The sequence below is a fragment of the Lontra canadensis genome, unplaced genomic scaffold (assembly GCF_010015895.1).
Source record: "Lontra canadensis isolate GAN:19392208 unplaced genomic scaffold, GSC_riverotter_1.0 scaffold4, whole genome shotgun sequence".
Lineage (NCBI taxonomy): Eukaryota > Metazoa > Chordata > Mammalia > Carnivora > Mustelidae > Lontra > Lontra canadensis.
In genome coordinates, this window is record NW_022630998.1 from 44,707,431 (window position 1) to 44,995,788 (window position 288,358).

At 37.1% G+C, this 288,358-nt stretch overlaps 1 protein-coding gene across 1 annotated transcript; it reads right to left on the reverse strand.

Moving 5' to 3' along the window:
- Positions 1-13,001: 13,001 nt before the first annotated feature.
- RNF180 (ring finger protein 180) lies at positions 13,002-210,502 on the reverse strand. Its single transcript, XM_032849795.1, has 7 exons — positions 210,322-210,502; positions 179,280-179,414; positions 162,316-162,411; positions 159,759-160,718; positions 70,029-70,254; positions 62,445-62,570; positions 13,002-14,084 (listed from the first exon to the last, which is right to left on the reverse strand). Exons 2-7 carry the CDS (start codon positions 179,412-179,414, stop codon positions 13,885-13,887), a joined length of 1,743 nt encoding a protein of 580 aa, XP_032705686.1. The 5' UTR covers positions 210,322-210,502; the 3' UTR covers positions 13,002-13,884.
- Between the last annotated feature and the right edge of the window lie 77,856 nt (positions 210,503-288,358).

The window sequence follows — 288,358 nt, forward strand, 5'->3', positions numbered from 1 at the left end:
TGTCATGTTGATGACAGTAAGTATTAAGCTCCCTGATAATTTCCTTTACTGACTTAGATTTTATACTCCTTTTACCAAGGATTATTTTCCTATTTTTCTTAACCCTGCACAGTGATTTCCCGGGGTGATAGATTTATGCCGTTCTGTTGAGAATCTTAGTTCTCTTGCCTTGAATCTGCACTGGCCTAAGTGACGTTCTTGATGAATGGAAAGCCCCCAAAATACCATCCCAGGACTTGTGGTGATCAGCTGGTGATGAGCAGCTGTGTGGTTTCTGCCTGGCTTTCATGAGCGTGCCCTGTGGGAGTTGCGAGCCGCCGTGGAAGGTGTCTGACCGCTCTGAGCCTGCCAGGCTAGAGAGACACGTGTAGGTACTTCATTTGACCGTTGTACCTGAGCCCACCTTTCAGTCATCCCTGCATGTCCCCCCCCACCCCAAAAGACTCTAGCCCTCTGGAAGAGTCTCCTGCCCCAGAGTTGTCACCAGCTGACCTCTGCTGTTGCCACGTGCAGCAGAAGAATCATACAGCTGAGCCCTGTCTGAAGCTCTGATCCGCAAAGTTGTGACAGATAATACAATGATTGTTTTCTTGAGCCACTGCATTTGGGATAGTTTGTTGTCCAGCCATAGATAATCCGGCCATCTATGTAGGACATTTAAACACTTCTACGGTACCAGAGAATTGTTATTAGAGTGATGCAATCAACTTGTGAGTTAGTCCTCATTTTAAGGTTGGTCATTTTCTCTAAATAGGCCAGAGATAAAATTTTGTGGAAGGGCAGTTAGTTGAGCATACTCTTTGTGAAGGCTTTGTGGTATGTCAGTGTAGCTAGACTAAACTGCATTCCCTAGAATTGTCTTTCCAGTATGTTTCTGGATAAAGAATAAGAGCTATTCTTCATAGGAGTTGGGAGATGGAAGGGAAATAGCAGCTATTTGTAACGTATACACACTTACTCCTAGTTATTCAGTAAAACATTAAATGTACTGTAAAGAGACTTTGCAGATATGAAGTCCGTAATCAGTCATTAGGAAAATTACTAGGGTGGGCCTGACTTAATCAGTTGAAAGTTCTTAAAAGACAGCAGCTTCGACCAGTGTCATTGCAATTTCAGCCTTCTTGTGATCTTCCATTTCTGACTGCCTGCCTATGGACTCTGGATTGTCTGGCCAGGTCCCAAAAGTGTATAAGCCGTTTCAGTTCCTCGCTATGCATATGTGTACACACACACACGCACACACACATCTGTACTGGATGTGTAGATACATACATAGCTATGTCTGCAGGATGGGGAGATTCTTCCTGCTGGGTTTGCTTGTTGGGTTGGCGTGGACACAGATTTTGATTCCAGCAGTGCTTTCTGGAGAATGGAGCTTAAGGATGAGTCCTCTGAGTGGGTTCTGATTTTCTGGAATTGTTTCTTGAATCTGATATTTATTTATTTATTTATTTTATTTTTTTTTGAATCTGATAATATTTAAAGGCACAAATGGGCCTCTTCCCAGGAGCGAAAAAGGACGTTGAATGTTCCTGGCATGATGTGGGTCAAGAACTGCTCAAAGTCTCACCTTTGGCTACACGGCACTGAGCACCCGTGGAAGGTGGGGTGCTTACATATGAGCTACTCGGGAACATTTCTGTCAAAATAAGGTGCACGATGGTGTTGGTTAGTTACTTCCTCCTGTCCAGGGCGAAGTGGGGGATGAAAAAGATGAGCTGAAAACATCTATATCTGTCCTCCAAGAAACGCTTTTCTGCGGCTGACCACTGTATTTGGTCTGGCCAGAGCTATAGGGTTTCTGAGAACCAAGGTTAGAAGGTCCTCCTGGGCGTGGCTCATTCACAATGCAAATTCGATTCCCAGCCAGCGATTTTAAATTTTGGTTTCTGACTGTGAAGGAATAGGTTCCTAAAACTGAAGTGAAAACTTCCGGGTAGATTCTGATAAAGCTAAGGATCTGAACTTCCTTAATAAAACTGAATCATCTTTGCCAGTAGATGTAACCCTTTTGCCTCTACCTGGGGAAGTGTAGCGGCTTGTTCTGTGTGTCCCCTTGACTGGGCCATGGGCTTCTTGGATATTGGATCCAACATTATTCTGGGTGTTTCAGTGAAGATGTTTTTGGGTGAGATTAAGATTTACACTAGCAGAATGAGTAAGCAGGTTGCCCTTCCTGCTGCCAGTGGGTCTCCTCCAGTCGGGTGAGGGCCTAACTAGATCAGTAGGCTGACCTTCATCTGAGTCAGAGCCTTCTTTCGCCTGAGAGCCTTGGAACTGGGACATCACGTCTTCGTGTTTCTACAGCAGCCTGCTGGCCTTCAGACTTGACCTCGACATTGGTTCTTCCTGCTGCGGCAGCAGCTTCTGGACCTGGGGCTCAAGCTGGGACAATGGCTGTGCAGATTTAGGACTCACAAGCCTCCACAATCACGTGAGCCGATCCCGTATAAAAGCCATTTGTATTTACCCTGCTGGTCTGTTTTCTCGGGAGAATGCGGAGTCATACGGGAAGGCAGCCCCCTTTGACCTGAACAGCCTGGAATGGCCTCAGCAGAAGTAGTTACCGACAGGGAACACCTGACCATTCTCAGGACCTACAACCCAGCAGCCCTTTTCGTGTCTAGATCTACAACTAGATTGAAATCACAGCAACTCTCAAAAACAAAGTGCTAGTTGTGGCTCAGGAGGAGGGGTGAAACACACCAAAAAGAACTGAAAGATTTGAAAAACAGAAAGCCAGAGGGTGTATGTGAGAATGGGTATTATAGGTGCATCATCAAGGTGGAAGGGATATAAAGTTAGATCATGCTCACTTTGTTGACACGGGCTGACTCATCAGGGATTCTGGGCTCAATGTTTAAGCTGAAAGAGTTACGAAGGGTTCTAAATGGTTGGGCAGTTGGTCAGCTGGCTGGACCCAAAGTGTGACCTATGTTAAATGAAGTCAAAATGCCTTATTATATTGTAGAGGATGGTATCCAAAGGCTTAAGGAGATGGTAATGGTACAATATATATATTCTATAAGAATTGCTTTCCAACCATGGAAGGACACACCTTTCACAACAGCTGTGAAAACAAAAAGGTTGTGGGGGGAACCTCAGCCTCTTTGAAAAACTCCGTGGTCTCTCTTCTTGGTAGGTCAGAAATTAGAAAGGAGACCACTGCCATTGAACTAGGATCACTAAACACAGTGGCGGTAACCGGATCCTGGGATGGCAGGAGCCACACGGTGGCAAAGACACAGTCGGCATGGTTAATATAATGAACAGTGCGGTCAAAATGGTAATCAAATTAGTCTGATTTATAGAGATTTATGTGGTTGGCCAATTATCAAGATATTTCCAGAGCAGAAATAGATGATCAGTCTATTGAATTCTTTATCTGTATAAGCAGAGGAGTTCTAAGTCTACTGAACAGAAGTCTGACTTAAATTACCGAAACGCAGAGTCAGTGCCTTCTATAAATTCCAGGTTTGAGTTGGTTACAAACCCAGGCTCCCCCACACCCTGCTATGCTGCCAAAAATATATTTAGTGTTAATCTGTCTCCCAGTCTTCCCCTAAAGGGATCCGTAGCCCTTTGCCAGGTTGACCGTACATTGGAGAAAGCGCTTTCTGGGATGTGATTTAGCCTAGCCATGTTGACACCCCTCAAAGCCATCACACCTTGCCTCCCCGTTGTCACCTGGGTAAACTGATCTCCTTAAACCATACTGCCTGACATGATAAAGCTGTTTCTATTGCAAACATGCCAGTTCTTTCCAGAACAGGATACAAAGTCCTGGGGTGATGTTCCCCTACACCTTTGTGATATAAAATTAGCTATTATGAACACAACTTATGCTAGATGATAGTAGGATAAGGCAAAGATAAAAATATTCGGTAATATTTATATCCACAATGACAAATCACACACTATTAATCAGTATAGACTTTTAGCTTCTTACAGGAAAAACGGACAGCCTAGGGGACTGCTAGAACTTTGGCACCCTGGGAGATTTCCCCTTACCATTGTCTTTCAGGGATGACCAGAGTAAGGCTGTAGAGTTTTAGGTGTCCACCCTGGATGGTACCTGCAGATCACACCGAACCCTGGGCCCATCATGCCCGAGTCTTTTGGTCAGTCAGTGTGGCTTAGGAAGACGGAGTTATGAGATGAGAGGGTGAAGATAACATAGAAATGCTGCTGTGCGTGCCTGACATTATGGCTTGGTGATGGATCAGACAATACCCAGTTCATAATGGGTAGCTCAGGGATTATGGCCCATGGGCACAAGTTCAGTCTCTAAGAAAGCCCGAAAGCTGTTTCTCAAAAGGAGAACAGTTACCTCCAGAGGATGGCGTGGCTTTGGTCTAAAACTGTAGGGCTCTGTTTTGTGATCTACCTATGGAAGCTTGCTAGAAGCTTCAAACGGCAGTCCCATCTACCTCTGACCGTTTAGACGCCTTCAGAAGCGCGGGATCTTGTGGCTCAAATGACAGAGCAGTTTGTGTGGTAGCGTGGACCTGTTGAAGAACCCTCTCTTATTCTAGTACTGCTCAGTACTGGAAGGGGTATTTTGACATGCTACAAACACTGGACCCTTAAAAATGTCACTGAGGAGGGATGCCTCTGAATTGTTTTATTACTGGCAAAGTCTCTATATTAGGAACTGTACTTCTTAGAGGTAGTGAAAAGAATACAGCCTCAAGAAATAGGCATGTCTAGGTTTGACTTCTGGCTGTAGCACTTGGTAGCTGTGTGACACTGGAAAAGTTACCTAACCTCTTATAGCTCTAATTTTCTTGTCTATAAAATGGACATAGTAACAGAAGTCTTCTAGGGTTGTTGTGAGAAATACGATACTATATACAAAACACCTTGATAGTATGGGGTACACATTTATCACTGAAGATGTTAGTTCCTCCTTCTGCCATGCAGAATCACCCATACAAATGTTTGGGTAACAGGTGATTTTCAGTCTGCAGCTGACTCTGCCATCAGTTAGACCTAGTTGGCTGTGGGAGTTTTTACTGTGTCAACTTGGCTCACCTGCTATTATATTGCCCAGAGTCCTTTTTCTGTCTGGTCTTATCATAGTGGTTTTGTACTTTGCCTGGTAAGCTCAGCTCATGATACTTTTCCAAGAATTCCTTTCCTATATGGTGTCAGGTATAGTTGGCCGAAAGAGAGATTTTCAGGAGACCTGAAAAGCAGAAGCATGACCTGCCATTACACTCTGAAGGTCTTTGAGGTCTGAGGCAATGAGAGGCTGATGGAGATGGCCAGTAGGTTACAGTTTGTGCTTGTTTTCTCCTGATCTGCATTCATCTCGTCTCGACTGGTGGTACTCTGACCAGGAGGCCCCGGCTCACCCCCCCATTCTTGGGCTAGGTGTTCACAGAAGTCAGTGCACGGAGCTAGTGGCTCTACAGAGACCAGCTTTTTTTTGTGGCCCCACTTTAAGGGACGGATTGGTTGAGCTACCACACTTTCCTGAAACTTGCCTTTTCTAATGTTTAGGAAGATTTCTGATTTTGAACTCTCCTTTTTAGACCTTTACTTTCCCAGCTCTTCCAGCGTTTGTGTAAGGTCTCATTCCTAAATAGGGTCCTTATTCCTTAATGTAATATATATCTTGAGTTTCCTTCCCTGACTAACAGACTCTGCTGTCCAGTACAGTGGCCAGCTGTTAGCCGCACGTGCCTACTGAACCCCTGAGGTGGGGCTAGTCTGAATTGAGACACACTGTGTGGAATAAATACCAGATTTTAAAGACTTAATACAGAAAACACAGTATCTATTATTCTAAAACTAATTTGATATTAATTCTATATTAAAATGATAACATGAGGGGCGCCTGGGTGGCTCAGTGGGTTAAAGCCTCTGCCTTCAGCTCAGGTCAAGATCTCAGGATCCTGGGATGGAGCCTCACATCGAGCTCTCTGCTCAGCACGGAGCCTGCTTCCCCACCCCCCTGCCTGCCTCTCTGCCTACTTGTGATCTCTGTCAAATAAATAAATAAAATCTTTAAAATAAAAGATAACATGTTGAATGTAATCAGGTTAAGTACATTATTAAAATGTGTTTCTTGTCACTTTTACATGTAGCTGTTGGAATATTTAAAATTACATACAGAGCTCACATTATAAATTTCTCTGACAGCACGAATCTAAGTCTTTTTATTATATAGAGATGCTTTTTATGTGCTGGTGGCTACAAGGAGGATTTTCCTTTCTTTATCCATCATCTTATTATATCCGGGGTAGGTGTTGCTGTGGAATGAAATAAACATCTTCCAGGCATCTAGAGCTAGATGGAAGGACTCAAGGTTTGGTGGTGGTTAGGTGGAGTTGAAAAGCCATGTGAGTGCTTTGCCTCTAATATATTATATAGGTTTGTATGAAATTTTGTGGATTAATGTGGGAATCCAAATATTACTATAATTCTTTTTTTCTATGATGAAACATATTCTAATTCCCAAGAAAAATAAACGTAGAAGGAAGATTTAGTGAAAATAACTTGTTCTTAGTTGAAGACTGTTACTATATTAGGAAACCAAACATGGAAGAATATGTTATAAAATATTTAGTGCCTGTAAAATATGAGCTTTGGACTGCCAAATATTTAAAAATTGCTCTTATTATTCTATCAAGAATAGCCTATGTAAAGAATATTTTAATTACAGTTGAAAATTATATAAATAGTCTATAACTCCTTTCTTGTCTTACAGTAATGTCTAAAATATTTTAGAAACAAATCTAGTAGGAGATGTTTGAGCTTAAGGATAATTTGATAGGATAGTCTCAGGTTTATGATCAAAGGTAAAGCTCAGTAATGTACTGAGTGAATGTTACGATTTACTGGCTAGATTATTAAGTTTATAGTACTATTATACCGAGCCATAACTGTTAGGAAAAGGAGGCCCCATTTTCTCTGGATTGGTATGGAATGGCATGCTGCTTCTAAATGGTAGGAGTGCAAAAAAATGATTCAGAGCACTCTTTGAGGTACTTATTATGTTAGATGCTTTTAAGAAATAACACTGTAATTCCAATTGTAGTGAGGTATCATTAATAGAATTTTAAATGTTAAGAAAACAAATGCCAAAAACGGTATTTATTTTATCAAACGTAAAACTCCCTGGAGAACATCGAAAATGGGAACTCCTATTCCTCAACTTTCTGAATAGTTTTATAAATACAGCAGAAAGCATTTGCTTGGTTCTCAGTAGGATGCTTTTCTCAGTGTGGCCATGTGCCAGGAGCCAAGTGCCACGATGCTACTAAATCTTGGGTTCAAACAAACTGGGACCCATGAAAGAAGAGAAGTGACTCTTCATCCTGTTGGCTAGAACACTTGACTTACAATTCGGTGTTGCCTAATGGCCCACTTAATTTTTGCTGTACTATGGCTTGTCAGCTTCAGGCAAAGTAAAATTTAGTTGTTTGTAATTAAGAACTCTACTCGTGCATGAACAATAATAAGGTGTTTGTGCCTTAATAATATCTTTAAAAAAAAATAAGACCTTTCCTATGGCCTTTTTGAAAGTAAGATTTTAAAGAGCGGAGAAGAAAAAGAAGAACACATTTACTAACAGCTTGCTTTCACTAGCATTGTCTTTTAATCCACAAATACTATTTTTTCCTTTTCCTTTTTACAAAAGAAGAAACAAAAGTAGAGAGGTTAAATAACTTGGCTGTTGCTAAATAATTGGTAAATACTGCTTTGTCTTTGCATAAATTGTTTGTCAAAGAACTTTTAGATCTGTTTCATCATTTTCTTGTGAACTGAATTTTACCCCAGAGAAATCCTCTGAGGATTTGTTTTATGGAGCATAGTTTTACAGGTGAGGAAAATGAGGAAAGAAAGGTTAAGTAAGTTTTAGTCCTGTAACTAAGGATGGTAAAGAGTTCTCTTGATTCTTGCAGTTGTAATGAATAGTAAGAATTTGAGGTAAGAAGAAATGTCACAGTATATTTTATTATATATCTCCAGAAGTGGTGATATTAGTGATAAGGAAGATCTCACATTTGTTCTCTTCAGATAGATTCTAGATAAAGATATCAAGGCCAAAGTTTGGGTATTGGGGGAAAAAATAGGGAAAAGAGGAGAAATAGTTTTTTCCTTTAAAAAAAGGGGTGGGAGGGGTGCCTGGGTGGCTCAGTGGATTAGGCCTCTGCCTTTGGCTCAGGTCATGATCTCAGGGTCCTGGAATCAAGCCCGGAATCGGGCTCTTTGCTCAGCAGGAAGCTTGCTTCCTCCTCTCTCTCTGCCTGCCTCTCTGCCTACTTGTGATCTCTGTCTGTCAAATAAATAAATAAAATCTTTAAAAAAGGGGGGGAGGGAGTCTGATTTGTGGATTTTAAATACTTACATACTGCTGCCACCAAGAAATTTCAGAAGCTTATTCAATAGAATTATATAAAATTATAGCATAACTCATAATTCCCATATATTGGATAATATATGGTATATATATTATATATATAATATATAAATATATATAAATATATAAATACTGGTATAGTACTGTATAGTACTATATACTATAGTATAGTACAATTCTCACATGCTAAAACAATGAGAAATTTATCTTTTGGGAACAGTTACTGTAATGACAGGGATGCAAGATCCATTTGAGGTTTTTGAGTTCCTGGTTTTTCTAAGTGTGGCTCCTGGGCCAGGAGATCCATACCACCTGATAGCTTATCAGCAATGAGGAAACTCAAGCCTACCCCGCCCCTTCTGAAAAATATGCGTTTTAACAAGACTTAATGTGGGCATATGAAGGCTTAAGAAGTAATGCTGAGGTTCACTTTTGACCGAGGTTGATTTTAACACTATATATACTTACCTACAAATATTGGGATCAGAAGAGATACCAGTAGCATCCATTTAGTCCTGCAGAATTTGTGAAACAGGACTACATACTTTTTTTTTTTTGACACGTTAAAATTTTTTTAAATGAGAAAATTAAATTGCATTGTAGCTACACTGTTATGTTTTAAAAATCTTCTATGGAATTCACAGCTAGGTACCTATTAATCTTCTGTTGTAAGGGAAATGAAAAGTCAAGGACTGTAGCTTACTCTTAGTTACATCTCATACCTACATTAATATCTATCATGGTGTTATTAATTATAGTCACTTAATTGCCCTTTTGTTTTCCTTCAACAAATGGTAAGACCTGCTTCCAAAACCAGAATGCTTTTCTGCACTCTTATCCAAATACCTTCCTCATCAGTCTCCTTCCCTCATATTTGAGGAACATCACCAGTGGACCAGAGCACTATTCTTCGTGGAGCCAAGATGGAACCTCAGAATCCTTCTCAATAAAGGTAGCCACAATAAACCAATCTAAGTTTGCAAACAGAATGAAAGCTCTTATCAAATGTAGTATTGCGTATTACACCATGTCCTGCAGATACTGTTTTTCATTGGTATAAGCAATGAAAATTGTTACAAAGTGTAAGTAGTTAATTCCTGCATTCTTGATTCAGATCATCTCTTACATTCCCAAAGCTCCTTTAGCAGTATTACAACCAGTCTTTAGCCAATGTCCCAGCTTCATCAAATTTTATCAGATGCCACAGACAGTAAAATCACAGGTCTTGAAATCCCTCATAAATGAAGATAAATCAATCACTTTTAACTTTGTGTGACTTTGGTCACATCACTTCTCATCCTCACCAGTAACATGAGGTTAACATCATCATATTCTAAGTGTACTGAAGAGATTAAATTAGTTAATATGTTAATGGCACCAGCTAAGTATCTAAGATAGAACAGTTATGTAAATAAGCGTTATCCTTTCTCACTTCCCTTTTCCTCTTAATGGTTTTGTTGGTAGACGAGGTGACACATGTAAAGCAATGAAAATATTAACCTAGTTCTTACAATAGCAATAACCTCTTTCACTCTGCTGTCAGCAATAAAAATGGAACTTACTGGGCAGTCTGTGTACTTAGTAGGTACTCTTTAGGTGAGGCTCACAGGCTTATAAAAGTGTGAAAGTAAGAGAAACAGGACTGTGTCTTAGCAGCACTTAAATTTATTGATGGGTATGTAAGGAGAGGGAACCATAAACTTGGTGATAACAGTCCAAAAACTATCTTGAGAAGTGTTGAAATAAGAAAAATGATTCTCACAATATATCTATTGTACCATGTGAGAGATCCTGAACAAGAGTGGGAATGGCAAAGTATTTGCTTTTCTGACCCTGTAAGAGAAGCACGATTATTAGATAGATAAATGTACATTGCAGTAGACATGCTGTTCTCACAAGGATGTTAATACCATGGCCTGAAGATACTTAATGATGTTTCTCATAACATCTGTGTAAAAACTAAAAATGTATAAAAGCGATTCTTACTATAGGTGTTGTCTTCAATAAAAAAGGAAAACCAAGGCATCCTGGAGAAAAGGATACACTGATAGAACTTACTAAACGCATACAGTGAGAATTACTGAAAGTCAGAAACTACATGAAAGTCAAAGTTGAATGTGTAGGGGCGCCTGGGTGGCTCAGTGGGTTAAGCCGCTGCTTTCAGCTCAGGTCATGATCTCAGGGTCCTGGGATCGAGCCCCACAGCAGGCTCTCTGCTTAGCGGGGAGCCTGCTTCCCCCTCTCTCTTTGCCTGCCTCTCTGCCTACTTGTAATCTCTCTGTCAAATAAATAAATTTTTAAAAAAAAGTTGAATGTGTTAAAATCTTCAGACTCTTAGGCCCACTGTGCTGTCTGATGGTGTCCTCTGCATTCAACTGCAGCATCTGTGAAGAGTTGAAGACTGTCATTGCATTTAATCAGTGTATTCCTTTTTCTAAGGCATTCCTTAACAAATGATCCAGAGAAAAATCAAGTGTTTAAAAATCTCTATCTTCATTTAGCCATAGGGAAGGCATTTAAATGATAACTTATTATTAATTGGCCTTTTCTGGGGTCATATCATTTTAACTCCTTGGAAGCAAGATTCCAAGGCAGAAAGAATAGTAATAGTGGCTTTGCTGTTACATTGAGTGTTTATTACCAGAGTGACATTAGTAATAGAGCAGACTGAGAAATATTAAGCACTTTTTTTTTCATGCTTGATTTTGGTGATTCTTTGTACAACAAATTCTGATTCTTTCTATGTTTTGTCTAATTTAGATTCCCCTAGCTTCTACCGAGCATAAAGTGAATTGATTTCAGTTTGTGAAATTGTTTTTTTACAATCAAGAAATAAATCACCTGCTGAAAGAATTCAGAAATGTAACTTGGGGCGTTTTTTTAAATGCATGTGTGAGAGTATTTAACCTTCACAGTAATTAAGCTCTGGAGAAATAGAAATTGTTGATAGAGATAGCTTAGAAAATTAAACCTTACTAAGTAATACTAATTAGGGCATATCTCGGACTTCATCAGTTTCAGGATTTTTCTTTTTTTCCTTTGTTCTTTATTGGAAAATGAGTTTTTATGTGGTGGATCTGTGAAAAACACTAAACAAGAACAGCATACAATTTGTTTTACTCTAAAGCTCATGTATTTATACATTTATTTTTCTTCATTAATTTATTATCTATTGAATGGTGACTGCATGACAGATTCCAGAAGAAAATGGTTTCTTCTTATCTCAGGTTTTCTCTGGCTTCTAATAAATTGGGAGCTCTAGGAAATGCTGCACTTCTTAATATTTGGCAGCTTGTAGCTCCATTTGCATATAATTTAAATATTTTAAAGTAAAATTAGAAATTTATATTTTTAAAGTTACTTTTAATATGCCAAATGATGTTATTCTCAGACTAAGACTCATATAGCCCATCTAGAATGTTCCTCCAGACTATGCTTTCTTTTTTTTTTTTAAAGGGTATTTAAGGGTATTATTTTTATTTGTACTTAGTTTGTAGATACAGATCTATAAACTGATATTATCACTGAGCTACTATAATCATATTGGGAATCAAATCTGTTTCTCTGAGAACTCTCTTATCTGTTATACTACTAAGTTTGCTTCATGTATAGTTAGAATCATTTATTTATTTACTTACTTACTTACTTTACTTACTTACTTACTTACGTAGGCCCCATGCCCAGTGTGAAGCCCAGTGCAGGGACTGAACTTATGGAGATCAAGACCAGAGCTGAGCTCAAGAGTTGGACACTTAACTGACTGAGCCATCCAGGTGCCCCTTTAATCAACTTTTTAATTTAGTAATGAGTAAAAGCACATTTGCTAGAGACGATAAACCAGGAATTGCTTGGGAAATGGCTGCAGTTCATTTTAAAGTTATTAAGATATTGCCCCCCAATCTGTTTTGTTAATTTTTCAGTCCTGACACGTATTACCCCCACTTGGAGCAATAAATTATAAATACCCATTTTTATTTCTGTAAGATAATACTGAGGTTTGTAAAAAATATTGTTTTACCACGATATTAGTTATATGCCACTAGACTAAGCATAATTTGTCTATTTTGATACATGAGCAAAAACTGATGCTTCTAAAATGTATTTAGTTTTCTGCTTTCTAGATTTGATAGGGTCTAGTGGACACTGCTATTTCCTTTCATAGACATAATTTTAAAAACAGTAACAGTGTAGAATAAAAATCTGTTATTCTATGAACATCACATATAGGTGCTTTTATTCAAATACACTTAGTTGTAATTAGGCCAAATTTGGACTTTTCCTAGACTGAACTCTTGATGCCTCGGCAGTGACAATTTGATGGTGATATTTTTAGTGCCATGACAGTTTCACTTTCCTTATGTAAAAGTATGTTCACTGCTTTATCAGATATATGATAGCACAGTGTAGGAATGTTGTTCATAATCAAAACACTCCTCATAGGTTACACAAAGACCACCTTAATTACTGAAATAAACCTTGGGTGCCTTAGTTTTTTCACTTGTGAAAGTGGGGTACTAGTGTTGTTTCCTATTCTGGAATAATTTAGATTTCCTTATTATTTTTTTTAAATTAAGGGAAAAACCAATTCCAAGGCTTATAATACTATAATAATAATAAGAAATGCCAGTTTTTTTTTGTATATACTCATAAGCCTATTTCCAAAAATTCCTTATTCCAGATATTAAATTACTTAATAAGAAAGAAAAAATGTAAAAGCCACTCTTTATTGCACCTGTACGATATATTTAACAATCTCTGTGTTAAACAAATCACTAAAGTAGTTACATTTTGGACATGCATTGTTCTTTAAACTACTGAAAGTAAATATTTTAATTCTTCAGGTGAGTAATCCTGTAATTTGGAAAGGATTAACACATCTCTTTCTATTGGGGGTCTTTCACATTTACTATTCTGTTCTTACAATAAATAAAAATGTTGCATTAATGCTATTATTAGGTCTGTTTAAAGAATAGCCAGCTTTTTTGATAATAGAACAGAAAATAAGTAGAGATAATTGGAAACCAAAACTGAATATACCCTGCTAGATTAATTCCCAGAAAGTATAATTTATATTTAATGCACATAATTTGCCTAAGAATAAGTGGTGATTGACTAAATATTTTTTCAGCAAAGATACTATCTACCCAGATTATCATTTCATTTTGTATTTTTCCTACTTTTCAGTGGAGGGAAGACCTCAGTCTTTACAATTAAGTATAAAAGCAATATTATAAAATTAGAGCCCATAAATCCTAAACCAGGAGGAATTATGAAATTAATTATGAAATTAATAGTGCATTGTTGCTAAGTGCTAGACAGACTAGCTTCTCAGTAAACTGTAGTTCATTGCATGAAAAACATTAATAAATAAGTCCATTATTCTCATACTTTCTATAAACACCAACAATTTATATAATGCAACATTACAAAAACTTCAAAACACATTTTTAAAAAGGTTTAATTGCTATCTACATCATTTGTGATAGTTCAACTGTAGTAAGATATGAAAATTCCTAAAACGGAAAGAAAAAATAGCAAAGAAAGCAGAAAACAATGAATCCAATGACCCAGTTCACTGAATAAATATAGATGATCACCATATCCATGTCAAACCACCATCCACGGCTATCATCCTCAAAGTGCAGATAATCCATCCTGTGTGCACCATGTGGGAATTGCCTTCTTGTAACTGGAGCTGCACGTCTATGGAAACCTACAAGATGCATCAACACATTATTGTAAAGCGCATGGAATTCAGGTATGTGCTCAGAAAGGAAGCTGTGTTATGAACACTGGAACCGTGAATAGAGCATATCTTGATGTCACTGAGTGAAATATTGTATTCCTAACAGTTTTTTTCCCCCCAATGATAAACAATAGTCAGAGTCTCTTTTAGTTATGGGTTTTAAGGGTAGGATCAGTAAAATTAGCAAAGAGTATGGGGTATGGAGTCAGGAGACCTATTCTTGTTTTGTCAAAGAGTATGGGGTATGGAGTCAGGAGACCTATTCTTGTTTTGTCACTCTCTTTGGGTCTCTGACTGCTCATTTATACCATCTAATGACTTAATCACAACGGATCCTCACAAATTTTTAAATTATTTTCACAGGTGAGCAATTTCTACATTTGAACTCGATTCAGGTTGTATTGTCACAACTGCTCTTTGTAACTAGTGATCACCAACTTAACCTTTTATCTCATACCTTGAGAATTTTATTGGTATTTGAATAAAATTCTATGAAGAAAATATCTCGTTTTAGCACTGAAAAAACTGGACATACAAAATGGTACACCTTTGAAGAAATTTAGGTTTAATTTTTATAAATTTTAAAGCATGGGCTTACTTAAGGAGATTGGTATGTAAAAAGCCAATCTCAAAATCTCTAGCAACAACCTTGAAGAAAATGCACGGGGTATGTGAACGTGAAATGTTAGCAGTAAGTCAAGGTGCTATGGGGGTACTTCTGCAATGGACATAAATCTATTCCCAACCTGATTATGATTCAGGCTTCTCTAGTTTTCACATACAGATAGTTTTTTTTTTCTGTTATATTCTGTCATATGGTGTTTAGATTGGCTCTAGCTGGTTTTTCATGCCCTTGTCTGCTCTTTGCTGGTGATGTCAAGAGAGACATGAAGCTCTAAAACGAAAGCACTGCTTAAGAACATAGGAGAAGGAGAAACTATAACAGGAACACAGGAATACATAAAATCATTTAAATTGAAAACAACATAGAACCTGGACCTGCCAATTGATATTTCACTATGAGATGTTAGTTTGTAAAAACCCCTCTTGCTATGGTAAAAGTCACATCAGTGGTTGAAAGGATATGAGAAATGCAACCAGTCAGTCATTTGATTGGACTCCAAGTGCCAGAAAATTATAACCAACCAACCAACCAACCAACCAGCCATCAAACAAACAAAAATACAAACAGACCAAAAATGACCTACTGTATCCTTTGGCTACTCAGGGCTCTGAAACTCAACTAGTATACTACAGAAGACAACTAGATCTGATCAGAAGTGTTTAGTAAAGGGACTAATTTTACCAGAAATTAATGCACTCAGTATTTAATAGTAGTAGGTGTGAAATTGGGGAGGAGTCAAGATGGCGGAGAAATAGCAGGCTGAGACTACTTCAGGTAGCGGGAGATCAGCTAGATAGCTTATCTAAAGATTGCAAACACCTACAAATCCAACGGGAGATCGAAGAGAAGAAGAACAGCAATTCTAGAAACAGAAAATCAACCACTTTCTGAAAGGTAGGACTGGCGGAGAAGTGGTTCCAAAGCGACGGGAAGATAGACGGCGGGGGGAGGGGCCGGCTCCCGGCAAGCGGCGGAGCAACGGAGCACAAAATCAGGACTTTTAAAAGTCTGTTCCGCTGAGGGACATTGCTCCAGAGGCTTAACCGGGGTGAAGCCCACGCGGGGTCAGCGTGTCCTCAGGTCCCGCAGGGTCACAGAAGGATCGGGGGTGTCTGAGTGTCGCAGAGCTTAGAACGGGGAAGCCGGCTACAGAGCCGAGGAGTGAGCTCTAAGCTCGGGTTTACCTTGAACCGCTCGCAGGCTCGGTCAGCTCGGAGCGCGGCCAGAGGCCAGGGTGACAGGAGCAATTGGGTGCTGTTCTCTGAGGGCGCACTGAGGAGTGGGGCCCCAGACTCTCGGCTCCTCCGGGCAGGAGACTGGGAGGCCGCCATCTTCATTCCCGTCCTCCGGACTCTACGGAAAGCGCTCAGGGAACAAAAGCTCCCGAAAGCAAACCCGAGTGGATTACTCAGCCCGGCCCCTGGTAAGGGCGGTGCAACTCCGCCTGGGGCAAAGACACTTGAGAATCACTACAACAGGCCCCTCCCCTAGAAGATCAACAAGAAACCCAGCCAGGACCCAGTTCACCCACCAAGGAGTGCAGTTTCAATACCAAGGAGAGCAGCGGAATTCCAGAGGAGGAGAAAGCAAAGCATGGGACTCATGGCTTTCTCCCCATGATTCTTTAGCCTTGCAGTTAATTTAATTTTTTTTTTCTTTTTCAATTTTTTTTTCTCTTCTTCTGCTAAATTTTTTTTAACTTTTACCCTTTTCTTTTTTAACGTTTTTTAACTAGTTTATCTAATATATATATATATTTTTTTCCTTTTTATATTTTTTCATTATTGGTTTTTTTTAATTTCTTTTTTTTTTCTTCCTTTCTGAACCTCTTTATATCCCCTTTCCCCTCCTCACGATTTGGGATCTCTTTTGATTTGGCTAAAGCATATTTTCCTGGGGTTGTTGCCACCCTTTTAGTATTTTACTTGTTCCTTCATATACTCTTATCTGGACAAAATGACAAGGTGGAAAAATTCACCACAAAAAAAAGAACAAGAGGCAGTACCAAAGGCTAGGGACCTAATCAATGCAGACATTGGTAATATGTCAGATCTAGAGTTCAGAATGACGATTCTCAAGGTTCTAGCCGGGCTCGAAAAAGGCATGGAAGATATTAGAGAAACCCTCTCGGGAGATATAAAAGCCCTTTCTGGAGAAAGAAAAGAACTAAAATCTAATCAAGTTGAAATCAAAAAAGCTATTAATGAGGTGCAATAAAAAATGGAGGCTCTCACTGCTAGGATAAATGAGGCAGAAGAAAGAATTAGTGATATAGAAGACCAAATGACAGAGAATAAAGAAGCTGAGCAAAAGAGGGACAGCTACTGGACCACGAGGGCAGAATTCGAGAGATAAGTGACACCATAAGATGAAACAACATTAGAATAATTGGGATTCCAGAAGAAGAAGAAAGAGAGAGGGGAGCAGAAGGTATATTGGAGAGAATTATTGGAGAGAATTTCCCCAATATGGCAAAGGGAACAAGCATCAAAATCCAGGAGGTTCAGAGAACCCCACTCAAAATCAATAAGAATAGGTCCATACCCCGTCACCTAATAGTCAAATTTACAAGTCTTAGTGACAAAGAGAAAATCCTGAAAGAAGCCTGGGAAAAGAAGTCTGTAACATACAATGGTAAAAATATTAGATTGGCAGCAGACTTATCCACAGAGACCTGGCAGGCCAGAAAGAGCTGGCATGATATATTCAGAGCACTAAACGAGAAAAACATGCAGCCAAGAATACTATATCCAGCTAGGCTATCATTGAAAATAGAAGGAGAGATTAAAAGCTTCCAGGACAAACAAAAACTGAAAGAATTTGCAAACACCAAACCATCTCTACAGGAAATATTGAAAGGGGTCCTCTAAGCAAAGAGAGAGCCTAAAAGTAGATCAGAAAGGAACAGAAACAATATAAATAACAGTCACCTTACAGACAATACAATGGCACTAAATTCATATCTCTCAATAGTTACCCTGAATGTTAATGGGCTAAATGCCCCAATCAAAAGACACAGGGTATCAGAATGGATAAAAAAACAAAACCCATCTATATGTTGCCTACAAGAAACTCATTTTAAACCCGAAGACACCTTCAGATTTAAAGTGAGGGGGTGGAAAAGAATTTACCATGCTAATGGACATCAGAAGAAAGCAGGAGTGGCAATCCTTGTATCAGATCAATTAGATTTTAAGCCAAAGACTATAATAAGAGATGAGGAAGGACACTATATCATACTCAAAGGATCTGTCCAACAAGAAGATCTAACAATTGTAAATATCTATGCCCCTAACGTGGGAGCATCCAACTATATAAACCAATTAATAACAAAATCAAAGAAACACATCAACAATAATACAATAATAGTAGGGGACTTTAACACTCCCCTCACTGAAATGGACAGATCATCCAAGCAAAAGATCAACAAGGAAATAAAGGCCTTAAATGACACACTGGACCAGATGGACATCACAGATATATTCAGAACATTTCATCCCAAAGCAACAGAATACACATTCTTCTCTAGTGCACATGGAACATTCTCCAGAATAGATCACATCCTCGGTCCTAAATCAGGTCTCAACCCATATCAAAAGATTGGGATCATTCCCTGCATATTTTCAGACCACAGTGCTCTGAAGCTAGTAGGTGTGAAATTTTTTGTGAGTGTGTACTTGTCAGTGCTTACGTTTTGGTACCAGAAAAAGCTAAAGAAAACATCATCTATATGGATAAAGGGAACATCTAGTGGAAACACCACCATGGGATCCTTCCCAGGCAGCTGGTGGCTCTTTGATCTCAGTTTTTAGCTGAAGTGTTTGAGAGCTGCCTTACAGCACAGGAACACATGTGCAGGGAGGAACTTTCCTGGCGGGGGGGTCCTAAATGTAGAGCACTTCAGGAAACCATAAAACTGCCACAATGGTCCTGATTTTAGCTGGTCGGGCCAAATGGCCACTTGCATTGCTATGTGTTTGTGGATTTTTTGGTCCCTATAGTGAAGGTAATCACCAGTCGGTGCCTGAAGGTGACCAACATCAGAGGCAGCCTACAAGTCCCAAGCTGATATCTTGTAGACATTAGGATCCTGGTGCCCAATTCTCAGGCCAAGGTGATCAGAGGGTGATAGGATCATTTTGTTGGACCCCAGTGGCTGTACAGTTGGGTGAGGATATCCTTGCAGATCAAAGCCTCTAGGGATTCACCCTCACTATTACCAGCAACCCATCGCTGCACCAGCTTCCACATGGATACCTTCTCTGACAGGTTAGTGGCTATTGTTCACACAGAAGCCAGTGCCCCCAAAAGCTCACAGTTGTGTATTGCACAGGCCACTCACTGACAGTATAGACCCCTGGACTTGAGACTCCTTGGGGGTGACTGGTGTTGGACTCCAATGTGGCTGCTGCAGCCCCAACTTAGCTCTAGTGTGTAATGTGTGCACAGGTGCCACCCCCAAGGGTATAGAGGCCTTCCAAACACTCTGACACAACCTTCCTCCCACCTTATTAAGGGAGCCATTCTTCCTATGGCTTCCCTGGACAAAGCTAAAATCCCATCTGTCCTGAGACTGACCTTGCTAGTCATGTTTCAGATGTTCTAGACCTCAATTTCAGGCAGTGAAGTAGACCCTTCCACTCTGTCTACAGCTATGGGTTGATCTATACATACAGCAATCTGGACGAAAGACAGAGTACAGCAGGAGCGAGATGGAGGAATTTAGGACCAGATTACATGTATCTACAGAAAGAGACATAAGATAGAACCTATGGAGGCAAATGCAGATGGAGATAAAGGTGTATCTGTGTATATATCTAACTGGCAAATAGAATTCTTTTCTGATTTGCAGACTCTGAACATAAAGGTGTTGGAAAGTGGGCCTTAAATGAAGAAATTCAAAATCTCTCATCTCCCAGGGTAAAATGTTAATATTTTGAGGCAGAATTAAAAAAACAAGGAAATAAACTGCTGGCACCCACATTAAAAAAAAAAAAAGTGGTAGTTCTTGTATGACTAAATGAAAGTATTACTGAGAAATATTACATCTCCTTGTGAAATACTGTACTTTTTTTCGGTAATATGTACCTAATTATTTAGAGCTTGAACATAAGCTTGCCCAATGGAAACATCTCTTGGTTGACCAATACATAGTTTCAGAGTCTTCTAAAAAAAAAAAAAAATCAAATTTCAAAGGACTGATAATCTGATCGTAATCTTTGGTTTTTACTTACTAATGCCTACTTTAAGTATTTCTGTCCTTATTAGTCTTAGTGGGGACAATACACTAAACTATGGAAAGGCTATAATTTTGGTAGCTGCTAGTAACTCTGGTGATAAAGGTTCTGTGAGGCTCAAGCTTTAAGCAGATTCTCATTCATCCATTTTAACAATGGAAGAACACTAAACATGCTTCAGATCAAGCTGCTTATTCTGATGGCAAGGTTACACTCACTTGGGTAGTAGTATTTAAAGTCAAACTTCTTTGATCAAAGATAATTCTAGATAACTGTTTATAAGATTAATATTTAAGAAAAGTACATAGTTAAGTCATATGGACGTCTTAATTTTTGTAATCAATGAACATGCAATAACTTTCCATTTAGTTGTGTCTTTTCCGATTACTTTCATCAATATTTTATAATTTTCAGTAAATTATATTTCTTACATTATGTAGATGTAAAACATGAAATTAAAAAGGATGAGATAAAGGGGAAATGGTAAATTAGAGGGCCATATTTCAAATAGGTTTGTAATAATTCATAATGTTTTTGGCTGACTTCCTATCACATTTTATTTTTAAATTATTAATTTTTATTGCTTATAAAACGTTTACAATAGGATGATGTTTCTTCCTGTTTTTTTTGGTTGCTTTGTTAGTATTAAGTCTCTTGTGTACTTTGCACTAATATTTATCTAAAACTAGATAATATAATGTAAAATCCATTTAACTGGGCATATGCAAACTTCAACATATTTTAACAGATAGAAAACACACCAACGAAGTCCGTCCTTCTGTTATTCGACTTCCAGTTTTCCTCAGCCAACATTATATACCATCATAACCTCTAAGTAAGAATGCCACTGTTAGTCTTCACTCAATATTATTAAAACTTAACTTCTGTTTAGATAAGTAGAATATATTCTTTTATGTTCTCTTCCCACATTCCAGTGGGTTGCTTTGTACCCACCTGGGGGGGTATTCTTTTTTGGAGAGCATATTAAGGGAATTTCATCCCAACAGGTTTTTAAGACTAACCACCATTCTCTAAACTGTAGTCATTATTTTAAGAGAAAAGGGGGTCTTTCTGTTAGTATAGGAGGGAGGGGAAGTGGGAAAAGTTTTTCACACATTCAAAGATTAGCCTAATACATAAACACAAATATTTCCAAAGTAGCTGATATTCCTTTTCAAAGCTTCTTCACAAATAGAGGCTGGAGAATAGGTAGCACTATTATTGGAAATTATTATTATATAACAAAGTGATTTTTCTGACCTAAAGGATTATTTATAAACCTTAGATGTTTCAGATTTAAGTTTCACTAGGTTGGGTCAAAGGAACGGTTGGTATTAATGGAATAGCCCTAGAAAAAAGTAGGGCTAAGAGAAGACATGGCACAAAAGACGAAGCATTATGGGTGGGGAGATCATATGTGCTGGTTTCCCCAGGACAGTCTCAGATTACTTTTGTTGTCCTGGTAGAAGTACTAATAGAGTGCCTCTCATTCTGAAAGTGTTCTCATTAATGCTAATTTTCAGCTCTGAACACCACAAAGACTCAGGCAGTAAGTTTTTATAGGTAAGGTGAATAAGGATCATTGCTTAATATTAATTTCTTTTTCAAGAGAGAGAGAGAGAGATGGGGAGAGAGAGGGAGGGTCAGAGGGAGAGAAGATCTTAAGCAGTATCCATGCCCAGAGTGGAGCCTGATGAGGGGCTTGATCTCATGATCCAAGCTGAAATCAAGATAGCCACTTAACCCCCTGAGCCACCCAGGTACCCCTTAAATTTTTTTTTCTAGGTGGGGAGTTAGTAAGTAGGTTTTTGTAAATATTTTGGGATTTTCAAAGCTATACATTGGATGGGATGATTGTAATTTCTCAATCAAAATCTGATGAAAGGAAAATCACCTCACAGATATTGTTACTTGGTACATATTAGATTATGACATCAGAAGAATTGCAAGAATACTAACCAGTGATTAATTCCAGTAATCAGTAACTGAATCCCCTGTAAAATGATCACAAGGAAAGGACCTAATCACTGGGCTACCATGAGGATTAGATGAATTAATACATATAAAGCACAGGCCTGGTCCATTATCAAGGTTCAGTGCATGTCAGATTTTTCTTCTTACATTATTATTACTATTGTTACTATTAATATGTGGAAGAAGCTACCTTTTCTTGCCAGAGCTTGTTCTTCATATTATGTCTATCTTTTCTGGATAAATCAATGAGTTGACCATTGATGGTTCAAACAAAATGGTTTCTAACTGTTTAAGTATGAGTTGATTTCTTCAAGGCAGTGGGTAATTTTAAGTATACTCTCAGGGTATCAGACACTGAGACTATGAGATCTACTCAACATTTATAGAGGGCATATTTACGATCTGTTAGTCGCTGAGGATTTTAAGGTATTTTAGGAAACTATTAGGAAACATTATTATATATTATATATATAATATATATTAAGAAACAAAGGTATTTTAGGAAACTAGGAGTCTGGAGCAGTGTTTCCTAATCTTTTTTTTTTTTTTTTTTAAGTTAGCACCCCCATAAGGGGAAAAATAAGTTAAATTTAAATTTATGTATTCTAATCAATAACCTAAACCTACTTTCTTCCTAATGAGAGATAATAAATAGGAAAGAATAGGATTTTGTCAGGTACAGTTAAGCTTTTGAGGGCCACAAACCAAAGTATTGCCTAGGATTTTTTGGTGGCCCCCCAAACCAATCTTTGCCCCCAAAAATCCTAGGATGGCCTAGGAGACAGTATACCTAAAACCATCCTAATAGTGAAATATATATATATATATATATATATATCACTATATATATATATATAGTGATATAGGCAACTACTTTATTCCAAGAGCATTTGGACTGGAATTAATGGAGTGAAAACTTCTGCACCAGGAATTCACTTTTACATGGACTTAACCACAACCTATTACTGGTGAAAACCAATAATAATTAGTCTGGTATTCAGACATGGCTTAAAGAGTATCTAATTATTAGTACTTCTACCTGTGCTATTTTAAAGTAAAGAACACAGTAAAAACATAAACTTCATACTCCCCCCACCCCAATATATTACAGGGAAAAAAAGCACAGTGCAGGGAAAATCATCTTCATCAAGAGATCAGAAAATTTGGATTCTTGTGCCAATATTAAACATAACCATTTGGTCAAGTCAAAATAGTGTCTCTGTATCTTGCAAGATGTTCATATGGTTTTCCTTCTTTAATCTGTTAAGGTGATGAATTCACACAGATTTTTTAAAAATGTTGAATAATTTAAATCTATTAAAGTGATGAATTAAAGTGACAGCTTTTCCAATGTTTTATCATTCCTTCATACCTAGGACAAATTACATGTATTCATGATACTCACTTTCATATACCGATGAATTCAGCTTTATATATTTTATATGGAATTTTTATGCCTATGTTTGTAAGGAAGATTGGTGTATAATTTTCTGTTTTATGTTATTTTTGCCTGGTTTATTATTATTTTATTGGCTTTTTAAAATATGTTGGCAAATGGGTGACAATTCTACATGGGTCTCTGTGTGTCTGCGTATCTTGTAAACAGAAATAATGACTGCTTCTATTCTGTACTGTTTCTTGAAAGATATTCCTATAGCACACAATCTTGGCAGACAGGATGTTCCCCTTTGGGAACATACTATATTTGAAATATATAAAATAATTATAATATATAAAATAATTATAAAATAATTGAATTTTGGGGCACCTGGATGGCTCAGATGGTTGAGTATCTGACTTTTGATTTAGGCTCAGGTCGTGATCTCAGTGTCGTGAGATTAAGCCCCGCACTGGGCTCCGTGCTGAGCATGGAGCCTGCTTAAGACTTTTCTCTCTGCCCCCACCTCCTGCTTGCACTCTCTCTCTTAAAAAAAAAATAAAAATTAGAAAAAGAACTAAATTTTATGAGCTCAGAGCTCTCCAGGTAACACAACCCAGTGTGTGTGTGTATCTGTAATGTCCTAGGAGAAAAAGGGATCAGGTATCCATCATCAATTCTACTGTTTTGACTAATGTTGTGAGTAACAGACCATCCTTTGTTTCTGCCCCAGGAATCTTACACTTTTTGCAAACATCCATGAAAGTGGAAGAATAATTTGTTAGCTTGCTAATAGGGTAAAATCTCAGACCCTTAAGAGTTCTCAACATTTACAGTCTTGTGTTCTTTTTACTCTATGAAACGATGTGCATAAAATTACAATCCTTGATGGTTTGGTGAATCTAGCCTATAAAACCATTTGGGCCTGTTGTCTTTTCAAGTTTAGGGGTAAATTTTTAAATTCCAATTCTTTACTAGTTTGTCAGTTTCTTTATTAATAGCCAGTCTGTTAATGTTTTCTAAGGTTTTCCTAAGTTGTTTTTCCATTTTCATATATTATCCATTCAATCCAAGTTTTTAAACATATTGGACTAAAATTTGCATAATTGTGGTACATTTAGTGCTCCACGCAAATAATCTGGTCTTCTGAGTACGTCGTTTATTTTGTACTTCTCTGCTGCTGAGAAGGTTAGGCATGGCCATGAGACTTGACCAATGAAAATGACTGTTCAAACAAAATATTCTGCATTGCTTCTGGGTAGAGCATTTATCAGTTTGAAAGGCTGCAGCAGTCTTTTCCCTTCCTCCCTAGCAACTACCAAAATACCAGACAGACTGCTCAGTTAGCTTCGGTCATAAAGCTTAAGATGATGTGGCACAGAGGACTCAGGAGTTAAGGGAAAATTATTTCAACATCACTAGGCATTCTGATTGAGAATCACAAAATAATCTATAAAGCTATTCAAGAAAAGGATGATAATCCCTAAAGTTGAATCTGACTTCTTCCCCGCCCCCCCTCTTTTTTTTCTTCATGTGTGAAAGTACTCTTGGAGAAATTTCATTGTGTGAAACTGAAGAGTGACAAAGGACTGTGGAGAAAATCTCCAAGTCAGAGTTAGGTTGAGAAAAAATACAAAGAAGAAACCACATTCTAGAATCTCAAACAGATACTTCTGCCATTTTATAGATTCTATTTTCTAAAAACAATTTTACCTCTGAAGGATTTTTCTCCTATCCTAGAAGATAAAGGCCATCACTCCCTGCCCCTCCGTATGGTTTAAGTTTACATTCACCATCAGAGACTATAAATAAGGTAGGCTCCATTATTTTGAAGACTCTTTCAGAGACATAAAGGTTGTGCACAATTATCTCATATATTTTTTCAATTTTAGCAACTTTCACAGTGCTTATACTGGATACTAAATGTGTTTGCTGAATGGATGGATGAGTGAGTGCCTGTATATAAGGAAAGACATCAGAAAATAGAATGAATAATTAGCCTGTTTTTCCAGAATGTTTCAAATCAGGCCTCCCAAATATATTTTTAGCAGGAACGGAATATTATTATGAATGTATTTGAGATGCATTTTGTAGCTCTTAAGAAAAAATATTCTTTAGAAGTTAGTTCAGAGAGCACTGAAATTAGTATTAAAAGGGAAAGAGTCATCTGTCATATTCCAAGCATTGGGCAAAGCCTCAGATATATCACTGAACAAGACAGACACGCTGCATGCTCAGAGCTTAAACTCTGGTTTCGGAATGAACAACGATGACAGACTACTACCGATTGATTCTTATTTTACAGTCATTGCAATAAGTATCAAATTCATCAACACTTTGTAAATAAGGGAATTAGTTAAGGCTTATGGAGGTAAGGTAACTTTTACTAAGATTTGAACCTATTTCTTTTTCTCTCATCTGGGGACCATTTGATTCCCAATTCTGCTAGTTAACAACTGTGTGATCCTGAGCAAGTTACTTCACCTTTCTTACTGAGTTTCTGGAGATAATGAATGAGGACAGTAAGATCTTTCCAGCCTTACCCATCTTACATCTTACATGCAGTTAGGTGCTTTCAAAAAAGGAAGTATGCGATATCCTTCATGTGTGATGAGACAGACAAAAGGTTGAAGCACAGTATTTTACTGCTGTCTTTTTCGTATTACATAAGACATTTATAGTGCCAAGTTGATTGATCTAAGTAGGCCTTAGCAGAGGTGGAGTGATATTTTTATAGTCAAAAGTAGGTATAGAGTTACTCTGTTAATATACTTGAAAAGCTAATACAAAATGAATTTTAAATGTCATCTTTTTCTCCTGTATTTTTAGGATACCAGAGTCAAATGTATAAGTCCTATAAAATTAATTTTTTTTCTAATGAATACATTAAAGTATGTGTGGATTACTTATAATTCTATAACACCTGTTTAATTTTCAGTATACAGTTGAACCATGAACAACATGGATTTGAGCTGTGTGGGGTCACTTACAAGTGGATTTTTTTTTTTTTTAAAGATTTATTTACTTTAGAGAGAAAGAGAATGTGAGCTGGGGAGGGGCAGAGGGAGGGAAAGAATCTCAAGCAGACTCCCCCCTGAGCATGGAGTCCCATGCAGGGGCTCCATCACACCACCCTGAGATCATGACTTGAGTTGAAGAGTCGGGGGGTTAAACAACTAAGCCACCCAGGTGCCCCACAAGTGGATTTTTTCCCAGTAAATACATACACAGTAATGTAAATGTATTCTCTTTTCCTTATGATTTTCTTAACATTTTTCTCTTGCTTTATAGTAAGAATACAGTATGTAATACATATACAAGTAGACTGTATATCTTATCAGCCAGGCTTCTGGTCAGCAGTTGGTTATAAGTAGCTTTGAAGGAGTCAAAATTTAAGTGTGGATTTTTAATTATGGAGGGGTATTGGCAACCTTAACATCTGTATTGTTCAAGGGTCACCTGTAGTTTATAAAAGTTATCAGGCAAAATCACAAAAAATTCTGTTTTGTTTCTGTTAACAAGGTAAAAAATGAATATCATGATTTCAAAGATATTTTTGTGGCAAAAAATATATAACACAAAATCTGCCATTTTAACCATTTTTTGGTGTACAACTCAATGGCATTAATTACATTTACAAAGTTGTACAACCATTATCACAAAGACAACCTTTGTAGCCATTAAGGAGTAATTTCCCATTCTCCTCAGTCTCTGGTAACCTCTAATCAATGAATTTGTCTATTCCGGGTATCGCATAGGAGTCAGATCATAAAATATTCATCCTTTGGGGTCTGGTTATTTCACCCAGTGTAACATTTTCAAGGTTCACTGATACTGTAAGCAGGTATCATAAATTCATTTCTTTTCATGACTAAATAATATCCCATTGTATGTACATACCACATTTCTGTTTATCCATTGATTTGTTTATGGCTACCTGGATTGCTTCCATTTGTTGTCTATGATGAATAATGCTGCAGTAAACATTGGGATACAAGTATCTCTTCGAGTCCCTGTTTTCAGTTCTTTGGGGTATATATCCAGGAGAAGATCTGTTAAGTCATGGTAATTCTATATTTAGCTTTTTGAGGAAACTCCAAAATATTTTTGCAGTGGGATGCATCATTTTACTTCACTACCAGCAATCTTTGAGGATTCCTATTTCTCCACATTCTTGTAAATACTTGTTTTCTGTTAAAAATTTTTGTTAGAGCTGTTCTAGTAGGTGTGATCTCATTGTGGTTTTCATTCCCTTAATGACTAATGATGTTGAGCCTTTTAAAATATCCTTATTGGTTATTTGTATATCTTTGGAGAAATGTCTATTCAAGTCTGTTGCTCATTTTTTAATTGGGTTGTCTTACTGAGTTCTTTATATATATTCTGGGTATTAAGCCCTTATGAAATATGATTTGTAAATGTTTTCTCATATGGAGGCTGCATTTAATGAAGTTCAGTTTTTTAATTTTAGTGTTCATGTTTTTGGTATTATGCCCAAGAATCCAGTGGTCATGAAGATTTGCCCCTGTATTTTCTTCGAAAGAGTTTTATGGTTTTCTGTCAGAATGGCTAAAATTAGCACAGCAAACAACAGGTGTTGGCAAGGATGCAGAGAAGGGGCAACCCTCTTGTACTGTTGGTGGGAATGCAAACTGGGGCAGCCACTCTGGAGAACAGTATGGAGGTTCCTCAAAAAATTAAAAATAGAACTACCTGTAATCCAGCAATTTCACTAATGGGTATTTACCCAAAGGATACAAAAATACTGATTCGAAGGGGCATATGCACCCCATTTTTTATAGCAGCAATGTCCACAATAGCCAAACTATAGAAAGAGTCCAGATGCCTATCAACAGATGAATGGATAAAGAAGATGTGGCATGCATACAACACACACATACAAATAGAATATTAGTTAGCCATCACAAAGAATGAATGCTTGCCATTTGCAATGATGTGGATGGGGCTAGAGTGTATTATGCTAAGTGAAATATATCAGTCAGAGAAAGACAAATACCATATGATCTCACCCATATATGGAATCTAAGAAAAAAAGAGATCAACATAAAGAGGAAAACAAAGGAGAGAGGGAAACCCTAAGAGACTCTTGAGGATACAGAACAAACTGAGGGCTGATGGAGGGAAGAGAGTGGGAGAACGGCTAGATGAGTGATGGATATTAAAGAGAGCACTTGTGATGAGCACTGGATATTGTACGTCAGTGAGGAATCACTGAAATCTATTCCTAAAACCAACATTGCACTGTATGTTAAGTAAGTGCAATTTAAATTAAGAATAATGAACTAGTAACCTTATTATTTTCTGTTCTGTGTGAACTCTTAGGACATACCACATAAGCAATGTAGAATAAAATATAAATGACTAGAAACTTTGAGTTTCTAGAAACATGTAATTAGTCCTTTTAAGTTCTGCTTGGTATGTTTTGAGAAATTATCCTTATAGTCTTTCATTTTCCCAGATTAGAGAAAGCAAGGAAAGAAAAAGCAGTCTCTATGCCATTATTACTGTATTTTCTCTTTTCAGTTTTAAGAAAAAGGAAATTTAAATGTAATAATGAAATAATGGGATAGAAATTAAATGGTGTTAGATTATATTATCATATTCTACTATAACATCTAAGTATATAGCCTTGCATTATATCTAGTGTAGCTATAAAATATTTCAGCTATTTCAATACTGGTACAATTGTGATGTTTTCCTGTTTTAAGTATCTCAGGCTGAATTTTGGTTAACTCTAACACAAGCCTAATTAAGGAAAGGTAAAAATTTGAAGTTTTATCTGTTCAGGCATTTGAAAGTTTTCAATGCCAAATTATAAATCTGGAAACATGAAAATGTCTTCATATTATCCTATTAACTTTAGTGAGCTAATACTCTAATGCTGTTAAAATTTGTAGGTATACATCTCATTTAATATTAATCTATTTTAAGCCATAATAAGTAAGTCCTTCTACTTCATGTGCACTGCAAAAATAAAAGACGCAGCTACAGCTATGGTATAGTAAATCATAGTCTTTCTGCCAGTTGACAAGAAGGATCTGGAACTTCTAAGCATGTCTTCAGATTATTAGCATACTCTTCATGTCCCCAAAGGAAACAAGCTGGGACTTTCCTAGATACTTACTACTTTTTAATTCTTTTTAGAATTTATCTCTTGAGATTCCCTTGATAGCCAATTCAATCCAATTTCCTCTTTTAACAGAGATATTTTTTAACATATATGTATTTACAGATGAACAGACAAATACTTAGTGCCTTGGATACAATACCACTTTATGGTCTCCCCAAATGTCCTGGCATTTTGCTCAGAGAAGTGTTCACAGCATACTGGCTAAACTCTAGTTTGTGCAATTACTTGTAGATTTCTTAAATTTGCACTGTAGTTTCAGTTGTTTGTATTTGCTATCCAAAACAAATGGACAACTGTCACACACTATTAAACTATCACTACACTAAGCCAGGGTTAATTTCATTTTAGTGTAAAACAAACACCATATCTCCTTTATTTATAGTGTTGCATTCCATCTAATTAATCTGCTCTTCATAATATTATGAATATGTTACTGCCTGGAAGTCAGAGAATTAAATAAAAGGGTTTTTTAAGGTCTTTCCATTCTGAGTCCACAGTTCTGTATTGCTGTATAACTACAAGTCCTAGCAGCTTCTAGAGTGATGTACCTCACCTTTGGTACTTTGGCTGCACATTGGAATCTCTGGAGGAGCTCTAAATACTGACATCTGGGATCCATCTCCAGAGATTGATTTAATTGGTCTGGGATATGGCTAGGGCACCAGGATTCATTCATGGTCACAGTGTGAAATAACAAATTAATACCCAGAAACTGTTTTGCTTCAAAAAAACAAAACAAAACCTTAGCTCTTTCCTTCCTTAATACAGAAAAAAAAATTATTTTCCATCTGTTAAAGTCAGTTGAGGACCTGGAAATTTTCCGAGTTGAGAAGTTCTGTTTCATAATAATGGTCTTATTTTGTAGTTGCTCTATTTTAGGAAGGCTAATTCTTGAAATTCTGGATTAGGATTATGAATGCTGATGATTATCTCTCTTGGAAGTTCTTTATCTTTTTATTAAGTGTGATCAAGCTAACTGCTCACCTGAGTGGAGTGAAAAGAGTATGAGTAGTTTACATTTTACTTGCTATGAGGGATACATGATGCAAACCAAATTCCTTAGAAGCTGGTTATGTCATTTTGAAAAAAATGGTTTTTAATATGCAAATTTAATAATACTCTAAAAAAAGAAAAACAAAATTCCTTCCATAACGTCACAATTTTTGTTAGTCTAAAGTATTTTTTAAGATTTATATATACTTAAGATAATTACTAACAATTGGAAGGCTTCTGGTCAGTAAATATGAGTAATGTTCAATTGTATAACTATCTTATATGAGGAAATGCAAACTATAATTTATTCTACTTTGTATCTGTCATGACAGGTGGTATGAGTGTTTTTGGTTGGACATGTCCCTATTTTAAAGAGAAATTCTAGTTTTCAAATCATTTGTATCTGAGCACTGAGCATCATTTCATTAAGAAACTGTTGGATTATAGATTCCATCTCTTCAATCCATCTATAATTAATACATTTTATTTAATGAGCACTTCCTTGTTTATTTTTCTCTTAGATAAATGTTGAGGCTCTTAGGGTGCTTTCTAATAAAGTTATGGATAGAGGCATGAGTATATAAAGATATAAGAGGCATGAAACACTCTTGTGAATAGTTATCTTTTCATTGGCGAGATTGTCCTAAGGGTGAAGCAGCCACACCTGTAAATATAAACCCTATTTATCATGAAAAGAAATAAGATTTGGAGTGACTACCTGTGTTCACTTATGCTGTGCACTGCAGAACTCCAGAGAGCACCTTTCAAAAACATGACAATTTTAAAGGTCCTTCCAGGACTACAATGTGGCAGTCCTGACTTCAAAGCTCTGACTGCTTTTAGAAGAGTCTAGGAGGTAAACTCAGGTAGATAACTCTCTATGATGAGGTAGCCTAGAATAAGCTAAGGAAGAGTAAGCTATACTGTGTAAAATATATTATCTAGATTCTGGTGAATGCAAGGCACCCATTATACTTGAGTTCAGGAAGTAGAAGTGGGAGGAGAACAAGGCATGTCAATTCAAGGCAATGGCTGTGAACCCAGAGACCTGAGCCACTGATAATATAGGGCTCAGTGACTGTTAATTCCCAGTGTCCTTTTTGTTGTTTTTAACAGCTTCCATTTTCTATTGACATTGTCCACTCTTTTACCTATGTTGCCCATCTTTTTCTCTTTTCATTAGTATTTGTTTAAATAGCTATTTTAATATCCTAGTCTTATAACTCCAACATCTAGATCACTGGGGATCTACTCCTATTTTTTGCTTCCTCTTGATTATTGGTCACATTTTCCTAACCTTTGCTTGTCTCATAATTCTTTATTGTATGAATGATTCATGCAAATAGAAGTAGATATTATTTCCTCCCAAGAGAGGGCAGACTCTTCTGTCAGACAGATAGGGTGAGCACCTGATCACCTGAACCTGATAATTAATAAGCTGGGGTAGAGGTAAAGTAAGGCTGTAGATTTCACTACACTCAGTCTACTGCACTCTACAGCCTATCCTATGTTTTTTTGCAGTCCTTTAATGGGACTTTATCTCTGTAGCCCTATGGAGTTCACTATGGGACCACAGGAGATTTGTATTCTGTTTTTCAGGTCTTGACTCCTCCTTGAGCACTGTCCTTTGGGTTTTTAGTTAAGAGTTTAGTAGGTCTCTATCTTCTCTAATCTGAAAGGTCTGCTTTTCAGAGGTTGTAAATGGAAGTCTATCCTTTCATCCTATAAGGTTTAAAATAGAGGAAATGTCAGACTTCTGCAGAAGGTGGTGGAGTAGGAGGATCCTAAGCTTACTTCATCCCACAAATAAAACTCGATAACACTGACATCAGTGCAAATAACCCAGAAAAAAAACCTGAAGACTGGCAGAACAGGCTGTCCACAGGTAATGGTAGAGAAGAGGCCACATCAAAGAAGGTAGGAAGGGTGGAGATATGGTGGAAAGCTAAACAGACCTATGGGGCTGTCTGTGGGAGGGGAGGATGCTGCAGGCTTGGAGAGTGGAGAGAAACAGACCCTCACACCGGACACCCCATATACGGGGAAACTGCATAGAGAGAACGAATCCCTTAACATTTGGCTTTGAAAACCAGAGGGGCATAATTTCTTGCATTTTTATAATCAATAGGGCTTAATACCTGGGACTTCAAAAATCAGTGGGCTCGGCTCTCAGAAACCTGGGAGGACTCAAGGAAAATGAGTCCCCACCCTTAAAGAGACAGCAAAACAAACAGCCCCACTGAGATTTGGCATAGAAGCAGGAGTTTGAAAAACACATGGGGTGTATGAGAAGGGCGTTTGTTTACAAAACTCAGAGTAGTCTGTGCTGGAGGGGCAGGGATCTTTGGGAGACTTCTCCAAGAACAAAAGACCTGGTGGGTGCTGTTTCCCTCCCCCAGCCTAGATACATGGACACCTGCGGAAACTAGCACAGTGACAACATTCTCCACCTACCTTACTAATAGAGTGGCCTGCCCTTGTGCATGTCTGCAGATCCACTCCCTCCAATGCAGCTGGATTCAGCAGAATGTCTGGGCAGCTGCAGGTCCCCTCCCAAGCAGACCTTGCTGGCACTGTATGCCCTGCCCCCCAACTCTCCTGCAGACTTGCCCTCTCCATCTTACCAGAGGAGTTTGCTAAAGCAACTTCAAATCCCCTCCCATAGCAGACATGCACAAACCTCACTAACACCACAGGCCCTGTCCCTTTGTCCTCTTGTGGACTTGCCAGACTCTCATACTCACTTGGCCAGAACCCATCCAAAGCAATGCTACAAACCTGGCAGTATGCAAGCAGCACTGACAGAAGCCAGCACCACTCCAAAGTGACTCTTTCCCTGGGGAGTAGGGGAGACAACCACACACACTAATTTGACTATGGCCCCAGGAGGGGGTTGGGGGCAGACATCTGGTCAGACTGCAGGTCTCACCAACCAATGGAAGCTTCTTAGGGGACAACACAGGGAAAGTGCTCTGCAGTTGGGTGCTACCATATCTCCGGCAAACATGTGTTCTGACTCAAGCCTAGTGTGGCTCCAGATTAGCCCACTAACAACACAGGGACCAAATGCTCCCCCAAACAGGCAGAGAGAACCAGACTGAAGATAAAGGCAGCTCAGCCACAACACTGGGACAGAGGAGACCCCTCTCATGTGCCAGGTTCTGGTGAACAGGGGACATGGTACTGCAGGGCACTAAATGACCTCTTCTTCATAAGACTACTACTTTCAAGAGCAGGAGATGTAGCTGACTTTCTTAAAAACAAACACAGATAATTAGACAAAATAAGAAGACAGAAATATGTGTGAAATGAACCATAGCAATAGAGCTAAATAAAAGAGATCAGTAATACACCTGATAGAGAATTTAAAGTAATGGTCAGAATGTCTGTAAGACTGTAAGCAAAGAGAAAACAATAAAGAACAAATCAGAGATGAAGAACTCAATAACTGAAATTAGAGGAAGCAGAAGAATGGCTAAATGACCTAGAGAACAGAGTAAAGGAAAGAAATCAAGCTGAACAGGAGACAGAAAAAATATGGGGAACTCAGTGACACCATCAAGCTTAATAATATTCACATTATAGAGATCCCACAATGAGAAGTGAGAGAAAAGGGGGCAGAAAATTTATCTGAAGAAATAATAGCTAAAACTTTGAGTCTAGAGAAACAGAAATCCAGTTCCAGGAGGCACAGAGAGCCCCCAACAAAAATCAACCCACGTAGTTCCACACCAAGACACACAGTAATTAAAACAGCAACAAGTTCTTAAAAGCGACAAGAGAAAATTTTAAAAATTACATACATGGGAAAGCCCGTAAAACACACAGTGATTTTTTAGCAGAAACTCTGCAAGGCAGAAGGGACTGGCATGATAAATCCAAAATTCTGAAAGAAAACCTGCAACCGAGAATACTCCAGCAAAGCTATGATTCAGCATAGAAAGAGAGATAAAGAGTTTCCTAAACAAAAGTTAAAGTAATTCATCGCCACTAAATCCGCTCTACCAGAATTGTTAAATGGGACTCTCTGAGCAGAAAGGAAAGACCATAAAAGTAGGAGTAAAAAGAGCAGAAAGGAGAAAAACAGTAAAATTAAGTCTGTTTTTAAAAGTCAGTTCATGGAGCCACAAAATGAAAAGATGTAAAGTATGACACCATATACCTAGAATATTGGAGAGAAGTAAAAGAATGAGTTCAAACTTAAGTGACCATCAACTTAATACAGACTTTTAATAAGATATTACATACAAACCTAATGGTAACCATAAAAGAAAAATAGATATGCAAAAAATGAAGAAAAAGAAATCCAGGTACATCACTAAATAAAGCTAGCAGAGAATGAGGGAAAAGATATATATGGAGACAAATAAAATGAAAACACAATGGTCCAAAAAGTCTTTGGATTCAGCAAAAGCTGTCCTAAGAGGGAAGAAGGCCTATCACAAAAATAGTACAAAGGTTAAAAATCACATTATCATTTTAAGAGATATTAAAAAGGCATTTGACAAATTAGAACATCCATTCATGATAGAAACCATAACAAAGTGGATTTAGAGGGAACATACGTCAACATAATAAAGACCTTGTATGAAAAACCCAAAGGTAACATCATACTCAATGGTAAGATACTAAGAGCTTTTCCCCTGTGATCAGCAACAAGACAAGGATTTCCACTCACTTCTATTTAACATAGTACTGGGAATGGGAAAAAGTCTCTTCAACAAATGGTATTGAGGAAAATGAACAGCTCTATCCAAAAGAACAAAATTGGACCACTATCCTATACCATACACAAAAAATTCAAAATGGATTAAAGACCTAAATGTGAGATCAAACCATTAAAATGCTAGAAAAGAGCACAGACAGTAATTTCTCACATAGGCCATAGCAATGTTTTTCTGGATATGTCTCCTGAGGCAAGGGAAACAAAAGCAAAAGTAAACTACTGGGACTACATTGAAATAAAAAGCTTCTGCACAGCAAAGGAAACTGTTAACTAAAAGATAACCTATTGAATGGGAGAAGCTATTGGCAAGTGACTTATCTGATAAAGGGTTAGTATCCAAAATACATCAAGAACTGATAAAACTCAACACCCTGAAAAAAATCCAATTAAAAAGGGGACAGAAAACATGAATAGATATTTTTCCACAGAAGATACACAGCTGGCTAACAGACACATGCAAAGATGCTCAACATCACTCACCATTAGAGAAATGCAAATCAAAACCACAATAAGATATACCTTACACTGTCAGAATGGCTACAATAACCAACAAGGAAATAGCAACGGTTGGCAAGGATGCACAGAAAAAAGAACCTTTGTGCACTACTGGTGGGAATAGAAATTGGTACAGCTACTGTGGCAAACAATATGGAGGTTCCTCCAAAAACCGTAAGCAGCATTACATTTTGACCCAGAAATTCCACTACCAGGTATTTACCCAAAGGATATGGAAACACTAATTTGAAAAACTATATGGACCCCTGTTTATTGCAGAATTATTTACAATAGCTAAATTATGGAAGCAGCCCAAGTGTCCATTGATAGATGCCTGGATAAGAAGATGTGGTGTATGTGTGTGTGTGTGTAATGGGATATTACTCAGCCATAAAAAGGAATGAAATCTTGACATTTACAACAAAATGGATGGAGCTAGAGAATATAAATCTAAGTGAAATAAGACAGTCAAAGAGAAATACCATATGATTTCACTCATACATGGAATTTAAAAAACAACAGAAATGAACAAAGGAAAAAGAGACAAACTAAAAAACAGACTTGTTACTATAGGGAACAAACTGACAGTTACCAGAGGGAAGGTGGGAGAGGGGTGGATCAAGAGTACACGTACCACGGCACTGAGTGTTATACAGTATTGTACAATTACTGTATTATATACCTGAAACGAACACTGGGTGTTAACTATACTGAAATTAAAGTTAAAATAAGGGAAATTTCTTAAGGAGAATTCTTACTATATATTTGTTGTAGGCCTCTTTCTATATTATGACTTGATAGTTAAACTCTGTAAGACTGCAGGAAATTCCTTTTTTGGCACCAACTACTTAATCTCTAGTTTTGCCACAGCTCTTAGCAGATGTCTTAGAGGGGAAATTTGCCATGTTTGGATTACTCTTCCAATCTGACATGCCAGTCCATATGGTTATTGAAACCTCTGCTCATTTCTCGTACTCCTAGTAGACTTCTCTCCCTATGGCAAGAATGATCCTGAGATAATTCCCAGCCTTAGAAAATACTCCCAAAGAAGCACATAGCTGGCAATATTAGCTTTCCTCGGTGACTTTCCCCACAATGGAATTTTAATTCAGTTTACATTTTTAAATTTCCATATCTCTTTATTACTATGATTTTTGTAATTTATTATTTCCCCCTAAGACAGGGGCATTGATACTGATTCTTCCCATCATTTATTTTATTTTACTATATCTTATATATCCTAGAGGAAGAACTCTCCACTGTTACTCCCAGAAATAGTAGCTTGACATGTGCTTATTCCTGCTGTTTTTCAGGGTTCTTTGGCTATTTTCTCATTGTTGTGGTCTGAATCAGGCCCCATGTACCCCTCTAATCTGGTTCCCTCATCCAGCACATCCATCTTTTGTTTTTTGTTTTTGTTTTTTTGCTGATGATCAAATGAGATGGCTGGACCAAGAAAGAACAGCCCTGCATCCCATTTTATCACTGTATCTCAAGTATGTAATAAGTCTACAACACAGTGGAGGTCTACTAAAATTGTTCATATTTTCTGATCATTTGGAATAAAAGGTGTAATATAACACAAACAATAGTCTGCAACCACTGCACAGACCCAGAATCCTCATCAGAGAACCTTTATGCTCCCTGTTTACCTGTCATTACTCACAAGAGTATGCCACACACCTTGATCATAGAATAGGTTAAAATGATTACTAGGTGTCTCGGTGGTGGATTAAGTTTTCCATTTCTTCTCTTAAGGTCCATCTCCTTAATCTTCATTTTTCATTCCAAAATTGACCACAGTTTCCCAGGATGATTCATAATCAATACATGTATTGCCCACTGCACGAACATAGTGGTCAGACATTAGAACAAATGAACAGTGCTGAAATACTTTTTTAAAAAAATTAAATAACATCATTTACTAGACATTGACAGTCCAGTTTGAGTTTGGCTGTGCCGAGTTTCTTTATTCTTTCAAAATATTCAATGTCCATCCAGTACCAGAGTTATCTTACTATTTTTCAGCAAGTTTAACTGTGTCATCTATTGTACAGAGTAGTTAGGGAATGCACTGGTATTAGGGAAAGCAATTAAAATCATCAGCTCAGGGCCAACGTCAGATGCAGCCACTCTCTCTCACCCTAAGAATTTGTCTCCAGTGCTAATTTCAGATGCGAATGGTCAGTGGGTGGGTTTTAAATATATGTGCATATGTATACATTTATGTTTCATATCCAAGTGTCTGGAAATGTATTTTCGGCCAACATCCAACTTCATATGGAATTAATAAAGCAACTTCTATATATGCAAAATAATAAAGGGGATGAGTTTGTGTGTGTGAGTCTGTAAGTGTGTATGTGAGAGACAGAGTGGGAGAGAATGAAAGTGCTGGTAGTTTTTAAGAGCTTTGGAATGGTGATGTTTGCAAAAATGTACAATTTGTATTAGAATTCATCTGGATCATAAACTTAAGAAAAGGCGTTCTAATTTTGAGTCCAATGCCTAACGGAACTATTCTGCCTTAGATAGAGACTATGGATTCAGTGACCCAACACCAGATTAACACGGGGTCACATGAATGGGATGGACATATTCTAAATTAATGTGAGCTAGCACTTTAAACCTCTTGTCAGGTACTAGTTGCAGCTATGACTCTGTCAATCTTAGTTCTTTTCCCTTAAGTAACTGCTATTTCTAGACATTTCATCCTCAATTTATTAGTATCCAATTTCCAGTTGACATGGTTCCCAGCCCTGTTACTATCTCTGAAACAGGACCTAGATACCAGATTCCATAAGGAACAGTTGAAGGAATGTGAATATTTCATGTGTGGAATGAAGACTTGAAAGAACATCAAATGTGTCTTTGTATATTCTAAGAAAAATCTCTGTATAATCTAGGAAGATAAAGACATACCAATAAAAGAAAACTGTGAGAAGGCAGATTTTATTCAACAGAGATTTGTCTGATAGAATTGTTAAAATGTACAAACTTCTTTTTTTAGGTAGTGAACTCCCTAACATTGCATGTGATAAGCAGAGTATAGAAGTCCTTCTCTGAGTGGGATCATTGAGGCTGTTTGTGTACTTGTTGGAGCAGTTACATTATGTATCCTCTCTAGCTCCTTATAATCTATACCCTATATTTTAGTGGGAACGCATCTAACTACTTGTTTTTAAAGTAGTTTATGATACTCTCAGGCTTTGATACTTGGTTGGCTTCTGAAAAAAAATTTTAAACTCCTAAGTAAATCCTACAGCAAAAATAAAGTCTGATTTCTGCCACTGGAAAATAAATAGAAAGGGAAAGGTACTATGGAATTTGTAAGCCCTTTCAAAAAATTATCTTGTGAATAAAATTGCTCCAGTTTCAGAGGAAATGTAAAGGTTAACGCACTCTCTGCTAAGAGGCACCATGAAGTCTGTAGCATATTTGAAAATTTCTCTGACTTACTTCCAGCTCTGTGAGAAGGCAAATTTCTGGTTTATATTCAGACTCCTGCTGTTTGAGCATGTATTGTTTTGTTTTCTATTAGAGATAAGCATTCTTTTCCATGTGGATATTCCTTCATTTATATTGAGCATGTATAAACTTGCAGAATTATTCTAACACCTTCAGATAATATTATGTCCAAATAAAACAATTCCCCAGGCTTTCACAAGAAATGAATGAATTTGTCATAAATAGATCTCAGATGCCTGAAAATCAGCTCCATGCTTTTTATTACTGTCAGAAAAATTAAGACATGGAGTTTTAAATCATGACCTTTTTTTTTTTTATTTCCTTGACTTGAGAGTATAGTCAGAAAAAAATTCAACATGGAACTTTTTTTTTTTTTCTGCAAAAGATCTTGGTAAAACTTCTTAGCTAGTTAGCTTCACATGCATAATTATGTAAAAGTGTTTTCTTTGAGAACCAACCAACATGACATGAGTGGAAATCATGTCAACTGGATACTGATAAACTGAGGATACAATGCCTGGAAATGGTGGACACTTCAGGTAAGAGAACAAAGACTGACAGAGTCATCAGTGCAAATAGTACCTGATAACAAATAGAAAGTATTAGCTCATGTTTATCTAGAATATTTCCACCCCTTTCCACATCACCCATTTTATGTATAAAATATGAATTTGTAAGAAGAAAAACATTTAAAACATGTCAGCTTTGATCTGTCCACAGAAGCTTGGCAGCCAGAAGAGAGTGGAATGATACATTCAATGTGTTGAATGGTAAAAATATGCAGTCAAGAATACTTTATCCAGCAAGGCTGTTATTCAGAAAAGGAGAGAAAAAGAGTTTCCCAGACAAACAGAAACTGAAGAAATTCATGACCACTAAACCACCCCTGCAAGATATAATGAAGGGGACTCTTTGGGGGGAAAATAAGACCAAAAGCAACCAAGACTAGAAGAAGGAACATCACAAGAACACCAACTTTGCAGAGAACACAATAGTACTAAATTCATATCTATCAATCACTCTGAATGTAAATGGACTAATTGTTCCAATCAAAAGACAAAGGTTATCAGAATTGATTTAAAAAAAAATGGACCCTACAAGAGACTCATTTTAGAACTAAAGACACCTGCAGATTGAAAGTGAGGGGATGGAGAACCTGTCATTCTAATGGATGTCAAAAGATAGATAGCCATACTCCTATCAGACAAGCTAGGTTTCAGACCATAGACTATGACGAGATGAAGAAGGGCATTATAGTATGATTAAGGGGTCCATCGATCAAGAAGATCTAACAATTAATATTTATGCTCCCTACTTGGGAGCACCCAAAAGATAAATCAATTAATAACACACTAAAGGAGGGGCACCTGGGTAGCTCAGTGGGTTAAACCTCTGCCTTCGGCTCAGGTCATGACCTCAGGGTCCTGGGATCGAGCCCCGCATCGGGCTCTCTGCCTACTTGTGATTTCTCTCTCTCTCTCTCTCTCTCTGTCAAATAAATAAATAAATTTTTTTTTTTTTTTAAATAACACACTAAAGGAACACAGTGATGATAATAATAGTAGGGAACTTTAACACCCTATTTATATCAATGGAGAGATCATCAAAGCAGAAAATAAACAAGGAAATAATGGCTTTGAATGACACACTGGGCCAGATGGATTTAACAGGTATAATGAGAACATTTCATCCTAAAGTAGCAGAATATACATTCTTCTCAAGTGCTTATGGAACATTCTCCAGAAAAGATCACTTGTGGGTCAAAAATCAGCCCTCAACAAGTACTAAAAGACAAGTCATACCATACATATTTCAGACCTTGATACTATGAAACTTGAGGTCAACCACAAGAAAAAAATTGGGAAGACCACAGATATACAGAGGTTAAAGAATGAATGGGTTAACCAAGAAATTAAATTAAAAAATACATAGAGTCAAATGCAAATGAAAATAAGACAGTCCAAAACCTTTGGAATGCAGCAAAGGCAGTCCTAAAAGGGACATAAATTGCAATATAGGTCTACCTCAAAGAAGCAAGAAAAGCCTCAAATACACCTAAAAGAGCTAGAAAAAGAAAGCAAATAAAGCCTACATACAGCAAAAGAAGGGAAATAAAGATTAGAGCAGAAAAAAACCAATACAGAAACAGAAAAAAAAAAACAAAAAACAACCCAAAACCCAGCAGAACAGATCAATGAAACTAAGAGCTGGCTCTTTGAAAGAATTACTAAAATTGATATACCCCTAGCCAGATTAATCAAAAAGAAAAGAGAAAGGACCCAAATAAATAAAATCATGAATGAAAGAGGAGAGATCACAACCAACACCACAGAAATATGAATAATTATAAGAGAGTATTATGAAAAATTATATGCCAACAAACAGTATTTTGGAAGAAATGGACAAATTCTAGAAACATACAAACTACCAAAGCTGAAACAGGAAGAAATAGAAAATTTGAATAGACCCATAACCAGCAAAGAAATTGAATCAGTAATCAAAAATCTCCAACAAACAGAGAAGGCCAGATGTCTTCCCAGGGGAATTCTACCAGACATCTAAAGAGTTAATACCTATTCTTTCCAAACTGTTTAAAAAAAAAAAAGAAGGAAAACTTCCAGACTCATTCTACAAGACCAGTATTACCTTGAATTCAAAACCAGATAAAGAACCCACTAAAAAGGAGAATTCTAGTCCAATATTCCTAATGAACAAGGATGCAAAAATTCTCAAGATACTAGCAAATCAAATTCAATGCTACATTAAAAGAATTATTCACCCCAAACAAGTAGAATCTATTCCTGGGCTGCAAGGCTGGTTCAGTATTTGCAAGTCAACATAATATACCACATTAATAAAAAAAAAGGATAAGAACCGTATGATCCTCTCAACAGATGCAGAAGAAGCATATGACAAAATAAAGCCTGCCCTCATCCTAAAACCTCAACAAAGTAGGGATACAGACAACATATCTCAACATCATAAGGCCATATACAAAAGATCCACATCTAATAACCTCCTCAATGGGAAAAAACTGAGAGCTTTTCCTCTACGATCAGGGACAAGACAGAGATGTCCACTCTCACCATTGCTATTTAACATAATACTCCAAGTCTTAGCCTCAGCAATCAGTCAACAAAAGGCATCCAAACTGAGAAGGAAGAAGTCACACTTTACCATCTGGAAGATGATACTCTATGTAGAACATCTGAAAGACCCCACAAAAAAATTGCTAGAACTAATACATGAAGTCAGCAAAATCACAGGGTACAAAATCAACATACAGAAATATGTTCCACTTCTATACACCAATAATGAAGTAGTAGAAAAGGAAACCAAGGAATCAATCCCATTTACAATTGCACCAAAACCCACAAGATACCTAGGAATAAACCTAACCAAAGAGGGAGAAGATCTATACTCTGAAAACTATAGAACACTCACGAAATAAATTGAAGAGGACACAATGAAAGGGAAAAACGTTCCATGATCAAGAATTCTAAGAACAAACATTGTTAAAATGTCTGTACTACCCAAAGTGAACTACACATTTAATGCAATCCCTGTAAATATACCACCAGCATTTTTCACAGAGCTAGAACAAACAATCCTAAAATCTGTATGGAACCACAAAGACCCTGAACAGCCAAAGTAATCCTGAAAAAAAGGCAAAGCTGTGGACATCATGATTCCAGACTTCAAGCTGTATTACAAAGCTGTGATCATTAAGACAATATGGTACTGGCACAAAACACACATATCAATGAAACAGAATAGAAAACCCAGAAATGGACCCATAAGTGTATGATCAACTAATCTTCAACAAAGCAGTAAAGAATATCCAATGGAAAAAAAGACAATTTCTTCAACAAATGGTGCTGGGGAAAACTGGACCGCTTTCTTATACCATACACAAAAATAAATGAAAAATGGATGAGACCTAAATGTGAGACAGGAAACCATCAAAATCCCAAAGAACAGAGGCAGCACCCTTTTTGACCTTGGCTGTAGCAACTTCTTACTAGACACATTGCCAGAGGCAAGGGAAACAAAAGCAAAAATCAACTACTGGGTCTTTACCAAGCTAAAAAGTTTCTACACAATGAAGGAAGCATTCACAAAACTAAAAGACAGCCTATAGAATGGGAGAAAATATTTGCAAATAACATACCTGATAAAGGATTAGTACCCAGAATATGTAAAGAACTTATCAAACTCAACACCCCAAAACCAAATAATCCAGTTAAGAAATGGGCAGAAGACATGAATAGACACTTTTCCAAAGAAGACATCCAGACGGAAAACAGAATTATGGAAAGACGCTGAATGTCTCTCATCAACAGGGAAATACAAATCAAAACCCCAATGAGATACCACTTCACAGCTGTCAGAATGTCTAAAATTAATAACACAGGAATCCAGAGATGTTGGCGAGGATGACGAGAAAGGGGAACCCGCCTGCACTGTTGTTGGGAATGCAGACTGGTATAGCTACTGGAAAACAGTATGGAGGCTCCTCAAAAAGTTAAAAATAGAACTACCTTTTGACTCAACAATTGTACTACTAGGTATTTATCCGAAGTATACGAAAATATGGATTTGACATGCACCCTGATGTTTATAGCAGCATTGTGAACAGTACCAAAACTATGGAAGGAGCCCAAATGTCCATTGGCTCATGAATGGATAAGGAAAATGTAGTATGTATTTATGTATATTTATATATAAATATATGGATACATATACATAAATATATACATGTACACACACATATTTCTACACAAAGTAAAATATTACTCAGCCATCATAAAGAATGAAATCTTGCCATTTGTAGTGATGTGAATGGACCTAGAGGGGATTACGCTAAGCAAAGTAAGTTAATCAGAGAAAGACAAATACCATATGATTACACTCATATGTGGAATTTAAGAAACAAAACAGATGAACCCATTGGAACACAAAGAAGAGGGAGGGAAGCCAATCCTAAGAGACTCAATGACAGAGAACAAACTGAGGGTTAATGGAGGGAAGAGGGAAGGGGAATGGGCTAAATGGGTGATGAGTATTAAGGAGGGTGCTTGTTAGGATGAACACTGGGTTTTGTATATAAGTAATGAATCACTAAATTCTACTTCTGAAACCAGTATTACACTACATATGTTAACTAGAATTTAATAAGAATTTGAAAAGAAAAAGAGGAAACATGTCTGCTTGACTCTTCAATATTTCCAAGATACTACTTAGTAAAAGGAATAGGTCTAGTGTGAGTGAGCTATATGGCTAAATGAATTCTCTAAGAGTTTATATGAACTTTATTGATTTGGAAATCTAAAACTATGTTAAAATGTTTTGTTTTGTTTCTGTAGAACACTAATTTTGTGGATCCAAAGGCAGCTATGGGAATGTCCATTCTGTTTCATACAATATCCCCTTTCTCACCTTACTTCCTCCTACCAACCTCAGAAAACTAGGCTGTAAAGAATATTTTCTTAGGAAAACAATTAACATGGCAAAGGTGGCATGGTATGTTGAGTATGGTAGTAAAACTATGGGAATCACAGACCCCAATTTTCAAATATAACCTCATTTTCTGCAACTGTATTATCTTTTAGGAAGATAATTCAATCAATATCTTATTAAATGTGTTTTTTTTTTAAAGATTTTATTTATTTATTTGACAGAAATCACCAAGTAGGCAGAGAGGCAGGCAGAGAGAGAGGAGGAAGCAGGCTCCCCGCTGAGCAAAGAGCCCGATGCGGGGCTTGATCCTAGGATACTGGGATCATGACCTGAGCAAAAGGCAGAGGCTTTAGCCCACTGAGCCACCCAGGTGCCCCCCCCCCTTTTTTTTTTTTGGTCTTTTTAAGATTTTATTTATTTGACAGAGAGAGATCACAAGTAGGCAGAGAGGCAGGCAGAGAGAGAGGAGGGGAAACAGGCTCCCCGCTGAGCAGAAAGCCCGATGCGGGGCTCGATCCCAGGACCCTGGGATCATGACCTGAGCCAAAGGCAGAGCTGAGCCACCCAGGTGCCCTAAATGTGGTTTATTTCTTATAAAAATATTAAGAAATGAAGAAAAATACTACATGTAACGTATAGGATTGCCGAGAAGGAAATTTATGACCTTAACTATTAATTTTTAATAAGTAAAAAGGATAAAAATTAATGACCTAAAAAGCCACATTAATATGGCATAAAAAGGACAGAATAAACCCAAGGAGTGTAGCAATAAGGATTTAATAAAGTACAGAAATTAATGAAGTGGAAAGTAAAGATATAATAGAGTCAATTTCAAAATTTTGTTTATGTTTTTTGTTTAAAAATTTTGTTTTTATTTTTTGATTAAAAAGAATAAAACTGAGAAGTATCTAGCAAGATCAGAAAAAAAAAAAAAGAAAAAACCACCCAGGGTATGAGTAAATAATAAGAATACAAAGAAAAACATAACTTTAGATATGGGATAGATTAAAAGATATAAACAACTTTTTGTTAACAAATTTTAAAACAAAAAAATGGACAAATTTCTAGCAAAAAGATATATAAACCAACTTAAGAAGAAATTGATAAAACAAATATATTCTAAAAAAGGAAATGGAGGCAATTTTACTCATATATACATATATTTTGAGACATATATATATATGTCTCAAAATATTAGCAAACCAAATCTAGCAGGGCACAAAAATGATCAAATTGAGTTTATCTCAGGAATATAACAGTAGTTTCACATGAGAAAATCTATTACAACCTATTAATGCAATTCAGTACATTAACAGATTCATGAAGTAGAACTATTAAGACCATCTCAAGAAATGCTGAAAAAAAATCACAAAATTAAAAATCTATTCAAGAAAAAATTATTAGCAAATTGGGAACAGATGGTAACTTTCTTAAAACCTGATATAGAGTATCCACTGAAAACACAGAGCAACAGTCTACTCAATGGTAAATATTAAGTGTATATTTTAATATCAGGTATGCTATCACTTTTCCAATCCAAAATCAAATAGAAGCCCTAGCTCAGAAAGTATGGTAAGATAAAATAGAAAAAAGTATATTACACTGAAAGATATAAAACTGTCTTAATTTCAGATAAGACAGATAATGATGGTCTTCACTGAAAGCTCTCCAAACTCTATAATTAGAGTGAATATAATTTATTAAAGTTGCTAAATATGAGACCACTATCCCATACAATTACATGTCTATACAACAATAATTATAGAATAATTTTTAAAACCTAGCATCACTGCATAATAAATATTCAGAAGAGTAGGCTATTATTTAAAGATAGATAGAAACTTCTGTAACTTAAGAGAGAGATTCTAGATAAAGACCTAAATGAGAAGGTAAAACTATGAAGTTAATATAAAAAAAAATCTAAGAGGAAATTTTTGGATTTGGGAATTTCTTAAAACTTCAAAACATAGTAAGGCAAAAGTAAGGTGGATTTAATTACATCAAAGTTAAGGATTTCTTTCAATGAAGGACAACATAAACAATATACAGATGATAAAGTGGGATAAGAAATCTGTAATGTCTAAAGTTGGTCAGGGATTAATACAGAGACTATATAAGAAATGTGGGAAGAATGATAAAAGCAAAAACCCTTTTAGAAAAATGAGTAAAGGATTTAAAAAATAAGCATCCAAAAGACTAATAAGCATTTGAAAGAATCTCAACCTGTTAAAGATCAGAAATATGCAAATTAAAATAATGGAGGTTCCTAAGTCTTATTCTCTAACACGTGTCAATTTCCAAAATTCTAATTCTTCCCAACCTTCAAGCACTGTTAATAGGTACCTACATCAGTCTTTTGGGAGAACTGCTGGCACTAATTTAGTCATTAGGTGTATGCATATTCTATGATGTAGACATTAGCTCCTAAGTCTACACACTAAATACATATTCACGTGGTTCACATTAAGATATTCATTAGTGTTATGTATGGTGTCAGGGACTGGAAGACATCCTGCATTCCAGTCAGTGAATAGACAGATAAAATGTGGTAGATGCATATCGAAGTAGAGCATTAATTAGAACCCACAGATTAGAGGTGCACATAGCAGCCTGGATGGATCTAAAAGCTTGGTGCTAGGTAAAAAAGTAAGAAACGGGGGTGCCTGGGTGGCTCAGTTGGTTAAGCATCTGCCTTCAGCTCAGGTCATGATCCTAGGGTCCTAGGATGAAAACTTGCATTAGGCTTCCTGCTTAGCAGGGAGCCTCCTACTCCCTTCTCCTGCTCTCCCTGCTTGTACAATCTTTCTCTCTGTCAAATAAATAAATAAATAAATAATATTTTTTAAAAAGAGAGTGCAATATATATTTCTGTAAATTAAAATATATGCACAGAAAATAACAAATACTATATAAGAATACTAACAAAAAGATACACATTAAATAAACCAAACATAAGAGAGTAGAGTATGGGGATAAAAGGAAACCAGTGAGTAGAGAGTAGAGTATGGGGATAAAAGGAAACCAGTGAGTAGGGAGTAGAGTATGGGGATAAAAGGAAACCAGTGAGTGTGGACTAGTGATGATGGTATGCCATAAATTAAGAAACAGGACTCGTCCAATTCTGCACTTAAGGTTCAGAAATGGAGAAAAGAGGACAACAACATAGCAAGTATATAGAAATAAATCTATACAAAAGATGTCTAAGGCAATTTGTAAAGAAAATTATAAAGTTTTATTAAAGGCATTAAAGATTTAGAAGATCTAAATAAAAGAAGATTAAAAACTAGTTAGTAGACAAGGAGAATTGTTGCTGTAAGATGTCGGTTCTCTCCAAATTGACTCATACATTGAATAAGACCTCTTTATTTCAATACAATGTAATTTTACATAGAACTTGACAAGATGATTCTAAAATTCAAAGAGCCATGATAAAAACACACAAAACCCAAAAACCAAGGCACTCTTACAGCATAATTAGTTTGAAAGGGGACATCAAGACTTATTATAAAGCTTTAGTAATTAACACAATACGGTACGGAGGTTTTGGAAAGATGATGGAATAAGAGAATCCTGAGTTCTTGTTCTGTGGACAGGAAGAGATAACAACTGCATCAATGCAACTGACCTTGAAAACAACCTGAGGACTACCAGACCTTCCACAGCTAATCCTAGAAAGAAAGTCACATAGAAAAAGGTAGGAGTGGACACTGTTGGGACCAAAGTTCCTGCATGACTAACCACAAATGGGAGGGACCATCAGAAACATGGAGAAACAAGAGGATCAGGTTATATGCCAGGCACCCTAGGCACTGGGGACCTGCAGTGAGAAGATGAGTCCCATAGTATTTGGTTTCAAAAGCCAGCAGGGCCTAACTCTGGGAACTTTAAAAATCAGTGGGCCTAATTCCCAGAGAGCAATGGGGTGATAAGAAACTGAGTCCCCAAACATAAAGGGCCAGCATACTAAGTAACTTACCTTGAGACACAAGCACAGAAGCAGCACTTTGAAAAGTGCCTAGGATATACATGAAGAAGCTTTATTGACTACTCTAAGAATGTGTTTCCGAGGGGCAGGGATCTGTGGATTTTTCCACCAAAAGTACTGGTGAGTACCATTTCTCTTCCTCTTCCCTGGCCTAGACAGCCAGAGTCAGTGGTAATACTATCAACCTTGCTGGTACTGTGTGTCCTGCCCTAGCATTTCCCTGCCAACCTGTCCCTTCTGACCCACCTGTCTTAGCAGGCATTCCTCTAAAGTGGCTCCAGACCTAACAATTCCTGTAGGTGGCCCTTGCTGGAATGGCACCCCTCAAAAATGAATCCCGTCCTGGGAAAAGGGAGATAATCCCAGACACCAGTATGCCTGTAGTTCCTGCAGTTGGGCCTCTTAGCAAGCTGCACAGGGAACAGCCCTGCCCTTCAGTATGCTTGCAACTATGGTAAAAAGGTTAACTCTAGACAAGTAGGCTGAGTGCTGTCCCACCCACCAATAAGCTCCAATATAGCAGAAGGGCCTTTCAAAGACTGAGGGAGCAAACCCTGCCCCGTGTGCTGACAGCAAGTAAAGATGGTCATCGCAGCTGGCTGGGCTTAAGACAATCATGGCTCAGACACAACAGGAGGGCACATGCAGCCCACATAAGAGACACCCCTGGAGCAGCTGGCTCTGGTGACCAGGGGTAATTGAACTATAGGGTATCACAGGACCTCTTCTAAACTAGGCCACTACTTTCAGTATCATGAGATGTAGCTGAACTACCTAATATACAGAAATAAACACAGAGAGTTAGAAAAAAGGAGGCAAAGGAATAAGTCCCAAATGAAAGAACAAGACAAAAATCACAGTAAAAGAGCTAAATGAAACAGAGATAAGCATTTCTGATAAAGAATTAATAATAATAGTCATACATTAACAGATATTTCTCCAAAGACATACAGGTGGCCAGAAGACACAAGAAAAGATGCTCAACATCACTCATCATCAGGGAAATGCAAATCAAAACTACAATGAATTATCACTTCATAACTGTCAGAATGGCTAAAATCAACATAAGAAAAAAAATATTGGCAAGCATGGGTGGAAAAAGGAACCCTCTTGCACTGTTAGTGGGAATGCAAACTGGTGCAGCCATTGTGGAAAACAGTATGGAGTTTTCTTCAAAAGTTAAAAATGGGACTCCCCTACAACCCAGTAATTGTACTACTGGGTATTTACACCCAAAATAGAAAAACACTAATTCAAAGGGATATATGCACCTTGATGTTTATAGCAGCATTATTTACAACAGCCCAGATATGGAAGCAGCCTAAGTGTCCATTGATAGATGAATGGATAAAGAAGATGTGATATATATATACATATATATATCATATATACATGATATATGTATATATATGTGATATTTATACACACATGTATGTATATACATACATGTATATATCATGGAATATTATCCAGCCATTAAAAGAATAAAATCTTGCCATTTCCAAGAACATGGATGGAGCTAGAGAGCTACAGAGTATAATGCTAAGTTAGAAAAAGGCAAGTATCATATAATTTCACTCATATGTGGAATTTAGAAAACAAATGAGCAAAGGGAAAGAAAAAGAAACCAAGATACACACTCTTAACTATAGAGAACAAACTGATGGTTACTAGAGAGAGCTAGGTGGGGGATGCATGAAAGAGATGATGGGGATTAAGGAGGGCACTTGTCGAGATGAGCACTGGGTGACCACAGAATTACTGAATCACTATATTGTGTACCTGAAACTAATAAGACACTATGTTAACTACAATGGAGTTAAAATAAAACAATAAAAAATGGTCATAAAGATACTCATTGGAAACTGAGAAACAAGTGAATGAAATCAGGGAGAAGATCTACAAAGAGACAGGAAATATTAAAAAGACCAGTCAAAGCTTAAATAAAGCTGAAATAAAATGCATGACAGAGGACATTAACAGCAGATTAGATAATGCAGAAAAGTTCTTTATAGATCTTGGATACCAGCCCTTTATCTGTAATGTTATTTGCAAATATCTTCTCCCATTCTGTGGGTTGTCTCTTTGTTTTATTGACTATTTCCTTAGCTGTACAAAAGCTTTTTATCTTGATTAAGTCTCAAAAGTTCATTTTCACTTTCATCTCCCTTGCCTTTGGAGACATGTCTTAAAAGCAGTTGCTGTGGCTGATGTCGAAGAGATTACTGCCTACATTTTCCTCTAGGATTGTGATGGATTCCTGTCTCACACTGAGGTCTTTCATCCATTTAGAGTTTATCTTTGTATGGTGTAAGAGAATGGTCAAGTTTCATTATTCTGAATATAGCTGTCCAATTTTCCCAGCACAATTTACTGAAGAGACTGTCTTTTCTCCATTGGATAGTTTTTCCTGCTTTGTTGAAGATTACTTGACCATAGAGTTGAGGGTCCATATCTGGGCTCTCTATTCTGTTCTATTGATCTATAAAGAAGTTCTCAAATTCAAGCCCAAAAAACAAATAATCAAGTCAAAAAATGGGCAGAAGACATGAACAGACACTTCTCCAAGGAAGACATATGAATGGCTAACAGACATATGAAAAAATATTCAACATCATTAGCCATCAGGGAAATTCAAATCAAAACCCGCTGAGATACCACCTTATACCAGTTAGAATGGCAAAAATTAACAAGGCAGAAAATGACAAATGTGGGAGAGGATGTGGAGAAAGGGGAACCCTCTTACACTGTTGGTGGGAATGCAAATTGGGTACAGCCACTTTGGATAACAGTATGGATGTTCCTCAAAAAGTTAAAAATAGTGCTACCCTATGACCCAGCAATTGCACTACAATCGCACTATGCAAAAATACAGACGTAGTTAAGAGAAGAGGCATATGTACCCCAATGTTCGTAGCACCAATGTCCGGAAGAGCCAAATTGTGGAAGAAGGAGAGATGCCCTTCAACAGACAAATGGATAAAGACGAGGTGGTCCATATATACAATGGAATATTACTCAGCCATCAGAAAGGATGAATACCCACCATTTTTGTCGACATGGATGGAACTTGAGGGGATTACACTAAGTGAAATAAGTGAAGCGGAGAAAGACAATTATCATATGGTTTCACTTATATGTGGAACATAAGGAATAGCATGGAGGACTTTAGGAGAAGGAAGGGGAAAATGAAGGGGGGAAATCAAAGGGGGAGACAAACCATGAGAGACTATGGACTCTGGGAAAAAAACTGAGGGTTTCAGAGGGGAGGGGGTGGGGGGTTGGATTAGCCTAGTGATGGGTATTAAGAAGGGCACGTATTTCATGAGCACTGGGTGTTATATGCAAACAATGAATCATTGAGCACTACATCAAAAACTAATGAAATACTGTATGGTTACTAACATAGCATAATAAAAAAAAAAACCCAAGCAACTAATATTCTTCAAATAAACTTGATAGTAATGAGAAAGTATATATCAAATTTAACAACAACAAAAAAAAGATGCCAAAGAATGGATCAGCAATCTGGAAGACAGGTACTAGACAGCAATGAAGGTGAACAGCAGAAAAAAGATTAATAAAAAAATGAGAATAGGTTAAGGAAACTATGACATTATCAAGAGTAATAACATTTGCATTATAGGGATCCCAGAAGGAGAAGAGAGAGAGAGAAACAAGGTTATAAAACTTATCTAAAGAAAAAATAACCAAAAACGTCTCTAAACAATATCCTGGTCTTGAAAGCACAGAGAGTCCCTACCAAAATTAACCCATAAGGTCTACACCAAGACACGTTAATAATAAAAGTGACAAAAAGTAATGCTAAAGAGAGAGTTTTAAAAGCAATATGAAAGGTGTGCCTGGGTGGTTCAGTCAATTAAACATTCAACTCTTGGTTTCGGCTCAGATCTTGATCTCATTGGTTGTGGAATTGAGCCCCTGTATGGTTCTGTGCTCAGTAGGGAGTCTGCTTGAAGAGTATGTCCATCTGCCTCCCCACACTCATGTCTTCTTTCTCTCTCAAATAAATAAATAAATAAATAAATATTTAAAAAAAAAAAAAAAGGGCAGTGAGGGCTGGGAGGAAGATGGTGGAGGAGAAGAGGAACTAAATTTCATCTGGTCCCAGGAATTCAGCTAGATAGTTATCGGATCATTCTGAACACCAACAAACTCAATAGGAGATAGAAGAGAAGAATAGTAACAATTCTATGAGTGAAAAAGCGACCACTTTCTGGAAGGTAAGACATGCAGAGAAGTGAATCCAGGGCGATATATGGAAAGATAGACCATGGCAGGAGGGAGCCTCTGTTGGCTGGCTACTGGCAAGTGAGAGAACAGCATAGCACAAAATCAGAACTTTTAGAAGTCTGCTCCATGGAGGAACGTTGCTCCAGTGGCTTAGCAAGGGGTGGAATCCTCACTGGGATAGTGTGGTCTCAGGACCCTCAGGGGTAGCAAAGCTCTGAGTGTAGCAGAGCTCCTAGGTATTGGAGAGGGGAAGCCTGCTGCAAGGACAGAGCCAAGGAGTGAGCTCTCAGCTTGGGGTTGCCATAAACCATGATCTGAGGCATAGTTGGGCCACTACTCTTTGAGAGGGATCCCACAAGTGGCAGATCTGGGCAGGACCCCCCACTTCCTCTACTGGGAGGAGCAGCACAGGAGCACATTGCAGGAATATGTGGGTTTAGAGGCTCCAAACGGGGCTGTGTGCCAGAAATAGAAATGCTCCATCACAGGCCAGTTGAGCAGAGATTGGGGCTGGAGACCAGGGAGACAGGAGTGACTGACTGCTTTTCTCTGAGGGCACACTGAGGAGTGGGGACCCTGAGCACTCAGCTCCTCCAGGGCCAGAGATGGGGAGGTCACCATTCTCATTCTCATCCTCCTAAGCTGTATAGAAAGCTTTCAGGGAACAAAATCTACTTAGAGCAAACCCAAGCAGATTACTCAGCCTGGCCCCAGGCAAGGGCCATGCAGCTGAGGGAAAGACACTTCAGAATCACTGCAACAGGCCCCTCCCCAGAAGATCAGCAAGAACATCCAGCAAGACCAAGTTTACCGATCAATAAGAACTGCAAAACTCTAGTGCTGGGGGAATACAGCACATAGAATTCATGAGTTTCCCGCCATGATTCTTTAGTCTTTCAAAGTTAATTTTTAAAATTTTCTTTATTTTTTTTCTAGTTTTTTTGAATTTTTCTTCCTTACCTTTTCAACCAACATCTTATCAATTCTTTTTTTTTTAAGATTTTATTTATTTATTTGACAGACAGAGATCACAAGTAGGCAGAGAGGCAGGCAGAGAGAGAGGAGGAAGCAGGCTCCCTGCTGAGCAGAGAGCCTGATGTAGGGCTCGATCCCAGAACCCTGGGATCATGACCTGAGCCAAAGGCAGAGGCTTTAACCCACTGAGCCACCCAGGTGCCCCTCAATTCCTTTTTAAAAATCTTTTTAAATTTTCATTTTTACAGTCTTATTCTCTCTCATCATTGTATTTAACCTTATTTTTTGTATATATATCAGTTTTTCTTTCTTAAAAGTTCTGGGATACAGTTTCTTCTAACAGACCAAAATATACTCTAAATCTAGTGTATGGCTTTGTTCTAATCTCCCACCTGATCACATCCCTTTTTTTTTTCTTAAATTTTTTTCTTTCTTTTTTCAACCGACTTCTTATCAATTCTTTTTTTAAAATCTTTTAAGATCTTCATCTTTACAGTCATAGTCCATCCCTTCATCATATATATCCTTAATTTTGTATATATATGTTTTTCTTTCTTTAGAATTTTGTGAGGCAGTTTCTTCTAACAGACCAAAATACACCCAAAATCTAGTGTGTGCCTCTGTTCACCAGCCTGATCATATTCACAAATATATATATATATGGATATATAAAAATATAATACAAATATAAAATATACATATATAGACACATTTGTTCACCGCCCCCCCAAACCCCATTTTGGGTCTCTTCTGATTTGTTTAGTGTATATTTTTCTGGGGTCATTATTACCCTTTTAGTGTCTGGTTCTCTCGTTCATCTATTATTCTCTGGACAAATGACAAAATGGAAAAACCTCCCTCAAAAAGAACAACAAGAGGCAGTACCAGCTGCCAGGGACCTAATCAATATGGACTTTAATAAGATGTTGGAACTAGAGTTCAGAATAACGATTATAAAGATATTAGAGAATCTCTTTCTGGAGAAATAAAAGAACTAAAATCTAACCAAGTCAAAATCAGAAAGGCTATTAATGAGGTGCAATAAAAAATGGAGGCTCTTAACTGCTAGGGTAAATGAGGGTAAAGAGAGAATTAGTGATACAGAAGACCAAATGATGGAGAATAAAGCAGCTGAGAAAGAGAGAGATAAACAACTACTGGATCATGAGGGTAGAATTCAAGAGATAAGATGTTTCATCACAAGATGAAACAATATTAAAATAACTGGCGTCCCAGAAGAAGAAGAGAGAGAGAGAGAAAGAAGGTATATTGCAGCAAATTATAGTGGAGGACTTCCCCAATTTGAGGAAGGAAATAGGCATTAAAATCCAGGAGGCACATAGAATCCCCTCAGAATCAATAAAAATAGGTCAACACCCTGTCATCTAATAGTAAAACTTACAAGTCTCCAGAACAAAGAGTAAATCCTGAAAGCAGCTCAGGACAAGAAGTCCGTAAGCTACAAAGGTAGACTGGCAGCAAACCTATCCACAGAGACCTGGCAGGCCAGAAAGGACTGGCATGATATATTCAGAGCACTAAAAGAGAAAAATATGTAGCCAAGAATACTCTATCCAGCTAGGCTGTCATTGAAAATAGAAGAAGAGATAAAAAGCTTCCAGGACAAACAAAAATTAAAAGAATTTGCAAACACCAAACCGGCCCTATAGGAAATATTGAAAGGGGTCCTCTAAGCAAAGAGAGAGCCTAAAAGTAATGACCAGAGAGGAACAGAGACATATACAGTAACAGTCCCCTTACAGGCAATATAGTGGCACTAAATTCATACCTTTCAATAGTTACCCTGAATGTAAGTGGGCTAAATGCCCCAATCGAAAGACACAGGGTATCAGAATGGATAAAAAAACAAAACCCATCAATATGCTGTCTACAAGGAACTCATTTTAGATCCAAAGAAACCTCCAGATTTAAAGTGAAGAGGTGGAAAACAATTTACTATGCTAATGGACATCAAAAGAAAGCTGGGCTGGCAATCCTTATATCAGATAAATTAGACTTTAAGCCAAAGACTGTAACAAGAGATGAGAAAGGACACTATATCATACTTAAAGGGTCTGTCCAACACGAGCCAACAATTTTAAATATCTATGCCCCTAACATGGGAACAGCCAATTATATAAACCAATTAATAACAAAATCAAAGAAACACATCGACAATAATACAGTAATAGTAGGGGACTTTAACACCCCCCTCACTGAAATGGACAGATCATCTAAGCAAAATATCAATGAGGAAATAGACTTTAAATGACACACTGGACCAGATCGGCATCACAGATATATTTGAACATTCCACTCCAAAGCAATAGAATAACATTCTTCTCTAGTGCACATGGAACATTCTCCAGAATAGATCACATCCTGGGTCACAAATTGGGTCTCAACTAGTACCAAAATATTGGGATCATTCTCTGCATATTTTTTGGATCACAATGCTTTGAAACTAGAACTCAATGACAAGAGGAAAGTTGGAAAGAACTGAAATACATGGAGGCTAAAGAGCATCCTACTAAAGAATGAATGGGTCAACCAGGAAATTAAAGAAGAATTTTTAAGAATTCATGGAAACAAATGAAAATGAAAAACACAACAGTTCAAAATCTTTGGGACACAGCAAAGGTGGTCCTAAAAGGAAAGTATATAGCAACACAAACCTTTCTGAAGAAACAAGAAAGGTCTTAAATACACAACCTAACTCCACACCTAAGGGAGTGGGAGACAGAAGAGCAAATGAAGCCTAAAGCCAGCAGGAGAAGAGAAATAATAAACATCAGAGCAGGAATCAATGAAATAGAAACGAAAAGAACAGTAGAATAGATCAACAAAACTAGGAGCTGGTTCTTTGAAAGAATTAAAAAGATTGATAAACCCTGGCCAGACTTATCAAAAAGAAAAGAGAAAGGACCCAAATCAATAGAATCATGAATGAAACAGGAGAGATCACAACAAACATTAAAGAAATACAAACAATTAGAAGAACATATTATGAGCAACTCCATGCCAGCAAATTTGACAATCTGGAAGAAATGGATGCATTCCTAGAGTTGTATAAACCACCAAAACTGAACCAGAAAGAAACAGAAAACCTGAATAGACCAAAAACCAGGAAGGAAACTGAAGCAGTCATCAAAAATCTCCCAACAAACAAGAGCCCAAGGCCAGATGGCTTCCCAAGGGAATTTAAAAAAGAATTAATACCTATTCTCCTGAAACTGTTCCAAAAAACAGAAATAGAAGGAAAACATCCAAACTCATTTTATGAGGCCAACATTACCTTGATCCCAAAATCAGAGAAAGAGCCCATCAGAAAGGAGAATTACAGACCAATATCCCTGATGACATGGATGCAAAATTTCTCACCAAAATACTAGCCAATAGGATCCAACAGTACATTAAAAGAATTATTTACCACGACCAAGTGGGATTTATCCCTGGGCTGCAAGGTTGGTTCAACATCTGCAAATCAATCAATGTGATACAGTACATATTAGTAAAAGAAAGAACAATAACCATATGATACTCTCAATAGATGCTGAAAAAGCCTTTGATAAAGTACAGCATCCTTTCTTGATCAAAACTCTACACAGTGTAGGCATAGAGAGTACATACCTCAATATCATAAAAGCCATCTATGAAAAGCCCGCAGCAAGTATCATTCTCAATGGGAAAAACTGAGAGCTTTCCCCCTAAGTCAGGAACATGGCAGGGATGTCCGTTATCACCACTGCTATTCAACATAGTACTTGAAGTCCCCGCCTCAGCAATCAGACAACAAAAAGAAATAGAAGGCATCCAAATTGGCAAAGAAGAAGTCAAACTCTCAGTCTGCAGATGATATGATACTTTATGTGGAAAACCCAAAAGACTCTACTCCAAAACTGCTTGAACTCGAACAGGAATTCAGAAAAATGTCAGGATATAAAATCAATGCACAGAAATCAGTTGCATTTCTATACATCAGCAACAAGACAGAAGAAAGAGAAATTAAGGAGTCGATCCCATTTACAATTGCACCCAAAACCATTAGATACCTAGAAATAAATCTAACCAAAGAGGCAAGAAATCTATACTCAGAAAACTATAGAACACTCATGAAAGAAATTGAGGAAGCCACAAAGAAATGGAAAAACGATCCATGCTCATGGATTGGAAGAACAAATATGAAAATGTCTATGCTACCTAGAGCAATCTACACATTTAATGCAACCCTCACCTTTTTCCAAAGAAATGGAATAAATAATCCTAAAATTTGTATGGAACTAGAAAAGACCCTGAATTGCCAGAGGAATGTTGAAAAAGATAACCAAAGCTGGTGGCATCACAATTCCAGACATTAAGTTCTTACATATTAGGTAAAGGGCTCGTATTCAAAATCTATAAAGATCTTATCAAACTCAACACCCAAAGCTGTACTCATCAAGATAGTATGGTAGTGGCACAAAAACAGACACATAGATCAATGGGAAAGAATAGAAAGCCAAGAAATGGATCTTCAAGTACGGTCAACTCATCTTTGACAAAGCAGGAAAGCATGTCCAATGGAGAAAAGACAGTCTCTCCAACAAATGGTGTGGGGAAAATTGAATAGCTATATGCAGAAAAATGAAATTGGACCATTTCCTTACACCATACACAAAAATAGACTCAAAACGGATCAAAGACCTCAGTGTGAGACAGGAATCCATCCAAATCCTCAAGCAGAACACAGGCCCCAAGCTCTGTGACCTCACCTACAGCAACTTCTTCCTAGATACATCACTAAAGGCAAGGGAAGCAAGGGCAAAAATGAACTATTGGGACTTCATCAAGATAAAAAGCTTCTGCACAGCAAAGGAAACAGTCAACAAAACCAAAAGACAACTGACAGAATGGGAGAAAATATTTGCAAATGAAATATTAGGTAAAGGGTCAGTATCCAAAATCTATAAAGAACTTATCAAACTCAAACCCAAAGAACAAATAATCCAGTCAAGAAATGGGCAGAAGACATGAACAGACATTTCTGCAAAGAAGACATCCAAATGGCCAACAGACACATGAAAAAGTGCTCAACATCACTTGGCATCAGGGAAATACAAATCAAAACCTCACTGAGACACTACCTCACACTAGTCTGAATCGCTAAAATTAACCAGTCAGGAAATGACAGGTGTTGGCAAGGATGTAGAGAAAGCAGACCCTCCTACACTGTTGGTGGGAATGCAAGCTGGTACAGCCACTCTGGAAAACAGTATTGAAGTTCCTCAAGAAGTTGAAAATAGAGCTACCTTATGACCCAGCAATTGCACTACTGTGTCTTTACCCCAAAGATACAAATATACAAATGTAGTGATCCGAAGGAGCATGTGCACCCGAATGTCCACAGCAATGTCCACAATAGCCAAACTATGGAAAGAGCCTAGATGTCCACCAGCAGAGGAATGGACGAAGAAGACGTGTGATACGCACACACGCGTGCGCACACACACACACGTATGTACATGTATCTATGTATATATACATATATGTATACACACATATACATGAATATTATGCAGCCATCAAAAAAGCCTCCAAATATATATTATGCAGCCATCAAAAGGCCCCAAAATCTTGCCATTTGCAATGACATGGATGGAACTAGAGGGTATTAAGCTAAGTGAAATAAGTCAGAGAAAGACAATTATCATATGACCTCACTGATATGAGGAATTTGAGAAACAAGACAGAGGATCATGGGGGAAGTGAGGGAAAAATGTAACAAGATGAAACCAGACAGGGAGACAAACCATAAGAGACTCTTCATATGAGGAAACAAATTGAGGGTTGTTGGAGCGGAGAGGGGTGGGAAGGATGGGGTTGTTGGGTGCTGGACATTGATGTACTAAGGTGAGTGCTGTGAATAGTGTAAGACTGATGAATCACAGACCTGTACCCCTGAAACAAATAATACATTATATGTTAATAAAAAAATGAAAATGGGGTGCCTGGGTGGCTCAGTGGGTTGAGCCTCTGCCTTTGGCTGAGGTCGTGATTTCAGGGTCCTGGGATCGAGCCCCACAATGGGCTCTCTGCTCAGTGGGGAGCCTGCTTCCTCCTCTCTCTCTGCCTGCCTCTCTGCCTACTTGTGATCTCTCTCTCTGTCAAATAAATAAATAAAATCTTTAAAACAAAATGAAAACATATAAGCAGTAAGAGAAAACAGTTACATACGAGGGAACCCCCATAAGGCTAACATCTGATATTTTAGCAGAAACTGTTCAAGCCAGAGGAAAATGGCATGATATATTTAAAGTGCTGAAGGAAAAAAATTCTACAACCAAAATACTCTGTTAGAGCAAAACTGTCAAATCAATATGTTGTACACCTTCAACTAATATAACACTGTATTTCACTTAAAATATTTTTAATTTTTGAAATTATTTTAAATATTTAATTAAAAACTTAATTAAAAAATTATGGTTTGGGAAAATAATTAGACAAACAGATGAAAGGAACCCAATAAAGACCTCAGAAATAGGCCCACATACATTGGAATATAAAATATGACAGACTAGTATGCATCAGTGGAGAAATGATGAATTATTTTCAATAAATGGTAACTGAAAAAAACGAAATAGGAAGAAAGCCCAAATTAATTGGATCCCTACCTACAATATAGCAAAATAAACAACCCTCACAAAACTCAGGAAACAACAACACAATCAATTCCAAGTACCTTTAGACTATTTGAAAAAGACACAGGAAGATATCTTAATGACACTGGGGATAGAGAAGAATTTCATGAGGCAGATAATACAGACCAGAAAGATGGTGAAACAAATGCAAAACCACAATTTATCAGAAGATTCCAGAAAGACAACAAACAAACCACAACTGGGAGATGGTAGTGGCTATTCATTCATACAATTAAGAGAAAAAGAAGTCACCTGGAAATATTTTAAAACTCTCAAACATCAGTAAGAAAAATGCAACCAATAAGAAAATGGACAAAATTTATATAGGGATTTCACAGATGAAAAAATGCAATAGTCAATATTCATATAAAGCTACGATTATTCCCCATTAGTTATTAGGAAACTGAAATTAAAAACCCAATGAGATACCACTTTTATACCTATCAGACTGGAAAATCTAAAGGACTGAAAATACCAAATGTGATAGACAAAGGTGATGATAAATCAGTACATTTAGGAAAAGCTTGTAACAAGTTCTGTGGAATCATATGGGGAAGACAAATATGAAATCACAAAGAACCAAGTATTTAAATGATAGTTTCAGTATCTTGGGATACAAAAAGGTGAAGGAAATTGTTTGGTTATCCGAAAGGTGCACCATTCTTTTTTAAAATTTGGGTGTACAGTAGATGATAGGATACAAAGGAATCCTTTAAAGTATCTAATTCATATTTTAAGTTTTCTTTGGTACAGAATCTTTCAAATAAGACTGATTTTCTTACATTTGCTTTCATATTATGCTTAAGTGTATCTATACCAAATCTGGGGATGAGTCTCTACAGTTAGAGATATAAAATAGTACATGTTTATAAATGTCTTTAAACTATTTTCTTGGTTCAAACCACTGTATAAAGTTATATCTGTCCTTAAACTACTTTCTTCATGCCTCAGGGATTTCATAAATCAATTTATTTTTTGCCTCAACCATACAGGCCCCATTTCTATCTCCTTTCAGTTTCATGCCATCGTGGTACTGATTTTTTAGGTCTTCTGTAGAAGCTCCCCCGCATCCTGGCTCCTTGAAGATCAGAGTTCTCCATACCTGCAGCTTTCTAGACTCCATAATATCACAAGCTGTAAATGCTAAAACTGCACAGTAGTTCATGCACTGACCATGGTTTTATAAAAGGAGAAATTACATATTATGTCCATATTGTATGATTATCATTCTACAGAAAGAAATTCTCAAAGGTCAAAAAGGTATTAGAGATTGCTTTGACCTTATTTTGATAATTTAGGATGTGATTGCACATTAGCTCATTTGATCCTTACAACTATATTAATTAGATTGCACATATATACATGCTCCCATTTTACATATGGGAAAACAGAAACAGAAGAATGGGTTCCTATGACACCTCTGAAGTCATTCCACTAGTCAGACCTGAACCCAGAAACTGGTATTCCTATTTCACTGTAATATCTCTGCAACACTCAATACACTAAGACACTGCTATTTTCTACTCGTTTTAAATTTGTGAGACAATTATAAAATATAAAATTAAATAAACTTACCTATGATAATGAATTATTCAGGATCCTTATAAGGAACACTAGTGCTTTGGTCAAATACAACTTTTGTCAAATCTGATACTTTTGCAATGAATTCATTATCCACATATTAAACACTATTGACAGAAAGGCAAAGTAAATTTAATCCTTTAAATTTTCTCAAATTTTGCTCTTAATATATAGTTTCTATTTTCTTCATATACATATTGAAGCTTTCACCCAGAAGATACTTAGCAAAATTCTTCCTTAAAACTGATCAATGCAGAAACACGTTTCCACTAGCATTTTAGTTAGTAAAAAATGGCTTCAAAAAGAGACCTTGGACAAAGTTACCGAACTTTTTTGCATTAGTTTCCTTACCTCCAAAAAGATGGAATGCTTTTCTACAGCTTGGTAGTGGCCATTTTGCAGAGCTGGATTTCTGAAAGCTTTGTTTTATTTTCAAATATTCTTTAGGAAAGAATCTTTTTGTGGCATTGTTCAGTTCTAGAGTAAAGCAAAAGAAAACAGTAGTTAAACATTAATTTGAGTACAATGGCAAGAATATGAAAAATTATTGTTGTAGTATTTTGATAATCAATTCAGATCGCTTTAGGAGAGAAGGAAAAGTGGAGTCAACACTGTAATTTTAACTCAAGCAAACCTAATTCCCCCAAATTCCCATTTGATACAACTTCGATGTGTCTACACATAGAAAACAGACCTACTGGGTATCTCCTATGTCCTCTGCTATGCCAGATACAGCCAAGAGTGAGACAGTCCCTGTCCTCAAGAAGACTGAAGAGTAAAAGACGGAAATAAACAGACAGAAAAGGAGAAAAATGTATTCTAGATGTGTGAAAGAGCAACCTGAGTGCAATAATGGCCTGGGATGAATGACGAAAAGGAAAAACTTCTTGAGTACTTTTTCCTACTTCATAATCTCTATTTCATTCTATATGTGGTGGTCGAGCACTTACTGAATCTAATGCTACTGATTTTGAGGGAGTTTAAAAAATATGAATAAAATTCTCAACTTTTCAGAGATTTGCTTATGAGCCAAAAAGAAAATATTCAGTTGAAGTAAATACAGAGCAATCTGTGAAAAGGCAGGAGGATACTTATTTTAAATTCTAGAAAATATCTGAACTCTATATGAGCCACAGAAAGCACGAGGACATAGAGAAGAAATGCTCACATTTAAGGAGAACAACACAAGTCAGGGAAAGAGTTAAATCTGCTATTACAGCCTGCATTCAATAGAATATGGCTAGTTTGAATCACAGAAATACCAGTCATATAAATTTTTTTAAGAAAATTCTTTATTTAAATTCAATTTAGTTAACATATACTATATTATTAATTTCAGGGGTAGGATTTAGTGATTCTTCAGTTGCATAGAATACTCGGTGTTCATTACACCAAATACCCTCCTTAATGCAGTAATGTAGGTCTTAAAACCAACTCTTTCGACCTAGCAGTTTCTCACCCTCAGGTCTACTGGTAAGTACATACCCTATAGAATATGGGGTTCAGAAGAGTTCTGCATGCTGGGAAAAGAGAGGCCAGTCAGGAATATCCCACTCAGTATTGATGACTATCTGTACATCCTATGAAAATAAATAAACCTTATTTTCACATTCTTTACTAGTAAATCATTCAAAGCTAAAATCTGGCTTAGGAAGTCCCATTATTCAGCTAAATATGCATCCTAATGACAAAGGCAGATATAACAGAGACCAAAACAAACCAAGAAGTGTGTATTTGACAGTGTCAAAATTGAGTTATGGGTGTTACAGCCTGTGAATCATGATAATTACATAATTTATGCTGAACTCATGTTTGTATTTAGGATTTCCTATTTTATTAGCTAGGCAAGCCATAGTTAAAGATTTATCCACTTTTTTTTTAAGATTTTATCTATTTTAAAGATTTTATCTATTTATTTGACAGACAGAGATTACAAGTAGGCAGAGAGGCAAGCAGAGAGAGAGAGAGGAGGAAGCAGGCTCCCCGCTGAGCAGAGAGCCCAAGGCGGGGCTCGATCCCAGGACCCTGAGATCATGACCCAAGCCGAAGGCAGAGGCTTTAACCCACTGAGCCACCCAGGCGCCCCAAGATTTATCCACTTTAATCTGATAATTCCATTTATTATTTCTATTACAATACTTTATACTCATAATTTAATTTATGTTCCAGAATAGTAAATGAACTGTTATCATTTTTAACCCTTCAGTCCCAGGAGAACTCTGTTAATATTGTAAGACTTTTTCAAGTTAGAGCATTTATCCAAGCTTTCACCTCAAGCAGTGTGTTCACTTTGTACTTACTGAGGTTCTTTAATGACTTTGGACCACTCAAGAATCATTTTAGTCAATGTTTCATCACCCAAGAATAAGTAGTTTACTCTCTGCTAGAGGAATAATAAGGGGAGGAGGAGATCTAGTAAATTAAGCCCAGTTTAACCATCACATTTACTGAGCTCTTACTATGATTAAGATGAAATGTTAAGTACTTTATACTGTGATGATGCATACTTTTATTCTTTTGTATGTAAAGTTATATTTCAAGATTCAGAAAATGGCTTTTGAAGTCCTATGGATACAGATATAATACTGGATCCTCAAAAGACTATCACAGCATCCATTCCTGGCTTCTAAGAATCCATAATTCTGTCTTCTGTGTGTAAAGAAATTGGGTTCTTTCTTCCCTGTCCATTGTATCACATTCAATGCTACAGTCTGGTTTATCACTTTTAAAAACTGTCAAGAGTCACACATGTCTATGATTTTAAAAATCCAATGGTATAGAAGGGCAAAAACAAAACAAACCAAAAAACAAAACAATCATGTGTTCCACTCCTTATTTCTACCCTCACTTCCAATCCTCAAGGACTCTTTAAGTACTCCTATTGTTAGTTTTTTTCCTGGAGATTAACCTCCTCAAGTAAAAGTCAGTAATTTTTAAGACTTGGTTTGCAAAGCACTAGCAATATGTGAAATGATCAGGGTAATAATGAATGAAAATGTTTAAAAATGTCAAAGTTACCTATTTAATATGTAGAAGAAATGTATAAACTAGATCAAATAAATTCTCAAATATATTGCTAAGAATGAGGCTAATGTCAGTATTTAAGAAAAAAATGGTGATATGAAGAAAATTCTTAAGAAAAAAGTAATTCAGGTGGCACATGGATACAGTAAAAATTGTAAAGGTGGTACCGGATGGGTGCTTCACATGGGTACAAAATGAGTTTCACCAGAGAGTTAAGATCCTTTGCAAATGGCACTTTCTTGCCCCTCTTACACAGGTGCAAAGTAAGCATTGCCTTTGAGGCCCTGAAGATTTTAAGATACTTTGTGCACTTTGATTGTTTGAAAAGCACTGCTCTAAATATGCTTACTTTGATATTTCTTTATAATAAAAATACTTATTTCCACATATTAAAGCTTGAGAATGACTGCACTAGAAAATATCATGACACAGTCAGATATTCTTACTGATAAAAAGAATGAGTCTGGATTTCAGGCTCAGTGACTATTCTGTACAAGACAAACATTAAAATAAAAGAGTGCAGGCATGGATGGACACAAGAACAAAATCACTATTAGCATAAGAATTAACAGACTGGACTTACTGGTAGAGAATAAGAGGAAGTGTGAAATGCTCTTAATGGGAATAGGGATAATAGACGAAGACCAGTTATAGAGTTGATAAAAAGAGAAGTGTGATATTCTTTCGGATGAGCTGCATGTCCTGGATAAAGCCCAGCAGGACACGAGAATGTCAGACGGAACACAGAAAAATTCTCAAGTGTGTAGGACTGGCCCCAAAACACTAGGATAACTGTCATCACTGCTCCCACTGACTAGATGCCAGTATTATCCTCCAATTATTGAGACAGCCAAAATATCCCCGGTGAAAAATCATAGGCCTCCTCCATGCTTTAAGTCCTGGATTAGCTTAAATGTCATTTCCTTATTTAGTTAAGGACTTCTATGCACAAGGTAAAATTTTCTTTTCTTTTTTCCAATACAGTTTACCAGTATATCTGCTCATCAGCATATTCTGCTAGGTAAAGGTCTGAAAGTAGGGGGTGTAGGGGTAGGGGCATCAAAAGGGAGATGGAGCTTGAATGGAAGCAAACAGTAGAACAAGGGAGTCACTCTTGCTGAGGTTTGGTGCATCTGAATGGGAGGAGCGATGGCACTGAGTGATTTCGCAGTTGGGGAGGAGGTCATGCTGACCCTGGCTCCCTTAGCAATCAATACCCGAGACACTCACATTTACTATATAACCATGGGTTAGGATCTCCAAACATGGATACTGGGTCCGTAGTAGGACTGCCTATAGTAGGATCCTTCAGTGTCAGTCCACAATAGGGAAGTGACATGCTTGGTTTGAAGGCTTCGGTCAGAAAGTCAATTCAAGAAAATACGACACGTTCCCTCAAAAAAAAGCATGATATTCCTGTCTGAGGTATTCCTCTTCTGTCACCTTGACAACCTCCACTCCACATAATGCTTATAAACCATGGCCTTTTCCTTTCCTTGACGTGCTGATTTTAGATGGCCTGCAGATCCTGTTATGAAACATATAGCCCCTCCCTGAATAGACTAAGTGTTGGGATACTGATGTGGGGACCCTGCATCAGAAATGATGTGAGGTTGCCAGTCAACGAATGGGAAGGGTTTCACCTATCCAGTCTTCCTCCTCAGACCTGCCTACACTGGTGTCCTTCTCATCTTCAAAGAAAAGAAGTACTCTAATTAATTTGGGACACGCCAGAATTTCCCCAATCTCACAAGCAAGCTTAGAATCTGCCTTGTCCAAACTTGAGGACCCTCCTTTTTTCCAAAGTGACTTCACCATTTTATGTTTTATTTATTTATTTTTAATGTTTTAAATTTATTTTTTATTAACATGTCATGTATTATTTGTTTCAGGGGTACAGGTCTGTGATTCATCAGTCTCTAAGTACTCTAAGACAATAAACTAACTTCTCCAAAGTATCACCAAAAGCACTTGAAACCAGAAAAGGAAAAAAGTCTCTTTTACAATAGCAACAACAAAAATATACAGGCAGAAAGCTAGTAAGAATTGTGCAGAGGGGCGCCTGGGTGGCTCAGTGGGTTAAAGCCTCTGCCTTCAGCTTAGGTCATGGTCTCAGGGTCCTGGGATCGAGCCCTGCATCGGGCTCTCTGCTCAGCAGGGAGCCTGCTTCCACCCGACCCCTGCCTGCCTCTCTGCTTGTGATCTCTGTCTGTCAAATAAATAAATAAATAAAAATCTTTAAAAAAAAAAAAAAAGAATTGTGCAGAGACTTTAGGAAGGAGATTGCAGAAATGTATTGAGAGGTGATATACCATAATAACAATTACTCAATGTTATATCAATGTAAATTAAAAATATGAATTATTCCCATATAACTTATAATTTTAATGTACTTTTGAGTTATTAAAACATTCAAGATATAGTAGCTTTATGAGTAAAGTAGGGGCGCCTGGGTGGCTCAGTGGGTTAAGCCTCTGCCTTCGGCTCAGGTCATGATCTCATGGTCTTGGGATTGAGCCCCACGTCAGCCTCTCTGTTCAGCAGGGAGCCTGCTTCCCCCTCTCTGCATACTTATGATCTCTGTCTCTCTGTCAAATAAATAAAATTTAAAAAAAAAAAGAGTAAAGTAATGGGGTGGTGCCTGGGTGGCTCAGTCAGCTAAGTGTCCAGCTCTTGATTTCAGCTCAAGTCATGATCTCTGAGTCCTTAGTTGGAGCCTCCCCTGCTAAGGGCTCCGTACTCAGTGTGAAATCTGCTTGAGATTCTCCCTCTGCCCTTTCCCCTGCTCACAGATGCACTTTCTCTCTCTCAAATAAATAAAAATCTTAAAAAAGCATAAAGTAACAGTATATGATAAGGTGGAAATATGAATGGAAAAGAACAGCTGCAAAGAAATACATTTATATTTTAGTAATTGTTATTATTACTTTTTAAAGAATGGAAATTCAATTAGAATAGGAAAAATGGACTGTTCAACAATGTTACCAGGATAAATGTCTAAGGACATGGGAAAAAAGCACTCCATTCTTAAACCAGGCATCATAAAGATGTTAAATGGAGTTAAATTTGGGGATAGAAGGACAAAATGGAAACCTAAAATAAATGTAATAAAAAGAATGTTTATATTATTCTTTAGTGGATAAGGCCTTTTAATACCTAACTTTGAAATTAGAAATAATAAACACCAAGGTTGCTACATGAGACCTCATAAAAATATAAAAGTTCTGCACAGTCACAAAACATAATAAACATAACTAAAGTACAAAGGACAAACAGGAAAATGATTTACTGCCTATGACAAAAGTTGACACTAATTAAAACAATATTTTTTAAAGATTTTTATTTATTTATTTGAGAGATAGATAGCAAGAGAGAGAGAGAGAGAGCACAGAGAGAGAGTGAGAGGGAGAAGCACACTCCCTGCTGAGCTAAGAGCCTGATGCGGGGCTTGATCCCAGGACCCTGAGATTGTGACCTGAGCTGAAGGCAGACGCTTAACCCACTGACCCACCCAGGTGCCCCTAAAAAGTCTTCTTGTTAATAAGCAAGAAAAACCATAAGAAAAATCAGCAAAGGTCAGGGTCAGAGATTTAAAAAGAAACAGAACAAAACAAACAAAAAATGCCCAGAGTGTAGAGAAAATAAACCCTTGGATAATGCTGCTTACAATAATTTTGGAACATAATTTTGCAACATATACATAGCTTTAAAACACAGAGGGCTTTAACTACCAGTTCTACTTCTGGAAATCCCTTGCAAAAAAATACTCAGTGATGTGTGCAAAATATTTATCCCTATATACCAGCAAATAATAACAAATAAATAACTAAACTAAATGTCCCATATAGTAGACAACTTAAGTAGTTCATGACATAACGACAAGCATTTTTTAGTGAAGCCAAGCAGGTTAAAAAAAAGCCCTATGTACAATATGATCACATTTTTTTCTGTAAGAAAAATAATTAAGTTCACATATGTAAAATATTCTAGAAAGATACACAGTCAAGGTGGTCTCTAAATGTTAGGACTATGGAGGATTTTGAGTTTATAATTTTATCTGGATGTTCTGATTCTTCTCTAATGAAATTGTATTACTTACATAATTTAAAAACTTATTTCTATAAGAAAACTAGATGATAATGTTTTGGCTACTAGCAATGTCACTTGCCCTAAATTACACTTTGGTATTTCCTCAGCATTTATCAGAGTATACCGAAAGACACAGTGTCAGGAAACCTGATACTGCATTTGCTCTGAGGATGTTTTTGAGGACACTGCCTACTCTGTTTCTCAATATGCCCTAGAAGAGAAATCACATAAGAATTCCTTTTCAAGTGCCAGAAAAATGTTCGCTTTTTCTTAGGAAGTGGGATGTTTCTTTTAACGAACCATGAGAATCACTTAATTGTACACTTACTTTTATTTTTCCTTAGAAGGGAGACTATTTAAAACTAAACACTTCCTCTAATTATAGTTACTATATACAGTCATATGGTTTATGTATCTGCCCATCCACACTCACCTGCAGAATGTGGAGATAGCATTTTCCTCCCTAACATTTGGTCCACAGTAGTGCACTCAGTAAATATTAGCTCTGCTTACTTCTATCATTCTTCCCTTTTTCTTCAGCAATTCTCTATGTTCCACATTCATTTGTTTTTCCTCTCTCCATTAGTGTGTTTTAAATACTATGTTAATTGGGTGATGGGCATTAAGGAGGGCACAAGATGTGATGAGCTCTGGGTATTATACAAAACTGATAAATTACTGAACACTACACCTGAAACTAATGATATACTACTATAATTTGGCTAGTTGAATTTAAATAAAAAAAAGAAAAGAATAAATAGTATGTCATATTCCATCTTTACTGATACTTAGGTAATTATGTTAACAAAACAGAAGAGTTACCTGTCTGGAAAAAGACTCTGGAAATAATTGTCCGACACAATGGGCAGGGAGTGCTTGCAGGATTGTCTTTGGCAAGAGTCCGTAAGCAGGGCTCACAGAAGATGTGGTGGCACGGGTAACACATGTATGGGTTGAAATAAACATCCAGGCACACTGCACAGATGTAACTTTCCTTTTCTTCTGCATATTCATTGTCATCATCTGTACTCATTTCATTATTCAAAGTCTGCAAAACATAAGCAAAAATAATTTTCCTGGTTCAGTATGAGATTTTGTTAAAATGAATAAAAATATTTATGAGAAGCACGTAATATCTGTTTTTGTGACATATTCAAAGTTACAGAAAGATTACCTTGCAACATAAGAAGAAACTCAAAACATACACGAAAAACCCAGAAGTCTTAATTTTTCTTTTTAGTTTTTTATATAATGCTGAATGCTAAAACATACCCAAAATACTGAAGCATACCCGTATCTCTATTTAACCAGTACTAGTTAAATAAGTATCAGGTATGGCCGTCCCAGGATTATAGACAGATTCCCCATCTATCCTATTCCCACTATGGCAAATAAAGTGCTTGTCACAAGGTTATGGAGCCTTGTATTGGCACGTGCAGATGATGAAAAGTGAGGGCAAGAGGATATCATATTTATCCTCATACCATGCATGCATTCTCTATATTTTGTCCCTTTGTGGACCTCAAGGCCCCAAGAAATGGCCAAAGCCTAATGTACATCAGGCAGCAGACAAGGCAAAAAGACTTGTAGTAATTCCGGGATGAGCCTTGTACTGGGAAATAGGATGAGTCCCTTCCTGCCTCCCAAAGAAAATAGGTAAGAAAGAGGTACTTAGGAAAGAGGCAGCTTAGATATTAGCAGCATGAGATCTGGTAAAAGAATTCCTGTGACTTAGCTTCACAATTTCCCCATCTGTGAAGATGATGTGAGGATGACACAGGGTAATCCACTAGATAACAGGCACTCTGTGAAATCCCATATAAAAAACAAAGTTTAATACAGAGAGGATATGAAGTAAATGTTTCTCGCCAACAGAAAGCTTGTGGCTATGATCTGAACGATAATAAAGAAAAATCTGCAGGAAAGGCAACAAAATCCATAATTTTCACTCATTATTGATGTATGTATATTTCTTCCTAAACTTCTAAGATATTTGCAAAGCGAAAGGCATAAGTAAATAATTAGTACTGAACTGGGCATCCCAAATAAAAACATCTACGGACCTAGATGCTGATTTACCTAAATTTTATTTCATAATGCCAGCTTATTCTGCTTGCATTAGATGCTCAGGACTGTGCCTTGAGATTTGAACTAATTAACCTTGAAGAAAGCCAGGGCATTAAAAAAAAACCGTAATTTGTAGAACCTCTTAAAGCATTTCAAATTATGACCCAAATATTTGCACAGAATTTTATTTCTATGAAATACTTTGTCTCTACATATGCAACAAAAGTAACTAGATTTCAGTAAAATACACATCAAAGAAATAAAATCTGTTATTTAAAAACACAACAATATTTTAAAAATAAACTTGATATAAGTTTGAAAACAGAAGGTAAGGTCACAACTATTCAGCTATTATTTAAGCTAAGTGAAGCAACCCTCCCCATAGAAATAATATTAATAAAGAGCTGTGGAATTCACTATGTTTTAAGGAGTTAAAAAGTTTAAGAGTTTTTATTAATTCAGAATGATTTATATCTGCCAATAAATATGGTTATACAAGAAGACAACAAAGTACCTCAAGGATAGAGTTCTACAGGGTTTTTCTCCAAATTGCAGAGATATACGGTTGTATAATAGAAAATTTGCTGTTGGATGGAGAACTACACTTTTTAAAGTTTTTTATTTAAATTCTCTTTAGTTAGGCAATTATATTTAAAAAATTAATTACTCACTAAAGGAGTACTACCAACCTAGAAAGAGGTTTTTAATAGGTGTGTCTATGAACTCATCTTCTATCTCCTCAACGTTTTGTTTTTTTTTTAAATTTTATTTCTTTATGACAGAGAGACAAAGCAAGAGAGGGAACACAAGTAGGGTGAGTGGGAGAGGGAGAAGCAGGCTTCCCCCTGGGCCCAATGCAGGGCTCAGTCGACCTGAGCTGAAGGCAGGTGCTTAACAGCTGAGCCATCCAGGCACTCCTCAATATTTCAATTGTTATAGATGAAGACCCCAGAAATGTTTATCAGAAATGGAGGAAAGAGGGCAGAAAAGAGAGCTGGCAAGAACAAAAATCCTTTCTGGAACAAGGTATGTCGTTAGCAAATAATATAAAAATGTAAACTATGCTAAACCAGTTGGCAGAGTCAAGATTAAAAAAGATCGAATTTAACAGGGATATATATAAATTCCTAATTGAAGACTCCAAAATGGACTGCACATGTAGAAGATGAACAAAACTTAGCTAAAAGCAATTTATGTAAAGAAGACCTAGGGATTTTAACTGACTTAACTAAGCTCAATATATGATGTGGTTACTTAAAAAGCAAATCTAAATTCAAGCGTGGGATAGGGTGGGCTTACGTGCCTCTCACTGTACAAAGATCACAACAGATTTGTAGTTACTTGGAGGAACACAGACAAACTAGAGTTATCAATAGAAACACTGAGGGCCACAGCAGCATGACTTCTGAAACCACCTCCTTGGAAGAACTGTTAAAAGATGGACGGTATTCAGGCACCTGGGTGGCTTAGTCAGTTAAGCCTCTGCCTTCAGCCCGGGTTATGATCCCAGGGTCCTGGGATCAAGTCCTGATTCAGACTCTGTGCTCATAGGGGGGGGTCTGCTTCTCCCTCAACCCACACCCCTTTGCTGGTGATCTCTTTCTCAAGCTCTTTTTCTCTCAAATAAATAAATAAAACCTTAAAAAAAAGATGGAGGATATTCATGCAGAAAAATATTAAGAGGAGATGAGATAAACAAGCATCTGCATGAGAGTGATCCTAATTTTCCTCTGTGTAGTTTTCATGAATAGATCTAAAAACAAACGGATATTAAGAGAAAGTAGATTATAAAATACCTATTTACAAGCCAAAATGACATGAACACTGCATACCATTTTTCCTCTTACACAGTACACTTGTCACGGAGCTAAACATTTATCTTGTGTTCCCCATGAAATACTTTGGGACTAGAAATAAGACAAAGTTGTACATATTAACTAATTTCCTGAACACAAAACCCCTATGAAGTAGGTAGTATTACTATCAGCATTTTTTAGAATAAAGAAAACTGAGAAACCGAGAGCTCATTAACTCAGATGGCTAGTGGTGCAGCTGGGATTTTAATCCAGCCCATATGGATCTGGAGCAGCACTCTTCTTCACTACCACATTCTTAAGTGAGTTTAGGGACTTCGAAATGTCCTAGCAAAAAATAAATGTTAACGTCTGATGATTATGATGTAGGTTAAAAGAAAAAGACCAATTTAGATAGGATCTACAGGGAAGTAAGTGTTAAGGCATAGTTATTAAAATTAGCAAATGAATATAATAGGTGCCCAATGTACAACTGGTTTTGGCTCCAGAGGAATTATTCCACAAAGAACCACACGCATGCAGGCTCTCAAACTCCTTTCTAGGGGCTTCCAGTCTCAGAAGAGGACAAAGTAAACTGATAAATAATCTAAAGCAATGTTTCCAAAAAACCCAGTAAAAACTAGCCCAAAAATTAACAGACCAAGAGTTGTTATTAGTAATAATGACAACAAAACAGCAGTGCCTCTAGCTCATTTACAATATTGTGATTACTGCTATATTTGGTCTTATTCCTCCAACTTACTGTTTTTAAATAAGTGATAGGAGGGCAGTGAGTAAGAGCAAGACTCCAGAGCCTGTTTGGGCTCTGCCACTACTGCCTGTGAGACCTTATGCAAATCACTTAACTCCCTGGAGTCTCACTTTCCTAATTTGTAAGGTGGGAATACTGGAAGTACCTAACTCATAGACGCTGAAAGGGTTAAACGAGGGAATATATATAAAACATTCAGAACAGTACCTGGAGCGTGTTTGCTGCTGTCATTATATTTAATGTTGTATTTAAGACTTTAAAAAATGAGTCTTACGTTTACAGAAAAATTGTTCAGAAAATAATAAAGAATTCCCACATACCTCCTTCCACCACACACACACACACACACACACACACACACACACACGCATGCACCCACGTGCACATGCACATACACATACATAGTTTCACCTTCTGTTACCATTATGGTACATTTTTAGAGTTGATAACCAACTCTATTGTTGATAGCGAGCCCAAGTCCATACTTTACATTAGGGTTCAGTCTTGGCTTTGTACATTCTATGGGTTTTAACAAATGAATGTCATCTATCCACAATTACAATATCACATAGAATTGTTTCACTGCCCTAAAAGCCCCATGCTCCCCCTATTCATCCCTTTTACCTTTTCTCCAACTCCTGTCAACTACTGGTCTCTATATAGTGTTCCTTTCCCAGAACGTCATGTAATAGGAGTTACACAGGATGTAGCCTTCTCAGACTGGCTCCTTTCACTTAGCGTTATGCATTCAAAGTTCTTCCTAATTGATCTTGAAGTTACTCCAGGTCGCTAATGAGAACTGCTCTTAATTCTACATCAGTTAATATCTTGGCTTTTAAGAAAAGCAATAAATTTGCTTCATTTTGTAAGTAAATGCAAACTGCCTTCCACCCTTTGGATATTCCTGAAAGACTGGTCCAGTGATGGCGGGCTGTCTTATTTTCTAGGACTGTTACATTCTTTTCAAAAACCTATGTTTATAATTCTATTTTCTTTAAACGTATGAGTTGAAATCAATATCATGATTTGATTTTGCTTCAAGCTGTCTCCAAAGAAAGTAACAAATATAATGAAAATAAGTTAAAATTTGCACCTAATTATTCTGTGTGTATATATATTCTACCACATGCAGGGGGAAAAAAAAGCCAAAAGCCAGTTTCTGCTAAGAATGACCTTGATGAAGCAGGAAAAAGATTAATTTTTATTAATTATTTATTTTTTAATACACCATGCGAGAGAAACAGGAAGTACACAGAAAGCATTTCTGCTGCATACCGAAGCATTTTTTTTTTTTTTTAAAGAAAAAGCTCCTTTGTTATTGTTTTAGTTGTGAGCTGAACTAGCTGTTTTTCCCACTGAATACCATTGTTATGTAATAAACAATGGCCAGGAAAACTCATTATTTAGATCTGGTTATTTGACAGGCATTTTAACAAAAATGAACAAAACAAACCTGTCACTTCAAAGGTAAAAACTGATAGTATTTGTTGCCAAATAAAATGATAAAATTTGGGCTTTCAAGCAAAAATCAAAATTTTAGAAATCTTCTGGATGCCTATAGCTTCCTAATACAGAATTCTCTGAAGAGACGATATTAACAATTTTTTGATATTGCTTACTGAAATATGACATTTAGAAGAGCTGTATGATTCAGTGAACCAAGAGTTAAATGCATGGTATTACAAAACTATGCATAAGTAAGTTAAGTACTCAAAGTGTAAAGACAGACCAATGGATTTCAATGTAACAGAGTATTTAAAGTTCACATCACGTGTCAGATTCCATATTGCTACTAACTTTTAATAATCTAGCACTTGTCAAGTTTTGGTGTAATATCAAAGACATCTATCCAAAATCATCTTGAAAAGCTATTATAATACAATTCCATTTTCTGTCTATGTGTCTAGCTAGATTTTCTTCATATACTTCAATCAAAACAACAGAAAAAGCTGGGGACATGACATTGCTGGATTTCAAGCTTTATTACAAAGCTGTGATCACCAAGACAGCATGGTACTGGCACAAAAACAGACATACAGACCAACATAACAGAGCAGAGATCCCGGATATGGACCCTTAACTCTATGGTCAAATAATCTTTGACAAAGCAGGAAAAAATATCCAATGGAAAAAAGACAGTCTCTTCAATAAATTGTGCTGGAAAATTGGACAGCTATATACAGAAGAATGAAACTCGACCGTTCTCTTACACAATACACAAAGATAAAACTCAAAATATTTGAAAGACCTCAATGTGAGACAGGAATCCATCAAAATCCTAGAGAACACAGGCAGCAACCTCTTCAACATCAGCCACGGGAACTTCTTTTAAGACACATCTCCAAAGAAAACAAAAGTGAAAATGAACTTTTGGGACTTCATCAAGATCAAAAGCACAGCAAAGGAAACAGTCAGCAAAACAAAGAGGCAACCCACGGAATGGGAGAAGATATTCGCAAATGACACTACAGACAAGGGGCTGATATCCAAGATCTATAAAGAACTTCTCAAACTCAACACCCACAAAAAGATAACCAAGTCAAAAAACAGGCAGAAGACGAGCAGACTCTTCTCCAAAGAAGAAATACAAATGGCTAACAGGCACATGAAAAAGTGTTTATCATCATTAGCCAGCCATCAGGGGAAGTCAAATCAAAATCACATTGAGATACCACCTTACACCAGTTAGAACAGCCAAAATTAACAAGGCAAGAAACAAAATGTTGGAGAGGATGTGGAGAAAGGGGAACCCTCTTACACTGTTGGTGGGAATGCAAATTGGTGCAGCCACTTTGGAACACAGTGTGGAGGTTCCTCAAAAAATTAAAAACAGAGCTACCCTATGACCTGGCAATTGCACTACTGGGTATTTACCTCAAAGGTACAGATGTAGTGAAAAGAAGGGCTCTATGCACCGCAATGTTCTTAGTAGCGATGTCCACAATAGCCAAACTGTGGAAATAGCTGAGATGCCCTTCAACAGACGAATGGATAAAGAAGATGTGGTCCATATACACAATGGAATATTACTCAGCCATCAGAAAGGATGAATAACCAACTTTTGCATCAACATAGATGGGACTAGAGGAGAATATGCTGAGTGAAATAGGTCAAGCAGAGAAAGAGCATTATCATATGGTTTCACTTACTTGTGGAACCTAAAGAATAAAATGGAGGACATTAGGAGAAAGAACAGAAAAATGAAGGGGGGGAAATCAGAGGGGGGAGATGAATCATGAGAGACTGTGGACTCTGAGAAACAAACTGAGGGTTTCAGAGGGGACGGGGGTGGCGGGATGTGTTGGCCCAAAGACGGGTATTAAGGAGGGCACATATGGCATGGAGCACTGGGTAATATATGTAAATAATGCATCTTATTAATATATGTAAATAATGCATCAAAAACTAATGACATGATGATTCACAGAACTGTACCCTGGGGGGCAAATAATACATTATATGTTAATAAAAATAATTTAAAAGAACTAATGACATACTGCATGGTGACTAACATAACAAAATAAAATAATAAAAAACAGAAAAATAACAACGTATGGCAACAGATTGTATGCAGAAACAGATGTGAGAATACATATGTTGTTTATTAGGCCAAATATTATAGAGATTTGCAAAAATTAAAACAAATGCCATTCTTCTCAAATTTTTTGAATAAATTATTTTATTTATGTGTGAAATTAATTGTTGAAGATTGTAAATATGTAAACCATATCTGTAAAAATTAACACATTTAACTGAACTTTTTTTTTAATTAAAAAAATTTTTTTTATTAACATATAATGTATTATTAGCCCCAGGGGTATAGGTCTGTGAATCACCATGTTTACACACTTCACAGCACTCACCATAGCATATACCTTCCCCAATGTCCATAACCCCACCACCCTCTCCCTAGCCCCCTCCCCCCAGCAACCCTCAGTTTGTTTTGTGAGATTAAGAGTCTCTTATGGTTTGTCTCCTTCCCGATCCCATCTTGTTTCATTTGTTCTTTTCCTACCCCCCCAAACCCCTGACATTGCATCTCAATTTCCTCATATCAGGGAGATCATATGATAATTGTCTTTCTCTGATTGACTTATTTCGCTATCATAATACTCTCTAGTTCCATCCACATTGTCGCAAATGGCAAGATTTCATTTCTTTTGATGGCTGCATAGTATTCCCTTGTATATATATATATCACATCTTCTTTATCCATTGAATAAATTATTTTTCATAATATATGTTATGATTCCATGTAATGAAATTATCTGTGTATGAACTAATAAATCTTTAGAATGTCTTCTCAGTTTTAATATATAATATGGTAAATATTTATAATCCATATACACAAAAGTTCTTTGGGGTTCTCAATAACTTTAAGATTTTAAAGGGATCTTGAGCCCAAAAAGTATGAGAACAAATACACTAGGAGGTAGAAAGCAAAGGTGACTTGGGCCATAGGACTGTATTAGATACTGTACTGAAGCATGTACGTTTTTAGTGAATTGGCAATATTAACAGTAATCTCATCTTATTAAGCAAGATGATTTAGAGAAAGAATATAATGCACAGTCTAAATTATGGTCAGGTCTCTTCTAGCTGAGATCTAAAGATATAAAGCTCCAAGAAGTATGAAAAGAATGGCAGCACATGGTAGGTAAGGAGAGAGGAAGTAAGTATGGAGCATTTACTTCAGAAAGCCATACCTAGATATGCCACCGTATAGAGAGAAAAATCAATCCGCTTAATATTTACAGTTCTATTAGATGACAAGTAACCTCATTTTTTTTTATTTGTCTCTCTTTAAAGATTTTATTTATTGAGAGAGAGCATGTGTGCAAACAATGGGAGGAGCAAAGGGAGAGGGACAAGAAAACTCCGAACTGACTGCAGAGACCAATGCAGGGCTCACCTCAGGACCCTGGGATCATGACCTGAACTGAAATATAGAGTGGGACAATCAACCGACTGAGCCACCCAGGAGCTCAATAAATAATATCATTTAAAATGAAAAGCAAGGGGTGCCTGGGTGGCTCAGTGGTTAAGTGTCTGCTTTCAGCTTAGGTCATAATCCCAGGGTCCTGGTATCGAGCCCCGCATTGAGCCCTACATCGGGTTCCCTGCTCAGCAGAAGGCCTGCTTCTCCCTCTCCCACTCCCCCTGCTTGTGTTCCCTCTCTCACTGTCTCTCTCTCTCTGTCAAATAAATAAACAAAATCTTTAAAAATAAATGAATAGCAAGAGCTACTATAATACTCTGAGGTGGCCTCTAAAGCATCAAGGAAAGATGAAATGATCTTCAATAGGATTTTAGTTATACTTTCTATGTTATAATTATTTGATAACTGGTAACTCATATGGGGTTCTTAATACAAATAGTCACCTAATCAGAACACCTCATTAATAAGCTATTCTAGATAGACTGCAAATTACTTTATCAGAACTGGCTTTTTATAGCACTTTGCAAAACAGAAATACAGCTTTAGATTAGAGCTAATTCTAGGAATCTATGTCAAAATAATCTAAATATCCTGGCTTGAGTACTTGTGTACTTAAAAAAAAAATCCGGGCGCCTGGGTGGCTCAGTGGGTTAAGCCGCTGCCTTCGGCTCAGGTCATGATCTCAGAGTCCTGGGATCGAGTCCCACGTCGGGCTCTCTGCTCAGCAGGGAGCCTGCTTCCCTCTCTTTCTCTCTCTCTCTCTCTCTCTGCCTGCCTCTCCATCTACTTATGATCTGTCTCTGTCAAATAAATAAATAAAATCTTAAAAAAAAATCTATAAAAAAAAAAATCCAAAATAACATCCCAAGGTGTAGAGTGAATGTCAGTAGTTAGTACCTACAAAAGAAGAAACACACCAAATCCCTACAACCTGCGGTAAAGGAAAAACAGAATTCATGGGTTCTCAAATGAATACTGGGGCTGTTATAATTCAAAATTTTGAGTGGAAATTTCCCAGTATTTATTCCTGTAATCTTCCAGCATACCCACAGAAAGGAAAAGACTAAATGAAGGCTCTGCATACCTCTAGGAGGTGACCAATGATGGCTGAGAATATTTTTTCCCACACCATCATACTTCTCCGGATGTTTGTAGGTTATTACCATACTGAGTATTGCCCAAGCCATCAGATTGAGAGTTATTCAGAAACCATTTATTCATTATGTTACTTCATAAATAAAAATCCCTTCAGGCCTCCACTCTGTATACTGATGAAACTAAATATATGTATAAAATAGAACATTCCAAAGAAGTACATATGGTCACTTTCCCTATACTGGCCATTGGAAGACTTATATTTATCCCATTAAAAGCTCCGGGGGATGCAACTTTGTGGAGCTTATTTGTTCTCTTTTAAATATGAATATTAAACCACAGCAGTAATCAATTTACTTATGAAGCAAAAAATCAAGTAAATGAAGAAAAAAAATTAAGGAAATAGTCCTTGCCTTGAAAGAACAGAAAATGACCCACATTCACAGTAAATAATTGCAAATGCTCAGCCCAGAATTTATAAATTTCCCCAGATTACTCGGGTCTGGGGACTAAATGCAATGAATTAGAATGGAAACTCTTCTTCAGCAAAATTCGAAGAATATATTTCTGCCATTTCTGGCTTACTTTAGAGTACATATGTGCTCTAAAATTTACTTTTTTTTTTAATAGAAAAACTTATGACTTCTGCTTTATATAAGTTGTATTGCTCACCACCCCCATTTTTGGCATTTGAAATAAAATGTTTGCAATATTTTGCAGTGCTGGTCACTTTTTCAAAGTATCTTCTGTTTTTAGTTTGAAAACCAAGGATGTGCTAGCAGTTATTTTAAAAATACTACATGTTCTGCACAAGTTATTAGATCTTTATAAAATGATAAATGCTGCAGTATATATCCTATGCATATTTTTATGGAAACATTTAAATTTAATAATCACATACACTAAAAAATTACTATCCTGTCTGAAATTAAAGGAAGAGTGTTTTGTTATATAACATTTCTAACATATTAGTGATTCTGAAAGTTTTCACTTCATTTACAAAGTCTTCTGCCATGTTTACTTAAGGGAAGAAAAATGCGAATTCTAGGTCATTGGTTAGCTCCAAAAAGGAAAATATTGAGATATTATATCTTTATTTATGCTTATAGTTGGTAATACACAACCACATAGTTAGAATGCACTAGTTACCATTTTCTTAAAGACTACAAAATGCAGTCATTATTCTACAGAACACACTACTTTGTCTCGATGTTGGAGAGAGGAGAGGGAGAGAGAACGTACTTCCCTTTGTCTTTTCTGGCTTCACTGTAACTGTCCATCTGCTTTATTTACCTTTCTCTTCAAGTGTGTCTTGTGTACAATTTCTGCCTATTACTGACCTTTTTTTTTTTTTGCCATATAATTCATGTATCCTAAAACTCACCATTTTAAAGTGTACAGAGTTCAGGGGTTTTGGTATATTCATAAGGTGGTACAGCCATTTTACCACCATTGACTATCAGAAAAATTTCCTCACTCTGAAAAGAAACTGCATACCCATTATCAGTCACTTCCCATTTCCCTCTCTCCCCTCCTCCTGGAGCACCACCCTTGGAAACTGCAAATGTACTTTCTGTCTCTACAGATTTGCCTATTCTGAACATTTCATATAAACAAAATCATATAAAACATGTCCTGTTGTATCTGGCTTCTTTCACTTAATGTTTTCAAGGTTTATCTCTCTTATAGCATGTTAACAGCATTTCATTCCTTTTTATGATCAAGTAATATTTCATTGTATGGAGATCCCTCATTTGGTTTACTGTTCCTGACTTCTTATATATGTATTCTCTGCCAACGGCCTTTTAGTAATGGTCTTTAAGAAAACTGTGTTCTGTACTTTCTATTTCCCTACGTGAGCTTACCCTTTCTTACTGTCCTCAAAATCTATTTCCTTAGTACTGATGCCAGCAAAATCTTTGTTTAATCTTATCCCTCTTCTGATCTCCAAATACAAATTTACCACTGCCTTTTGTAAATGACTAGGACGCCAATCTTAATATATTCTAACTTGAATTCACTTCTCCCCCAGATTTGACTCTTGATCCTTACCTCCTATATCCAATCCTTGCCAAGTTTAGTTCTTAAACTGTTAGTGTTTCCCTGTACACTCTGATGATTCCCTTTATTTTCATTGCCTAATTAAGCTTTTTAATCTCTGTATTCTCTCAAAAAATATTTATTGAGTGCCTTCTGTGTACCAGCCACTTTCCCAGGCTCTGAGGATACACTATGGAGCTTCTAGTCTTGTGGCACAGAATAAAAAGATGCTAAGAAAGCATAAAACAGAGGAACTCGAATTAGTTTGGGGTCTAGAAAGGCTTCTTTGAGGTTGTGGTATTTAAGTTAACCTCTTGTTAGAAATCTTTTTGTTATAAATGACAGAAAACCCAGGTTAAAGTGGCTCAAAGGTTCAAATGGAATCTACTGGTGCCAGTAATAGAAAAATCTAGAAGTGTATCTAGCTTTAGGCAGACTCAGTACCCTAAACAACATCTCTAAAAACTATCTTTTTCTTTCTCAGGCCAAATTCCTCACGAATTTAGAACTTTTGCATAAGCTGTTCCTTCTGGCTACTCTCACCTCTACTCTTCCCTAATTCCTACATACCATTCAGACCTGCATTGGTTTGGTTTAGTGGACACTTTTGGGAAAACCTCTCTAGCATTCATTCCACCCATCTTCTGCCAACAGTTTACTGATTTTTTTTTTTTAATTGGGAAATTCACCCTTCCCCACTTAGAGCCATAACTATGTGTTCCAGCTGGCCGTAAGTGATTCAGGGGAAATGATATGGGAAGACTACCAGTAGGCTAATACTGATATATCAGTAGCCCTACTTGAAAGACTGTACTTTCTGTGAAACAAAGTGTCCTCCAGATCTCTATACAGGACATCTACTATCCATTTGCAAGTCCCTGTCATAGGAATCTAAAATAGCCTGTGATCACATTAGATATAAAGGTTTTTGAATCTGAAATTATTAAAAATATACCAATATTCATGTTTCTTAAACTACTATTATTTCTGCTATTGTCAGAGCAAGGCAAGGGAGGCAAGGTAATAGAAGTGACTAGAAATGGCTAATCAATAGCCTTCAAACCATTTCTGTATAACTTCTGGCCATCAAAAAAGAATCACAAATATTACGTTTAATATATTTAATCACTGTATTCCTATTACTTAGAACAATGCTTGGCATATAGAAGACGCTCAGTAAGTACAACTTACATTTGAGAATAGGAAGATTGTAAAAGAAAAATGTACTGGAAAGACCTCAGAGAAACTATTCAGATGAATACAAGGAAAAAGATGAAAAATAACATCAATTTATACAGATAGAATGCATTAGCTGGGTTTCTCCAGAATCCAAAGTACAGCAGAAGTTTACATGCTGTTACTTTACTAGGGAATGCAGGTGTGAGAGAAAAGAGAGTGAGTGAGATAAAGAGGAAGAGAAAATACGAGAGGCCTGAGTAGGCCTTTAATTGGTATCAAGTAGAGTCTTAGGAGAGGGTTACTGACTATTGTGTCCCAACTACATGTAGTGTGATCTATAGTCTGTTGAGGGAGGAAGGGAGAAAAAGGTATCTGCTGGTGCCCATCTCCTATTGATCCAAAGTGTGCTCCACTGGGCATTAATACCCCCTCATCTCCGGGTTACACACACATGAGAACCGAGTAGGCCTCACTGCATCTAATGCTTCAGTGACAATAGAGAAGCCCCCAGAGGCAAAAGCTCTTAACCTGCTTGATGGAGTAGCTTCTGGACAGAGCCAAAGTGGAGTTGTTCTCCAAGGCTGTAGCTAGGCAAGAAGAAGTACTGCTGAGGGGATTTGTGGAGGCACAGATAAATACACTTTAGTGTATTCATAGAGTGGAATACTATTCAGCAATAAAAAGAAATAAATTACTTACATACAAAACATCAATAGTGAATCATAAAACCAGTGTTTAATGGAAGAACCCTTACACTGAAGAGGACATAACACCTGATTCTATTTTAGTAAAATTCCGTAATTAGTTAGATTACTCCGGGGTTGAAAAAGATCAGAATAGTAGTTGGCTCCAAGATATGAAACAGAAAATGGCTGAGAAGGGGAAGAGGAAAATTTTTGAAATGATGTAAGGTTTTGTACCTTAGTGGAGACTATATACACAGGCATGTGCATCTGTTAAAATAGTAAATGGACAACAAAGATTTCTATATTTCACTGTATATAAAATTCATATCAAAAGAAAAACTACAAAAAATTTGACATATTCATGCAACAGAATATGATTCAACAGGAACAAACTACTGTGGCACAATTTAATACAGGATAACACCACTCTTATAGAAATAACATAGGCAGAACAATGCCATGTATTATATGGAGATATATATTCCTAGATATGTATCTTTCTATACATATTTCTAGACATATATATCTTTCTAGATATATATTTCTATATATATATTTCTCTCACTCTCTCTGTATGTGTGTGTGTGTGTGTGTGTGTGTGTGTATATATATATATATATATAATTTTTTCCTTTAAAAGACCAGAAGTTTATAAAAGAAACTCCAAAGGCTGATTCTTTCTGTGGGCAGTGGAAAATGATCTGGATTGGGAGTACTAACTAAAAGGTCTTCAACTTTTTATGCTTTCTTAAAGACAATATTTTAATTTTTTTTAGTTAAAAATGAACTACGTCAGTATCTATATTAATCATTCAAAAACAGAAAAACAGAAGTAATACATGATTTTTATAGGAAATATAAAATTACATTAAAATATAAATAGATTCAAATTCAATGTGGCAATTTGTATCCCAAACTATTTTTACTTCTTTGTCAGAAGCACAGAATTAAAAAATGTCACTGGTTAAGAACAAAGAAACTCTGAAACCGCTGGCAGGTGGATAAGAGAGGTCTACAAATTTTGAAACTCCTTCCACTTAATACCGCCAGGTGGTGTGAAGTATGTAGCTGTGTACGTGGTGCATACATAGCTATAATCTTCTTAAATGTATTTATAAAATGAATATGATCATGTATAATATTGGAAGTTTTTTTTACAAAACAATGCACTGGATGATTCTTTGGTAGCAATATTATACTTTAACTTGCTCTCTAATATATTCACTTTCCAGAAAAATATATTCAAGACACTCCAATACTTAAATGAATTTCAGTATTTAGGATAATGCTGGTTTTTAAAAAAGAGATTATTTATTTGAGAGAGAGAGAAAGAGAGAAAGAGCATGAGTGGGAGGGGCAGAAGGAAAGGGAGAGAGAATATTAAGCAGACCCCACGCTGAGCAGGGAGCCTGACATGGTGCTTGATCTCAGGACCCTGAGATCATGATCTGAGCTGAAACCAAGAACAGTATTCAACCAACTGTGCCACCCAGGTGCCCCAGAATAATGCTGTTTTTGATGACAGGTGTTTGAGAACTTCCTGTGAAATGAAGTTCAGAAATAAAATGCAGAAAATGGAGAAAATAATGGCAAGTAGATCAACAATAAATCACCTATGACCCCACTTCCCAATAAAATTCTGCTAATATTTTATATACTTTGTTTCTTTTAATTTTAAATAATATTTCTAACTACATGGTACTTAGAATTATGGTTTTACATTCTCATTTACTATGTTAGATTAAGATTTTCTCGTAAGGGACACCTGGGTGGCTCAGTTGGTTGGACGACTGCCTTCGGCTCAGGTCATGATCCCGGAGTCCCGGGATCGAGTCCCGCATCGGGTTCCCAGCTCCATGGGGAGTCTGCTTCTCTCTCTGACCTTCTCCTCGCTCATGCTCTCTCTCACTGTCTTTCTTTCAAATAAATAAAAAAAATCTTAAAAAAAAAAAAAAGAATTTCCCGTAATACTAAATCTCAAAATAAACAACAGTTTAAAGACTGTATAATAATGTAACTATATGGTTTGCTTAAATAAGCTCCAATTATTAGCTATTTAGAGTACTTGCCTTTCTCTTTTTTACTGTTTTATATAACTTTGTGCTAGCTATTTGCTCTGCCTCAAATGCTCCCTTCTATGTCTGTGAATTGCTGATTTTCTTATTTCTTTAGGTCTCAGCGTAAATATTACTTCAAAGAGGCCTACCCATAAGATGCTATCTAAATTAAAGCAGCACCACGATCTCCCAATGCACACAACAAATGTGACACTTTATCACTGAGTTTAGAAAATAATGGGCAGCAGTGTCTAGGTGGTTCAGCTGGTTAAGCAGCTGCCTTCAGCTCAGGTCATGATCTCAGGGTCCTGGGAATGAGCCCCTTGTTGGGTTCCCCTCTCCTCGGTGAGTGTACTTGTCCCTCTCCCTCTACCCCTCCTCCTGCTTGCGCTCTTTCTTTCCTTCTCTCTCTCTCTCAAATAAATAAAATCTTTAAAAATTTTAAGAAAAAGAAAATAATGTCAAACCACTTAAGTTTCATTTTCTCTATATATGAGTAATAGTTTTTGCTTAATCTACTTCTTAGTATATTCATGGTTGTTACAATATTACACATAATATGTGAAAAGTTTAGTGATATAAAATTGTTTATCAGTATATCATGGTATTATGGTCTTTTTATGGAAGGCAACACACACACACACACACACACACACACACACACACACCCCTTTTCTGTCCAGCAGGGCTGAGGACAAAAACATTTCTAACCCAGGTTTCTTTGTTTATTTACTTTAGTATCTGGGTAAATTCCTGCTCCTGGCAATCAAAACAGCCTGAGATTCCGCTATTAAAAGATATGAGGATAACAGCTTGGTACAGCGTTTATCTCCATGGGAAGTCTGTACCAAAGATGGAATGGATTAAAAAAAACCCACAAGACTCATCTATATGCTGCCTATAAGAAACTCATATCAGACCTAAAGACACATACAGATTGAGAATGAAGAGATGTTAGAAATGTTCCCCATGGAAATGAAAGCAAAACAAACAAACAAACAAACAAAGAAAACCAAAAACCAAATCCAAAACAAAAAAATACTTCCTAGAAACACGTTTCCTAGAAATATACAACCTTCTGAAATTGAATTAGGAAGACAAAGAAAATCTGAACATACTGATAACTAGTAACAATACCGAATCAGTAATCAGAACATTCCCAATAAACTGAAGTCCAGACCCAGCTGGATCCACAGGTGAATTCTACCAAATATTTAAGAAAGAATTAATACATATTCTTCTCAAAGTATTAAAAAAATAGAAGAGGAAGAAAATGTCCCAAATGCATTGTACAAGCTAGCATTACCCTCATGCAAAAACCAGATGAACACACTACAAAAAAGAAAACTACAGGCCAATATCCATAGTGAGTACAGATGCACAAATCCTCAAAAAATATTAGCAAACCACATTCAACAATACATGAAAAGGACCATTCACCACAACCAAGTGGGATTCATTTCAGGGAAACAAGGATGGCTCAATATTTGCAAATCAATCAGCATTATACACCACACCAAAAAACAAAAACAAAAACAAAAATAAACAAACAAAAAAAACCCAAAATAAAAATCGTATGATCACTTCAATAGATGCAGAAAAAGCATCTGACAAAATTCAAAATCTATTCATGATAAAAACTCAACAAAGTGGGTTTAGAGGGAACATACTTCAACATACTAAAGCCCATAGATGACAAACCCATAGCTATTATCATCAAACTCAGTGAAGAAAAACTGAGAACTTTTCCTCTGAGATCAGGAACAAGACAGAAGTGTCTACTCTCACCACTTTTATTCAATATGGTACTGGAAGTCCTAGCCCTAACAACAAGACAAGACAAATAAATACAAGGCCTCTAAACTGGTAATAAAGAAGTAACACTTTCACTATTTGTAGATAACAGGAGACTGTAACTCCACCAAAAAAAGCTATTAGAAGTAAAAATGAATTCAAAAAAGTTGTAGGATGCAAAATTAATATATAGAAGTTGGTTTCAGTTCTAAAAATAACAACAAAGTAGCAGAAAGATAAACTAAAAAAGCAATTCTCTTACCCTGTGCCAAAAAGAAGAAAATACTTAGGAATAAACTTAACCATGCAGGTTGTGGGGGAAAAAAAAAAAACTGAAAACAATGGAAAGGCATACTATGCTCATGGATTAGAAGAACATCAACAGCATTTTTCACAGAACCAGAATAATCCTAATGTTACACTGGAACCACGAAAGACCTGAAGTAGCTAAAGCAATCAAGCTGGAGGTATGACAAATCCCAGATTTCAAGATACACTACAAAGCTGTAACAATCAAAGCAGTATGGTAATGGTACAAAAACAGACACGTAGATCAATGGAACAAAATAGAAAGCCCAGGATTAATCTCATGTTTATATAGTCAATTAATTTATGACAAAGGAGGGAAGAATGTACAGTGGGGAAAAGACAATCTCTTCGATAAGTGGTGTTGAGGAAACTGGGCAGGTACATGCAAAAGAATGAAACTGGGCCACTTTCTTATACCATGTACAAAAATAAGCTCAAAATGCATTAAAGACCTAAATGAAAGATATGAAACCATAAAACCCCTAGAAGAAAATATGCATAGTAATCTGTTAAACAACAACCTTGTCAACATTTTTCTAGGTATGTCTCTTGAGGCAAGGGAAATAAATGCAAAAATAAACTACTGGGAACTATACCAATCCATCCATCAATCAATCAATTAATGCAAGCATTTTCACAGTGAAGGAAACTATCCACATAATGAAAAGGCAATCTACTAAATGGGAAAAATATTTGTAAGTGATATGTCGGATAGGGCATTAGTATCTAAAATATACAAATAACTTTACAATTCCATAACAACAAAAAGCTCCCAAAATAAGCAGATTAAAATGGGCCCAGGATCTGAATAGGCATTCTTCCAAAGAAGATATATAGATGGCCAAAGACACATGCAGAGATGCTCAACATCAGTAATCATCAAGGAAGTGCAAATCAAAACCATAATGATAAATCACATCATACTAGTCAGAATGACTAGAATGAAAAATAAGTGGTGGCGAGATTGTGGAGAAAAAGCAACCCTCATGCACTGTTAGCAGGAATGTAAACTGATACAGCCATTGTGGAAAAGAGATGGATGTTCCTTAAAAAGTTAAAAATAGAAATACTGTATAATCCGGTAATTCCACTACTGGGTGTTTACCCAAGAAAGTGAAAAGATTTATGCAGCCCCATGTTTACTGCTGCATTATTTACAAGAGCCAAGATATGGAAGCAGCCTAAAATGTTCACCAACAGAGGAATGGATAAAGGAGATGTCATATGTAATAGACACAATGTATACAATACAACTCAACAAGAAAAAAAGAAAGTCATCTTGCCATTTGGGACAACATGGATGGACCTAAAGGATATTATGCTAAGTGAAATAAGTCAGACTGGGAAAGACAAATCCATGTCATTTCACTTATATGTGGAATCTAAAAAAACAAATGAGCAAACAAACAAACAAAAAAGGCAGAAAAAGATCCATAAATACAGAATACAAAATGATGGTTGCCGGAAAGGAGGGGGGATTGGGGGATGGGTAAAATGTGGGAAGGGGAGTGGGAGGTGTAAGCTTCCAGTTATGGAATGAATAAATCATGGGGATGAAAGGTCCTTATTGAAATTGAAAATACAATTTCAAATGGTACTGTAATAGTGTTGTATGGTGACAGATGGTAGCTACATTTGTGGTAAACATAGCATAAGGTACAGAGTTGTGGAATCACTATGCTGAACACCTGAAATGAATGTAACGACGCGTGTCAAGTCTACTTTTATGAAAAAAAATCTATACCAACAAAGAAACTTTTGTATTATGATTTAGAAATCACACTCATGTACTCAATAGTTTGGCTGGTAATTAGCTTTTTAGTGTAAATATCACAAAACAAAAAATTATAACTTAATTATATATATAAAATTAAATTTTCATATGGTTTCTAGAAAGTACTGTAAAATTTAACTATACCTACTTCACAAATATCTTCATTTACAAAATGTGGCATAAGAGCTAAGTGACATTTAAGCAATATTTGCATTCTGATATTTTAAGATTTAATGGTCTATTAGTGTCTCTGAATCTTATTTCATAAAAAATTATGTTGATGAAGCCAGTTCAGTATTTTAAAGACATGGTTAGCTAAGAGCATCTTCACATATATTTTAAAGTTTTAAAAATTTTATGAATATGGGTTGTTTCTTTTCTTGGGTGTTTCCATCTTGGTTTCTGCTTGTGCACTTGTTTTCTGATATTAGCAATCAGACTTCCTGTCTGAAATTTCTGCCATTCAATTTTATGTGGATATAAAGCATTTCTGTAATTACTGACTGTGTCAGAATGAATAATGTACTTACTAGTCTCATTATTTCCATTTCTACCATCCAGGTGGAAAGAGGTTATCTCATTTTAATAGAAAGCATTAGAAAGATTTTATATGACTCGGTGCAATGTAAATAAAGTATTATATTTTTCAACCCTTCCAACAAGTAGAGGACATGTATCTTGCATTGTGGAGCTAGAAAAGACATGAATAGATTATTATGTTATGAAAATTTCCACAATTCAGGTCTGTATTAAGTCCCTTATATCTGAACTTTTCAAATGTCTAATTTCTAAAGAAAAAGAAGGTATTTGTAATTTTAAACAAGGAAGTTGTGACATTTCAGAGTTTCTGAGGTAAACCTCCAGTCAAGCTAAGGCCAAGGTGAACGCATGTAACACCCAGAAGGAAGGAGAAAAGATACCTACAGAGTTATTACAGCACCATCTAAGTGAATTAGAGCTCCAATACAAGCTGAAACACGAGTGGAAATAAGGCCACAGGCCATACTTGGAAGCAGGACAATTTCTGACCTGTCCTCAGGCACCTCCTAAGTTAACAAGCTTAGGTAGGTTTGGTTCAGATGAAATGTGAGACTGAGTTGGGCAAAGCTGGGGCAGGAAATGATTTACCTTATAGATGTTTATACCAAATAGGATTCCAATCAAAATAGTCTGACTATATGTATCTTTGACTGTAAATTGGTTTCTCTTGGCATTTTAACATTTCTGAAATTCATATGCAATTTTAACCAGATACAGTTCTTTCATCTGAAAATCTTCCCACTTCTCTCCAAACGTATTAATTAAACTGTCAATCCACAGTGTCTTAAAAATTCAAGAAAAAAGGCAAATTTGCCCCTAAGCTTAAAAAAACAAAACAAAACAAAAAAAACTCAACAGCTGCTATGGGCTATGGAACATGACATTCATTTTATACTTGGTAGGTTCTAGGCCTACTGTTAATGCTTTTACATACATATAATATAAAATTTAACTCTCAAAACAACAATTATCTTCCCTGTTATGGTCTGAACTGTAGTGTCCCCCCAGTATTCGTATGTTGGAGCCCTAACCCTCAATGTTATGGTATTTGGAGATGGGGGCCTTTGACACGTAATCAGGTTTACACGAGGTCAGGAGGGTGGAACCCTCTCCTGATGGGATTACCGTCCTTTTAAAAGGAGGAAAACTGAGAGAAAGTTTCTCTTTCCCTGTACAAGCAAAGGAATGCCATGCAAAAAAGCAAGAAGGCAGCTGTCTAACCAAGAAAGCGGGAGCTCACCAGGAGCCCAATTTGCCAGCACTTTGATGTAGGACTTCCTAGTCACCAAAACTGTGAGAAATAAATGTCTGCTGTTTGAGCCACCCATTCTATGTATGGTATTTTATTACAGCAGCACAGGCAGAGATTAGGGAAAGGGGGCTCAGAGTGACTGAGTAAGCTTAAAGTCAAGATAACTTATTTCAGCCACAGAGCTATTTAACCTAAAAACTAACTCTGACCCACTTCTTTATATTGCATCCATGAAATTTAATATTATCCTTTGAATCACATTTATTCTCTGTAAGTTTTTCCTGTATTTTTCATGTAATACATTCTTCATCCTGGTCCAAGGTACAATCATCTTTTGCCTAAGGTGCTGCAAGAGCCTCCTACTAGGTTTCCCTACTTCTATCTGGTACACATATTTTCTCTCTCTTCCTGTATTCCCCAAAGTCTATTCTTTCTTTTTTTTTTAAAGATTTTATTTATTTATTTGACAGAGAGAGAGGGAGAGCACACATAAGCAGGGGTAGAGGGAGAGGGAGAAGCAGGCGCCCCACTGAGCAAGAAGCCCAATGTGGGACTGGATCTCAGGACCCTGGAATCATGACCTGCACGGAAGGTGACCGCTTAACTGACTGAGCCACCCGGGCGTCCCAACCCCAAGGTCTATTTTTAACACAGAAACTGGGGTGGGGGGGATCATTTCTTTTTTTAAGAAACAGCCTTTTTTTTTTTTTTCCCCTTTTTTTAGAGAGAGAGAGAGAAAGCACACAAGCAGGCAGAGAGGCAGGCAGAGGCAGAGAGAGAGGCAGGCTCCCTGCTAAGCAAGGAGCCCGACGTGGGACTCGATGCCAGGACCCTGGGATCATGACCTGAGCCGAAGGCAGCGGCTTAACCCACTGAGCCACCCAGGCGTCCCGGAGTGGGGGGGATCATTTCAAAATGTCACGTCATGTTATTGGAATGCTCAAATCTACAAGGTTCATAAAACCACTCAGAGTAAAAACTATATTGTCTTTACAATGGCCTATAGGTCTTGCATGATCCTTCCCAACCACCCTTACTTCTCTGACTTCATCTTCTACCACAACCTACTTCTCACCATGCTCTAGCCACAGTGACCTGCTTGTTGGTCCTACTATTAGATCAGTACTTCTATGTTAAGACTTTTGCATTTATTGTTATGTCTAGAATGATTTTTTCAGATAGTCTTCTCACCTCCTTCAAGTCTCTGATCAATTCTCATGTTCTCAGTAAGTCCTACCTTGACTAACCCCACTTAACACCACAGCCTGACCCCCACCCTGACATTTCTAGTTGGCTCTACTTTTTTCCATGACATTTATCAACTTCTAATATACACATAAATTTACTTATTATGTTTATTGTATGACCCCTATGCATGAATGGAAGATCCAAGAGAGCAACAGACTTTATCTGTTTTACTCACTGATGTAAACCCAAGTGCCAAGAACACTGCTTGACAAGTAGCAGGAAACAATAAATACTGGTTGAATGAATGAATATAAAAGATTGTTATAGAAGACAGGCTATATTTTAGGTGAGAAATTAAGAAAAGGCCTCAGTCAACACTCATTAACTTACCAACAGAATGTAGAAGTAGGAGTTTAGGAGTTTAGATAACTCTAAGTCATTTCACATGTTTAAATGTGAAATGTTTAAATGTTTGAAGTCCACTATTTATTGTGGAAAATTAAGAAATATAGGAAAAAAACACAGTAAAGATGAAAACCACCCATTTTCCAGAATAATCACTAATATTATATATAACTAGTATTTTTCTATGTATAAACATAGCTTTAAATTTTTCTAAAAAAAATTAAGATTATCCTCTCTTGTTTTTCCCTAAAGGAGATACACATACACAAATGTCTTCCATTTAAACACAACAGAGAAACGTCTCCTTTAATGCTATATGTTCATCTAGCTATAATCACTTCTCTCTTTCCCTTCAGAGTCAAGTTCCTGGAAAGAGAAGAACAACAGTTCTGTCTATTCTTTCCCACAACCCACTACTAGACTAGAACTGCTCTAGCCAAAGTCATCTACGACAAAAATGCCACACCCAATAGATTTTTAGTTTCTCGTTATACGTGACAGTTCCACTGTCATGCATAAAACAATGCATTAAACATTTAAACATTCTCAGCCAATTCCTTCTCTTACAAACGGTCATTATCAAGAATGCCACTTGAACAAAGTCTAATTTTAATTTCTTATCCTGGTTCCTTTTCTGGCTTCCACTGACCACCACCCATGGAATGTTGGTATTCTGTAGTGCTCAGCCTTGGACCTTCTCTTTTTTTAACACTGCCTATTCTCCTTAAGGAACCTCACCTTTCATTCTTATAGTTGTAGCTACTACCTGTTAAACTGATCACTCAATAGTCTCTAGCTTTAGCTCGGATCACTCTCCTGAACCCCAAATCAGTGAGTCTATAGTTATCCACTAATCTATTAGATATCTATGTCTCCGTGTATTTGCTACCCAGGCATAGGAAAACAGTGTGGTCAAAGGTAATTTAACTTTTCCCTCAAACCTGCAAAATCTTAGTGACTGTTACCATAATCCACTTGTTATTTATCCAAGAAAGAAATTTAGTAATCATTTTAGATTTTTCCCTCATCTTCATTTTCTATATCTTACCAGCAACCAGTTTACATAGATTGTTTAAAACCTGTGTGTTTATTCCCCTTTTCCCTTCCCACTGTTAATTCCTCAGTTAAGGGCTCATTATCTCTTGCCTGGCCTTAGAGTCTACTCCTCTTTCATGATCACTACAGTTCATGCTCTATGCTGCTGCCAGACAGATCCTTCTAAAGGGAACATGGAATACATTGCTGTCTGTATTCCTATGGGAAGAGAAATTTTTGCCATTCTTTTCAGTCCAGAGAAACTTAGGTCCAGCCTCAGTTACCTCTATCAGTTTAGAGGTAACCGATCAACTGATCAACTATTACTAACTGGTGGATGAAGACACTAGGTTAAGAATACAAGCTCTGCCACCATCCTCTTTTCCTTTTTCACGTGATACTAAAATACTTAGAAACGTGATGATTTTAGGCTAAGAGACTAGCCTGGTGCCTGGTGGCAAGTTTAAATTTGGAGCTTTATTTTCTAATTATAAAAGGAATACATGCTTATGGTAACAAAGCAGAGAAGATGATGCAATAAGTCATAAAGGCAAAACACATTGTGGCAGACGCTACTGGTTGGATAACTCAATACTTTTCTCAACCCCTTTCTCCTTTATAAGAATTATTTGTCATTATAGGAGCCATAAAGTTTAAGTAGTTGTTTACCCTGGATTTCTTATAGCTAGAGTTGGCCCAAATTTGGCCAATGAGAAATGAAGAAAGTAAGCTGAAAATTCCTGGTAAAACTTTGGATTTCTCTATGAAAAGGGCAGAAATCGCTGATACTATCCCTGCCCTTTCCTTGAACATGATGATCCCAATTATTTGGATCTTATCAGCCCTCTTACAACATGAGGCAACACACATGAGAAAAAAATGGAGGCAAAATTAGAATCTTTATCTTGATTCTAATTTGATTCTTACCTTGATAGCAGAAACTACCTCTAGACTTATTACATGATAAAAATAAACACTGACCTGTTAAGCTCCCTGTCTGTCAAGTTTATTTCATTTATGGCTATAATCACAATAAGCATCTCCATTCTGCCTCCCCATTCCCTATCTCTCTGGTGCAACCATCCTGGAGGCAACACTGGTGAATCCCTTTATGAGGTTTTTTTTTTTTGGCTCATACCACATAGAAAAGCACATGTACACATAAATATTCTGCTGCCAATTTTTTCACTTATCAATATATCATGTTAGTAGATAATGATCTTTATTTTCCTCTTATTTGTCTAACCTAGTGCCTGACTAACCTTTTTTCAACCTATTTATATACATAAATATTATCATCTCATAGCTTCTTTTGATATTTCAGATTTTCTTTTTTCTTGGCTTGCTTACCCCTCCCTCCCCTCTGTAGTCCTGATCCCGTGCCCAGTCTCCCCATCTCATTTCTTGTAGCATTCCATCGTATACCTTTTCATTTCCTCTATGAGGCCTGATCATTCTCATTTTACTACTCTACCCTCTGTAAAATGTTCCGATTCCTTTGTTGTGCCCTTACTATTCCTTTCACACCTTTCATAATACCTATATTGATCCCTCTATGACATTTCTAAGATCCTTGTAGGTATAGACTACTGTAACTGGACAGGAATGGTCAAACTATTTGGCCTATGGGCCAAATACAGCCTGCTGCTTGATTTTGTAAACAAAATTTCACTGGGATACAGCCATAATCATTGCTGCATGTTCTGTGTGTTGCTACTAAGGAGTTGTGACAGAGACTGTTTGCTCAGCAAACTCTACAGTATAGGCCATTACCTACTAGGCTAAGAAGTCTCATCATGCTTCTGAATGTAATATACTAATTTCTACCACAACCAACAAATACTTGTTGAGTCAACAAATAATTATGTCAGGCCCTGGAGATTTTCTTAGTCAGCTTGGGCTATGATAAAATCCCATGAACTGGGTACCTTCAACGGGAACGTTTCTCACCGTTCCGGATGTGGGTATCCAAGATCAGGGTAGCAGCACATTTGAGTTCTGGTGAGGGCTGTCTTCCTGACTTGCAGATGGCTGCCTTCTTCCCTTATGCTCACATGACACTCCTTTCACATGTGTCTCTTCCTTTCCTTATAAGGCCACTAATCCTATTGGATCAGGACTCCACCTTTATAACCACCTAGCCTTAATTGCCTCCAAAACCCCTATCTCCAAATACAGTCACAGTGGGGATCAGGGCTTCAACACATGGATTTGCCAGGAAGGGGAGGGGAACAATTTAGCCCATAGCAGAGATACAAAAGGCACTATGGATGCTGCTGTGAACATATCTAGCAAGACTTATAAACTAATTCTTTAAAAAAAGAAGAAGCGTCAAGAGGAGGTATTTTCAAGAATTGGAGTGCTAAGTAGCAGAAAGAGGGAATAATTAAGGAATGGGACACCAAGGGCCTGATCTAGAGCTGTTGAACTGGGAATTTAAGATATTTTGAAACCAAAATCAGTAGGAGATATTTTTCATTTGAGTGGAGGAACATACACTGGTTTTATAAGGAAAAATTCTGATTTTTTTCCTTTTAAGCCTTAAAATAATCAAATCTCTTGAGTTTACATTTTTGTTTTGATTTGCATGCTCCTATTTCTTTTGAAGATTTTTTTTTTAAAGAAGTCCAAGAAGGATCACAAGAAAAAATAAAATTAAATTAAAAAAAAAAATCCAAGATATTATTTCCTGACTTCCAGGCAGGTGAAAGTCCCATGGGGCTACTACTAAGAAAGAACACAGCTCCAAAACAAAAGTCATTCTTCAGCCTCCCGCACCCATCCTTATGCCTGCCAGTCAGTGCCTGAGCCACTGAACCCAGCTACTCCTAAGCCACAGCATGTCAAGGGAGAGGGATAGAGACAATCTCTAGCAGACTCCCTGCTGAGGATGGAGCATGAAGTGGGGCTTGATCTCACAACCCTGAGATCATAACCTGAGCCAAAATCAACAGTCAGATATTTAACCAACCGAACCACCCAGGTGCCCCCAAATAATTTAATTATTAAATTTTTGGCATTTGATTTTCAAGAGACCGGGATTCTGAGTGTAAATGATAGATATGGAAGATTTTTTTTTTTTCTCTGCTCCTCTTATCTCTGTTCCGTTAGCTCAAGATATACTAGACAAAGATTCTATGGGACTGGGCAAGAATCTGATGGATCTCTGAGAACGCACTCAGCAATATATTCACCCAGGCTTAAAGCTGGTGGAAGGATAACAGACAGGATAGAAAATCCATCAGGTTTAGAGTTTTGGTAACAGGGAAGCCTACAACCTCCCATCTCCAGAATGGCGTCTCAGGAGGAAGTCAGGTCTCAGAATTCTTTCCTGCTTAGTGCAGTAAGGGAGTGGCAGAGGTTGGCATTTGTTTGGCAGAGTGGGTCGTAAAGATTTTTCAGTCAATACAAAGAAAAAGTAAAGTGACCAGGTAGATAGCTCAGAAGGTATCAGCAGGCCAAATGTCCATCCCATCTGCCTACATGCTGTACTTGAAAGGTTCTAAAAATTTAAGATGCAGACCCTAGGCGGAAAAGAAAGGGAGAAAGGTTGTACTGATTACGATTTAGTTTGCGTCCTCCAATAGAAAAATGCTCAAAATGGAAAATTCATTCATTCATACATTTATTCAACAAATATCCACTAGGTACTTATTACATATGAATAATTTTTCTTTAAAAAATAAGGAAAATTACATTTCCTGTATAGGGGACTTTGTGGACTATGATTCAATCCTAGAGTAAATCTCTCCCTCTCTCATCTTTTCATTATATCATTTAATCTCTTTTCATAAAACTTAAATACGTCTACCTTTCTCTAAATGTCACTCTTTTGCATTTTTTTTATGCCTGACACAAAGTCTATGCTATGTCATGGAAAAAGTTTAGATATTAAAGTTACCAGAAAATAGCAGTGATTAAGAAATGAAACATGCAAGCTACTTCAAATATATAGACATTTTTATTACAGAACTCTTTTCATTTCTGATTCTTAAAGAAATATACATTTTTAAAATGTCATTGTTATGTCATAAGAAACTGTATTTCTAGTCTCAAAATATGACTTTAAATTTGCATAAATACATATTCCAAATTTGACAGTTTTGGATTTCTAACATATGCTAGCTCCTGTATCAGTCATCAAAAATATATTTTAAGAAACAACTGGAAAAGATTTTTATATGGTCAAAAAAGACTTTTGGTCAATATGGGGAAGCAAGTCAAGGCAGTAAGCCTCCCTCCAGTGCTACTTAAATAAAAAAGCTAGATAAAATGTTCAAAAACCTATCTATGTTGAGGATATAGGTCAGGAGTCAAAACTCTAGGCTCTATATAGAGCAAGCAAGTTAGAAAGCCTCTTTGGTCTGTGGAATGTGGTACAGAAGCCAGCTACTCTGGACAAAGAATCAGCAGAAGGATACCAGGACTTCAAACCTGCACTATTTGTTGGTGTGAGGTCTCAATTAGCACTTCCAAAGAACCTTGGAAACCCTGGATAGAGAAAATAACATAAAGTTAAGTCCTGTACTAGTGAAAGCAATATGACAACAAAACCAAACACAAAACTGACCACAAGGGGTTTCTTCCACAATTCAGGGCACTTGAGAGTCACAGAGAACCAACTCCTACTGAAGTTAGTTTATAATAAAAAATTACTATGTATGCCATAAAACTGGTAACTAAAAATTATAAGTACATGTATGAATGGAAGAACTAACTTGGACAAATACACAGAATGGAGAAATTTACAAGAAACTTTAAGTGTTGGGGCGCCTGGGTGGCTCAGTGGGTTAAGCCGCTGCCTTCGGCTCAGGTCATGATCTCAGGGTCCTGGGATCGAGTCCCACGTCGGGCTCTCTCAGGGAGCCTGCCCCTCTCTCTCTCTCTCTCTCTCTCTCTGCCTCTCTACTTGTGCTCTCTGTCAAATCAATAAATAAAATCTTAAAAAAAAAAAGAAACTTTAAGTGCATTGAAAGGAGATTTTATTTTATTTATTTTTATTTTTTAATTTTTTATTTCTTTTAATTTTTAAATTTTTTAAATTTTTAATTTAATTTAATTTTTTTATTTTTCTTTTTTACATTGAAAGGGGATTTTAAAAGTAGAACAGCATCAATAAGGCAAGAACAGGCTACCATCAAAATATGATTTAAAAAAAAGCAAATTTGAAACTGAACCTAAATGGAGACTGTAAATATAAAAAAGGTTAAAAAAGATAAAATTACCAAACCAATAAAAAGTGCTAAAAGAAACATACAGAACAACAAATCTTTAAGATTCTCAGCTAATTTTAGAGAAAGCAGACTCTTCCTTGAACTCTTCCAAGTAGAAAATAGGGCTATAAGGATTTCAGAAAATAACCTAATTCAGTACTACATTCAAAGCTTTTCTAAAGAGTTCTTTTAAATAATACTCCATACATTTCTCAAATAATTTTATTATACTTTTCTAGTTTAGTGGTTTCCAATTTCACTGTCAAATCTGTGGGAACAGTTCTAATATGTTGTTTCTGTTTTTTCCAGCCCCTTACTAAGTCACTGCCTGGCTCTCTCATGTGACTCTTCTAAAACCTTCACCATTCCTTTCAAATTCTTCCTGGGTCTACAATTTTTCTTTCTCTGATGGCTTCTCACATTAAACACACACCCTGCACAGAATTCTCTCGGTCTTGCATATTGTGCTCCCCCTTTCCTTCTTGTCACAGCAAAACTTTAAAGAACTGCCTCTACTTGTTTTCCTCATTTTTTTTTTCACTTCTGCAAATATTCCTCAACCCCTTTCTGTTGGATTACTGTTACTAGATTCAACAAATATTTCTGTTTTCATCTCTCTTGATCTCTTAGCTACACCTGACACTACTGATTATTCTCTTCTTAAACATTTTGAAATGTCTTGCAATATATGTCACTTCTCTTGATTTTTTAAATACAACATTCTCAAACCTGAAACTAATATAATACTGTATGTTAACTGGAAATAAAAGAAAAACAAAAACAAAAAAATATATAATACAACTTTTTTTTTCTTATCTTCCTGCTTGCTCCTCCGTGCATCTTCCTTTTTCCTCCCACAAACTGGGGGCTCCTTAATGCTTAGTCCTAAACTGTCTTCACATTTTTTCTTTTCTATGTATATAATTTCCCTCGGCAATGGACCTACAGCCTTTGCTAATAACTGTATAAAGATGAGTTTCAGCTCTTTAACTCTGTCCTAGACTCTCTTTTGAGCTCTGTAACTATGTATCTAGTGTCCATTTGGTATTTTTGTTGTGATTTCTTAAAGCACCTCCATTCAATATGTCTCAAACTGAATTCACAACCTTCTATCTGTAACGGAGTCAACTCTGATTTTCTTTAACTTACTGAACCCATCCAGCTGCACAAGGTAGTACTCTAGTTGTTACCTTTAATATTTCTTCCTAATTTATCAGTACATCCTGTTTACTAGCCCTTGAATTTCTCTTGAATCTACTTCTATCTTAGAAAGATAAAGATAGGATTCTTTACAATCCTTCAGCAGGAGTATTTCAATGAACTACTAACAGGTCCTTATATCCATTTTGCATCTTAACAACTTTTGCATATTTTGCCAAAATAATTTTTCAAATTCCCATTCTTATCACACCACACCATGGTTTAAAAAACCTGCAGAGGGCGTGCCCGGGTGGCTCAGATGGTAAAGGTTTCGACTCTTGATCTCAGCTCAGGTCTTGATCTCAAGGTTGTGATTTCAAGCCCCACGATGGGGTTCATGCTGGTCATGGAGCCCACTTAAAAAACAAATACAAAAACAAAAAAAACCACCACACAAACCAACCTCCAATGCTTTCCTTTTGCTCCCAGGCTAAAGAACAAATATCTATCCATGCTCCCTCCTACTCCTCATCCTTCATTATCCAGGTTATTGCGCTCTGAGCTCTATCTAGCCTGTCCTTCTTGTATTTCCTTACAAGATACAAATCTTGGCACATGTTGGTTTATTTATCTGGAATGTTGGGCGCTCATACCTCTTTAGTTACCTCCTACTCACTTATTAGATCTTGGCTAAAAAGACACTTTTTCAGGGAAGTTTTTCTGACTCCTTAATCTAAAATAGGTCCCCCAATTATGTGCTCTTATAGCAACATATTCTTCCCTTTCACTGTACATGTCATACTTTGAATTTCACGTCTTTGTGTATGAGAGCTTGATTAAGGTATGCCATACCCACTAGGCTTTCACCTCTGTGCCTCATACATTACCTGTTATGCACTAGCCATTCAATTATATCTGTGGAATACTGTGGGTTTAAGAAATTGCCAGCGTTTTAAAATAATTTAATTTTTAAATTCTTCATTTCTAAACTATTCTATTTTATAATCCCTGCCCTCTAAGTCTATTTGAATCCTGATTTTCTTTCTTGATTGGGGAAAAAGAAGAAGGATTATAGATGGGGAGTTGAGAGCTGTGTATAAACCCAGAGATGCTCCTGAAAATGTGTGCGAAATTCTCCTTCATTTGTGTCACAGTATGGGAAAACACACACACACCTGATAACTGCTGCTCTAGACTGCCAAATAACAAATTGCTTATTTTTCAAAATAAACCTAAAGCTCTCAGAAGAAGAGAAATAATTTTAAGACATCCGAAGACATGCCTCTTTAGGTTAGTCAGCAACATGTGACTAAGGGAAGTCACATTTTGTTCACTCTGTTGTATTCACTGTGTGGTGTCCTAGTTTTAACCTCCCCTCTGGGAATAAGCAAGTTTTTTTGATAAGTAACTATAACAGGAAGAAAGTAGAACAATCCAGTCTTCCAAAATAGTGCTTCAAGTTTACAGGATATTATGTTCCTTATACTGATGGTTACACAAAAGAAGAAGATATCAGTCACATGCTTTATTCCAGTTTTACAGACATCAACAAAAATTCAGTTCACATACATAATATTTACTTTGTTCAACAAGCATGATGCTGTGTATAATATTCTAAGCTAAATTTTAAAATGTTGACCTATCTGTGGAAATCACTGCATATTACAGAATGTTTGTGTACTCCTCAAATTCATATATTGAATCCTAATCCTAATCTATATGATGGTATTTGGAGGTGGGGTCTTTGGGTGGTGCTTAAACCACGAGGGTAAAGCCCCCATGAATGGGATCAGCATCTCTATAAAAAGACCCCAGGGAGCTCCCTTGCCCTTCCCCAAGTGTAAGAACACAATGAAAAGCAGGCTCTCAACAGGCACAGAATCTGCTTGTGCCTTGGTCTTGGAATTCCCAGCCTACAGAGTTGTAAGAAATGTTTTTTTTTTTTTAAATCTGTCTGCCCATGGTAATTTGTTGTAGCAGCCTGAGCAGACTAAGACATTGTATCATCCATTTAAAGGCTGAATATTATACAAAGTATATTATTGTTCTAATTAAAGAGGTAATAAATACAAGAAAAACACAAAGGAAATAAAATCCTAAATAACATTTTTTTTTGAAAACCAAGATAAATATGGTTAATATTTTGTTATTTGAATTTTGGTTTGGTGTGTGTATATATGATTTTCTACAAAAATAAGATCATGGTATATGTATTTTCCCACTGTGAACATTTTGTAAACTTGAATTCTTCTCTATCCTCATAACAGATGCAAAATATTGCAGAGCAGTGATTGTTAACGGAGTTGATGTTTTGGGGCATTGGCCAAGGTCTGCAAATAATTTTTATTGCCTGGGGATGTATGAGTGCTACTAGTGTCTATGGATCTGGTGTTCAGAGGCCAGGAATGCTGCTAAATATATTATAACGCACAGGCAGCCCCATTAACAAAATTATCTAGTCCAAAATGTCAAGAGGGACAAGGTGGAGAAACCCTATTTTAGTGCGAAGTGCATTTTAAATGCTGCAATCAATGGAAGGTGAAATCAAATCTTACATGGCACTGTCACTAATTTCTGAAGAAGTATTACTAAATCTCCACTGTACTTTGTCTGCGGGATGCATAAAGTCTCTTTTAATATTCTTAAAACTCTTTGTGATGTATTCCTACTGGGTAGCTTATAAAAAGCAAAGAAATATCCTTCAAACAATGCTTTAACATTCAGTCATAGAGGTATAATTTCTTAACTCAGCATATACATCTCTCACAGCACTCTGCATCTCTCCTTCCTAGAATTTCTCACAATGTAATTTCACATTGATTTATGTATCTCCTCCACTGAATTACAACTTCCACGTTTCTTCATCATTATGTTTCCTAGCACAAGGCCTTACACGTAGCAAAACTTAAATGTTAGATGAAGGAATGAATAACAGTAGTAACTAGTGCAATGAAGTAATTACTTTTTATACTTTGGTTACATATGCAAAAGAAATTATAAATATAAATAAAATGAAAGTCATGTGTATTACCTGCACTTAATATTCAAAAGCAGCATACACATTTACTGTGTCAAATGTTCAACATTAAAAGGAGGGTTACACATGTTAAAATGGCAGAAAACACCACAGCATGTATTCACACACCTCTCAATCTGTGATTTTTTTTCATGAATGACTTAACACAATAATGTAATTCATACCCAGTAATAGTTTAACTTCTCCATTCACTAATTCATCTATTTACTCTTTTTAAGAAAAAAGATTTTATTTATTTGAGAGAGAGAGAGAGATCACAAGCAGGAGGGAAGGGTAGAGGGAGAAGCCGACTCCTCAATGAGCAGGGATCCAGATTCGGACTTGATTCCAGGGTCCTACGATCATGACCTGAGCCGAAGGCACATGCTTAACCAACTGGGCCACCCAGGTGCCCATTATCTATTTACTCTTCTTTTCAGATTAATATACAGATGTAGAATGTCAAGTACATTCCTTCAAATTAAGTGGATTCTTTAAATTAAGTATTTTATTGTTCAGTTTTGTCCCTTTCAACTCTATTAGGGATCAAAGACCAGAAATTACACTGAAAGAAGTTAGTTGAGTTTTCCCTCCCTTCCCCTATGGTCCTCCCGACTATTTCTTACGTTATACAAATGAGTGACACCATGTGATAATTGTCTTTCTCTGCTTGACTTACTTCACTTATCATAATCCCCTCCAGTCCATTCATCGTAGAGAAAGACAAACCATGAGAGACTCTGGACTCCAGGAAACAAATTGAAGGTTATAGAAGGGACAGGGTGTCGGGGGATAGGGTAGCCAGGTGATGGGCATTAAGGAGGGCACGTGTTGTGATGAGCACTGGGTGTTATACACAACTAATGTATCACTGAACGCTACATCAAAAACTAATGATGTACACTAGGTGTGGTGCATAAATAATGAATCTTGGAACACTGAAAAATAAAATAATTTAAAAAAACAAAAAACTACTGATGTACTATAAGTTGGCTAATTGAACATGATAATAAAACAAACACATAAAGAAGTCAGTTGAAAGTATCTACAAGACTATTAGCTGATATCTCAATGATAGAACATCAACAAAAAAGCACATCAGTTATGATTTGGTCATATGTTAAGTTCTTTATATTCATCAAAATTTTCTGACTTTACCTTCAGATAATTTTTTTGTATGAACAAAATTTCTAAATTATATCTTTTCCTTAGTAGCTCAAAATCTAATTTGGGGAAGCAAAATAGATCAAGAGCAAAAAAAATAATCAATTACAGGAATATACATTTTATTTTTAAATTTATTTGTCAGAGATAGAGCACAAGCAGGGGGAGCAGCAGGCAGAGGGAGAGGGAGAAACAGGCTCCCCGCTGAACAAGGAGCCCCATGTGGGACTCGATCCCAGGACCCTGGGATCATGAACTGATCCGAAGTCAGGTCTTAACTGACTGAGCCACCCAGGCATTGCCTATACAAACATTTTTTTTATAAAAAATCTTTAAAAACTTATGCTTCAGAAAGGTGTTAAGTTCAATTCCCAGTTTTGCCACTTAATATAGTTTGTGATCTGAGATAAATTACTTAACCTGAGTCTCAGTTTATTCATTTGCACAATGAGACTAATACCACGTAACCTTACATATTTGTTATAATGATTAACTGAGATCTTACATATAAAACATCCAATAAAGAGCCTAACACAAGTGCACATTAAATAAATGACCCCTTTACAGCCATGGGCATACTCAGCAAATATAATCTAGACTCTGCCCTCAAATTCTTAGGCAAGAAAGAAAAGAATATTGTGCTATAATTTGCTTAGTTAGACATGTGTACAGGGAAATGAATAATGCATTTACAAGTTAAGTTCCCTTTTCCTTGCCCAGATATTTACTGTCAAATTGAAGAGAGAAGCAGATGCTGCCTTGGTGGTATAATCCATTTATTTTCTCTTCAGTTGGGCAGGGCTGGTTATCAATAATAATACTCCCCTCTAAAATGGGATAGATACAAGACAGGACAAATGCCGTAGTTTGCCCATTTATTTCAAAAGTATCTTTTTAAGTCTTTCTGTGAAATATATTAGTTCCTTAAAAGGAAAACAAAGCAAAACAACACTAAAGAAATCTTTTGTTTTTGTGCCAGTATTCAGAAGGGAAGAGGTGAGCGGAGGAAACTCTTGTCAGCATATTACCATGGTGGGCAGGATTTACCTGGCCCATACGTTTCAACTAGGCAGTGTTGCCTGCACCAAAGGCCTGTAGTAAGTGAAAAGTGATGGGTGCCTCCAAGCTCCTAAGATGTAAAAGTAGGTCATTACTTCACATATATGACAAAACCATTCATGCTCCATTGGAAAATCAGCTTTATTTCAAAAATAGATTTAGAAGTTAGAAAAAAAGTCAGAGGGGAACAACTGTGACACTAATTACAATTTCCAAAGGCACATGTGAGTTACTCTGATACCCCACAGCTCAGCTGAACAGTACCCGTATTAGAAGAGCAATTTTTATCTTAGATGAACACATCAGGGCCTTTGTAAGAATTTTTGAAAACCATTTTCAATTTTGCTTAGAGAGGAACAAACAAATAATTTTCAGGCTTTTATCTGGGCACATGAGAATACTAAAGAGAGACTGTAGCGCTCTATGAGGCACAAATAAACACAGAGAAGGCAACTCAAATTTGTCACATGTGGGGTGCTGCTGGATATGACAGGCTATCACAGCAAAAATTTTAGGAAAAACAAAACCATCATGCATTTCCTCTTAAAAATTGTGACAGAGAGGTAGGATAGTTTTCAGTAAGTGGTAGTGATTTATAAATAAAGACAGCATAAAAATAGTAAAGCAATGTACAGTAAAAAAAGGTGACTAGTGAATTTAACAGTGTTTCATTGGATGGGTTGTTTGAAATCATCCCTCAAAGGAATTGAAAGATATCAACCACTGAAGAACTGGCACACGAGAGCCAAGAATGGTATGAACAAGGCTACGGGCTTGGAAATCAGCAATTTGGATGCAGGTATGCAACAAAAGATAGAGATGGTAGAGGAAGTAATAGTAGATCACTGTGGGCTGGTGGTTCCCTGATTGAGGATTTTGATGCTGTGCTATGAATCAGGATAAGTTTCAAGGAATGGTTCCTGTGATAAAGAAAAGTGCTTAAGGAAGAGGGGGCCAGCTCTGCATATGAGTGACAGTCGTTAAGAGGGAATAAAGGCAGGACACATTCCCCAAGGCTGTTGCTGCAGTCCAAATATAAGATGACAACAGGCTGGACTGAGTTTTTGGCTGTAGCACTATAGACAAATGGGCAACAGCAGATGATACATTTTTCTTAAGTCAGTAAATCAGAATATACCAGTTCTTTTGGAATTAACCAAATGCTTCTAAGAAGTGGAAAAATTAAAAATCTTACTTTGGTATGTTCTTCTCCTTCATGTATAAGATGTACTTTGATTTTAAAAGCTAAAAAGAAGTTACTTAGATGGTAGTATCAGAAACATCAATGTTGAAATGTCAGCAGAGGAAATACAGATAGGTTTTTGTCCCCTCCGTGCAGATTCTCCATACCTAAGACATTTGAAAGTTTATAACAGGGGGAAAAAAAAAAAAAAAAAAGCGTGCCTGGGTGGCTCAGTCAGTTAAGCGTCTGCCTTTGGCTCAGGTTGTGATCTCAGGGTTCTGGAATCGAGCCCCACAACAGGCTCCCTGCTCAGCGGGGAGCCTGCTTCTCCTTCTGCCACTCCCCCTGCTTGTATGCTATCTCTCTTTCTGACAAATAAATAAAATCTTAAAAAAAAAAAGAAAAAGGAAAAGCGAATGTCAAAAAAAAAAAAAAAAAAAAAAAGGGCAAAGATTTTAATACAAATCCTGCATTGCTTCCTAACTTACAATGTGGCCAGAGGGGAGAAAACCCTAAAAACTAGTACTATAGTTAGAATTCCATCTCTTAATTGAGAACACTCAGATGCTTTGTCTATTGTGTGAAGAAAAGCCCTTAAAATACAGTAGGAACCTTAAAAAATAATGCTAGCTGAAAGTTAAGGGCATGATGCGAATTCCAGCTTCATCACCTCATAACCAAAATGAATGAATACTGAAAGCTAATCAGGAAGATAGAAAAATTAATGGTGATTAGTATTTGTTTGTTTGTTTTTTTAAGATTTTATTTATTTATTTGACAGACGTAGGCAGAGAGGCAGGCAGAGAGAGAGGGAGAAGCAGGCTCTCCGCTGAGCAGAGAGCCCGATGCTAGGCTCGAGCCCAGGACCCTGAGATCATGAACTGAGCCAAAGGCAGAGGCTTAACCCACTGAACCACCAGGCACCCCTGGTGACTAGTATTTGTAACCAAAATCTCTTAAACTATGATCATGGACAGAATGGAGGGGGCAGGTAATGTGAAGTAGAATGGGCCATGAATTAAGTACTTCTCTAACCTCTATTTGAAATTTATCACTTCCTTCAATGATGAAAATGGAAGACAAACCTCAGCCATATTAGTGGTACCTGTGACACTGTCACCAACAGAAATTAAAGATATTTTGATATGACATGACAGTTATTACAGATATCCCCAAATAGCATTTATACTTATTACTGTGATGACTTTACAGTAACATTTAGACCCACAGCTAGGTTCTGTTATTTAATGCCTTAAAATAAAGAAGCATATGTATTACTATACCACAAATGTGTATCATGTTCGTAACTTTTTCAATATGTTTACTTTCTTATTTATGTATTTTATTTTATACATCTAAAATTTTATTTTAAAAGGAAGTGTATACAGGCTTTACCAGTTCACCAAAGAGGTCCGCGGCACAAGAATGGTGAAAAACTCATAGTCTAAATATAAGATAAAGGCAATTCATTTTACCACAGTTCAAAATCTATTAATAGAACCCTTTGGGCCAGAGAGGTTTACGAATTCAGAATTTTAAAATATTCAGATTGGTGGAGAAGCTGCATATAACGTAATGTGCCAGCACAGTGTTTGGTAGCATCTTGGAATCAAGCATAACTCAGCAAAACAGAGGAAGACACACACCAAGTGGAACAAATAAAAGCAATAAATACTTTCCCATTACTTCAAGTCAGGTCTTACTGCAAATGCATTCTAATCAGGACAGGTTTTGTGACTGAAAGAAAATGAAATAAAAAATTTGGTTTTCAGAGTTTTTTGAATTTTGGAATTGTGATAAGGGATTATGGTCCAATTTGTGTTATGGATAAATAAATACCCCTCTACTCTGTCTTCTCCCCTACTTACACTATAAATCCATAATAACTTACACCTACAACTCCATAATTTTAAAATAATCTTGTTTCCCCTTAAGTTTTGAATGTTAGTAATACGATTTTCTTAGAAGTTTGGTTGCAGCAGTTAATCTTGTAGAAGAAAGCCATCATGTCTTTTTCTACAGTTCAGAGAAATCAGGTAATGAAATTTTGGTAATTGGTAGTTACTCTGAGTGAGCAGTGAGCAACATCTCTTTTAGTGAGGACACTGGTATTTCTGGCTACTCATCATCTATAATATTCTGGGCTCATTCTCTCAGCAACAAATTATTCATTCAGTTATATGCCATACATATACATTATAATCATAGTAACTTTATAATGAGGAGCTAGTATATTATAACCACTGTAGTTATAACAATCCTTAACCATCTGGAGGCTGAAATGTGAACTTCAACTCTAAGTTTAGCTATTAATAGAGCTTTTTTAGTAACTATATAGAATTTTTCATTGCATTTTTCTTCTATGTTGCACCAACACATATTAAGATGTTCTATTGATGTATGACCCATTTTGGGGAAAACACATTCATTTACCAAAATAATACAGATATTGGAAAGAAAAAGCAAGAATAGAAAACAGAAGACACTTTACAATCCATCAATTTGTGAAAAAAGGCATGTAAAATAAATAAACAAGGCACAATATGTTTGCTCTGCTGGGAAATTAAACTAGTATACCAATAATGATGTAACCCTAGCATGGCAAACACTGAATAAAAAGTATGTAAATTTATATCATAAAAATGCATAAACTACATTAGAAAAAATATAGATGAATCTTAGCAATGCAAGGTTAAATCAAAACATTATATAATTAAATTATAAAATATTATATAATTAAATCAAAACATTATATAATTTCAGAACAATAAGCTCTCCATATAAAATTCAAAATGAATAAAACTAAATAATATACTGATCACACATTTGTGTATATGTGTCATAAAACTAAAACAAACCAGAAATACATTTAACAGAGGATACTCTATCTAGTTCTGTATTGGACATTGGGTTCATCAAATCATTAATACCTTAAAAAAAAGAAACCCAAATAAGTAAGTAAATGTGCATAAGTGAATGATTTCTTGTCATGTTCTATAAGAAAAGCCAATTTTGAGCAACTGGGAAAATAATAAGTGTTTTGCATTAAAAAAAAAAAGTTAACAGGTCTTCAATGAAACTACTCTGTCAGCTGATTTTTTTACTTCAGGGCTGTTAACCAAAATATGACAGGATAAATTAGGAATTGTCGGTGGTTAAAAGGTTTTTTACCTATTTCAGTTACATCTTATCAAGGGATATACTGGAACCAGCTCAAAGAGCCAAATGTGCATATCTCTTTTCAAAGGTCTTTTTCTTTCACTGACTTCATATTGGTTGCTTGAAATCAGCCTCAGTGAGAGTATTTATACTACAGAACTAGGCAAGTGCTACAAGTCAGGGCTCCTCACCAACCCCTACTCCCTGCATAGAGAAATATTTTACTCAAGTATAACTGGCATATAGAAAATTCATAAATGCACCATGAATTCTAACCAAATGAAAATGTGTATCCACTATCTAAATGAAGAAATAGAACATTACTACCATCCTGAAGTACCTTTCATTCTTCTTCCTAGAAAACCCATTCTCAGGCAGGGAACTTACTCAAAGTCACAGAGACCGTAAGTTTCAAAGTCAGGACTTAGCTACAGAGTTCTTACATGATGTCATTTTCATTGCCATCCTATCTCCTTCCCAGTTTTACTTGCTGGGACTCCCATAACATAGGATATCTGAACTAGCAGCTTAGGCAGAATCTCTTATTTTGTAGTGGGAGTTTTGGCTGGGCAGAGACATTGTTGGTATACCACAAACACTCCTTTGGAGAAACTAAAGAAGGTTGCGGCAGGAGACTGGTATAGGAAGAAAGGTACCTGCTGCTCACATAAATGTTGGAGGATTCTTTTTAAGGGTTTTAATGCTCAAAATAAACCACTCAAGGCTAAAATTAACTTTCTCTATGACAGATATGAAATAAACAAAACTCCTTTGTTACTTATGAAAAGGTCTTTGAACAGTGTTTGTATCTCAACGCCATTGTGTTTCTAAAAACTAATGTTAACTATTTCCCTATTTTAAAAATATGAAGCAATTAACTGATACTTTTTAAAAATTTGATACTTTTGTTCATGATAATTAGTTACTAGTAAACTATATATTTAAAATTCATATTCATTGGTTGTTTGAACACTCAGGTATGGTGATAGGAATGAGTCATCAATTTCTACAAATACCTTAGGTTAGGGGTGCTAATTCAGCTGTTCAGTTTTTTTTTTTTTTTTTTTTGGCTGTTCAATTTTGAAACATGAAAAGAGTAATATATAAGTGAATGGTTTATTTAGGCATATAGCACAGTGCCCAACACATAGGTGACACTCAGTAAGTGATTCCCCAAGACTGGTTTTATTTATTTATGCATCTAGCAAAGGGAAAAAAGTAATCTTAAAGAATGGGTAATTCAACAACCTCATATTTAGCTTTGAAATGAATGTATTCCTTTTGCCTTTATTTTTCTATTTATTTGATTAAAATAGTTTGTGTCACCTTAGTGACATTTACCACTGTAAGTGAAGGAATATCCCAGTGGGTTACTACCTGAGATATAAAAGCTGCTAAGGTAACTTAAGTGCAGAAAAATTTTTAAATAATAATAATAAAATGACAGTTCAAAAGATGTTCTTAAGAATACTGGTAAAACTGGCTATGAGGTCAATAACAATATAATTTTGTTTTCTGGTCAATAAGACTCTCAAATTGTATCAGCTAAGTAGCATAATCCTATTCTCAAGCAGTATAAATACACCAAGATAAAACACCAAGCTTCCAAAGTGCAAGTTTTGGCTCCATCTCTACCAGACAAGTAATCATGAACAGTGACTTAACTTCTTTATGCTTATGTTTTGTCACCTGTAAAAAAAGAAAAATCAAAGTACCTTCCTCATAGAACTGTTTTGACATTAAATTAGCTAATATTCATATGGAGTTTAGATGAGAGCCCAGAAGTCAGTAAAAATTATGTGTTATTATTTTTTTTAAGATTTTATTTATTTATTTGTCAGAGAGAGAATGAGAGAGAGCAAGCATGAACACAAGCAGGGGAAGCGGCAGGCAGAGGGAGAAGCAGACTCCCCACTAAGCAAGAAGCCTTATGCAGGCCTTGATCCCAGGACCCTAAGATCACAACCTGAGCTGAGGGCAGATGCTCAACCGACTGAACCACCCAGGTGTCCCTACATGTGTTATTATTTTTACTTCTTTATCATAATATTTGTATTTATGGATACTGCCTTGAATTTGTCAAGAATATAAATATATGTTAAACATGATATGCTTAAATCACAATGCACATAAATTTTTATTGTTCACTATATGTACCTAACTACCAATCTCTCTGAAAAATAAGAAGTTATTTTAATATTTAACACTGTAAATAATGGAATACATATTTTGCTAATTTATATTTTTACCACATTAAGTGATATTGAATACATCTTTAAGTGCCACCGACAGTATGAACTAGCAACTCCTTATCTACAGAATCAGTCTTGGAGGTCAGACTACTATCTCTATCAACCAGTCCACAAAGCCAAGCAATAACCCTCGAAACAACTGGCTCCAAATGGCCAGGGCTTGATTAATAACAGCCTCCTTACTTTGTGCCCCCACTTCCAAATTAGGACAAACTGAAGAAAGCCAAACATTCACTCCTAACCAATCACATGGGACACCCTGCTTTTAGTTAGGCCCCCTATAGCTTCTCCATGCCAACAATCTCTAATAAGGGTACATTTGAAGCCTTTCCTTTTTCCTACCATAAAAACTTCCCATTTGTGGTGCCTGGGTGGCTCAGTTAGTTAAATGTCTTAGGGTCATGAGTTCAAGCCCCCTGCTGGGCTCCACACTGGGCATGGAGCCTACTTAAAAAAAAAAAGAAAGAAAGAAAGAAAGAGAGAGAAAAGATTTCCCATTCATCTCCCTGCCTTTGAGTCAGCCAAATGCAAGTGATGGTGGCTAACTCACATGCTATAGCAAGTTTAAAATAAATAGCTTTTGCTTATTCACATTTGCATGATCTTCGTTTCTCTCCATGTGGTATTCATTAACAAAAGACCCAAAAGAATTTGCCATTTAAAACATATATTTGAAATATTTAATCAGATAATGGCATTTCCAGAAAGAAAAAGAATTTGGGGGAAGGGCACTCAATGAGGTTATTGTGCCTAAAAAGCTGTTTTTTTTTTTTTTTTGTTATTGTTTTAGAAAAAAGGAAAAAGTCTTATAATATCATGTATTATAATACCCTGAGAATCAATGAACAAAAAATATTGGTATTATAAGTATGTAAAAGAATACAATTAACAAATGAAGTCACTTCTATCCAAGGTTGCTCTTGTGGGCAGAAGCATGATATGCTAAGTGATTTAATGAATTCTGAGCTTACAGAGGACTACTAGAAAGCCAAAACTGTTAAATCTAATATTTCTGCATGTATTAAATAAATCTATTAGAAACAATGAAATTTTTTATGTATGAGCCTTAGTTAAGGCTCCGAGAGATGATAAATAATCCTTACCTAGTCATACAGCTACTTATTATTATTATCATATTATAATTATTATATTATTATGAGCCTTAGTTAAGGCTCAGAGAGATAACAAATAATCCTTACCTAGTCATACAGCTACTTATTATGTGGTCAGGGCTCAATCCTAAAATGATAGAGGATTCCAAAGCAAGACAGTGAGGAATTGGTTTTTCTAAATTAACAGATTATTTTACAAATGAGATAACTCAGAAAATGTTAGTAGTGGAACCTAAGGCTTTTAACCAAAAACTGCAGAAATAAATTTTTTTTCTTACTTAAATACAAAGTAATTCACTTCAAAAGAAAAACTATTCTTTTATAAATAACTCTCTGAAACCAAACAGGTCATACTGAGAAACACAAACACCTTATGATTTCACTCATATGTGGAATCTAAAAAAACAAATGAGCAAACAAACAAAAGCAGAATCATACCTGTTAATATAGAATATCAACTAATAGTTGCCAGAGGGTTAGGGGGATGGGCAAAAGGGGTGAACATCGGGTGGGAGATATAGGCTTCTAGTTATGGAACGAGAAAGTCATAGGAGTAAAAGGCACAGCAGAGGGAATACAGTCAACCATATTTTAATAGTTGTACAGTGACAGATAGTAGTTACACTTGTGGTAAGCAAGGCATAACAGAAAAAAGTTGTATCACGACGTTGTACACCTAAAACTAATGTACCATTATGTGTCAACTATACTCACCCCCCCAAAAAAACCTCACCTCTGAAATCAGTTATAAAAAGACAGTAGAAAACAATAAAACTTCATTGATAGGGGAATGACAAAAGAAATTACGGCCTAACTATACAATGGAATGTTTTGTAGCCATTAAAAATGATGATGAATATCCCAGACCTGGAAAAATTGTCACGAGGTTAAGTTAGGGAAAAAGCAGTTTATAAGAGTCTATGCAGAATTAATCTTTTTGGGAAAATGTCTATATACATAAATTCTGTATGTGTAAATATAGTCATTACATAATGTGTAATAGACATAATACTACATTCATATATTTATTTATTGTGTTTATTAAATTGTATATATGTAAAGTCTATAAGAGATTGGATCTCTTATCCCAAATGTTATGGATTATGGATCTCTTCTCCCAAAATGTTACGAGTAATTGTTTTTTGCTTCTATAAATAGCATTATCAGAGATGTTTATTTTTTCACAGTGTTTGAATTTTTATAATGAGCATAGAGAACTCTTATAATCATAAGCAAACATAAAGAAACAAATTGTGTTTATGTTAAAAGGTCAGAAAACAGAACCACATCTCTAAGATGCCTTGGTGAGTAGATACAGAGCAAAGGAGTGTATCCGCAATGTTAAACATTACAAGGCTGATAGCTGAATGACTAGTTTAAGTTTTCTTAGGACCAAGAAAATATCTCTAAATCAGAATAAGCTTCAAGAAAAGTATTCTGCTCCTCCAGATACTAATCTCTTGCAAACACCCTCATCCTCTGCAATCCCTCTCCAACTCATTCTTTTACTGTGGCTCTCCCACAGAACAGTCCTCTCTGTCCTTGGACTCACACAGTGAGTGCGGTCTCCTCAGCCTCTTCACAGACTTACAGACACCTCCTTCTTTGCCTGAACATTTCTTACCCAGCACATCACTTCTACAGCCTTCTCATAAAAGAGTGCTCCTCCTACAATACATTCTTCCCAGTAAGATCAAGTGGGGTTGGTATTCTCTAGCCCTAATTCCTCTTGCAGAGTAGTGCTCTTCTACTTTTGAGGAAAACAAGCAAAAAAAATCCCACCAATAACACTCTCACACACGGCTACCGAAGCTGCTGCTTCTACTCACTGCTGTCCACCTTGCTCCATCACTTAGAAGTATCCCACCTCTGTACCCTCACATTCAGAAAACCCACTCTGACATTCGATCCCTTCATTAAAGATGGTGTTTCTCTAGTTGCATGTACAACATTTCTCCCTTTCATTTTATCCACTCTTTCTGTAGAACTTGTCTTCCATATCTAATCAATTACCTGAGAAGATGTTTTTCAAACTGTATCTCAGCCCAAAGATATCTTAAAAAAAAAGATTTATTTATTTATTCATTTATTTGAAAGAGAGAGAGAGAAAGCATGAGCCGGAGGGGCAGAGGGAGAGAGAACCTCAAGCAGACTCTTTGCTGAGTGTGGAGCCTGACACGGGGCTCGATCCCATGATCCCAAGATCATAACTTGAGCCAAAACCAAGAGTCCGACACCCAGCTGACTAACGACCCAGATGGCCCCCCAAATATATCTTTTAAACTCAAACTTATATAACCATATATACGAAATCAACTATTGAATTCTTCTGCCTAAATATCCCACAAACATGTCAGTTGTGGCATGTCTACCTATTCCTTATGTCACTCCCCTCCCAAACTTGCTCCTTAACCTGCATTTATAATTGAAGGAATTAGCATCCTCAGTTCATTCACCACCAAATCTATTCTTTCTGTTTCACCATCACATCTAATTAGTTCTCCAGTACTGCTGGCACTCATTTTCTCTCAAATTTGTTGATATCCAATGTTATTTTAAGCTCCCTTACCAGGCTTTCTGTAACAACCTCCTAAACTAGTTTCTCTGATTATCATTTCTAAATCTTATCTTCCTCCCTTCCTCCTCTACACTTCTGCTATACTGGCTTCTAAAACACAGCCTTATAAGGTCATTCTTAATTTTGTTTTAAAGTTCCTAGCAAGGCATAAAATTGTCTTTTAGTTCTGGCTTCTACACATTCTTCCACCTTGACTCCTGGTCAGAAGTGCTCCCATTTATACTCTTCTTCCAACATTACCATTTTCTCGTTTAGCCTCTGAATAAGCAATGTGCTCTCCCCTTTCACTCTTCTCTGCCTCACCTCCTACTCAGCTCCTGACTGACTGTCTCACAAGACTTCATGTAAGGATTCCCAGGCAAAAATATCTTCTGACCCTTTAACTTTCCTGTGCAGAAAGGGTCAGAAAATTCCTTTAAATTAAAATTAAAATTCCTTTAAATTAAAATTCCTTTAGAAATATGCCTGTTTTTCCAGGATCCTGTCTATATCTCTTTTATGGCACTTGTCAAAATTATAAGGACATCACTGCCTTATCTCCATCTCAGCTATTAGACTGTGAATTCCTATAGAGCGACCACTCCACTGTGCCTTTATCTATTTTCCTAACCTAAGAGTATTCTGTACACAAAAAGTGTTCAGCATTAGTGAATAAATGAAATAAATCAAAAAAATTTTTAACTTTACCCACTGTCAATTTGATTTACTTTTTAGATGACTGGTTTAAGTATTTTTTAAAAGTAAGGATCCATAACTTGTCTAGTGGCTGGTTAATTTTTTTGAGGAATGTTTTTTAAAAAATTTAGTTCAAGGGACACCTGGGTGGATCGGTCATTAAGTGTCTGCCTTTGGCTCGGGTCATGATCCCAGCGTCCTGGGATGGAGCCCCACACTGGGCTCCCTGCTCAGCGGGAAGCCTGCTTCTCCCTCTCCCACTTGCCCTGCTTGTATTCCCTCTCTCACTGTCTCTGTCAAATAAATAAATAAAATCTTAAAATATTTTTAGTTCAAAAATTGTGATCTTCCTTTAGAAATATGGAAAACATGATTTATTTATGGGAAAATTTAGCATAGAACAGTAGCAGCTGACTCCTGATACTGTGGGTTCTCTTTCCCTAATATCAAGGTATCAGGTATCATTTCAGATGGCTCAGATACATTTACCAAATGACTTTCTAAGGTATATTACATGAGTCCGGGGAAGGACATATATTAATGTCTAGGGAAAAACATGGGAATTAAATTTTCTTTTCGCTAATGTTCTGTACATTTTCTTAGGCATTTTGTTTTATGCAGTATGCTTGAAGCTTGCCATATTCTATAGTTAGCTAGGTCCATTACAGTGTACAATATCCAAACAAAAAGATTATATAAGAAGGATGGATAATCACAAGAGACTGTCCTATATTTTTACTATGGCTTGCTTTATGACTGCATTATTACAGAACCTAGTTTTATTTGATGAGTCTATTTATAAATGCATTTTCTTCCAGCTCAAACTCTCCTAAATGCTTTCTGTAACATGACACATTACAAAAAGCATGTTGTAAAACTCCAGAGATTTTCTGGTGCCCCCAAGGTATAAAATTCTTTATTACTATTTAAACAAAAGAAGAAATAAAGTAAACAATTTTGGTCTGAGGAGCCATACGTTACCAGAAACAAGACAACAGTATGGTTCTGTCAGTCCCTGAGGAGAAGGAATCACTAGGTGAAACACCATCTCCACGAATTTCATCTTCCTCTTGTCATCAGGCCCTATTCATCGCCATTCTGACCCTGCTTCTTAAATAGCAACTTCCTAGAAAATAGCTAACGACAGACTTCAGACGGGTTTAGTTCTCCAAAGGTTTTAGCTGCCTAAGGAGTAACCTCTCTTTAAGCTAGAAAGTAACACTTTATAATCTTGATTTTAAAAGAAAATCAATACATATAAAATATCTGTAGATATATAAGTAGATCTATAAATTTGTAATCTCTTTGTATTTATATATCTTATGTAACTATATAGAATTTTAAAATATTTTCCATTTTTCAAAGGTGAAGTGGCGGAATTTGGGCCTGGTTTTCAGGCTCAGAACACCCAAATGTTCAATTTTACTTTTTACAATAACACTGGTATAAGTATTAAGAAAATGTTAAAGTCTAAGAAGAGAAGATATACACCTAACGGTAAAGGCAAATTTAACATAAAAAATAACTTTATTAATAATACTTGACACTTCTCTAATTCTTACTATATGCAAAGTACTGTTCTAAAATTAAAGTGTATTATCTTATTTAATTCCCGCAGTAACCTGAGGTGTGGGCAATATTATCTTCAATTTATAGACATGGGCACTGAAGCCCAGAGATGTTGAGTTATTTGACAGCTATTAATAGGAAAAGCCAGGACTTAGCAAAACTGTTCTGATTCCAGAGCCCAGGTTCTGGGCTGACACTATGCTAAGCTGCTTAACCTCTTAGATTCTTAAACATGTGACATATAATTAAAAAAAAAAAATGAGTGAAGGTTGTCAAATGGTACAAACTTCCAGTTATAAAAATAAGTAAGCGCTGGGAACATAATGTACCACATTGACTATAGGTAATGAGACTGAATTGTATATTTGAAAGTTGCTGAGAGATTCTATTTTGAAAGTTATCACAAGAGAAGGAAATTTTAACTATACATAGTGATAAATATTGAGATAAATGCCCTGAAAGAAATACAATCACGGAGACGAATCACAAAGCAACCTGATCTAATCTGGTGGGTACAGAAAAATTTCCAAGGAAGGGATGCTTTAACTGATTCGTGAAGGATGAGCAGGATTAAAAAGGCAAAATGGGGAAGGAGGTGGGAAGGGGCCTAGACAGAGGTTACAAGTGGGAGTGGAAGGAGCACAGATCTAGCAGAGAACACAGCAGGATGAAGCTAGAGAGGCACACGGACATGGACCAGGCTGGGCTTCTTCAGCCATGTTAGAATGTTGATATTCATCCTAAGAGCAAGACATCTATGGAGGGTTTCTAAGAAGGGAGAAGGTGTCTGTGTTTTGTAAAGATCACTCTGGCTGCAATAGGGAGGAAAGATTAGAAGGCCAAGAGGTTTCCCAGGTGATCATGCTATGCTACTAATATATTAGGCAATGTGGAAAAAGAAGAGGAGGCAGAGATTTATAAAGTAAATAGCATTTTGAATAACCAATAGACTTTACACTTAATGCTTGCAAAATGATTTGACTTATAAGTAGTCATTTGCATATTATTTTTGCTTTTCAGCCACATAATGAGAACTTACTCATTCAACTAATATTTACCAGGCCAGGTGCTATAACATATCAGGCACCATTCCACACACTAGGGTTTCAGGATAAAAAAAGTAAAACACTCTCTTCTAATGGAAATGAGAGATAATATACAAGTAAGCAAATGAAAAAATAAGACACTTGCAAGTAAGATAAGTACTGTCAAGAAAATAAAACAGAGATTCTTGAGAACTACCAGTGGTTAGAAAAGGCCTCTCTGAGAATGAAGCATTTGTTCAAAAACAAGCACAACCACCCATCTAGAGAAGGAGCCAAGAGCAGAGGCAAAGTCTGAAGGTGGGCCTATGTTTGAATATAACCAGGAAACATCAACAAGGCTAGTGCAGTCAAAATGAAGCAAACAAGGGGGAGAGCAGTAGAAGAATGGTTAAGAACACAGGCTGGGGTAGGGGGCAAATCATTAGGGTCCTGGCACTGTGATGAGGAATTCTTATTTTCTTCTATGGCATATTCATTATATGGCAATGGGAAGCCATAGGACATTTTGATACAGAGGAGAAACATGATCTGTGTTAGCTGGGGACAGGATGGGGTGGGAGGGTGTGGGGGCAAGCACAGTAGCAGGAAGATAAATTAAATTTGTACTGTGGTCTAGGCAAGTGACAGTGATGAAATGATTATTGCTGGAAAGTGGAAACAAATGGATTCAGGACATACAAAGACAACTATACTTGGTTGATAGAAAATGTCTATTTTTGTTAGATTACAGAAGTTTGCTATTTCAAGGAAACCTATGGGAAATACTTTTGCAAAAGAAAGAATTTGTCCTCATTTCAGCCATAATATAAATTCAGATTTTGACATATCTCATTTGTTTAAAAGTGAATATGTCTGTATTATTTTAACTCAGGGTTTTTCCCTACCTTTATAGGGGCACACAAGAGTTATAATGAGAAAACATCTCTTACTAGAAGCACCTTGAGGATATAGGCTAGAGAGAAAAGTGAAAACTATGCCAGTACTAACTCTACCTTCTACTCTAAGATCTTATAGATTTTCAGTTTACCCTGCCCATAAAGCTTCTAGGACTCTGCTGCATTTACCAGGTTGATGGAATAAATAAAACACATTAGAAGCCTCAGTCAGAAACTTTTCAGACTGAAAAAGAGTACCCTGAGTAACAGTTTGGTAACAAAAATGCTAAACCCCAGGTGAGCAAATTTTACCTCATTTATTTCTTTAAAACTGTAAGAGTTATCTGTGAAAATTTCTAGTTTTTAATTTTTTTTTCTTTGAAGAAAAAGAAATGTCAGTATTCCAGTAATTTAGAGAGAATATTACTTCAGTTGTGATGGTCAGAGGACAAGATGGATATAGATGATGTAAATATTTCTAGAAACTGAAGGCTCAACTGACAAATTTATCATAAAATATCTACGGGAGACATAAAACCCACTGACATACCTTAAACTCTTGGCATTAAGAAAAAAAACTTACAGAAGGGGACTCTAGAGCGTCATGTTTATCATCCAGCAAGTATAAATATTAAGGTCACTAAATTGACATGTGCAAGAACACAAGTGAATCTAACCTGTCTATTTAGCTCTCATTTCCTCTGTGTAGACAAGGACAACAATCTTCAGGGAAAAGCATTCATCTCCAGTTTAAAGCTTCATTTCTTGTGGCCAATAGTCAGAATTCTATCCTTCTATGATTTCTTTCCCTTCATCCATCCCTCATCCCTCAGAGGACTTGGGGAGTCACAGAGCTCATATGAATCAGGAAATCTTAGGTGGGAGGCAGGAGGGTATCCTCTGCGAATACTGGCTCTGGGCTGGGGAGGGTAGGCCTCCTTCGCAGAGTGTAGAAAGATTATCATCTGCTAACTACAAGAAAAATAAGCTTCTCTATCAGTTTCCTTTCCAATCAACTATTTAAGGCATAAAGTTCATGTTTAACACCTTCAAAACTTTATCTGGATTCTCTCAAAACTCTTTGGTCAAGAAGTCTAGTTCTTACAAATCAAGAACATTTGTATCTAAAACAATTGTTTTCGTAAGAATTAAAAACACTGTGTCATCAACAACAACAAAATAAATAAGCAAGCAAAAAACCCAGACGCTCTACTTCATTGATTTGTTTTTTTCTGAATTGTTTGCCCTCTAGTCATGGACAATGCAGGTATAGAACAGAGCCCAGCTGAACAGTGGAGGGAAACAGGGAGAGGCACAATGGAGGAGAGCGTCAGTTAATAATTCATAAGATTATCTGCTTTAGTGAGACTTTTGTACTTCTTAAATTCTATAACTGATAACTACAGCCCTAGGAAAGTTAATTTTTTTCCATCCTTAATTTACTATGTAGTATAGCATTGAAAATTAAGAACATCCAGTTCATTAAGCTGTTAAAAATATTTAGAATGTGACCATTCCTCAACCTTAACATTCGAAGGCATAAATTAATATAATAATAGTTGCTGCAGAATCATCTATGTGGTGCTAGGCAACGAGCTTCCTTCCTCTTCCTTCTGCAGAGTTAAGAAACCTTCCAAATGCAATAAACACAATAACTGATTATATGTAGTTTTAACAAATAAAGTTTTATTTTCTCAGGCACTAAGAAGCCTGAAACTGTGGGATGCAAACTTCCATAGCTCTGGACCTTGTGTTCTTAAGACAGGAAGGACAAGTGTCTAGACCAGACACATTGGTTCCTTGTGCACACAAGAAAAAGCTTTTCCTAGAAGGTCCTGGAAGATTCTGCTTCTTTTCCACTGATTGCAATTATGCCACACAGTCAGTCCTAAATACAGGGCAGAATGGCTAAGTTTTTTCCCTAGGGTTTGCTTTGTTTTATTTTTGGGGGAGGGTCCTCCATAGTAAAGGCAGGCGAAGAAGAAGGAGGCTAGAAACAGGCACTGAATTAGTGAACTAACAATGTGTGCCACAATTACACTTGGTATAGCTTCAAAATAATATATCTGATGTTAAAAACAACAACTGGGAGAGGCCCAAATAGAAATCTATTTCTATGTACTTAAAAAATGTCATGCATTCACTTGTTCATATTGAATTCCTACATATAGTAGTAAACACAACCTAAAAAGACTTCATTCTTGTGGTGCTTGGAGTCTAGTGAAGATAAAGAAACAGTAAGACATATATGTTAGGTGATAATAAGTACTGTGAAGAAAAAGTAACTTTAAGAAAATAGAGAATATATGTGTAGGGTCACTTAGGGTAGTCAAACATTTGAGTAGAAATGTGAAAAAGATGAGAGACTCACGTGGGTACCTGGGGGCAGAGCCTTCCAGACAGAAGGTTCAAGCCCTTGGTGTGACTAAGAGAACCAAGTGACTGGTGTGGCTATAGCTCAGTGGATGAGGGGATGAGTACTGATGCCATCAGAGAAGGCAGAATGTTACAGTCAGTCTCACTTCTAGTGAATAATCATTGGCTGAAGCAGACCTGTCATCCAGTTTCCACTGGAAATGTAAAACCAGTGACAGTGTACCAGGCACTCCAATACACGTCAGCATAAATCCAGTTTATAGATGAGGGACCCGAGGCTCACATTGGATAAGGCACTTACAGTCTCTGTTATAAACACAATATGGCCTCATCATTTTGGCACATGGCCTGCTGGTCCTTGTCATTTACTATGTCAGTAATGTTGGACTAAGCAAGATTTAACAGACTTCTTACATAGAGGATCCATCCAGACTGATCTTATTTAGACCACCCAAAAGGAGAGCACAAATTACAGAGTATTTCCATATTTAATATACTATTGAAACAGAGATTAACGTTTTGTGGAAAGCTAACTGTGGATACTTCTATATATTATAGTTCTATGTGTATTCATTGTGCTGATAGCTAATGTGTAAGAAAGATACAATAGTACTTGCTATTCAGACCTATTTGGTTCCTGAGTTCAGATGGTGAGGAGTGAAAGTACACAAAGATAATGTGTATCTCTAAAACTGTGCTGAAATCTACTTGTTTCTTAAGTTTAAAGAGTGAGGGATACCTGTATATTTTGATGGCTGAATAATACTTTAGCGGTTTCATCTATGATTTTGAAAAGATAACATCTAAAAATATATTTTGTTATATTCAGCAGAAAATCGTAATCTCAAGTACAACTTTTATCATGTTTCTTATTTTAAATGCACATTTGTTGTCCTTGAGACAATGAATTTGCAAGGTAAGCATTTTCAGATAAATATAATGCTTATTTTTAAGATGACTTATTTATATACAGGCAGACACATTATAAAATATTCATAAGGGCGAGCATATCTTTAAGAGAAAGATAACAGTTCCATGACAGAGGGCACCATGTTTCATAAGATCACTGATTTAAAAATGTTTCCATTTGCCAAATGAAGCCAAATTAATAATTTAGTTTGCTCTAAAATGCCACAATCAATACAACAGCTTCTAACTCAAGTGAGCAACAATACTTTAAAAGACAACTGCCTTATAAAATAGATTCCATTCTTGTTTTGAGCCAGACACATAAAAAAGAAAGGGCAGTATTTTCTAGCAGACAGGAAAATGCAACATACAGCAAAAGCAATTAGTACAAGGTGCAAAGTGAGCTGTCTATAAATGACAAATGAGAGCTGGGTACAAAATAGCCGAAAGCAATGAATCTCGAACATTAAAGAACACATGAATCACCTGGGGGAACTTATTAAAATGCAGATTCCAATTCAGTAGGGAGAGTGGGGCCTAGGGTAGTATACTTCTAACAAGTTCTTGAGTGAGGTTAGTGCTACTTGTTCATGGACTCCACTTCTGCAGCAAACCCTTACATACACTGTTTTATATATTTCTGACAACTACGATGCTGTTTTGAGAACTATACTACAAGGGTCAAAGTAATACTCAGAGGCTTTCTTTAAAACATACTGTTATGTTTCACTGGCAAGAGAAGCAATAGTAAGTTCTTTAAAAACAAAATCAAACAAACAAAACACCCAGAAAGCACCAATCACCATTATAAAGTTGCTCTTCAAAATTATAAAAATTTCAACTGATACTTGAGATTAGAAGAAAAGAGACCAATTTGAATTTTAAGAACTCTGAGGTTTCTTACCAAGGAGATGTGAATCTCTCAGCCTAAGGCTGGGAATATTGGGTTAAAAGGCCTGTTGTACCCTGAGAGGATAAGGACAGTGTAGCAATTGGACAGGACCAAGAGTAGGAAGTTAAAAAACACATACCTACCAACAGTCACTTCTAGGAATTTATCCTGAGGAAATACATTTAGAATATGTTGTATCAGCCAAAAAGTGTCAATTAACAAAGTTACCAAAGAAGGGGATTGGTTAAATAAATTATGGTATAACCATAAAACGAAATACTAGGTGGCCAGTAAAATGTTGAGATAGCTCTATGGTTATCAAAATGGGAGTATGTTTACAGAACACTGTTAAGAAAAAAAGCTAGAATACATTGTGTGCAAAATTATGCCACTTAACTAAATGCAAACTTTGGAATAGTAGATCATGAGTCATTTGGGAGGTTTTGCTTGTTTGTTTGCTTATCTGAATATTCTATTTTTTTCCAAACAATGATTACTTTAATAAAAGAAAATGAATAAGCATTTTTTTCTGGCACAAATATTTGGTATTTAGAGTTATATCCCACAAATTCAGATTTTGAGTAAACTACTTAACTTCTTTGTATGCAAATCAGTTTCCTCACCTATAATGCAGGCATACTAACAGTACAAACTTTATAGAATGGCTGCAAGCATGAATATAGGCTTATAGATGTAAAGTGCTTAAAACAGAACCTCACACAGTGAGGGCTATATCAAATGTGGCTCTTTCTTTTTTAAAATGTTTAGTCTCTTGCTGATCCCATGTCTGAGATGACGTTATCACTAACAAATATGCTTTTGCACCTGAGTTGATATGCTAATTCTGGGACCTTTCAAGGTTCCTGGCAGAGGAGAGTGTAAATGAGAGAAAAAATTACCCTCAAGTGGTCAAACAGCAGGCAAAGCAGAACTCTGGACATAACTACCCAGCAATTTTCAACATGCAGAAGGACTACTTGTAAACTGCCAGTAAGAGGATAAACTACTTCAATCTTTCTAAGATATAATTTGGTAGTGTGTTTTAAACCAAAACCTTAATAATTCTGCTCCTAGGAATTTAGCTTAAAGAAGGCAGCAGAACACAAAGAGTTGAGTTTCAAGGAGGTCAGTTTATATTAAAGAAAATTTGTTCACAATCTAAGTTTTCAACAGTGGGATACAGCTGAAAAAAACAATACATCTGAATACAGAACCCAAGATAGACTAGAAACTCAATGTTAACTTAAAGATTTTTAATATAATATGGATAGGAGAGTTTGGGGGAACTCAATATTTTAAAAGAAAAAATAAAGACATAATATTTAAAAGAAAATTCTGTGTCAGTCATATTTCCTTTATTTGGGTATTCAGGAGACAGTTTATATCCCCAAATAAAGGTATAAATAAAGCTGCATTTATTTGGGTCTTTATTAAGGCTCATTTGGGATATATGCAGCAACTCTACTAATACATCTAAAAATCAAACTGTTAGATTTCCTTACAGTCACACATGCTGTATTATTTCTTGTACTTGAAAAGTAATAATGTATTTTACTTTTCTCAACAGTGACATTCCTGTGCTTTTCAAGTATTTTTCTCCATCACCAGATCTGCTTAATATTTATTCGGCTCCTAATAGAGGCCAGGTATAAAGGAAAAACAGTCACCGCCTGCAAGGAGCTGTAGTGAAAGCTGCCACAAAATGATAAATGATGCCTCCCTATGGTGGCTCAGACCAGGCATTTATAAAGAAAAGGGAGAAATTGCCAAGCAATTCTGTGTGTTTTTATAAAACAAAATCAAATTTTTAAAAAAGATTTATTTATTTTAGAGAGAGAACAAGCAACCGAGCATGCATAGAGGAGAGGGAGAAAGAGAACCTCGAGCAGACTCCCCACTGAGTGTAGAGCCCCACAAAGGGCTAGATCGATGTCATGACCCTGAGATCAAGAACTGAGACAAAACCAAGAGTCTGACACTTAACCAACTGAGCCACCCAAGCGCCCCCCAAAACCAAATTTCTGAGTGTACACTCTATAACCATACAAGTTAAGTTTATTATCTACATGTAAACTTCAAAATATAATTTAGAGCACATATCTGTTAAAAAATTTAAGTGTGAATTATAGACTTCATTATCTCAAATTCCTTCCTCAAATCACTCATTTATTTTTTTTTGTATAAAGGAGAAGGAGTATATTTAGGCCTTTCCTCCCTCAGCAGTCCCTCTCTTGGTTAGGCTTCCTCAGAAGTATTATCACATTGTTCAAGACAGAGGTTAATGGTAGACTCCTTATTAATGCTTTCTCTCAGATAGTCAAAATAAACATTTACTTAAAAAGAAAGAACCTTAGAGAAACAATATTGAGAGCCACTTTTCATTAAGGATTATTATTGGTTCTCCATTATTATCATAGTGATTATATTATATTGGTTATCTATTGCTATTATAGCTAACTTTTATTAAGTGTTTCTTGTTAAGTGTTTTAGTCTGCCCTAAGTACCTAGTATTTATTAGTCATTAAACCCTCAGAGCCATTTTAGCAAAGAAAGTAAGGCACAGGGATTTTAAATATATTTAAAGTTAGTTAAATAATAGATGATGGACTATGATTAAAGCCCATAGTCAGGGTCCAGAGCCCATGCTTATTATCACTACCTCATTCTGACCACTAAAAACAAGAACTAGAGGTCATTCTTTAAAATCTGAAAGACACAAATTAAAGCATAAGTAGATTAATGTACTTCAAATGTAACAAGCATATGGAACCATTAGGAGCTTAAAATATTTAGGTAAACAGATAGTTGCTCAATAACGAATCGTTAGGAAAACTAGGATGCACAAACGAAATACAGCCTCAGTCTGCGGGGGCCAGATGCTGACCTTTAACGAACAAACAGCCAGCCCCCTATCCACTGTAGTTCCCACAATATTTCCACAATATCTATTACCAACAGACCCAAAGGCAAATCCATTTAAATGGCAGTCCCTATAAAAAGTCCGAGCAGGACCTGGCACAGAAGGGCCCAAGCTATCTAACGATTACCATCATCATGATGGCTGTTTACATAACACACAGATAATATTAAGGTAGACATGAAGCATACAGCACCAGTTGCACAAGGACTGCTTTTGTTACTTCAGGGATTCTGTCATATATTCTTATTTTTGTGCAAATCACCTGAAAGAGATCTGTGAATTCTCCCCTCTGGGTCTAGTGAACTCGATTCAGTGTGTTTTCAAAGTCTTCAAAGTCACTGGCAAGGATAAAATTCAGAAACAATGTGTCCAGACGCCAAGGTTGTGACAGTAATTTACACTGTTTGGTGTTACTTGGGAGATGGCAAGTAAAAGAGGCAAAATAAAAGCAAGCTGGTAACACTTGCCTTTCAAACTCAATTCCCAGCATTCTATACCTCTCTCAACTGTTAGGGGTTTACTCAATTTCTTACATTGCTCTCTTCTTCAATGGTAGCTAATGAAGGCTGCTAATGCATAGTGCAAGTATCATTCAATCACGTCAACAACCTGCCAGGCAGTTACTCTGCATTGTTCTGTTGAAGAGACAGAGACCTTGAAATTGGACACATTTGGTTTGGAATCACAGCATTGCCATATAGCAATTGTAGGACATTAGGCACATTTTGAGTCTCTTTGTATTCCAGTTGTTTCATATGCAAATGGGGAGTAAATGCAGAATATTACAAAATTAGAAATACCATTTATAGGATAGGCATTGTATAAATAAGCCTCTGCCACACATTTTTTACACTTCCAAAAATTCTGATTTCTGAAATGCCATTTTAATGTTTTGTGATCATTTAACCCTATTTAGCTTTACTTTCTAATATTATCTCAAAATGTGATGTTTTACCAACGGAAGACTTAAATTTTTTTTTTTTTAAAGATTTTATTTATTTATTTGAGAGCGAGACAGTGAGAGAGAGCATGAGCGAGGAGAAGGTCAGAGGGAGAAGCAGACTCCCCATGGAGCTGGGAGCCCGATGTGGGACTCGATCCCGGGACTCCGGGATCATGACCTGAGCTGAAGGCAGTCGTCCAACCAACTGAGCCACCCAGGCGTCCCATGAAGACTTAAAATGTTTTAATAGTTCACACTCTGTAAAGACACATGTAGTTAGACAGCATATGACAGTCTTTCCGCAAGGTAATTCAGTGATAAGTATCAACACTTTAAAACTCTGTATTTTTGATGAATCGTTTTAATTCTAGAATTTACTCTAAGGAAATAATCCTGGATAAACACAATTAACTTGAGGTATGTCATCTAAACATGTCCCAAAACTGTCCAACAATTAAATATATTTTCATATGTTCTGATAATTCATTTTAATATTATTTGGTTATTTAAACATTATAGAGGTGTATGTACTAACATGGAAAGATGTCATAAGATTACCAAAAGAAAAGCAGTTTTGAAAATAACATACAAATTGACTTCATTTTGTACAAAGAAGTGACAGAAAATGTACAAGAAGATGGAATTATAGGAAATTTATACATACATTAACAGCAGTAGGATACTAGACACATACCTTTATCCTAACACTAGCTCTAAAGCTAATCCTAGCACAAACACTCACCCTAACGACTTACCACTAACCCCTAGACCTAACCCTAAACTTATCCCTCTGGAGATGTCCCTGAACTACAGGATAATAGGCACATGCCTCACCCTGGCCCTAACCCTAACCCTAAACTTTATTCTAGTCCTAAAACAAACCCTAATCGAAGATCTGAGGGGAAAAAAAGATTTGGTATATACATACAATAAAATATTATTCAACCATAAAAAGTAGATTAAAATCTTGCTATTTGCAATGCCATGGATGGAGCTACAGAGTGTAATGCAAGTGAAATAAGGTAGAGACAAACACCATAAGATTTCACTCCCATGGAATTTAAAAAACAAAAGAAATGGGCAAATGGAAGGAAAAAAAGAAACGGGCAAACCAAGAAACAGACTCTTAGCTACAGAGAACACTCTGATGGTTAATAGAGGGGAGGTGGGTGGGCATGGATGAAATAGGAGATGGGGACTAAGGAATGCTCTTGTGATGAGCCCAGGGTGATGTATGGAAGTGTTGAATCACTATTATTGTACACCTGAATTTAATTAGTTGGCATTAAAATAAAAAGTTAAAAATGCATGTTAATAGCAGTTATTACTGTTGATTTCTATATCTTTTTATTTTCTCTTTTTTAAAAATAAGCCCATATTTTTGCTGTTGTAATAAAAACTAGATAAGAGTTTACGTAAATCTAGTTACAAAGAAATATATAAAAAAATTGATAGTTATTATATGGATATAGGGAGAAAGAGTCCAAGACAGAAAAGATATGTGTAGATTCTAAAGGCACCTTAGTAGGAAATTTAAGCATAAACTAGTATAAGACAAGGAAGAATGGGAGGATGAAATGCCATCAAGGAGAAACACAGTAATAGCAAATCAAGGTAGAAAAATGTGATGAGGTAAATACTATACAACTAGTACCATCTATGATATTTCATATTGCCTGTTCCTGGGAAATTGTCATCTGGATATGTCTGCCTATCTAGATATGTCCTGTACGCAGTTATGGTCATTAGAGCACATGGAAAATAAGGCACACCATTCTGACATCAGGATAGCTTTAAATTTCACTTTTATAAAATAAGGACATGTTGGAACATGTTCTGAGAAGAAATTAAGACACTGACATGTACCTTAAAAGATGAGATTACTTGATCAAATGTTACTTTATTCATGTTGTAAGCTAATTAAATTAATCATTGTACTGGGGTCCTACCTTCAGATAGCTGACTATTAAAGCCCATATATGTTTAATTGGTATCTATAATATCAGCAAGAGAGTATATTCTTACACTCCCTGCCACTCTCTGCTTGCAACATTTTTTTTTTTTTCTCCACTGGTTAACCCTGCCTCCTTCAGGGTGACATCACTTCCTCAAGGTCTCTGTTTGGGACCCCTAAACTTCACCACTATATATAAACAGGCGAACTATGGCTCCCTTATTATAACATTTTTCACATCATACAGTATTTACTGGTTTACTATCTTCGCTAATAGACTGTGAGCTCCATCAAGGGCAGGGAAAAGGGTTGTTCTGCACTCTGTTGGATTTCCAGTGTTTAGCACACAGGCTGATATAACATAGGAACTTAAACACTATGTGGATGAATGGATGAAAGCTATACGTGTTGATGGCACCTTGGTTCTTTGTAGATCTGGCATGGACTTACAGTAAGGCTCATCATAAAACATCTCTCCCAAATTTATTTTTCTACTTATTACAAGGAGAGCTACTGAGAACATGAGTCAGCACTTCAAATATCTTCTTTGTGAGGAGCTTAATGGAGATGACTTTTCAGCAATACCAAAAATACTCATTTCCCCAATGGTTTTTACTTCACGGGCACTATGTATTATGTACCTAGTCTTTTCCCTCTTTGTCCTGGCTGTGCTGATCTTCTGTGCTAACTTCACTCCCAATTTCATCTTCTTTATTTGTGCTTATCCTTCTCCATATTTCCTTATTTAAAAATATAATCTTTCTCCCTCGGCCTCTCTCCCTACTTGTGCTCTCTCTCAAGTTGATAAATAAAATCTTTTAAAAAATATAATATTTTGTATGCCTCAAATCTTTCTAGGAAATAATCAGAAGACCTAAACAGATTAATACTATCAAACTCAGACAAAATTATAATAATCTGTGGCTAAGACAACACTCTGGGTAATATGGTACTTGAATGGATTGCTAAGGATGATCAGTTTTCAGTTCCTCGTATACTCAATTAGTATACTTTTTGCATAATTTAAGTTTGAAATATGGGTCTTTAGGAGGACATTTCTTAAATTCTACCTTGGCTTTTTTCCTCTGCCATTTCTTTTCTGTTTTCTCCTCATACCTACAGATGTTATCTTATTTAAAGCCCTCTCCAGATTATTTGATATTCTTCCTTCTGATCTCCTAATTTCCAGACAACTTGCCTCAGTCTCCACAATGTAGCCCCAAGAGTAATCTCACTAAAATGTAAACTGCTGTCAGTGCCTCCTATTGCTCAAAGGTCTCCTCAGCATTACCTGGGAGTCTGTCACCAAATCCCCTCCGGCCCCTCCACAAGCTGATCAGTCTTTTGTCTAGTCACACTTAACTATGTAAGGTTCAAAGACAGAACCAGGTTAATTCATGTCTCTGTAACTTTCTTTACGTTACTCTTACTGCCTAGATTGCTCTTTACCACCCTGAATAACCAGCAAAAAACCTTTCCTCTTCTAAGGTAACTTAATATCTACTCATTATACTGGACAGCTCAAGCACCATGTTTCTCGTGAAATACTTTGTCTTTCTCGGGTAGAACTGATTACTTCCTCCTTTGTACCCCCAGTATATCTGATAAAATGCCTATCATCATTTTATTTCCATTTTTCTCCCTTCAGTAACCTAGGTTCTCCATGAAAAAGATCACGCTTCATTTATTCCCATATCCTCAGTGCCTAGTATAGTGCCTGACACATGTCTGTTGAACTGAATTCCTCACTTCAACTGCTTATTTCTTTTCTTCTTTTTTTCTGAGACAATTCTACTGAGAAATGTTGCCGTGCAATGCTGAGGAGAAGCAACAAGAACAGCAGCCAAATCAGACGGCTCTCAACACTCACGAACTGACTGACTCAGTCTGAGCAGGAGATGCAGGCTCCAAGATGAAGATGTACAGTCACTATCCATCAACAACCTTCAAAGCAGTGTTTTTCAAACTGTGAGTTCTGACCCATTAAGGAGTCAAGAAATGAATTCAGCATGTCAAAATAGTAGAGAGAGCCCTGAAAAACAATTCTGACAGTGACCATGTACCCTCCAGTTAAAAAAAAAAAAAATTCTTCCTTTAATTTTAGTCATTTTTATGCATGCAGAGTATAAGAATACCTCCAAGCCCTGAGCTAAGAGCAATACTATTTTTATGACTGCAATAAAAAATCACTTAAATCAACAGGCTGGGCTCTTACACATACTTCAAATTCTAACTGGGGCCATGACCCATTTCCCTCCCACTGCCATGCCAGGGTCCCCACCACACTCCTCGGGCATATTAGATGTTGCCTTCTTCTCTTCAATCTTCTTGGGAAAGGGAACCCTAGGACTGAAAACTGAGTCTTTCCTGTGGGTCTCCTGTGTAACCGGACCCTCAAGCAACCCAGTTTCCCTACCAAGTTCCACCCTTGCCTCCTTTTAAATATTTTTCTGGACCATTTTCATTAGTGACCACATGCCAGCTTGGCTTACTGCTGGCCTTCAACCCAGTCTCGCCTGTTGAAGAGACTGTCTAGATAGCCTGCCACTTCACATGGATTCTGCTATGCCGTTGTCTAGGGTATAGTGTTATGATCCCAGTTATGCCAATCTACTCATTGGATGTACTTTTCTTCAGGTATGCTCTGATATTATTCTGTTAAATTCCACCAGTGTAAAGGATAAGGGTATTTATTAATTTTGGTTCTCTAGGAACTATCGAAAGATCTGCAACTGTTTCAAATATTATAATTAATGTAGTTGCAGTGAAGAATAAAGCTCTACTTAATTTTTTTAATTTTTAAAGAAGATTTTGTTTATTTGACAGAGAGAGAGAGAGAGAGAGAGAGACAGAGAGACAGCACGGTTGGGATGGAGGGGCAGAGGAAGAGGGAGAAGCTAAGCAGGGAGCCCCATGCTGGGCTTGATCCTAGGGCCCTGGGATCATGGCCAGAGCTGAAGGCAGATGATTAATGACTGAGCCATCCAGGTGCCCCTAAAGCTCTACTTTAAAAGCTTCAATGAAATTGATTTTCTTTATAAATGTGAATGATTGATAGTAGGTTGAATTTTATGCTATAGTGATGGTACCTGGTAAACAATTCATGGAAAATACTATTTGCTATTTGCATAAAAACTACGTTTACACAGACATGCACACATACATGTATTTATTTGTATTCCTTTTTTTTTTTTTTTTGGTAAAGATTAACTGCCCCTTAAGAGTTTTTTCAAGCTTTTATTTCTGAACACTTAATTTTTATGCAAACTCCACCTTCCTGAGATAGTCTTAGTTTTATACATCACTGAATATTTTTATTTTAGTAAGTAGGAGCACTGATTGCCAGTTTAACAACAACAAAAAGCTCACTTCATTTAGTCATCCAAATATTACCTTTCACATCCAAAGTCACCTTGGTATTTTGAACAGAGTCTTAGCTATTTTCCAGAAAGAATCAACTCATTCCTGAGAGAACTATAAAACATATAAACAAACCTAATAAGAGCATATATATTAATAAACTCTCAAAATATGAGAAAAGAAGTTTTATTTAAAAGGAGAATTTAGAAGGGTACTTGTTCTTCACTATGCTTTGCTTCTTTAGCAGTAAGAATAAAATTTTTGATGAGACATGAGCGAATTATTATTTGTGTAATACACAAATGACCTAAAAAGTAAATACTTTATCAAGTCAGAACATCAGAAACATGTGAACAGTCAGAAACTCTTACATACACATGCTGATCCACAAATAAAGAAACACAGATGCAAAATACCTGTAAAAACTTGTAACGCATAAGTTTTTTTTTTTTTTTAACTCCAAATACAAGTGACTCAAAGGAAGACACATTCTAGCAGTTAGGACATACAAGACAGATCCCCGCTAAATGAGGCCCACCAGAACTAACAGCATTGCTAAGTGCCAACCTATGTGCATGTGTAGGGCAGGGGATAGGAATGGTGGCTGGCTTAAAAAAAGATCATGAATTTATAGATAAGAATCTACTTTTATAGACAAGTGTTTAGGAACTAAGTTAACTGCTCATTTATAGATTATGTCAATAACAATCTTTTTAATATGTCATAATTAAAGTATTATTCAACTGCAACACATTGTTAAATTATACAACACCTTCCTATGTTTCTTTTAAATTTCTTCCTAATGTTTCTTTTAAAACATTAACAATGGTTCTTTTATATCTCAACACTACCACATACTTGCTACATGATTTAGATTAAAATAGTTCACCCCTTTTATAAAATAAGAATTCCTTTGTGATATGGTTACTGTGCAAATTAGAAACAATATATGCAAAGTGCCCCATACTCTTTGCTTAATCACACAGCTAATAATCAGTAGTTTCAGGATTTAGGGGTTTGAATGTAGTCAAAAGCAAAATTATTACCATTAGTACAAGTACAGTACCATCCTAAGTCTTAATACTGGTTTTCAAATAAAGAATGTGGGATTTTTTTATATAAGAAAACTAAGAGTAAATATTCCATATAAGAAAGCTCTCCCTCCCACACCGACATGCATACACTCAGCTATACTTGTTCTCAGTTATTTTATCTTTCATTATTTGAACATTTAAGACTTGTGAGTGATCTTTGACAAACTATTCAATTCAGTTATGAAAGAAGAGAAGGAGGAAATTAGAAAACACTTTCTATCATATTCACCCAACAGTTAGTAACTGCCTACCTTGGCTGAACCTACGAAGCATCAGGAGGAAAGACACAGAGACTCTGCCCATTAGAGGCTCAGTCTAGTCTGAGCATACACATAACCTTACAGGCTGCTCCCTGTTATAAGCAGGGGGCTTATAAAGAGCCTAGGAGACAGGAAGCAGCTAAATGTGCTAGGGTAAACTGACCAAAGATTAACATTTAAATGAGGGTTGTCTGGCGCCTGGGTGGCTCAGTGGGTTAAGCCTCTGCCTTCCGCTCAGGTCATGATCTCAGGGTCCTGGGATCAAGTCCTGCATCGGGCTCTCTGCTTGGCAGGGAGCCTGCTTCCTCCTCTCTCTCTCTCTGCCTGCCTCTCTGTCTACTTCTGATCTCTCTGTCAAATAAATAAATAAAATCTTTATTAAAAAATAAAAAATAAACAAATGAGGGTTGAAGGATGAGGAGGATGAGGAGGAAGAAAAAAGAACTGTGGGTGGGAGCAAACTGAATGAGTATGGGTATTAATTTCAGAAACAAGGATCATGGATTTTTAGGTAAGAAACTGTTGTGGCCAGGTACATTTTAGCTGTAATTCGTGAAGATATTAAGGGCTTGAAACAGAGCCTCACATAATGAGAGCAGAAGGAAAGAGATAGTTTAAAGGCAGGAGGTATTAGCTTTAATAACCAATTACAAGTGTGATAACAAATAATATGTGGGTAACAAAGGAAATGGAATCATGAATAATTCCCAAATTTCTAGCTTTGGCAACTGGTTAAATGATGCTATAAATTTAGATAGAAAATCCATGAAAAGTGGCAAGAAATTCAACGCTGGGGCTGTCTATCTTAGAAAACTTCAGAATTGTACGTGGATTCAGTCACTATAATAATAGGTATCTTTCACAAAGTAAGTGCATAAACCTTAGCTCAGTGTGGCTACCTGTGACAAATGAACATAGGGTGTGTACTATTTATTGTTATAGAGTCAATTCATGTTTATCTTAAATATTTGGAAGAAAAAAGAAAGATCTTTGTAAATCTTGGTAAAATTTTGGTATACTTTCTTCCAATATTTTTCACAATTGTGACCAAATTATCTACAAACATATTTTTATGCCCTGCTTTCTTCCCCACTTAACATTATGAGATAAAATTTGTAAAAAAGATTTTATTTACTTATTTGACAGAGAGAGAGGGTACAAGCAGGGGGAGCATCAGGCAAATGGAGAAGGAGAAGCAGACTCCCTACTGAGCAAGGAGCCCAGTGTGGGACTGGATCCCAGGGCCCTGACCATGCTATTAATCTTTAAATTCCTTACTAATTGAATAACAAATGGGGAAGAAGAGACATGTAAATAGTATCTATCCGTCAAATTCTTATTTTCTGTGAATGAGGCTCTAAACATGTAGGAGAAATTAAGGCTCGGGTATACAAGTTCAAGGCCTGTACAGGACCTCACTGCTAAATTGTCAGTGGAGCCAGGATTCAAACCCCAATCTGTTAGTTCTTCTGATTGTCTTTCCAGTATGCTATTCTGTCCCCCTCAACACAAGCCACAAAGAATGACATGTTTTCTGCAAAGGCCGAGCGTATTCATTTTTAATGCAAGGAGATTATTCAGGGGAGTCAGTCTTAATTCTAGTGGCGTGAATGAGAACAAGACAGGCGGAGTGGTAGACAACATAATTCCAGGGGGTCTTTTCAGTTCTAACATCTGTGACTGCACTCTTCACTAGGGCTCCTGAACTGTTTTCTTCCAGCTCCCAATTCTATTAGTTTTCCTTCACAGAATTTGGTGAGTATCACCCAATATACATTGGATGAGAGAGAAGATCTAGTTTCTTCTCAGAGGCTTGCGCGCAATCTTGTTATCAGTTCATGGAGAGCGTACACAAGAACCCATAAGCAAAACTTGGCCCACTGTGCCATTTATAACTATAATGCTTCTTAATGGTAATTATGATTATTTTCTCACGGCATTGATTTTTTAAATGTTTTTCACTTCCAGTTTCCTTAAAAAATCATATGTTGGCTGTTTGATTTCCTATTTTACTACTTCACATTGCTTTAAACTAGAGGCATAATTTAAAAATCAATAAGGTAACAAATTGCTCTTTATCAGTTGTTTCACCTAATTTCTGATCTACCAGCACAAACACTGCTCACTTAAAAAAGAAATGAGATAATGAACAGTATTCAGTGAACACTAAGATGGTGGTTCAAAATCCTGGCTGTATATCACTAAAATAACACAGAAAGCTTTTTAAATATTTTAATGACTAGGACAAGTCCTGATAAATTTAATAGAACTCCTAGGGAGGGGAGTTGAAAATACGGTATTATTTAAAAATTTCCCCAGAGGGGCACCTGGGTGGCTCAGTTATTTAAGCATCTGCCTTTGGATTAGGTCATGATCCCAGGGTCCTGGGATCTAGCCCTGCACCAGGCTCCCTGTTCAGTGGGAGCCTGCTTTTCTCTTTCCTCCTCTCCCTGCTTGTGTTCTCTCTGTGTCAAATAAATAAATAAATACTCTTAAAAAAAAAATCTCCCCAGAAAAGTCCATTTAAGTTAAAAGGAAAAGTCACTGGGGGTAAATACTTTGGCTACAACAAGTTTTCCATGGAGTTTTCTGGATGAATCAAAGACAAATGAGGACTAACTCTTAACATTCTGAAGTATACAGCACTTGTAATACAGATTGCAAAATGGTCCTAATGACTCCTTCTATGGCTGTATCCATGCTCCTTCTCAATGTGACTTTTTTTGTTCCTCTCACCAAGAGGAAGAATCTGTTTCTCCACCTATGAATCTGGTCTATCCTCATGATCTACTTTGACCAATGATATATAGTAAATGTCATGTTCTATGATGTCCAAGACTAGATTTCAAGTGTATACAGCTTCTACTCTATCTTAGAAGGCAATGTTGCCTTATGAAAATCCTTAAGGATGAAAGATAACATGGACAAAGAGAAAAAACTCAAACACCATCAACCTCCTTACGAGTGAATTAGGCCATCATGGACCTTTTAGGCCAAGTTAAGTGCCAGATGATGTGGGAAAGACTAGCTTGAGTAGTAATCAGCTGATCCTAGCCCAAACTGCTAGCCAAAAGATTTAGAAACAAATAATGTAGATGTTGTTTTAAGCCGGTAAATTTTGAAGGAGCATTTATAGCAAGAGATAACTAATATAGTAGTCTTAATGGACATAATAAATACTAAAGACAAAATAATACATTCTTTTCTACTTTGCCAAAAGTAATACTTATGTGCTGTAAATACCTGCTTGTATATTTGAAAAAGAGAAGGAAAAAAAAATCCAGAAATATAGTTTTGCAGACATAGTCTTTCATTTTTTTAATAAGTCACTAACATATATTTAGGTTATAACTTGAAATATAAGCTCAAAATGTAAGCAAAGACTTTTTTTTTTTTAAGGTTTATTTATTTGAGAGAGAGAGAGAGAGAGAGAGAGCGCATGAGACAGGGGAGGGCCAAAGGGAGAGGGAGAGATTCTCTAGCTGACTCCACACTGAGCACAGTGCCTGATGCGGGGCTCAATCCCACAACCCCGAATCATGACCTGAGCCAAAATCAGGAATCAGTCGCTTAACCAAGTGAGCCATCCAGGCGCCCCAAGTAAAGACCTTTTATACTAGAGAAAAATCTATTGTAAAAATATTTATTTATTTATTTATTTATTTATTTATTTATTTATTTATTTTTAAGATTGTATTCATTTTTTTGACAGAGAGCAAAAGAAAGAGCCCAAGCAGGGGGAGGAGTAGGGAGAAGCAGGTTCCCCCACTGAACAAGGAGCCCAACACAGGGCTCAATCCCAGAACCCTGGGATCATGGTCTGAGCTGAAGGTAGATGCTTAACTGACTAAGCCACCGAGGCACCCCTAAAAATAATTTTATATCATTTCATATACATTCAACATTTAAAAATTGTCAATTTCTCACTTGGTATATGAGAAAGCTTTTAAGTCTCAAAACTTTTTAAAAATCACCTAACCCAAAGTATATAATATTTATATTATAAAATACCCAAAACATCCAGTTTTCAGTATATTGCTTTTGCAAAAATTCACTTCATTTAACAATTACTTATTGAGTGTCTATATACAATAATTAGTCACTGAGTGTCTATATAAAAAGCATGTCTTAGTTGTTATCCAAGGAAGACCCAAAGAACGTTAGTTTGGTTAATTTTTCAGTGACTTTTAGGAATATGCCACATAGTAGAGGTAATAAGACAAATTTGGGGAGTTATAGCTATAGGGACAATCATTTCTACCTAAGTAAGTATGAAAGACTCTGAGAAAAAAAAAACTTCTTTTAACTGTATCTTAAGAGATGATCAGCATTTCAAAAGGATACTCTGGTTCCAGGATGATAACCCATGTAAGTAAAACCACAGAATAATTAAGTTAAGAAGTGAAACATTTCAGATACAGTAAGCAGTCCAATCTGGCTGGAATAGAAAGTCTGGGATACAACTGACGGTAGGCCTGCAAAGACATGGCATGGCATCCTAGATATTTATCCTGTAGGCAATTGTAGTCAAAGAGGTTTGGGAAGACGTAAAAGGAAAAAATGTGGAGCCAAAAACAAAATAAAAGAGATTGAAAAGAGAGGATTGCTGGGAGGCCACTGAAATAGTACAAATGTGAAGAATCTTATCTATTGCTGTAATAAACAGTAGTCTTGGGAGTAACAAGAGAAAGAAGCAGATACAGAAGATATGTGAAAAAAAGCAAAGGGAAATCCTAAGGGAAAGGGAAATCCTAAATCTTTCCACAGGTAGCGGTGTGCATGAGGCTGTGTGTGCCTCTTCAGACTCACTAGAATTCAGAAAAATAACTTTTAAATAAGATATCAAATCCTGGCAGCTTTTTTTCCTTCCTTACTGCTCAGGATCAAGACAACTTCATGTAAAGGAAAAGTATGCAGTTTATCATCAAGGACACCAAGAAATGCCCAAAGGCTGTATTTCTCAGTTACATCCTCTGTTTCTTGGGAGTCCTCAATCACTAATTACTATAATCTTCTTAGAAGACATAATACTGGTACCCCAAAGAATTCCCCCACGTCTTTTCCATGCTCCCTGAAGCAGAGTCCCTAGGAATAAACCACCTGTGTCCTGGTGCTTAGATCTTTCGTTTTAGCTTTCATGACACACATCAAGAGTCTTTAAAAATACTGATGTTTTAAACTGGTCTAGATTTTTCTGCACAGAAAACTGTAGACTTTTTGTGTCTCTTTGCTAGATTATCTATATACTGCTGAAACTGCTAAGATCTAACCACCCAATCAATTCCAGACAGTCATGTTAGCCAAAATATTTTGCTTTTTGGACTTCTTGACTGCTTGATACCTCAAAACTTAAAATAATGGTAATAATAGTAACAGCTACCAATTATTGGGTGCTCCTTATGTAAAATGCATGTGCTTGACACTGTGCAAACATTTCCTAACTTAGTCTTACGCATGCCTTACGAAGAATATATTTTAAAGAATAAATTTTAAAGAATATATTTTAAAAAAAAATAAATTTTTTTTTGCATGAGGAAATCAAGGCCCAGAGAGAGTAAGTAATTCATTAAGTGATTATCTAGCCAGTGCTGTACAGAGTCTGCCCACAAGCCCACAGTTTGAACCATGTTACTACATTACTTCTCATTATACGCATGAAGCTCCAAGGCCTAACAGAATCATGAGATAAGATGGAAAGCAGTGATAGAGCACAGTGATAAAGAACACAGATTCCTAAGACCTAAGACCTGGGTTTGATCCACTTAGTTCTACCACTAGTTCTACCACTTAGCTGGGTGGTGGATGCCCACCATTAGGTGGGTCACCCTGGACAAGATCCCTAACCTTTACTGGTAAAACAGCAATAATACAGTAACTATCTCCTGGGGTTGCCATGAAGATTAAGTAAAGAATATATTGAAAGGGAATGGAAGAGCTCCTGGCACAGAGAAAGTGCTATGTCTGTGTTCACTGTTGTTACTGGTGTTGTTTATCATTATCATTACCACTGTGTGATTTCGAAGCATGTGACCAACTTGCAATCAATCCTGTGTGACATACCATTTAAGAAGGTTTGTTCACTTGTTTTCATTAATATTGATCTTACGACTTTTGATAGATGTAGTCTAGTAACATCAAGGAGAGATGTTTAAACTTCAACTTCAGTCAACTTTAGAACAAGCATTTAAGAGTTAGCAAGTCTGTGTACTGGAATTAACTAGGGTGCTTTAAAAAAACTGTCTAGGGCCTGTCCCAGACTTAGCGCACTAGAATCGCTGAGGGACTGTAAAAAGCTCCCCTAGTGATCCTAATGCAGCCGGTCCAGAGCCGAGGATTTGACAACCACCATACCGTGTAATTCTTGAGGCATCAAGAAAACCTATCTGGAGAGATTAAAAATCTCCCTCTCTTCCCTAAACATGTTACTGAGATCAAGTTGTATCAGAAAGCTAAAAATAGAAACTTTTATGCTTTGGAAACCTTGTGAAAAGGAAGCCATCATATTCTCAGTATTTATTACTGCCTTGTGGAAAAGAAACTTTTGGCATTTGGTATGACAACAATCACCTACCAGGTGCCAGTCAAGCATTGTGTACAAAGATTTTTTTGTTCGCAAGTATGCAGCCCCAAACTTTGAAAAAATCTACGTGTTTTTAAAAAGCAAAATATCCTAACACTGAAAATAGGCACTTTAAAATAAAGGAATTGGGGGCGCCTGGGTGGCTCAGTGGGTTAAAGTCTCTGCCTTCGGCTCAGGTCCTGATCCCAGGGTCCTGGGATCGAGACTTGCATCGGGCTCTCTGCTCAGCGGGGAGCCTGCTTCCCCTTCTCTCTCTGCCTGCCTCTCTGCTGACTTGTGATCTCGGTCTGTCAAATAAGTAAATAAAATCTTTAAAAAAAATAAAATAAAGGAATTGGCTCCTGTCATTTCATGTGTGCTGAAATGAGCACTCTCCTTTGGTTTACACCTACCTATTGTGGCTACAAAGGCTATCCATTCTCTTGGATGAGCTGGGACATTCTTTTCTTTTCTTTCCTGTTTAGGCTTAACCCCGGGAGTAAACCCATTCATGTAATATAGATTACATGATCGCAATGCATGCAAGTTAGGGACTGCCAAAGAATGCTTCAGAACCTGCTAAAAGAGCGGAATTCAGCAATTCACTTCTGGATAAGCAGGGACTCTTGATCCTATCACAACATACACTATTCTGCCAACCTACTACTAATTAGTTTAAAGGCTAACTCAAAGTTCTAGCTTCTAGATCTAGCATAATGATTAGAGACTTAGATAACTACTGAGTTAACTGAAAGAGAACTCACTTAACTAAGCAAGTTTGTGGCAACTCTTTCCCATTTACTTTATACCATCAGAGAAGAAGTCATATAGTCTTTCTTTCATATGGCACTTAGTTGTTTCAAAGTATTATTAAAAATAACATTAGGAAGGGGCGCCTGGGTGGCTCAGTGGGTTAAGCCTCTGCCTTCAGCTCAGGTCATGATCTCAGGGTCCTGGGATCGAGCCCCACATCGGGCTCTCTGCTTGGCGGAGGGCCTGCTTCTCCCTTCTCTCTGCCTGCCTCTCTACTTGTGATCTCTCTCTCTGTCAAATAAATAAATAAAAATTAAAAAAAAATAATAACATTAGGAAGACTGGTCTTTTAAGGTACCTAGGATGTCAGTAAGTACAAAAAACTAACACGGACATCCTAAATGAAAGCTATCCTTTTTATCGCCAATATACCTGTGGTCTCTGACTAGTATTTCTATGTACTAAAACGGACCTAGTAGTCGGTCTTGGTATAGTCTTGTGCTACTTGGGAGTTACTGATGTGCCAAGAAGATGTGGTTTATTGTTCAGCGTTCCTTTACCCAGAGTCCTGGTTCAAGGCTATACTGTAAGTTAGACCAATACTACCTTCAGTACCATACCTTTTATCCAACAGCCCTTGCTCTCAAGCTGTTGTCTCTGTCCAGAGCCCACGAAACCTTTGTAAAAATGCCTTGTGCCTCTTATTTTTTCTGAATCAGCTCCTCTATCCAAACTTAATTGCCCTTTAACCTACTTAGGTAAGACCTGAAGGACTAATGGAATTACCTCTGTCAAATTATGATGCTAATGTCCAATAGAGGATTAATTAATTATGCCTCTGGAACACATATTTATTTTCAGAAAAACCCAAGAAAACTACAAAAATGAGTAATGTGGAAAATTCCAAGCAAGGTCAGAGAAAACTCTCATTTTTCCCCTAAGCTTTCAAGATCTATAATAGCTATTTCTTTCTCTCAAGATTGGCTTAACTCATAAATTTCACTAAAACTGTATGTGGTAGGCAGAATAATCTTCTCCTCTTACCAAAGATGCCAACATCCAAATTCCTGGATCCTGTGGGTATGTTAAAGGTCAAAAAGAAGACTTTAGATGGAATTAGATTTACTAATCAGATGACCTGAAAATAAGGAGATTAGCCTGGATTAATTAAGAAGGCCCAACATAATTACAAGTCATTACATGGAAAAAGGACAAAAGAAGAGTCAGAACCAAAGAGATGGCATCATAAGAAAGACTCAACCAGCTATTGTTCGCTTTAAAGATGGAAGGTAAGCATGAGCCAAAAAATGTGGACTGCAGAAGCTAGAAAAGGCGAACAAATAAAATGGTTTCTCTCCTTGAGCTTCCAGAAAGTAATGCAACTCTGCCAACACTTCTCATTTTAGCCCAGTGAGACTCATTTCAGACTTTTGATCACCAGCGCTATAATAAATTCGTGTTGTTATAAGTAACTAAATGTGGGGAAATTGGTTATAGTAACATTAGGAAATGAATATACCACCAAAGTACACAGAGGGAGTTAGTACTCTAATTTCCTTAAAATACATGCTTAGAATTTTTCCTACAGGATTATGCTGCTGCTTTACAGAAGTTGTCTCATTTGTATTTGCTAGTAATTAGACAGCATGGGCAGATGATCAACTGTTGTGCCTGGAGATAAAAGGGAAAAAGAAAGATGGAACAACTATAAATTTTCCTTACACCATAAAAAATGTCTTTAAATGTTCAACTGGAAAAAAAAATACAATTACTGAAAAGAACTCATTGGCTGGTATGGCGTTATTCTGAATACTCTTTTATTCAAGAATAGAGGAAGGATGGGGATGCCTGAGTGGCTCAGCTGGTTAAGCTGCTGCCTTTGGCTCGGGTCATGATCCTAGGGTCCTAGAATCAAGTCCCACGGCAGGCTCCTTGCTCAGCGGGGAGCCTGCTTCTCTCTCTGTCCCTGCCTGCTACTCTGCCTGCTTGTGTGCTCTCTGATAAACAGATAAATAAAATCTTTAAAAATTAAAAAAATAGGGGAAGGATGGTTTATCAGATGGGAGTTAACAAAACTCCGCTAAACATCAAATTGTAAACAGTTCATTGTGATCTATAAGTTGATATCATTTCACTCGCCTCTGCCAGCACCCCAACCCACACTGAAACACATCTGCCACTGGTTTTATCCTGAACTTAGGGGACAGGCCCATTTCCAGAAAACTATACATGTCACTTGAACCTTAAACCAAAACAGATGCAATATTTATTGCTCCTTCAAAATACTGTATCCCAAATATCATCACAGTGTAGCTGTTTTATTCCAACATAATAAATGCCACTGAAAAGGAACTCACTGACAGATTTTTAGCTCATGGCAATAAGGGGAAACATGCCTATTATTTTGTAAACTCCTTCTCACAAAGCACAAATTCTCTTACTGTTAAAATCTGACAAGAGACTAAAATTTACACCATTCCATACTCCACCCCAGTATATGAAATTCTTTGATGGAAAGAAATGGTTTTGTTTCCCTGCAAAAGGAATTTTGGTGCCCTCTGGTGTTGGAAAACTAGCGATCCACCTCACCTTTATAAACTAGCACTCCAGGGTCATAAAAGCATCAGTTATAGAGTGGAACAGCTTATCCCAACATAGACATACAGTTCTTTTTTAGTGGAAAGATATATAGATATACAGTTACTTAGTTATAAAGATATAGAGTTATTTTTTAATGGGAAGTTTTTCTCTTGGTTTATTAATCAATGTTTATTCTGATAGAATATTAGACAAATACTATTAAAAAAATCTGAGCCCATCAGTAGAAGACTCCTTGCCTACACTACCTGTTGGAGCCTCCCTAGCTTTACAAAAAGGATAACAAAGGTGAATGGTTTCAGATTTTGCATCAAAAGTAATGAATAAAAAGGGTGACATTATTAGGACGATAGGATTTATAATTAATTCTTCAACTGTATTATAAAATGTGACAGGCATTAAAAAAAATAGAATAAAACCCAAGATAACACCTGTGAAAAATACGATCTTCGGAACATAACTAAAAGAGTGTGAGCTCCCCATATAGCACTCCGAATCATATTTTCCCTTCCTCTGAGAAATATCGACTTTATTCAATTTGATGTTTAAATAATTGATGTGTAAATGTATTTTTTTTTCAGTTTCCTGAACTTTCTCTAACACTGTTAGGCTGCTTCTAAAATTAAGAATTCCCTTTAAATTATTACTTTTTCAAGAAAGCCCAGGGGACAGCAGTTACAACCAGTCATGCAGAGCCAGGGAGAGGGTTCCAGCTACCACCCCAGTTTGGGGGCACCTGGAAGCTGATATTGTAAGGTTATTAACGCATGAGAAGAGCAGGCGAGACTTATGTCTCAGCATCCGACAGTTTCAAGGAGGTTTGAGCAGGACAAGAAGGCCCCGACTATGATTTTTTTTTTTTTAATAGGTTAGTACAGAAACGGGAAAATGAGGGACAACAGGTGGGCAGCGTATACCACAATGGTCCGTGTGGTAAATGAAGCCAAATGTAGAGTTAGAGAATGAAAACCAGGCAGTCTTCCCAGAGCACACAAGGCCAAAAGAGCTGAAAACGTAGTCTAGTTCTATTCATCCAACACACCTAGCACTAAGCTCAGTCCCACCTGATAAGCTCCAATCTTCTCCAAGCGTCTCTCTGGCAGTAGCTCACTGATGATTCTGTTTTTTCCTCTTCCCCAAACAAATCAGCCTTTTCCACATTTTGGGACAGGACAGCACACATCCTTGCCATTCTCTTACACTCACTGCCTTTTCCCCTCAGTGCCTGAGGAAGTGACTGCCTTCACGCTCCCCTGTAGTGTCCAAAGCCTGCCTTCCTCCCGCTTCCTCCTGCTTCACAAGCTACCAGCTCATGGGAAAGAGCTGATCCAAGTAAAACACCTTGTACTGCACCTAGCACAAGCCAAAGCTCAGTAACTTTAAGCTGCTCTTTCCATCACTCCCACCGCTACAAACTCTCCATTCCATTCCCTCCCTCGGGCCTGCCGAGTCAAAACTCATTCTGGCATTAATGCCAGACTAAGAAAAGCTTTGTGAATATACCAAATGTTACTTGGGCAGAAATATTTGTACAGTCTTTTACTATATGTAAGGAGCTATTTTAGGTGTTAGAAGGTAAGATCAAAGTATCTTGTCTTTTCCAGTATGGTTCTTCATCTAATTCCTTCCCTGCCTGGTTCTAGCCAGCTGCCTTTCTTCTGTACCATCCATCAGAATAAATTCTTATTGCTCTTGTAAATAAATCCTTCATCAAAGACTCCAGAAATTGACTTCTAACCCACTTTTAATTGCTTTTTTGTTGATCTTCCTTCTTTTCAATAGTTCTCAACTCTGGCTACATGTTGGGATCACTTGAAAATTAAAATATACTGTATGTATATATATATATATATATTTTAATAAACACAAACACATGTACTGATGCCCAGTGTAGACCAAGTGAAATATAACCTGATCGAGGCCAGGCAGTCGCATTTTTAGAAGCTCCTCAGAGGATCCCAACCTGTAGCTAGGGTTAAGGAACCAATGTTAGCCAGAACTGGTTAATTTTCCATGCCTGAATCATTGGATATGTCATTTATCTGTTCAATTCATATACTCTGCAACCACTTATTGAGCTCTTACCATGGATCTAGCCTAAAACTACTCAGCAGCTATATGGCATCCTCATAATCAAATATATGTTTCTGACTACTCCCATCACAATTCTTTCTCAGCTAACCTCTCTTCTCTGTCATCAATCTTACCACTTTCACACAATCTTCCTACCCTTTCCCAATCAAGCTTGATTCTTTGTGAATGCTCTGAAATTCTCCAGTGCATCTCACGTCTTGGTCAAAACAACCCCAGATCAAATAAGCTCTTGGCCAAGATTCTCTACAATACGACACCTCTGCAAACACCGAAGAAAAAGATCACTGATGTTCATATGTGTCTCCCCCCTTCACTCGAAGGTCCATGAGTAGAGGAATCCTATTTCATTCATTGCTGTATCTTCAATATTCTGCATAGTTATGGACCAAGAGTGTTCTACCCCATGGATATTAGTAAAATGCAGAAAAGGATGAAAAAATATAAAGGTATGTGGTAATAAGATATTTTCTTAATCATCTAAGAATGATAAAACATGTGAGGAGAATCTCTCTTCAGAGGTCATGGTATAATGGTTAACAGCATGGACTCTGGGATCTGATCTGTCACATATAACTTCTATGGGCCTAGAATAAAAACCGTGGACTTTGAGTCTATAATAAGCTTTCCTGACACACAATACTGAACATGTTATCACAATTTTTGATGTAAGAAGTTCATTCTATATAACTCAATGGGGATAGAACCTTGGGGGTATGTACATGGTTTTGTCCAGAATTTGCCCTATACATCTTTTCCCTTTGCTGAGTTGGTCTGTATCTTTACATTGTAATAAAACATAGTTGTGAGTATGACCATGGGGTGAGTCCCTTGAGTCCTCTTAGTGAATCATCAAATGTGGGGTGGTCTTGGGGACTCATATAATCTATAACCCCAGCTTAATCATGAGAAAACTATTTGTCAATCTTAATTGAGGGAAATACTACAAAATAGCTCAGCAGCATTCCTCAAAACTGTCAAAGTCATCAAAAACAGGGAAAGTCTGAGAAATTCTTAAAGGCAAGAGGAGCCTAAGGAGACATGGTAACGAAATATAATGTGGTACCCTGGATAAGATCCTGGAACAGAGAAAAGAACTATGCTGCATATATATAATGGAGTATTATGCCTCTATCAGAAAGGATGAATACCCAACATTTTTTATTAACATGGACAGGCCTGGAGGAGATTATGCTGAGTGAAATAAGTCAAGCAGAGAGAGTCAATTATCATATGGTTTCGCTTATTTATGGAGCATAAAGAATAACATGGAGGACATTGAAAATGGAGAGAAGTGAGTTGGGGAAAATCGGAGGAGAAGACAAACCATGAGAGACTGTGGACTCTGAGAATTAAACTGAAGGTGTTGGAGGGGAGGGCTGTGGGGATTGGGTGAGCCTAGTGGTGGGTATTAAGGAGGGCACGTGTTGCATAAAGCACTGGGTGTGGTGCATAAACAATGAACACTGAACAGTTTTGGAACACTGAAAAAAAATAAAATGGAATGGAAAAATAAATAAATAAATAAACTATAGGTAAAAACTAAAAAATTGTGACTAAGGTAGAGCCTACTTAATACTAATATATCAATACTAGTTCATTACTTGCAAATGTAGCATACTAATATAAATTATTTTTTTAAGATTTATTTACTTATTTTAGAAAGACAGAAAGAGAGAGAGTGTGTGTGTGCATACGTAAGCAGGGAGAAAGACAGAGGGAAAGAGAGAGAATCCTCAAGTAGACTCCCTGCTGAGCGTGGAGCCTGACTCAGGGCTCAATCCCAGGACCCTGAGATCATGACCTGACCCAAAACCAAGACCCAGTCACTTAACCGACTGATCCACTCAGGCTCCCCAATAACATAACTTATTAATATGATAAACTAGGTGGAGGCATATGGGAAATCTCTGACCTAGCTTCACAACTTTTATATAAATCTAAAACTATTCTAAAATAAAAAAGCTTTCATTAAAAAAAAATTCTTGATCACTTACTGTGTGTACAGAGTATTGTGCTAAGCATTAGAAAATTTAGATCTTAAGGTAAAGGAATTAGCAATTCCATGTAATTTGGTCCACAGTTATTTATCTATATTTTGAAATCAATTGAAATGGCAGGAAAACAAAGTTAAGATATTTGGTGATGTCTATTAAAACTGACTGCTTATTAATATCTTATTATCCCACGAGATGGTGACTTCCTGCAAGGTAGAAACAATTCCAAAGTATCGACTAATGAACAAGCCCTAAATGTTGTTTCATTAATAAATTAAAGGGCTGGCCAACAGGCAACATAAGAAAGATGCCCAAAATCCACATACCTCAATATTATCAAAGCCATCTATGAAAAACCCACCGCAAATATCATTCTCAATGGAGAAAAACTGAAAGCTTTTCCGCTAAGATCAGGAACACGGCAGGGATGTCCATTATCACCACTGCTATTCAACATAGTACTAGAAGTCCTAGCCCTAGCAATCAGACAACAAAAAGAAATTAAAGACATCCAAATTGGCAAAGAAGAAGTCAAACTCTCACTCTTTGCAGATGATATGATACTTTATGTGGAAAACCCAAAAGACTCACATCAAAACTGCTAGACTCATACAGGAATTCAGTAAAGTGTCAGGATATAAAATCAATGCACAGAAATCAGTTGCATTTCTATACAACAACAGCAAGACAGAAGAAAGAGAAATTAAGGAGTCAATCCCATTTACAATTGGGTGCAGTTGCACCCAAAAACATAAGATACCTAGGAATAAACCTAACCAAAGAGGCAAAGAATCAGTACTCAGAAAACTATAAAGTGCTCATAAAAGAAATTGAGGAAGACACAAAGAAATGGAAAAGTGTTCCATGCTCATGGATTGGAGGAACAAATATTGTTAAAATGTCTATGCTACCTAAAGCAATCTATACATTTAATGCAATCGCTATCAGAATTCCATCCATTTTTTTCAAAGAAATGGAACAAATAATCCTAAAACTTATATGGAACAAGAAAAGACCCTGAATAGCCAGAGGAATGCTGAAAAAGAAAGCCAAAGTTGGTGGCATCACAATTCCAGACTTCAAGCTCTATTACAAAGCTGTCATCATCAAGATAGTATGGTACTGGCACAAAAACAGACACATTCAATGGAACAGAATAGAGAGCCCAGATATAGACCCTTAACTCTATGGTCAACTCATCTTTGACAAAGGAGGAAAGGATGTCCAATGGAAAAAAGACAGCCTCTTCAACAAATGGTGCTGGGAAAATTGGACAGCCACATGCAGAAGAATGAAACTGGACCATTCCTTACACCACACACAAAAATAGATTCAAAATGGTTGAAAGACCTCAATGTGAGAAAGGAATCCATCAAAATCCTTGAGGAGAACAGAGGCAGCAACCTCTTCGACCTCAGCCGCAGCAACTTCTTCTTAGAAACGTTGCCAAAGGCAAGGGAAGCAAGGGCAAAAATGAACTACTGGGACTTCATCAAGATCAAAAGCTTTTGCACAGCAAAGGAAACAGTTCACAAAACCAAAAGACAACTGACAGAATGGGAGAAGATATTTGCAAACGACATATCAGATAAAGAGCTAGTATCCAAAATCTATAAAGAGCTTAGCAAACTCAACACCCAAAGAACAAATAATCCAATCAATAAATGGGCAGAGGACATGAACAGACATTTCTGCGAAGAAGACATCCAGATAGCGAACAGATACATGAAAAAGTGCTCCACATCACTCGGCAACAGGGAACTACGAATCAAAACCACAATGAGATACCACCTCATACCAGTCAGAATGGCTAAAATTAACAAGTCAGGATATGACAGATGCTGGCGAAGATGCAGAGAAAGGGGAACCCTCCTACACTGTTGGTGGGAATGCAAGCTGGTGCAACCACTCTGGAAAACAGCATGGAGGTTCCTCAAAAAGTTGAAAATAGAGCTACCTGATGACCCAGCAGTTGCACTACTGGGTATTTACCCTAAAGATACAAACGTAGTGAACCGGAGGGACACGTGCACCCAAATGTTTATAGCAGCAATGTCCACAATAGCCAAACTATGGAAAGAACCTAGATGTCCATCAACAGATGAATGTATCCAGAAGAGGTGTGATGGGCTGCCTGGGTGGCTTAGTGGGTTAAGCCTCTGCCTTCAGCTCAGGTCATGATCTCAGGGTCCTGGTATCGAGTCCCACATCGGGCTCTCTGCTAGGCAGTGAGCCTGCTTCCTCCTCTCTCTCTCTCTCTCTACTTGTGATCTCTCTCTGTCAAATAAATAAAATCTTAAAAAAAAAAAAAGAAGAGGTGAGATACACACACACACACACACACACACACACACACACACACACAATGGAATACTATGCAGCCATCAAAAGAAATGAAATCTTGCCATTTGCAACGATGTGGATGGAACTAGAGGGTATTATGCTTAGCGAAATAAGTCAGTCCGAGAAAGACAATTATCATATGATCTCCCAATATGAGGAAGTGGAGATGCAACGTGGGGGTTTGGGGGGGTAGGAAACAAGATGGGATCGGGAGGGAGACAAACCATAAGAGACTCTTAATCTCACAAAACAAACTGAGGTTTGCCGGGGGAGGTGGGTAGGGAGAGGGTGGTGGGGTTATGGACATCGGGGAGGGTATGTGTTATGGTGAGTGCTGTGAAGTGTGTAAACCTGGCAATTCACAGACCTATACTCCTGGGGCTAATAATACATTATATGTTTATAAAAAATAAAAGAATTATTAAAAAAAAGAAAGATGCCCGATATCATTAATCATTAGAGAAATGTAAATCAAATATGCAATGAGATATCACTTCACACCTGTCAGAATGGCTAAAATAAAAAAAAAAAAACAAACAAGAAATAACAAGTGTTAATGAGACTATGTAGAAAAAGGAATCCTTGTGGACTGTTGGTGGAAATGCAAATAGTGGTGCAGCCACTATGGGTGAATAGTACGGAGGTTTCACAGAAAAGCAAAAATAGAGTTAGCATATTATCCAGTAATTCCACTACTGGCTATTTGCCCAAAGAAAATAAAAACATTAATTTGCAAAGATCTATGTATCCTTATGCTTGCTGTACCATTACTTACAAGAACTAAGACAGAGAAGCACCAAGTGTCCATCCATCCATAAATAGATGGATAAGGAAAATGTGGTGTGTATGTATATGTATATGTGTAAATACACACATACACATTAATACACACACACACACTCAAATGATGGAATATTACTCAGCCATAAAAAAGATTGAGATCTTGCCTTTTGCAACAACATGGATGGACCTATAATACTAAAGATATAATACTAAGTAAAATAAGTCAGACAAGGGAAGACAAACACTGTATGATTTCACTTGTATGTAGAATTTAAGAAACAAAACAAATGAATAAACCAAGAAAAAAAGAGACAAAAAACTAACTTTTACATACAAAGAACAAATTGGTAGCTGCCAGAGGGGAGGTCAGTTGGGGTATGGGTGAAACAGGTGAAGGGGATTAGGATTGAATTTATCTTGATGAGCACTGAGTAATGTACAGAACCGGTTGTTTTATTGTACAGCTAAAAGTAAAATAACACTGTATGCTAATTATACTTCCATAAAAAAATAAAAGGAAGAGAGTAATGAACAAACTGAAACCATAAATCTACACAAAGTAGACTGAGAAATAAATACCACTCTGTCTCCATATATGACTAAAGGTCATGACGTTCTTCCTAAAAGAAGACTGTTTCATGACCAAGTTTATGCGTTTAATGAAACCAGTAAAATCCGTGTTGTTTTAATTGTCAGGTTTTTCATTGCTAAGGCTTTTTCTTTCAATAAACCATTAATTTTCTGTTGGAGGCAGAGAAAAAATGCGGAAGAATTGCTCAATATGTGGATTACTATTACAGTTCAGAGATATAAAAATTTCTCCTCTTTTAAAGGGACAACTGAGTATGTGTTTGGAATATGATCTCTGCATGATTTGAAGATGATGCATCAAGTGATAGAAGAATAAATGAACTCCTTTAAAATCTACACAAAGTTCAAAATGATCACTATGTAAAAATCCATGGAAATGAAATTTAGTGCCTTTGTGGAAGATATGTATCTTTTCTAGATAAACCCAAATAAGCAGGTCTTTGGAATAATTTATTGGGTCCTATTCTCCCCAGGGCCTAAATCACACCTTTGTAATAATACAAGTAGTCTTAACTCATTTAATTCACTGAGAACAAAATAATATAGTCATTGTAAATGGTTCAGTGATTTATTACAAACCATGATACTAGGTCAATTACTTTATATTCATGCACAACACTCCAAAGAAAAATGAGGTATATTCTTTGTTTCACAATAGTTTCTTGTGGGCTTTAAAGTGACATTTTCTTTTACTCATATTAAATAGACTTAAGGTTAAAAAATGAAAACACAATAGGGGCGCCTGGGTGGCTCAGTGGGTTAAAGCCTCTGCCTTCGGCTCAGGTCATGATCCCAAGGTCCTGGGATTGAGCCCCGCATCGGGCTCTCTGCTCAGCAGGGAGCCTGCTTCCCCTCCTCTCTCTCTGCCTGCCTCTCTGTCTACTTGTGAGCTCTCTCTCTGTCAAATAAATAAATAAAATCTTAAAAAAAAAAAAAAGAAAACACAATAGAATGAAATGCTGTTTATGAAGAGTTGTTTTAAAAATATTATGCAATTATACTAGGGACAGTTTTACTTTCCCTCAATCCAGAGTAAGAAATATTTTCCCCAGGAAGAAATTTTTGATTAATTTCCTTAAAATGCTAGTATTTCAGTCTTTTCATGATTATATTAACCACTTAGACAAACAAGGTGGGCCAAAAAAAAAAAAGTCTCAAAAGAAATTAGAAAATAGTTTGAACTGAATTATAATAAATTATACGAATTATAATAAAAACCATATAACAACCATAATGTTATAGGATGTAGCTAATGCAGCAACTAAAGGGAAGTTTACAGCATTAAATGCTTAGATGAGAAAGAAAGATTTCCAAACAATAATCTTCTAAGATTCCAATTAATAAGTTGCTAAGTATTTTTTTCTAAAAGGAAGGAAAATGAAGGGAAGAAAGAAAATATTACAGGTAAGAGCAGAAATTAAGAATTTAAAAGAAGCAAACAATGGAAAATATAATTGAAATCCAAGGCTGGTTCTTTGAAAAGATCCATAAAATTGATAATCTAGCAAAACTTAAAAAAAAAAAGAAGAAAGAAAAAAGAGAGCAAGAGAGAAGATACAAACCATCATTAATTATAAGCTTTTAAAGGAGATATCATTACCAATCCAAGACATTAAAGGGATTATAAGGGAATATTATGAACAATACTAATATACAATTTCAACAACTTAGATAATTCACTGAAAACAACAATCAAAACTTAGCCAAAATGAAAGAGATACATAAATTGCTCTATAAGTACTAAAGAAACGGAATTCAGTTCAAAACCTTCCAAAAAGGAAATCTTCAGGCCCAGAAAGTTTCATTAACAAATATTTAAGAAAAAATAACATCAATTCTTCAAAATATTTTCCAGAAAACTGAAGAGGAAAGATTACTTCCTAACTCATTTTACATGACCAGTACTATCTGGATATCAAAACCACACAAGAACAGCACAAAAATACAGAAAACCTTGGGCCAGTATCCATCATGTGCAGAGGTTAGGAAAAAACTCTCAAAAATTATTGCAAATAATATCCAGCAATATATAGGAAGAAAAATACAATATAATAAAAGTGGTGTTTATTGTGGGACTGAAAGACTGACTCATTATAATAATCAGTATTAACACTGAAAACACACAATCCTATCAATTGATGAGAGAAAGCATTTGACAAAATTCAACATCCATTTATAATAAAACTTCCAGCAAACTAGGAATATAAGGAAACTTCCTCAACCTGATAAAGGGCATCTACAAAACACCTAAAACTAACATACTTAATGGTGAGAGGCTGAATGCTTCCTTCCTTATATCAGGAAAAAGACAAGGATGTCTGTTCTCCTCATTTCTACTCAATTCTGTACTAGATGTTCTAGCTACTTCAATAACCAAAAAAAAAAATAAAAAAAAAGGGAGGGGGGAAGAAAAAAAGAAAAAAGATTCTAGATTGGAAAGGAAGAAGTAATGTTGTATTTATTTGCAGACACTATGATCATCTACTAGAAAATACAATGGAATCTAAAAAACAACTACTATTCCTACTATGTTAGATTAGAAAGGTTGTAAGATATAAGATCATACTAACTCAATTTTATTTCTACATATTATCAATGAACAACTGGAAATTCAAACTTAATAAAACAGTATGATTTTACAACAGAAAAAATATGAATACTTAGGAATAAATCTGACAAGATGTCAAAAGATCTGTACTTTCAAATAACAAGATACAAAGTCAAAACAAAAATCCATTGTGTTTTTGTACACTAGCAATATACAATTAATAGCAATATAAAAATTTAAAAAATTAACAACATCAAAAAGTAAATAGGTATAAAGCTAACAAAACATGCATAGGTTCTGAATGCTAAAAAAGTGTAAAAATATGGATGAAAGAAATCAAAGACCTAAACAAATGGAGAGACATACCATGTTCAAGGATTGGGAAAATCAACACAGTAATGATTTCAATTTTCCCCAAGTTGATCTACAGATTTCATATAATTACAATCAAAATCCCCACAGGACTTTTTTGGTAATAAACAGACTGGTTCTAAATTTTACATGAAAAGGTAAAGGAACTACAATAAATAAAACAAGTTTAATAAAGAACAGTTAAGTTAGAGGAATCACAGACTCCTACTTTATGATTTATTATAGCTACAAAAACTAAGAGAAAGGACTCCTGGCAATGAGAGAGACACAAAAATGAACTGAAGAGAATAGATAATGCAGAAACAGAACCCCCACACATACAGCCAATTGGTCTTTGACAAAGTTGTAAAAGCATTTCAATGGAGAAAGGTCAGTGTTTTCAACAAACGGTGCTGGAACAATCAAGCACTCTATGTAAAACAGCAAACCTCAACTGAAACCTCACACTTTATCAAAAAGAAATAAACTCAAAATGAATCGTAATTCTTAATGTGGTACTTAAAATTAAAAAACTTTTAGATGAAGCCTAAAAGCACCTAAATCATTAGGAAAAAATCTTTATAACCTGAGAATTAGGCAAAAGAGGTCTTAGGTATGACACCAATGGCATAATCCATTTAAAAAAATGGGAAATTAGGCTTTATCAAAATTAAGTATGTTTGCTTCACAGGGAAAAAAAAATTAAGAGACAAAAAGGACAAACTACAAACTCAGAGAAAATCTTTACAAATCACATATGCGATGAAAAACTTATATCCAAAATAAAGAACTCTCACAACTCAACACAATGAACACAACCCAATTAAGAATGACCAAAATATCTAAACAGACACTTCCCTACACAATATATACAAATGGAAAAATAAACATATGAAAAATGTTCAACATCATTAGGAAAATGCCATCAGCAAAATGCAAACGAAAACCACAATATGATATGACTACATACCCACTTCCAACAATTTTAAAAAATATTGAGAATACCAGGCGTAAGTGAGGACTCACAGCAAAGGAAATTCTCATATACCAGGTCTTGAAATACAAAATGGTATAACCATTTTCCAAACTGGAAAACAGTCTGACAGTTTCTTACAGAGTTAAATATATACTTACCATGCGATCCAGTATTCTCATTCCTGAGTATTTACCTTAGTGAAATGAAAACTTAGGTTCACAGGATAACCTGTACAGGAATGGTTTGAACAGCTCTATTCATAACTGCCCAAACCTTCAACAACTCCCTTGTCTTGAACAGGACAATGAACTAACTGCAGTTTATTGGTATAATAGAATACTACTGAGCAACAAAAAAGAACAAACAATAGATACATTCAACAACTTGAATGAATCTCATAGGCAACTGTACTGTATCAAAGAAGCTGGTCTCTAGAGGTTATATATTATATGATTCTAATTTTATAGCATTACATTATTATTTTATATCATCAAAAGACAAGCTAAAGTAATAGAGAACAGATCAATGGTTTTCAGAGATTAGAGATAGGACAAGGATATAATTATAAAGATACAATCAAAGCACAACTATAAAGGCACAAGGGAGATGTTGGGGGTGATGGAACTACTCTGTATCCCCACTGTGGTGGTTGTTATATCAATCTGTGTGTTCAGATCATAGAGCTATATGCCAAGAATATATTTTATTGCATAGTAATTAAAAAACTAAAACAGAAACCCAACAAGGTTATGGTGAATAAGAAAAGAGGTTTGTTCAGCACTGTCTTTCCCCCAAAGTAGAAGTTTAATTAACATCTGTTGAATAAAACACTGAAAATTAATTTTAGTTTCTATTTCAATATTAATCCCATTTATACCCTTAAGCTTCAAAAATTTAAATAACTTTTTATAGTGTCATTAACATTTTTATTATGGTATCTGCCACATAAGGATGTCTAGTTTGTGGGAGGAAAAATTACTAAAATATCAAATGAAAGTCCTAAATCTAGATTTCCCAACCAATTATTTTAAACTTAAAAAATATTATCATTAACAATAGGTAACCTTTCCTTTATATCTTGTATGTTTATCTTCCTTTTTTAAAAAAGGGCAGGAGATACTTGGGTGGCCCAGTTGGCTAGGTGTTAGACCCTTGTTTCAGTTCAGGTCACGATTTCAGGGTGCTGAGATGGAGCCCCACATCTGGCTCTGTGCTCAGTGGGGAGTCTGCTTCTCTCCCTCTCTCCCCTCTCCTCTTTCTCTCTCCCTTAGTCACTCCCACTTGTGTGAGCACTCACTCTCTAAAATAAATAAATGGATCTTTTAAAAATAAAGAAGGGCAGGATCTACGTTGAAGTCATTACTCAAAGGCATGGTATATGAAACACGTATTTGATAAATGTTTACAGAATTAACTACTCTTTAGTAAAGATGGAATGAGCTGAATAGCTAAGCCATTAATTTATCTCAGGGATGAAATCTTTCCAGGACTTATCTTTTGGCTTGAAATAACAAAACCGTTAAAAATTCTTCTTTAGGGCTCTAACTGGTGATGTGAGTGTGCACTCACATCACTAACTCATATGCCACTCCCATGCTTCTGCAGACTTTTACGTTTTCTTTGCTAAGGATACATTCGGCATTTGTTTGCCGGTAGATCCCGTGCAACCAAACAGCCCTCTAGGACCCTGTCGTAGTACTCCCTATACCGACCTGCCACGGGTCTGACTAGAATTCCTTCGTTCTGGTTCACTAGCCAAGCAGTTTGGTTAAACCACATGTATGTGAATGAATAAAAGTACCCTTTAAAACAAACAAACAAACAAACAAACCCAACACTGATGTTGGTCTTGCTTAGCTTTAACTTGTATAAAAATAATGTTCCTATGCTGGAAAATGATCAGTAATATAGTTTAATTTCTCAGAAGTACCCAGCTCAAGAATTAAACACATTTTTTTAAATTGCAAAGATGTTACCTGCATAAATTTAGAATACAGAGCAGGTATAATTTTTATACTTCTTTTAAAGTTCTATTTGTTTGAGAGTTATTTGAAGCCCTCTATATCGTTTTTAAGGTAGACTTTCTGAATATTCACTTAACATATGTCCATCCCCAATTTATCTATGGGTTTAAGTCAAATTTTCAATAAAAAATATTGTATTTCATAGCTTCAATATATACTCAATATATTAAACATGAAGTATATTATAATGGTGCTAAAATATATTCATTTTTTACATTCTACAATATATGCTTTGATGCTACATTACACCATCACCTGCAAATAAACCGAACTACAATGCTCTTGTCAGCATCCAGTCAAAAATATAATTACCCATAATTATACTCTCTAACCAAATGATGAAAAATAATTAACCTGATTGAAGCACTCAATGCAGTAATTTTATTCTATTCAGTCTATGACTAGGATCATAAGCAATGAGTTTGAATTGTTTAAAAAAATGATTATGCAAAGTTGCAGCTTTCTATATTTAAGCTCTGTGGATGTTGTTAATATTCAACATACTGATTAATAAGGATTGCTATTTACTATAAACAAGTAGGTAACAAAGACAATTTGCAAAAAAAAGTGTACATAGAAATATACTGGTCCTCAAGCTTCCAAATTTTCATGAGCACCTCATCCACTGGCTTTAATTGGTCTCCAGAGCACCTGCAATTTATTGTTCAGCACTTTTGCATAACCATTTTTGAACCTATCATTATAGATACAGGAGTTTAAACCATAGAGAAGCACTCTTTCCTATAAAATTACAATAAGGGTCAATTAAGATAAACTTCACAAATCAGTAGATTTAACCATATCTGGATCATACGAGCACATAACTACATAATGTTCCTTAAAAATATCCATTTAAGCTAAAAGTGATGAAAGTCAATTAATTTGTCACTCAATTAAATTAGAAAGACTTCTTTGTTTCAAACTGACCTGAGATAAAATCATTGCAAACAATCCCAACATGAACAAATTTTAAATGTATATGATAATCTCACCTCAACATCATGAGATTAGTATTCATGTAAAATACTAGGATTTAGGAAAACTTCCCGAAAGGACATTCCCTAACCATATGTGAACAGAGACAGGTTTACACTTGCCGATTTTAAGAGAGGTGCATGACTATGAAGTTCACCTAGACAGAAATGTCATTTCAACACTCATTAAAACCATGTTTTTATAATATAGGTATTCAAAGTTAGCTCCTCTCCCCAAACCCCAAGATTTTATAATACAGAATTTTTAGTAAACCTCTTCAAAAAATTACCTGCTTCTGTAGCCATCTTTCATGCCTTCGTTGTTTCCTTCTCAGATTTTTCAATTTGCTCCTTTCTCTCTTACTGAGCCTCTGGTTAATTGTCCCCAGTGAAAAACTGCCCGAACGCAGGAAGTCCAGTGCCGAGAGGGGCTCTTCCTGGTCCGAGGCCTCCAGCATGCTCCTACCAGCTGAGGGCAGGTCCATCACGAAAGTCAGGTTGTTAGAACTTGCATGGTCAGAGTACACTGCAGAAGCTTCTAGACCACACTGAAATTCTCCTCCTCTTTGTGTCTGGGTCTCACGGGGAGCCACTGAAAATCTTTGCAGCAGCATATTAGGATCAAAATTGGATGAAATCTGAAAGGAACAGTTATTTTTACTAGATTCTAAAGGCAAGCCTGAAAGGTGAATAGGCTGTGTTTCATTTAGCCTGGGACAGGCAGCAGTCTTACTATGTATTTTATAAAAAGTGGGTAACAAAGTCAGTTTCTCACTGATGTTCAGATCCAAACTATGTGATTTCCTATGAAAAGCTCTTCTAGTGCATCTGCCAGTCACAAGCTGAGGAACAAAAAGCTGGTATTTTGGATCTGATGCTTTGAAGAGCAGTTTTTCATTCTTCATCTGAAAATATGTTGACCGTACCTCCAGGCAGAGTGCTTCTGTTAATCTTCCAGAGCCACTATTATTTTGGGCCATATTTAAAACCCCGTGATTTCTGTTTCTGGAGGCGCCACCTGTCAGCAGAGTTTCCTTGTCACAACCTGACTGAACTCTAGGATGTGACAAGTATTTCAGCGATGGTCTCATTAGTCGGCCTGCCCGTGTTGGCTGATAATCGGTCCAGCTCTTAGAGAGATGTACAGCTGCAAGCTGGCCACAGGAACATTTTGGAGTGCTGACAAAATTAAAGCCCCCTAAACGGGCCCCACAGAAAGGGCAATTCAGTTTTCCAACTGTCCACTGGGCCTACAGGTAATAAAGGAAAGTAAGACAATGCTTTCATTGTAAAGTAATCAAACAGAATGTGAGCTGTATTTTTTTTTTTAAAGCCAACCACATGAAAGTTTTCTATGCCACAGAAAAGGCTAGCTTTCTGTTTTCTGATTGGTAGACAGAATAGTAAAAGGAAACAAGCCTTCTAATAAACAGAGATAAGCAACCCCAAAGTTCTAGAATGATAACATACTGCACATCAGCCCACCCCAACAATACTCCCAAGCATTCTAAAAGAATCTCTCAAACAATAGGCGGAATATGGATACAGTGTGAACTAATGAAAAGAAAAATACACTATGGAACCAGGAAGCAAATCAGTCTACAGAGCTTAATTTGCAAGTAAAATCTCACAGAAAAGTGTCTGTTTTGATACCCTTCTTGCATACCAAACACTGTGGGAGGGAACCTTACCCAACCAACAGAATAAAGCTCTTCCTGCCTTTTTACATACAACCAAAAGATACTGGTTGCATACATAACAGTGCATTTTTTATATGCAAGTGTGAAATTAATAATGAACTGGCTTAAAATTATTTTTTTCAGGAGAGACAGTGGAATATCTGTAGCACCCTCATACATTTTGTAAAGTTCAGGACAGTGAAAGCCAGGGCACTGGCTTGTTCCCAGGAAATCATTACAATGTGAGAATGAATGCAGAGGATATCTACCAAATGTTATTTTTTAACAACAACAAAAAAGTCAGGGGAGAATGGCAACTATATTTTTTTCAAAAATCATATTATTTAACACTTTTTCAATGCGTGTTTCAAAATGTGAGAAATAATAATATCATATTGTTAACAAGGTGAGTTCTTGCTCTTATAATATTTCATTAAGGAGTCTTAAAAATTTGGTAATTTGATTTTGATTGTACCACTGAGAATCATTAATTATCCAGTTTAGTTTATACACATATGCATACATGAATAATATAGGATATTTCATTTACTCAGTAGGCATTGTTCTAGGTGCTGGAGATAACAGTAATAAACAAAAGAGAAAAATTTCTGACTTTATGTAGTTTTTATTCTGGTAGGGGAGCAAGGCAATTAACAAGACCGGTAAGCCATATATGTATGTGGGTAAGCATGTGTGCATGCATGCATGTGTGTGTGTGTGTGTGTATTTATGTCTATATTGTTATAGGTCATATATGCTCATGTATGCTTATGAGTACTATACATTACATATTGTATGTGTGTGTGTATGTAAAACATAGCTATTTAAATCAGAGAGGAGGAGAAAGGAAGTGTGGGGTGATAATAGCAGAGTAGGGGAACTGACAGTTTGCAGAGGCAATGCCTCATTGTGAGTAAAGATACATGGAAACAAGGGAAGCAGTAAATAACTGTGGGAAGAGCAATCAAGAAAGGGGAAATACCATGTTTTAAAGTCTGAGATAGAAAAGTACCTGGAGCTCTCCAGTAATAAGGAAGAAGCCAGTAGGTGTAATCAAGAGTTACAGACCCTTTCTTATCTCTTGAAAGAATGCATTCAAGAAAAATAGCTCTAAAAAAATCCTGGAAGTCGTAAATTCCTAATTTTACTCAGAAACTAAGGAACTTACTTTTTGTATTAGGCAGTTTATCCATTCTGGAAGAGCTTCTATATCCATGTGCCACACATGACAAATACTCTGATCATCAGCAGAATCATGTCTGTCCTGTTGTATCAAAATGCATGATATTAGTTATTACCAGTTCTGGATTTATTTAACAAATTTCATATTTGAGTAAAACACAAAAATATAAATTCAGTTTTAGCTAGGAAGAAAATAACCACTGCTCTCCTCTTCTCATTCCCTTCCCAAAAACAAACCCACAAAGACAAAAACAAATTTTCAAGGAATAACTGCTTGTGAATTAAAAAAAAAAAAAAAAGCCTCCATTCCATTGATTTTATCAAATTAAATTTAAAATTTAGCAAAAAGTCATTCAATAGACAAATCTGGCACCCTATTCCTTTTCCTGAATGTGAGGAAAAAATAATGCCATTCATGACAACTTTCCCAGGTCTTTAATCCCTGATTCCATCTGGACTCTACTAAGAATAAAGAAGCTGCCAAACCATCTATTGAGGTACTCAAGAAAAGTACAAGAGGATGGGGGAGAAGAATAAATTCATAGGCAACCAGAAAAGCCTCAACTAAATTTCAGCTGTATTAGAAGAAGAAAATTTCAGAGAGAGATACTTTTGGCTTTCTGAAAGAGATGTGTAGGAATATATGTGATATACAGGTAAAACTGTACACATATCAGAAAAATGCAGGGCAGGCTAGCATGGAGATACAGGACTCTTTATAACCTTAATTAACCTTACACCAATTTACCTTTCTTTACCTCTCTGGGTCTCAGTTTTCTCACCTGTAAAAAACTTCTTGATAATTGCTAAGATCCCTTCTGGGTATACAAAATTGCATTCTGTGATGGCAGAAAAGAGTTTCTTGAGAAGAAGAGGGAAAAATAATGCTTCTGTCCATATACCCATTCCCAGCATCAGATTTTACACAGCAGCAACTTTTCCAAGTTGCCAAAGCATAATGTTTTTTTTAGATTTCCCTAGCAGTGACACTATTAGGTACTATAATTACATTAACAAAATACATAAGGAAATTACTAAACATACTTGCAAAGTCTGTATGCACAGTGATAAGAATGAAATAAGACAGAATCTCTGTAAGAACCTTTTGCCAAATAATCTCCATTAGATTGTGATGTGGAACCAAGATCGCCAAATTTCTAGGTTTAATTTCCCAAGTTGGTGCCTCTGGGCATTATATCACTTTCTCTTCCATGAATACATCTTAAGATACCAAATGGTGGCCCAGTATACAAGAAAAGTTTCAGTATGATTTATTTGCCTGTCAGAAAGATCTATAAAGAAACCACCTTTACCTAATTTCTGTCAGGCTCCCAAAAGATCACAACTTAATTAAAATGCGAAAGGGAACTGAGCTATTGTTGTATGTTAGACCACATTTCATTATTTCATATACTGTACACAACAGTATTTGATATACTATAAATGAGAGCACTAAGCCAAATTCAAGACTGTAACAGAGGAAAAATACTTTTGTTAAAAGGTCTGAAAAAATTTTCCATTTCTAATGTCTGAATCAACAACACAGGCTGAAAACAGTTCAAAGGCAAATACAAAGTCCTCTGAGAAGGGTATATAGTGGGCGAAAGAGAAATTTTATAGTTTTATTAATGATGCCTGAACTCTAAATCTGGCTAACAGACTGCAACTTATCACGTGAATATAAAGAACCAAGATGCCCTTCAACAGACAAATGGATAAGGAAGATGTGGTCCATATACACTATGGAGTATTATGCCTCCATCAGAAAGGATGAATACCCAACTTTTGTAGCAACATGGACGGGACTGGAAGAGATTATGCTGAGTGAAATAAGTCAAGCACAGAGAGTCAATTATCATATGGTTTCACTTATTTGTGGAGCATAACAAATAGCATGGAGGACATGGGGAGATGGAGAGGAGAAGGGACCTGAGGGAAATTGGAAGGGGAGGTGAACCATAAGAGACTATGGACTCTGAAAAACAACCTGGGGGTTTTGAAGGGGCAGGGGGTGGGAGGTTGGGGGAACCAGGTGGTGGGTATTGGGGAGGGCACGTATTGCATGGAGCACTGGGTGTGGTGCAAAAAACAATGAATACTGTTATGCTGAAAAGAAATTAAAAAAAAAAAAAGAATAGTAAGAAAAGGCAAGGCAAATCCATGTCAAAATGAAGAAGGTATTATTGAATGGAAGCAAAGTTAGGAAGAAAGGAGGAGATACTAGAAACAGTCTCTAGCTCAATCATCTTACTGCTCCCTAATATATATGTCCTCAACAAGAGTGTCGGGCAGACGTACAAAGGTTTATTTTATCCTAGATTCTCATAAAACCAAAGAAGGAAAAATTCATGTAGAGGGAAGTAATTACTGGTTCCAGTATAGTAAAGTAAGCACATAATCTAGTGTATCCTCCCTCTCAAAACAAAGTATTTGTCAAAGACAATTATAAAAGTAACCAAGAGCTGAACTAAAAAATATAGCTGGGGAGATTTCCGTGAACCAGAAATTATGAGGAGCCTCTGGAAGATGAATGAGGAAAGAGCAGCACAATGTATTCAAGTTCCAAGTACATAATAGATGAGAACAACACAAATAATGGTCCATATCAACGTGGTGAAAACGAGAGACAAAAAAAAAAAGCCCTGGGTAACCATCGGGGGTAAAATGGATGTCTGTCTGTCTCCAGGCAAGAGGTGTACCTAAGGAAGAGAGAAATAGAGCAACATCTCAGGGTAGCTGGAAATGCCTAGAAAAAAAAAAATGGAAAGCAGTTACAGGAACTCCAGAAGATGAGCTACTGAGGATCAATCTCTATTCTTGCTGAAAATAGTACCATGACATGTAAAGAACATGAGCTAGATTTGTTTGTACTAATAAGATACACCTCTACTACTACTGTTTGCTATTTTTAAAAAGTCAAGTGAATTAGAAATAAATGCACTCTGAGCTATGCTATTAAAAGCATACACAACCTAAAAATAAGTAGTATTACAACTTTTCGAAGGAAACAAACATAAATATAAAAAGTACCTAAGATGCCATGTACCAAGTTGACAATATTGGTTAGATTTGAAGGAAGAAAGACGAAGGTTAGGAGTTACTAAAAGGAAATGTTAACTTTCTCATTATTGCTTTACTGGGAGAATGTATTAAATAATACTTGTATAATTAAAATTTAATCTGAAAATTGATTCAAGTAAAAATAAAAGAAACTGATTACTTCTGACTCTGGCAATGTAAAAGTAAGTGGTATTAGACATTCTCTCAGCAAGCATTTTAATAGATAACACTTAGCAATAACTTACACCTGTCAGAACGGCTAAAGTAAAAAGCTCAAGAAATAACAGGTGTTGACAAAGATGTGGAGAAAAAAGTCACTGGCGATCACTTTTGGTGTGACTATAAATGGGTACAGTCACTGTGGAAAACAGTATGGAGACTTTTTAAAAAATTAAAAATACAGGAGACAAACCATAAGAGACTATGGACTCTGAGAAACAAACTGAGGGTTTCTGACAGGAGGAGGGTGGGGGGATGGGTGAGCCTGGTAGTAGGTATTAAGGAGGGCATGGATCAGTGGATATTTCATGCAAACAATCAATCATGGAACACTACATCAAAACTAATGATATACTGTATGGTGACTAACATAAGAAAAAGAGAAGAAGAGAAAATTTTTAAATTAAATAGAATTAAAAATTAAAAATAGAAATATAGTATGATCCAATAATTCTACTAATGGGCAATTTACCTGCCCCCCCCCCAAACAGTGAAAACACTGCTTTGAAAAGACTGATTCACATTTACGTTTATTGCAGCCTTTCTTATAATAGCCAAGTTATGGAAGCAATCTAATTGATAAAAATGTGGTACACATATACAATTCATTCTCACTGTTTCTATACCACACTGTATTGATGGTCCAAGTCAGCAGAGTATGGCAAGAAAAGGAAAAGAGACACACAGATTAAAAATAAAACAAGATACAACGTCTCATCAAATAAGATGGATAATAAAGAAAAAAGAACATAAGTGAAGAAGAAAGAAATAAAACAGTGATACATGCTAGAACATGGATAACATTGAAAACATTATGCTGGGTAAAAGAAGGCAGACACAGAAGGCTACATATTGTATGACTGCATTTATGTAAAATATCCAGAGTCCAGCACATCTATAGACATAAAGCAAATCAGTAGTTGCCTGGGTTTTGAGGGAAGGGTAAATGGAGAGTGACAGTTTAATGAGTGTGAGCTTTCCTCTTGGGAAGATGAAAATGTCCTGGAATTAGACAGTGATGATGGCTGTGCAACACTGTAAATGTGCTAAATATCACTAGTAGTAAATTTTATATTAGGTATATTTTAGCACAATTTTTAAAAAAGAACAATGTAACTCTTTTATTTGTAGTCGGCATAGTATGAAAAAACTACTACTAAGGAATTCACCAAAATGGCTGTTTAAATTAAGAAGTTTGCATAATTTCAGCATACAATGTCAACATACAAAGGTCTGTGTATCACATTTCTGTATATTAACAACAAATAATGGGAAAGCAAAAATGTTTAAAATATCACTTAGAAAAGTATCCAAAAATATGCCTTCATTATGTATAAATTTGATGCAATATATTTAAGACCTGTCTACTGAGAACTATAGAACACTATACAAAGAAATTAAAGAAGACCGAATTAAACCAATGAATATGTCATATTTTTAAGATATCAGTTCTTCCCAGATTAATTTACAGATTCACCACAATCCCACTCAAAATCCTAGCAGGCTTATTTGTAGAAACTGACAGATTACAAAATTTATGTGAATGCAAATGATCTGAAACACCCCAAGAAATTCTGCAACAGAAGACGAAAGGTGGAGTCCATACACTTCCTACTTTCAACACTTACTGGATCAGTGGAACAGGATAGAACCCAAATAGACCTGTATACATGCTCAATTAATTTTTGGTAAATATGCCAAGGTGATGAGAAAAGATACACTCTTCAAAAGCTGGTGATGGGAACAATTTGATAAATGTATGAGGCTAAAGGAAAACAAAAAAGTCCCAAACAATCTTTTTTTAAATTAACATACAATGTATTATTTGCTTCAGGGGACAGGTCTGTGAATCATCAGGCTTACACAATTCACAGCACTCACCGTAGCACATACCCTCCCCAATGTCCATGACCCAGCCACCCTATCCCTCCCATCCCTCTCCCCTCCAGCAACCCTCTGCTTGGTTTCCTGAGATTAAGAGTCTCTTATGGTTTGTCTCCCTCCCTGGTCCCATCTTGTTTCATTTTTTCCCTCCCTTTCCCCCACCACCCCGTACCCTGCCTCTCAAATTCTTCATATCAGAGAGATCATATGATAATTGTCTTTCTCTGATTGACTAACTAGAGGGTATTATGCTAAACAAAAAAATCTTGTTGCTTACCCCATATCATACATAAAAATAACTCAAAATAGATCTGAGTCCTAAAAGGTAACACTGTAAGTACAAACTGTCTAGAAGAAAACAGAGGAGAAAACCCTGTGATAGGAAATGTTCTCAGAGCAGAAAAACACAATCCATTTTTAAAAAAATGATAAGGTGGAGTTCATAAAAATTAAAACAATCAACTATTTGAAAGGTATCAGTAAAGAAATAAAAACACAAACCACAGACTGGAAGAAAATTCACAAAACCTGTATCCAACAAGAAATTTTTAGCCAGAATATTAAAAAAACCTCTTACAACTTAATAAGAAAAAAAAAAAAACCCACAATTTTAAAAATGAGAACAAGATTTTTAACAGACACCTCACAGAGGGCACATACTGATGTTCACCAAAACCACATTTAAAAAAAGGCAGAACACCATTAGTCACTGCAGAAATGCAAACTCAAACAACAATGGATTCCACTGTACATTTATTTTAAAAGTTCATAAAGAAGAAAAAGAGGAGGATGAAGAGAGAAAGAAAAAGAAAAGAACTAGCAGTATCAGTACTTACAAAGAGCAACCGAAAATCTCATACATTGCCAGCATGAAAGCAAAATGGTACAGACATTTTAGAAAACCTTCGGTCAGTCACTTAAAAACAATACCTACACTTACCCTAAGACCTAGCAGTAGCTGGCAATAACCAGGAGAAATGAAAATAGATATCCACATAAAGATTTGTATACAAATATTCATAACAACTTTATTATAGCTCAAAACTATAAACATCCTAAATGTCCAAAACGACTATGGCATCCCTACAATGGATAAACCACCATAGGATCCACGTAATGTAGTAATATTCAGTAACAAAAAATCAGCTACTGACATATGCAACAACACGATTCAATCTGAAGTGTGTTTGCTTTTACTTCCTGTATTCTTAGAGAAAATTCCTCTAAAAATGTGAATTTTTAACAGTTTGGTCACATATGAGCCAAAGCTCATCTTAACAAATTTAAGTGGACTATACAAATCTGTTTGTTAAAGAACCTTGGGAAACTTACTGAAAATGACTCAATAAAAATAAGCAGTCTAGCTTTACCGAAATACCTTGCCTTAGAAATGAAATGAAGGTATGGATAACATCTTTGCAGAATAGAATTAATCTCACAAAGCAGAATAGAATTAATCTCACAAACGTCTGGCCTCATACACATTAGCCCCTTACATTAGGAGCTGACCTTTATTGAGATTAGTCTAACTGTGACAAATTTTTTTTTTTTTAATTTATTTGACAGACAGAGATCACAAGTTGGCAGAGAGGCAGGCAGAGAGAGAGAGAGAGGAGGAAGCAGGCTCCCTGCTAAGCAGAGAGCCCGGTGTGGGGCTCAATCCCAGGACCCTGAGATCATGACCCAAGCCGATGGCAGAGGCTTTAACCCACTGAACCACCCAGGCACCCTTGTGATAAATTTTTTAAAAGACTATTATTGAGAACACAAGCTGGAATGCACAAATAAAGTCATTTTTACTTTGATATTAGATCCAAAACTTTCTCTGAGTTTTCAAGGTTTTATCTATATATGGACTAAGTAAATATTTCTACACTGGTACAAAGAACTGTAGCATATTAATGTCAAAGTAAATTAATGGCAGTCATCCTATCAATATTTACTGAATGATTACTAGACACCATATTAACCATATAAAGGGAGATAAAATTTATACACACACACACACACACATGTACACACATACACATACATATAAAATGAAGTAATAAATAAAATATATATATATATATATATATATATATATATATATATATATATGCCAGGGACTATGCTGGGTACCTTACATTTATTATCTCATTTTGCTATTTCATTGTGCATACTCCATTATATTATGTAATCAAATAAAGTGATCATATTTAATCTTGTAAGACTGACCATAATAACACAGAAACCATAATCGACTATAAATTGTAGAGATGCTTCCTGAACATTCTTAAGAGAATAAACTGGAATCACAGTCCTAAGAACTATGAAGGGTATTTTAGAAGGTACTTACTTTTACTAGCTCACTAATATTTATGCTGTGTTTACTATGCTCAGGCACAGTAGGGACTGTTTTAAGGATTTAAGGATTTTTACTATTTTACAGACAGGGAAACTAAGACAAGAGAAATTAGGTAACTTTTAAGTAACTTGTCCAAGGTCACAGAAGCAAGGATTTCCAGCAGACAGTTGGGCTTCAGAACTTCCATCTTCAGTCACTGAGGACAGAGTGACCTCAGTCACTGAAGTGTTACTTCCTGTAACAAATAAATACTATCGTTTTCAGGCAATCAACCTTCTGATATCATTAGCATGAGTATGTTTTCAGCCATGATACTACTTTTCCCTTACAAAAAAACAAAACAAAAAAAACCCAAAAACCTGAGCCATAACTTATTTTTAAATTAACCACAAATGATACACTAACTTATAGAAAATGAAAGGTAGGTTTAGAAAAAAATTCTACAACTGATTCTGAATGGGACCCAACCTGATTTTTATTTGAGAACTATTAATATGAAGCAAGCACACATTTTTCTCTTAATAGTTAAGAGTTAAAGCATTGTTTCATGCCAACAGAGGAAGAAGAAAATCAATTACAGCAACTGATACACATGAGAGGAATGTGAAAGGCTAGGTGAAGAATGTACAGTGTTCTCCATTTTTTCCTCAGGAAACTTAGGTATAGCAAACAAAGACAGCCAGGGTCAACGAAGGAGCCTCAATTATAAATGAGACTGCCAACTACTTCACCTGTACTTACACACAGTCTTAGAAAACATATGTAATATTCATGGTATTTACTTCCAGTATAGTTTAACAGGTAAAGCAGGGCATCACACTATTAAGTTTATAAGTCTACTGTCAATTAATTTTTTTAAAAAGGTTTTTTATTAACATAAAATGTATTATTAGCCCCAGGGGTACAGGTCTGTGAATTGCCAGGTTTACACATTTCACAGCATTCACTAGAGCATATACCCTCCCCAATGTCCATAACCCCACCACCCTCTCCCTACACCCCTTTCCCTGGCAACCCTCAGTTTGTTTTGTGAGATTAAGAGTCTCTAATGGTTTGTCTTGTCAACTAATTTTTAAAAATCAAAAACATATGTGATAAGACAAGTTTTAACAGATGTATTTTAAGATAAATGACTACAATGGAAGCAACCTGATTTTAGGAATTTAAAGACTTTAAAGTAATAGCATGAAAGGTTATCTCCTTTGGGAAAAAATTAAACTGAAAATTACAAAAACAGTATTATTAGGACTTAAAAAAACCTTGCAAAACAGTTTTTTCAGGTCTCAAATTTATACTTGGGGGAGGAAGGAAGAGAAGAAGGAGGAATTAACAGCCAATTTCACTTAATGCTATCCGAGAAATCTTGACAAAATATTTTGTAACTGAAATAATTTGTTCAAGCAGCAGGGGGAGCCAAGGCATTGTTATTTTGTTTGTTCTTTAAGGGTAGGGAATGTTTCTGGTTGCTATGTAGAGGGAGAACTTCATGTAATTTTAAAATTACAAATGTTATGCACTATCTTTTTTTTTAATTTTTTTTTATTTTTTTTTTTTAAAGATTTTATTTATTTATTTGACAGAGAGAGAGAGAGATCACAAGCAGGCAGAGAGGCAGGCAGAGAGAGGAGGAAGCAGGCTCACTGCAGAGCAGAGAGCCCGATGCGGGGCTCGATCCCAGAACCCTGAGATCATGACCTGAGCCGAAGGCAGAGGCTTAACCCACTGAGCCACCCAGGCGCCCTGCACTATCTTTTTATCATTAAATGAACTTTAGGATTTTTAACTAAGCCGACAGTTTTAATGTATAAAGCTGACATAAACAATTTAATAGTATATGATATTTTTGAAAGATGTTTAACATTTGGCATTTCCAATATTAGCATTAATACTCCCTCAGCTAATTCATTAAAAGTAAGCCAACTATATATTTAACTACACGGCTATAAACATAAAAGGGAAAAGACTGGTTAAAAAATACATCATTTACATTATTAATTAGAGTGTTACAAATATAAAGGTATTAAATTCTATTATCCTGCCCTCTTTTTTTCCTATTTGTACTCTGAGAAGGTACTTGAGGATGAAAACTTTTTTTACTCAAAAGGTCAGAATGAATACAAAAACGATTTAAAGCCTCACTTAAGGTCTCCCCACATTCAACCTTGTCAACTTTCTAAAAATTCACTCTTCACACAACACACACAATAAAAATAATCTTTTTAAAATTCAATGGTCATATCTCTCCTTTTCATTAGCTTCCCAGCTTTTAGAATAAAGATCAAAGCCCTTAATTTGGCTCACAAGACCATAAATGACATACCTTTCTTTGTAGCTTTAAATCCTGCCAAACTCCCTCTTGATCTCTGAACTCCAATCATGGAAATCTTCTAATTCCATGGATAGCCCATATTCTCTCCAGCACAGGGCCTTTCAACATGCTGGTCCCAAAGCTTAGAATGTGCTACCTCATGTATTGCTGTCACAAGTCTTCCACCACATCCCCACACAAGTCACTTCCTCAGACAAGCCTTCCTGTTACAAATTAGTTCAATCCTGTCTATATACTGTTCTTATGGCTTTCTATACTTTTTCTCTTTGCCATTTACATGGCCATAAATTAGTATTTATGATCAACCACTATCCCAAAAGCTTCGCAAGGACAGGGCATCTCCCTTGTGCTCTTGTTTGAATTTCCAGTGTCTATTATAGGAACTGTTTGTTGTGTCTTAGCTTGGGCTGCCTTACCAAAATACGACATAGCCTGTGTGACTTAAACAGAAGACATTTATTCCTCTCAGTTCCAAAGGTTAGAAATCTGAGATCAAAGTGGCAGCATGCTCAAATACCAGAAAGACTGCTCTTCTTAGCTTGCGATATCTTCTCACTGAGACCACACGTGGTGGACAGAAAGAGAGACCTCTCTCTTCTTATAAGGACACAGTCTTTTCAGGTTAGGGTCCTATTCTTAAGATCTCATTTAACCTTAATTACCTCCTAAAGACCCATCTCCGGATGCAAACACACCAGGGAATAAAACTTCACCATGAGTTTATAGAGGAGATACCATTAAGTCTACAGCATGTGGAAAGATTAAGTATGAAATAAATATATGCTGACACTAACAAAAGAGAACATAGAAATATTTCAAAATAAATAATATAAGTATGATTTATTTCATTATTGTAGCTACTGGAAAAAAGATACCATCAGGTTAATAAAGTCAGAGAGAAAATGAGCAAAATATGTTAGCCAAAAAAAGGTGGAAAAGCTATATAATCCAATACTCAATTCAACATTCAGTAATCATATCTTGGCCACCTTGATTCTAGGGATGGAGTTTGAAAGCTGAAAAACTCCACAGGCTGTAACTGAAAAAGAGTCACAACCCAGTCATTATAATGCTTTAAAATAAGTGTTGGACTGTTCCTCAGTCCCCATTTTCCTTCATTCACTAAAACCTGTTACTTGGCCTTCAATTCTCTCAACTACAATGAACCTTGACCTCCCCTTTGCTAAAGCCAATGTTCACTGTCATGTAGAGTGTCTATACATGTCCAGTTTGTATGCCAGTTCAACACAAATCTGGAGGGCACCCTTCACAGACCAACACCCTTCAGAACTCTGCGGTGTACAACCTGTACACTGAAGCTAGTGTCTGGTCTTTGACATCTCCCCAAAAGACCCAGTGCCATTAACCAACCCCTCTTCCTAGGAGATACCCATCCACTGAATTGTGTAACACTGTACCCTGATTTTTAGCCCTACCTTTCTTGCTCATCTTTTTTCCTACTGTGTGCATTTTGTTTTTTCTGTCCGTCCTTTAAACACTCGTTGGCCCTCTTTCTCACTCCATTCACATTGCACATGGAGATCTCATGTACTGTCACAGTTGTACTCTCCACTTGTATGCTGATGACTCCCAGAACCCCACTTTTAGTTCAGATCTCTGTTCTCAATCCCATATCCTTAGAATCGGCAGCCTCTTAGAAATCTCTACTGGAATGTTCTATGAGCCACATAAACTTGACATGTCCAAAGCTGTATCAAAATTGACTAAAAAACTAAAACTGGGGACACCATTCTTAATCACTGGCCAAGACCTCACAAATGGAGAGCATTTCTGTCATTGCATTTTTATGTTTTCAGGGTTTTTGTTATTTTATTTTTTTAAAGATTTTATTTATTTTTTTGACAGAGATCACAAGTAGTCAGAGAGGCAGACAGAAAGAGAGGGAGAGGCAGGATCCCCACTGAGCAGAGAGCCTGATGCAGGGCTTGATCCCAGGACCCTGAGATCATGACCTGAGCCGAAGGCAGAGGCCCAACCCACTGAGCCACCCAGGTGCCCCAGGGTTTTTGTTATTTTGATTTTGGTTTTGGTTCTTGCTCATATTTCATGTATCTTAAGCCTAAAAGCTGGGGTAGGAGGCCCTTTCCTCCTTGTGGACACTGTAAACTCTCTCAAAATTTCCTTCCAAATTCCTTCTTGCATGCCTTACTACATGCCAGGGGCTGGAAATCTAAAGTTCAAATGTCCTAGATTGCCTTACAGCTCAAGTTCCACACATGACCTAGTTTCCATCAGGCTGATATACCTTCTCAGTATTATGAAAGCAGAAGAGATGACTGTATCTGTGCTCTTTTTTTCTAGTAAGCTTGGTTTTGAAGGTATTTGATTATTCTGCAGCAAGTTACTGTGATCCCAGTATCAAGTTTTTGATACTAAAAAGCAGAGTGTGGGACCTCAATTTCCTGGCATGGACAGGGCTAAAGAAATGCGGTCCTTGAGCCAAAAGCTATGGATGTCGTCTTCCCAGTTTCCTGATCCTCTGTGTTGTTCTGAGGGTCATTTCAAGTCCGTGTGGGGTGCTGAGGACAGCAGACATAGTCTGAGATACACTCAGGGTGAGGAGATTCTAAGGGGGACCCCCTACATAAATTTGGGTTATAATCTCAATCTAAATGTGTTGCTCAGAGGAAGACCGAAGGAAACTTGCTAATGTCAACTGTGGTACTCAGTAAAAGGAAAGGGAAAAAATCTTCCCCTCAGGGCACAGAACAATTTCTTAAACAAAAAGTACAAAATATGAAGGAGATGACAAAAAGTAAACTATAGTACATGATGAATTCCTGTTCCTTTAAAAATTCCACAAAGAGTACAATATAAGTTACACAAACTGGCCAAAGATATTTGCAATAGAAAAACCAATAAAGGATTACTATTTAGAACACATAAAGAAAAACTAAAAAAAAAAAGAAAGGAAAAGTACCTACTAAAAAACAGGTAAGAAAAAAAAGCCATTTGACAGAAAACACCAAGAGCCTGAGAGATGAGATGTGGAATGCTAGTGACAGCGACAATGGGGGTGATAAACAATGCTCAAGAACTGCTCCTAGCATTGTCAGCAGAAACAGTTCAGGGCTGCCCAGCAAAGGCTGAGCGTGCACATGTCTTAGGAGGCTGCTGCCTTTACTCTCAGAAATTCACTCCTGCCCATGAGTGCCAAGGTATGTACAAGAGAGCTCATAATAGCACTGTTTGTAAGAGCTATTAGACTGTAAGGCTCCAATGTCTGTCAAAGCAGGAATGCATTATACGCTGTGAAGTATTAATGCGCCATAACACTACACCAAAGTAAGAACTGGTGGGAACTGTACTAAACATGGCGATTTCAGTGAAAGCAACAATTCCTGGAAAAGGACCCACTTACAGTGTGATTTCATTTACAGAAATTAAAACAACACAACACTTTCAGAAACAAACTTATTTTATACACATGACTTTTTAACTGTATAGTTTAATAGGCAATAAAGTTAAGAGGTGATAAATTAAGCATTCTTTCAGCATAGTATCTGATAAAATTATGTTTAAGTTTAGTATTTTTAGTTTCCTTTAATTAAAACAGATCTTTTGCGGGGTGCCTGAGTGGCTCAGTGGGTTAAGCCTCTGCCTTCGGCTCAGGTCATGATCCCAGGATCCTGGGATCGAGTCCTGCATCGGGCTCTCTGCTCAGCAGGGAGCCTGCTTCCCTTCCTCTCTCTCTCTGCCTACTTGTGGTCTCTCTCTGTCAAATAAATAAACAAATTCTTTAAGAAAAAACCCCCAGATCTTTTGTTCATCATTAATAATTTTTATGAAATGCTTCCATGTGTAAAATGTAAAGCGTTTTTATAGTTAAAGAAAGACTGAAAGAGAAGCAAATACCAATATATCCACTACTCAGTTTAACTAATATACAACCACCACTTTAGAAGCCCCCTCAGGATCCTTGATTACAGAAATTCTCCCAGACTTAACAATGATACTAATTCTGAAGATTAGCTTTTAAGAGGATTTTATATATGTATGTCTTATTTTACATGCATATATTTTAATATTTTATGGAAATACAAACATTGAATATAGATTTCTATAAATATATATTTAACACATTGTTTTATATATTTTTATCCTATAAGGCAGTTTCAATAGCTATATATATGTGTCTATATATGTGTGTATATATACATAAATATATATAATAATAAATAATATAATAAATATAATAAATAGTATAATAATATTATTATATAACAATATAATGTAATATATAATTATTATATTAACAAATAAAAATTAATAAACAATAAATAAAATGTATATATATGTATACATATACATTTTATTTTAAATATGAAGCTACGGCAACAAAAATGCAGTTCAGTGGTTACCTGGGTCTGGGCATGGGTGCAGGGCAAATGGGCCTAACGTAACTTTTTGGAGTGATGGAAGATTTTGAAACTATATTATAGTGACAGTTGCTCAACTCAAATATTTGCTAAAAGTCATGTAACCATATTCTTGCAATGGATGAATTTTATGGCTTATAAATTATACTTACAAAGTTATGTGTGTGTGTGTGTGTGTGTGTGTGTGCGTGCGCGTGCGTGTGTGTTACTGTTCTGGTTCCTCTGAAGCCTTCCATAACTAGCCCAGGGGCAGTTGGTTCACCTCCCTTTGTCACTGGATTTATCAAATCAGGATATACTGCTTGGCCTGTCATCATCTAGGTTTAAAGCCCCTAAAAAAATAAAACAAAATTAAAAAATAAAAAATAAAAATAAAATAAAGCTCCTGGAGAAGTAGAATGCTTTTTTGTATTCTGCATCCCTTTTTGTACAACCCATGCCAATACTAAAGTAGCACTTACCGTTTTCTTGCTCATTAAATAACTATTAAATGAATTAATAACTGGGAGTTCTGCACTTAAATAAAAGTATCAGCCACTCTACTGAGAAGGTGTGAAATTACACGCTGCCCTGAGGGAGGAACAAAAGGAGCAAAGAGACAGTGGAGTTTAGAGTACCTGCTCTGGACCTTCCGTGTCAGGTCCAACTCTAGCTGCATTGCTCAGGAAAAGTACGATCTGGAGCAAATAATTTAAATGTCTGTACCTCAGTTTCCTTATCTATGAAGTAGAGATTATCTTCCTCAAGACAATCTATTCTTACCGCATACGGAATAATATAAAACATTTAGAACAATGCCTAACCAACAAACACATAAGAAGGTACTTGACATCATTAATCAGTAGGGAAATGCAAATTAAAACTGTAATGATATACCAGTATACATCTATCAGAACAGCTAAAATTACAAAGTCTGAAAAAGGGCTGAAAGATGTAGAACAACTGAAATTTACATTCACTCTGGAAAACTGGTAGCAGCTTCTAAAAACATTAAAATACACCTGCTCTGATGGCCAGGAAGGAATACTGACCAGTGAAGTTTAGGAAGATGCAGGTTGGAACATGAATGAAGGTGACTGTGACTGCCTTCCCAACAGAACCCCGGAAAGCTCCCTAATTTAGATTCTGCGTGACAGAAAAAGGCAGGCATGAGAAGGTCTCATTATTGCCTTTTAGGATTGCAGTTGAGACGAGCATGCTTATAAAGTGAATTAATATTTTAAAGCATTTAGAAACAATGCCTGACATAGCAATGTTATACCAGTAGACAGAGTTAAAAAAAAATACCTACTTTGTGGGCCCTCAGAAAAAATAATACGGAAACACGGAAAATCTTTTATAAGAATATTGAAAGTAGTTTTATTCATAACCCAAAACTAGAAATTCAGATATCTAACAAGAAAAAAAATTGATAAATTATATATCCATAAATGATAAATGGCATTCTACTCAGTAAAAACAAAAACAACAGAAACACAAAAAACTACAAATACAAAACATAAATGAATCTCTAAAACATTTGCTAACCAAAATAAGTCAGGTACAAATGACATGCTTCCTGTTTCCATGTGAATGAAGGTGAAGAACAGGCAAAACTAGTGTACAGTGAGAGACATCAGTATAGTGATTGTCCTATGAGAGGGAGAGGAGGCAACTGGCTGGAAAAGGGCAAGACAACCTTCTGGAGTGATGGGAATTTATATATTGATCTGATTCACAGCAGAAAGGAGTGAAAAATTTATCAAATTGTATACTTTTTTTTTACTCTGTGTAAATAATACCCAACAAATTACTCTTAGCATAAGTTTTCCCCCTCATTAAAATGTTTTGTCCATTTTTAAGAAGTATCTGATATGTAGTAAGTATGCAAACAAAATTAGCTACTATTATCCATTCTAGTTGGCTACTTTGTTAGAGTGGTGAGGAAATACTCATGATTACATATGGTTGAGGCGAAAAACAAAACAAAACAAAAAGCCCACAAACTAACAAGAACCAAAACCTGAGTGTCTCTCAAAGAAGGGGAAACAAACAATGACAACTGATTATAGTCACTGTATTGAAAGAACTCCCTACCGTCTATGAATTACTGTCGAGTTGTACTTCTTTCATACTGCCTCTTCCCTAATGCTCTTAGAGCAGTTGAGGGATTTTATTTTTATTGTTTAAAAGCCACTTATTTTCACCAGGATGTCTAATAAAGAGCTTTTAAATATTACTTAGATTTTCCTATTGACTTTCAAATTACACATGAAGTTGCTCTTCTAGGTCCATATTGAATACTAACTATACACACAAACACACATACACACATACATATATAGACATATATCTCTATACATGCACACAAATATATATGTATTTATAAATATATATATAAAATAGGTTTTCCATTTCTTACTAGGATCTTGAACTTAATTGTGACTAAAGCTCATTCATGGTGGGGATACGAAAAACACTAACCATTATCTTCAACTTACATCTATGATACTGCACTTTGAGGGCTGTTCATGTCAGCAGCTAAATGTACAGTTAATTTTAGCCATGGAAAATGAGATGGCTTGTGAATACCACTTTGAAATGTTTTCATCGGTAAAGCAAAATAAAGTAAAAGAACCTAAGACAAGTGTTAAAGGGATAGGTGTGCACCTGTGGGTGTGCCCACAGCATTCAGATACTAGCAAAGTGAAGACTGAGTTCACAGTACTTACCTTAAGAACTTGATTCTCAAGATAATTCATCAAACAACCAGAATTTGCTATACATTTTCTACATTTCCAACAACGAAGAATACTTATGTCTTCTTGATTATGATTTTGAGTTATCAATTCTTTGCTTCTTTTCATCTGTGGAAAAATTAACACATTTTTAAAAGTTGAACTGTGTCAGATTAAATGTGATTTTCTAAACTCTTACCACAACATTAGTTACACATGGATCAGAAGAAAGAGAATTATCATTTAATGAGGTACCTACTAGTAACCAGGTCTTAGCTTAGCAGGACTCTATAAACTATGTCCTGGATTGAAAATTCCATTTAATTATGATGATGATGCATTTTGTTAGTGATTACCAGCTTATTTTACTTTTGCAGAATATTTTGTGTCTGTTTATTTCCATCTTTCTCTCACTAAAAGTCATAAAAGGCAACTGTTGAAGGGTCACTTAAATAAGTTAATGCAGTGGTTTTAAATGAGTCCTACCAAAGAACTACAAATATTCTTCTAAATAGGAAGTTTTAAATACCCACAACATTAAATTTGAAATACAATAGAATTTATTGAGTTGCAGTTAGTTATGTGAAAATGGGAAGTACTTACTTTAAATTCATGGCAAAAATTCCTTAACCTGAATGCAGTAATTTCTCTTCTATATTGTACTCAGTGAAACACAAAGACTTATAGAAGAGCCCTACCAATTTTGTAGTCTATTTTTACACCTGACATTTTATGTAAATAATGGAAATTAGACCATTTGGGCAGAAGAGTTTCACACTAATAATGATCCCAAAATAGGTGGAGTATATTTATTAACTTGTCTGGTAACTATTTATTAGAAAGAAAGGAAATGTCTACTAAGCTATCCACAAGGAACTAACTTCCCTGGCCACATTTCCTCATTTGTTAGCTCCTTCATCTTTCATTCATTCATTCAACATTAACTGACAGCTAACCAAATGCCATACAGTGAGTCAAGCTCCAGGGGGCAAATGGCTGAGTAACACTTATTTTCTGTCTTAGAGGTACACACTGTGCTATAGCTCAACAGTTTTCTACCGGAGATCATTATAATCGCTGGGGAAGTTTTAAAAAATGATGCTTAGGCCCCACTCCTAGAAATTTTAACTTATTTGGAGATGGGGAGTGAGTTAGGAGTGGGCACTTTTAAAAAATTACCCCAGGTAATCCTGGATAACTTTTTAAAGTATAGTCAGGTTGAAGACAGATGTATTATACAAACTATTAACTAAATTGCAACAGCTGTAAGGACTATAGAACAGGGAAAACTGATGAACCCTAACCACATTTAAGGATTTAAGGAATCCTGTATAAGAGGGGACAGCATGCCCCTCTTGCAGCCCATCTAGGTCTGACCTTCAGGTAGCTAATTCCAGTTCTGTCTCCACAGATATCATCAGAGCTCATCTCATTTAAATTATGTCTTCAATAATCTCAAGAACATCTTAATTTGCAAATGTCTTATCTCCTCCTGCTTGATGTGCCTCTCTTCATTGTTGAAACCCTCTCTATTTGGCACTCCTTTCTCCTCTCTATATCCTTCTTAGTATCTTATGTCCCCATCTCCCTTTTAACCACAAATAGTTCTCAGCCAAGAGTAGGGACTCCAAGAAGAGGTCCTATCAGAATCAACAATGGAGGAGGTAGGCAAGATGGCGGAGGAGTAGCAGACTGAAATGATATCAGGTCACAGGAGTTCAGCTAGATAGTTATCAAACCATTCCAAACACCTACAAACTCAACAGGAGATCGAAGAGAAGAAGAGAGCAATTCTAGGAACAGAAAATCGACTACTTTCTCAAAGGTAGGACATGCAGAGAAGTGCTTCCGAAGTGATGGCAAGATAGACTATGGCAGGAGGGGCTGGCTCCCGGCAAGCAGGGAAGCAGCAGAACACAAAATCAGAATTTTCAGAAGTGTGCTCCACTGAAGGACATTGCTCGAGAGGCTAAGCGGGGGTGGAGCCCTCCCAGGGACAGTGCGGTCTCAGGTCCCGCAGGGTCACAGAAAGATTGGGGGTGTCTGAGTATGGCAGAGCTCCCAGGTATTGAAGCGGGGAAGCCGACTACAAAGACAGAGCCAAAGAGTGAGCTCTCAGCTCAGGGTTACCTTAAACCATGATCCGTGGCACAGTTGGACCACCTCTCTTTGAGCAGCGAACCCACAAGTGGCAGGTCTGGGGAGACTCACGTTCCTCTCCCAGGAGGAGCAGCATGGAGCAGGAATCGGCTGGGTTTGGAGACTCCAAAGGGGGCTGTGTGCCAGAGATAGAAATGCTCAGTCACAGGCCAGGTGAGCTTGGAGCGTGGTCAGATACCAGGGAGACAGGAGTGACTGACCTATTTTCTCTGAGGATGCACTGAGGAGTGGAGCACCAAGCTCTCAGCTCTTACTGCCATTTTCATTCCTGTCCTCCAGAGCTCTATGGAAAGCGTTCAGGGAACAAAAGCTCCTGAGAGTGAACCCTACCAGATCTCTTAGCCAGGTCCCTGGAAAGGGCGGTGCAATTCTGCCTTGGGCAAAGACATTCGAGAATCACTGTAACAGGCCCCTCCCCCAGAAGATTAGCAAGAACATCCAGCCAAGACCAAGTTCACCAATCAATGAGAACTGTGTAACTCCAGAGCTCAGGAAATCAACACATAGAATTCATGGCTTTTCCTCCATGATCATTTAGTCTTGTAAAGTTAAATTTTTTTTAAATTTTATGTTTCTTATTCTATTTTTAACTTCTCTTCTTTCCTCTTTAAATGTTTATAATTAGTTTATCTTAACAATACCTCTCTAAAAAAAATCTTTTTAAACCTTCATTATTATAGTCATATTCTATCCCTCATTGTATTTAACCTTATTTTTTGTATACATACATGTTTTTTATTTTCTAAAAAAACTTTGGGTACAATTTCTTCTAATAGATCAAAATACACCCTAAATCTAAATTTACACCTTAAATCTAGCACATGGCTTTGTTCTAGTCTCCAGCCTGAGCACATTCTCTCTCTTTTTTTCCTTTTCATTCTTTTTCCAACCAAATTATATTATCAATTTCTTTTTCAGAATTTTTTTAAATTTTCATCATTACAGTCACATTCTATCCCTTCATCATGTTCACCCTTATTTTTGTATATATATAAGTCTTTCTTTCTTTAAAATTTTGGGATATAGTTTTTTCTAAGAGACCAAAACCCACCCAAAATCAAGTGGGTGGCTCTGTTCTATTCACCAGTCCTATATATATATATACACACACACAAACACAAACACACACACACATACATATAAACATATATATAAATTTCTTTTTAAACCTTTTCTTTGCCCCTGGTTTGGGGGTCTCTTCTGATTTGGTTAGTGTACATTTTTCTGGGGTCTTTGGCACCTTTTAGTATTTTATTCTCTCATTCATATATTCTTATCTGGATAAAATGACACGGCAGAAAACTCACCACAAAAAACACAACAAGAGGTACTACTGACAGCTAGGGACCTAATCAAGACACTGGAATATGTCACAACTAGAGTTCAGAATGACAATTCTCAAGATGCTAGCTGGGCTTGAAAAAGGTATGGAAGGGGCGTCTGGGTGGCTCAGTGGGTTAAAGCCTCTGCCTTTGGCTCAGGTCATGATCCCAGGGTCTTGGGATCGAGCCCCGCATCAGGCTCTCTGCTCAGCGGGGAGCCTGCTTCCTCCTCTCTCTCTGCCTGGCTCTCTGCCTACTTGTGATTTCTGTCTGTCAAATAAATAAATAAAATCTTTAAAAAAAAAAAAAAGAAAAAAAAAAAAAAAGAAAAAGGTATGGAAGATACTAGTGTGGAGAAATAAAATTCCCTTCTGGAGAAATAAAAGAACTAAAATCTAACCAAGTTGAAATAAAAAAGCTATTAATGAGGTGCAATAAAAAATGAAGGCTCTTACTGCTAGGATAAATGAGGCAGAAGAGAGAATTAGTGATATAACAGACCAAATGATGGAGAATAAAGAAGCTGGGCAAAAGAGAGACAAACAACTACTGGACCATGAGGGGAGAATTCAAGGGATAAGTGATATCATAAGACGAAACAATATTAGAATAATTGGGATTCCAGAAGAAGAAAGAGAGAGGGGCAGAAGGTATATTGGAGCAAATTATAGTAAAGAATTTCCCTAATATGGCAAAGGGAACAAGCATCAAAATCCGGGAGGCACAGAGAAACCCCCACAAAATCAAAAATAGGTCCACACCCCGTTATCTAATACAAAAACTTACAAGTCTTAGTGACAAAGAGAAAATCCTGAAAGCAGCTCGGGACAAGAAGTCTGTAACATACAATGATGGAAATATAAGACTGGCAGCAGACTTGTCCACAGAGACCTAGCAGGCCAGAAAGAACTGGCATGATATATTCAGAGCAGTAAATGAGAAAAATATGCAGCCAAGAATACTATATCCAGCTAGGCTATCATTGAAAACAGACGGAGAGATGAAAAGCTTCCAGGACAAACAAAAACTAAAAGACTCTGCAAAGACCAAACCAGCCCTACAGGAAATATTGAAAGGGGTCCTCTAAGCAGAGAGAGAGCCTAAAAGTAGTACACTAGAAAGGAACAGAGACAATACAGAGTAACAGTCACCCTACAGGCAATACAATGGCACTAAATTAAAATCTTTCAATAGTTACCCTGAAGGTAAATGGGCTAAATGCCCCAATCAAAAGACACAGGGTATCAGAATGGATAAAAACATAAGACCAATCGATATGATGTCTACAGGAAAGACACCTCCAGATTTAAAATGAGGGGATGGAAAACAATTTACCATGCTAATTGACATCAAAAGAAAGCTGGTGTGGCAATCCTTATATCAGATAAATTATATTTTAAGCCAAAGACTATATAAGGGATGAGGAAGGACACTATATCATACTCAAAGGGTTTGTCCAACAAGAAGATCTAACAATTTCAAATATCTATGCCCCTAACATGGGAACAGCCAACTATATAAACCAATTAATAACAAAATCAAAGAAAGAAATCAACAATAATACAAAATAGTAGGGGACTTTAACAACTCCCTCACTGAAATGGACAGATCTAAGCAAAAAATCAACAAGGAAATAAAGGCCTTAATTGACACACTGGACCAGATGAACATCACAGATATATTCAGAACATTTCATCCCAAAGCAACAGAATAACATTCTTCTCTAATGCACATGAACATTCTCCAGAATAGATCACATCCTGGGTCACAAATCAGGCCTCAACTGGAACCAAAAGATTGGGATCATTCCCTGCATATTTTCAGACCACAATGCTCTGAAGTTACAACTCAATCAAAAGAGGAAAGACGGAAAGAACTCAAATACATGGAGGCTAAAAAGCATCTGACTAAAGAATGAATGGGTCAATCGGGAAATTAAAGAAGAATTGAAAAAATTCAGGGAAACAAATGAAAATGAAAACACAACTGTTCAAAATCTGTGGAAAACAGCAAAGGTGGTCCTGAGAGGAAAGTATATAGCAAAACAAGCCCTTCTCAAGAAACAAGAAAGGTCTCAAGTACACAACCTAACCCTACACCTAAAGGAGCTAGAGAAAGAACAGCAAAGCAAGCCTAAACCCAGCAGAAGAAGAGAAATAACAAAGGTCAGAGCAGAAATCAATGAAATAGAAACCAAAAGGACAGTAGAACAAATCAATGAAACTAGGAGCTGGTTCTTTGAAAGAATTAATAAGATTGATAAACCCCTGACCAGACTTCTCAAAAAGAAAAGAGAAAGGGCCCAAATCAATAAAATCTTGAATGAAAGAGAGGGACAACAACCAACACCAAAGAAATACAAACAATTATAAGAACTTATTATGAGCAACTATACACAGCAAATTTGACAATCTGGAAGAAATGGATGCATTCCTAGAGACATATAAACTACCAAAACTGCAACAGGAAGAAATAGAAAACCTGAACAAACCCATAACCAGTTAGGAGATTGAAGTAGTCATCAAAAATCTACCAACAAACAAGGGCCAAGGGCCAGACAGGCTTCCCAGAGGAATTCTACCAAACATTTCAAGAATTAGTACCTATTCTCCTGAAACTGTTCCAAAAAAAGAGAAATGGAAAAAAAAAACCTCCAAACTCATTTTATGAGGCTAGCATTACTTTGATCCCAAAACCAAAGACCCCATCAAAAAGGAGAATTACAGACCAATATCTTTGATGAAAACAGATGTGAAATATCTCACCATAACACTAGCCAATAGGATCCATAAGTACATTAAAAGGATTATTCATCACAACCAAGTGGGATTTATTCCTGGGCTGCAAAGTTGGTTCAACATCTGCAAATCAATCAATGTGATACATTAATAAAAGAAAGAACAAGAACCATATGATATTCTCAGTAGATGATAAAAAAGCATTTGCAAAGTACAGCATCCTTTCTTGATCAGAACTCTTCAAAGTGTAGGGATAGAAGGTACACACCTCAGTATCATCAATCTATGAAAAACCCACAGCAAATATCATTCTCAATGTGGAAAAAACTGAGAGCTTTTCCCCTAAGGTCAGGAACATGGCAGGGATGTCCACTATCACCACTCTATTTAACATAGTACTAGAAGTCCTAGCCCTAGCAATCAGACAACAAAAAGAAATTAAAGTCATCCGAATCAGCAAAGAAGAAGTCAAACTCTCACTCTTTGCAGATGATATGATACCTTATGTGGAAAACCCAAAAGACTCACATCAAAACTGCTAGACTCATACAGGAATTCAGTAAAGTGTCAGGATATAAAATCAATGCACAGAAATCAGTTGCATTTCTATACAACAACAGCAAGACAGAAGAAAGAGAAATTAAGGAGTGCAATTGTACCCAAAAGCATAAGATACCTAGGAATAAACCTAACCAAAGAGGCAAAGAATCAGTACTCAGAAAACTATAAAGTGCTCATAAAAGAAACTGAGGAAGACACAAAGAAATGGAAAAGTGTTCCATGCTCATGGATTGGAGGAACAAATATTGTTAAAATGTCTATGCTACCTAAAGCAATCTATACATTTAATGCAATCGCTATCAGAATTCCATCCATTTTTTTCAAAGAAATGGAACAAATAATCCTAAAATTTATATGGAACAAAAGACCCTGAATAGCCAGAGGAATGCTGAAAAAGAAAGCCAAAGTTGGTGGCATCACAATTCCAGACTTCAAGCTCTATTACAAAGCTGTCATCATCAAGATAGTATGGTACTGGCACAAAAACAGACACATAGATCAACGGAACAGAACAGAGAGCCCAGATATAGACCCTCAACTCTATGGTCAACTCATCTTTGACAAAGCAGGAAAGGATGTCCAATGGAAAAATGACAGCCTCTTCAACAAATGGTGCTGGGAAAATTGGACAGCCACATGCAGAAGAACGAAACTGGACCATTCCTTACACCACACACAAAAATAGACTCAAAATGGATGAAAGACCTCAATGTGAGAAAGGAATCCATCAAAATCCTTGAGGACAACAGAGGCAGCAACCTCTTTGACCTCAGCCGCAGTAACTTCTCCTTAGAAACGTTGCCAAAGGCAAGGGAAGCAAGGGCAAAAATGAACTACTGGGACTTCATCAAGATCAAAAGTTTTTGCACAGCAAAGGAAACAGTTAACAAAACCAAAAGACAACTGACAGAATGGGAGAAGATATTTGCAAACGACATATCAGATAAAGAGCTAGTGTCCAAAATCTATAAAGAGCTTAGCAAACTCAACACCCAAAGAACAAATGATGCAATCAATAAATGGGCAGAGGACATGAACAGACATTTCTGCAAAGAAGACATCCAGATGGCCAACAGATACATGAAAAAGTGCTCCACATCACCCGGCATGAGGGAAAAACGAATCAAAACCACAATGAGATACCACCTCACACCAGTCAGAATGGTTAAAATTAACAAGTCAGGAAATGACAGATGCTGGCGAGGATGCAGAGAAAGGGGAACCCTCCTACACTGTTGGTGGGAATGCAAGCTGGTGCAACCACTCTGGAAAACAGCATGAAGGTTCCTCAAAAAGTTGAAAATAGAGCTACCTTATGACCCAGCAGTTGCACTACTGGGTATTTACCCTAAAGATACATATGTAATGATCCAAAGGGGCATGTGCACCTGAATGTTCCTAGCAGCAATGTCCACAATAGCCAACCTATGGAAAGTACCTAGATGTCCATCAACAGATGAATGGATTAAGAAGAGGTGGTATCTATATATAATGGAATACTATGCAGACATCAAAAGAAATGAAATCTTTCCATTTGCAATGATGTGGATGGAACTAGAGGGTATTATGCAGAGCAAAATAATCAGAGAAAGACAATTATCATATGATCTCCCTCATATGAGGAATTTGAGAGGCAGGGTTGGAGGTTTGGGGGCTAGGGAAAGAAAAAATGAAACAAGATGGGATTGGAAGGGAGACAAAGCATAAGAGATTTTAATCTCAGAAAATAAACTGAGGGTTGCTCGGGGAAGGGGGGTATGCAGAGGATGGTTAGGTTATGGACATTGGGGAGGGTATGTGCTATGATGAGTGCTGTGAAGTGTGTAAACCTGGCAATTCAGAGACTTGTACCCCTGGGGCTAATAATACATTATATGTTAATCAGAAATAAAAAATTTATTAAAAAAAAAGAAATGGGTAGTCTTTATAAGTTATGTAATGATATAACTTATATAAAAGAAAAACTAGCTCCAAAAATACAATACAACGTTGACATACCAAGTAGACAGGGATACATAAAACAAAATGAATATAAGAAAATAATATACCAATTTATTTGTGAACATGGATGCTAGAAGCCTAAATAAGATACTAGCCAACAGAACCCAATAATTAAAACAAAGTTTTTTGACCAAATAAGATTATTTTCAGAAATTCAAGGAATGTATAAAATGGGAAAGAAATCTACTCATTATATTCGACAAACTAAAAGATTCAAAGGAAAAAACACACAACCACCTTAAAAGATGCAAAATAAAACTTGTGAAATTCCACACTTACTCATCATTAAAAAATGAAAATACTTAGCATTGTAGACACAGAAGGAAGTTTACCTAACTTGACAAGGAAGGAATGTATTGAAAACTTCAGTAATTATTATATTGATCACAAAACTTTAAAAGCATCCCCTGAAAATCAAGAAGACAATTTTGCTCACTATTCACCATATTATTCAACTTCACAGCATAACTATTAGCTAACACAATTGAAGAAAAGTAAGGAAAAGACTTAAGGACTGAAAAGAGTTAATAAGTGAAAAGGAAACTAAATTTCTGTTCTAATACATGACATCATTTTTTCTTTTTTGGGCTACAAATATTTCCAACTTCTTAGGACTACGTAAATCACAGTGGTTAGCAAGTTTGTTCCATGATACTGAGGAGCAAACATGTATGGATAAACATTTCTATCACACACACACACACACACACACACACACACACACACACAATATTTCTCAGTTCCCTTACCACACTGCTCATTCTCTTGATTTTCAGCTCAACTACATCACTTTCATGTACTTGGTACTGTATATAAGACTTTTGTATACTGGTATACATATTTGCCTTAAGCTGTTAAAATTCAACTTTTTAAAAAAAAGATTTTATTTATTTTAAAGACAGAGAAAGAGAGCATGAGCTTGTGGGTGGGGGAGGGGCAAAGGAAGAGGGAGAGAGAGAATCCTAAATTAACTCTACACTGAGCATGGAGCCTGACCCCAGGGCTTGATCTCATGACCCTGATATCATGACCTGAGCCCAAATCAAGAGTCAGACCCTTAACAGATGAGCCACCCAGGCACCCCTAAATTCAGCTTTCTGATTTACATTCAATACTTCCAGTATTATTAATGAACAGACAGACACTTCCCGCCCCCCCTCCAGTACATTTCTTACCAGTTTACATGGTAAGAATAAAAATCATGGGAAATACTTTCCCACTCCGTTTTCCTTATTTGAAGGACATAGTGTGCTACTGAAATAAATCTTCTGGGACACAATGTTACATTTAAAAATAAGGTAATGCAGTACTAGTAATATACTAATTCTCATGCAGAATTGATTTCTCAGTCTTGGTACTTATTTATGGGTACATGTACTCACTTTGTGAAAATTCATCAGGCTGTACACTTGCGATCCATTTCCTCTTCTCTAATAACTTTCAATATAAAAATTACTTTAAAACCTTGCAGCGACTTCAAAGTCAGTCTTTGTTTCCCTCTCCCCTATCATAAAATCCCATGGTTGCCTCTATTTTGAGAAAAATGGGTAAAGAATGCTCAATATGGAGCAATGTCTATAGTGGTAACTTTCATCATTTAGTTCTGGTTATGAGGTCAGTTTTTATGATAGATGGAAGTCAAGGAATTCCAACGGGAATGAGACAAGGAATCAGAGATGTGTTTTCCTACCTCTGCTTAGAAGGGGATTACCAGGGAAAACTGGAGAATGCGGATGTGCCCCTGCTAGCCTCTCATTATACAACCAATGTGCCAAAAATCAGTTTATACATGGATACAGTCCAAGCCCCTTTCACCACCAAAGAACTGGTTAAACGCTAAAGGAGACTTTTGTAATTCAAACCCTGAACAAGTTGCAATGGGTTAAGATAGAAAAAGCCAATGTTAAGGCCTCTCACATAAGCATTATAGTTCACAATGTGCTATTCTTCACACCAGCTTCAAATTTAACAGGAGACAACAACAAAAAAATACACTTTCGTGTTTCATGCATAAAACTTTGTATTCTAATTTTGTATCATAATAGTACAAAAAAGAGACAGTTTTAAATTAGTGATTTCCAGCAGTTTCATCATCTCTATATATTATTATCTAAAATTGGGGCAGAGAGAGGGAGAGATGAATAGGTAGAACACAGGGGAATTTTAGGGTAGTGAAACTACAGTTTGGAATACTAGAATAGTGGATACATGATGTTATATGTGTGCTAAAACCTACAGAACCATATATAACACGAAGAGCAAATCCTACTGTAAACAATGGACTTTAAAAATAATACGTCGGGGTGCCTGGGTGGCTCAGTGGGTTAAGCCTCTGCCTTCGGCTCAGGTCATGATCTTAGGGTCCTGGGATCGAGCCCCGCATCGGGCTCTCTGCTCAGCAGCGAGCCTGCTTCCCCCTCTCTCTGCCTACTTGTGATCTCTCTCTCTCTCTCTCTCTGTCAAATAAATAAATAAAATCTTTAAAAAAAAAGAAAAATAATACGTCAATATCCTTTCATTAATTCTAACAAGTGTTTCACATTAATAGTAGATGTTTTTTTTTTAAACATTTTTTATTTATTTATTTGAGAGAGAGAGAGACAGTGAGACAGAGCATGAGCAAGGAGAAGGTCAGAGGGAGAAGCAGACTCCCCATGGAGCTGGGAGCCTGATGCGGGGCTCGATCCCGGGACTCCAGGATCATGACCTGAGCTGAAGGCAGTGGCTTAACCAACTGAGCCACCCAGGCACCCCAATAGTAGATGTTAATAGGAGAAACTGTACAGGGGGAGATGAATGCATGGGAGCTTTCTTTCTGCTCAATTTTTTTTTTATAAAGCTAAAACTGCTCTAAATATAAAGTGTATTAATTAAAAATATATAATTGTTTTGATGTCTAGTAATAGCATTATTTACTCAAAGTTATTAGTATTTGTTAACAAAACAGGGTAAATTTATTTTTGCCTTGGTTATTTAAATAATTCAAATTTAAATAATATCAAATTTCCTCTGAAATTTGATACAATATTGGTTTTGCTAAATATACAAAAAATTTCTACATTGTAGTACAGGTATGGTGCCTGTTTAGGGTTATTGGGATACCATAACAGAATACCACAGACTGGGTGGCTTAAACAACAGAAATTTATTTGCTCAAGTTCTGAAGACTAAAAATCCACTATCAGAGTGCCAGAAATTTGGGTCTCTTTTTTTAGCTTCCAGACAGCTGCTTTTCCCCTGTATCTTCACATGGACTTTCTACAATCCATGTACATTTCTGGTGCATCTTTTCATTCTTATTAGGATAGCAGTCCTATTAGATTATGGCCTCACCCTTATGATCTCATTTAACCTTAGTTACATTTTTGAAGGCTGTATCTCCAAATACAATCATATTGGGGGTAAGCATTTGGACACATGGATTTGGTAGGGTAGGCTTGGGGGCAGAGTTCAGTCTACATTTCTTTCTTTCTTTTTTTTAATATTTTATTTATTTATTTGACAGGCAGAGATCACAGAGAAGCAGGCAGAGAGAGAGGAGGAAGCAGGCTCCCTGCTGAGCAGAGGAGCTGATGCAGGGCTCCATCCCAGGACCCTGGGATCATGACCTGAGCTGAAGGCAAAGGCTTTAACCCACTGAGCCACCCAGGTGCCCCCAGTCTACATTTCTTCCTCTGGTCCCCAAAACACATGCCCTTCTCTCATGCAAAATACATTCATCCTATCATTCTAACAGCTCCAAAAATCTTAACCTATTCCAGAATCAATTCCCATTCCCAAGTAGCATCTAAGTCAAGTATGGGTGACACTTGAAGTATTCCTGAGGCAAAATTCTTTACAGCTGTGAACCTGTGAAACCAGAGCAATTTTGTGCTTCTAAAATAAAATGGTGGGACAAGCAGAGGATAGACACAGTTCTGTGCACTAAATACAAAACTAACTTTTCGTTGTCTGATGTTTTAAACTAAAAAAAAAAAAAAAAAAAAGTCAATGTAAAGAGAAAAATCTGAAAGAGGAGACAAGTCCCAGGCAAGTCCAAAACCTAGCAAGCCAAATTTCATTGAATATTAAGGCTCAACAATAATTTTCTTGGGCTCAATGCTCTGCCCTTGAGGGCCCACCAACGTGGTGGTTCTGTCTTCTGTCCACTGCACAGGCCGCTCGGCACCCTTGGCCATGGGAGGCAGTCTTGCCCCTGAAGCTATGAGCAATGACAGCCTGGCCAGATGAAACTGCAAAGGTGGCCCCACACTATGAAACTCAGGAGAGGAGAGCCTTGCCCTCTAGGCCTGTGTACTCAGGGCCTGGACAGGCAATGGCAATCCTGCTAATCTCAGTTACCCTCAGGGTCACTGTTCCCTTTTCTTGAAGGATAAGATGTGTTCATAGCTGGGTAGCTCTTTATCCTGTTTTAAAGGATCCCATAAATTTAAAAGCCTTTCCTTCTTCTGTCCTCTTTAGTTCAAACTGGCAATGTCTCTGCTGGTATGATCTCATCTCTATTCTTTGTGTTTGTTGAAAAGGCTAATTAGATCCAAAGGTAATCTCTTTTTGGAGGAATTAGGACTAGATTCCTATTGGATTAGGGCCTGATCCTATGACCTCATTTAACCTTAATTACCTCCTTAAAGGCCTAACTCCAAATCAAATTACATTAGGGATTAGGGCTTCAACATATAGATATGGGGATAGAGGGAAGACAATTCAGTCCATAACAGTACCTAGAGATACCAAGCCAGTTTTCTCAACTTTCACATTATTAGAATGCTCATGTTTTATTGTGTTTCCTGTTAAAGAATGTGTAAAAGGAAAGTTCTGGCATAAAAGAAAATATTTAGTTCATAATTCCTCAAAAGGTAAAAGTTATCTGCTAGTGAAAAAGAAATATGGCCAAAGAATTTGCAGGTCTCTTATCTATTATTTATGAATTTCTTAAAAATTAGCACCAAAGGATGTAAAATTGGTAAAAATGTGATATGAGTAATGCATACTAAATTAGAAAATAAAACACTAAACTGATTTAGCCAATTCAAATCATCTCAGAGGGAATAACATTTCTAACTTTTTTTTTTTAAAGAAAAAGCTAATGAAACTATACTATAGTAAGGGTTGATGTCAACCTCAACTCTCAATACCATGTTAACTCAGCAGAGTGGATGTTACTATTATGTTATATAATAATGAAGTATCTATACCCCTCAGGTCTGCTGAAGACTAGCTAGGAAGCAGTACGTCTATAGATAAACATGTCAGCGGGAGTCTATTTTCTGCTGATGAGATAGGATTCCTCTTTAATGTACAACCAAAACGATATTAGCTCTTATAAAGCAATGATTCCATGAAGAGGAAGGAAGGAAGGAAGGATGGAAGGAAAGAAGGAAAGAAAAAGAAAGAAGTCAGTCTTACTCTTTTGTAATTATGATAGCAGTAAAAAATCAGAACTATTAAAAGAAATTGGAGTATTTTTATTTTTTTAGGATTTTAATTATTGATTTGAGAGAGGGAGAGAGAGCATAAGCAGGGGTGGGGCAGAGGGAGAAGGAGAAGCAAACTCTCCACTGAGATGGGAGCCAGACTTGGGGCTCTGTCCCAGGACCCCGGGATCATGACCTGAGCTGAAGGCAGATGTTTAACCCAGTGAGCCACCAGGCACGAAGTAGTTCATATACATATGTATATATTTCCTGTATATACAAGGTTAATAAAAAATATATTGATGTCTGGCAGGATTTTTAGAGAATGACTACTAATGATTTTTTAGAGCATGATTTTTTTAGAGAACGACTACTAAAATCAGAGAGAAAATGACTTATATGATAGGTATATTCCACTACTGGTTCAGAAACACACTGTCATACCTTCTGGGGGCTTAAATTAAAAATGTGTATATGATTTTTTTTTTTTTTTTTTGCTTAAAACATCATGGTGTATTTTTAGCTTTTAGACTAAGGCGTAGTTTGTCAGCTAAAGGTTGTATATACTAGAAGTGTTTGGTACATTCCTTCTCCATAAAATGAGAAGGATTATTCCTTTTGTAATATAAAATGCAGAATGTTCTTAATGAAAGAGAAATCTCATTGTTACAGAGGACACAATAACCCCAGAAGTAATCCATGACTATTTTACAGAAGTGGGCTTTGGAAACATGATTGTGAACATGAATAGAACACATAATGTAGTAACTCTAGTGAGAATAACCTGTGCAGATATTATCTTGTACACGGACGTCAGGTCAGCTCTCCTTGCTGATGGTTGATCTTGATATGTGTTGTCAACACAGAAGAATAAAATATGCCCAAATCCAAGCAAGCCAATGAAAAGAAGAATTAATAACACTGTAACCAATTGTCAGTAAAAAGTTACAAAAATACAAATGACTGAGTTTTCAAAGTAATAAACAGCCACTACATTTGTTTGTGACCTGTGTAATAACACATCAGGACCCAAAAGTAACCTTATGCTAAGCAAAAATTAAAAAGGGGTCTTACAGATATCACCAGATCCCTATGGAATTTATATGCCTATGGGGCTCTGTAGTTATTTCTAGAACACATTATTTAGTGAAAGCTAGCTTACAATTCAGCATTCCTTTTCCATTAGTTTCCAGTCTTTCTCAAGGGTATCAGATCCTGTATAAGTACAAATAAGAGACTGAATTGGCTGACTTCTAAACTGCCAATTCTGCAATTCTAGACTTAGTAGCTATAGTGACTAAAACAGCAATTAGAGCCAGCAAATTATTAATTCTAAAAATATCTGAGTCACAAATCACAGAAAGAGAATCTTCTTTAGTAACTGTTGATGTCACACACTTCTGGATTCAAACATGATAAAGTCAATTCCAACATCTTTATTAAAATGGTGCTGCACATACTTATGTATTCACATCCAGAAACATTGAATTTGAAAAGCATCCAACTTTTGTTGATAACCAAGTACTGAGTAGTTCACACTACCTCAACTCTATCTACCTACCTTTCACCCATCCTCTCTGCTACCTCCCCTGGAAAAGCTGAACTCTTAGGCATGATGCAAAGCATATTTAACTTTAAGGAGAAAAGGTCGTATGAATCTGAAGTTGCAGTAGCTACCCAGTTACTTCCTACCTTCTCCTGTAACTACATACAGTTACATACTACAATGCAATACCACCTCTTTATTTTTTAAATTTCTCTTTTTTTCCTTTTCTTTTGCTCATACATATACCTCAGGCACTCAGTCCTGAATGCTCATTGCAGTTTTTCAATACAAGTCATACTTTCAAGAATTGAAAAAAAAAAAAAATCATTAAAGAAGCACATTTTGTTAACTTTTGTATTTTGATTAATTTTGTCCATTTTAACTGCTACCATTCTTTGGTAAAAGAATGAATGAATTGGGGCACCTGGGCAGCTCAGTCAGGTAAGTCTATGACTCTTCATTTCAGTTCAGGTGGTGACTCAGGGTCATAAAATTGAGCTGCAGAACTGGCCCTGTGCTGGGCGTGGAAACTGCTTAAGATTCTCTCCCTCCCTCTGCCCACACTCCTCCCACTTACACGCACACATGCACATGCGCTCTTTCTCTCTGTGTCAAAAAATAAAAATAAAAATTAAAAAAGAAGGAATGAATTCTAAAGATGAATGGAAATAAGAGTGTGTAGGACCCATATATTCACTAATTTCTTCATGCTACTTTCTAAGGGGAAAATATAAGAAAAGGTAGAAGTTACATACAGAATTAACAGAACTGTAAGGAAAGCAAAATATACTTTACAAATAAATGGTGTGCTTTTGTATTCACATGTAAATACTAGAAATCACCATAGAGTAAGTCTGCCATTTTTTGTTTCAGTAATAGATTTAGTCATTTTGGGGATTTTTGAGGCATCTAAAATATGTCTAATGTATTTTAAATAAAACTGCCAATAATATCCCTAACTGGACTGAGAAGAGACAGCAGAAAGAAGAAAATAAAATCAGGAGATTGTTTAAAATCAATCTTAAGTTGTGCTTTGAAGCTACAGATATTCATTCATTCAATAAGTATTTGCCAGGCATCTACTATTTTGTCAGGGAATATGAAGAATAACAAACACATGTACTGTGAAAACATATGAGACATTGAGAGGGGTTCTAAGCCAGCTGGGTGAGAGAGAGTACACAAAATTATCAGGGTTCTGGGAGGGAAACATCTCAATAAAGAACTGATCTTGAGGTTAAACAGCGGCTTATTTTCCCCAAATGTTTCTCAGACTGATTTCTAGCAAAGTAAATAAGAGCTATAAGGTATTTACTTTATGTAAGATATTTTAATATGATATGAGCCATGGTCTTAATCAAAAGGTGGCACTAAGTAGTTGTTTAACTTGCCATGCTTTTATTGGATGGCTATAGTCTTTTCGATGGGTCAAGTATCCACAACCAAGAAATGATTCCAATGCAAAAGTGGCAGCAAAGATAAGCACAGTAACCTGGCTTCAAAATCCAGTTTTCCTCTAGGCAAAAGGAACAGTTACACAGAGAGGCTTTTTGTTGGCTATAGAGGCAACTATATACTTGGTTACTGGGAAAGATTGTCAGTAATTGAGATCCAAAAGGAAAAAAAAAACAAACAACAACCAAAAACAACAGTAGGTATGTCCCAGTGGATAAAGCACTGACCTGGAAGCTAAAAACCTTGGGCTTCTTTACTTAATTATCCCATCATCTTCCCCCCCCAAAAGGGTTTACAGCTCCTGGTATTTTACCACTTGCTCTTTCCTGAGCAGTCTTTAGTTGTGAATAGTTCATGAGTTACTTAAGTCTCTGATTAGTACTCAAGTCACTGTACCACCAGGGATGACACTAATGCATACATTTGTTTCTTCCTATACTCTGTAAGCTCCCAGGAAAAAAAGTAAGATTTAGTTTTAGATAAAATTCTTTTTTGTTTTTTTGAAGATTTTATTTATTTGAGACAGAGGGAGAGAAAAAGAGCACGGGGGAGGGAGGGACAGAGGGAGAGGTAGAAGCAGACTCCCCCGATGAATAGGGAACCCAGCGTGGGGCTCAATCCCATGACCCTGAGATCCTGACCTGAGCCAAAGGCAGATACTTAATGAGTCACCCAGGTGCCCCAAGTTTTAGATAAAATTCTAAGTATAAAGCAAAATGAAAAACATTGCTGCAGTTATCCAGCCAAAAGCCAAGACTCTGATCAGGGTGGGAGCAGTGGTGGTAGTAAGTAATGGTCAAATTCCAGATACACACTGTAGACAGAGCAAACAGGATTTCTGGACAGAGTGAACATAGGGTCTGAGAGAAGAGTCAAGCATACCTCCAAATTTTTTAGTATGAACAACTTTAAGGATGGAACTGCCATCAACTGATATGGGGAAGGATGCAGGTACATGGAGTTCAGTTTAGGATGCATTAAATTTGAGAGGCCTATTTAACTTTCTTTTTTAAAAAAGATTTTATTTATTTGTTTCACAGAGAGAGAGCACAAGTAGGCAGAGCAGCAGGAAGAAGCGGGCTCTCGGCTGAGTAGGGAGTCCCACGGGGGCTCGATCCCAGAACCCTGGGATCATGACCTGAGCTGAAGGCAGATGCTTAACTGACTGAACCACCCAGGCACCCCTTGACTTGCAAATATAACTATTAAGTACACAGCTGGATTCAGGAATCTGGACTTGTAAAGAGTGTCTGAACAGGAGATTTAAATGTGGGATGGTTCTCTAAAGCCAGACAATGGTTGAGATCTACAAGGTTTTAAGTATGGAAAAGAACCAAATACTGACCCCTCATTCTCACTCAGTTCCTCCTGAGTTTTATAATCTTGGAACATAAACTCTACCACGAGACAAGTATGGGGCCCTGTTTGAGGACCTGTCTCTCCAAAAAGAAGTTTTTCACTGAACAGGTGCTGAAGGGACATTACCAGAACAAAAATACCCGTTAGGGAAGCTTCTCAGTTTGTGTGTGTTGGGGCGGGGAGGGGAGGGGGTCCCTGGCTCATCTTGGAGTATAAATTTGAGATCTAAAATCTGAAGTTAAGGCTTCTCAGGTGATTGAGAAGACATGAGAATCTGAAAATGGATAAAGGAAAAGAATCAAATCAACCACTTAGTTATTCTACCTTTGCTAAACAGACTATTTTAGGATAATCAAATAATTAATGAGGAAAAACTCGATGAGGCATCATGCTAATATAGGGTGATTAATACAATCACCATTTTTCAACCCCTAATAAAATGATAGATTTAGGGGAAAAGACCCTCAAAGGATACAAGAAATAGAAAAAAGGGTAATTAACATTATTTTATAATATAAACACAAGGCTGTACCACATGAACTCAAAGATCAACCCTAACGTCATCACTAAAGAACCGTAAGTAAATAGAGGACAACTGTATCAGTTTGCTAGGGCTACCATAACAAAGTACCACAGACTGGATGGCTTTAATAACAGAAATTTGTCTCATAGTTCTAGAAGCTAGAGGTCTAAAATCAAGGGACCATCAGGATTGGTTTTCTCTGAGCTCTTTCTCTTTGGGTTTTAGATGGCTTCCTTCTCATGGATCCTTATATGGTCTCTGAAGGCACCCATCCTGATGTCTTTTTGTGAATCCAAATTTCCTCGGCTTATAAGGACAACAATCAGACCGGATAGAGGCCTACACAAACAGCCTCATTCTAACTTAAGCTCCTCTTTAAAGACTTTATCTCCAAACACAGTCACATTCTGGGATACTGGGAATTAGCTCTTCAACATATTAATTTGCAAGGACACATTTCAGCCCATAAAAACAACCAAACATAAAGCACCTCCTGAGATAATACAATTAAAAGTACTCAGCACCATCTATATTCTTTTTAAAAAAATTAAATTGGAACCAAATCAAGCATCAAAATCTGAGAACCGTTTTTCTTTACTAAATGAAGAATAAGGGGACATTTTAAATGACACCAATAAGCATACAACTGGCCATATACAGAACGTGAAAAATTCCACAAATGACTTTAAGAGATATAACAATCAAATGCAATGTGGAGACCATGTTCTAATCACCTAGACCATGATTTGAACAAGTTGGCTCTAGAAAATGTGTTTTTGAGACAAATGGGGAAAAGTACATATGAACTACATATTGGATCATACTAAAAAATGGTTAACCTTGTGGATGTGATAATATAATGCAGTAATATTTTTTTAAAGGTTCTCAGGCTACAGAGAAATATTGTAACTTTGGTTGTTCATAGGCAAAACTATATAATAGAGAAACAAATGACATAATATAGGAAGAAGAAAAATGAAAGAATAATAGATATTAAAGCTGGCTGATGGATACATAAAGATTCATTATGCCATTCTCTCTACTTCTGTGTATGTTTGAAATTTTTTATAAATAAATAAAGAGAATTTTCAAATGAGACTTTTCTCTGTATTCTGCTCAGAAACTAGGTCAATATAAACTTTCTTATAGACTTTCTTATATAGACTTTCTTATAATCTCTCTGGGTCAGCAATTTTTTCCCCTTAATCTACTGTTATACTGAGAATGCTGCCCTTTCTAAGTCCTGGCTTTACTGGGAAGTTTCTGTTGCCACCTCTCTGCCCTCATGTGTAACCAAGGACTCTGGTATCCTGGATGACTAGAAGTATTAAAATCCATGTCCCTAAGTAAAAACAAAAGAAGCCCCTATGTCATTGAACCTAGGCAACCTCACTCCAAGAGCAAGGACACTTTCTATCCTGGGTCTACTTTCCAAGCTCTCCCCACCTTTGTTTTTGGTTCCGTTGCTTTCTTTTATTTTGGTACAATTTCATCTATGAATCTACATGATACATAATCAAACATTTCTAGACATGTCCTAGATATCTGGAGCACAGGTTTCAGGTTATCGTAACTGGTAGCCTCTCCTGTGCAAGAAAAACTTATTATTCCTGTTATTTAGCAGTGTCACTCAGAGTTATAGCCATGATTCTTCGAATTTGTTCTGAAAACTTGAAAACCCAGAAAGGAAGGTGAGGGAAGAGGATTAAGGTGGATTAAGGGCAAAAGCTTCCTCGCCATTTTTTTAAAAAAAGATAGAATGGAGGGAAGCCGGGATGGCTCAGTCAGTTAAGCGTCTGGCTCTTGATGCCGGCTCATGTATTGATGGCAGAGTCCTGGGATAGAGCCCTGCATTGGCTTCTGTGCTCAGCAGGCAGTTTACTTGTCCTTCTCAGTCACCCTCTGCCCCTCCCCAACTCACACACACATACACACACTCTGTATATATAATCTTAAAAAAAATAAAAAGGGTAGAATGGAATAGAATTTCTCTAACAGACCAAGGGAGAACTGTGGAGAAAGGAAGACAATTCATTCCATACGCTCTATAAACAATAAGCAAATAAATGTGTGGCCTCACAAATTCTAGGCCAGAAATTATGGTTCTAGTCACCAAAATTTTATTTATGAAAATCTGAAACATTTTATTCTCTACACTGAAGGAAGAGTCTGTTGAAAATGCAAAAACAATCATTACTCTCCTGCTTCTTTCAGAGGCTTCCTCGTACTTTGCTGACCAGGTTGCTGCCCATGCTCTGCCCCTGTCTGCCCTACAGTCCAGCAGTCCAGCCTTTTTCAGATCCTCCACTCTACTGGCTCCCTCCTGCGACTCCTGTCGCTGGATCCCTGGAGAGCTCACCTCCAGCCTCTAAAGAGTATCTCCATATCCTTCAAGTCTCGGCTTAAATACCTCTTTCTGAGGGGTTTGGATAATAAACTATTATTTTCCACTGAAGACCTTTCTAGTTCTCCCTCAGAACATTCATCACACTTTTAATTACTTGTCCCACATCCATCTTCCTTGCTGAGTTGCAAGCTTCTTGACAGTTCTATCTACTATAGTGCTGACACAGTATGGGGCATCATTCAGTAGACTGAGTGAGTAAGCAAGTAAGCAGAGGAAAGACACACACAAAAAAATCACTTCCTTACTCTGCTTAACATCGAGGCAAAATTTATTGGCATCACCAGGGTACTCTGGCAAACACCACCAAAGGTCTGGTCTCAGCCTCATAAAGCTATTATAAAGGCTGACTTTTTAGAGGCTCCATCTTAGAACATTGTCTGAGTTGCAAGACATCATATGTGGTTGGATGACTATGAGTTTCTGGATGTATTCAAATTATTTATAAACCTCGATGGAGAAATCTATCAGAAAACTAGACTTTTTCTCTTTTTAATTAGCAAAGGGCCAGAAAGAGATACATACACTCTTTATATATTTAAACTGAAATCTCTATATATACAATGTGAAGTCAAAGAGTTGGTATTATTTTAAATACTAGCTAGTATTTTCGAGTACAGTACTTATAAAATGGCATTAGCTCTTTTAATCATCAGGACATTCCGGTGAGGCAATATTTGTTAACTTCATTTCACAGATAAGGAAATTGAGGCCCAGAGAAGGTAAGTAACTTTCTAAACTATTCTCACCACTTTGTGAGGGCAAAGTTCTTATTTTCTTCAGTCTTAAGATTTATAAGGATAGGAGGAGTGAAGTGGATTGAAGCCCTCATGGACAGTTTAAAGTTGGGATGGGGCAAAGTCCTCTCTGTTAAGCTATTTACTGGAGTAGAGAAGGCAAAAACCCCACAGCCTGCCCACGCCCGCTCCCCTACCTGCTGGCATCTTAGATGACTACAGTTAAGAAGAGCAGACGGTAAGGCATGGAAACGGCAACTAGTTACAAGTATCAAGATCTACTTTCAGTCTTGAGCTTTTGGGTGGCATCAGAAGTACTCTCCTGTGGCCATTCTAACAATAAAACAGGGCCCAATAAGCCAACAGAGCCTACAAAAACTGCACACCCTCCTAGCTTACCATCTGGATATTGGTACTTTTTTGGTTTTAACATTTGCATTGACTTGGTGTACCTTTACATCATGACAAACCTATCATTTATTCTCCCACTTACCACTGCCTGGCAAGAAAGTGCTTGTCTACATAGAACCTTGCTATCCTATATAGACAGTCCTTCATCATGGATCACTCTGAAATTCAATAATGCTCATAACTAAGAATATGTGGCTTATGATCATCCTGAAATGGCCATGCTGCACCAGTGATTCTTTCTGTCTTTCCCTTCACTGAGGCCCTCAGAGGCTACTGAAGAATGTACCGTTTGGCTTGCCTTCTTTAAATGTTTCTGCACCTGTGATGCACTAATTTATCCCACATTCCGAGCAGTTACTCATGATTCAGTGCATCTAATATGCATAATTTCACAACAAAACATTTAATGATGATCAGTAAGACTGTCTAATGAAACTGATTCAATTTTTAAAATTTCTTTTGAGAATGCCAGTATTTAAGAAAGTGGCAGTAGCACTGTTGCCCTCATACAAAAGCTTGTAAGGGATTCCAAAATAACATCTTGACAAAAGAAAAGAAGAGCTTAAATATTTCACTATTTTGCTGAAGCATAAGTTGAATACTCAGGATACAAACATATTATTCATGCAACTACTACCTATGAAGCCTTTGAAATTAATGTTACATCACGGTTCTTTTCAATAATAAACCTTCCTCTGTTCCACAGTATTTCAGAGATTTCATTTTAGGAATGAATCACTGGAAGACCTGACTAGACTTGGTGTGAAAGAGACAAAGTAAAAAAAATTACCATGATCACTCTTCTACCCAGCTACTCAGATCTATGGTGGCAGAGCTTGCGAAAATACAAAAGCACTCAATCCTGTTTCCCTGTCTCTAGAAGGCTTTCACCAACTGGTTCCCTGTGCTCTTCTGTTCTTCAGAGGGGGCATCATGCCCCACCCTTTACTACCCATCCATTTCCCTGGGAGAGAAACCGACAGGACCCATGCAAACCCAGATACAATGGCAATTCTGCCATACACTGTCAACAGGGTTCTTTGCGTTTCAAAGAATGCTTTGCGTTCTCCGAATGCACTGTGGCACCTGCCACAAACCCCTACGATTCCCGCCTGTGCACTTGCTGATATTTGCGTGGAACACAGCAAGTGAAAGAACATCCAGGAGTTTCAGGGCAGTGTCTGAGAGGCTGAGAGGGATGTCTTCGCAGTTCGCTAGTTGATAGAGGACTTACCTACCTGAGGGAACTGACTGAAGGGCAGAAAGAAGCCTCTTAGTCTGTATTTATCAGGCGGTCCGTATCAACAACGAGGGTGGCAAGGAAACGGAGGCACTAACGTACAGAAATTCTTCTGAGCAGAGGACAATCTACTCTTAGGGTCACTTTTTTCCCTGGTTTTTGTGTTTTATCAGGTTTTGGGGGTTTTTTTAATTTTATGTCGTGTTTTCATTTTATTCTGTATCTTCATAGGAACTGAATGAGAGAGAGAAAAAATTACACTGGAGGCTACTATTCAGATACCAATTTTGAACTGGGAAACTTTTGTACAACTTCTTACAAGATTAATAATTTTATGGATATTCCGGTGTTAAGCTATATGGCATGTTTACTTCTTACCTAGAAATAATTTATATCAGTAAGGTAAAAAGCTGCAAAACTTGGGAAAACACTATTTCAAGAAGAGGAAATGCACATGGCTAGCAATCATGTGGAAAGTGGTCAATTTCACCAGAAATGAGGAAAGTTAAAATTAAAATAAGATACGATTTCATGACCATTACATTGGGGAAAATTTAAACATCTCACAATATCCCATGTAAAAAACGATATGAAGCTACACGGACAGTCTCATCAACTGCTATGGGGAAGTACAATAGGCACAACCGTTTTGGAAAGCAATCTGCCAAACTGTGGTAAAAGAGAATGTTTACCTACTGATTTACAGTTTTACATCTAGGTTTTTATGTACATAAAAAATATATAAGAACATCCACCTTAGCAACACTTTGCAGTAGGTCTGATGTATAAATTTCTGTTCATTGATACAATTTAATACTGTATAGCAATAAAAGCAAACTAGAGGGACATGTATCTAGAAAAAATTCCAAATTATGTTAAATAAGGAAAAAAGGCTGCAGAAATATACTCATTAAAAAATGACATACACAGCACAGTGACAGTTACAAAAAAAACTTTTAGGGCATGTGCAACAATGTTATATTTTGTTAACAGATACATCCTGAGGTAGTATAAGTTTAAAAATATGAATGGGAATAAAAGACACCAAATCTAAGATAATTGTAACCACTAAGAAGGCATATAGGGGGCTTAAATCTTATTTTTAAAAATCAGAAAAAATAGTAAAATGTTAATTTTTATTTGACTAAGTAATGAAAACATGAGTCTTCATGTTATTATTCACTATTTGAAATGTTTTATGATTTTTCTAAACTTCAAATTATTTTTAGTAACATGGAAACCACATACTCTGTATCCTATATCATAAGCATTTCTCAATGTTAATATCTAAAACATTTATTCTGCTTTCAAGAGTACATAAAGCAACATTAGAATTGCATTTGAGGCTTACTTACAGTCCTATATATGCAATGAAGAGAAAAGAGACTACGACCATAATCTTTGGGTCAAAGAGATTAACTTTGCTAGGGCTTCTCACATGTTGTGTATCTGAAATATCTGAATATTTTTAAAAGAACAGATGCTCAGTAAATAAATAAATGGACAGATGCTCAAGCCTTATCCTAAACCTGCTTGAATCAGAATCATTGCTTTGAGAACCACATACAGCTAAGACTGAAAACCACTGATCTACCAAAATGGCACAAAGAGAAAAATGAGCAATTCTGATTGATTCAGATAAGTCACATGGTTGAAATGGTAGAGGGACAGGTTTGTCAATGACTATGCAGACAGTTCTATGCCTCCCACCTATGCAATGTACAAGCAAAACATAAAACATGAAAGAATTGAGAAGGCATGTATAATAATTTCAAAACAGCTAACATCACGAGGGAAAAAAAGACAGCAGTTCAAATGAAATGCATCATTCACAAAGTGTTCTTGCATGACAATAACTAAATTAGACTAGAAAAAAAAAAAACAAAAAACAGGACATCACAGGACTGTAAGAGAGTGAAGCTGGGGTACTTATTTCCCTAGCTCCTTCCTTGTCTGGTCACAGAAAGGCCAGAGCTGTAAGTTGGACAGACTTTTCCACATAGTTACCCTCTTTGGGCTTTAGTCATGGTTCCCTTCTTAATATCCATTCAGGCCTAGGGAAAGTAATGGCTCCCACTACTGCTAGTCCTGGGATGCTTCACCATCCATTGTTGGCTTATTTTAATCCAGGCATACCTTTCAAGTTAAACTCTTCTCCATTATCCCATTTGAGACTGCAACCTATTTTCTACTAGAACACTAACTGATATAATTGTGAAGCATGAAAAAATTGTACCTGAGTATCTGATTAATAAATTTATTTCATAGATCTAATGTTAGGTGTATCCTATTATCCAGTATTCTAGTTCATATATATGATTCAGAAACAAATATATATTTAAGGTATGACTTGTGCCTTTGAGGGAAAAAATCAAGGTGGAGAACAAGTTCAAATAGAAAGTAAGTGAAATAATATAAGACAGAGAAGGTAACCAACACATAGAACTATCTGGTAAACTATAAACAAGAACTAGGAAGTCAGGGAAAGCTTTGTGGAAAACAGTGGTATTACAGTGGGATCTTAAAGAATAGAGAGGATTTAGAAAGCGTTAGTCAAGTAAAGTGGAGAGAAATGGATACTTTGAGCAAGAAAACTAAAATAAGCCAAAACACTAAATTGGGAAAGGATATGGTTGTTTGGTGAGCAAACAGTATAATGCCTGACTAGAAGAGAGAAAGCTTTATTTAAAACTATACAGCCTTAGCTGGTTTTAAGTCAGATAGATGTAGCTATGTAAATATTTATTATACAATTTATATATTATCCTAAAGACAAGTAGTCCGAGAAAAAATGGGTTTTGCCATAAAACCAAAAATTAAAAGAGAGTATGGCCAGAAAAAATACAGTTTTAATTTCTATCTCTATTAAATAAACTTTAAACAGTCCTCAATTTACTCATTGTACCATTGGCCCAACTGTCTACATTATTCATTAAAAGCTGTCTACTTTGGTGCCCATACTTCAATTCTAGCCCCTTGGATGAATTTTTTTAATAGGCTTCTAAATAGGACAAGCAATTCTCAACCAGAATACCTCTCATGCTTATCTCAGCCATTTTATGAAGGATGTTTTGAAGCTGCTTTAAAAATGTGGCTAATGATCTACTGATCGTTTCTAAAGTCTTCCAGCTATCACACCATCAGTGAATTAATCAGATAAAGAGTTTATAGAATTTGAGACCAGTTCTATTATTAATATAACCTTCTTCAATATTTCTGCTTGCTACAGAGAAATTTATCAGGATTAAAAAAGATGCAATGGATCTAATATTCTTAGCTTTTCCACTTTTCTAAAAGATTTGCCACTCAAGCCATTTCCTTACATTTTTTTTCAAAATCTAAGGAAGCAATAAAACACCTTGTTAAACAGTTAATGCTTACAGTACCAAGAATAGTTAGACTTCATCAATATGATTCTATTTTTATACACTTTATCATATACTAGGGTGAAAAAAGATATTTTTTGAAGATTTATTTGAGAGAGAAAGGGGGAGAGATGGTGCCCATGCTTATGTGCCGGGGGAGGGGCAGAGATAATTTTAAGCCGACTCTGTACTCACACAGCCCATCATGAGGCCTAACATGGGGCTCCATCTCATGACCCCTGAGATCATGACCTGAGCCAAAATGAAAAATTGGATGCTTAACCAACTGGGCCATGAAGATGCTCCAAAACACATTTTAATGTGGGTATTTTTGTGTCCCCATTTTACTGTGGACTACAATCAATTGTCAGGGTATGAAACAAATTATTAGTTTCAAAATACTTAACAAACATGCAAATGTACACATAGAAATAAATATTTCTATGTACAAAAATACACACAGACATAGAACTTTAAGCCTTTAACAATGTTGCCATTATTTAAAACTATTACTAAGTCACTCTTTTCAAATAGCTTTCATAGACCTTCAAATAATCTTTTAAACATCCTTAATAGTGGTAAAATCTTGAAGGTACAAATGAGTTTCACAATCATGCAGAAATCATTTTATCAAGTTTTTCCAATAAAATATGGGTTCAAACTGAGTTATATAATTTTTTTTAAATTGAAAAAGTACAAACAAAAACGAGTCCTTATAAAAGTGATCCTCAAAGTATGTTTCTGCTACTTACAAATGGACTAGAAATTGCAAAAGATTTGAAATAATTGTGACTAGCAGCAATACTTTCACAAGTGTTTAGCTTCCTAAAGTGACTACTTGGAATGACCACTCTCTTTCAAAAAATTATTAACAGCATGTTTGCAGGGAGAGGCAGAGCTTCATGACTCCACAGTCACACTTTGAAGTCACAGGGCATCTTTTTTTCCATGTAGTTAACCATATTTACGTCATTAATCCTCTAAATATCCCTTATGAGAGAAAGGCCAGATTATCATTCCTTTTTTTTTTCCCCAGGTAGCTGAATGAAGGCTGAATAAGGAAAGAATCTTGTTTATTTCATGAGTTGATAAATGAGTCTAGGCATACTGTGCTAGACTAACATTTGTGCTATGTAGTTAGCAAAATGTAAATGAAATGTTTTAGCTTTATGCTGCTGGATAGAAAGGCATTAAATGAGGTAGATGTATCATAAAATTTATAGAGATCTATTAAAATGATTATTAATTCATTGCACACTTGCCTGAAAGAATTCTTGCTTCATGTATGACAGCTACTTATTAAAGAGGCTGGCGTCTACCTTAAAATACACTCATAAGCATTCTACTGGAGTCTACTTTATCAAAAAAAGAATGCTACTTGATTTTAGAAGGAAAAATATCTTCATTTTGAAAAACCAAAAATACAAATCAAAAAGAGAGGAAGAAAAACGGGCAAAGATCTATCAGCAAACTCATGTAAGAGCAAACCCTAGGGAAACTGGTGAACAGTTGCTGGTTGTGGAGAGTTAAAAAACAACATAAATGCATGATTACAAGTAAAATTTTACTGAAATTATTGAAATGGCTATTCTCCTAAACTTTTAATTCTTCTGTTTGAGAAAAGAAAACCTGCTGCTCAATATTCTAGAATACCTATGTGCCCACTTCTTCCATTCTACTTATTCATTAAATAAATATTTAGGGCTCCCAGCAGTACCGTATTTAAATAGGATATTAAAGATCTGACAGGCCAAAGACAAATTTAGTCCTCACTGTTACTCCCCAATCCTATTCAACAACTGAAACTGTAACAGTGCTCCAGCTGGTCTTAAGGGCTAACTTGCTTCAAGTTAACACACTCCTTGTCTGCTGATTTAAGGCCCTTGATCTGTAATAAAACTAATTTGCTTTCTTTGAGATCTGCAGACCACTGGCCTTGGACTAAGAGACTAGAACCCTCCCAGGGCACAGAGGCCCACAAGTATGCTTAAAGCCACCTCGACTTTCTGATTAGCCCAGCAATCTTTCAGCCAATTTTTTTTTTTGTTTGTTTGTTTTAAGGCCACACGAATGACTTCAATGATCTCCCTTTGTCCACCTTTGTCAATCTTGCCCTCCACTGCATAAAGAACAGAGTACTCTTGTACAACCACCCCTGGGTACCAAGGAACCAGATCTTGCACAGCCTCCAAGTACCAAGATAACTCGGTAGCTGGTATCACCAAGTCTACATGTAATCAATAAATGTTACAGAGTACTATACTCCCTTAACCGATTAAACCCCTTTAAAAACCTCTGGGCCACACAGAAACCTAGGAAGGCCTTTGGACAAAAGTCCACCTTCTCCCCAGAGGGCTGGTCTCCTGAATAAAGCTCATATTCCTCTCCAACCAAAACTCATCTCTTGAAGAGAGGAGGGTTGGGGTAGGGGGTAAGAGGGTGATGGGTATTGAGGAGGGCACTTGCATTTGATAAGACTGGGTGTTATACTTAAATAATGAATCACCGAGCACTACACCAAAAACTATGTGCGATACAGTGGCTAACTGAACATAACTTGAAACACACACACACCAAAAAACAAAACAAAACAAAACAAAAAAACAGAAAACAAAAAAAACCACCACCACCACCACCACCACCAACAACACCAACCAAACAAAACCCTCCTCTCTTGGATATTGGTCTTTCCAGCAACAGGCAGCTGAACTTAGGTCTCCCCAACAAAATGATTCCAGTCTTTTAAGCAACACTTTTTAGGGATAATATTCCAAGAGTCTGAAAAAACTCAACTCCATTTTTAATGAGAGGTGTTAGTAATTAATGACCTACAAAACATAAAGAGTATCCAATGGGCATTCTGAGCCCTACATTTTGTACGGGGTTAAGTGGACCAAGAATAATTCTCAGCCACACAAGTTCTAATCACACCTCCCACACCGGCTGGCTGCTTAGTTCTGATAAAATCATGTTTCGGCGTGGGTGCCTCAGCTGTCTGGTCTATAAAATGGGGTAATTTAATAGGTACCTGTCCATACAACGCTCCTTTGAAGTTAACTAATGAATGCTGTCTTGGATGCACCTGAAACTTCAGATGCTACTAAAGTATTGAGTACTATCTGGAAAAGAACACGGGGTAATACATACACATTAGTGCTAAATACGGCAGTAATAATAACAGCCCCCGCCCCCAACCCTCTCCTCATCTCCACCCCGCTGCACAAAGCGTCCTTAAAACCTCAGCCTAGCCAAGTCTGTACACTCTGGATCCACGACTGCAACAAAAGCAGCTAAAAGGCCAACACCAAAATGGACCAGACAAAAGAAAGTGGCTCTGAGCTGAGGCAACGGGCCACAGAAGGGGGTGTGTGCCGACTCTTCCCAGAAGCTCTCAGATGAAACAGGGCTCAGTTCCCCAACTCGGACCCGGAGGGCATCCAACAATCGACCCAGTCGCCCACCACCCGCTCCCTGCCCTCCGCCGGAACCCTGCTCCCCCTGCCCCCAAGCGTGGCCCCGATCTTCACGGCCCTGGCTCGCATCTCCAGACCCGGTGTAATTCCACCCGGTCCAGGGTCGCGCCCGGAAGGCTCCGCAGAGAGCCTCAAGCGCGCAAGTTAAACCGCTGGGGCCGCATCACCGGAGGCCGGGTCGGGAGGCAGCCAGGCCAGCCCAGCCCTCCAGCAGTCCTAGCTCCCCGACTGGAGCCCGGCAGAGCCACCACAGCCGGTCACGGCCGGCGGAGGCCAGACACCGTCGGGGAGGCGCGCCCCACCGGGCTCTGAGCCGCCAGACCTTACCTGCGTCTGTGTCCGGGAGCCGTGGGCTCCGCGCCCCCTCCTGGCGCGCCCCGCGCCCCACGCCCCGCAGCCCGGCTCTGAGGACTCGCAGCGCCGCGGCTCTACCGGCCGCGATGCCGGTTCTGCGAGACGGGAAGCGACAGGAGCCAAACCCCGCGGAAAGCGCTCCGGCTCGCCTGGGTCTCGGCGCCCCGGCGCTCCGCACTACACACCGCCCAGCTCACTCACCTCGGTGGGTTCCGCCCCGGCTGAGTGTGGGCGGCGCCCCGCCCTGACCCACTGCCTACCCGAGCGGCGCCAGCAGTGCCGGGCTCCGCGAGACCCGGACGAAGTTGTTCTCTCTTGCCGTCCCCTTGCCAGAGCAACCGAAGTTTCCTGGGCCTCCTGCAACCTCGGCCTCACCCAGTCGCAACCGGAGGTTTGAGTTCCGAGCCCACCTGCTGGGTCTGTTGCTTCTTGTGCCTTAATTTCCACCTTTGTTCAGCTGGGATTCATTACTAAAGTGTTCTTGACTTCATTCTTGACGAATTACAGTTCCTTTGTGAGTTGATGACCAGAAGTAAATCAAAAGTGCTGATTCAGGGAGTGTTGGGGGGAGAGGGTCCTCTTGGAGTAAATCTTGCCTTGTCAACAGCACATCAAAATAATGAAAACAGATGATCCAGAGACTATAAATAAGGTTCGGAACATAAAAAGCAAGTTTTATTAGTTGGTTTGAGGAAGCGGAGGAAGCTCTAAGGAGGGAGCCTCTGAAACTGTATTGGTTTTTCTGCTAGATAGAAATTTCAATTTGCCTGAAGTGGCTTATTTGGACTCCTGTGCAAGACTGGGGTTGCATGTAATGATTTCCCACCAGAGAATCTAAGGCAATCAATAACAAAACCAAAGACATCAAAAAGTACAGGAAACTACAGACCAATATACCTTACAAATATTAATACAAAACTCCACAATAAATACCTGGCAACCTAAATCCAACATAAACAAAACATTTTATAGCATGACCAAGAAGGACTTCCCTGAGGAATGCAAGTTGGTTTATTGAAGTAATACTCTTAGAAGAAAAGGCATATAGACATTGGGGAGGGTATGTACTATGGTGAGTGCTGTGAAGTGTGTAAGCCTGATGATTCACAGACCTGCACCCCTGAAGCAAATAATACATTATATGTTAATAAAAACAATTAAAAAAAGAAGAAAAGGCAAAGGCCACAGGATCATCTCAATAAATGAAGAAAAAACACTTGATAAAATCTAACACGTTTTCATGATAAAAACATTCAACTAAAAGGGAACCTCCTCAACATGATAAAAGGCATCTATAAAAAACCCAAAGCTAAGATCATACCTCATGAAGAGTTTCCCCTAAGATCAAGAATAAGACAAAAATGTCCTCTCTTCTTACTTCTTTTCAACTTTGTACTGCAGGTTTTAGCTAGGACAATTAGGCTAGAACGGTTAAATACCTAACAGTAAATACAGCAAATACAAGACAAAGAATTATTGAGGAAAACCAAGACAATTGCCCTTGGAACTGAAGGGCATTAGGACACAAGCTTTCACCTCAATGGATAGAAATGATCTATACCAAGCTGCATTATTGTGAAATTGCAAAGCATATAATGGCCAGAGAAAAGATTTTACTAGATTCCAAGGAGGGAAAACATAGATCATTTATGAACCTTCAGAAATTAAAATCACATTCGACTTTTTGACAGAAACAAATTCTGAGGAAAAATTATGTCCAATCTAAAAAATAACATGAGGTTAAAAACAGGTATTTCAGATATGCAAAATCTTAAGTATTTTTTTTTCATGCATCCTTTCTCAGAAAACAATTGGAGGATGTGCTCCATTACAACAAATGGTTTGCCAGAAGAGAGAAGTGAAATTTACACCCAAGTCAACTATGGTTTGCACAGTGGCCCTCAAAAAGATGTTCACATCCTAATCTCTGGAACCTGTAAATATGTTACATTACATAGCAAAAAGGACTTTGCAGATGTCATTAGAGTTAGGAACTTAAAATAGGAAGACTACTCTAGATTATCCAGGTAGGCCCAATGTAATCACATGATTCTTTAGAAGCAGAAAAACTCCAGCTGGAATCAGAAAGATGAGACATAAGGGAATATTAGAGAGATTTAAGGCCTGAAACTTGCTAGAATCTCCCAGTGCTAGAGGAAACAATATGAAAAACACAAGGAAGAATGTGGGCAGCTCATAGAACCAGAAACCTGGCTAGATTCACTGTTTTTTGTTTTGTTTTTTAAGAAATAAATTTTTAGAAGTACAAAGTTTATTACCAACAGGCCTGGCAGAAGAAAGACAAGACAATAAGTCTTAGCACTTTCTGATTAAGGCATGTAATTTAGTCTCTTATTTACTATGAAGCCACAGAATATAGTCAGAGAAATGACAGGATTGAAAAATCTGGCAAATAAAAACAGGATACCCAGTTAAAATTAAGTTTTGGACAAAATTTTAGTATAAAAATACTTATACTAAAAAAATCTTTCATTGTAAGTTCAAATTCAACTGGTTATCCATAGTGACCTAAAAAGTGAGCCCTCAAAACAATGGTCCTCAACACTGATGGTACATTGGTAGCTCCTAAAGGGCTGGTGAGGATACCCATGCCCACTGTCACCCTGGTATGACTGAATCAGAATTCCCTGGGGTGGGAGCCCAGTTGAGTCCAGTGTACAATCAGGGTTAAAAACTGGAACCCTAGAGAGGAGTCAAGGTGTACAGGTCTGGTGAACTGAAACCAACCTCCCCTGCCAGTTTACAACCTGTAAGTAAAAAAATATTCTAACAAATTTTCTAACAAATATTCATAGTCTCAAAGTTACCAATGAAGACTACGATTTTCAATACTTTGCAGAAGAGCTTTAATTTTTTTTTTTTTTTGTACAGACAGATAAAAGCTCCACTTCATGGTTATAAGGTACCAAATAAATACTAATTTAACTACTAGGTAATTGGTATCTCAATATTTACTGATAGTATATGGCACCCTACCAGATATAATGGCTAGCAGAATATGAAGTCATCTCAAAGTCCCTATGTCAGTAGTCTTCGCACTACCTAAGAGTTGAGGTTTCTAACTTCTGGCTTCAGTTACAATTACCATTCAAAATTAAGATCAATAACAAGGGAATTATAACTTATGCCTAGAGACCCAAAACTGTGTGCCACAACTCCTGCCATTTGAGATTAGAGCAGGGCTTTTAGGTGATCTGAGACAGCAGGCAGTTAGAAAGAAAAACTTGAGTTAATGGCATCATTTGCTGAGGCAATCTTGGAAGTTGTGAGACCACCATGGGAAGACAAAGAGTCCTTAGGAAAATTCTAGATTTAGGACCACAGCAGAAAAAGAGCTAAAGAAGTTCCTGTTGGAAAGACTGTTAAGAACTGTAAGAAAATCATGTTGTAGAAAGCAAAGGCTTTCCATGGGAGTGTGAAGAACAAGTAGATGGTGTCGGACATGGCAAAGAGGTGAAGGAGGAAGAGGAAAGGCCACTCGGTTTGATGACTCACAAGGCAATACAGGATAGCTCAGCTGTTGGGCTCTGGAACCAGAAGCCCTGGCTTGAATCCCACTTAAATTCATAAAACCTGAGAACAAGTTTCCGTGTCTCTTTTTGCCTTAGTTTCTTCATTCAAAAATAGGAAATAATGTAGAGTTATTATGAAGTTTCAATGATTTTATCTACATAAAGTGCTTAAAATGGTACCTCACATAGAGTAAGGACTCAGAAAATACCAGTTGTTAATTGCTAGTATTATTGACAAGCTTTAAGAAAACAGTTTGTGTAGAATAATACTTTAGTTGGGTCTCATTTCAGTGAAATGACGCAAATCCAATTCAAGTTGACCCAAGGACAATATTCACAGGAATAAGTCTATGATAGTTTTATGCATATTCAGATCTAAGTGCTCAGATGTTGCCATCAGCAGGATATCTCAATCTTTTGGCATTATTTTTCCGTGTTGGCTTTATTTTTAGGCAGGATCAGCCTATGCAGTGGCAGATTTGGCCTCCAGTAACTCCAGGCTGAAATTCAAGCTGTTTAGCGATTGCAGTGGAAAAAGAATACCTCTTTCCCACTAGTCGCAGCAAAGTTCTAGAACTGAGGCTTAGTATACAGACTTTGACTGCATGCCCACTCTCATCAATCACTATGAAAAGAAGGAGGTAACTAGCAGGTTGGCCGAGTGAGTGTCATTTACTCACCCATAAAACTCATGTGTGAGTGTACTGAGATGTGGATGTTGGGAGGAATTAGCCTCCTTACTCAGGCCATAAAGGTTGAAAGTGGAAGAGGTATAATTTCCAAAAAGAATGTTGGGTACTATTATCAGAATATGGAGATGGGTATTTAGGCAGGCAAAAATAAAATGTCTATTTTAAGGGGTGACTGTACGGTTAAATGAGCACAGAATAAAAGATTACTGAACATCAGATAAAGAGCCAGGCTGAAGCTTGAGTGATGGTAGAAATCTGTATGTAAGTTTCGACACCTTCTTCAAAATGTTCATCATCTCAGGAAGAAAAATAAAAGCAGTCTAATGATATGATTTACATGAGGCCCAGACTTGGGAAAGTTAGCATGCTCAAAGGACAAGGATCAAAGGGATGAGTGTTTCATAAAAGAAGTGCTGGTGAATCTGTGGGTCCCAGATTGGGCAGGGATGCAACAAGGCCAGAAAAACACTGGCAAAGTAATCTCTACGTTCCTGCAGTAGGAATATTACACAACTAATGCTGAAGTTATAGAGCAAAGCAATGCTCCTAGAGATGGGTACGTAACAGGAATGGAGATGGGAAAAGCCTTCAGGAAAAAGTAGTTGTGTGTTTTCCCTTTGACACTCTTTCTTCATGACATAGAAGACTATAGACATACTGCAATTTGAACTCAAATCAACTGAAATCTGAAAAAGCTGAATAAATCTGATTTTGTATTTACAAGTAATCAATACACACTAATTTGTATTTTATTACTGTTGGAATGAAATGTGACTCCATCCAAAACACTTTAGTGACACTAAATCATAGGCTTATTTAGTTACTATATTAAATTATAATTATATATAATGCAGTTATTATACTAATTAAAATACTTAACATATTTATCATAAATATAGATTAAATAAATTAGCATTACTAAAATCAGGACAGAATTTTTTTTTAACCAGGTATGTTCATTCCCTAATCTTTGCAACACTAATAGGAAAAATCTTCTTTCAAAGAAAAGCATGATATTATGAAAATATCAAAGAAGACTTGAGATTTATGATTTATTAGCTACATAATCTTGCGCAAGTCACCTACTTACTTAAGACTGATCTTAAATGGTATGTCTTAGTCCTGTTCTGATTATCAGAACCTGATCAGAATCAGTCCTGTTCTGATTATCAGATGTGAACATTATGTGACAATGTCTTATAAACAACAAAATCATTTAAATAGGTCATTTTTTATTAGAAATATTTTACAATTTAGATACCTACTTGATTAATCCAAAATTAGATAGACTTAACATTAATTTTTAGCCTACTCATAAAGGATACACATTTTAAGACTAACTCTTCATTTAAGTACTTCCTTCCAAATTATTGAGGCAACTCCCCTATCACAGTCTTCTGCCCCTCACTGAGTTGTGTTTTCTCAGTTAATAATTCAAAGTAGTTGTTCAATTTGTTTATCGGAGTCAATACAACCAATTCATTTATCATAACAGAGACTATTACTAGTTTCAAAGAGGTTACATATCCTTTCCACCTTCAAATGTTAAGGGACCCATTCCAAATGTTAGTTGTTCGGTTTTAGAATTTATTCATTTTTAAAGATTTATTCATCTATTTTAGGAAGGGTGGGGGGGAGAGAGAGAGAGAGAAAGCACACACATGAGCAGAGGGGCATAGAGAGAGGGAGAGACTCTCCAGCAGACTCCTCACTCAGCACAGAACCTGATGTGGGGCTCTATCCCAGGACCCTGAGATCATGACCTGAACTAAAGTCTATAGTGGGAAGCTCATCCTTCTGAGCCACCCCAGTGAAACCCCTGGTTTTAGAATTTAAATGAAATTGGCTAACGGGAGCAGTTGTTTTTCATCAGAGAGTAAGAAAGAGGGAGAGAAGAGAAAATGCAAAAAAAAATGTGATTTACATGTGCTGCCTTGCCAAAATAATTCAAGCAAATATAACCACTTAAATATTATGACAGTTTTTATTCTAGCTAACTCTAGCAGCAGTGGGTCTGAATCTATCAGACTGCCTACTCTTGCTTTCCCTGCAAAAGGCTCAACTTGCAGTGTGTCCTAAATTTTAAGTTTACGGTCTTGGGCCCTGAAGACATGAAATTCATAAATTTACCAAAATAGCATCATTTATATTGGTATATATCATTTCATATACCTCTCTGTCCCATAAACTATTTATATTCGAAGTAGATGCCACTACTGTCCTTTAATGGAGGAATCACAAATTTACAGTCTTATAGTTTCATTTGCAGACTTTACTGTTAGCTACCCAGTAAGTGAAGATGCCCATATCAGTAATTCTTAAAATAAATAAACAAACAAAGAAATAAGGGAAGGAAGGAAAGGGAAGGGAAGGGGAAAAGAAAAAAGGGAAGAAAGGAAAAGAAAAGAAAGGGAAAAGGAAATGTTATGGTTAGAGGCTTGCTCTAAGAGTATTACCTAGAGGGCAAAGTTCTAGACACAGTGCCTACATGAAATTGGGCCATTTAATTAGATATTTCACAGGAACGGAATGAATGCCACTGTGATGCCTGAAGGTGCTCTGAATACTGGGGATAGTTTAGTCCCGTCTTCTCCAGTCAGGGTCATGAGGCGGATTCTACTTCTGCAGGGTTTATCCACGTACAGCGAGAGGGCGTTACAGCACAGATTCCTTGGCTGTAGCTTCAGCCTTCGTCTTCAAGGGCCAAAAAGCCAAATGCTGATTTGAGTGTCATTTGTGTAACACAGACATCATCTTTATTTTGAAAACCAATTATGTTACTATTTTGTGGTGTTACTATATCCAAAGTTGAATGAAAAAAAATTCTCTGAACTGATTTTGTGAAGCAATGTGTCCATGAAAGAAAGAAAGCAAAAAAAGTTAATATGGTTGCCCTCAGGAAGCATTTTGTTTCGTCAGGGAATGAGGCTTCTGAGAATCTTTGGGTCTAGATCATGAACAGGGCATAATTTGGGAAACTTAAGAATGAATAACCTTGGTTGGTTAAGATCAGAGAGGAAGGAAAGATTGAGGACATGATGGCAGTACCTCGTACTGACAGAGCTAGCTGAAACATACCTTGCATGTCTACCAATCTCAAGTAAAGATGAGCAAGGAGAATCACCAAGGTGCACTGTAATGAGCACCTCGCTGCTGCGGCGCTAAGCAATGATTAATGATTATATCATAATACTAGACTTTTAAAATTATTAATATAATTTATGCCAACATTGCAGCACCATTTAAAATAAATTTTCAGCTTTAATCCGATACTCAAGAATTCATTCTACACTGGTGATTTTCAGTTTTGGCCTTGACTTTGGCCAAATATGATATAAACATTCAGTTGTTCAAACAAAATGCATATTTGGTGCATTGCAATGGGAGATTTAGTTAAACTTTCCATGCAACTCAGCAACTGCTTCCATAATATCCTGGAAGAAAGCTATTCAGTTCTGTTAGGGCTCTTCCAGTGATGAGCAATTTACTTGTGAACAAAGCAAAATTTTCCTTGTTAGTAGACAGCTCTAATTAATCAAATTTTCTTTACCATATCATCCTGAAATCTTCCTCATGACATTTGGTTCACTACCCTTAATTTTGTCCTCTGATGGAACACAGTAATAGAATACCTGCTTCATAAGATAAACCTTTAAAGATCTGCAGGCAATCCACTGCCGTTTCATTTTCAGACTAAGTGTGATCAGGCCTTCAGCTATTTATGGCACACACAGGCCACACACGTCAGTGTCCTAGTGCTCTCCTCTAATATTTGATACCCTTCTTTAAAAATGTAGAACCTAGATTTAGAGCCTACATTCGCTCAAGAGATTTTTTATTAAGAATCTCTCTTGTGGGGCGCCTGGGTAGCTCAGTGGGTTAAGTCTCTGTCTTCAGCTTGGGTCATGATCTCAGGGTCCTGGGATCGAGCCCCGCATCAGGCTCCCTGCTCCGCAGGGAGCCTACTTCCCCCTCTCTCTCTGCCTCTCTGCCTACTTGTGATCTCTCTCTCTGTCAAATAAATTTAAAAAAAAAAGAATCTCTCTTGTGTCTATGTAGAGTGGGAAGATACAGCAGTGAACAGAACAGATAAAAATCTTGCCCCTGTTGAGCTTACATTCGCACAAGGAGCGATAACAAATAAGTAAAACCCACTGGCATGTCAGAAAGTAAAATACACTATGGAGGAAAGCAAAGCAGGGAAGGCAAATAAGACGTTCTGAGGGTAGGGGTGGGATTCCATGTCATAAACCTCCCTTGAAGTACTCTGTTTCCAAGGATGCTGCTTCCGTTGGGACCCTGACTGATACAGTGCTATCGGAGTAGATATGGAAGAGGTAAGCCATGTGCACACCTGAGGACACACACACTCCAGGAGCAGCTGGTTCAAAGGCATGTTGCTACACACACATAGTCTGGGAGTGCGGAGTACAGAAGACCTTTCATCTCCCTTGACCACTGCATTATATGCCCATTGGTGTAGTCAAAGGTTGTCGCCATACTCTTTGTTAATAAGTTTGTTATAACTCTAATCCGATTCTTTTAAGATTTTATTTAATTTTTTTTCTTTTAAGATTTTAGAACAGAATACAGGATTATACATGTGTATCAATTTTTGTCTTTTTTCATTAAACTTATCTTTAACAGGCACCCAGTATGTCAAATGTCAGGCTACTTACTGGGAATCCAGTGGTTAATACCATGAGAGTGGTTTCTACTCCTCTGGAAGTTTTAGCCTAGGGTAGGCAACAAATAATCACACAAATAAAAGTAAAATTAAAATTCTAAGTGCTATGTAAGGAAGGTACAATGTAGTATGAGAGACCATACCTGAAGAATTCGACTTCAGTATGGATGTTCAGGAAAATCTGAGAAAAATGATGATTGAGATAAAAGTGAAAAAAGAAAGTGGGCAATTTGGTGAAACGGGAAATTAAAAACATTCTAGAAGAAGAAAAGAGTATGTAAAGGCTCTAGAGATGAACATGAATTATCAGTTCGAGAAATTGGAAAGAAGCCCTTAAGTTTGACACAGATCCAGAGAATAACTGTATAAGGAAAAATGAGGCTAACAAAATAAAAAATGGCTAGATCATGCAGGGCCTCATGAGCTATGGTAAATATTTTGTTGTTTATTTCCAAAGTAGTGAGTATCCACTGAAGAGTTCTAGCAGCTGTGTGAACGCATCAGGTAAGTGTTTTGAAAATACCTGTCTGGTAACAGCATGCAGAATGAATCGGAAGGAGTTAAGAATAGACTCAAGAATACCAATTAGGGGCTACTTTAGTAACCTGGAGGAGAAATGTTGGGATTACAGAAGGAATGGAATACCCTTCCTCTTTGAGAGATCTTGAGGTGAAATTGTCACAAAAGAGAAAGTTGGTGCCTATGACGACTGCACTCTATTTCTGGTTTGCATAATTGGCTAGATGGTAGTAGCGTTCAGATTAAAAGTAGACTACTTTAAGAGACCCATGCTTTAGAAAGAAAGGTGGTGAATTTGGATATAGGAAATCTAACATTGTCCATAAAGATATCCAAGAAGAAAGGTCAAGCAGGCAGATAGGAATGTGGATCTGGGGCTCCAAAGACAGGTCTCCATACAACCAGCCAACTCTACAGCTTCACATCATCATACTGGTTTTCTGATACATAGTTACCAAAATTCCAAAAATCCTGATTCTATTTCTAGCTGTTTTTATTTCTGAGTCATCTGAAATTTGGTGATGTACTTTCCATGTACTCTTCCAGTTTGGTGACTATTAACCAGACAGTGTTAAATCCTTATCAAGAGCTCAGTTTGGAAACCTTAAATCCCAAGTGGATACTGACTGTGATTCGAAACAGCATTCTCCAAGCTGTGCGTGTTCTCTGGGCTATTAGCATATATTTTACATTTCTGGCCGGCCCTGTGCCTTCTTCTTTTCTTTCTTCTTGGTATATGTGTCTTTCCTATTTCTGCTGTGTACTTTTGGCATGATAGCCTCAAAAGATAGAAATGGGTAGCTAAAAAAGTAGAGAAAAAAATGAATAAATTTTTAAGGTACCAAAGCTTTAAGTGTTTACTTGAAAAATGACTAAGGGAAGAACATTATATAGCAACCATGTGTGTTTATTGCTTTTTTGGTAAATCTAGGCTATTCCTTTCACTGATTCATTGTGTGTCTGTTCTGGTACTTAGTATAAAGTTATCAGGAACAGCCAGCTGTAATATGCCTGGTTATACGTAGAGCATGGCTCCATGTTTTCAACTGTCCTAGATGATGTTCCAAATCCCAGTCTTTCATACACAGAGCTGAATTCTAAGGCATCTTACACATCTCTACATAACCCAGAGGTCAACTGTCTGTCTTCTTCTCAGTCAGCTCTTTTCTGTTTCCACAAGAAGGCAAAGCTCACCAAGCATACTGTAAACTTTGCAGCTTTGCGGATCCCGGCAAGATCATGCTACCCCCCCCCCCCAGCATATCTCTTTCAAAAATCTGATTTTTTTAAAAAGATCCTATGTATTTATTTGACAGACAGAGATCACAAGTAGGCAGAGAGACAGGCAGAGAAAGGAGGAAGCAGGCCCCCCACTGAGCAGAGAGCCCGATGTGGGCCTTGCGGGGCTCAATCCCAGGACCCTGGGATCATGACCTGAGCCAAAGGCAGTGGCTTTAACCCACTAAGCCACCCAGGTGCCCCTCAAAATCTGATTCTGCTGTCCCTTCCCAAGTCTCTGCTTCTGGCCACACCATCACTAGACTCCTCTTTAGACACTCCCATCTCACAGGTCTCAGCTGAGACCTCCTGGTTTCTGTGCTCCTAGGCCTTTCTTCCTCAGGAATTTCTATCTCTGCTTCTCAGTGTTTCTTCTATAGAGCTATTTAGTGTTTTCCTAGTTTCTAGCTCTAAGTTTTCACACCTCACAGAGCTCACCAACAAAGGACCTTCCAGGTACTAGGATCTAGTCTCCGAGGGCAGTGGGAGATGGTGAATCATATTGAGTATTTTTTTAAAAAACGTGAGATATTTATGACATTTTCTCATTCCTCCCACACAAGAGGAAAATCAGGCTTTTTTTCTCAGTGTCTCAAAGCCACCCCAGGGAAAAGAGTACTTTTGGGAGGAATGTAAAACTGGAATTACTATAGAGGGTATTCACTAAAAAACACTCTAACATTAGACTGGAGGGGAAAGTAAGAAATCCGGGAAATTAGGAGGGGTGGAGGGGATGAATTTTTTGGAGAGGTTATAAGAAATGTAGACAATTTATACCCAGAAAGTACTGCATTATAACAACCTATGTTTTATTTGAAAAAAGTTAATGAAGGACAATCCAGTAACTAGTAAGGCAATTGATCTCCAAGTAGAGAAATAGTGTGATAAATATGCATACTAGTTTGAATCTATACTCTACCACAACTGGTTAATGACTGAGAAAATTAAGAAGGAATCCATTTTCCTGAGATGTGTGAAAGATCCATCAGAATGACTAGCTTTATCAGTGATCCACACCAGAAATTTTGAAAATTAGTATATGGATGTTAGAAATGATTCTTTATTCATGTTGTCCGTGGGGTTTAAAGTGTACAGATTGGCAAAAACAAAACAAAACAAAACAAAACAAAACACTTCACAGTTACCTCCAGGCTTGCATGAATAGCTAATAAAAATCTTCTAATCCCAGGAGACTATGCTGTTGAGAGTACCCTAACCCTAAGCCTATAGACGACACTGGGTCATGTGTATAGGTACTTCTGGAGGTGTCTGTTATCTGATCTTACCGGAAAGTTGACAGACTCCTATAACTAGAACATTACTGCCTCTGCCTTGGTGAATCTTTCTTCTGTCTTTTATTATTATTATCATTATTTTTTAATCATTTTTTAAATTTATTTTCAGCATAACAGTATTCATTGTTTTTGTACCACACCCAGTGCTCCATGCAATCCATGCCCTCTCTAATACCCACCACCTGGTTCCCCCAACCTCCCACCCCCCCCACCTCTTCAAACCCTTCAGATTGTTTTTCAGAGTCCATAGTCTCTCATTGTTCACCTCCCCTTCCAATTACCCCCAACTCCCTTCTCCTAACTCCCCATGTCCTCCCTGCTATTTGTTATGCTCCACAAATAAGTGAAACCATATGATAATTGACTCTCTGTGCTTGACTTATTTCACTCAGCATAATCTCTTCCAGTCCCGTCCATGTTGCTACAAAAGTTGGGTATTCATCCTTTCTGATGGAGGCATAATATTCCATAGTGTATATGGACCACATCTTCCTTATCCATTCGCCCACTGAAGGGCATCTTGGTTCTTTCCACAATTTGGCAACCGTGGCCATTGCTGCTATAAACATTGGGGTACAGATGGCCCTTCTTTTCACTACATCTGTATCTTAGTAGAGAGCCCAGATATGGACCCTCAACTCTATGGTCAGTTAATCTTTGACAAAACAGGAAAAAATATACAGTGGAAAAAAGACAGTCTCTTCAATAAATGGTGCTGGGAAAACTGGGCAGCTATATGTAGAAGAATGAAACTCGACCATTCTCTTACACCGTACACAAAGATAAACTCAAAATGGATAAAAGACCTCAACGTGAGACAGGAATCCATCAGAATCCTAGAGGAGAACATAGGCAGTAACCTCTTCGATATTAGCCACAGCAACTTCTTTTAAGATATGTCTCCAAAGGCAAAGGAAACAAAAGCCAAAATAAACTTTTGGGACTTCATCAAAATCAAAAGCTTCTGCACAGAAAAGGAAACAGTTGAGAAAACAAAGAGGCAACCCACGGAATGGGAGAAGATATTTGCAAATGACAGTACAGACAGAAGATTGATATCCAGGATCTATAAAGAACTCCTCATACTCAACACACACAAAACAGATAATCATATAAAAAAATGGGCAGAAGATATGAACAGACACTTCTCCAATGAAGACATACAAATGGCTATCAGACACATGAAAAAATGTTCATCATCACTAGCCATCAGGGAGATTCAAATTAAAACCACATTGAGATACCACCTTACACCAGTTAGAATAGACAAAATTAGCAAGACAGGAAACATGTGTTGGAGGGGATGTGGAGAAAGGGGAACCCTCTTACACTGTTGGTGGGAATGCAAGTCGGTGCAGCCACTTTGGAGAACAGTGTGGAGATTCCTCAAGAAATTAAAAATAGAACTTCCCTATGACCCTGCAATTGCACAATTATTATTATTTTTTAAGATTTTATTTGATGGAGAGACACAGCAAGAGAGGCAACAGAAGCAGAAGGAGTGTGAGAGGGAGAAGCAGGCTTCCTGCTGAGCAGAGAGGCCTATGCGGGGCATGATTCCAGGACCCTGAGATCATGACCTGAACGGAAGCCGGAAGCTTAACCCACTCAGCCACCCAGGCACCCTTTTCTGTCCTTTAAAGGACAGAAAGACAAGGACAGATGACAAGCACAAAGTCTTTTTAAAGGACAGAAGACATCGATGTCATTGAGTTTACACCATAGGTTAGTCATTTTTTTGTCCCCATTTGTGTGTGTGTGTGTGTGTTGTGGTAAAATACGCATAACAAAATTTACCACCGGAATGATTTTTAAGTGGACAGTTCAATGATATTAAATACACTCATAATAGAGTGCTACCATCATCACCATCCACTTCCAGAACTTTCTATTTTTTTCAAACTTAAACTCTGTACCCATTAAATAACTCCCTATTATTCCCTTTCCCACCCAGTCCTTTGCAACCACCATTCAACTTTTTATCTCTATAATTTCAACTACTCTGAGCACCTCGTGTAAGTGGAATAATACAGTATTTCTATCTTTTTGACTGGCTAATTTCACTTAACATAATGTCCTCAAGCTTTATCCATGTTATAACATATGTCATAATTTCCTTCCTTTATAAGGCTGGATATTATTCCACTGTCACTTTTTTTTTTTCTTTTGGCCCACTTTTTTCCTCTAGGATTTATAGCTGGGGAAATTTTGGCTTGAGACTTGTTTTCATTGAAATACTCCATCTGGTAGCAAGAGTTTGGGGGAGGAGAAGAGTCCTTGCTTATGTCTGTTGAACCAGAATATTGTTATTTACCAAAAGTATCTAATAATTAGGATTGATCAAATTGGCTTAAGTCAGTTAATCAGTGTTTAGTATAAAATATTATCAACATCTTTATTTATTTATGAAATCTCAGGATTATAAGCCATTTTTTAGAAGAAATGTAGCCATATTCTGTGAATAGTTGTGTTACAGTCAAGTAGGAAAAATTTTAATATAAAATTCTTATTTTTTATTCATTTATTTCAAAGCTTGCTTCCCAAATAAAATAATTCTAAGTAATTCTTTAGAGCTAGACTTTTGATATCTAAATGGGGTCAGAGTTTGGATTCAGCCTTTTAGAAATATGACTTTTTAGCCACATATACATAGAAAAATGATTTTTTAGTTTCAAGTTAATTTTTTGCAGGTGTTCTCATTGTTTAAAGCAGTGGGGCACAAAGGAGAAATTCCCTTACAAATGCTATGCCTGTTCTAGGACAGGAAACTTTCATTTCTGCATTATTATTACAATTCAGAAAGAGCCCAAGGAGGAGCCAAAGTGAACAAAGAGAGGGAATTACAAGAAATCAAACAGAAAATGTTGCCCAAAGGAAGCAAACATGATAGGAATTGGAGACAAAAGAAATGATCAAGTTCAGACTGATGAAATAAATAAGTGCCCACTACAAAATCTCTATCTTGGGTCTAAGTGTTTAATATTATAATTTTGAAATGTAAATTATTTTTAATTGTTTTCTAGTATTGGAAAAAAAATGAGTGCTTTTCTCTGCTGGGAGATAAAATAACATATATCGAGCTGATTCACTAAACATTACAATGTGCTAGGCTCTTTGAAAAAACAGTACCTTTATTTTTTAACTCTTTACTATTCAGCTCAATACTAAGAACATATGACTTGCTTATGTATGCAGTTCATCATAATAGGAAAGCAGTAAGACTGGTGGAAAGATAAAATTGGCACTTTTAGAGGATGTACATTTACTTAAGATGGAAACAATCTAGAAAAAAAAAAGGAGGTATCACAGAACCCATCCAGATGTAGCAACAGCTTCTTAAAGTAAGAGAGTTCCCCATATATCAATCTAAAAATGGTGAAAATGTTGGTAATAAAATTTCATCATATATGAAAAAAAAAAAAAAGAGAGAGAGTTCCCCATGGAGACTTTAGTTATGGATGATGCCACTGGTGCAGGATAAGGATTCCTTCAACGCAATGACTTGCCTCTGCTTCCTAGGGTTCTGGGTCTGTTGACCCACGAGATAGAGGTAATTGGGGGAGAACAACTCAAGAACATTCCTAAAGATTTGCTGCCAAACAAAATGATGAGATGGTCAGTCTCCCAAGAGCATCCTTCAGCAGGACAAGCTTGCGTTGGAGGTCATTTCTGAAAAGTACTACAGAGAATAGAGCCTTTACTGTATTACACATGTGGGCATCCTCAAAGGCAAAATTTAAAGAACTCAGGGTAAGCCTGAGGTATGTAAGGCTACAAAAGACAAGAGTCAAGTGTGTGTGTATAATATGCATGTAAATATTGCCACTAGGTATGCATGTTATTTACAGGTAGCCAGAGCTTAGAACTTTAAATGCCAGAACTAGAACCATTTTTCCTGGCCTCAATCACCATTCAGAAAATGTGTCTATCACCTCTTCCCAAATCTGTGTTACCTATTAAAAACAAGTAAATTATTTACTTTGAGGTCAAACATCACACTAGACATGTTAAGATCCTGAAGAGCTCAATTTGTCACTGAAATTAGCAATATTTTAGGAATATAATGTGTGTTTTCTCTATCGTCACCCATTAACCCCCAAAGTAGCAAGCTGACATCCGAAAACCATTTTTAAAGGACTAGTCAATAAACTTTCATGATAAAAAATACTTTAACATAGAATAAAACCTATTTAAAACTTTTTTTTTTAAAGATTTTATTTATTTATTTGACAGGCAGAGATCACAAGTAAGCAGATAGGCAGGCAGAGAGAGAGAGGAGGAAGCAGGCTCCCTGCAGAGCACAGAGCCCAATGTGGGGCTCGATCCCAGGACCCTGGGACCATGACCTGAGCTGAAGGCAGAGGCTTTAACCCACTGAGCCACCCAGACGCCCCTTTAAAACGTTTTTAAAAACACAAACTTCCTTGGGGCACTGGGGTGGCTCAGTTGGTTAAGCATCCAACTATTGATTTCAGCTCAGTTCATGATCTGAGGTTGTGATATTCAGGCCTGTGTTGAGTTTCATGCTGGGCGTTGGCCTGCTTAACATTGTCTCTCTCCCTCCAACCCCCACCACTATCTAAAAAAAATAATAAAAAAAAAATAAAAACCAAAGCTTTCTTGTCTTATAACAATATTTCTATCTTAGTATTTTATACCACCACCAACGAGAGAACAGGGAATATAAAATTTATGGACATTCTTAAAATATCTGAGCTTGTAAATGTTAATTCATACTTTAGGTATTCTTAATGAAGATGGAAGCAAAAAAAAACCATTAAGATTTGTGCTTTTGGTAAAAACAAGGCACTTTAGAGCCCCGATGATACTTTAATGTTTATCCTTTCCCCTAATTCCATTAGCACACGTTTTTTCATCAAAAAGTTTTGGTGCTTATAACTTTGGTTGTCTGGTCATCTCATTCTGCTCTAACTTGCAGCATAAAGTCTGGGTGAGTCATATAAATTCTTTGAGTCTTAACCTATCTGTCAACCTCCTTTTAATATATGCAAGTATCTGAATGCATGAATATATTTCTGGGGAGAGGATTCGCAGCTGCCAATAGCTTCTTAAAGGAGCATACAACACAAAAGGTACAAAAGGGGAACAATTTAAAAAATCACTGATGTAGGTATTTTTTTTTAAAGGTTTTATTTATTTATTTGACAGAGAGAGAGATTACATGCAGGCAGAGAGGCAGGCAGAGAGAGAGAGGAGGAAGCAGGCTCCCTGCTGAGCAGAGAGCCTGATGTGGGCCTCAATCCCAGGACCGTGGGATCACAACCTGAGCTGAAAGCAGAGGCTTAACCCACTGAGCCACCCAGGCGCCCCTGATGTAGGTATTTTTTAAGGCCTTGTAATAAACGTTGTTTATTGGTGCCTGTCTAGATTCCCTTTACAGGCTGGTCCATTCACCTGTGAGATGTTGTCAGTGTCAAGAGAACTCAAGATGCCTTCCTGCCTAAGGGAAAGTCCTCAGGGAAATGGGAGCCACCTTGCCTGGATGGCTGTCTAAACCACCACCCCAAATCCCTGCCACAAGGCCGGAGAGACCTTAAGCAATGACTGACTGGCATGTGGTAGAGAGGCAAATCTTGGGATAGGATAAATTCTCTGGTGCAATTTGAGCAAGTCTTATCTTCTTTCCCTCTTTCTTCTCTTCAAAGTATTCCTGAAGAATCACTTGAATAGAAATCCCTGCCTTAGGCTCTGCTTCCAGGAAAATAGAGTAAGAGAAGCATCTTTGAGCTCTGGGAAGTGGTTTTAGGATACAGACTCAAAGGATGGGTTTCTATAGTTCCCTCATTCATTCTGGATTATTCTGCAGCTAGACAATTAAGTGAGATACTTAAGATAATTAAGTGAGGATACTATCACGCTGATAGTAGGTAGATCTGACGGTCCCTAGCATGATGCTGTGGAATAATTGCTAAGACATTACTTAGTTCACCATGGTGCAGTGGGACGGGATAGAGCTGAAAAGGGATCTGTCACCTGGTTCAGTGTTCAGTGGGTTGAGCAATGTGGGGAGATAACTATAAGGACTGACATTGGGTTGCTCCCACTAAGAGCGATCAATGCTTAAAAGATGACAAAACATATCTATTCATCAACCATATAAATCAAAGAGTGAGGATCAGTGGGCCTCCTCGGCACCACTGAAAGAGACTCTTACCATCTACATCCACACGCTGATGACATGGCTGAGAGCCTAATTGTAAAAGTAGTAGAAATTCAGAGAAGATTGAATTCTCAACCCTGGCAAGTGTTTTACATCTAAGTCAGTGTGCCAGATAGGAGTGTGACTATCAGCCATGGGAAGAGGGTATTTGGGTAGATGTACCTGAGAACCTTTGAGAAACATGAACTCCTGGATCACCTTAAATGTTCTGGATCTGCAGGATTGGCTTATTCTTTGTATTTGAAGATAAAAGTCCACTTGCTTGAAGCCCCTGCAGAAACTTCAAAGGAGGTGGGTGCCTTATAGAACCCCCAATCTTCTGAGAATCTGCCCTTTGTTTTATATTGGCCATCAGAAAATAAAACCTCAGCATCTCTTAAACAGTCAAGTGCTAGGTAAGGTTAAGAGAGCAGAGAAATTGGGTTGCCTGGGTGGCTCAGTGGGTTCAGCCTCTGTCTTCGGCTCAGGTTGTGATCTCGGGGTCCTGGGATCGAGCCCCGCATGGGGATCTCTGCTCAGCGGGGAGCCTGCTTCCCCCCAACCGCCTGCTTCCCCACCCCTCCCCCACCTGCCTCTCTGCTTACTTGTGATCTCTGTCAAGTCAATGGATAAAATCTTAAAAAAACTAGAGAGAGAGAGAGAGAGAGCAGAGAAATTATGTGCTCAAAGTGCTGCAGCTCCTAGACGACACATACTAACCCAACCAGGAAATGATGCCTGAGAATGGATCCCAATGTTGAATCATGAGGGTAGGACGATCAACTGGCTAGGGCAGTTTAATGACATGGGAGCACTCTCCTGTGATAAGGATTTAAGCCCCTTGCAATCGAAGTAAGTGATGATTCTACTACATTTCTGGAATGACATGCATGAAATATTTTAGAGATGTTGGAGCCGGGGTCGCCATCTGTAGAGGAAGGGATCCAAAGGCTTAGAGAAGTGGGAATGATTGAATGGTTTTTGGTTTTTTATTTTTTTTTTTTTTAACGAAAAAGCCATTAACTGAACATATCCTTTGGGAGGGCCCACATCAGAAGCAGGAACAGAAGAAGTTTGCATATGAATACATCATGTAGTCTTGTCTCAGAGCTATGTTAATTCTCTCACTCCTAATGTAGTTTGAAGGGACCTTAATCATCTGATCATTCTGCTAAATTTCACATTAGTCTGCTATATTAATGATATGTTAATTAGATCTGATAAACATGAGGCAAACATGTTAAGATTCACATGTTCCAAAGGGTGGGAGATTCAGGGGCCTCCTGCATTTGCAAAATTTTTAGGGGTCTCTCATCTTCTGACTCAGGATAAAGCAAAGGAATGGCTTCTTGAATGTGCACCTGAGTTGCCAGCTTGAGAATCATACCATGTCAGGAAGACTTACTGTCCTCAGAATGCATTTTCTATCTTCAATCAATGGTAGTCATACTCTCAGTTTCAAAGGGGAAAACTACATTATTGATATTATAAAAATCTAATAGGAGCAGAAAGAAAAAAAGGAAATCTGCACATAGATGAGGGCAATAGTAAGCAGTAAAGGAGAATAAGTCAGAGTTACATCAAACCATATACCTAAAGGATCCAACCTCATCAGCTGGGGAAGCCCCATGGAGACCACAAGGCTGGAATCCTGATTCAGAGGCCTGGGTGGTGCATCCTCTCCTCAGGTGACACTTCCATCTGACGATCCCCATAAGGGCCATATTTATAGGGCAAGTGATGGGGTCTGAAGTTAAACATTTGCTTGCCTATATGCAGTTTGTAGCTAGCTGCATTCTTATGTCTTTACATCTTCAAGGAGCCCAGGCTAGGTATGTTTGCCTCCCCCCTACTCTCCCCACCTTCTGTCCCCAGATTCCATTCTAGGGGGCCAACCCAGGCCGGAGCCGGAGGGGATGCAAAGCAAAATTTATAGATCTAGGCATCCAGACCAGAAGGGCAAATTCTGACTTGGAGGCCAGCTTATAGCAACCAATCAAGCTCCCAGGGTCCCTTTTGTAGCACAAGTCTTACAAACAACGTTCTTTAGCCTGCCTGCATACCTGAACTTTGGGGTGGTCATGCAAGACACATCACAGAAGCCTCCATCCATACAATACAGTGTTATTTTCCTCTACCCTATTCTGCTTCTTATACCCATCTTTTATATGAGCTCACTCTGTGAATAAAACACTTGAACAGAAATCCCTGTCTTAGGCTCTGCTCTCAGGACTATGAACCTACATAGTCATTATGTAGTTCCAGCACAGTAGGAATCTATGATTATAGCAGGTGGAGGGAACGTGGAGTTCAGATTAGGTTACAGATAGCTGAATGGCAGGGAAGGCCAAGGAAAGCAGGGGCAACAATTTCTTGAGATCAGTGCTGTTTGCCAGATATCTTTACCAGGGTCTGGTACACTGGCCTTTTGAAGGAAATTGTAGAGTGTAACGAGAAGCTGCAAAATTGCTTTAAAATTAAATCCTATTGCTTGAACAGCTTCCATATGCCAGAGATACAGAGGAAGAGTGGATGAGTGACGACTGGTGGCTACAGTCTAGATCAATGCACTTCAAGTTTTGATGAGTAAATAAGTCACTTGGGGATTTTTTTCATTTTGCATTTCTCAGAAGTTCCCAGCGGACACCTTTTTTTTTTTTTTTTAAAGATTTTATTTATTTGACAGAGAGATCACAAGTAGGCAGAGAGGCAGGCAGAGAGAGAGAGAGAGGGGAGGAAGCAGGCTCCCTGCGGAGCAGAGAGTCCGACTCGGGGCTCGATCCCAGGACCCTGGGATCATGACCTGAGCCGAAGGCAGAGGATTTAACCCACTGAGCCACCCAGGCACCCCCCAGCTGACACCTTTATTGCTGATATGCAGACCACAATTTCAGCAGTAAGACTCTCCACTGGAGTGGTGCTATACAATAAAAATATAAGACCTTGGACACCTGGGTGGCTCAGTTGGTTAAGTGTCTGCCTTCAGCTCAGATCATGATCTCAGGGTCCTGGGATCAAGCTCCACATCAGGCTGAGCCTCCTTCTTCTTCCTCTGGCTCATGTGTGCTCTCTAATAAATAAATACTTTAAAATAAATAAATAAAACCTACATGCAATTTACTTTTTTTTCTAGCAGCCACATTAAGAAATAGATGAATTTTATATTTTAATTGACTCAAGATATATAAAATATTATAATTTCACCAATCAACATGAAAATTATTAGAATATTTTACATATTTTTACACTAAGTCTTCATTCTTCAGTTTCTGCTTTATGCTTGTAGAACATCTTAGTTCAGATGCTAAATTCTCATTGGAAATATGTATATATTTGCATTCCATATCATCTTCAAAAGTAGATTCATGTAACTCAAGTTACTCAAAACATACTTAAAAGTTTCCTAATAACTGAATCAAGTATATGCTTTTAAATGTAGTTTATTAAAGGGGAATACAACTTAAAAGTTTCCCAATAACAGAATCAAGTATGAGTTTTTAAATGTAGTTTAATTAAAAGGGAATACAATTTAAAATTCAGTTCCTCAGTCACACTAACCACATTTCAAATGCTCAACAGCCTCCATATTAAGCCGAGTAACTAATTCATGCAAGATAGACAAGAAGGATGCTGAATGGAACACGAGGGGCTCGATCCCAGGACCCTGGGATCATGACCTGAGCCAAAGCCAGAGGCTTTAACCTACTGAGCCACCCAGGCGCCTCTATGGTACATTTTTTTCCCCCTTCTTGGAGGAATGAGGATTTTTCAGGGGGTAAATGACAAGAGTCTGAGTGAATAATGGGAAAAGTCCTTGTATTTTTCTGACCATTTGTGGCTACAATTATTTTGACTTCTTTTGATAGTGCAGAGGCACCAGTGTCTGGTTTTCTTCTGCAACACTGTGGACCCAAGGACTTGCTATTATTGTTTTTACTTAACAAAATACTAGATACTAGATAACATTTCAATGCTTAAAAGAAACTTGGCTCTCAGGGAAGAGGTGCCACACATGCTGGGACCTGCACAATTCTCCATCTGTCTTTTTAGAGGTAGGTACATTTCGACTGTAGACTCTGGCTATGGAGATAAATTGGCTTGTATTTAGGAGGGGTACCTCTTTGTGCCCACTACTAACAGTTTTGTGTGACATTATTGTAATACTTTGCCTAATTCTGTGACACCTAATTTGGTTCCCTATCAAAGGAGCCATTCATTCCACAGACCCCCAGTATGGGTTTCATACCCTAGAAAAGATCTGTCTTCCTCTCTTCCTGCCTCTTTCCCTACTTCTTGGTGGGGACACAGTCGGAACCAGCTCTCTTATCTCACTCTCTTCAACTCAGACTCTCAGTGTGAGCTGGGTCTAATTTTCTGCCTTCCCTTCTGAATTGCTGACCCAACATGGTGGCTACCTACTGAGCTGGTGAAGCTTTGCTGCCCCCTTCTGGTTTCAAACCACAATAAATACTTGCTTAATGAATTCTGGAATTCTACTTTAATTATATGCTTTTCCAACTGCTAGTGTGTAATCAAAAGCTGCATAAAATTTTTTTAAAGTTAAATAGTATTTGTTGAGCGGCTTCTGTGTGTCAGAGATGTTAGCAATGGAGATACAGCAGTGAATAAAATAGACAAAAATCTAGGCCTTCATTGAATAGTCAGGGAGACTGACAAGAAATACATAAACAAAGTATATGGTAAATCAGGAGTTTTACAAAAATAAATAAAGCTGAGAAGGGAGATAGGGAGTGAGCGAGGCATTTAAATTTTAGATAAGGCCAACGAGGTTCTCCTTCAGACCAAAGGGACATGAGGGAAGTAGCAAAGAACAAAAAAACAGTGAGGCGGAAAGCTGTTTGGTGTGTTTGAATAACATTAATAACATTAAGAAGACTGTGTGGCTGAAGCATTAGAGCAGAGTGAATGGTGGAGAGTAGGAGGACACAGTTCAGAGAGCTAAGGAGGGAGAGGATTACATAGGGCCTTGCAGTGAGCTACATACTTACATAAGTGACTCCAATTATGTATATATATATTCAGAGTCATGTGTATAATATATATAGTAGTGTGTATAATATATATTATATACTATATTATTTTTTATATATTATATATATATTTATACATACATATGACACACACTCTTCTGAATCGGACATGACATACTTAAATAGATGGCTCTGAGGATTATCTAATGAATAGACTGCAGGGGTGGCAAGGGACAGGGAGGTAGGGAATAACAAAGACTTGGACCAGCATGGTAGAATGAAGATAGCGTGATGTGGCAAAATTCTGAGTATATGCTAAAGGTAGAAAATTTGTGAATGGATCTAATTATGGGTATGAGGGAGAAGGCTCAATGATGATCCGATGGCTGAGCAAACAAATGGGTGCAGTTGCCATTTACTGAGATGGAGAAATCTGGGGAAGGGCAGGTTGGAGGGACACAGGTAGAGAAGAAAACAAAAGTAGCTATTTGGGGGTGTTCTGTTTGAGATGCCTATTGGGACATATACCTAATTGGAGATCAGAATAAATATCTAAGGTAGTGATATAATTTTGGAAGAGATAGCCTAAAGACAGACAGTATTTAGAGCTATAATTCTGGGTGAGATCAAATTAAGAGCACTGATTCAATGTGGTAGAATTCAGCTAAAACCGAATTACCACTTGCAATGTGAACATGGTTCTGACTGCAGTGGTGCAGGTTCATTTTAGATTTAAATGCCCATTTGGGATGTAGGACTTCACTCTCCTGTTATTTTTTCTTTATATGAACTTTTATGAAGCTAGAGTTCACATAACTCATTTTGTCTGGTCTTTGCATGGCAGAACTCTTAATGTTTATAAATTGTACCTCTGACTTTATTCCTTTAGTTCACTGTAGTTCAAGTATTGGCTAGCTGTTCTAGGACTGTGAACACAGGTGTAAATGATGGCAGGGTTACACAATGCCTGCCATGCTTTGCCCATTCCCACGTCTTCTTGTTCAACTAGAAAATTTGTGCGTATCCTCAAAGACTCAGTTTGAATGTCAGGCCCTTTGGAAGTCCTTGATGTGACGGCCAGTGTAGTGCTCCCTTTTTTGTGTTTTCATCATGCCTCTTTTTACCTCTCTTATACCCCTTGTCAGATACATTGAAGTTCACACATCATGGATGAGAGAAATTTAAAAAGCTTTGAACAAATGCAGAATTAGGCTGTGTTCTTGAGGAGGAAGAAATACTCCATTTCTCTCCCAATCCCAATTTCCCAATACAGTTTTATGCAATCTCTGTCAAACTTTTTAATAAATTTATAACTGGATTCTAAAATCTTCAGGGAAATGCAAAGATACTAGAATAGCCCAAGCAACCTTGAAAAAGATGAACAAATTTGAAAATGAGTACTGTCTGACTTCAAAACGTACTACAAAGTTTCAATAAGCAAGCCAGTGTGATATTGCCACAAAGAGGAACGGTTCAATAATGCAGAACAGGGATTCCAGAATAGATCCACACTAAAATGAGTAACTACTTTTCAGTGGCGCAAAGGCAACTCAGTGGAGCAAAGATTATATTTTCAGCAATTGTTACTAGAAGAATTGGAAAGTCATATGAAAGAAATGGACTTTTTTACTTTGCAAAATATCAATGTATAGCCTGAAACTCATGAAACAGACAAAAAATTTTGTGACCTTGGGTTAGTGCAAAGCTTTCTCACATACACCACCAAAAGTGTGATCAATATGAGACTATAGTTAGAATTTTATCAAAGTTAAGAACTTCCACTCTTCAAAGGCACTTTTAAGAGTGAAAATACAAGCCACAGTCTGGGAGAAAATATTTTAAGTTTTGTACCTGAAACTTAAATCCATGGTAAGTAACTTAGTAATAATAAAAACATGTAACAAAAAATGGACAAGCTATTTGAACACATGCTTTGGCCAAGAAGACATACAAATGTCAAGCAAATGAAAAGATGTTGAATGTTATTCGTTATGGGAGAAATAGAATCCCAACTACAACCAGATAGCACTAGTGTTGTATTCCTTCTTAATGAGAGAGCACCAAATAACAACAAGCATTAAAGTCAGAGCACTGTTTGGAACTTATTAAGGCATGCAGTATAGCAAATGAATACTAAAGGATAAAGATTAAGATGGGCCACTCAAAAAGAAAAATTTAGTAATGGTGAGTTATTTTAATATTATAGAGCATTAATGACATTATCTAACTGCTGTTAATAGAAGTCTTTTTTTTTTTTTTTAAGATTTATTCATTTGACAGAGAGAGAGAGACAGTGAGAGAGGGACACAAGCAGAGGGAGTGGGAGAAGGAGAACCAGGCTTCCCACTGAGCAGGGAGCCTGATGCGGGGCTTGATCCCAGGACTCTGGGATCATGACCTAAGCAGAAGGCAGACACTTAACTGAGCCACCCAGGAGTCCCTGATGGAAGTCTTTAACAGGTCAATACGCATTCTTCATATCGCATCATTAAAAGATGGGTTAGAAGGATTTGCCTTTTTGTGGGATGATATATCTGTTAGCAATTTTGCAAACTGGACATAAAATTATATTCAAAGAGGCACTTGGAGATGTTTTCCTCCATCATGTAGATCAAGAAATTCTTTAGAAATTCTTCTTTAGAAATTCATGGATTATTTAGCATAATAATAAGAGGCTAAGCAATCAACACAAAATCAACTTGAGATAACAGGACACCAAATAATGCTTAACGATTAAGGAATTTTAAGGCCTTTCTTCTCAGCACTACCATTAATAATTGACTATCTGATCTCCTTGCTGAACACATCAAAGAAATGAACGTACCGTTGGCCTTCACTGCCCTTGAATTTAGCATAGTCTGTCATCATCTCTGAAGGGGGTCATCAATTTTCTCAGTGTTTTCCTCTCTATTGTTTTATTGTTACTTTTATTAATAGCAGCAAGATACCTTTCATGGTTTTGATTTAAAGATAATACCTTGGCTATGAGTTGAAGTGTTGTTTTTTAAGTTTTTTTTTTTTTTAAAGATTTTATTTATTTATTTAACAGAGAGAGAGAGAGAGACAGAGACAGAAAGAGAGATAGATCACAAGTAGGCAGAAAGGCAGGCAGAGATAGAGGGTGAAGCAGGCTCCCTGCTCAGGAGACAGCCTGATGTGGGTCTCGATCCCAGGACCCTGAGATCATGATCTGAGCCAAAGGCAGAGGCTTAACCCACCAAGCCACCCAGGCACCCCAAGTTAAAGCATTTTTTAAAGTACTCATATGTTGCTACCTTCAGTCTTTATTAAATATATTTGCAATTAAAAGACATACAATGTTTAAAAATATCCTGGAATTTTAGCATGGCATTAATATCTAATATGGTCTCCCAGAAATACATTGGATGTACTAATCTTGGACTGGAAAAATAGAATCTACTTGCCTATGTAGAGAAAAATGAAGCCTAAATTTTACTTTGGGAGAGTATTCTGGAAACTTGGATGCAGAAAGCATTCTTTTTGTGGAGCATTACTTCCAACACTCCAGCCTTTGGGTGCATTTAAGGATTTGAAGGATCTCAATGTGGACCTCTCTCAGGGCACAATAAGAGAAGGCTGAGGCGGCAGCTAAGGTCCAACAGCAGGTGTTTCATGAGCAGACTCTGCTAAAGTAATCCCGGGGCATTGTGAACAAGTCCACTGAAAGGGTTCTGGAGCACTGTTGTCGCCAGCACAGCACAGTTCTATGGTGAACTCCAGTATAAGGGTGGGACATGGCCTAGACTAGGCCAATCATAACCCTATATGACCTTTGCTAAAGTGATTGGACCAAGAGATGGCATGTGACCTGACCAAGCACACTCTGGTCCATTCCTACATATTTGATTGGAGCTAGAGGGAGAAAACCCTTTTTCCTCTTAGGTTAGCAGGTAGATTGTGGCCATGTTCCCACAGCATGGAGAAAGCCTTCTTGCAGTAAGTAGGCCAGAATGAAGTTGCACAAAGAAGAGCATAGATCAGAGAGGAAGGGAGAGAGAACTGATTGTGCTTGGGCCTCTGGTTCCAGTCTCCAACCACATCAGAGTTTCCCTGGTCCTGCATCTTTTTTTTTTTTTTTTTCACATTTTAGAGCTATGATAAGGTTAATATCATTTGTTAATAATCTAAATGAGAATGTTAATGTGATTAACACCTAATTACATGGAGGACAGAATAATCAAAACCTACAGTGATAACATTGGATATTACTTAATTCCCAATACACAATAAAAATTTAACAAAGAGATATGATGGTTTTAAACAATCAAAAGGAGTGAAACTGAGCAACAAAAAATAATAAAGCCACTATTATGTAAAATCCTATTACAACATTTTTTAAAGTTACTTTTGGAGAGAAAATGACCCAGTAATACTACATCAACTTTGGACGCTGTTTATGATTTTTGTGGTACTTCAAAATTTGTCTCACCATGGGAATCTTAGCTAATAAGATGGTGAAGAAGGATACTGAGATGTTTGTTAAAAGGAAAATAACATTTGGGTTATGTTTCAGATGAAGAATCATTTAGGATGCCTCAAAAAATTGAGTTTTTAAGTATTTCAAAATTCAAGAATTTTAGCAAATCACATAATTTTGTCTTGGTATTTCTCTGATGACCATCCTTCATAATGTGTGTGTTTAATATGATGGTCCAGCCTCTTTTTGTCAGTTATGAAAAACACCCCGGTCTTAAGTACCTACTTTCCAGGAATCTTTTAGACTTCTCCCTCCTTATTTGTACCCAGACATATATATTTAAGGAGCAAAAAGTAATATAACAAAAACCTTAGCAAAATACAATTAAGAAGCCTAATTGTAAGTTTGTAGAAGTTTCTAACAGGAGATGTTAGAGCTCATCTGGTTCAATGACCATATTTTATTGCTAAGGGATTGAAATCAAGGAGATTAATTTGAAGCCCAGTGTTATGTTTGCTACTAAGAAAAAAAATGCTCCCCAATAAAAATGATTTTTAGGTAATACATTGTTTTGATTTTTTTTTAAGATTTTTATTTATTTGACAGACAGAGATCACAAGGAGGCAGAGAGGCAGGCAGAGAGAGAGGAGGACCCTGGGATCATGACCTGAGCTGAAGGCAGAGGCTTTAACCCATGAGCCATCCAGCCACCACTGTCTTACTATTTCTATGCCTGAGTTTTTACTGGCTTTTTATATTCAAACTTCTTTGGCCCTATTTTTAATTTATTGAGTGATAGGGTTTAGTGCACTGATTCTCAAAGCATAGATCTTGGACCAACAGTATCAATAGCACCTGAACACTTACTAGAAATACAAATTCTTGAGCCCATCCCAGATCTGGTGAATCAAACTGTGATAGTAGGATCAGGCAATCTGTGTGTTAACAAGCCCTTAGGTTACATGGATGTACTAGGCTTGTGAAATACCATTTGGTCCAAATGTCAATAAACTGAAATCTTTAAGTTGAGTTTCTTTAACTAATGGGTGACAATTGGCAGCTCACCGACCTTAAAGCAAATCTACTATACTTTTCCCTTTCTTAAAATCCTCTAAGACTTCCCCCACGGGCTATAGAACATAGTTTAACCCTTTTAGCCCTATGTGAAGTGATCCCCTCTAAGTCCTTTCAGCTTCTCCCTTAACTTTTGGTGCCAACAACAGCAATACCTCTGTTCCATTACCCGTATTACTCCCTTGCCAGGAATGCTTTTTCTTACCTCTTCACCTGACTCACTTTTGTTGTGAATCAGACTAATGGTCCAGGACTTTTAGGAAGTCTTTGGCTTCCTCCCAAGAGAGGTTCTATATCTCCTCTATTGTTTTCATAATATTCTACATCCATGACATCATTGAGAGATGAAAACATGTTGGTATTAAGTACTTAGAGAAAGACGAAAGAGCGTCCCAGGACAAAAGAACAGTTTGTACAAAGGTCCTGTGCTAGGAGAGCATGGCACAACGAAATGACAGATGTGGTGGAATGCAGAGGATGAGAGGAAACAGAGTGGTATAAATGGAGGCTGAAGAGATGGGCAAGGGCCAAATCATGCAGCACTGTAGCTAATAAAAGGGAGATTCATTTGCATTTTAAGACCAATAGGACAATGTGGTTATACTTTGAGAAAAGTGAATGTAGCTAAGATTTACATTTTAAGAGGACCACTTTGGCCTTTTGTTTGAGGGTATTAAGAGCAGATGTTAGGTGACTGATTGGGTAACCACTTCAGTAACTGAAGGAAGAGACAATGGTAGCTAAGACTTCTCATGTTTTTATAGTGAAAATAAAGAGAAGGGAATGGACTCATCATATTTTTGGGATTTGGTGATGGCTGGAGGGGTGAGGCAGAGTTAGAAGACAAGAATGACCCTAAGGCTATTGGTTTGTGTAACTTGTTCATTCTGTCATTTACTTGGACAATACTGGAAGACCACTAGTTTTTGGAGAATTTGCCACGAATTTGAGGCAATGTCATAATCAGTCATCAAACTCAGAGGCAGGTCAAGGGTGAATATGAAAATTTGGGGTTAACTGCTCAAAGGTGGTCTTTAATATAAAAGGTTTTATTTGATCAGTGGGGATAGAGGCCAGATTGTCATGGGTTGAATAATGAGTGGTTGCCGGAGAGAAGATGAGTAAGGTGTTGGGCAAAATGGGTGAAGGGGAGAGAGAAATATAGGACTCCAGTTATGGAATGAATAAGTCACAGGAATAAAAAGCAGAACATAAGAATACAGCCAATGGTATTATAATAGAGATGTAAAGGGACAGATGGTGTCTATACTTGTGAACATTACATAATGTAAAAAACTTGTCAATTCACTAAATTATACACCTAAACTAATGTAACATTGTATGTGATTTTTTTTAAGAGGTGGAAAGTAAGGAGACAGAATTGGTACATTTTATTAAGTGTATTGAGAAGTGAAAATGTGAAAAGAGAATGATAGGATTGCCACTGAAATGGGGAGTGTAGAAAAATTTGGGTTTAAATAGAAGTTGGGGGAGTTTCCATCTATAAGTTTATATTCTGTCAGGAAGGTTACAGTTGATCATATACACAGTGTGAAGGGTTTGTAAACCCTCATTCTGTTGGTTAGCATTTTAGGGATGTCAGGGCTTTGAAATCATGCATTATATTATTAAGAGATGCCAGGTATGCAGAGTGAGGCATTGTGAAGGACATGGGATTTGACTTCATTGGTTTTGAGTTCAAGTCTTCTCTCTATAAATATGAACACATGGAAGAGTAACTCTAGTCTCATAAGATAGTTGTAAGGGGTCATTGTAAATGAGAAAACTCGGAACCAATGTTAATTACTTTAGCACAACAGTGTTTATGGCCATGGAATTTTACAGCCTGAAGTTTCTTTGTGGATCCTTATTCTAACAACAACTACAGTGAAGGTCATGAAGAAACAGAGGCCCAGACCAGCAGGGTTAGGATAGAAAGTAAGTATCCCATTCTTTGTGTACTTTCCCTTATTTCATATTGTTCAATAGCCTTTGGAAGAATTGATTTGGGTGGTTACCTTGTTTTGGCTTACTTAACTTTTTATGTCTATCTTATCTATTTCTGAAAGAGAATTTAATGCAATTTATAATAAACATGCTTATTTTCTTATATTCTGGTAGGTGTAGTTTTGAAGTCAGTATCTAATAACTCAGTAGTAGCAATATTGGCTATATTGTTTATACCTGCCATCTTTATACTACCCAATAAGGGAACACTACGGTTTAAATAATCTGAGCAAACTTAACGGGTATCTCAGTCCCTGTGTATTCTCAAAGCATGGCTCATTCTTTATGAGCAGTCAATGTACTCCTACTTAATACTGCCTTTAAGAATACGGTACATAGCCAGCAAGATGGTGGAGGTGTAGGGGACCCTATTTCAACTGGTCCCTTGAATTGAGCTGTGTATCTGCCGACCACTCTGAACAACCATGAAATCAGCTTGATATGTAAGAAGATATATCAGGATCTATACCAACAGAATATCTCCGGTGGCTGGTTTTGAGGTATGAAGCAGGAAGCGGAGACTCTGTGGACAGGTATCAATGGAAGGGGAAGGGAGCTGCCATGAGTGCTGGTGCCAGGAAGATGAAATAACACAGGAGCACAAAAGAGTCCCACTCTGGGGCCTAGGCACAGACTCACAGACTGGCAGCCACGGGTAAAGGACTATAGGGCAGCCCCCCAGACTGAAACCTGGAGCTGCAGGAGTGTGCATGTGAACTGGGGGCGGCTGGTGGTTTTAGAAGCACAAAGGGCAGAGATGTGCCTGGACCTGGAAGTGAGGGCTGGGAGTGCTGTTGTGTAGTGCACAACCCAGGTTGCTGTGGTTTTTAGCAGCACAGAAAAAAAACATAGTCAGTGTGATCTGGAGGGATTTCTGGAGAACAGATTGCAATCTCCCTGTTCTGAGACAGAAGTTTGGACACAGTCACTTTTGCTCTGACTCTTGGAAGGGACACAGAAACCCTCCAGGGAAAGCCGCCAGAGAACAAAAGCTCCTCCCCCGCAACTGGTTTTCACTGAACCCATCCCCCACCACAGGGGGCAAGGCAATTCTGCCCAAACAGGGTTGTCTGAGTAACATCAGGGCAGGCCCCTCCCCACAGAAGACAGGCTGAAAGAACAAGAAGCCATGAGCCCTAAGGTCCCTATAAAACGGGTGCACTTTGCTTGGATTGTGGTCAATAGTTTGGACTCTGTACATTCCCTCAACCACCTCTCACGAGAATGACTAGGAGGAGGAACCCACAACAGAGGAATAATTCAGAGACTGTGACCTCTGCCACAGAACTAATAGATATGGACATAAGCAAGATGTCAGAAAGAGACTGCAGGGTAACAGTTAGGCAGACAATAGCTAGGATGGAGAAAACCATTAATGGCAACATAGATTCTCTAAGGGCAGAAGGGGCAGAAGTGAGAGCTGATCTGGCAAAACTTAAAAATGCTATCAATGAGATCCAATCTAATCTAGATATTCTAACAGCTAGGGTAAATGAAGCAGAAGATCAAATTAGTGATCTAGAAGACAAACTGATAAAAAGAAGGATCAGAAGGAAGCCTGGAACAAACAGCTTAGAATATATGAAAACAGAATTAGAGAAAAAATGATGCCATGGAAAGTTCCAATGTCACAATTATTGGGATCCCTGGGGGGGGGGAGAGAGAGAGAGAGAGAGAGAGAGAGAGAATGGACCAGAAGATATAGTTGAGGAAATCTGAGCTGAGAATTTCCCTCATCTGGGGAATGAAACAATTGTTCCTGTCCTAGAGACAGAAAGGACACCCCCTCTCCCAAGATCAAGGAGGGCAGACTCATCCCTCACCATGTGATAGTGAAACTGGCAAATCTTAAAACCAGAGAAAACATCTTAAAGGCAGCTAGGGGGAAGAGATTCCTTACGTACAGAGGGAGGAACATCGGATTAACATCAGACCTGTCCACAGAAACCTGGCAAGCCAGAAAGGACTAGCAAGACATATTCAGGGCACTAAATGAGAAGAACATGCAGACAAGAATACTTAATTCGGCAAGGCTATCATTTAGACTGGATGGAGAGATAAAGAGCTTTGAAGACTAGTAAAGACTGAAATAATAGGTGACCATAAAGCCTGCCCTGCAAGAAATATTAAGGGGGTTGTTCAAAAGAAGAAAGACCCCAAGAGTGATATAGAACAGAAATTTTACAGAGACAATCTATAGAAACAAGGACCTCACAGGCAACATGATAACAATAAAATCATATCTTTCAATAATCACTCTCAATGTGAATGACCTAAATGTACCCATAAAATGGTACAGGGTTGCAGCATCCTTTCCTGATTAAAATTCTTCAGATGGATAGAGGGAACATTCCTCACCTTCATAAATTCTATCTATGAAAAACCCACAGCGAATATCATTCTCCTTGGGGAAAAGCTGATAGCCTTCCCTTTGATACCAGAAACACGTCAAGAGTGGGCACTCTCACCACTGTTCAACATAGTACTAGAAGTCCTAGCAACAGCAATCAGACAACAGAAAGAAATAAAACATATCCAAACTGGCAAAGAAGAAGCCAAACTCTCTCTTAATTGCAGATGACATGATACTTTATGTGAAAAACCCAAAAGACTCCACTCCCAAATTACTAGAACTCATACAACAAATCAGTAATGTGGCAGGATACAAAATCAATGCACAGAAGTCAGTTGCTTTCTTATACACTAACAATGAAATTGTAGGAAGGGAAATTAGAGAAATGATTCTATTTACAATAGCACCAAAAACCGTAAAATACCTTAGAATAAACCAAAGAGGTAAAGGCTCTATACTTGAGGAACTATGGAACACTCATGAAAGAAATTGAAGACACAAAAAGATGAAAAAGCATTCCATGCTCATGGATCAGAAGAATAAACATTATTAAAATGTCTATGCTTCAAACGGATGAATGGATAAGGAAGATGTGGTCCATATACACTATGGAGTATTATGCCTCCATCAGAAAGGATGAATACCCAACTTTTGTAGCAACATGGACGGGACTGGAAGAGATTATGCTGAGTGAAATAAGTCAAGCACAGAGAGTCAATTATCATATGGTTTCACTTATTTGTGGAGCATAACAAATAGCATGGAGGACATGGGGAGTTAGGAGAAGGGAATTGGGGGAAATTGGGAGGGGAGGTGAACAATGAGAGACTATGGACTCTGAAAAACAATTTGAAGGGTTTGAAGAGGTGGGGGGGTGGGAGGTTGGGGAACCAGGTGGTGGGTATTAGAGAGGGCACGGACTGCAGGGAGGACTGGGTGTGGTACAAAAACAATGAATACTGTTATGCTGAAAATAAATTTTAAAAAATGATTAAAAAAATGTCTATGCTGCCAAGATGTCCTTCAGCAGATGCATGGATAAAGAAAATATAGTCCATGTGTATCATGAAGTATTTTGTCTCCATCAGAAAGGATGAATACCCAACTTTTTTATCAACATGGATGGGATTAGAGGAGATTATGCTGAGTGAATTAAGTCAAACAGAGAGAGAGCCAATTATCATATGGTTTCACTTACTTGTGGAGCATAAGGAATAACTTGGAGGACATTGGGAGATGGAGAGGAGAGGTGAGTTGGGGGAAATGGGAGGGGGAGACAAACCAAGAGAGACTGTGGACTCTGAGAAACAAACTGAAGGTTTTGGAGGGGAGGGGGATGGGAGTTGGGTTAGCCTGGTGGTGGGTATTAAGAGGCACGTATTGCATGGAGCACTGGGTGTGGTGCATAAACAATGAATTTTGGAACACACACACACAAATGTCTATGCTACCTAGAGCCATCTGTACTTTCAATGCCATCCCAATCGAAATACCATCGGCATTTTTCAAAGTGCTGGAACAAACAATCCTAAAATTTGTATGGAACCAGAAAAGACCCCAAATCACCAAGGAAATGTTGAAAAAGAAAACAAAGCTGGGGGCATCACGTTGCCTGATTTTAAGATTTACTACAAAGCTGTGGTCACCAAGACAGCATAGTACTGGCACAAAAACAGACGCACAGACCAAAGGAACAGAGCAAAGAGCCCAGATATGGACTCTCAACTCTAAGGTCAAATAATCTTCAACAAAGCAGGGAAAAATATCCAATGGAAAAGAGTCTTTTCAATAAATGGTGTTGGGAGAATTGAACAGCTATGTATAGAAGAATGAAAATCGACCATTCTTTTACACCATATCCAAAGATAAACTCAAAATGGATGAAAGACCTCAATTTGATATAGAAATCCTCAGTAACCTCTTCAACATTAGCCACAGAAACTTCTTCCAAGACATGTCTCCAAAGGCAAAGGAAACAAAAGCAAAAATGAAGTTTTGGGACTTCATCAAGGTCAAAAGCTTCTGCACAGCAAAGGAAACAGTAAACAAAACAAAGAGGCAACCTATGGAATGGGAGAAGATATTTGGAAATGACACTATAGACAAAGGCCAAGATCTATAAAGAACTTCTCAAACTCAACACTCAAAGAACAAATAATCAAGTCAATAAATGAGCAGAAGACATGAACAGACACTTCTCCAAAGAAGGCATACAAATGGCTAACAGACACATGAAAAAATATTCATTATCATCAGCCATCAGGGAAAATCAAATCAAAACCACATTGAGATACCACTTTACACCAGTTAGAATAGCCAAAATTAACAACGCAAGAAACAACAAATGTTGGAGAGGATGTGGAGAAAGGGGAACCCTCTTACACTGTTGGTGGGAATGCAAGTTGGTGCAGCCTCTTTGGAACACAGTGTGGAGGTTCCTCAAAAAATTAAAAATAGAACTACCCTATGACCTGGCAATTGCCTACTGGGTATTTACCCCAAAGATACAGATATAGTGAAAAGAAGGGCCATATGTATCCCAATGTTCATAGCAGTAATGTCCATAATAGCTAAACTGTGGAAAGAGCCAAAATGCCCTTCAACAGACAAACAGATAAAGAGGATGTGATCCACATATACAATGGAATATTACTCAGCCATCAGAAATGATGAATACCCAAATTTTGCATCAACATGGATGAGACTGGAGGAGATTATGCTGAGTGAAGTAAGTCAAGCAGAGACAGACCATCATGTGGTTTCACCTACTTGTAGAACATAAGGAATAGCATGGGGGACATTTGGAGAAAGAAGGGAAAAATGAAGTGGGGGAAACCAGAAGGGGAGATGTATCATAAGAGACTGTGGACTCCCAGCAATAAACTGAAGGTTTTAAAGGGGAGGGGGTGGAGGGATGGGTTCGCCTGTTGATGGGTATTAATGAGGGCACCTATCACATGGAGCACTGCATGTTATATGTAAACAATCAATCTTGGAACAGTACATCAAAAACCAAGGACATACTGTATGGTGACTAACAAAAGAATATGGTAAATAAAACCAGATTACTGTTAATATCCTTTACTTGCCACTATGTAATTATAGATAGCAATGGAGAAAAAATCATTCAATTAAACTCTCCTAAATTATTTCTACGTTTTTTCTAGTTATTGCCGCTCATCATTTGTTCCCAGTCAATGCTCCTTGTAGTGTTTATGAATATTTCATAAATCTTATCTTTTGCTTCATGTTGAAGTTTAATGACTTTCTTTCACCTTTACTGTCCTTTTGATATATTATTCTCATTACTGTGGAAGGATAAGGGTTGAACAGATTTTTTTGAGCCAAGTATAAGATTTGTAAAACTGGCACAATTGTCCATTTTATCAGAATTTGTGATTTAAAAAAATCTGGCTAAGAGTCTTAAGATGTATTTATAAAACATGTATTGATTTGAGGTTAATAACACTCATGTTTGAAAAACACTTGGATTCTATATGAATAGATATTACTTATTTAACTGAAATGGGCCTTTCAATTTCAACAATTTTAGAAGACTGACAAAAAACAAGATGAGAAATTTCTTTTGTTTTAATTTTTTAAGATTTTATTTTATTTATTTATTTTTAAGATTTTATTTACTTACTTGATACAGAGAGAGATCACAAGCAGGCAGAGCAGCAGGCAGAGAGAGAGGAAAGGAAGCAGGCTCCCTGCTGAGCAGAGAGCCCGATGCAGGGCTCAATCTCAGGACCCTGAGACCACGACCTGATCCAAAGGCAGAGGCTTAACTCACTGAGCCACCCACGCACCCCTTATTTTTATTTTTTTATTATGTTCAGTTAGCCACTGCTTAGTACATAATTAGTCCTTGATGCAGCGTTCAGTGATTCATTAGCTAAGTATAACACCCAGTGCTCATCACATTTCTTAAGAGACAAAGTCACTAAGTGAAACCTGAGTGGGTCTATAACCTTCCTCCTCTTCCTCTTCTTCTTGTGCAAGAAACAGTTATCCTCAAGAGTTACTGGATAAATGCTTGTTGGTCTTCTGAACACACTAAGAAGATATTATAGTTGAAACTTGTCTAGAAAGTCAGTCAGCTAAATGCTGTGAAATAGGGACTGGTTATCTAGGAAAAAAACATTTTCTCTTTTCAAAGAACTTGGCAGCAAAGTAGTGATTCTATTTATATCAGTAGGATGTTTCCAGTGCAGGAACACAGTATCATCATCCTTTAGTTGTGTGCCATGAAAATGCTTAAGAGATAAGAACCTCTTATACTGTAGTACTCCTGATTTGACAGTATTGACATACTCTTTGACAGACCAACTTCTTTATGAAAATGATACTGAAGTGAATGGTTTTGGAAAGAGGTTTTATTCTATTTGCATTTGATAGATGAACAAAATAGTTGGCAAATTTTTTGATGAAATCAAAGCAAACTGTTAACAGAATGCAGGCCAGGACACATCTTCTAATCAAGGCCTGGGATCTAGTTTATATATCCTCTGGCCTTTAGTAAAAGATGAAATCATCCAGAGCTAATAAGAATTGCTTCTGCTTCCACAATTTTCTGGCAGCCCATTTAGATGTGTAACAATGTATACTCTATCTATTCTATTATATTCTGAAACCTTTTTCTGAATTCTGTCATCTGGAAACAACCAGCTGGTCATCATTTTCTTTTTACTTATTGATGTTAAAAATATTTATCACCATCTATTTCTTCAGCTTGAATAATTCAAATTTGTGTAACCTTTTCACATAGGATTTTATTTTCTCAACCCTGAACTTACACTGATAATCTTCCTGAAACTCTCTCCAGGTTCTTTCCTGCCATGGGATGTAAAACTTAATGAAGTTGCCTTGATACCACAGGAGGCCTGGCTCAGTCCCCAAGGCTCGGCCTACCCCTTATTTTGTGCACTCCCCTAGTGCTCACCTTTCTGATACCGCTATTTTCCGATCTCAGTTCTGTGTCTAGAGAGCAGTGCACTTGACATTCCCAGCCAGACTGCTTAGGAGTAGGGGCAGAGATAAAATTCTAGGGTTAATAAGAATGCCCACCATCTTTTATTTACTCCCTGGAGTCTGTTACTTCCTTCAATGGACTCAACAATTTAAATCCACAGTTACATAAAGTTTGCAATACAAATATATCCAAAAGAGATAATGTAACAATGTTATTTACATAAAATTATTAATGCCTAATATAAACCTCAGAGATTATGTAATGATTGCATGTAAGTGCCCAATTTAAATTCACTCACTCCATTGCACTATCACTTTTGTTTAGAAGTGATAATGGTTCTTCCCTAGAAATTACTAGGTAGTGATGTGTTGCCTTCATGGGTTCTCAATAAAAGCTGAATTATCCATTGCGAAGACCTAGCTCTGAGTATATTGCTTCTTGATCTATCTTCAAGCATACTGATTCTATTTTTCCTTTTTTCTTTTTCAAGTTTTTATTTAAATTTCAGTTAGGGGGCACCTGGGTGGCTCAGTGGGTTAAAGCCTCTGCCTTTGGCTCAGGTCATGGTCTCAGGGTCCTGGGATCGAGCCCCACATTGGGCTCTCTGCTCGGCAGGGAGCCTGCTTCCCCCTCTTTCTCTGCCTGCCTCTCTGCCTATTTGTGATCTCTCTCTCTGTCAAATAAATAAATAAAATCTTTAAAAATAAATAAATTTCAGTTAGTTTACAGTGTAATATTAGTTTCTAATGTACTATATAGTGATTCAACACTTCCATACTTTTTTCTATGGCCATTTCCAGTCTACTAGTGATCCCATCAAAGGTATTTATTTCTGTTCTTTAGTCTTCATTTGTTTAAGATAATGATTGCACATGACTGGATTGAAGAAAAAGGGACTCAATAGCAAGGTACAAGCAACACACATAGGAGATACCCCTGAAATGCTAGATTCCAGTAAATAGGAGACACTGCACTGCATGGCACTATAGAACATCATCTTCACAACACCACTACTTTCAAGAGCAGGAGATGTAGCTGAGTTAACACACAGAAACAGGCACAATACATTAAACAAAATGAGGAGACAGAGGAATATGTTCCAACTGAAAGAACCTGAAAAAAACAAAGCAAGAGACTTTAGTGAAACAGAAATAAGTGATATGCTTCATCAAGAATTTAAAGTAATGGTCATAAAGATACTCACCAGACTTGAGAAAAGAGTGGATGACATCAGTGAGACCCTTAACAAAGAGATAAAAAAAAAGAAGCAGTCACAGGTGAACACAATAAATGAAATGAAAAATACACTAGGTGGAAAAAGTAAACTAGCAAAAGCAAAACAAATCAATGACCTGGAGGACAGAATAATATAATCAAGTTTAACAGGTAAGAGAGAGAGAGAGAGAGAAAACAAAAACAAAAAGAAAAAAAACTCTGCAAAATGAGAATAGACTTAGGAAGCCAATGACTTTACCAGCATAGTAACATTCACATTAAGGACCCCAGAAGAAGAACAGAAATAAAAGGAGGAAGAAAAATTATGTGCAGGAATAATCACTGAAAACTTCCTCAATCGGGGTAAGAAAATGAAAGTTCAGATCCAGGAGGCAGAAATCCCCCAACAAATAATCAACCCAAGGAGGTTCAGGCCAAGACACCTACTAATTCAAATGGCAAAAGTTAGTGATCAAGACAGAATTTAAAAGCAGCAAGAGCAAAGGAGATAGTTACAGAGATGGGAAGCCCCATAAGGTTATAAGTAGATTTTTTAGCTCAAACTTTGTACACCAGAAGTGAGTGGCATGTTATGTGCAAAATGCTTAAAGAAAAATACGTGTAAACAATAATACTCTACCCAATAAGGCTATCCTTTAGAAAAAGAGAGATTATAAAGTTCACAATCAGCCAAAAGTTAAAGGAATTCATCACCACTAAACAAACCCTACAATTATTATTAAAGGGGACACTCTGAGTGGAAAGAAAAGACCATAAGTAATAAGAAAAGTAGGAAGCAGTAAAAAAGTGAATCTGTAAAAAGTGTATCTGTAAAAAAAATCTGTCAAGGGACTCACAAAATAAAAGGATGTGAAGTATGATACCATATACCTAAAACATGGGGAAGAGATGAGTAAAGAATGGGTTCAAGCTTAAGTGACCATCAACTTTTTTTTTTTTAATTCAATTAGCCAACATAGAGTACATCATTTATTTTTGGTGTAGTGTTCAATGATTCATTAACTGCATAAAACACCTAGTGCTCATATCACGCAACTATAAACTTTAATATAGATTCCTATATGCAGAAGATATTATATACAAACTGAATGGTAACCACAAATCAAAAACCAGTAATAGATACACAAAAAATAAAGAGAAAGGAGAAAGGAATCCAAGTATATCATTAAAGAAAGCCAGCAAACCATGAGAGAAGAGAGCAAGGAATGCAATAAATTCAACAATGGCAATAAATACATAGCTATTAGTAATTACTTTGAATATAAACTGACTATAAGCTCCAATCAAAAGATGTAAGGTGACAGAATGGAATTTAAAAATGCAAGACCGATCTAAATGCTGCCTACAAAAGATTCATTTCAGACCTAAAGACACAGACAGATGCAAAGTGAAGGTATGGAGAAGCATTTATCATTCAAATGGAAGTGAAAAGAAAGCCAGGGTAGTAATACTTGTATTGGGTAAAATAAACCTTAAAACAAAGACTGTAACAATAGACAAAGAATAACACCATATAAAAATAAGGGAAACAATCCAGTAACAAGATATAATGATTGCAAATATTTATGCACTCCACACGGGAGCACCCAAGTACATAAAGCAGCTAATAAGAAGCATAAAGGGAGTAATCGATAGTAATAAGATAACTGTAGGGGACTTTAATACCCCACTTACACTGATGGACAGATCATCCAAACAGAACATTAACAGGGAAAAAATGGCTTTGGGTGACACACTGGAATAGCTGGATTTGGCAGATATATTCAGAACATTCTTTCCTACAACAGCAGAATTCCCATTCTTTTCAAGTGCACATGGAACATTCTCCAGAATAGATCATCTATTTGGTTACAAAACAGGTCTCAACAAATTCAAAAAAATCAACATCCTACCACTCATTTTTTTTTTTTACCATAATGCTATGACACTAGAAATCAACCACAAGAAAAAACATGGAAAGAACACAAATAAATGGAGATTAAATAGCATACTATTAAACAAGGATGCAAGGGTGGTTCAATATTCACAAAATCAATGTAATTCATCACATCAATATGAAAAAGGATAAAAATCATATGATTATTTCAATAGATACAGAAAAGCATTTCAACAAGTACAACATCCATTCATGGTAAAAACGCTTATCTAAGTAGATTCAGAAGGAACATACCTCAATATAATACAGGTCTTATATAAAACCCACCCTCAATGGGGAAGAACAGAGCTTTTCCCCTAAGGTCAGGAATAAGACAAGGATGTCCAGTCTCCCTGCTTTCATTTAATCATAGTACTGGAAGTTCTAGCCACACCCATCAGACAAGAAAAAGGAAGAAAAGGCATCCAAACTGGTAAGGATGAAATACAACTCTATTTGCAGATGACGTAATACTATATATAGAACATTCAGACGACTCCACCAAAACACACTAGAATTGATTAATGAATTCAGTAAGGTCACAGGATACAAAATCAATGTACTGAAATCTGTTACATTTCTATACAGTAACAATGAAGCAGCACAAAGAGAAATTAACAAAGCTATCTCATTTACAACTGCACCAAAAAGAATAAAATACCTAGGAGGTGAAAGATGGAAATAGCCCAAGTGACCATTGACTGATGAATGGATAAAGATGTGTGATATATGTATGTATGTATATATATGTATATATGTATATATGTATATGTATGTATGTATGTGTAAAGATGTGGGATATATGTATGTATGTATATATATGTGTGTGTGTATATATATATATGTATGTGTATATATGTGTGTGTGTGTGTGTATATATATACACACACACACACACATATATATATATATAACTTGGCCATAAAAAGATAATGCCATTTGCAACTACATGGACGGAGCTAGAGAGTACTAAGTTAATTGAAATAAGTCAGTCAGAGAAAGACAAATATCACATCTGATTTCACTCATATGTAGAATTTAAGATACAGAACAAATGAACAAAGGGAAAAAGAGAGACAAACCAGGAAATAGACTCTTAACTATGGAGAACAGATGGTTACCAGTGGGGAGGTAGGTGGGGGAGGGGAGCAGTTTGGAGGTTAGATGGGGGAAATAGGTGATAGGGATTAAATATTACACTTATGATGAAAACAATTTTTTTAAAGATGCTGATTCTTAAAATTAAAAGAATGTTTTATTTCTTTTAGCCACTGGAATAATTTTGAGTCAGAAAACAGGATGATGTATGGAATTAATTAATCACTACATTGTATACCTGAAATTCATATGACATTGTATATTAGCTATGCTGGATTTAAAAAATTTTAAATACCTTTCTGAGAATTTTAACACCTATGTCTTATCAGAGTCTGATTTTTATGATTTCCTTGTCTCTTGTGCTTTTCCCTTGTCTGTTGGAATGCCAGGTAAATTCTTTGTTGAAAGCCAGACATCTTTATATGAGGTAATGGGTACTGAATTAAATAAGCCTTTAGTGTGAGGATTTGTGATTATCTGGCTAGGAACTGTGCTGTTTAATGTTTGCTGTAGTTATAAGTACCAAAGTCTTAAAATTCCTCTAGGGACCTTGTGTTATCTCCCCTCTTCACTTTGGGTTTCCCTAAGTACACCTCATCAGATAAAGTCTTTGTCTTGAAGCTCTTTGAACTGTAATTCACTGTAGTTATATATTTTGTTTATGTAGTGGTAAACTAGGGGGAAGGTGCTACATTCTATGATATTATTTGTGGTCCCATGTCTCAAGTATGTGACCTTCACAACTACTATTCTGTAATACAGTTTTTATTTCCCCCTTAGCTAAGACAGAGAAGCTGGAACACGCAGGAAGGTAAGGAGTGCACTTCTCTCAGCTCTGATAAGACTCTGGGAGCCTTTCCCCTTACCACACAGGGGTTTGGTATAGACAACTCTTTGGGCTTATCTCACAGTGTTTGCTGTTTGTCAGATATTTATTATGAGAACATGGTAGGGATGCTGGAGGTAAACTCATAAAGCATCAGCTCACCTTTAAACTGTGACCTCCAGGAGTTTCTCATTCTCACACCAGTCCACATTCAACCTCCAGCAAGTCATTAAAATTGCCACTTCAGTGTTCTTACCAGTTAATGGATCTAGCAGCTTTTGCTCTGCATAAGCACACACTGGCTATTACTTTCTGGACTCCTATCTCTCTTCAGATTCTTGGGTGATGGTTTGTCCTATAATCACAGTTTTCTAATGGAGGTCCAAGAAAAGAAGCTGCTTTTCAGTTTATTCAATTATTTCTTGTTTTAAGGACAGTATTGGTGACTTCCAAACTCTTTAAAGGTCAGAGCTGAAGGTGGAATTCTATTACTTCTTTATGCAAATTTTATCTTATGTTATTCCCCCCAGGTCACTTCTCTTGAGGAAACAAGACTATTTTTTTAATTGAAATGACTGTAGTTACATTTACACATAAATCAGGTCTGACATTAGCAGAGTTGAAATAATAAAACAAGGTGATTTTAGAAAATGAAGCAAGTGTTTTAATGGTTTCAAAATTCTAATAATGGGATCCTCAGAATCAAAAATTCATTTTCCCCAATACAATCATTCCTCCCCGTGAAATGTTACATAAAGTCTACCTTGATACGGGGCTTTAACTGATATAACCTGAACATTTAAGAACAAAGTATCTTGTAATAGCTCCTTTTTCTAACTGATTCTTTGAGGTAAGAGTAAATCTGTTTCCTTTTTTTTAATTCTACCACACCTCCAATGAACTTGTAAATATTCTATGGCTCTTTTAAAGGTCACATCATATGCCACATACTATATTACACCACCTCTAACAACCTCAAATGAAAATAACTTCTCCCACCTATTCTTTAATTATTACAGTGGTGCACTCTCAACAGTTAAAACTGGATCACAAGAACCAAGTGTGAACATGCATCTCTTTCCAGTTCCAGATTCAGTGACATCATACTGGTAGAGAAATCAGCTATTGTAGAAACACTTACACGACTGATTTGGTAAACACTACAAAACAGGGTTTTTGTTTTCTCCTTAGAAAGCTAGTTAGATATTTACCATCACATCATCATGAGTATCTGTGTAGACGCATACATAGATGGATTGGTGGCTGGGGAGAGGAAGGAAAGAGTGAAAGAAGGAGGTAGAGAAGGAGGGAAGATCTGTTTATGTACTTTATGTCTTAGTGTACTCTGTGGTTTCTTGAGATTAGAAGTTGCAGGCCAATGTTACTTTTAATCCTGGTTATCCATTACCTCTTTTTAACTGGAGAAAAACTGGGTCCTTATTTCATTCTTGGTCATTTGGGAGGGGCTTAGTTTTCTCTTGGTACCAAGAGCAGACCTGAACTAGATAAATCAGCATATTGGTTCTCTCTGGCCACAGTGATGGTTCAAGGGTAATCATCTGACATAAACCGATTTTATCAAAGCCAATAAATAGTGGTCCTGGGACTTTAGTTGGAGGTCTTGGAATAGCACTCTCATTTCACTGAGGTCCTAAGTTGGTAGATATGAAGTTTAAAACTTGTGGTGGTCATTTAGCCAAAACAGAGGTAGACCTATCTATGAATAAAGTTAACAAAGAGAAATGAAGAACAAAAAGATGAAGAGAGATCAATATTAATGAACTGGAACTATACTCATGTCACATGACATTTCACGTCCGTGAGCCAGGAGCTTTTGTTTTTGTTTTGTTTTGTTTTAAATACTCACTAGTTTGGATTGGGTCTCTGTCACTGGCCACCAAAAGAGCCCTCACTAATGTAGTAAATAAAATAGGTTTTAAATATTATTATAACCCTACATCAGCATAATGCCTTGTTTCTAAAGAGGCTCAATGATTGTAAGTATGAAACTATTGAGACTATACCAAAATAAAAAGCTTCTGCATAGCAAAAGAACCATCAACAAAAGAAAAAGGCAACCTATGAAAAAGGAGATTATTTTTCACAAATGATAGATCTAGTCAGGGGTTAATAATTAAAATATATGAAGAACTTATACAAATCAACAATAAAAAACAACCCAATTAAAAAATAGGCAGAGGAACAGGAAGGACATTTTTTCCTAAAAAAATGGCATATAGATGGCCTATACCACTATGAGAATATAAATTTCTGTTATTTGCATCACTTAGACTGTGGTATTGTGTCATGATGGCACTGGTAAACTAACATAAAAGTTTTCTAATTAAGAGAGGTCCTAGGACATTGGGGAGGGCACATGCTATGGTGAGTGCCGTGAAATGTGTAAGCCTGATGATTCACAGACCTGTTCCCCTGGGGCAAATAACACATTACAGGTTAATTAAAAAAAAAAAAAAAAAGATGGGTCCTAAAAAAATTTGTTGTAGGGAGAAGAAATGTAGTGGATAGTAAGAAGGTGTGACTGACCTCTCTTTTTCTGGTATTTGTTGGTTTATAATTATAAAATTAGAGACCGTGTATAAATTTAGTTTGATTTTCGTTGATGGTGCTTTTTATATCTCAAATTGAATTGTACTCACTAAAATGGGAATAAGAATTCATTAAGGAGCATGGAAGGTAGATCTCATAAATTATGTTTGAAAGGAGTACTGGTGGAAATAAAACTGTTTTGTTCAGATTGTTCAAGAAGCTAGTTATGCATGCAGTATTGGCACCTTTGGTGTTACACATAGCTATACATGTCACCCATCTCATTGCATATGCTCCAAGACAAGTGATGGTTTTCTTTATGGCATTACTGTTTTTTAAAAACTGCTTATGTTTTGACCCAGAATATAGTCCCCAGTCATCAGATTTAAAGACTAGGAGAGGAATATAAATATTGTCTACATTTTCTTTTGCCTTTATTTTCTAACTAGAGAAAAGCATAATTTCAAAATTCTGACATTTCTTATTTTCTGTATTGCCTTTTCTTTTGGCAGATCATGTCATGACCATTGCGTCTTTCTCAGTGTGTGTGTTTGTGTGTCTATAAAAGAGACTGAGATGAATGGAGACAGAATTAGCATATTTAAATGTTCTCTATTTCAAAATTAACTTTGACCAACAGAAGTATTTAATGGGTCATATGGATGGCTCAACAGAGGAATTTAATTATCTGTTTAATCTTGGCTCAGATACTACACAATTTCAATCAATAGATTGCATTTATAAGTCATAAACATCTGATAATGCAATTCCAACATTAACTGACTTGGGTGTTTCAGTGCATTTGCCACCAGACATCCGGTACCACCTGCCAATACTACTGACATATTTAGTTGGCATCTTACTTAACTAGTTCGTATGCTTTTTAGTGTGAGAATATGAGCTATGAGTTTTTCCTAGGAGATCTCCTTTGGAGAATGTAACATGAATAAGAGGTTTGAAATGTTTTAAATACCAGGATATCGCTGGAATGGCACAGAGGAAAATAATCAGAATTTAAATAAAGGAAATGAGCAATATATTTATGGTAATTATATGAGGGGGGATAAATGAAGATGACTAAGCCAGAGAGCAGCTAAATACCAACTAAAATGTGATCAGCGTAAAGCAGTTTGCAGGAAAATCCTAAAAGGAGTGTAACAAAAGTTATCCCTAATTGTTTGATGAAGTTAACCTTGTTAATATTCATATAACCCTTAACTGAGCTTCATTTAAATCCATTTACAAATACTCATTCTGCTTACATTTATATCACATTAATGTATGTAGTGTCAGTGATCATAACAACTGAACAGAAGGCAAATACATCAAGTATCCCACACTTGGTCATCAAATTTAGGGAAAGAACTCACACTGCAGCATAAATTACCATCTGATTTTGAAACCCTATGCAATGAACTCATTCACTTGCTTGGTAAGTTTGAGCTTTATTTACCTTCCCTTAGAGTTTGTTTTTTTTCTTTTAATATTTTATTTATTTATTTGTCAGAAAGAGAAAGAGAGAAAGCACCCAAGCAGGCAGAGAGGCAGGCAGAGGCAGAGAGGCAGGCTCCCCACCGAGTAAGGAGCCTGATGCAGGACTGGATCCCAGGACCCCAGGATCATGACCCAAGCTGAAGGCAGAAGCTTAACCCATTGAGCCACCCAGGCGTCCCTACCTTCCCTTAGGGTTATAGGGACTTCCTTGCACGGCTTGCTTCCTATATCAGTTGTGGTTGGCCTAAATATGGCCCCCAAAAGATAACCATATTAAATCCCTGGAACCTGAGAAGGACACCTTACTTGAGAAGAGTGTCTTTGCAAATATATTTAAGGATCTCGAGATGAGAAGATAATCCTGCCTTATCTAGATATATATATAGAGAGACACCCAATATAGATAAGATACACACATAGAAAAGAAAGCAACATGCAAACAGTGGTAGAGAACAGAGTGATGTAGCCACAAGCCAAGGAAGCCCAAGAATGTTAAGTGGTACCAGAAGCTGAAAAAGCCAAGGAAGGATTCTCTGCTACAAGTGTTAGAGAAACTATGTTCCTGTCAACATAGACCTCGATTTCAGACTTTGGGCCTCCAGAACTGTAAAATAAATTTGTTTTAAGCCACTAACTAGTTTTTTAGTAATGTTTAACAGCAGCCCTAGTGAACTAGTATGGGAACCAATACATACGCATACGTACACACAAATTTTATACACTATTCGGACCATTATAATTTTTTAAAAGATACTTATTTAATTGACAGAGTGAGAGAGAGTGCACATGCGCCCAAGCAGTGGGAGTGGGAGAGGGATAAGCAGGCCACCGATCCAGGGCTTGATTCCAAGACCCTGGGATCATGACCTGAGCTAAGGCAGATACCCAGCCGACTGAGCCACCCAGGTACCACAGTCTGGTGCCCCAGACCATTATTAATACTAGTTCAATTTTTCCTTAGTCTTAAAATTATTTAGACTCACCCTCTGTTTTCCAAAAAATACTATTGAAAGGTCAAGATTAGCTGTAGGAGAGCAAAATAAGGATTTACAGGATCTGGTTCCATTCAGGATAGTATTCTTCCTTTCTTAAAAAAAAAAAAAAATTCTTTTTAAGGTAGCATTCTAATTATCTTTTACACTTAACAAATTACCTCAAACCTTAGGGGATTAAAAAAAAGTATGATCTTCTCTCACAGTTCTGTGGATTGACTGTGCTCCATGGGTTGTTTCTACAATGGGGTTCACATTAAATTAAGTCACATAGCTGGTGGGACATGTATGATCTCAAAGTTCTACTGGCTGGCTGGTATTTCAAATGACTCACTCTCATGGTGAGAATTGATTCTAGTTGTCCCCTAGGAAGTCAGCTGGGGTTATTGCTTTGGAGCACCTTACATGTTTCTTCTTGGTAATCTGGGCTTTTTCTAAGATGGCAGCTAGCTTTCCAGAATGAGCTTCTCAAGAGAAAGTTTTCCAAAACACAAGACAGGAAAATGTCAGACCCACTCTGCTATACTTTATCGCTCAAGAGGTATAAGACTTACCCAGATATTACCCAGAGGTATAAGTCTTAGCCAAGAATGTAGAGAAGTTAACTACAATTGTTGGTAAGGGAGTATCACCAAAGTCACATTGCAGAAATGCATGTGAAATGCAAAATATTTTTTGATTGTCTTTGCAAAATACAATCTGCTATGCATAGTACTCAGGTTCAAAACTAACACCAAATTTAGAAAAAAAAATTGTGTTTGAGTAAAAGGGGATAACATTCGAAGGCACTTTGAGACGATAATCTTCCACAGGAGACTCCTTGTTTAATAAAGCATTTGTCTAGAAGCCTCAATTTTGGCATCTATTTCTCCCAATTTCTACTAAAAGAAACAGGGTAAAAGGGCATCACTTCCAAAAACTGAGAGCAAAGAGCAATATCATATGAGTTCTTTTCATGGATCATCTAGGCTCAGATTAATGCAATAGCGTACACCTAAAAAATCTGCATAAAGACCTTCCTACCATTACAACAGTCTGTTCCTAGGCCGAGAGTCCCAGGATGTAAATCACTTAGAAAATTAGGCAGCTGTTGCTCTATCCCAAAGGGGCTCAACTGTCTGTTTCTCTATCTCACTCTCAACCTTCAAATATTATTTCCCCCTACCAAGTTACTACTCCTATTAAAGGTAATTCCACTAGGAAACAACTGGGCAAGAACTGGCGAGGGGAAGAGGCTTGGAACTGGTGTTACATAGGCTTCGGGGAGTGTAACGCTAAAAAAGTAAAGGACTTTTGGTGAGGATTGAGACAGAAAGGGCTTGTTTTAGATTTAAGGTTCAAAGTAATGCAGTTCCAGGTAGTAAAGGTAGACAATGAGGCGGTTTCCGGAGAACAGAGGTGAACTAAAGAAAAGCCTGCAAGAAGCTGAGGATTCAGCTTCAAATAGTGTACACGATTCTGTCCTTCAGCTATAAATTTGAGAAGAACAATGAAACATCATTTGAGTAGACCAAGAACAGCCTACATCAAAGGTCCATGGACAGAGATTACTGTTTAATAGAACTTGTCTTGTTCAAACAGAACAACAGTGTTTTAAGGATCACCACTAAAAATAATCACGACAAAGTGTAAGAGACATTTCAAGTTGTAGGATATTTCCATCAGAGTCCAAAAATATCCAGCTATCATAACATGGAAACAGAAAAAGGAAAGCGAGATGCACAGAGAGATAGATAAAGAATATATGTATATAAGGCAAGAAAACATTTTGTTTTTTCCTCCACTGAAACTTCTAGGCTAAATGAAGACGTTAAGTATATTTTCCTTAAATTTAAGGCACTAGTTGTCCTTAAGAAAAAACAAATGAGAAATAACTGCTGGGACTAATAATGGTATAAAAAGACTAGTACATTTGGATAATTTTAAGAATTTTTATGTTTTATTACTAAGTCAAGTATGTCAGCAGTGGTATACATTTAAGGACATGAAAACACATTCTGCATATGTTTTTATTGATCATGCTCAGCTAGTAGAATTTTTAACATTTTAGGATGATATTTTGGAAAAAGTAGGAAGGAAGAATAGCAAAGGAACAAAGCAGTTGGAAATATTTAATCCATAGAACATAATGTTATGCATGAGATGAGGAATCACAGAGGGGTGCTGGAGTAGAGACAGACAGATTTCCTTTAATACTTGGCAATCAGGCCTGGGAAGAAGTATGGTGGTCTCAGTTAAAAGGGAAAGAAAGAACAGCCTCACCTGCGTTGGGGTTTTAGTCCCCTAGGTGTGCCTGGCAATCATTGGCTGGTACATTGTGGGGAATCAGAGAGGCTTTGGGCAGCTGCAGCATGCCATAATTTTAGGGCTTGGGGAAGAGGAAGAACAAAAAAGGCCTCAGAGAAAAAGAAAAGGACCTGTTACTAGGAAAATAGAGCTTGGAATTTCAGCAATAAATATACATCTAGAATGGGATGAAGCCATGAGGGCAATTCATAGTTAATGATACACTGGAAAATATTTTGGTGAAAGCAATCTTATAAGAGGAAACATGTGTGTTCATAGGTTACTCTTTTGAAAAGGCATCTGTGTGGTTGAGACCATGCAGAAATGGATACCTCATTATCAGAAGCACATGTGTTCATTATCCGCACACTTTAGGAAACTTTTTTTCCAGTTATATTTTCATTTTGCTTAATGACACGTATTTATTTTAATTCATAGCCATTTTCTTAACCACAGTATTAATGTGAATTTTTTTTTAAACCACAACTTTAGCTTTGGAAAACTTAGAAGTCTAAATTTTTTCACCTTCTATGAAATTTTTATGTTTTCTGATTTCCAGTACTATGGACCACACTGCCTTGATTTGTAGTTTATCTACTTGATCTTCTGAAAGCCTATGAGCTGAAGAAACCTGCAGAAAAAAATACTTAGAAATATATTCTACATTGTTTTAAGAAATTAATAGAAAACCTCCTTTTCATCTGAGGTTAAGAAGGCAGGCTGCTCCCGTATTTTTCTTTTTTTTTTTATTTTTTTAAGATTTTATTTATTTATTTGACAAGAGATCACAAGCAGGCAGAGAGGCAGGCAGAGAGAGGAGGAAGCAGGCTCTCTCCCGAGCAGAGAGCCCCATGCGGGACTTGATCTCAGGACCCCGAAACCACGACCTGAGCCAAAGGCAGAGGCATTACCCACTGAGCCACCCAGGCGCCCCTGCTCCAGTATTTCTCTGCCAGCTAGAAATATGTGAAAATGTCTTGTAATAATCTATGCATTAATGATATACTTCATTGAAACAATTAGCCTCAATTACCTTTTTACCCTTCTTAGATGTTTTAGAGTCATACTGGAGTTATCACAGGATTCATTGTATACATTTCCAAACCTAATTTTGTGTCCTAAAGTTCAGTTAGTGCTCTTGGCTGGTCAAAGTTCTTTGTGAAAACCCTGAGCAAAAGCTAATAGACATCAATTTTGTATACAATTTTACAAAGTTCAAAAATCACTCTGCCTAGTCATGAAATAGTTTCCCAGGTACTCCAGTCCTTATGATGTGTTTACAAAACAGTTAAACATGCTAGAAAAGATTTATTCAAAGCAGAGTTTATTAATAATTATGTTGAAATAAGCTTAATTTCAATTTCCACTCAATTAAAATTATTTCTCATGCAGATGACTTTTGACCCATTTAGACAATTGAGTAGACTTAGCTGCATTTTGTCTTGCTCAGTAGGTGTGTTTGACTAAGAATGACTACCCTTCCTTTCTCCCCCAGCTGGATGGAGACACTGTGCACATAGTAGGGATTCAGTTTCTGTTCATGTGGCACCATCATGTTTGTATTTCCAAATGGTTCTTGAATTTACAACTAATCTAAATACCGATTTAAATAGAAATGTTGTTTCTGAATTGATATGTTAAAAAATATCATGCTTGGGCGCCTGAGTGGCTCAGTGGGTTAAGCTGCTGCCTTCGGCTCAGGTCATGATCTCAGGGTCCTGGAATCGAGTCCCGCATCGGGCTCTCTGCTCAGCAGGAAGCCTGCTTCTCTCTCTCTCTCTCTCTCTCTCTGCCTGCCTCTCTGTCTACTTGTGATCTCTCTCTGTCAAATCAATAAATAAAATCTTTAAAAAAAAAAATATCATGCTTACCTATTCAAAGCAACTTCCTTCTATGAACCCTAACCCTAATCTTGCACCAGTACTTATTCACAGTTCCTTTCCTTCCTTTCCATTCAAGTATTTCTACTTGAAATTTCTGACATGCTTTGTGGTTCTGTATCTTATCTTGATTTTTTTTCTCTTCAAGAGATCCATCAACCACACTGCTTTTCTGGTATTGTTTATCACATACATCAACTCTCTCCTTATTTGTGGTAGTTGTGATTTAAGAACTTCCCAATCACAAGCTAATCCTTTTTGCTATGTATTTCTCTAGTTACTGTAACAACAGAAGAGCTGGGCAAAATTCATTAACCAATCTTCTCATAAGCCAAAGAACTTTCAGAAATATGAGTTTATAGGAGTTATTTAAAGGAACAAAAGGAAAGAATAACAGATGGTTTTTAGATAGAACGTTTGTAGAATATATCATATATATTTTTATTATAGATATAATCTATTACATATATTCTATATTATATTTATTATAGATATATAGACTATATCATAAAATACATAGGTTTAGAGTTGTAAAGGGCCTTTAATTTCTTCTGTTCCACCTCCCTACCAGGAAATCTGCTGTATGTAGTATTCACAGGTAGCCATCTAACCTTGACCTGCAAACTTCCTGTGGTAGGACATCCTCCCTTTTTGGCACAGCCTAATCATTGTTAATGATTATACAGTTCTTACTTGTGTTGCTTAATAATATATTCTCAGCAACTTCTACACATTAATTCTTGTCATGTCAAGTGAGTCTTCACTAAATAAACTGGGTATATTTTTAATCTTTCAGAAAATCAAGTATTTTATGACAGGTATGTTTTAAGTCATGATCTCTATTTTTGCCTACCTAGGATTCATTTCCAGTTTTTCAGTGGGAAACTATCTTCATCCAATTCTCCATTGATATAGTTTACCATGGGGTGAAATGTTTCTGTCCCTCACACCCCCAGGATGTACAAATAACAGAGTCCCTCTCACTCAACATATCACACTCCTCTAGCTACAGTGATTATTTTGGTCCCAGTCTAGTGATCCAAACTGCTCCAGTAGAATTCTGTACCAGACCTTCTATAAAAAATCTCCACCTTTTGGAGCTGTTAAAATGCTTGACTATGAGCTTGGAATTGTGGGGAGAACCCACATAACTAAATGAAGGTAACACAAAGAAAGCAGAACCTTGAGATAGAAACGGAGCTCTGACCACATTGTTAGAACACCTAGAGCCAGTCCATATGTTAAGCTATATTACTTCTTGACCTTTCAGATAGTCAATCAAAAAATTATGCTTAAGCCAGTTAGTTTCCACTGATTGCCCCTAAAGGTCTTGAGTAATACAATTATATTTTTGTAATTTTTTCTTAGCTTAAACTTTATGGCATGATTATCAGACTTTTTCATCTTTTAGTCATAAGATGCTATACATGCTCTCAATTGTCAATGTTGCCATGAAAATGGGGTACCTAGAGTGGACCACAGTGCAGCAGATGAAAATAGAGCATATTAGAGTGGAATACAGGTAAACATTTTCCTTCCTGGTTTATGCCTTCTGTAATCAATATTCTGATGACTGACTGAGAACTAGACTCTCTTAAAATGTTATCCTCTATTTTATTGTTGCTTGCCATCCTGTTGACTTATACAACATCTGAATTTCTTAGGCCTTCTTAACACAAACTTATATTAGGCTAATCCTCATCTCTTCTACTTTCAGTCCCTTCTCAAGCTACACAGGTGTATATCCATGTATCTCATCTATTGAAATCGTTTTGAATTTTGAGCTTGTACAAGTAACTCAACATCTCAGAGCTTCAGTACGCTTTACTATAGAATTGTGTGGTATTGATTAGGATGTTTTGATGGCAGATACTAGAAACCCCAAATTAAAATGGCCAATCAACATGAGGATATATTATCCCTGATAAGTCTGCAGCTTTCAGGAAGATGGTAGGGTAGGAGGATCCTGAGCTCATTTTGTCCCTACCCCACCCACCTATATTGTCTATGCAACTGACTCTGTAAATGGCCTGAGGACTGGCAAAAGTGATCTTGCACAGCTAGTTGTACAGAGAAGCTAGCATGAAAAGGGGTAGGAAGGACAGAGACACAGTCAGGAACCAAACCACCAGTGCAACAAACTGCAAATGAGAAGGGTATCAGTAGCACTGAGAAGAGAGAGGACCATATTTCACACTGGGCATTACTGGACACCCACCCTTGGAAGATGAGTGCCTATAACAACTGGCTATGAATATCAGCAGGGCTTAACTCTGGGAGTCAGGGTTGTGAGATGAAAGGGAGACCCCACCCTTTAAAAGCCACTATACCAAATAACTCAGCCTCAGATCCCGCATACAATCAACAGTTTGAAAAGCTTCTGGAGTATATGCATAAGAGATTTACTAACCAAACTTAGAACATGTGCTGGTGGAGCAGGGATCTCCAGGACATTTCTTTAGGAACAAAAGAGCTTGTGTTTAGATAGCTAGATACCTTTTGGTTGGAATGAGTTTTAACATTCTTTGTCTACCTAGTAGACAAAGACCATGTGCCCCTTCCCCGTGCTCCCTGCCAACTACCCCACCCAACCTGACCACCCAGTAGGCTTCCCTCCAAAGTGGCTCCTGCCCCACCACACTCAGCAGGTAGTCTCAGCTGGGAAACAACACTCCAAAGGTACTCCTATCCTGGACAGGTGGAAGGGATAACTACATACACCAGGCTAAGAGTGCTGCCTGTAGCCAGCCTCTAAGGTGGTTGCACAAGGAGCAAGCTATACTTTTCAATGCAATTTCAGTGTGGCAGAGCAGCTTGCTGCTGACAGGCTGACTGTTGGCCCCCCCCCACCAATGAACCCAGATCACCACATCCTGGTCTCTCAACAGCAAAGGGAGCAAACTTTGCTCATGTACCCACAGCAGGCAAAGCAGATCACTGCAACTGGCTGGGCTGAAGGCAATCATGGTGCAGCTACAACAAGAGGGCACAGGCAGCTCACATGAGGACACCCCTGGAGCATCTGGTCCTGATGGCTAGGAAGGAATGGGCTATAGAGCACCATAAGACCTCTTTTACACAAAGCCACTACTTTCAAGAGGAGGAGACAAAGATGACCTACTTAATACCTGGGCATGAAAACACAGAGTTAGTTAAATGCATAGACAGAGAAATATGTCCCAAGTGAAAGAAGACAGAATCAAAAGACCTAAATAAAATGAAGATAAAATAGGCCTGATAAAGAGTTCAAAATAGGAGTCATAAAGATACTCATTGGTCTTGAGAAAAGAGTTAATGAGTTCAGTGAAAACTTCCACAAAGATAGAAAACATAACCACCAGTCAGAGCCCAAGTATTCAACATCTGAAATGAAAAACACACTGGAGGAAATCAACAGCAGCTTAGAAGATGCATAGCGGGTCAATGATCCTGGAAGACAGGGTAATGGAAAGCAACCAAATTAAAGAATAAAAAGAAAAGAGTAATAAAAAACGAGAGTAGGTTAAGGGAACTCTGCAACATCAAGCATAGTAGCATTCACGTTACAAGGATGCCCAAAGGGAAAAAGAGAAGGGGATAGACAACTTACTTGAAGACATAGTACATGAAAACTTCCAGAATCACAGGAAGCAACAAACACAGGTCTCATAAGCACAGAGAGCCCGTAACAAAATCAATCCAAGGACATCAATAAACATAGTAATTATTTACAAAAAGTAGTAAAAAAAAAAAAATTGAAAAGCAGTAAGAGAAAAGGAAACAGTTGCATACAAGGTAAACTGTAACTGTCCCTCAGAACAATGTATTACTTAAAATATAACCCATGGGAAATTTTACTAGTTACCAAGCACATTTAGATATAGCCTCAAGAAAAACACATACTGGCAACAGGCTTCTGGGGGAGAGGATGATATATACGGCCTTGAAACCCAGCAGCTGGAAACACCCGGCAGAACACTGCCTGCTTCATTTTTCCGTTATCTCCCCTTCCCCCCACTCCCCAGGGCACCTATGGCTAATTAGATAAGTCCTTTGGATGTGCTTGCTCAACTATAAACTTTATACTGCTTGACCAGACATATTTTGCCTTCCTTCTTGTTTATCTGCAAGGCATATGACTAATGTTTGGCCTTCTTTAGCTCTTCTGGTTGGTTACTGTTTGTATCTAATAAAAGCGGGACTGAGGAGTTGTTCGGGGCAGCAATCTTTTCTACTGTTGTCCCCTGCTCCCTTTCTCTTGCTGCTGACTTGTTTGTGCCTCATTCTTCTCCCGTGTGCCATCAGGAAGTGGCTGTAAACCCCATAAGGCTATTGACTGGGTTTTCAGCAGGCCAAAGGTAGTGGCAGGATATATTCAAGTGCTGAAATGAAGAACCCACAACCAGTAACACTCTACCTAGCAAGGTTACTATTCAGAATAAGAGAAAAAGTTTCCCAAATGAAAGTTAAAGGAGTTCATCACCACTAAACCAGACTTCTAAGGTAAGTTAAAGGGAATTCTTTAAGTGGAAAGAAAAGTGCCAAACCAGAAGAAAATTATAAAAGAAAAACATTTCACAAGTAAAAGCAAACATACAGTAAAGGTAAATTAAATCACTTATAAATTCAGTATAGAAGTTAAAACAAAGTTATAAAATCAATTATATCTACAAGAATGAATCAAGGGATACACAAGTAGATATAAAATATCATATTATATCTATAAAATGTGGGAGGAGGGGAATAAAAATTTAGTGCTTTTACAATGTGTTCTGACTTAAGCCATCAATTTAATACACACTGCTATATACATAAAATGTTACATATGAACTTAATAGTAACCAGAAATCAAAACCTTGTAATAGAAAAAAAAAAAAAGGGACAAAGGAATACAAGCCTAAAATCTAAGAAAGCCATCAAACACAAGGGAAAAGATCAAGGGAAGAAGAAAGAAACAGAAAAACTACAAAACAAGTAGCAAACAACGAGCAAAATGGCAATAATCGACATACCTGTCAGATAAATGTAAGTGGACTAAATGCTTCAATTAAAAGACAGAGTGACTGAATGGATAAAGTTAACAAAAACACAAGACCATCTTTATGATGCCCACAAGAGACTTACTTCAGAACTAAGGACACATATAATCTATAAGTGAAGGAATAGAAAAAGATATTCCACGCTAATGAAAGCAAAAAAAATTTAGAAAGAAAGAAGGAAAAGCTGGAGTAGCAGTACTTTCATCAGATAAAACAGATTTTAAAACAAATACTTACAGGGGTGCGTGGGTGGTTCAGTCAGTTAACTTGTTTTTTGCTCAGGTCATGATCTCAAGGTCATGAGGTTCTGCCCCACTGTCAGGCTCCTTTTTGGGCATGGCGACTGCTTAAAATTCTCTCTCACACTCTCCTTGTGCCCCTCCCCACATCAATCAATCAATCAATCAAATACTGTAGCCAGAGGTAAGAAGGGCATTAAATAATGATAAAAGGATTAATCCAACAAGAGGATTTAATTGTGAATATCCATGTACCCTACATAGAAGAACCCAAATACATTAAGTATTAACACACCTAAAGAAAGAAATTAACAGTAATACAGTAATACTGGGGACTTTAACATCTCCCTTACATCAAGGATATAGTAGCCAGAGAGAAAATCAGCAAGGAAACAGTACATGAACAGTGACTTTGAAGGCCACACTAGACCAAATGGCCCCAACAGATACATATGAAACATTCCATTCAAAATACACATTTTTTTTCAAGTGCACAAGAAACATTCTCCAGGATAAGTCACATGTTAAGCCATTGAAACAAATCTCAATGAATTTTAGAAAACTGAAATCCCTTCAAGCATTTTTTCTGACCATGATGGTATGAAACTAGAAATCAATTACAAGGAAAAACTGGAAAAAAACCCACATATGCATGGAAGCTGAACAACACGTTACTAAATAACCAATGCATCACTGAAACTATAAAAAAGCAAATATAAAAATACATGAAGATGAATGAAAATGCAAACAAGAGGCCCATTTCTTTGGGACACAGCAAAAGCAGTTCCGAGAGGGAAGTTTATAGTAATACAGGTCTATCTCAAGAAAAGAGAAATATCAAATAACCTAAGTTTACAGCTAATTAGGCTAGAAAAAGAACAAGGAAGGCCTGAAGCTAGTAGGAAGAAGGAAATAATGAAGATTAGAGCCGAAATAAATACAGTAGAAACTACAAAAAGTAGAAAACACCAATGAAACCAAGAGCTAGTTCTTTGAAAAGATAAACAAAATTGATGAACAGTCAACCAAACTCATATAAAAAAGTAAAAATCAAAAATGAATGAGGAGAAATAATGGACACCAAGAAATACAAAGAATTAGAAGATTATGAAAAATTATATGCCAATAAATTGGACAACCTAGAAAAAATGGGTAAATTCCTAGAAATATATAATCTCTTGAAACTGAACAGACCAATTGTTGGCAGTGAAATTGATTTAGTAATCGAAACACTCCCAACAAATCAATGTCTAGGACTGTATGGCTTCACAGTTGAATTCTACAAAATACCTAAGAAAGAGTTAATACCTATTCTTCTCAAACTATTACCAAAAAATAGAAGAAGGAGGAAAACTTCCAAGTTCATTTTACAAGGTTGGTATTATGCAGATACCAAAACCAGTTAAAGACAATAAAGTACATGCCAATATATCTTATGAACAAAGATAGAAAGTCCTCAACAAAATATTTGCAAACTGAATTCAATAATACATTAAAAGGATCATTCATGATGATCACGTGACATTTATTCCTGAGGTGTAAGCTTGGTTCAATAGTCAGGAATCAATCAATATGAATCATTACATAAATAAAAGGAAGGATAAAAACTGTTATTGTCTCAATAGATGCAAAAAAAAAACACCACATTTGACAAAAATCCAACTGCTGTTCATGATTGAAACTCTCAACAAAGTGGGTTTAGAGGGCATAAGCCTCAACATAATAAAGACAATATATGAAAAACCTACAACTAATATCATATTCCATGGCAGAAAATGGAGAGCTTTTCCTCCAGGATCAGGAAAAGGCAAGGATGTTCACTCTTACCACTTTTATCAACATAGTACTTACTGGAAGTCCTAGCTGTAGTAATCACACAAGAAAAAGATATAAAAGGCTTCCAACTTGGTAACTATCAAGTAAAACTGTCACTCTTTGCACACAACATTCTTCTAAATGTAGAAAACCCTCAAGACTAACAAAAAAACAATCAGAATTGATCAATGAATTCAGTAAAATTTCAGGATGCAATATTAACACACAGAAATCTATTGCCTTTCTATGCACTAATAATGAACTAGCAGAAAAATAAGCAAGAACATTCATAATTATACCAAAAACAGTAAAATACCAACAAATACATCTAACCAAGAAGGTGAAAGACTTACACTCTGAAATCTATAAATACAGATGAAAGAAATTATAGAATACACAACAGAAAGATACACCATGCTCACAGATTCAGATAACCAATATTGTTAAAATTCCATACTACCCAAAGCACTCTACATGTTCAATGTAATTCTGATTAAAATACAAATAGCATTTTTCATAAAACTAGAAAAAAAAATCCTAAAATTTGTATAAAACCATAAAAAACCCTGAATAGTCAAAGCAATCTGAAAAAGAACAAAGCTGAAGGTATCACAATCCCAGATTTTAAACTATACTACACAGGTAAAGTAATGAAAACAGTATGATACTGGCACAAAAACAGACTTATCAATAGAACAGGATTAAAAAAAAAAACCCAGAAATAGACCCATGCCTCTATGGTCAATTAATCCATGACTAAGGAAGCAAGAGTATAAAATTGGAAAAAGATAGTCTCTTCAACAAATGGTGTTGGAAAAACTGGACAGCTCCATACAAAGGGATAAAACTGGATTTTTTTTTAAGATTTTATTTATTTATTTGACAGAGGGAGAGAGATCACAAGTAGGAAGAGCAGCAGATAGAGAGAGAGGGAGGAGGAAGCAGGCTCCCCGCTGAGCAGAGAGCCCGATGTGGGGCTTAATCCCAAGACCCTGAGATCATGACCTGAGCTGAAGGCAGAGGCTTAACCCACTGAGCCACTCAGGCACCCCTGGACCACTTTCTTACATCACGTGCAAAAATAAATAAAAAATGTATTAAAGGACTAAGTAGAAGACCAAAACCATAAAAATCAGAGAAGGAAATATAGGCCGTAATCTCTTGAACATCAGTGTTAGCAGCATTTTTTTCTAAATAGGTTTCCTCAGGCAAGAGAAACAAAAGCAAAAACTAACTATTGGAACAGAATCTATTCACAAAACAAAAAGGCAACCTACTGAATGAGAGAAGATATTTGCAAATGATATATTTCATATGGGATCAAGATCTAAAATATATAAAGAACTTACACAACTTAACATTCCCCCCAACCAAAATACTTAGAAAAAAAATATGGGCAGAATACCTGAATAGCCATTCAGATGCTCAAAACATCACTAATCATCAGGAAAATACAAATCAAAACAGGATAACAACTTAAACCACAGATCAAAAGAGCAAGAAATTCCAGGTGCTGGGGAGGATGTGGAGAAAACTGATTCCTTGAATGCCTTTGGTGAGAAGGCTTATTGGTGAAACTTCTGTAGAAAATAGTATGGAGGTTCCTCAAAAAATTAAAAATAGACATGTGATCCAATATTTCAACTATGAGGTATTTATGTGAAGAATACAGAAACACTAATTGGAAAAGATATATGCATCCTCTGTTTATTGCAGTATTACTTATAATAGCCAAGGTAAAGAAGAAACCCAATAATAACATATACATATGTTTATATATCGAAGTGTATATGTGTATGTGTGTGTGTAGAAATATTACCCAACCATAAAGAGAAATCTTTCCATTTGAGAAATCATGGATGGACTTACAGGATATTCTGCTAAGTGAAATAAGTCAGGGAAAGAGTAATACTGTATAATTTCACTTATATGTGGAATCTAAAAAAAATAAAAACCCCAACTCTTAAAGACAGAACAAATGGTGGTTGCCAAAGGAAAGGTAGATAGGGAATAAGCAAAATAGATGAAGGGGATTAAGAGGTACAAAATTCCAGTTATAAAACAAGTACATCATCGTGATGAGAAGTACAGCATAGGGAGTAGAGTTGATCATACTTTAATAATGACGTATGGTGATAGATGGGGTCTACGATTATGGTGAGCACGGAGTTATGTATAGTACTGTCAAATCAAGTGTTCTACATTTGAAACAAATATAACATTGCATGTCAGTTTTATTTCAATAAAAGAACAACTAAGTGTGGAGGTAAGACAATTTTAATTTTGATAAATTTGATGGCTAAGTGATATCATCAAAATTAAGTGATATCATCAAGATTCAGATTCCTTCCATCTTCCCATTTTGCTGCACTGCAAATTCCCTTTTAAACTTTAAATGGCTGCCATCGTTCCAACGCATCAAAGGTAGGAATAAGTCCCCCAACCAAAGAGGGATTCCTTTTTCCAAACTGTTCTTTTTAATACAGAAAGAAAGTTTCCTAGAAGTCTCCCAAATTTCTCCTCACATCTTAATGGCCAGAAGTTTATCACATAACTATGGTTATATCAGTCCCTAGCAAGAGCTATGGGGTGATGATTGGCTTAGGTCAGTGGTCTCAAACTAATTATGCATCAGAATCATCTGGAGGTCTTGTGAAAACATGGAGTTCTTGGCTGCTGCTTCTAGAGTTTGATTCAGCAGGTCTGAGGCATGGTCCAGGCATTTCCTTTTCTACCAAAACTGTGGATGACATGGATATTGTGGGTTGAGACCACAGTTAGATAACAGTTGGTTTAATCAAACATGATGTAGTCCTGGTCCTGGAGCTGAGGTTGGACCATTAAGGGGCAGGGAGTTTCCCTCACGGCTTTTTTATTAAAGGAAGAAAGTGTCCTACAATGGGATTTAAGAATATCAGACTCAAAAGACCATGCCATGGGTTATAGATAAATGCATATAAATTGCCAGTCACAGTGTGTTCAATAGATGGACCTCTTATTGTTTTTACTGATTCTGTTATATATAGACATTGTATTTATAAACTCAATTTTACCTGAAAATTTAAGTATGCTTTTCCATCTTTATTCAGGTCATTGACAATATATTAAATAGGCAAAGAGCAGACAGAGAATACTAAAACGTATATTCCCCGGACCAATGACATTAGTCCACTAATCAAAATGCTTATGATTTGGTTCCTTAGTGATTTCACTTCATTAAAAATGTCATTTTGTCTTATTTTTCCATCTCATCCAAAAGCATGTCTTGAGAGACTATAAAATAATTGGCTTCCAAGTGGCATATGTATCTCTAAAAAATATAGAATAAATGAAATGTTCTAGTATTTTATTAACCATAGCTAACATTTTTATGGAGTGCTCACAATGTGTCAGATACTGTTCAAATTATTTTACATGAACAGGTACTATTATTATTCCTATTTTACAGAGGGGGGGAAAGTGAGCAGGTAAAAGTTGAAAGGTTTTCTCAGGGCCATGCGACAGGTCAAAGAAAGTAGTTTGATTCTAATATAAACGTAATCTCTACTAATAGGCACCACCACACATAAACAGTACAGGAAATGGGCATGATTGTAATTCAGTAAGATAGCTGGTACCTAAAACACTCTCTCACACACAGACACATACACACTTCTCTTACACATTCCTTTAAATGTTACACACTTTAGTAGGTTCTAGTTTTTTGAAAATGGTTTAACAAGCCAAGGTGCATAGGACAAGACATATCAGTGGTTAGGGAACCACTGTGTAGAAGAGGGTCATAATGAAGGATAACAGAAGTATTATATATAGAAAAGCATTTTTTAATGTTATATTGCTTATTTCATATCTTAGTAAGCATTTAGAGTAGAAACATTTGCAAATGTTTTCAACAACTTTTGCAGTTTCATAATGGATTGGAATCGGAATGAAACAGTGATGGATGACAACTGGGAGAACAGGAATTGGCATTATACTAAGTCAATTCAGGATCCAAACCCTCTGTCATTATCCTGTCCTAGTTGTTTAATCAAGTTGCCACATTTTTATCTATGGTATTTCTTCATTAGAAAAGAAATTCACCATTCACACTAGAGACTGCAGAAGAAAATTAACTGCATTTCCCAATTCTAGAACAAATTTCACAATAAGGGATTCTTAAATTTTCAGACAATGGTGGGGGCAGGGAGCAAAGAGAAAGGCATTCAGAATGGTGTTTCTCAAATTTAACTACTTTCAACAGACATTCTTGGGGGAGTGGGTTCCAAGTTTTTTGTGATAATGTTCTAAATGGTTTTACTTTGTTCATAATCTAAACAAATTAGTAGACACTTTTTCAGGATTACCTGGAAGACCACGTTATGCAGCAGAGCTGTGCCGTGATCACAGTATCTGCTCTTGTACGTCTGATCCCTGTTGCAGTAAGTGAAGACCAGCCATGCTAAACTTCTCATGGGATGCTTCTCAAACTGGTTCCTCAAGACGCTCTATGGTTAATCTTTAAGTGACCAAGAGGTACCAACTAAATAAAAACCTCTTTATTTGAGGTTAAGGACTATCTTCCAAGTATTTTGGGTCCCTTGCCTCTGTTTTGAGGATTTTTCTGTGTCTGGGCTCTCAATGACCTTATTTTATCTCCTGTTTACTTGCTTGTTCTTTGCAACTGAGCCAGGAGTCTTGCATCCCAAGAACACATTAGTTAGCACCTTGTAAATGCCCCAGATCTACCTGGCCAAGATTTTCAGCCAATCTAGGCAGCTAGGCAGAGGAGTTAGTCAAAACTCTTTGGCTGTCATTTCTGTTTCTGACACTTTGTGTTAGGTCTACTGCACCAGCAAGTGTCATAGTGGGCTCCTCTTTCCCACAGAAATACATCAGGTAAAAACTCAAAATCATTTTTTAAACTCTGAAAATAGAACAGTCGCCTCAAGCATTGTACAACACAGAAGCAGTAAGTTATGCTATCTTACTTCTGAATGCATCAGATATGAAGGCCATCTCCTCCTCCCAGATTTCTCATGAAAAGTGCATACAGCATTTGGGTTATTCATCTAGGCTAGCCTGCCTTTTTCAGGGGGTCAGGAAATCTCATATTTCATGAGGCTCCCTTTGCTGTGCTAGGGCTGAGGTTGCCTTCCCCAAGGGAGCATGTATTTAATTCAGTAGTTCTATTTTGAGCATACATGGGAATCACTGGGATGATTGGACCCTACCCTCTGAGTTTCTCAATTTTCATTCTGACAAGTTTCCAGGTGATTCTGGGAGCAGGTTTTAATTGCTACTGCTTTAACTTTAGGCTTTTTTTTTTTTTTTTTTCCTTGACAGACTTACCCAGTTGGATGTAATAGGTCTGTCCTGCTTCCCTTTTCTCAAGAACCGCCCCAACACTCTTTGGGGAGTAGCTTACAACAGGAAGCCTTCTTAAAAATAAGGGCATGGCATTTTAAAATTTAAAAAATCACATTTCAGATATTCTGTTACAACTTACGATTTTTGGATCCAGGTAACAGAAATGATTTTAACTAACTTGGAGTAGTAGACACCATGTGGCTCCCAAAGAGATCCCCTCTTTCAGGCAAAGCACCTATTCCCCAACAGCTCCAAGGACTGTGGTACTGGCTTCTAGTTCTTCTCAGAGAATTGCCTTTGTCTACTGAGAGCCATTTCAGCCAGCAATGTCTACAGATATTTCACACCCACTTGCTCTTACTTCCTCCTCACTGACTGATACAGAGGTATCCAAGTCTCCTTGACTCAAGGTGGGACAACTCTGCTCTGTGGTACAATTATGCTCTAAAATTGTCCTGTCTAAAATGCTCTAGCCACATGTGGCTACTAAGCCTTTGAACATGGCTAGTTGGAACTGAGATGTGTGGGAAGTATAAAATACAGAGATTTCAAAAATTAAGAATGAAGGAATGTAAAATGTGCCACTCATGTTTTAAAGTAGTGATTTTACATTATAATGACACTATTGTATATATTTGAGATTCAACAAAATATATTAAAACTGATTTCACCTGTTTCTTTTCACACAGTATGCTTCTACTGGGTTATCTGGTTTGGAACTTCCACAGCTGCATGAGTCAGATCAAGGCTAGACTAGGGGCCTCCTGAAGAAGTCAGGATCGCATGAGTAGAAGGCTGTCAGCTACCCATAGGAAGGTCATGATTCCTTAGAGGGTTTCCTCTCTGAACCATTTCTTGAATCCTCAATCTATCGACTAAAGAGAGACTGGGTCTCCATGAGGAAAGATCCTACAATGCTATGAAGAAAACATACAGTACTCTATACACTTGATTCTTCCAGTGCTCCTCCAAAAGACACTTGCAGTCATTTATGAAGGTAAAAATAAAGCCGGGAAAAGGGAATACCCATACCTTCTGAAGGCTGTTTGATACAAGGTCCATACTGACAAAGACACCAGGGAACGATCACTCATCCCCTGATAGAATAGGGACATACCAGGGTCGCAATAAATGGAGCTGCAATCACACAGCAGGTCATTTAGGTCCATGTCTCCAGTTCCCAAGTACATATTCATAATAGAATTCTCACATTTGTTCTTCAGCCCATTAAACCCAAGCTTGTAAACCCAAGTAGATCCCCTAAAGGTGTGCCTTCCCTACTCCTGCCAATCCAGTAAGTCAAGTAATAATTCATACCAGGGAAAATTACAGAGATTAACACTGCACTCAAAGTCTTTTTTTTTTTTTTAACATTTTATTTATTTATTTGACAGAGAAAGAGAGATCACAAGTAGGCAGAGAGGCAGGCAGATAGAGAGGGGGAAGCGGCTTCCCACTGAGCCAGATATGGGGCTCGATCCCAGGACCCTGAGACCACAACCCGAACCAAAGGGAGAAGCTCTATCCATTGAGCCACCCAGGCACCCCTGCACTCAAAATCTAAAAGAATACAAGGAGAGCTATCTCAATCAGACCTCCATTTAATGTACTGGTCTGTCAGTTAGAAAAACTGGCTGGGTCATGACATATCAGTGTATTATCACACACTTAACCAAGTAGTATCTCCAGTTGAAGCCCCTAGTATATAGTTGGTTGCTATTCATCTTTAAATGCATATTTTTCCTCCATACCCATCAGAAAGAGTAAGACGTGATTTGTCCTTACACTAAACAGCCAATGGCATAGCTCAGTCTCTCTCCAGGTCAGTAATAACTCTTCTATCTTCTCTACAACTTAACTGCAAGGGAGCTGGGCAGGAGTTGGAGAGTCTGTAGGACATTACTTTCATTCTATGTTTTTATGGCATACTGTGACCCATAATGCCTGGGGAAAAAAACAAATGTATAGCAGAGATTGGGTAATAAATCTCACAAAAATGCAGGGGTCTGCAACACTGGTAAAGCTGTTACATGTCCAGTGAGCTGAAGTATGTTGAGACATCCTCTGCAAAGTGAAGGACAAAATGCTGCAACCTGTACTTCCTACTATGAAGAGATCAGCAAAATGCCTGGCAATCCTCAAGGGCTTTTTGAAGCAGCACTTGTGAATATCATTATGGTGAGGTAAATGTCTGTGAGTTTTGAATGAAGTTCAGAACAAGCAAAGGCTCTAGTAGGTCGAGGCTGCAGTACCAGCAGCTCTGCCACTTGAGTCATATAAACTAGGTTATTAGAGGTGTCTGTGGTAGAAAATGAGGCATCAGAAAATTCTCAGTATATGAACTGTGGGGCAGAAACCTAGAATTCTGGGGCAGAAAAGGCTATTCAATTCCTTCCGAAAATTGCACACTATCCATAAGACAAGTCTTAGAATGTACCTGAGACATGGGCGAGATTGAGCATCTGAGCATGGGACATGAAGTGACCATATGGCCATAGTTGCCTATCATGACCTGGGAGACTGTCAAACCCCTCCACACACAAGGTCAGGAGGGCCCAGCAGCAATGTACTGTAAGACTGTAAGATCCATGGGGAAACGAAAGGAGCACTTTTAAAAGAGTTGAGCAAGTCTAGAGGCATAATAAAGTGGTATGAAGAGGTGGTGTACATCCATTACCTATCACTATTGCCCAGGCACTTATCCCCGAGCTCACACTTATGAATTTCCAGAAGAGTGGGCACTGCCTATGGCCAGCTGTCAGCTTCTAAACACAAATGGACTGATTTTTTTTTTTTTTTAAACGGACTGATTTTAAACTGTAACTGCACCCAGGGGCACACCAGAAACACTATGGTGAGGAGGGAAAATCCCCCCCAAAGGGCAGAACTTCAGTTAGTGTGGAGAAAAAAAGAGGCCCATAGTAGAATAAACACGTAAGGGTAAATGGCTCATCAGGTTTATCAGGGACACGGAATGAGCCAGAAACATAGATCAAGGTCAAGGAAATGAAGAGAAGAGCCATGGAGATAAACATACGGAGTAGATACAGTATGTGCAAATTTTTATATGCACACTAGGGATTATCCTTTCTAGAATGAGGCACTAAAAAAATATATCTAGACAGCCGTGTTGAGACAAGAATATTCTTTTTGAAAACTGAAGGGACTACGTGCAGCGATGCCTATTTTCATAGTTTTTCTGATTTAGGGAGTGTGGTGAGGGAAAGTAAAATACCTGTTTCAGTGACTAGGATTAGAGATTAGGAAGTGGACTCAGATTTACTACAATGAAATTAAGCAGTGTGAATTTTATTCTTTCAGGTTCCAGATTGGGTACGACTGAAATTCTTATCAGTTTCCTAGCTTTATTACAGGAGACCACAAGAGGTATTTATGATGAATTTTCTCGCTTCCAAGTTCTTATGGTATTTAAAATTACTATAATATTCTTAGAAAATTATTTTTGTCATTTGAACATATTGGGAAGGAGGTTTCAAAATCTTTGTTCATAGTTCTTTCTAACCATTATAATTTTTGAGATTAGAAGTAAAGCTCAAGAGACCTGAATGAGTGTTCACTGAACATAGGGGGGGCAGAATACTGGCCCTTTCAAAAATCTCCATGTCCTAATCCTAGAATCTGTGTAAAAGTCCATGTTTTAATCCTAGTAACTTTCTCTTATATCTCAAAGGGGGCTTTGAAAATGTGACTAAGATTAAAGACCTTGAGATGGGAAAAGTAGCCTGGATTACCCAGGTGGGACCCACCTAATGAACTGGACTAGATTTCCCTAGTCTTTATCTCTTCATCTGCAAAATGATGCATTACTGAGGATGAAATGAGATGCTACACAGGACGGCACCTGAAAAACTTTAAAATGCTGTGCAAACTATAGATTCTATTTGATTTAGAACCAGTTGATGTGGTAATTTCAGGGGAAGTCCTTTTGGTGCAAACAACCAATTACACTGATCGTTTCTAATGCTTGAGAGTGCAGTAAGGTAACAGAAATAAATTATTTCCAATCCTGTTTCGGTACATTAACATTTGGCAAAATCTAAGCTTAATGAGGTCATGAGGATAAACACAAAAAGTCCTGTTAGTGAAGATTATATATACATCACAAGAGGAATAAGGGACAGAACCATTGCTATTTTAATATAATTTATGGAAAGGTAATTAACATATGCTACCAGAAACCAAAGGGCAGATTCCATTTCCTTTTTAGTGTATTGAGTCTGATTTGATTATGCAAATTCTGAAGCACCAACAACTACTTAGTATTATCAGTCTCTTGGTCCTGATTTCTTAATCAGCCGGATAATACAAAATAGCAGCTTATCTCTTGAACATGGTTCATTAGCTTAGCTCACTAATTTTCAAAGGGACCACAGATCTTAATTAGGTAGGTGGATGGGCCACTCTTTGCTCTTGGAGAGAATCATTTCCAAAGAAACTTTAAAAATTTAGGCCAGTTCATTCTTTTTCTTTCTTTCTTTCTTTTTTTTTTTTTTTTTTAAGGACAATCAGACCTTGGCAGTTAAGCATCTTAGCAAGTGTTTTTTTTTTGTTTTGTTTTGTTTTGTTTTGTTTTTTTACAAGGAAGCTAGCTATTCAAGCTAGTTCTAGTGAAGGGAGATTAACTTCAAAGATTCCACAGGCAACTTCAAAGGTATAAGAACTGAAATACGGGTCCACTTGTAAAACCAGGAATTGGGAAATGAGAAAACATGGCTTGCTCATCCGCTTTTTATGGAGCTTTTGGTCTTTTCCTTCTGTTTGTCTCTAAATGCTTATTCCACCTTTTATGCAGATCTCCGTTTTCTACTGAGTTGGGGGCACACATGTAACTAAAATCACTTTCTCAGGCCAACGTCCATGTCCACTGATATCATTTTCACATATCTTTTCCCTCATAGTGCTTCTTAATTTGAATTAAGTATGGAGAATGTGACTGATCGCTAGCTGGTTAGACAATTAGATACTCTCAGTCCGAAGGGTACTCCTAGTTCAATGAGCTGTGGTGTTGAGGTCACATGGTCCACATTTGGCTGCAGTAGTCACCGACTTCTAAGTCAGGTGTCTAAGCTCGCAGTGAAGAGGCATGGGGAGGCAGATACCTCTTTTATATTTAGTCCCACTTAAAGCTTGAGTTTCCTGCACTTGAAGAAGGAGTCAATTTCCCATTTGGTTTATGCCCTTGACCAAGGTTTTTCCACTAACTTCAATTGCTTTTTTTTCCATGAAGAACTAATGAATTAACCTAGCATAGTATCTTATTTCCAATAGACAGGTCATAAATATTGTTGTAACAATTTTTGTCCTTTCTGAATCTATAATCCTAATCTTTCTGCAGTCATTTCCATTAAATATACAAATGATACATGTTCATAGTTGGGATTATACTAAGGTTGCTGTTTTTTTCCCTTAAGAAAGAAGGGAAATAATGCTTATCACCCTGGAGTGTCATAAAGCTGATATGGCAGTATTTTTCTTCTTTCTGAGGGAAGTTTCTAGGATCTAGTATCAAGTATGTATTGATTTTTAACTAGTAAATCAAGTAAAATTCAAGTTAGCAATAAAAATTTTAGTTCAGAGTCTAAAACATAAAGCCAAAGCCAAAATCTAAATACCTTATTATAAAGAAAACTTTGTCCTGTTTTATTCATGGCACTCCATTACAAGAAACATAAATGTTACTGTGAGCAGTGCCACTAGCAATTTTTATGTGTCTGGTAATCTTGTGAAAAGTATCTCTAAGGCTGCTAAAGTTCTAAAATTCTGACTAATTTGAAGTTAATGGAGAAATTGATTATAAAACAATTTTCTCCTTTTTAAAGATTTTTTTTTTTATTTGAGAGAGAGAGAAAATGAGAGTGCAAGTGGAGGGAGGGCAGAAGCAAAGAATCTCAAGCATACTCCCTATTGAACTGAGTGCGGAGCCCAAAATAGGACTCTAACCCAGGATTCTGAGATCATGACCTGAGCTAAAATCAAGAGTAGGACGCCCAACCGAGTCATCCAGGCGTCCCACAAAATTATTTTCTGATATAATTTTGAGCATTATCTATTAGCAAAGACCATTATGAACTAAGATAAAGGACTAACAGAAAGGATATCAGCTTGCCTGAATTTACCTTCACTACAGTTTATTTCTGACCCAATAAGGGGGATAAGTGACATCAAGGATACAAATGACTGAGTTGCCACTCCTCAGTGTCTCTCATTTTTCGTGGAGGGACCTGATGTTGAGTACTTACAGTAAGGCCTTGTGTACTGAACAAGCCACGAGGTCAGAAAACAACAACAACAACAATAACAACTATGTACTGATATCTTTTATACTTTCTGGCTGGAGAAGAGACTAAAGTAAGTTATTGCCTATTGCCTCCATGGTTATATAACACCATGTTCTATTTCTTTGTCACTAGGTTTTTTGTATACCTGCCTATGGCTTACCACATAATACTACTTTTTCAATTTCACTTCAGCAAATTAAGGCCCTGAAAAAATACATCTCAAAAAACTATTTCCAGGCTCTCCATTAGAACACACACTCTGGAGCCAGAAAGAATGAATTTAGGTCCTGGCTCTGCCAAGCTATAGGATGTTTGTCAAGTTTTTTAACTTCTCTTTGCCTCAGTTTATCCAGCTTTAAAATCAAAATAAAAAGACTTTTGATTCTAAATATAACCTAATCATCATTACTAGACAGATCCTCTCACAATACAAAGTTATAATACTGGGAAAAATGTATAAAACATCTATTTTGGGCATTGGGCAACCAACAATAGAATTCTGTGGTCAATGGGTAATGGAAGAACAAGTGAATAATCACCCCAGCTTCCTGCCTAAAGGCACTTTCCCAACTTATATTTTTAAGTGGAAAGCAAACAGGTCAACAGTCTCACTGTGCAAGATAAAGAGACAGGATTTGGGGTTGCTAAGGTGAGTGAGATTTGAGGGACAGAAAGTTAGAGTAGAAGGAGCTGGATACATATATTCACTGAAGGATCCCCTTGATTATTTGGCTGAATAGACAACTGTTTAAGGTTAGAACAAAACCCCATGAGACCTAGAAAAAAGCAGCTATTAGGGGATTGTGAAGTGAACACAGATTCTAGATATCACATGGTTCTGGGAGACACTGGGATTAGAATTAGTGTAGAGATCTCACTGAAAACCCTAGGCATTTCATTGCTATCCCAGAAAAGTCACACGTTATGATTAGGGCTAATCTAGTCTTAAAGTGCGGGATATTCTAGATGCTCAAACGAAGACTAAAACCAAGTTTTCACAGCATAAAGCTGACCCACCCATATATTAACTATGTGACAGAATAAATCTCAGTACTCTCTCAAATATGATAAATTCAAACTCTCAAAAAGTATCATTCAAAAAATGTTCGACACAAAGAACAAGAATATGTAATCCATAATGGGAATAAACAATCAATAGACATAGACTCAGAGATGTCACAGATGTTGAAATTAGTATACAAGCACTTTAAAACCACTACTGTAATGCCTGAGAACTTTTTAAAATGTGGGTATAATATAGAGAAAGGAGTATAATAAAATAATGTATTTTTTTCTTTGAATAACATCATTTGCTTTATCTGAATTGAAAGCTTTTCTGTATATACTTTCATTAGTATATGAGATATCAGAGAAGCAAGGATCAGGAAATTTGCCAGTAGGTTAACAGAAACCATTCAAGCTGAAGCATGACAAAACATAAAGGACAAAAAAAAAAAAAGAGAGAGACTCAATGACCTTTAGGACATTATCAGTGGTATTACACCCATTAATTTTGAATCCCAGAAAGAGAAGAGACAGAGACTGAGGGTAAAATATATATTTGGAAAAGTCATGATCATAGTTCTCCAAATTTAGTGACAATTATAAGCCCAAAGATCCAAGACATTTAACAAATCCCAGGTAGATTAAACATAATGAAAACCACACCCAGGCACATTGTGGTCAAAATGCTAAAAATCCAAGATAAAGGGGAGATTTTTAGAAGCTTGAGAAAAAGGCACATTACGTATAAGAAAACAGTAAGAATGAGTTCTACTTCACATCAGAAATAATATAAGCCAGAAGACAATGGAACTACATTATTCAAGTTCTGAAAGAAAATTATCAGTGTAGAGTAAAAATAGATGGAGATCAATGGAACACAAGAGAAGAAGCTTGAAATAGACCCATGCCACTATTAACAATGTCAGTTAATTTTGACAGATTTCAACAGGGGAAGGTAAGGCTCCTTTTTTCCCCCCTAAATTATGCTAGAGCTGAATCTCTAAATGGAAAAAAGAAATGAACTTTAAAACCTACTTGACACTAACTTAAAAAAGAAAAGTTAAGATGAATCATAAGCCCAAACATCAAAGTCACAGCCATAAGGCTTCTGAAATAAAACCTAGGAGACCACTGTCATTTTCTTGGTGTAGACAAAGTTTTCTTATCTCAAACACTGCAAACATTCACCCTGAAAGAAAAAAATGACAAACTGTACTTCATGAAAATTTAAAACTTCCACTCATTAAAATACTCCATAAAATAATGAATAGTGAAACCATACACAGGAAGAATATATGCACATTACATATTCCTGACAATGGGTTTGTATCCATGATATACAAAGAACTCTTAATATTCAATAATAATACAAACAGCTTCAGTTCAAAGTAGACAAAGGACTTTAACAACAGATACCTCTTGAGTTGGGGGAAATTGGATGGGGAGATGAACCATGAGAGACTGTGGACTCTGAGAAACAAACTGAGGGTTTTGGTGGGGAGTGGGGGGGTTGGGTGAGCCTGGTGGTGGGTATTAAGGAGGGCACATATTGCATGGAGCACTGGGTGTGGTGCATGAACAATGAATGCTGGAAGCTGAAAAGGAAAAAAAAAAAACACAGATGCCTCACAATGGAACAATACAATGCTCAGTAAGCAAACAAAAGTATGCTCAGTATCATGATTTATTAGGGACATACAAATTAAAAGCAAAAGGAGATAACACTACACACCCATAAGCAATGACAAAATTTAAAAAGGGTGACAACACCAAATGTTGGTGAGGTTGGGGAACTGAAATTCTCAGACATTGTTAGTGGGAATGCTAAATGATACAACCACTTCGAGAAGACGCTTGGCTGTTTTCTGTAAACTGCAATAAGCACCCTACCTACGGTCTAACATTTGTAATCCTAGTCCAAGAGAATTGAGATCACATGTTCAGAGAAAGATGTGTACACAACTATGGACACCAGCCTTATTCATAACAGCTCAAAACTGTAAAGAACACAAATGTCTGGGGCATCTGGGTGGCTCTGTGGGTTAAAGCCTCTGCCTTCGGCTCAGGTTATGATCCCAGGGTCCTGGGATCGAGCCCCACATCAGGCTCTCTGCTCAGCAGTGAGCCTGCTTCCTCCTCCCTCTCTCTCTCTCTCTCTCTCTGCCTGCCTCTCTGCCTACTTGTGATCTCTGTCAAATAAATAAAAATATTTAAAAAAAGAAAAGAACACAAGTGTCCATCAATGGGAAAATGAGTAAGCCGATTTTGGAACACTCCCATGTTGGCTTATTACTGATTTATGTTACCGAAATGGCTGAATCTGAGCCAAAGAAGCCAGGCACAAAAGAGTACTTACTTTATGATTTCACTTCTGTGTAGTTCTAGAACAGGGCAAACTATGACAGAAATCACTAGAGTGGTGGTCTCTGGAGATGGTTCAGGAAAGGGAGCTTTTCTACAAAGACCATGAGGAAGCTTTGTGGGATGAAAGGCAGTTCTGTATCTTGCATGCATTTGTCCAAACTCATTTTTCTCTATGTACATTATACTTCAATCCCCCCCAAAATTAGGTATCAATAGTAAGTACTTTGTGAGTGTTGTGCAAATTAAGTAAGCTATTATATATAATGCTTACAATAGTGTGATAAATTATGATTCATTTAGAAGCATTAGAAATTACCATTATAATTCATGTTGTTATCTCCAATGCCGTATTCATTTAACATATTACGTGTGGCTCTGCACAAATATTCCAACCAAGGAATATATTTCAGAGTGTTAGAAATAATACCTCATGTTGTACAGAATAAGGCTTTTCTGGTAGTATTCAGCTCTGCTGTGAAAAAGGCATTGCAGCTGTTTCTACTCATGAAACCTCTTGACACTGTGCAGATTTCCCATCTGTGGTTTCCCTGCCAGCTGACTTCTAGATGGCTCTAAGTTTTCCTTTCCATTCAATTATCTAGAATTTTAAATACAAGTAATTAATCCCTTGATCAAATGGTATAGAATTAGACTGCTTTCACTGTGCCCTCCCCTCAAGAGATCTCAAGCTCCCACAGAATTTAACATTGAAAGCACATTTAAACAGAACATAAGGTGGTTTTAGAAAATAGGTTTTGTGGTAATCACCTCAAAATCCATACCCGGAAGCATTCATCCAATGGCATCAAACAAGAAATATCTCTCTCCTGAATTCTTTAGGCAATTGCTTCACGTACCCAGTGCAGCGGTGCTACCATTTCAGTGCGATGCTGGGGTGGGAATACCACAGAATTACCTTCTTCAAGGGACAAAGAGAAACCAAACAGTACAGTGGTGATGATACTAAACAACACGGGTTATTGATCTTTTAAAAGGAAGTGTGTTCTGCACCCCTCTGACTCGGTAAGAAAACGCTGAGGGATGAGGCCGACGAACGAAATGTGATTGATAAAATTGCGGAGTTGAAGAGGACGGTTTCCCACCTGCCATCAGCGGCGCGAGCCAGCTGAAAATCATTTCTGGGGTCCTGTCCGCTTTCAGAGATTTCAAAGTTAAAAACATTCTACCCCCTGGAGGGTGTGGGTTTCCTTTCTAGCAGGTGCCTATGAAGTACGCGGTAGCTCAGAATAAATACCATGGGAGACTAAGAGACCAAAATAATTCATTAAATTAGCAAAAATTAAGCCCCACTGTAACTCCAATTTGCTTGGGTAAAATTATTTTGCTTTCTTTAAGAAACTAGATGTAATAAAATGTCCACCAGTTGGCTGGTGGTAGCCTCATTATCCCAATTCCACATAATTGCCACACTGTTTGATCAAGCAAAACTGAACAACAGCTGGCCCAGATAGGAGTTGAGGCTCCCATTTTAAATAAAGAAGTTTCCAGAGCACTCGTTCTCTCCCCTGATACCTCACTTTTATTTCCTGTAACATGGACACTCCATACTAGACAGTTAATCCACAAAAGTAATCTTAATAGTCTACATGTGCATTTTTATATTCACACACACAAAAAAGAAAGAAAGACCTTAGTTTTTTTGTTTGTTTTTGGAATATTTCTGCTAGTAAGTTGCTTTTTCACACATAACATCATTTCAGGCAATCATTTACCAGACCCTTTTTATCATTCAATTAGAGTAGCTTGAGAAATTCTTCTCTGAAAATGCTACACAAAATTGGCTCAGTTAAAGTATCCCAATAAACCCACAGGCTGATTTCAGCAAAAATCAATCTAGCAGCCCTCAAACACCCACCAATCCAACCAAATAACACACCAGTAAAACTATATTTATAAACCTCAGCTTTTCACATTTTTACAAGGCCAACTGTAGCAATGCCTAACACTAAATTATGTAAGAACTATTTAGGCAAAGCAACAAATAGCAAAACGAAACAGATACATGCACAAATTCCTCTTAAACAAATACCCTATCATGTGGATATCTGACATTTAGCTTTTCATTGTCAAGACATCCACTTCAAACACATCCATCTCCAATCAACATACTGTCAACTGTAGTACACAACTACTGATAAAACAATTAGATAAGCCCCAACCAATGACGTTCCCCCTTTAGAAAGCCCTGGGTAACCTAGGAAACTGACCTCGTTAGTGATCCCCATTTTGCTTGTCCCTTTCCACATCCCAATCTCAGCTCTTAAATTTTAAACTCGCCAATGAAGAGGGAATTTAAAAAGCCCTAGGCATCCCATCCCTATACCCCAATAACGGAAGAACCCCGTTCACCCTCCCTCACACTGCGTAGCACTTGGGCACGTTTATCCCTCAGTACCTGTGCAGAACAAATGTTTTTTCCAAGTTGTTTGGTGGTTGTTGAAGGGTATCTTGCAATCATAGTGAGAACCACGAGGGCTGGTTCCACTGTGAGACCTGGGAACTCTCTGCAGAGGCTTGCCTTAAGTAGGTAGAGGGCCAGGTCAGTGCCCCAGGCATTCCTAGCAGAGCGCAGCACTATCGATGAGCGAGGAGCCGCACCTGGGAGGAAACCTATGCCCAAAGAAGTTCATTCCCGTTGTTGTTGTTGTTTTTTCAAAAATCAAATCAAACGTGTTTTTTTTTTTTTTTAACTCCAACTAAATTTTATGCAAAAATTCAACACAAACCCAAACTGGTTTGAGTGTGTCAAAGTTCCAGTTCCGGTAACTGTAATCGAGAAAGTTTTTGTCAAATGTGAGTGAAGTAGCTCACAAATGCATCCAACAAAGGCCATATGTCTGCATATATCTTAATAGGACAAATCAGAAACACCAACATGACCAGAATTTACGTTTAAATGTATTTTAATTTTTAATTAATCTCTAGAGATTATATAGTGTGTTCCAAGAAGGGGTGCCTCACGGCATCTCCACCTTCTTTTTATTTATTTAATGATTAATTATAAAAACGGAATAACCATATTTCAAAAATTGGGGATAAGGAGAAAAAGCCGAAATACATTCATAATTATTCAGTTCATCATAATCAGTGTTATCTCATGTTTAAAAAAAAATGTAAAGAAACCTCTTTTCTGCTGAAAAAATGAGAAAGGTCACCTTTTCTCTGGAGCGCACCTGTTGGTACACACTCACGGGGCACCATATGGCTAATCTTTGAATATGTCACTAGCATAGTCGATGTTCACGGAGACGTGCTGGCAGTCTGACTGACCGGCACCTTCGTTTGTAATATTATCACCACTTGCTGGTTTTGGGATATTGCCCCCCGAATGCCTAGGAAGGCAGGAAGCACCTCTGAGTTTTCACAACTATTAAATTGTTGTACACTGTTTCTACTTAATTCCAGGTAGTGTACTCATATCCGACATTACTGAAACCTAATAGTCTTTATTCTTTTTCTTTTCTGCACCGTTCAGAATCTGGCAATCTTCCCTGTACAAAGTTTGTAGACCTGTGGCTGCCCCCTTTGGATGTTGGTCATTTTGCCTTAGCTCCTTTCTTAGAATCAAACCTCCTTATAAGAAAGTATTTTTTGTACTTAATAAATAATCTTGACCGACTC

Excerpts from the sequence above, each read along its gene's own strand:
- RNF180 (XM_032849795.1), bottom strand. The coding sequence starts at position 179,414 with ATGAAAAGAAGCAAAGAATTGATAACTCAAAATCATAATCAAGAAGAC. Across the intron at positions 70,255-159,758 it reads AAAGATGGCTACAGAAGCAG|ACTTTGAATAATGAAATGAG; the intron begins GTAATTTTTTGA and ends TATGTTTTGCAG. Across the intron at positions 62,571-70,028 it reads CAGAGTCTTTTTCCAGACAG|AACTGAACAATGCCACAAAA; the intron begins GTAACTCTTCTG and ends GCTTTACTCTAG.